This window comes from Callospermophilus lateralis, chromosome 2, assembly GCF_048772815.1.
Source record: "Callospermophilus lateralis isolate mCalLat2 chromosome 2, mCalLat2.hap1, whole genome shotgun sequence".
NCBI lineage: Eukaryota > Metazoa > Chordata > Mammalia > Rodentia > Sciuridae > Callospermophilus > Callospermophilus lateralis.
In genome coordinates, this window is record NC_135306.1 from 21,808,530 (window position 1) to 22,096,887 (window position 288,358).

Consider the following 288,358-nt stretch of genomic DNA (forward strand, 5'->3'; position numbering starts at 1 on the left):
CCCACAGGACTTGAAGTCAGCATGCTATAGTACCCAGCCACATCAATGTTTATAGCTCAATTCACAATAGCTAGATTATGGAACCAAGCTAGGTGTTCCTCAATAGATGAATGGATAAAGAAAATGTGGTGTATATGCTCGGTGGAGTATTTCTCAGCTTTGGAGAGGAGTGAGGTTATGCCATTTGCCAGTGAATGGTTGGAGTTTGACAATATCATGCTGGGTGAAGTAGGCCAGTCCCACAGAACCAAGGGCCAAATGTTTTCTCTAATATGCAGAAGCTAATGCACAATAAGGCAGGGGATGCTAGGAAAGAATAGCATTACCTTAGATTAGGTAGAGGGAAATGATGAGAGGAAAGGGGAGGGGATGTGAGGATAGGAAAGATAGTAGAATGAAACAGACATTATTAATGTATGTATATATGTGACTGCATGACCAATATGATTCTGCACATGTATGATATATCAAAGTGCATAAATGCACTCTACTTATGTAGTGCATAATGCATTCTATACTTATATATAGCTAATTAAAAAAATTTTTTTAAACCAACAACAATCTTCAATAGGCATTCTCAGAAAAAGAAATCAAACCAGTTGACAGAAAAGGAGATACTTAATTTGGCTAGTAATCCTAGGAATGCAAATATTAGCCTCAAATTATATTTACCTGACAAAATTAGCAAAGATTGTAAAATTTGCAATAGCCAATTTTAGCAAAATGGGTGAAAGAGGACAGTTCACACTTTCCTTGGGATTTCATAAATTAATAATTGGGATAACTGTTTGCAAAGTAATGTGGTGATTGTAATACCTGTAATTGAGGAGCTCAAGCATTGTTTCAATTCCCAGAAATTACTCATACTCTTGGCCCAATACTTTTCTGCCATAAGAAAAAAATTCCAAACATGGAAAAAAGAGGTATGCACAAAGACATTCATTGTGGTGTTGTATATATGTTACCCAGGCCATACCAACCTAGAGTTTCAAATGAGGTTCATAAAATAATAATAATAATAATAATAATAATAATAATAATAATAAACATTTCTTGAATGTTCCACATCTGCTCCACAGGGTCTCTAGCATCCTGAAATTTTTTGTGACAAGTAGGGTATTCTGTCACCAGCTTGTCTATTTGCTGACGTATTCTCCTCCTCATTCTCGTGTTTCTGAGGGAATTGACCAAGAAGCTTAGCCATACCCCCATGCCTATTGCAGGTGTCACTGTCACCATACTGCTACAAATACTGATGCTGCAAATGTGGCCAGTTCTTGGTATTGAGGATACTTTGGCCTTGATTGGATTGAAGTGCCAGCATGCATGCCCGTGTGACTTATGAATGCAATGGTTTACTAATATGAGAATTCCTTCCATTTCAGGATTTTAGAAACATCAATGACAAAGAATCTCTAGAATCTCCAAGAAAAGAAAAAACTTCTCTAGTTTAAATTCATACCTGCTCTATCTCTTATTTATAACTAAGGTGTTTTGTAAATATTTGCTTAGTAAAGTTAGTGATGTTGCAACCCCAAGACTATTTGTAATTAATAAGGGGAATTATACTTATTAAAGGTGCTTTAGTTAGATTTTGCATCATTGTAACCAAAATACCAAATAAGAACAATTTAAAGGAGACAAAGTTTGTTTGGGGCTCACGGTTTCAAGGTCTCATTCCATACTGACTCTACTGCTCTGGGCCCAAGGTGAGGCAGGATACCATGGAGTAAGACCCAGCAGAGGAAAGCAGCTCAGCTAAAGGCTGGTATCAGGAAATGGGGAGGAGAGGGCCATAGGGAAGTGCACCCTTCCAGGACACACCCCAGAGACCCACCTTTTCCAGCCACACCATGCATGTCTGCCTACAGCTACTGCCCTGTCAACCCATTCAAACTGGGATTGATTAAAGTTCTCACAATTCAGTCATTTCACATTCCTGTGTTAACACAGGAGTTTTGGGGGACACCTCATAGCCAAACCATCACAAGGAAAACTGACTTTTTTCACTCCCAATTATCAACTATTTTTGTCATAGGAAATTGAATTTGTGCACAACTTTGTGATCATCTCTGACCATGGCCTGTTTATGTTTAAGCAACCAGTACATAAACTGTTTAAGATTACTTGCCAGACAGAAAAGGTCTCTGACTGTGAGTCTAGGTATTCCTGTTTGAAACATATAAAAAAAAAATGGAACAAAATTGAACTCATGGTTTAATCATTTTGAACACAACACGAAATTCTTGGTTTTCTATATAATAGGAAGAAAGAAACTGAATTAGTCTTTCTTGAAAGATGTGAAAAGAAAAATCCAAGAACACCTGTTGAATTTACAAGATTAACTTCAAGTTTTTGAGGCATTAGATAACAGAAAAGAGGACATGTTGAAAACAATCCTATTTCTATTTTCCCTATTTGTTCCTTTTCACAGATAAATTTTGTGGATTTTCTCCCTGCCACCCCCTTTGCTCTCAAAATGAGGAAGCCATCTGGTTCAAACCCAAACCTAAAAATAACTCTTTCTCTTTCTGAAACTCTACAGAAAAACTAAACTTGAAAAACATGAGGACAGAAACATGAGATGATTGTAACTCATACTGTGTGATTTTTACCATTTTCTGAATATTCTGAGATCAACAAAGTAGATGGGGCCAGAATATGTTGTACTTCGTGTGATTAATTCATGGATGGTTGGGGAGGGTGAGAGGCTCAACTCATGCTTCCTCAGCAGTTTCTACTCTGATGAAACCTTCCTCAGAAATGTCTTCATTTAAGCACCAGTGACAGAGCTTCTGACCTATGTTCCATAGAGTACCACCTCTAAATTCCACATGATGTAATTCTCATTCCCCTTGACTTTCTAAGCAAAAATATGAGCTAACACATCTAACCTGCAGTTCAAGTTCTTCCTCAGTACTTATTGTTGAGGGGACACATTCTCATTGCAGAGGGAAGAATGTGCTGTGTCATTGTTGTAGGGACAGATGAGGCAAGGCACCAAAGATAGCAGGAAACAGTTTGATTCAGCTGTAGCCAGGTTCAGAGGGCAGCTTTTGCTATAATCAATCAATCCCCTGAACCCTAAGTTCAGGTAGTTTCAGAACTTTATACCCAGCATGTAAGGGGAGGGGCTCAGAAGTTCACAGTCTGCAGAAGTTCACATAAAAGCAGCTTTTTCTTTCTTTTTTTTTTTTTAAGAGAGAGAGAATTTTTTAATATTTATTTTTTAGTTTTTGGTGGACACAACATCTTTATTTTATTTTTATGTGGTGCTGAGGATCAAACCCAGTGCCCCATGCATGCCAGGTGAGCGTGTTATGGATGGAGCCACATCCCCAGCCTACATAAAAGCAGCTTTTTCTATCACTGTTCTGGGCAAGTTAACCCTTCAAGGACAGCACCTGAGAAGAGGAGAGCTTCTTCTCCCCTTTCTTTCCTCCCCTGTGCCAGCTGTTACCGTGGAGCCCAATTGGGAACTTCTCTTATCAGAAATGTAGACATCTCTGTGAAGCCAGCTCAAGGCCAGAGTCCTTGTTGACACATTTCTACAGACTACTACACTGGCTACATGTTTGTGAAAAACGCCTGGAGCGCTGATTTCTTCCCAGCCGGTGGCCAAGTAAGACAGCGCAACACGAAAATAGGAAGTTTATCTACATTGAACTCTTTTGTAGAGACTCTTTTGCTGACAGTCCCATAATCAGCCAGAGTGAAGATTTCTGGAGAAACCCAGTTAAGACTTTTCTGTGGAGAAAGGGGGTGCCACTACATCATCCCTCATAAGAAGAGAGCTTAGGGATACTCACCTATGAGTGTCTCCAGACTCTTCCTGATTCTTTTCCCTCCTTACTACATTGCTGTAATCAATCTTTGATATGAAACAGTATACTAAATCTTGGGAATCCTTCTAGTAGCCCTCCAAACAGGGCAGTAATCTTGGACATTCTTAATACATGTAGTTAGGTCAATTAATCTCAGTGTGTCTAATATGGTCAAAGTTGACAGTGCCATCGGCCATCCAAGTTGAAGCTGCTTAGTAGCTGATATGAGAACCAGAAAAATATTATAGGATTATTGACTGTGGATTATATTAATGAGTGTGTGTGTGTTAGATAAAGACTATGAGCATTATGTCCATGATGTAGCATAAACTGCAAAACTTAGGTAAACCACAGAACTTAAATAGATTTAAGTTAGTGACATAAGAGTCTACACCTGGGTGTAGACCCCAGAGCTCACCCAGTTATCAGCTGCAAACACAACTGGACTGTGACTTAAAAACCCAGCCTTTTGTAGGTTGGGGAGACTAACAGGACGTGAAAAGAGAGACCAAGACCTCCATCGCTGTTGTCCTCCTTGCACCAGACTCCTCCGGCTCAGATAGAGTTCAGCAACCTGGACTTAAGACCTGTCACAAGTGAACGCCCAGGACTTAGAACTAGAATGTGTATCTAAAGTGCTATGAGCATCAATAAAATAGATTTGATGGAATCTAACTGTGCCTCAGAATGAGTCATAGTAACTGCTCGTGACAGTAGCAAGGCTACTCAGTACATTACAGAGAGTTTAGTGATACCACTTATTTAAGTTTTCACTTTTTTCTTTGTTAGTGTCCCCTGTGCTATAACTCAAGCATGAGGCCAAGAGTCCAGGCTAAAGAAATATGCAGATAACCAACATCCAGCACTTGTTTTTTCCTTTGACCACAAACCACTCGCTGTTATTTGTGATACTTGACTCTCTTTCATACAAAGCATTCTTTTCCTACAATTTCTCAACCCCTCATATCATTTTGAAATTATTTTGAATGAAGATATTAGAACTTCCCTGAGAGTTGCTAAAAAGCTCTCCCTGAAACTCCCTCAATCTTCTAGACAGAAATCCAGGTACAATAGGACCCCCACCCCTATCTATAGTTTTGCTGTCTGTGTTTCAGATACCACCGTCAACCACAGCTCAAAACTTTTAAGTAGAAAATTCCAGAAATAAACCATTCATAAGTGTTCAATTGCACACTGTTGTGAGTAGCATGATGAAATCTTGTGGTACCTACTCAACCCTGCCCAAGACATGAATCACCCCTTTTCCCATTGTATCCAGGCTATATACACTACCTGCCCATTAGCCATCTAGTAGCTATTTTGGTTATGAGATGAATTATTGTAGTGTAATCATGCTTGTGTTCAAATAACCTTTATTCTACTTAGTAATGATCCCAAAGCAATTATATTGTATAATTGTTCTTTTATTATTTCTTATTATTGTTCATCTCTTGCTGTGTCTATTTTTTTTTTGTAGTTGTAGATGGACAGAATGCCTTTATTTTATTTGTTAATTTTTATGTGGTGCTGAGGATCGAATCCAGTGCCTCATGCATGCTAGGCAAGCGCTTTGCCACTGAGCTACAGCCCCAGCCCTATTGCTGTGTCTAATTTTAAGCTAAACTTTATTATAGGTGTGTACATGTAAGAAAAAAATGTAGTATATATATAGGGTTTATTTGTGGTTTCAAGCATCCACTAAAGGATGTGGAACATAATCCCCTCAGAAAAGGGGGACAACTCTTGAGTAATTGCTGGCAGTAACTTCTCCTTTGCTGCTCCCACACAGCTCACAAAACCAAAGTGAAAAGACCCTAATTGAAGAATGGCTCCCCTTTGCCAGTTCAGCATAACTACAAACTAGTATCTAAACAATGTCTCCACTTGGCAAATAAAACCCAAATACAATCCAGAGTCAGTGGTGGGAGCCTCTTCCGCCTTTCAGAGATCTGATTAACCTGTCATTAAAATTAATTTTGTTCCCCGATCGTCCAAAGCCCATCCACAGTATCTGTGACTTATGGGCATGTCTCCTTCTACATTGTTATATATTTAGCCCCTTTACCCACAAACAACCAATTCATCCCAATATTTAGAAATTTTGTTTATAATTTTTGTGTGATTAAGGGATCATGGGAGGGGTTCCAACATGTACACAGACCCATTATCTCCATTCTTCCCTTACTTTTTCTTCTAAAATAGGGAGTTCCAAATTCTCTCATCTTCTCTTAGTGACTTTACCCAGAGGTACACAGCAAATAAAAGTGTAGGCCAGAATTCAAGTTTGGTTTTTTGCCCTTTCTACCTCATATACAAATATCTATTAGTCTTTCCAAGGTCTTTGATAAGAAAATTCAATATTATTTTCATATACTCACATTTTAAAATAAACAAATTGAGAAGGCAAAGGTGAACTGTTAAAAAAAAAAATGCTTAACCTGATTCCTGATTCATTCCCTAAATGAATTTCTTTCATAGAAAATTGCCAAGTCATGGGCTGTGGCTGTGGTTCAGTGGTAGAGCACTTGCCTACCATGTGTGAAGTTCAATTCTTAGCACTGCATACAAAAATAAATAAAATAAAAGCATGCTGTCCACCTACAACTACAAAAAAAAAAAAAATGCCAGGTCAGAGGCTGTTTCTTTTTTTTTCTTTTCTTTTTTTTTTTTTTTTTTTTAAAGAGAGAGAGAGAGAGAATTTTTAATATTTATTTTTTGTTTTCGGTGGACACAATATTTTTTTGTTATGTATGTGGTACTGAGGATCGAACCCAGCGCAGTGCGCATGCCAGGCGAGCACGCTACCGCTTGAGCCACATCCCCAGCCAGAGGCTGTCTCAAAGACATTTTAACTGAACTTAATTAGAACTACAAGGAGGCTCCTAATTTAAGTTTACCTTCCTTTCATTGAGCAAATACTTAATCACAATGACATTACATGGTTATATTTTTAATTTTATTTTTAATCAACAATATGTAATATATATACACTTACATATACATATATATTTATGAAATACAACATTTGTTTTGACTTATGTATACATTGAGGAAGGGCTAAATCAAAGTACTTAACACACATTACCTATGAATATGTCATTCTAGCACATTTATTATTTAAATTAAAGGCAATTGAAAGATAGTAGATGCAAGATGATCACTCTCATCTTCCTAGTATTTCTTAAGAGCAGATGAAATTCCCATGGGAAAGATACAACATCCTTATATTCTAGAATGAAAAGTCAAGATCAAGAGAATTCCATGGACCTTGTGAATGTAGTTACTCACGAAATTTAGTTGCTTCGTCATAATTTACTGTTCTCTGTCCAATTCAGTATATAACTGACTCTGCTTCTTTGGGTCTTCGTTTCCATATTGAGACTCCTATGCCATATAAAACTTGCATTAAATAAGCTGGTCTGCTTCTCTCCTGTTACTCTAGTTTATGTAAATTTAATTATTGGACCTAAGAGGATGGAAATGAAGTTCTGCATATATTTAACATTTGTTTGTGTATGTGATAAGAGCACTTAAAATTCACTCTCAGCAATTTTTTAAAAATATTTATTTAGTTGTAGATGAACACACAGTATCTTTATTTATTTTTATGAGGTGCTGAGGATCGAACCCAGTGCTTCACATATGCGAGGCAAGCGCTTGACCACTGAGCTACAGCCCCAGCCCCCACTCTCAGCAATTTTCATAACATGTTTTTATTAACTGTGTTCACCATTATGTAAAATAGATCTCTTGAACTTATTCTTCCTAAATGAGATTTTTCTGTCCTGTGACCAGTATCTTTCCAATTCTAATTAAAAATGGGCAAAAGAGTGGCTAGGGTTGTGGCTCAGTGGTAGAGCACTTGCCTAGCACATGCAAGGCACTGGGTTTGATCCTCAGCACCACATAAAAATAAATAAATAAAATAAAGGTATTGTGTCCAACTACAACTAAAAATATTTTTTCTTAAATGGGCAAAGGAGTTGACTAGACTCTTCTCCAAAGAAAATATACAAATGACCAAAAAGCATCTGAAAGATGTTCAAGATCACTATCATTAGGTAAATGAAAATCAAAACTTTAAGGAGGTATTATCTCCGACCCATTACCACGATCACTGTCAGGAACTAGTAAGTGTTTGCAAGGAGAACTAGAACCATTGTGCACTGTTGGTAAAATGTAAAATGGTACAGTCCTTGTGGAAAAGAAGCATGGAGATTCCTCAAAAAATTAAAATTGATGAACTACCATATCATTCAGTAATCCTAACCAAAATGTCCCTGGATGGATAAATAGATATAGAAAATGCAGTGTATATATACAATAGAAAATTATATAGCCTCTGAAATGAACAAAATCCTATCAAATATCATGATATGGATGAACTTTAAGGACATTATGCTTAGTGAAAGAATCCAGTCATGAACAAATACTGCATGATTCCACTTATATGATGTATCTAAAGTAATCAGACTCAGAAAGAAAAGTTGAATTGTGGTTGCCTGGGGCTGGGGGAGGGTGAAAGTAGGAGTTATTCCAGTGGGTACAGAGTTTCGCAAGGTAAGATGAAAAATTTCTAGAGATGTTACACAACATTGTGAACCCACTTACTACTAAACAATAAACTTAAACATGGTGCAGGTGGTAAATTTCATGGTTTTTACAACAAGTTTTTTTTTGAAAAATAAAAACCCCATTTTACCTTGCAGGATATATAAAAATAGGCAATAAGTTGGAATTTACCTGAAGGCCATAGTGTGTCAAGTCCTGCTCTAATGTACAGTTCAAATTTAGATTTCACCTGTTATTTCAATTACATCTGTTATGATTATCCTTTCACCCTCTGCAATCTCATTCAGCACCATCTGGCTGCTATGCCTCTTTTGCCTCCTTTGATCTAGAATAGTTCCTCAGTCTTTCTTTGAATTCCATGATCTTGACACTTTTAAAGATTATATTACAAGCTAGTTAGTTTGTAGAAAATCCCTCAATTTAAATATTTCTGTTATTTCCTCATGTTTCAACCCAGGTTATGCATTTCCATCAGGATATCACAGAACTGATGTTGTGTTCTTCTCCAGGCATAATATAAGAAAGTAGAGATAATATCTACTTATCTTATTATTGGCAATATTGGCCTTACTCACTTGTCTGCCAAGGTTTTTCACTGTACAGTGACCTTTTCCTCCTTTAATAATCTATGATAAGATACTTGTAAATATCTACTATGAAAATATCCTGTTCCTTATCAAACTTTTATGTATTAATTTCAGCCTCCATAATTGCCTGAATCAATTATTAATAAAATGATTGCAAAATGGTGACATTCTAATTCAGTCATTCTACCTACCTTCAGTAGTTGGCATTCAACTGTCAGGAAGATCTTTTCCTTTTCTCTGCATTTATGAACCCATGGTAATTTACTGTATAAGTTAACATTAACTGCTATTGATAATTATGTGGGTGCTGATATGTTCATTTCATTTTTTATTTTGATGTTCAAATCGTTTCAGATTTGGCCAATAGAAGTTCCTATAGGTTGGCTTTTGGGTCCTTTTGACATGAGCCCATTCTTTTTTGTTCCCATCTTGTTTTGTATACTTATTTTGCATACTTGCTTGCTTACTGATAGAAAAAGATGTTTTAGGTTCCTCTTGTATTCTCTATGCCCTAACCCAAGCCCAGGACATCATGAGGAAAAAGAGGCTCTGGAACAGAAGTTGGCATTCAGACACTAGTGTCATACATCAGACACTCGCCAAGTGGACAGGAGAGTGGACTGGAGGGAAAATCAGGATGAAAGTGACATTCAGAGACTTCAGCATATTTGCATGTCAGAAATCACATTCCTGAGAGTAACACACAGAAATCCCGAGTTTATGACCTTCCCTAAGTTTGTCTTATCTACAAGAGGCATCTACTTCACCTGTATTGAGAGGTAGAATGGAACAGAGAAAAATGCAGGGGGTTGGAGCAAACTAACCAGGTTTCCAATCGCAGCCCCACTTAGCTTACACAAGATCACAGGGGGCTGGGATTGTGGCTCAGTGGTAGAGTACTCGCCTAGCATGCATGAGGCACTGGGTTTGATCCTCAGTACCACATAAAAATAAACAAATAAAATAAAGGTATTGTGTCCATCTGCAGCTAAAAAAATATTAAAAACAAAACAAACAAACAAACAAACAAAAACCAAAATAACAAGATCACAGAGCTAGTCACTAGTGGGGTTGAGATTACAAATCACAACTATCTCACCAGGCCAGTAAAATGGAAGTTGTAAAGAAGCAAAAAGGGGACACATCCATCTAGGTTGTTTTTTTGTTTTGTTTTATTTGTTTTGTTTGTTGTTTTGTACCAGGAATTGAACCCAGTCCTTAACCACTGAGATACATCCCCAGCCTCTTTTATTTTGAGACAGGGTCTCACTAAGTTGGTTAGGGCCTCTCTAAGTTGCTGAGGCTGGCTTTGAACTTGCAATGCTCCTGTTTCAGCCTCTCACTGGGATTACAAGCATGTGCCCCTGAGCCTACTTTATCTAGTTTTTAAGTGTATTGTCATAGAAATCCATGAGTAATTCCTACCAAACATCTGATGCAAATAATTATTTTATTTTTTCCATGATTTTACTAAGTGAATTGTTCCCTCAGAGAGCTAGATCAGAGTTCTTTGAAGCTTAAGGTCAGAAGACTGAATTGAATAAGGTTTCTCAGAGCAAAGCAAAAGCAATCTTTTCCCTTGATCCTTTGTTCTATACTGTGACTCTATGTTTAAGTATATATCAGCTATGACTTTGCCTAATCACCATGAGTTGGCTAGCTGCAATAATGAGTCAAAATGATTGGCAGAGAGATCCTGTTTGACCTGGTGTGGCCAGATCTTAACTATACCTTCCATTTCATGTTAAGTAGACACATATTTGAGGAATTCTATATAAGGTTTCTCAGAGCAAAGCAAAGGCAATCTTTCCCCTTGGTCCTTTGTTCTATCTTGTGACTCTGTGTATAAGTACATATCAGCCATGACTTTGCCTGATCACCATGAGTTGACTAGCTGCAATAATGAGTCAAAATGATTGGTAGAGAGATCCTGTTTGACCTGTTTGGCCAGATCTTATCTATACCTTCCATTTCATGTCAAGCAGGCACATATTCCTGACATTTTGTCTAATTCTTACTTTGCAAAGGCTTTTCACACCTGCAGTTTTATTAGTTATTTCAATATCAAGAAGCAGAAGTGTTGTGATTATCTGATATACTTGAAACATGTTTTGTTCACAATAGGTATTTAATAAGTATATTTTTAAATGTTAAAAAAAAACAAGTTGTGAAAGTGGAGAGGAAAACAATGATATTTGAGAGCCTTACTACTTGCCAGTACTATATATCCCATGTCAAATCTGTGTTAGTCTCTGTGACCAAAAGACTTAATAAGAACAACTTAGAAGAGGAAAAGTTTATTTTGGCTCTGGTTTCAGAGGTTCAGAACATGGTTGGCTGGCTGCATAGCTCTGGGCCCAAGCTGAGGCAAGCCATCATGGCAGAAGAGTATGGCAGAGGAAAACAGCTCAGGACATGACAGCCAGGAAACAGAGAGAGCTCTGCTCACCAGGGACAAAATATAAACCACAAAGTGACACCCCTAGTGACCTGTTTCCTCTAGACATTCTCTACCTGCCTAGAGTTACCACCCAGTTAATCCATCCAATTGGATGAATCCACAGATTCAGTTATCATTCTCATAACCTAATAATTTCACCTTTGATCATTCTTAATTGTCTCGTACAAGTTTGGTGGGCAGGGGGACACTACATATCTGAACATAACACAATCTTTACACCGATCCTGTTTAACAATGTCATGGGGCTAGAGGTCTGAGGTTGTTTCCCTAAAATCCACTTCTACGTGCCAGGCAAGCTTTGAAATTTCTCTCCTCACAGGCAGAGGTGGCTTCTTGATCAATTGCCAGATAGTTCTTCTTTCATCTAGAGGAAAGATGGACTTGATAAATTCTCACCAGGAAAACATGGTTCCACCCATTCCATTCCTGGATCAGACCTACAGTATAAGGTTCTAGAAACCAAAACCACATGGTTTAAAAAGCACTTTGTTCTTCTTTCTGGAACAATAAATCCAAAGTAGGAAGTTCAGGGCTGGCACAACTGCTCATTGAACCAGGTGACTTTTTACTTTCTCTAGTGTCATCTCCAGTGGGTGGCTTTCTTCTCCATGGACACAAGAAGTTTGTTCCACCACCAAGACAGCACCTTGGTGAGGGCAGGGAGAAGGACAAAAGTAGAAAGACGCATGTTTGCAGTAAAATTCTCCCTTTTTGTTTTAGTCAGGAAAACAATTACTTTCCTAGAAGCTTCATCCTATTTATTACGTTTCTGCTTATGTCTTATTAGAACTGTGCTACAACCTCAGCTACATAGAAGACAGCAAAACAGAGTTCTTTAACTGGGCACACTGCTGTGGTAAACACACATGGGCTACTGTGTAGTACAGACAAAAGGGAGAATGAATAGTGGACAGGCAAACAGCATGGTCCACCCCTGAATATACAAAACACGAGACCTTTCTATCTGGCTCTTTGCTATTAAATGCAGGGTTTCTGTTCTCGCAACTAAAAGTCTAAGGGGTCACTCCAGGTAAACTGGGCTAACTGGGCTGCACGAAATAACCACACAAGAGACACAAATACCTTTTTCTTTGGGGTCGCTGTGACGGCTCCTCTGACCTTAAGGGTCCGCAAAAAGAGAGAGAGCGAGAGTATGCGCTGACCCCTTTTATTGAGGAGAAGCTATTCAAATGAGGCAAGGGGTCAGGTTTCAGGGGGCTGAGTCTATCTTCATGATGTCCACTGTCAGCAGGTTGACTGACACCTGGGTAGGCCACACCCAAGGACACAGTAAGAGAAGGGGACACACACAAGGCACTTCCATGGAAGATTCTATCCTAAACAGGGCAAGGGGTTATATTACAAAGAAACAGGTGAGCGTAGCTTCACCCATGGGGCTGTAGCAAGACATACCCATTTCTGTGTCTGAGCGCCTCAGCACCCAGTCAGGGAGTGTGACTCAGTCACGTGTAAGGTTGGCCTCCCACAATTAAACATACATTGGAGGGCTGGGGCTGGGACTCAGTGGCAGAGCACTTGCCTAGCATGTGTGAGGCACTGGGTTCAATCCTTACCACCACATAAAAATAAATAAAATAAATGCATTCGGTCCATCTACAACTACAAAAAAAAAAAAAAAAAAAAAAAAAAAAAAAAAAAACTTGTAAAAAATACTTTGGTTACTTCACAATATTTGTTAGAGAATAAAGAAAGCCCCAAATGGGAAAGAACATGTTGCAATTGGATGTTACCACTTGGGCCAAATGTCAGAGAAAGAGGGAGGCAGGTTGTCTTGTGTCCAAGGAGCTTTACCATGGCCAAATCTTTGTCTAGCCTGCTAAGAAAGTGAGGGAGAGGTGCTGTGGTTTCTCCACTGTTCATATTTGATTTTGTACCAGGAATTAGGGGCAAACATATTTGATTTTGGACCATGGGGACAGAGGGTTGAGTTCTTCATACTCATCAGTGAGTTTATGGCACATTACTGTTACTGGTCTGCTGAATTCTTTCCCTCTCTGTAATTTATGTGCATTATTAAAATATCACTATTCCTTAGTCTTCGCTTCTTACTATCGGCAATTATGGTGATATGTTTAATGTGTGTGTAGTTTCTTTTTTTTCTTTTTTCTTTACATGTTCTTATTTAAGGAGGGCATACACTACAATTAACAGACCTCATTCTGTTTCTTTTCTACTGCAGAATTTGTTTTTAGGATCCATGCAAGTTGCTTTATATACATCAAACCAGTGCTTCTGATTGCTGTATTGTAACCCACAGAATGCACCCACCATATTTTAACCATACACTGGGTTATGGGCTGAATTGTGTGTCCCCTCCTCCCACCACAGAAAATTGATATGTCAAAGTCCCAAACCCTAGTACCTCAAATGCAACCATATTTGAAGACAGGATTTTAAAGAGGCAATTAAGGTTAAGTGAGCTCATATAAGTGAGTCTTAATCCATACAACTATATTTGAAATTGGACCTTCAAAAGAGTGATTAATTAAACTGAGGTCTTTAGGTTGGACTGTAATCCAACTGTGTCCTCATTAGAAGAGAGACACCAGAGATGCACAAATACAGAGAAAAGGCCATGAGAGGACACAGAGAGAAGGTGACCATCAATAAGCCAAGGAATGAGACCTCAAGAGAAACCAAACCTACACACTGATCTTGGACTCCAGCCTCCAAAACGTGAGAAAGTAAATTTCTGTTGTTTAAGCCACCCAGTCTATGGTATTTTGTTATGGCAACCCTATCAAACCAAAATACACTCTCGGAAACACCTAGGTTTCTTTCAACTCTTCTATTGAAAAGCTTTTGCATTCAACAAACCACTTTTACTGTGAAACTGACAAAGCTGTACAGCTAACATCTGAAAACCTTTTACTGCTATCTTACATAGAAAATGGGGAATTCTGTCTCTTGGAGTGCTAAATCTTTCATTTAGCGCCTTGTTAATTGAAATCCTGGTAAGGAGAAAAGAGCAATCCTATGCTCAAGGACACTTGATTGGTTTAGGTAATCCAGGGCATAAACTAATTTGTACTCACTGGATTGGCAAAAGGTAAAAACAACATCCTCACTCCTGATGTGAGCTTCAGTTAAAAGGAACTCTTTTATGGAATATTACTTGACAGTTATTTAAGTAATGAGCTACATCTATATCTGTTTATTCAGAGAGATGTCAGTGATATTAAATCAGAAAAAAAAAAAGGGGTAAAGTACCATCTTTAGAAAGATCCAAATTTTCTATTATGTATAATCCATGTCAGTCATGTAATTGACTGACAAAGACTGGGTGAGGGTTTGACGGTATGTAATTGGATATGGTGTGGGTTGTCTGGGACTTACTTACCACCTATGAAGAACTCAGAAGACTGTTACTGGGATCTAGAGATTACCGAATATTAACCACACTCCTGTACTAATCTAAGCACTTGATATTTGACTCATTTTATTCTTTCACAAAGACATTTAATTTTCTTTTGTATTTTGGGGGGTATTTATTTTGTTTTTTGGTATTGGGGACTGAATCCAGGGGCACTTTACCACTGAGCAGCATCTCCAGGCCTTTTTATTTTTTATATTCTGGGACACAGTCTCTCTAAGTTGGTGAAGCTGTTCTGGAACTTGTGATCTTCCTACCTCAATCTCCCGAGTCATTTAATTTTCTTAACACCCACCTCCTTTATCGCTTAGGGATCTAATCCAGGGCCTCATGCATGTTAGGTAAGCCCCCTACCAATGAGTTACACCCCCCAGCTATAAGGTATGTAATTTTCAAAGTTACTCTGGGGGGTAAGCACTATTCCCCACCTCCCTCAACCCCCGCCCCCCCCCATCTTGCAGATGGGTGCTCAAAGCTGCACCACTAGTAAGTAGCTGGCACAGGCTTCCAAGAGGAGCACTCTTAAGATCAGCCCAACTCACACACACACACGCACGCACACACACACACACACACACACACACACACACACGCACATTCCTCAGTTCCAGAGTTCCCTCCAGTGATTCTCTGGCGGTCAGAGGTCTCAGGTTTCCAGAAATAGCTCCTCCCCGGAGAAGCCCCACCTTCCTTGCTTCCGCCTTAAACTCAGCTCTCCGCTGCGCCTTCTCTTCACCAGCAAGTGGAGTCTGCGAGATCTTGTAAGTAGACATCCCACATTCTCTTTTCTCTTTTCTCCCACTTCTCCCTCTGCTCCTCCAGGTCCTCCAATCCCTCTTTTTCCCTGCAGAAACGCGCCTGTTGAGGAGGGTTTGCGCTTACCCTTTCCTCTCCAAGCGCTGAAGGGGAAACTGGGGAGCCGGAGGTCCCAATGCCTCAGGTCCAGGCAGGTTCTTGGGGTGTTCGGGACCGGTGCTGGAGGAAGGGGCAAAATCTGGCTGTATTTCCTTTATGCCCCAGCCGTACGAACTGGAAAGGGGCCGCCAAGAAACTTGCTGGACTGCGAACACTGGGAAGGTGTGAACGGGACGCAGCAGGATCGGAGCCTGCGGCGAGGTGTCTGCGCCGCACGCCGCGCACCGCACCAGGCCCCTTCCCTCCGAGGGCGCTGGCTTCTGCGGCCAGGCTCTTTCAGGGGGCGCTTTCGAGGCTTGTGGCGAGTTCTGAATCACCAGCAAATGCCCTTTTGTAAAGAAAGGCAAGAAACTGGATTTAAAAATAAACAAACAAAAAACCGGGAGACTCAGAAGGATTGAGAAAGTTGATTACCAGAGTCTGGGAGTGGCTTGGGGCGGGAATGAGTTATTAGTGAAAGGTAGGGGAGTAAGTTCTGAGGTCGGCTGCACGAAAGGGTGACTGTAGTCAGAATAATGTGTATTTCGAGGGCTGGGGCTGGGGCTCAGCGGTAGTGCACTTGCCTGACATGTGAGGCTGGGTTCGATTCTCAGCATCACATATAAATAGATAAGGGTCTATCAAAACTAAAAAAAAAAAAAAATAGTGTATATTTCGAAATCACTAAGTATAAGGTGATGGATATGTTAATTAACTTGATCCAATTACTCTACATTGTATTACACATATCAAAACACAGCATCCCAGGTTTCAGAACAAAAAAAAAAAATTACGCTGTACCCCATCAATGTATAAAATTATTAGTTGACAAATAATATTATTTTGTTCAAAAAGACGGAAGAGCTGGGCTTGGACTGGACGGCCCTCAGCGCTCTCTCTGTAATGCAGACGTGTCCCCTCCAGGCTACAGTGCCCCCATTCCGGGGTCCTGGCCAGGAAACAGAGTAAGATCACCAATCCTGCAGGCTTGTCTAGTTGTCACTGGTGGGGAAGGCGTGGTTCCCACTGATGCAGCCCAGTTCGGTGCCCAAAGTCCTGACTCCAGAGCTCAGAGCAGGATTAATCATTTCTTGTTTTGGGGTGGAGGAAAGTTTAAATTCAAATCCTGATTTCCCCATTGGAACCAAAACTAAAGAAAATTCGCTCCTGAAAATGGGGCGTAGCATCGGCGCCACCCAGTGGCATGCAGGCGTCCCTGGGACTGCCTTGAGATGATGGCACTGTCCACCTGAAAGAAGTGAATGAATTTGGTTTTGTGTTTGATTCTTTTTCTGAGGATTTAATTCATGGAAGGTAAGAAACTGGAAGTATTTTCACGCGGAGCAGATGGTCACTGTCCTGGAGAAATTCAGCCTAGTGATGCCTGGGAAAACTTTCCACGTCAGTTTATATTTTTCCTTTCTTTGAAGGTTTCTTTAAGTATCTGTATATTGGCAATGATAACAATGCCCATCTTATAGGGAAGTTCTGGGGATAAAATGATATCATGTATGCAAAGTGCTTAGCACAGCACCAGAAGCAGTAAGTACTAAATAAAAGTGGCTGATGTTACCTGATAATAGAGAAGTAGTATGTGTAGCTGTGCTATCTGGCCACAGTGTCATGTGACTAGAGAACTATAAGAATCCAGTCACTTCAAGGAAGCTGACCATATGTTTACTTTGTTCTAGGAGCTTCAGGATGGTTCTTGCTAAGAGGTGGACCCTGAAGAAGCACTTCAGTGGCAGGCCTACTAATAGTGACTTTGAGTTGAAGACTGCTGAACTCCCACCCTTAAAAAATGGAGGTAAGTCAGACTCCTAAGATTTCAAAATTGTATCAGTTAGCCTTTGCTGCATAACAAACTACCCCAAACCTGGGGGACTTGAAGTAACAATTATTGATTAATTCACAATTCTGAGGGTTAGCAGTTTGGGTTGAGTTAAGGTGAGTGATTCTGTTGGCCTCTCACTCACATGTTTGATGGTTAGCAGGTTTTCTGCTGGGGTGCAGGCCTCATGTCTCCTCTATGAGACCTTTCTAGTAGGCTAGTCTGTTCTCTATCTCAGTGGTCTCCTGGAATTAGAGCAGCTAGAGTTGACAAATTCCAACATGCATTTGCTTTTCAAGCCTCTACTTTTATCTTGGTTTCTAATAACCCATTGGTCAAAGCAAGTTAGATAGCCAAGACCATATTCAAGGGGAAATACAGTTCTTTTTCATTTTTATGTTTTTATTTAGTGCTGGAGATCAAACCCAGGGCATTACACAAGTACTCTACCACTAAGCTACCTTCTCAGTCCCTGAAAATAGATTTCCTGATGGGAGGAGTGGCCAGAATTCCTGCACAAAAGAGTAGGAGGTATTTGTAGCCATTTTGCAGTCTGCCACACTGGCCTTTCAGGGTCTTATATAACCTCTATGTCATATTGGAGGATCCTCAGCTTTTTTTGATCATTGAAACTCATTCTTGGGTTCATTGCTCTTCCTGGCTCTGACAGGACCATGAGGAAAATGTCCTCTGTGTCCTGGTGAGCCTGATGATGACACAGCATGGATTAAGAAGATGGCCCTAAGGGGTGTTTATGAGTGAGTAAATTTTTGAGAAAAGAGGATGCAGTCAAGTAGCATGACAAAGTTATTTATCCCAGTTAAGTCGTGATGGTTGGGACTCAGATGCAGAATTCCAGAAAATATGTGAATGAGGGTCATTTCAGCAAAATACACATTCTTTCATGATAATTAGGACAGATAATGAAATCCTATGTGAGCATGATCAAACCCAGGGCATTACACAAGTATTCTCCCCTACATTCTCAGTCCCTGGAAATAGATTTCCTGGTGGGACTGAGTAGTTACAGATGGGACCCTGGGCAAATTACTTAACTTCAATAAAATGGAAACAATAGTTGAGAATATCAAGTGAAATAATCCATGTAAAGCAAGAAGACAGTGCTGATAAATAACCACATCGTCGCCATCATCATTGTCATTGTCACCATCACCATCATCATCAGCTAGGCTGGGCCAAACATGAGAGCCCTTCTTGTCTCTTCTATAGAAAGCACAGATGAAGGGCTGGGGTGTAGATCAGTGGTAGAGTACTTGCCTAGCATGTAGAAAGCTCAGAATCTGATCCCCAGCCCGGGGGAGGGGATGGGGAACGGACCCTGAAGCAAAAAGATTATCTGCATTTATTTAGAATGCCAAAAATGGCACAGGCACCAAGCCTTGTGTTTCTAACTGCCTGTGGAATATTTATGTTTTGTAGAGGTCCTGCTTGAAGCCTTGTTCCTCTCCGTGGATCCTTACATGAGGTATTATCTTCCTCCTCAAAATTCTTATGCTGTGTGATGGACCCTATTCTGAATTACTGCAATGCACCTTTTAAAATACTCAAAGGAGATACATATTTTTAATTTGATTCAAAACACTGTCATTTCTGCGTTTCTCCCAGTATTGTATCAATGATGGATTCACAGATGCTCATCTGAGAAGCGTAATGAGAGATTAACATGGTTGCTTTCTTTTACAACCATCTTCTCTCTGCTCTGCACAATTTGCCTTTTATTGTTCACCAGAATTGCTTCTGGGGTGGTGGGAAATGAAAAGAAAAAGAAGCTAAGCCCCAATTCACCCATTTCATTTGTGGTAAATAATTTGGACAGAAGTTGCTGAGACTAAAGCCGGATATTCTTGCCTTCCATTGACCTGTGTTCTTTTAATTTAGGTAATCTGTAATTGACTTAAATTTATATACTAGTAAATAACTCGGGGTTGGGGGAATAAAAAGCCTTCCAGGCAACAAATACCTCAGTAATTTTTGCCAAAGTAAGTAATATATTCATCCTTCTTTTAAATATTTTTTTCATGCTGAGCATGGTGGTGCACACCTATAATCCCAGAAACTCAGGAGACTGAAGTAGGAGAATCACAAGTTTGAGGCCAGCCTCAGCAACTTAGTGAGGCTTCAGCAACTTAGTGAAACCCTATCTCAAAATAAAAAATGAAAAGGGTGGGGGATGTAGCTCAGTGGTGAAGCACTCCTGGGTTCATCAGTACCAAAAAGATAAATAAATAAATAAACTCATAGCTGATTGATAAAGATTTAAATCTGAAGTGTAAAATGCAGTGGTTTTTTTTTGTTGTTGTTGTTGTTGTTGTTATTTGTTTTATTTATTTTTGTTTTTTTAGTTGCCAATGGATTTTTAACTTTGTTTATTTATATTTGGTGTTGAGGATCGAACCCAGGGCCTCACACATGTTAGGCAAGTGCTCTATCACTGAGCCACAACCCCAGCCCCTAAAACGCAGTTTAAAAATGTTAACTAGCATCCCTTTTTTGTTTGGCTAGTATTTTAGGTATATTTTTAAAGTTATTGATAGGAACTCACCTCCAATTCAACACGGTGGTAAGACTCTCCTGTCCAGTCATAGGAAGCTACTGCCAGAATGCATCTTAGGGGTCACAGAAACAGAACTGCCCCTAACCATTTCACCTGATTGTGCCACCCTTATGTATCTGGGTTTTATTTCTGCATACTTCCCCAATGGTTTGTTCATTTGAAATTCAAAACGGTTTTCCCCACATGCTCTTAAAACTAAGAATGGAATTTTATTTTTTTCAGAATAGCATCCAGAAAATTGAAGGAAGGTGATATAATGATGGGGGAACAAGTGGCCAGGTAATTATTTTCATTTGTCCCAGTGCTTGGGAAATACACTTCTTCCTGACCTCTTGCTGGGTCCTGTCTCTGTTCATTGCTCCTACTTGAGCCTGTGTAGTTCACTCACTTTTTGATTTGAAAAGCCCCTTGGGAGATTCTGCCTACTTTCTGACTAACCGAGAGGGGGGAAGATGTGAAATTATCAATCTTGCCTCACTCTGCCATCCTTACTTTTAATTACTTTCTTAAACAAATGTATTCATCCAATTAATGATTATTGTAAAAACTCAAATAAACCAAAAATTTAGTCTTGAAACTGAACAGTAAAGTCAGTTGTTGTTAATGGATTGTTATTTCAAAAATTGTTTAGTGCATATAGTTTTATATAGTTTAAGTGGGAATATATGCCATTCAACAAATTGCTTTTTTCTCATTTAATATGTCATAGATATCTTTTGTTGACAGTATGTAAATATATAATCTACCTTTATTAAAAGTTACAAATTATTCCATTATACTCTGACATTTAACAAATCTACTACTGATACAATTGTTTTTTTCCTAATACAAATAATTCTTCAGGGAGCATGTATGTATCTGTGTATTCTTTGTCCACTTGGAGAAGAAGGCTTTACATTAAATTCTCAGTAATATAAATTCTGCTCAAAGGAGTTGCATATTTTTAATTTGAAAAGGTCACAACAATTTGCCCTTCAAAAAGATAGTATGGGCCAGGCACGGTGACGCAGGCCTGTAATCCCAGGGACTCAAGAGGCTGAGACAGGAGGATCACCAGTTTAAAGTCAGCCTCAGTAACTCAGTGAGGCCCTAAGCAACTCAGTGAGACCCTGTCTCTAAATAAAATACAAAAAGGGCTGGAGATGTGGCTCCGTGGCCGAGTGCTCCTGGGTTCAATCCCTGGTAATCAATCACCCACCTCCCCCCACCAAAAAAAAAAAAATAGTATGAGCCTGGATATGATCTTGAACACTTGTAATCCCAGCTTCTGAGGTTGCTGAGGCAGGAAGATTGCAAGACAAAGGCCAATTTAGGCAATTTAGGGAGACCCTATTTCAAAATAGAATACAAAGGGCTGGGGATGTAGATCAGTGGAAGAACTGTTATCTAGCATACACACAAGGTTCTGGGTTCAATCCCAGTACTGGGTTGGGGAGAGTTGAGCATTCACTCCCACCACCCAGTAGTTTTAAAGAACCTCTTTCCTTACACGTATGCCCATCCTTTTTTTTTTTTTTTTCAAGGAAATTCTTTCAGTATTTTTTTTTTTTTTTTTGCAGTTGTAGATGAACAGCATGCTTTTATTTTGTTTGTTTATATGTGATACTAAGGATTGAACCCAGTGCTACACACATGCTATGCAAGTGTTCTGCCACTGAGGTACAACCCCAGTCCACACATATGCCCATTCTTTTCCATCTTGGTTTTGTTGTGTTGTGCTTTGGGACTGATGTGCTGCCCTGGGAATTGAACCCAGGACCTTGTGCATGCTAGGCAAGCACTCCACCATTGAGATTTATCCCCAGCCCTTTCCATTGGTGTTGGCAATCTGAGATGAATTTGTTGATAACTTCATGTTTAGTTTGTATTCCTTTCATTACTAGTGATGTTGACCTTCATTTTGTAAGTTAATTATCAGTTTTCTTCTCTGAATTATTTATGTCCTTTGCTCTTTTCCTTTAGGATTCTTCCTCTGTTTTATTGATTAGCAATTTTTTTTGTATGTCAAAGACATTAGTGTTGCAGATACTTGGGTCTCTTTATCTTTCTACAGTATCCAATCATAATTTAAAAATTTTAAATATTTGCAATTATGGCCTTTTGATTGCATCTTATGCTTAGAAAACTTTTTCACCTCCGAAAGGGTTAAAATATTTATTCATGTTTTCTTCTATATTTTTAGTTTAATTTTACACTCAAATTTGCTAGTCATTTACTTTTTATGTTGGCATAAGGAGTGAGGTGTTTGTGTCTTCATGACTAGCGGATTGGCATAATCTATTTGTTCAAATCTTATTTGGATTTTTATTGATATTTCAATGACCTTGTAGATTGATTGAGAAGAAACTGAGGGGCTGGGTATGTGGCTCAAGCGGTATCGCACTTGCCTGGCATGCGTGCGGCCCAGGTTCCATCCTCAGCACCACATACCAACAAAGATGTTGTGTCCGCCGAAAACTAAAAAATAAATATTAAAAAATTCTCTCTCATTCTCTCTCTCTCTCTCCTCTCTCTCTTAAAAAAATAAAAATAAAAAATAAAGGCATGTAGCACCACACCTTTAAAAAAAAAAAAAAAGAGAGAGAAGAAACTGATATTTTTATAGTCTTTCTCTCCAAGTACAGGGTGTGCTTTTCCATTTATTCATTTTGTCTTATATTCCATTACCAGGGTTCTTCCCACAGATTTTTTGGGGGAGTCTTGGGGGTAGGTACCAGGGATTGAACCCAGAGATACTTCACCACTGAGCCACATCCCCCTGCCCTTTTATTTTATTTTATTTTTGAAAAAGCTCTCACTAAGTTGCTGAGGGCCTCATTAAGTTGCTGAGGATGACCTCAAACTTACAATCCTCCTGGGATTACAGGCGCATGGCACTGCACCTGGCTTCCCATAGGTTTTATACATTTCTTGCTAATAATCAAAGAATGAACGTGTATTGTGTTTACTGAATTGGCAGAGACCTTTAAAATCGTAATACTCAGTAATGGAGATGATGTGATGATACTTTCACTCATTGGGTAATATCCATTAATGGATGATGATACATTATCAGTCCAGAAGTTGGCACAACCTTCTAGAAAGAAAACTGTCAATATGCATCAAGAGTTACAAATGTTTTCATACTCTTTGACCTTGTAATTTTACATGTAGAAATGTTGTCTAAGGAAAAAGTAAATTCATATTTATCAGTATTAATTAAAATGTAATTTACATTAGGAAGGATACTGGGAATAAACTAATGAATAATTAAATTCATTATAATTTTTTTTGGGGGGGGGATTAAACCCAAAACTACTTTACCACTGAGCTACACACTTATCCCTTTTTATTTTGAGACAGAGTCTCCCTAAGTTGCTGAGGTTGACCTATAACTTGCAATCCTCCTTAGCCTCCCAAGTCATGGGATTACAGGCATACACCACTGTGCCTGCTGCTTGTTATAGTTTTTTAAGGATTCTTAATGACATGGAGAGAAGCAAAAATTACATAGACCAATATAGTGTTGGTAGTTAAATTTGGTTACAAACGTTGCTTCATATGAGCACAGTGACACACACCTGTTGTAATCTCAGCAACTCGGGAGGCTGAAGCAGGAGGATTGCAAGTCCAAGGCCAGCCTTAGAAATTTAGAGAGGCCCTAAGTAATTAGTAGGACCCTGTCTCAAGAAATAAAAAGGGCTGGGGATATAGCACAGTTGTAAAGAACAAAAGCAAAAACAAAGCCTTGGTTCAATCCCTGGTACCAAAAAAAATTTTACTTAGTTGTGTAAATATGTATAATATACATCTTAAAGGATATTACTAACATTTCCATAACATACACAAAGATATTAGCAATTACCTTTGTGTTTGTGGATTATAACTGATATTTTTATCTTACCTGTTTTACATTTTCTAGAACAAAATGTGTTATATAATCTTATGATCTAGGGGAAGATAGTAAAGAATAGTGAGAGTGGGAAAAAAAATAAAAGAACTGAGACGGAAATGGGGCAGCTCAGAGAGGAAGTCAGGAATAGCTAGGAGCAGTCAGTGTCCTGCAAACCCATGGGAAGCGTTCATGGTGAGCTTCAGTGTTGAATGGAGTACAAAGATAAAATGGGGTAGTGATTAAAGGATGGCCACTGGATTGGAATCGGGAGGTTGTTGAGACCTTCATGGAACAGTGGTGGCGGAAGGCAGGTTATTAAGAAAATGGGAAGTGAGGAGGATCAGCTTCAAAAGCAACTAGAAGGAGGAAGGTGGGAAGATGAGAAGCTTAAGAGGTGGCAGAATGAGCCTGCGCACATGCTGAAGCAAAGGCGGTGGAGGGGGAGGTGTTAGCGATTCAGGAAAAAGGAAGGCAAAAGGTAGAGGCGAGGCCCTGAAGAGAAGAGGCTGCCGTCCAGGCCACCTGGAGCCAAGGAAGGAGGCTTCTTGCTTAAAAAGGAGAGAAGTAGGTGAGGCGAGGATGGACTTCTCTTTGAGGGACCCCGTGCGATGATGCCTAGGGGTAACTGGAGGGGTGACAGGCTACCACTCATGGAGGTCATCCTCGGGCCCATTCCTGAACACTAACAACACTAATGTCACAGCATCCCGACCCCTACAAAAGGGAAGAGGTGTCACATGTCTTGATGCGCTTTACCTTTCAGAGTTGTGGAAAGTAAAAACTCAGCATTCCCCAAAGGAACTGCTGTACTGGCTTATTTGGGCTGGACAACGCACTCCATTTCTGATGGGAAAGGACTGGAAAAGCTGCCTACAGACTGGCCACATTCACTACCACTGTCTTTGGCTCTGGGGACAGTAGGTATGCCAGGGTGAGTTTCATGAGTATATTTCATTTGTTTGAATGCCTGACCCTCGGGTTTTCTAAATTGGTTGGTCCAGAACTTGGTCCACAAGAACAGACATGAAGCATTATAGGCCTAGAATCAAAAAAGTTGAACTCAGAGCAGAGAGGAGAATGGTGATTAGCAGGAGCTGAGGGCTAGGGAACTGGGGAAATGCTTGTCAAAAGATATAAAATTTCAGTTAGACGGGAATTTCAAGAGATGTACAACATGGTGCCTGTAGTTAACAATATATTGTATACCTGAAAATTGCTAAGAAGGTAGATTTAAAATAGTCTTACTATGCCAAGTAAAATATATGTTAATTAGCTTGATTAAGCCATTCATATATGCATATTTTTTTCAAAACAACCCATTGTACATTATAATATATATACGATTTTCACTCATCAAGTACAAATTAATAAATAAAGAGAAGGAAAAGGTGGTCTAGAATTAACCTTGATGCTGAAGAAAGGAGACGGGAATCAGACTCCCAGGTATACAGGAAGCACCATAAGAAGTGACATGGCACATGATCCCCACCAGCAGCTGGCACAAGGGAGACACAAAGGAACCAGCTGTTCCCGGCCCTGGGAGGCTCTTGGCATCAGCGCTCATCTCTGCCTTTGCTTCAGAGTCTGGAAAGGGAGAGGGATTTCAGCCAGCGTGGTCTTTCTGTACTGGCTCTGCTTCCTCCTCACCTCTCTCTCTATACATCTGTTTCCTGGGGTAGAAGAGGATCTGAAGTTTACTTAGTTGAGATGAATCACAGTATTTGTTCAGTCACTCCGCCTGGAAGAGGTTTAAAATATGCTGATGGCCATATCTCTCAGGAAGACTCCTGGGTCTACACTTCAGTTCCCTGCTGAACTTTGAAACCTCGCATTTCCTTTTACACCCTGGAGAAACAAGGCCATTATTGCCTTTAGTGTCCCCAAATCTTTGCCAACCTGAAATTCATTTCTTTCCTTTCTCTAAGTGGTGTGATCTTTTCTTTTTTCCCCCTTCTCCACTCCTTATTCCCTTCTTTGAAGAGCTTCTAAAGAATGAAATAGAAATATAGACCCCTAAATGATCAGTCTGTTATAAAAATAACTTCCATAAACCCCAAGTTCATATTCCAGTCAGAATTTGAACTCGGAGTCACCAGTGCCAAAAGACATTGTGAAATCAGAGGCGGCTCAATGCCTTCTCACATTCAGTTAGTGGACATTAACCAGAATTAGAGTGCATCCTAGTTTTTTCTGCCTGCCCTTCCTTCACTCTCCGCTGGTGACAGCTCTTCCTCCTGCCTTGTCATCTCACCCATCCTTCTCTCTGAGCTGTGAGTCAGGTGGAGGAGAGCAAAGGTGAAGGTAGACCTGAGGGAACTTGGGAGCAAGTCTCCCATGACTCAGCCGGGAAGAAAGTGAGTTGTAAGATATTAGGGGATCTTGACTCCCAAAAGAGAATCAGTGTGTATTTCTTATTCATCTCTTCCAAGCCTCTAAGGAATGCACTTTTACTCCCATCAATCAACTTTATGCCAGTGGTTCTCAATGATTGAGGGGAGAATTACATCATGCCTGTTTCTAAGCATTCTCTAGCAACATACCACCTATTTGTTGAGACTACCCACCATGGTGGATCACTCCAATGAGATAGGTCAATTTTTAAGAATGCTTGGACCATTGCTAAAAATTATAAATTCTGTTAAATTTTGAAATCAGTGTATTTCAACTGTCCACACTCCAGATTTAATATCCTCCCCCCTAAACTATTGTGTCATTCCCTTCCATTTAGTTGAAAGACATCTCATGTGTTTTTCTCTCTAGATTGTTGTTGTCCAGTCTTAGCTATAGCGTACCTTGATTTTCTCCCTAGGATTTCTTTACAGCTGCCTAGTCCATCTTATCTCCATTTGTTAGTCCACTTTCTATCACTATAACAAAATGCCTAAGATAACTAACTTATAAAAAGAAAAGGTTGATTTTCACTCATCATTTTAGAGGTCCCAGTCCATGATAGATTGGCCAGTTGCTTTTGGGCCTGTGGGGAGACAGCACATAATGGCAGGAGTACAAGGTAGAACAAAACCATTCTCCTGTTGGCCAGTTAGAGAAAGAAAGAGGAAGAGAGCAGTGTTCCACTGGCCCCTTCAAAGCATATCCCCAATGACCTAAAGACCTCTCCCAAGGCCCCACTTCCTAAAGCCTCTGCCACATCTTAACAGTGCTTGCCAACTGGGGAATAAGCCTAAAACATGCGCCTTGGAAGAACATTTAAGATATAAACTGTGATTTAGTCTCCAAGCCACTGTTTCTATGAAGTCCTCCTTAGTCCAAAGTTCACCTTTGACCTCCCCAAGAATTTCTTTTTTTTGTTGATGTCTCCATCTTATCTCCATTTTATTTTTAAAAGAAATTAGTTTGGAAAAGGCCTTGTATATCTTAGGTCAATATACAAACTGACCGGAAATCCCAAGGAGGTAGCTTCAGGGAGAACAGATGCTGGGTGCCACGAGTTCATTAGTTGATTTCATCATTGGTGAACATCCTAGATTATATTTACACAAACTAAAATAGCTACAATGTTGCTGTAGTCCCGCTGGGTTAAATAACTGAGAGGTGACAAGCAACTTGAAGGTTGAATTGGGAACTACTTTATTGCGAGTGATCTCAGCAGGAACTGAGAACTCAAAGTAGCGGGCACCCAAGGTAGCAGGAGCCGCTTCTCTGTCAGACTGCAGAGGTACATATACCCAACTAATTACACACAGCTTAACTTAATTGACATCATCTAGACACAGCAGTCAGTCATTAAGGAATCCTCACATTTTAATGGCTCATTGGCATTGGCTCAGAAACCACTCCTCCTAGCATACTGCCAGGCGCCATCTTAACTTGGTTGTGGCCCTCATCACAGTGTCATATAATTTTATGGACCACTACTGAATATGCAGTCTGTCCTTGACCAAAACATCATTATACAACTCATGATTGTATTTGAATCCTCAGAAAAAGATATTACCTGTGCCTGTCACTGTCTTCCCCTTAGGGCCCAACTGCCATGGGCCCCAAATATAAACAGAGGCTGAATAAAACAATGTCATGCTCACATGCAGGTTCTGTTTTACACAGAAATCACTTTAGATGAATTTGTCTGAAATTTTGCAGGTCCCTTAACCGTCACTATAATACATATCGATCTTTGGCACAGACTTAAGGATGCAGAAATACATCTTAAAAATTTATCTATGACTGAACTTCATTTCTTTCTCAGGCCCTTATTTGGGCCAGTTTAGTAAAAGAAAACTTCTGGTGAGTTCTTACTGGCAGAATGGGGACAACGTCTCCATCTTAATCGGTGTCAGTCTTATGCTGTTCCCTCTCAATGTCTTCCATTCCACCCTCTTCCAAGTTTCAAGCCACTGGGGTGTGGTGGTGTCTTCACCCAGTCCCCACCGTGACTGTCTACACTGCATCTCTGTAGGCCCAGTGGTTCTTTCTTGGCAAGCTAACCTCACATACCACTTCAGGGCACATGGGGAAATTCAGAAGTTCTTCTATACCTCTCTGGGGCTATCAGAAACTCAGGATGCTGTCTCTGAGCCTCTCATGCCTATCACAGCATAGCATCCACCCTGCAGCCAAGGCACTGTTAACACTGAGGCTTGCTCTGTGAAGCTCACCGTCTCCCTAGGAGTTACATGGAGACAAGGCATGAGTTCTCCATTCTTGGGGCCCCAAAGTTTAAGTCTTTCTTCATCCCTGAGATTGGACCTGAACATGATGTGATGAAGCCCCATCCCAGCCAATTCTCTACTCCCTTCCTATTTCAAATCATCTGAATTCTTATCTGGGACTAGAGAAGAAGGTGGACCAATCATCATTTCCTGTATTTCTTACTTTGGACTCCATGGCACTGGGCTGCTAAGAAGTCCTTCAAGGTTTATATAAAAGAGGAACAAATCTACTCACATATCCTGTTTTCTTTCCTTAGCCTAACTGCCTACTTTGGCCTGCTTGACATCTGTGGTGTGAAAGGTGGAGAAACAGTGATGGTTAATGCAGCGGCAGGAGCAGTGGGCTGTGTTGTGGGGCAGATAGCTAAGCTCAAGGTAAGTGTCTTCCTCCAGCAACATTTAGTCAAGACCCTCGGAGCACATTGGGAATGCAATGTGAACACAGAGATCTTCCCTAGTCTTGAGGAGTTTACAATCAAGTCAGTGGATCTTGCGTGGAAGTTAGAGATTGGGAAGTAAGGGAGATGAGGAAAACATGTAGAAGATAAACTGAATGATATATGATAACATTCAGGTATAAGTCAGGACTGGCCTCCAGTTTGAGTGGGATTTTGTAAGCACTAATTATTTTTTTACAAGACATTCTTTTGCCACAACTTAACCTCCTTTATTCATTACTGCATTGTGCAATAGAGGAGCTTGAAGCCAGACATGGTAGAGCACGCCTATAATCCCAGAAACTCAGGAGGCTAAGAAGGAGGATCGCGAGTTCAAAGCCAACCTCAGGAAAAGCAAGGCCTTAAGCAACTCAGTAAGACCCTATCTCTAAGTAAAATACAAAATAGGGCTGGGGATGTGGCTCAGTGGTCAAGTGGCCCTGAGTTCAATCCCCAGTACCCAAAAAAAGTAAAAAAAGAGGAGTTTGAGATCAGCCAAAACAAGAATCATTGCCCACATGTGGCTCTATTGCAAACTGTTGCACCAGCAAGAAACAGGCAGTGAGCTCAGAGCAGTGGGGCTCTGTCCTGGGAACTAACTCCTGGAAGGCATTCAGGGCACAGAAATGTTGCCTCTTATTTGGGCAGGTCTCTGCTTAAGGGATCCAATCTGATGGTGGGTGTATAGGGCAATAGGCAGATTGGACCTGGTCAGAATTTGTTACTACCCGTTAAAATATTCCAAGCTGATCTAGTTTAGTTAATCTAGCTTTGCCAGAGGCTGGGATTTAGGACTCAGGACCTAGTTGCTAGGGGATGAGGTGAATGGAATGCTGATGAGTTCAGGGCTATACCCAACAGCCAAGGATGAGGGCTGGTCTCCAGTACTGATGGGGTTTGGAATACAAATATGAGGCTGCCTTAGAGGTGGCAGAAATTACTTATTTAAAGAAGTAAGTAATTAAATAGGAATAGAGGTTGAATTTTATGAATGCCATTTCAGCATTTATCCCATTCATTTTGCAGTCACTGGGTTTTATTAATTTTCTAACATGCAACCATTCTAGCATTTACAGAATAAGTTTTATTTAATATGGCATGTTATAGATTTACACTTTTGGAGTTGACTTGATAACTTTTGGGTTTTGGTGCTGGAATGCAGTGTGAACACAGAGATCTTCCCTAGCCTTGAGGAATTTACAACCTAGGGCCTTGTGCATGCTAAGCACATGCTCTACCACTGAGCTACACCCCAGCTCTGATTCAATAATATTTTAAAGAGAACTTTCACATCTGTATTTACAGGTGAATTTAAAGTTTTGTTGTTCCCCACTTCCACCCCAAACTGAAGAGTGTCTAGCCAGACTTGGTTTATGCTGGACTTACAAAATAAATAAAGAGTATTTCCAATACTTCAAATTTCAAGTGTTTTATTAAAAATACAAGGAATTTTTATTCCAGAAGTTTGATAGGATTTGTATTTAACCTTATGCATTTATATTCAACTCTTCTGTTCATTTTATGTAATTTTATCTTTTTACCCCATCTAAAAGTCTCAGTGTATTAACAGGTAAATTTAAGCCACTCATACAAATTGTCAAAACTGGAATATTGGGCTGGAGATATCGCTCAATGACAGAGTGCTTGCCTAACATGCATGAGGTACAAAACTAAATAAATAAATGAAAAGGATTGGGGATATAACTCAGTGGTAGAGTAACCCTGGGCTCAATTCCCAGGACCAATGGAAAAAAATCTGTTTTATTTAAATTTTGCTAGTGTCTATATGCATATTTTCTATACAATAACCAAACCTATATGTCTGTGAACTTCTAATGTAGTATATTATACCCCCTTATTCTACTCCCGTATTCTACATTTTGTTTTCAACAGTCTAATTTTATTTACAAAATTTTGGGGGGGTGTGGAACCAGGGATTGAATCCAAGGGAGCTTGACCACTGAGCCACGTCCCCAGCCCTTTTTTTTTTTTTTTTTTTTTTTAATGTTTTATTTAGAGACAGGGTCTCACTGAGTTGCTTAAAGCCTCACCAATTTTCTGAGAGTAGCTTTGAAGTGACACCCTCATGCTTTAGCCTCCCAAGACCCTGGGATTACTGGTGTACACCATCGCACCCAGCAACAATCTAATTTAAAAATTCCATACTATTAGGGCTGGGGTTGTGTCTCAACGGTAGAGCACTCGCCTCACATGTGTGAGACCCGGGATCGATCCTCAGCACCACATAAAAATAAATAAACAAAATAAAGATATTGTGCCCTCTATAACTAATATATATATTATATATATAACAATAATTCAGTTTAAAAAAATTCCATATTATTAAAATGTGTTGGTTATGACATCTAAAAATGCCTTCTAATTTTGCTTGGATTAGATCCCAAAGACATGACCCCTTTACCTCATAGCTGTCATTCTGAGAGTGCTTTCTGGAATGCTCTCCAGTTGTCTATGATGAAGCAGCATCTAGCCCAGTACTTTGGACCAAATCAAAGACTAAGGGGCACTACCTAGAGAGCTGCCAAAGTTGAAGTTGCACCAAGAAATAACTTACACATCATTGCAAGGAAAGAGAAGCCTCAAAATGGAGAACCCAGGAAGTCAAATGAATAGGTTATTAAAGAAGCAGGTTGAAAGCCCAGCAGCCCAGACACACTCATACCAGCCTCTGCAGGGCCCAGGCACACAGCGGGCCAGATCCACTCCTTTCCAGGCCGGGCAGACACTCACCAGAGCCTAGCCTCCTGTGCAGGGTTGCCTCCTCTGACCAGCAGACTACCATGGGAGGTCAACAACAGTGGTCTCGATCTACCCACTCCAACTAATGCAGGTCCCAGATCCAGGATGCAGTAGTATCTATTGAGGGACACCAGCAGGGTCTGGAATCCCAACATCAAGGTGAGGTACAGAAAATCTGTACGGGTACTACAAGAATATACGGAAGAAACTGTAATATCTCAGATCCACACTGCAAGAAAGGAAGACACATAGACAATATGAAAAAAACAAGGGAGGAAAATGCCCCAAACAAACCAGAACTCTATAGTAACAGAAGCCATGGACAGCAACGTAGATGAAATGTTGGAGAAGAAGTTCAGAAGGTTCAAAATTAAAATGATATGTGAATTAAAGAATGACCAAATACAAGCTCCAACAATGAGATAAGAGAGCAAATACAGGTAGCAAAAACTTTGCTGATATGATATGATTCTATACTTGGAAGACTCTAAAAGTTCCACCAGAAAACTTCTAGAACTAGTAAATGAATTCAGCAATGTAGCAGGATATAAAATCAACACCCATAAATCAAAGGCATTTCTATATATCAGTGACAAATCCTCAGAAAGGGAAATGAGGAAAACTACCCCATTCTCAATAGCCTCAAAAAAAAAAAAAAAAAATGGGAATCAACTTAACGAAAGAGGTGAAAGATCTATATAATGAAAATTACAGAACCCTAAAGAAAGAAATCAAAGAAGACCTTAGAAGATGAAAAGATCTACCTTGTTCTTGGATAGGCAGAATTAATATTATCAAAATGACCATACTTCCAAAAGCACTATTCAGATTTAATGCAATTCCAATCAAAATTCCAATGACATTCCTCATAGAAAAATAAAAAGCAATCATAAAATTCATCTGGAAAAATAAGAGATCCAGATAGCTAAAGCAATCCTTGGCAGGAAGAATGAAGCAGGTGGCATTACTATACCAGACCTTAAATGATACTACAGAGCAATAGTAACAAAAACAGCATGGTATTGGCATCAAAACAGACCGGTAGACTTTATAGTACAGAATAGACTAACTCACAAAACTACAATTATCTTATATTAGACAAAGGTGCCAAGAACATGCATTGGAGGAAAGATAGCCTCTTCAACAAATGGTGCTGGGAAAACTGGAAATCCATATGTAACAAAATGAAATTAAACCCCTATCTCTCACCATGCACAAAACTCAACTCAAAATGGATCAAGGACTTATGAATACATCCAGAGACCCTGTGTATAATAGAAGAAAAAGTAGGCCCAAATTTCCACCATGTGAGATTAGGCCCCAACTTCCTTAATAAGACTCCTGTGGCACAAGAATTAAAATCCCAAGAATCAATAAATGGGATGGACTCAAACTAAAACGTTTCTCCTCAGCAAAAGAAACAATCTGTGAGGTGAATAGAGAGCCTACATCTTGGGAGCAAATTTTTACCTCCCACACATCAGATAGAGCACTAATCTCTAGGGTATATAAAGAACTCAAAAAGCTAAACACCAAAAAAACAACCCAATCAATAAATGGGCCAAGGACATGAACAGACACTTCTCAGAAGATGATGTACAATCAATCAACAAATACATTAAAAAATGTTCATCATCACAAGCAATTAGAGAAATGCAAATCAAAACCACTTTAAGATTTCATCTCACTCCAGTCAGAATGGCAGCTATTATGCATACAAACAACAATACTTGTTGGTGAGGATGTGGGGAAAAGGCACACTCATGCATTGCTGTGGGACTGCAAATTGGTGCAGCCAATATGGAAAGCAGTATGGAGATTTCTTAGAAAATTGGGAATGGAACCACCATTTGACCCAGCTATCCTTCTCCTAGGACTATACCCAAAGGACTTAAAAACAGCATACTACAGGGACACAGCCACATCAATGTTTTTAGCAGCGCAATTCACAATAGCTAAACTGTGGAACCAACCTAGATGCCCTTCAATAGATGAATGGATAAAACAAATGTGGCATACACACACACACACACACACACTGGAATATTATTCAGCAACAAAAGAGAATAAAATCATGGCATTTGCAGGTTAGAGAAGATAAATGGAGTTAGCCAATCCCCCAAAAAACAAATGCCAAATGTTTTCTTTGATATAAGGAAGCTGATTCATAGTGGGATAGGAAGGGGGAGCATAGGAGGAATACACCAACTCTAGATAGGGCAAAGGGGTGGGACGGAAAGGGAGGGGGCATGGGGTAATTAATGATGGTGGAATGTGATGATCCTTATTATCCAAAGTACATGTATGAAGATACGATTTGGTGTGAATATACTATGTATACAACCAGAGATATGAAAAATTGAGCTTTATATGTGTAATAAGAGTTGTAATACATTCTGCTATTATATATAAATTTTAAAAAAGTGAAAAAAAAAGCAGTTTGAAACAAACTTCAAACCAAGTAAACAGAAGGCAAGCTGAAGTGGGATTGTGGACTCGTTCCAGTTTCACTCATGAGGTCTGTTGTTCCATCATGGTATTCCTCATGCAGGAGGTGTGAACTTGGGGAACTTGACCATGCTAGACCAGAAACGTGGAGTTGGACCATGCTTCTGGCTCATGAATGGTTCTTATTTTTCCCTCTCCATTTAGGGCTGCAAAGTCGTTGGAGCAGCAGGGTCTGATGAAAAGATTGCCTATCTTAAAAAGGTTGGATTTGATGTTGCCTTTAACTACAAGAAAGTAGAGTCTTTGGAAGAAACTCTGAAAAAAGCGTCTCCTGATGGTTATGATTGCTATTTTGATAATGTAAGTGTAAACTGATTTAATATTCAATTTATTAATAAGACATTATATAAAGGAATATACTAGTTTCTATATAGACTGTATGAAGAAAGTACCTATGCCTCTTTTAAAAATAGCTTTATTGAGATATAATTCAATAATTCAAATATAATTCATTCATATATAATTTAAAATATAAAATTCTAGGCTTGGCATGTTGCTCAGTGGTGGAGCACTTGCCCAGCATATGTGAGGTCCCCCTTCACCCACCACTACACACACAAAAATTATAGAATTCAGCCATTTTTAATACAGTCACAAAATACAACCATCATTACAGTTTTAGATAAGAAACACTCACCAGCTGTCACCCCTTTGTTTCCCCTTAGAAAGTGATCTTTTGGGACTGGCTTCTTTCACTTAGCAAAATATTTTCAAGTTTCATTTATATTGTAGCATTTATTAATAACTCTTTCCTTTTATGGCTGAATAATATTTCACTATATGGATCTACCACATTCATCAATCAATACACATATGATTCGTTTATAGTTTTTGGCTAACATGTATGAGATTGCTATGAACATTCATGGACATGTTTTAGTGTGAACATGTTTTCATTTCTCTGGGGTATTCACCTATGAGTAGAACTGCTAGGTCACATGCTAGCTTCATGATGAACATTTTGAGAGACTGCCAGACTATTTCACAAAGTGGCTACACTATCTTCCATTTCCCCACCAACAATCTGTGAGAGCTACATTTTTTCCATTCCTTTACCAAAACTGGTCATGGTCCATTATCTTATTATAACCATCTGTGTTTGAAGTGATATTTCATTGTGTTCTGATTTACATTTCCTCTATGGCTAATGATATTGAAGATCTTTTCCTCTACATTTGTGTATCTTCTTTGGAGAAATGTGTGTTCAAATACTTTGCCTGTCCAATCAGTGGATTATTTCAAGGGTTAATAAGAGTTCTTTATGTATCTGGTTATAAATCTCTTATCAGATTCAGCTGATCACAGGAACATCAAACCATTGCTCTTAGAAGAAATACGTACCTATATGTACATTTCTCACATAAATTAAATTTCTCACATAAATTAATTTTTAAAGATGCCTCTCCCTAGTAGCTTCTATTTTCTTTTTTAAAAAATACGTCTTAGTTGTTGATGGACCTTTATTTTATTCATTTATTTATATGTGGTGCTGAAATCAAACCTAGTGCCTGACACATGCTAGGCAAGTGCTCTACCACTGAACCACAACCCCAGCCCCAGCTTCTATTTTTTTTACAAAAGAGAAAAAGAGGTTCAGAAGTGTTAAGTAACTTGCCTTGGCTGCTGCACCTATTATTCCCAAAGTTGGCATTCATACCCTACCCAGCCTCCCCAAGAGCTTCTTGAACTACACTGCTGTGCCCCCTTCCTTGAATCTCTATGCAAGAGTTGAACCTTCCTGGTTCAGCATCTATCGGGGACATCTGTGTCTTTTCCCTGCTCTGTGCATGACTGCAAATGACCAGGGAAAGCTCTGAGTTTTGATTTTGAAAGTTACAAATTTTAGGACATAGTGCACTTCATAAATATGGAATCCACTAATAATGAGGATCAACTGCATGTAGTTTGCAAATATTTCCCCCCATTCTGTGAGTTATCTTCATGGTCTAGATAGTATCCTTTAAAGCACAAAAGTTTGACATCTTGATGAAGTCTAATTTAAAAATTTTTTTGGTTGTTTTTGTTGTTGTTTGAGCTTTTGGTGTCATGTCTAAGAAGGTTTTGCCTTACTCGGGGTCATCAAGATTTATTCCCGTGTTTTCTTCTATGAATCCCATAGTTTGAGTTCTTACATTCAGGTTGGTATTTTAAGTTAGTTTGTGCATGGTATAAGAAAGAGGTTCAATTTCATTCCTTTCCTAAAGGAGGGAAAAAAGAATTTTTTTGCCCTCCACTGAATTGTTTGGGCATTTGTATAGGAAATCAATTCATCATAAATGTAGGGTTTATTTTTGGTACTTCCAATTCAGTCCCACTGATCTTCATTTCTATTTTTCAAACCATCTTGATTAATTTAGCTTTGCAGTAAGTTTTGAAATAAGAAAGTGTGAATCTTCAACTTTGTTCTTCCTATGTCTTTTGAGTATTTTTCCGTTCTTTTAGATTGTACAGCAATAAGACTATTGGACTGATGAGGGAATCCCAATATTTAATACATTAAAATTTATTTTATTATAAGGTATATTTCTAGATTAAAATAGAAATGTCTATTTCTAATGTCTTTTTCAATTGCAATTTTCTTCACTGTTGGATAATTTAATGCACTTTGTTTCTGCTAAAAAAATATGAAATAGCAATTGTGATTTAATGATTTCTCCTAATTCTAATGCTTAGATTATTTAAAGTGTTCTTTGTTTCTCCTGTTTAGGTAGGTGGAGAGTTTTCAAACGTTGTCATACCCCAGATGAAGACTTTTGGAAGAATTGCCATCTGTGGGGCCATCTCTACATACAACCGGACTGGTCTGCCTCCCCCAGGTAATGAGTTCATGCGGTGATCACAGGCTAGGAAGCTTAGGGAGGCTTCATAGATATGGGAAGGTCATCAAAATGTGAGAATGACTTCCTGATATTATTGATGAAATTTAAAAACATAGCATTTATTAAAATAAAATATATGATTTCATATATTTTCTGCTAAATCAGCTTAGATTTACTTATTTATTTTGTAGCACTTGAACCCAAGGATACTTTACCAGTGAGATACACCCCAGCCCCTTTATTTTTTCCCTCAGCTTGTTTTTTACTTTTTATTTTGAGACAGAGTCTTGCTAAGTTCCCACAGCTGGCGTCAGACTTGAAATCCTCCTACCTCGGCCTTCTAAGCAGCTGATATTACAGGTGTGCACCACCACACCTGACTTATATTAGATTTCAATATGAAAACATAACAACGGGGGGAGCTGGGGTTGTGGCTCAGCGGTAGAACACTAGCCTAGCACGTGCGAGTGCCTGGGTTCGATCCTCAGCACCACATAAAAAAAAATAAAAATAAAGGTATTGTGTCCAACTACAACTAAAAAAATAAATATTTTTTTAAAAAGAAAGAAAGAAAAATAACAGGATCCAAGAACACAGAAGAAACACTTATAACAAGTTCTAGTTTTTTACCTATCACTTTCTGCCGATTTGTAAAAAGACAGCCATGATTTGAGTTAGAACACTTTGGCTCTCCGTGGTATTAGATGACTAGGTGGTGGAGGGTGACTTGACACTGCTCAAGGGAAGGGTAGGCTATCCGTCCTATAGTCTCAGGCAGTGCTTCCCAGTAGCAAGACAGTTGGCCTGACCAGTCTGACAGTTGCATTTCCCTGACAATGCTCCACTGTGTGTTTTGTTTCTCCACTGCCCTGCTGTGCCCAGCATCCCCCATTCTCCACTGTCTTGTACTGGTCTTCCCTCCCCCGCCACACTCACAAAGGTTCAACAGCAGTATCAACAGAAAACTGTATTCATCTTTCCCAGTCCTATGAAAGGTCTTGTATAGGCCTCATATCTCAGATGGGAAGATGAATGGCCAAGACAATTAGAGACTCCTTAAATCCTATTAGCAGCAGACATAAAACAGACTAGTCTTCTGAGCTCCTCATATAGCAAGCAACAAAATCCTTTCTGCTACAATGATTCTGTGCTGTTACCAAGATTACAGATTTACTGTGGTCCCCCGAAAAGGAGAAAAAAAGAACAAAAATGAGTCTTCTAGACTACAATCAAGTTCTAGGCAACCATAAATTGTTCACTCATTCTATGATGGGCTTGACTAATGGGAATGAAGTTTTACAGTCTCACTAATTAACAACACAACTGCATGAAGAGGGTGGCTGAGAGTGGAAGGGGCAACTTACAGATTCTCTCTTGGGCTGTGAAAAAAATAAGAGAAACTAGCTTCTCTAAGAAGGAAATTCCAGATTCACTTGGCAACTTTATTGTTAGGAACTTTTTTTTTCACCTTTATATTTCTAATTGATGAGCTAGAATCGTGAGAAATCTTCTGCCTGCTAACTGAGCAGAGTTCTATGATGCTTTTGCTTAGACACATCTAATTAGATTTAAGTAACTTGAACTGGTCTTTTTAAAAAAAAAAAATTATTTCTTAGTTGTAGTTGGACACAATACCTTTATTTTATTTCATTTATTTTTATATGGTGCTGAGGATCGAACCCAGGGCCTCGCACATGCTAGGCAAACACTCTACCCGTAAGCCACAATCCCAGCCCCTTGACCTGGTCTTTTTAACAATTAGTCTTTAGAAGTTCAACTACTCAGGTAGATCTGGGAGATGTTAGCTGACTTTGTCCATTCTATTTTAACCAGATGGGATTCTGCCTTGCCTCGGATCTGTAGAAATTCCAACATATTCTACTAGTAGAATAGCTCAGGACCAAGTAATTATTCCCACCAAACCTTACTGCCACATTTGCTTCTTTTCATCTCAAAAAATAAACTAGTTTCCATCAGGATGGACTAGGCCAGCAACAGTATTTCCAAGATTAAAAATATAGGAACTGGGGCTACAGCTGATTGATAGAGCACTAGCCTAGCATGTGTGAGGCACTGGGTTCAATCTTAGCATCACATGAAAGTAAATAAACACATTCTGTCCATCTATAACTACAAAAAAAAAAAAAAAAAATAGAAATTCAGGTTTCTGGGGCTGGGGTTGTAACTCATTGGTAGTGCACTTGTCTGGCTCATGTGAGATACTGGCTTCAATCCTCAGCAACACATAAAAATAAATAAATAAAAATAAAGGTATTGTATTTATTTACAACAAAAGAAAGGAAGGAAGGAAGGAAGGAATACAGGTTCCAATGTTTAACTCAAAAAGAAATATGGTTGATGTGGATCATCTGCAAAAACATTCTTTCTGGTTTTCATCCAATCTAGCATGTGGAAGTATCACTCATCATGCATCAGTTTCTGTTGATTCAAAACAGAGCTCCATTTTTCTGCTGATGCTACTTTTCTCAAAATAGTGAGTAGGGACCTTAGGCTTGCATGACACCAACTATATAGGGTGTTGAGGAAAGATTCTACCACTTGTCTCATATTTTCTGCTTCTGATATTCCCTAGGCATCTTCATCTGACTTCTTAGAATTTGTAAGACTTTGCTCAGGTATCATTCTGCCACAGTCCGGCTGCAGCAAAATAACCGGGGGGTGACGAACAACTTGTGTAGATTGATGCAGCAGGAGTGGAAGCCGTTTATTGTAGGACAGGAGTGGTATTTAAACATTTTACATAGCTTATCTAATTAGCATAAAATAGATACAGCAGTCAACCAATAAGGAATCTCCACACTTAATGGCTTGCTTTTGTTACTTTACAAACCACTCCCTCTGGCATTTGGCCAGGCGCCATTCAGACTTGTTTACAGACTTTAACATTTCTCTGGCAAAATAACAGGTGCCAATCTGACTTGTTTACAGACCTTAACATCATTCTCTCAATTTCTGGAAACTTAGGATTCCTGGATAAATGAACCAAGCAACCAATACAATCCTTTCTCTCTTACAGAAGAACGGTTCCTTCTTTACAGGCTGTAGGAGGACCTTGTGCTCTTTCTAGGATAATGGTTCTCAAAGCGAGGACCCAGGACCAGCTCCTGGGAATTTGTTAGAAATACAAATACTTGCCATATGGGGTGGTGCACATCTGTAATCCCAGTGACCTAGAAGGCTGAGGCAGGAGCATTACAAGTTAGAGACCAGTCTCGGCAACTTAACGAGACCCTGTCTCAAAATAAAAAGGAGTAGAGATGTAGCCCAGTGGTTAAGTGCCCCTGGGTTCAACACCCTTTACAAAAGAAAGAAAGAAACACACTTTTGATCCACTCCAGATCTACAGTTCCAAACTATATTTCCCTCCTTCTCTCCCCTCTCTCTATCTCTACCTCTATCTCATATCCCTGTTTCCATCATAATTTATTTTTTCCTGACCAATTTTCTTGGGTCTCTCTTTCCCTCACAAGAATACGTGTGATTTTTATTGAGACCACGGTATGATCTAGAATAGTCTCCTGATCTCAAGATTCTTAATGTAATCACATCTACAAAATCCTTTTTGCCACATAAAGTACTATATTCACAGGTTCTGGGGTTTTGGATGTGGGAGTCTCTGGGGCCATTGTTCTACCTACTACAGAAGACATGTTGATAGTCAGCAGCCCCATGTATCAGAAAGGGGCAGAGAGAATGAAGGGGAAACAGTGACAGTGACTTGGACTGCTTGTGTTCCCACCCTGGAGAGCAACATGTAGACCCTATTGCTTACATGTGCCCTCCTCTTTCAGGCCCACCCCCAGAAGCTGTTATCTATCAACAACTCCGCATGGAAGGGTTCATCGTCACCCGCTGGCAAGGAGATGTCCGCCAGAAAGCTCTGAAAGACTTGATGACGTGGACCTCCGAGGTAAGGGAATCCAGAGCCACCCACTTCCATTGTACGCTAGATTCCATTGGCTTTTTGCCACTCAAGACCATCCATCTAGCAATTGGTCCCTTTCTCTGTTGCACTATTCGTTACTTCCTGTCTTTTGGATCATTGTTCTTCAAATACAAACCTTGCTTTTCCCATCCTGAAAAGGAATATGAAACAACCCTCTTTAAATTTTATTTCTCCGGCAAATACAGGTTCATGTCTCTGTTTCCCCCTTTGATAACAAAATACCTACCTGCAAGTGTTGCAGGCATTTTCTTTCTTTCCATTGTCACTTGAACCCACATATCAGGCGTTTGCTTGGCCACAATTCCACCAAAATTACTTTCATCAAGGTCGTTGATGTCCCTCACCCCGGGAGATCCAGCGGCCGATTCTTAGCATTGCTTGGCAATGGCCAAGATTTGACAGTGATCTCTCTCATTGATGTGCTTTCTTTCCTGGCTTCCCTTATCTCTGATTTTTCCCCCCACTGATTGGTCTTCCTCGGATTTCTCTTCTAGCTCCTACTTTCTAGATTAATAATATTAATAATAATTAATGTCCAGGGCATGGTCACTGGGTCTCTTTCCCTCTTACACTCTGTCTATCCCTTAGTTAGCTCATCCAGGCTTGTGGTTTTAAATACGGACAGTATGCTGACAGACCCCAAATTTCTATCTCCATCCTGATTTCTCCTGTGAAGTTCAAACTGGTATATCCAGCTGCTCAACTGCTGTACCTGGATGCCTAGTACACATCTCCAAGTTACCATGTCAAAAATGAAGTTTTAATCTTTCCTACTTGACCTGCTCCACATTCAGACTTTACCACCTCAATTATGGCACTTCTACCTTCCTGGTTGCTCCATCCTAAAATCTTGAAATCATCTTTGATTTCTTTCTTTCTCTCATACCCATATCTATAATCTGTCAGTAGATTCTGGTGGCCCAGTCTTCAAAAGATGTGCAGAATTTGACCACTTCTTCCACGTCCTCCGCTACCACCCTGGTGCAGATTACCACTCTGTCTAACCTGGATGTTTGAAACAGCCCCTAGCTGATCACCCACTTTTGCATCCCTATCGGTAATTCTCAACACAGCAGCTAGAGTAATCTTTTAAAGCATAAATCAGATTGTGATTCTTATGTTTTCAGCATAAACATAAACCCTGCAAGGTTCCCCCTTTCGCTTAGAGTAAATCCAAAGTGCTTGTAATAACCTACAAGACTGTACACAGTTGGCTCCTGATGCCTCTCTAGTTTCATTTCTTAGTGTTCGCCCCCTTGCTCGCTCTCCCAACTCCTTCCGCATCCTCCATAACTGCTTGCTTAATTTTCTCCTCTCCTTTGTATCTTTTCTAAATGGTACCCTGTGGATGAGGCAGTTTTTAAATTAAAGAAAAAAAAAACTTTAATTGACATATAATTTTACACATTTAGAAGGGATAGTCTAGTATTTCAATACATATATGCAGTATATAATGATTATATCAGGGTAACTGGGATATCCAGTACATCAAACATTTATCATTTCTTTGATTGGAACATTCAAAATCTTTTCTGGTAGCTATTTTGAAATATACAATTAATTGTAGTGAATCATAATATGCTATAGAACATTAGAATGAATAAGCCAACTTTGAAAATGATCTTATGGGGGTGGCAAAAATGACAATAGCAGCTATAATGAAAACAGATGAAGACTAGAAATAATCGAAAGGGCTATCAACAGAAGAATAGATAAATCAAATTGTAGAAAATACATACAACGTGATACTGTCCTTTCATAAAAAGAACGGACATGCAATAACTTGATTGAATCTATTATAAAATCCAGACAAGAAACACTGTATTATCTCCTTTACATGAACATTAAGTGGTAAAAATCAGAACCCTAGTTGCCCATGGGAATGGAAATTAACCAGAAGAGAACACAAAGGAATTTTCCTGGACGATGGAAATGTCTACGTTGTGAATGTTGTACATTTATAAAACACAGCTAAGTGCAACTTAACATCTGGCCATTTCACCATTTATTAATGTTACATCAGTGAATATGTACGTTAAAATGACCTTAAGTTCCAACCTCCATTTTTTCTAATACTCCTTATCATATCATCCACAGAAATCATCACAGTTTAATAAATACTATAATTCACTCCCTGGTTTATATGTATTGCCTATCTCCCTTCCAAGAGACTACAGTCTCCACAAGGAAGAGCGGTGTACATGCATTTTGTCTCCTGGTGTATCCCTAGCACCCAGAACAGCATCTAAGTCAACGTGGGCACTAACAGGGAAATGGACGTAGGCGTTAGATACATGTTGTTTGAATGAATAAATGTTAGAGGGGCACCTCCATGGGCCATGGCTCTCCAGGTCCTGGATTGGAAAAAGCCTTCTTATAGCCATGCCTTTCGATCCAGAGGAAAAAGCTACTCCCTTTGTCTTGTGCTGTGACCGTTTTCCCAGCTTACCATGTGGAGTTTGAATCAACAGAAATCAGAAGGACCAAGATGCATTATTCTAGTGTTAGAGAGGAAAAGTGATACAATGCTTCCTAATTCCTGGCCTGTGATCATTTCCTGGTTCAAAGAAATAGATTGCTCCTCTGGCAGCCCCTGGAGCTTGTTGATCTTCCCAGTCTCACACCTGGAGTGCTGGGTGGGGTTCTCTCCAGAGGGCTAAGAGCTGAATCACTTTCAGGTTTCCAGTGTGCAGCTTCTTTACCCTTGTTGGTGAAATTGAATCTAGTTCCTCTGTGGTCACAGTTGACAACAAGAAACCACTGTGCTGGTGTCCCTGATGCTTCCTTCCAACAGAGTGAAACTGATGATATTTGCATTTTAAGTTATTTAATGATTCAGCTTAATTTCTTTTTAATCCTCCCCTACTTTTTTTTTGTGGTGCTGGGGATTGAACCCAGGGCCTTGTGCATGCGAGACAAGCACTCTACCAACTGAGCTATATCCCCAGCCCCTCATCTTTTACTTTTTTATTTTAGAACAGTTTTAGATTCATAGAAAATAATAGGAAGATAGTAGAGAGAGCTCTCATATGCCCTGTATCCTATACCTTAATTTCCCCTATTACTAACATTTTACATCAATATTTATATTAATTTTCTAGGACTACCATAACAAAATACCACAGACTGAGTGGCTTGAACAACAAAAATGTATTTTCTCACAGTCCTGTGGCTGGAAGTCTGAGACCAATGTGTCAGCAAGGTTGTTTCTTCAGAGGCCTCTCCCTGCAACCTCACATAAGTCTGTGTGTATCTGTGTCCTAATGTCTTATGACACTGGTCCTCTTGGATTAGGGCCTACCCATATGTCCTCAACTTATCTTAATTACTTCTTTAAAGGCCCTGTTTTCTAAGAGTCACATTCTTAGGTACTGGGGATTAGGACTTCAACAGAGAATTTGGGGCAGGGGGCACAACTCAGTCCATCAGTTCGTAACAGTATTCATTCTTCATTTTTAATCTTTAAACTGGGTTCTAGCTTTCCATCCTATCCAGCTTCTCGGTCTCCTTTAAGAGCAGGCAGGACTGACCTTGGGCTTTCAAGTCAGGGGTTCGGATTCTAGCTTCCCAACAGTGGAATGAATCTGACCTCACTTTCTTATGTACATATAGGAATATACCACAGTGAACCTCACCATTATGTATATCTACAAGGCATTAATTAAAAAAAAAAAAACTATAAGTAAATACAAAGAGTAGAGGGAAGGAAATGGGGAGGGAGGAGGGTAGGGAAAGGGGAAGTATTGACAAATTCTATTCCATGCTCTTATAACTATGTCAAAATGAATCGTAATGTTATGTATAACTAAAAAGAACCAATCAAAAAATTTCAGCTTCCTTACTTTCTTAGCAAATAATTTTGTCCATAAATTCATAAAGGTGCTTAGCCATCAGTACAATACATTAGGGGGAAATGGTTCAGGTCACTCAGACCTCTACCTAAGATCCCTTTCTAAAAAAAATCTTGAAAATATAAATTAGTTCCACTTAGTAGACTATGTGCCTTGTACTAGAAGAAGAAATGAAAAAACCCCTTCACTAACACTCCTAAATAATGGTAAGCACAAATTGAATGAGCCTGGTCTTAAGAGAAGACAAATGATTGGACTGCCATGGTGTTTACATTTCCTGAATAGACCCCACCTCAGCAAAGGCCAAACAAAGGTGATGAATCTGCATCCTCTGGCCACTGGAGGTGACTAAGACAGTAATAATGACAAGGGTGCTCCTGTCTCCATCTACTTCCTCCTCTCCTGAGATCATTACATTATTAAACTTTTCTAAACAATCTACATAGAGAATGCTTAATATTGCCTGTGACATTGCTCCTGTTGTTACACTGATGACCCTGACTTCTAAATGCTTCTTTGGTGTACTTTGTCACCTCTTGTGCATACCAGGTAAGTGGATCTTGCTCCCAAATTGACTTTAAGTTCACAGAAAACAGGGCCTCCATTTCATTTCTTCCAGGTCCCCATGATATACTTGATAAAGTTCTTGTGAGGATGAGAGTATCATTTGCTTCAGAAACCAACATATTACATTTGTTGTTTTGATACAGGGTAAAATCCAGTATCACGAACACATTACTGAAGGATTCGACAACATGCCGTCTGCATTTATGGGATTACTGAAAGGAGAAAATTTGGGGAAATCCATAGTGAAAGCATGAGAAAAATGACACAGGAGCCACCACTGGACAATTTAAATGATTAGTTTTTCACCGTTCAGTAAAAATTAGCCTTAATTATCTAAATTATCTTAATTGTCTAAAAATTAGCCTTAATTATCTAAGAATAACTAATCACTTTGACCTACCTAATAAAATGCATTTAAATGGTTTATAATTAGTGATAGAGAATGAAATTTTCATAATTAAGAACAACCAATCACCAATTTACTACCTACTACTGCTCCTCCTGGGTTATAGCCAAAAAATTATGACTTTGAAGTCTGTGTGTTAGCTTTCCATTACTGTGACAAAATGCCTGAATAACCACCTTAAAAGAAGGAAAGGTTTATTTTGGTTCACTGTTTTGGAGGTTTCAGTCCATGGACTATTGGCCCCACAACTTTGGGCCCAATTGTTGAGGCAGTACATCATCAGGGAAAGTTGCAGAGGGGAGAAGCTGCTCATCTCATGGCAGCCAGGAAACAAAGAGAAGGACAGAAAGGAGCCAAGACCCAATATCCTCTTCAAAGGCATACTCCCGATGACCTAATGTCCTCCCGCTAAGTCCCCTCTCTTAAAGAATCCACTTCTAATAGTGCCAGTCATGATAAAGCTTTTAACACACGGGCCTTAGGGGGCACTCATCCAAACCAAAGCAGAGTCTAAAAGTTTACTCCCTCTGTGGCCTTGAACTTCCAATTCTTTGTTTTTAAATTGAGGATAGTTACCTCCTTCCAGAAAATGGTGAACTTGAAGTAATAAGATCTCTAACCCTATTGATTATAACAAAAGTCTCATATGAACCAAGAAAAGCAAATATGTTCATTCACAACAGGTGCCAAAAAGATAGCACCTAGGAATACTTATAGACCTTTAAATTTTTTTTGCAAGATTTATATGGAAAATGGCTTTTAAAATTACTGAGGAACACAAACGATTTGAACATATGGAAAAAGTAATGTGCTTTTGGACAGGAAGATTCAATATCAGAAAGATGTCAATTTGTTGATCAATTCTGTCATCATTAAGTTAAATAAAATTGTACAAACAATGAGGCAAAAACTGTGTATAAAAAACTGGATGGATATAATAAACTACTAATAATGGTCTGTTTTCAAAGAAGAAAACTGAGTATGGAAAATACAGGGATAAGAGAAATCTGTGTACTGATAACATTTGGTACATTTTGAACTCTGAACCTTACAAATATACTCACAAATACAATTGAAAAATAAAAGTCCCTGCTGTGTGTCCTTCTTTTGCCAGTCTACTCAACCCTAAAGTTATCAGTGGGACTGAACGAGGCAACTGCCTCTTGGGGTTTGGATTAGGGGAACTCTATGACCCAGAGCAGGGTGAGCTCATGCACGGAGCCTCCTGACATGGACAGTCAAAGCTCAGTGTTGTGTATGTGTATGTGTATACACCAGGGAGCAGAAAGGGGATGGGAAGTATTGGGTGGTGTGTTGTAGACTGGTGGGGGATTGGAGCCCAAACAAAATGGATATAGCATCTGAGTCACAGTAGAACTCCCCAACATCATGTATCAAAGTCCAGAGGAACCAGGGGCAGTAACACACGCCTGTCATTCTCAGTGACTAAGAAGGCTGAGGCAGGAGGATTGCAAGCTGAAAGCCAGCCTGAGCAATTTAGCCAGACCCTGTCTCAAAATACAAAGGGCTGGTGATGTGGCTCAGTGATTAAGTGCCCTTGAGTTCAATACCCAATACCCTCCCCTCCAAAAAAAAAAAAAAAAATGCCCAAATCAAGTGAAGAGTTCATCAGTGTCATGGCCCCATGAATGGTGTCAAGGGTTCGAGCAGGGTGAGGAGAGCATTTGAACAGGAGGGCTGCCTGGTGTGTGGAGTGCAGGTAGAGCAAGCAGAATATCATGCCTGGCAACTGCACATGTAAGAGCTCAGGCAGAAAAAGCAGGATGCTGACATGGAGGGGTGGCCTGGCATGGGGCATATGATCCCAAATAAGGTGAGGACAGTATCCACGTGGGAGTGAGTGACAGGCAGTGGGATCCCAAGTCGGTTAAAGAGTTGCTCATGCACGGGATAGCCTGGTATGGGGATCAGAGCCCAAGAGGAGCTTCTGGGTGGCAAGGGGCTCACCAGGGGCTGGTGGAGCAGAGGGAAAGAAGAACATCCTCAAGGGGAAGCAAGAGTGGTGACCAGGTGCAGGATGTCAGAGCTTGAGTGGAATGAAGGAGTATTTACATGAGAGGTGGAAGGTTGGTGATACAAGACCAACATGTAGAAGGTTTGATCAAGGAAGGAAACGCAATGTAAGCCAGTTTATGCCAGAAAAGGGTTACAAACATGGAAAGAATTGGAAGTATGAGTGTGAACTCATGAGTCTCAATGCATGAGACAAATTATGGTGGTTACTAAGCTGTATGTAGTATATACATACTGCATACAAATGTACGTACATATACATACATATATTCCTTAATTCTGTCCACTAAGTGGTTTTAATAGTGACATCCCAATAGTGATGCGAACACCAAAATCTCAGAATATGGCTTTTACATACCATTCTCTACAAAACAGAACTAAAGCTCCTTGGAGAAGTGGCTTATTCTAGGGCTGGGAGAGGGAAGATACAAGATGGGTGAGGTAAGGCTCAGTGGGGAGGCACTTGCCTAGCATGCTCAAGGCCCTGGGGCCAATCCCCAGTGTTTAAAAAAAAAAAAAAAAAAAAAAAAAATCACCAAGACGAACTTCTTAAACCAGAAAGTAAGGAAATATTCAAGGAATGAGGAGGTCATGTCAAAAAAATTCAAATTCCCACTAGACAAATCATGGAAAATTTGAGCTCCAAAATAGGGGTACTGTATTCTAATGTGTTACTGATGAAATCTGAGGATTTAGGATGTGGAGACATCAGATTCTCTTGAAATGGGAAAAAAATCAGAGGCTAAAAGTGCTTAAAAATACACAGAAAGAGGAGTTTGAGCCCCCTACCTTGTTTGGTCAGGTAATAATCCTCCCACAGGAAATTATTATATTTCACCAAACAGAACTAGAAAAGCTATTAACTGGGAGACCCCAGGTCTGCAGAAGGGTATAAATGAGATAGAAGACTAGAAAGAGATGAAATGGAAGCCTCTATCCCATCCTGCCACATATCTTGCTTCTGCCTGCTCCAGAATAATGGTAGCCAGGCTTATATGCCCTGGACTGATTAGAAGACATTTCTCTAGACAAAATATACATCCTGCTGAAGAAATTATATTATTTCAAGAAAAATTAGCAGGCACTGACATTTAGGGTCTCAACAGCAAAACCTAGGTGAATGAAACTAAAAAGTTTCTAATTCAGACTCTGGACTCTGAATTGGAAACACTGATCTCATCTGACTTTGGACTGTCTCCTTGAGGAAGTATGTACTGCATGTGGGAAGAATAAAAAGGAATGATAATTAAGAGACTGGGGTAGAAATAATCCATGTGCTCACGTTAAGACTATTTCCCAGCCTTCCTTTGAGTTAGGCTAGGATCATGTGACTGATTTCTGGCCAAAAGATGAGAATATAAATTATTTCTGACTCCAATGTTCCCAAACTTCTTGGTTACATTATCCTCCGGGTCATATAATTTTTTTTCCACAATGTCGTAGGCCAAAAGAAATACCTACCAATTCCAACTGCTGGTTAGTTCCAACAACACAGTAGTAGTAGTTGATGTTGTCTCTATCAGTAAGAGATGTGCTATCACTAAACATTAAAATATTCTGAGAAGCTCCAGGGAGTTCTCTGCAGTGCCCTTGGAACCCAGTGGTGACCCACGGATCTAAGCTCTTTTTAGGCCAGTGCTTAAACATACTGTACCATGTACCAATTCTCCCCTTCCTTGCCTCTGGGACCTTGGAAATCATATGTCCTAAATGGCATGACTACAAAATGTCGGAAAGCAACAAAACCTGGAAAATAAACTTTTATTGCATTAAGCTTCTGTGATTTGTTGTAACTAGCATTTGTTGGAACTAGCTTACCTGTAGCTAGCACTGCTTTCTTTAATTCTGTACAGTTCAATATGGTGGCCACTTGAGATCATTAAAAACTAAGAATGCAATTAGTGGCACATACCAAAAGCTTTAAAACAGCAGGAGGCAAAGACAGGAGGATTACAAGTTCAAAGCCAGCCCCAGCAACAGTGAGGTACTAAGCAACTTATTAAGACACGGTCTCTAAATAAAATACAAACAATCAAACAAACAAAAAAAAAAAAAAAACAAGGGGCTGGGGATTTGGCTCAGTGGTTGAATGCCTCTGAGTTCAATCCCTGGTATACTCCCCCCGCCCCCCCAAAAAAAGAGTCAGCCTCAGCAACTTAGCAAGGACCCATCTCAAAAAATAAAAAGGGTTGGGAATGTAGCTCAGTGGCTAAGTGCCTCTAGGTTTGATCCCCAGTACCAAAACAGAATTCAAAACAGAAGCCCAGGGAAATATTTTTTCATTAAACACAACTTTATTGTCTTGACAGAACTACAATTCACTTCAACCACTGCATCGCATAGGACACTGGTCTTCTAACACTTGTATAGAACGTGCATTATTTTTAGTGTTACGTACAAACATATCACCAATCTATCAGTATCAACAGATAATTCAGTTCAGATGACTTTTTTCTATGCACGGATGGAATATTATGGTGGGTTTACTTGGATATTTTATGCAGGTAGCACAAGTTAGAATATACCTATGCAGACAGCACAAGTTACAGTGTTTTGCATGTAAATCATAATCATTAAATTGAGATATTTGCTATTATAATTATTTTCTAGGCAAAAATATATGGAAAATATTTAAATTTTAAACAAGGCATATCATTGAGGCAAAATTCAGTGCAGATACAGAAGCTAGTACTACAACCAGCAAAAACGGGACTAGGAGAGTATAGTGCACATTCAAAGATCAACACCAATTGCAATTTACAGCAAAATTAAAAGAAAAGGCTGTTGAATTCAAGTGTTGACGATAACATAAAAGGCAACACTGAAGACAATCATTAAGAATTACTAATTTTTTGAACAAATTAGTCAAAAAATAATTCACAAAATTAGTAATAAGAAATGAGAATTAAATTTCTAACAAAACAATTTTAAAAAGTTCTAGCAGACTGTTTGTAAACACAGTGCGCTATTAAAACAGCTTAATTCTTACATGACCACACACACAAAAAGAACATTAGATTGAAAGATAAAAAGAGTCAGGCTGGAGGTGTAGCTCAGTGGCAGAGCACTTGTCTAGCATGCACAAGGCCCTACATTTAACTCCAGCACTGTCACAAAAAAAAAAAAGAAGAGATTATTTTATATATGATAATTTATTTAGAAAATTTTAAGACCTCTTAAAAAACACACACACAAAAAACCCTGATAGAAAAAAAAAAACCCTGAAATTTTCGATTGTACCATTTAACAATTTTGCTCATAGAATATACATGAGCAAATTATATTTTGCTAACAGAATATATAGGCATATGTTTCTAATAATATCAAAGATCAATTGATTCAAAATTTGAAAATTTTCAAGTTTTAGTTTCAGAGGAATTATGTGATATAAGACACTGCTCAAGGAAAACTTTGGGTATATTCTGTTTACAAAGAACTTCCAAATTTACAAAGAAATGTCAATTCATTGCCTAAAATCTCAAATTCATGACAGATATTTTTGATCAATTTCCATCAGTCAAGGAATTTCAACAAGAGATTAATTTGTACTGTGAAGATGGAATTCTAGCTATGCTAAGTCAAAGACCAGATACATCAGAATTTAAAAGCAAAATAACCTCTTGTTGCTTTATTCCAGTGTACAATTCATATTGAAGATATTCTTGTTCAGTTTTCTGAAGCAGATTCCAAGATGAGATATGGATACAGTCACTAAAATTCTTCAGGACATATGCATATGTACAAATGCTATGGAATACTCACTGCAAGTTATGGAACCAAAAAAGCATAAAACAATACATGACCTTGGGTTCTTTATCACTGTTATCTGGATGACTTATAAAAGAATTTTATAAAGATTTCCTGAACTAGAAAATCCAATTCAACATTTCCTTGAAACAAAAGGAATGTTTACCAAATATTATGCAAAGTGAAATAAGACACAAAAGAACAGATGTTATATGAGCTCAGTTATGTGAAGTGTCTAAAATTCAAATATGTAGACAAATTAGAATAGTGGTCACAATGAGCATGGAGGGGAAATGATGAGTTATGGTTTAATGAGTACAGAATTTCAGTTTGGGATGATGGAAAAGTCCTGGAGATAAACAGTGATGATTTTACGAACATGTTAATGTAATTAATGCTACTGAATTACACAACACAAAAAGGACCCCAACAGCTAATTTTACATTATATATATTTTATTACATTAAAGAAGAATTCTAAAATAGGTAAAATAAGAGTGAATTCAAGGGTGGGTGGGGATGTGGCTCAGTGGTAGTGTCTGTTCACCATGCATGAGTCCCTGGGCTCTATCCCCAGAAAGAAAAAGAATTCATACAAAGAAATCTTGTCTTGTCCTGTGACTTAAAAGAAATTTCTTCAAAAGAAACTCATTACTGGGAAATATTTTTAAAAGCGCGAGCTTCACTGTAAAATAAAATTTGTCACAGGGCTAACTTTAACACTCATCAATGTAAACAAGAACAAAAATTCTAAATAAAGCTTAATAAAATCAATTCTATGAGGAGTGAGCAGTTGAAAAGCTCTTGATCTGATTATTCCAATGATGGATTTAAGTACATGGGTGATGGGCCAGACTGAACGTCATTCAGGCAATTATACATACTTAGTTACTGATAAATATTGTGCAGTAGGGTCTATGGTTTCCCTCAGTAGCTACCCAATATTTACAAAGCTGTACTGTACAAAGAACTTGTATCCAGGTAAAGGATCTATTGTAACTCAATTAACAACAACTCAATTTTTAAAGAGATTGAGTAGGCATTTTACCAAACAAGACTTATATGAATGGCTAAAGAGCACATGAAAGATAAATCAACATAATCAGTCATCAGGCAAATGCAAATTAAAACCACAAAGAAATCCAGAAAAGGCAACTCCACAGACAGAAGGTAGATCGACTAGTGCTGCCTGGGAGTAGGGGTAGGAAGGGGAGATGGAAAAAATCTAAGGGATCTGATTAAGGTGATATTCTAAAAGCGGGTTATGGCAATGGCTGCACACTCAGTAAATTTACTAAAACTCTCTGAACTGCACACTTAAACTGTGTGTGGTTTTGCTTTTTTTTATTATTATTATTATATATAATTTATACCTTAAAAAGTTGAAAAACAAAGTTTGTGCTCTAGATTCCCAACTGACACGGGGATAAAACATCCTCTCATGCAAATTGGGTGGGTCTAACCATGAAACATCCTAAAACAACTTTAAGAGTTTTACATATTCCTCTTAATTCTTCCCATAAATTATATCTTATGAGGGGGGAAAAAAAAAAAAAAAACTTACACCAATGTGGATGATCCTTAGGTGACATTCCTTCCATGGCTAGAGTGCGTCTGGTTGGTCCATTCAGCGGTAACTGTGCAGATCAAGCTGTCACACAGCAGACTCTGAACTGCAGGCTTGGAGGGTGGGGGGATGAAGGAGGCACCAGAAGAAACCGAAAACCCTACATCCAGAGGTAGCATTTCAAACCAAACATGATACATTACAGCAACGTTCCTGAGTCTCACACCAGCATTAAGGATCTCTTTATTTCCACAAGCGCAGAGTTTTATGGTTCACTTCTCTTTTTACAGGAGCTGCTTCAAATTTCAACCTAAGGAACTCACTTCTGTACCACTCTTTAGTCGTGGGGATTCTCTTGAACCCAGTGACCCGACACCCAAACCTAACTCACTCAGGATCTTTAGTTCCTTTTTCAGTTAGAAATTATTATTCAGACTCCTCAATGAAATTTTTAAAGAAAATCCGTCAATACCCGTATATTCCATTCCTTCAAGGTCTACTCTCACACACAACAGAAAATATAACCAAACAATTATTCTTATCAATTCTACATTCTTTTCCTGAATCGTACTAGCTATCAATGGGGTTTCAGTCTATGTATTTTCCAGATGGTACAGGATCAAAATATTAAATTCCTACAGAGGAAAAGTCAGGTTATATACATGAAATAACTTGATAAATGAGAGTATGTTATCCATCTCAAGGTGGCAGCTGCTACTCAGAACCAGCTGAGTGTTCCACGGAAATAAGGGCACAGTATGATAGTATTAACATGGAATTCCCTAATTTTAAAACAGTGACAAGTATACACACACACACACATACACACACCAAAAACATGTCCAAGGGTCCACTCTGACCCAATCTGATTGTGACCTTTGCTATACAGAATGCTTACACTGTAATTACAGGAAGCTGTGCTTACTACAAAGTTTTTTAAAAATATACACTTCTATTTTGCAAAAAATAAAAAAAAAAAAAACCATCCAGAATAGCTATTTTCAGCATGTGTCTTTTCTATCACCCTCACTCTATCTTCCTATGATGCATGGCTCAATTGGCTCAGGTGCAAATTCTTATATTCTCAACCCTCTTAGCCAATACTCAAAAGAAAAAAAGATTGTGGTGATTTGTGTGATTAGAACATTCCCTGAAGGCAAACTTATTTGAGCTTCCCTGATCTGTTCCTATTTATCACATTCTAGGGATTCCTGCATCAAGTATTCAAAAAGTATATCACATTATCATACGTCCAGTATCCTGCAACACAGCAGTTTTCTACTAAGCAAATGAAAACATTCTAATGGAAGAAAAATGTTTAAATGATTTCCATAGCATTAGAGAATATCATAGATACAAAATGAAACTTAGAAATCAATAGCCCCATCCCTTCATTCTACGTGCAAAGAAACTAAACTTCAGAAGGGTCAAGTTATTTGTGCAAGGTTATATGGTGAGTTGGTTGGCAAATGGGGACATACCCAAGTAATCTGAATCCAGTCAAGTTCTCTTTCCATAATGCTACGTGGCAGTGAAAGAAGAGCCAAAGAAAGAGAAATACACTAAAGGAAAGAACTTTTCAAATATAATTTTGGCTTTTTAGAAGCATTTCACATCACATACCTTCTTCTCTTTCCACATAACTTTACCAACCAGCAGTTGACATCCTTGGTAAGAAAAATGAATGAAGACGCACATTCTTCCTAGCTGCCAACCCATTCATGTTGCAGTTATTCATAAATTTTATGGTAATTTAAATTCCAGATGTATATGTAAGGAGATGATAAGGGGACATTTTGGAATGAATTTCTCCTGCCTTACTATATTCCCAGAATTACTCTGCAGAGTGAAATAACCGATGTCTGATAAGACTTGAATTACTTTTAAATATTTTATCACATTTGTTGCATTCATATTCTCTATTGCCAGTATGAATTTTTACGTGCTCTACGAGGACTGAACTCCGACTAAAGGTTGCTCCACAAAAGTCACATTCGTAGGGTTTCTCTCCAGTGTGAACTCTGTAATGTTCATTAAGAGATGAACTCTGACTGAAGGTTTTCTCACATTCGCTACATTTGTAAGGTTTCACACCAGTATGAATTCTCAGATGACGACTGAGGAGGGAATGAGTAGGAAAGGCTTTCTCACACTCGGTACATTTGTAGGGTTTTTCTCCTGAATGAAGTCTTTGATGATAAATGACAGATGTAAAATGGCTAAAAGTCATTCCACAATCCTTACACAAATACGGCTTCTCTCCAGTGTGAATTCTCTGATGTCGAGTAAGGCAAGAATTCTGTCTAAAGGATTTTCCACAGTCTTCACATGTATAGGGTTTCTCTCCAGTGTGAATTCTCTGATGTTTGGAAAGGGAAGAGCTATGACTGAAGGACTTCCCACAATCGTTACATTTATAGGGTTTTTCTCCAGTATGAGTTCGCTGATGTTGAGCAAGAGAAGAACTCTCACTAAAGGGTCTCCCACAGTCTTTACATATGAAGGGTTTTTCTCCAGTATGAATTCGCTGATGTTTAATGAGGTGAGTGCTCAGGCTGAAACATTTTCCACAATCATCACACTTGAAGGGCTTTTCTCTATTGCGACGTCGTCGTTTGAGCGATGAACTATCACCGAAAACTTCTTCACATTCACTACACATAAAGGATTTCTCTCCAGTGTGCTTTCTATGTTTGGTGAGTGAGGCATTACAGCTAAAGGTTTTCCCACATTTACTACATTTATGAGTTTTTTTTCCGGTCTCAGGTCCCTCATCTTTATTTAAGGTTGTATCTTGTTGTAACTTCTTCTGACATTTTTCACACATCATCTTTTCTCTCTCGGTACGGGATAAGCTTTTGGCAAAGGACACCCCACATTTACTGCACTTGGCCTTATCTCCCAAATGCATTTTCTGACGTTTGTGATGTTCACTAAGAGATGAAGAATGACTTAGGCTCTTCCCACCTTCTCCGCCTTTCTGTGACTTCTCTGAAGAATGTTCTTTGCGGTTCAGAACAAGATCGGAATGAAAACTGAAGGGTTTCTTGGATTCATTATACCTCCGTGACTTCTTCTTTAAGTAGGCTCTCACATGCTTCATCAAGTCAGAAGTTCGTTTGACATGCTTTGCACCAGGGCTCCTTTCTGAGTCAAAGTCTTCACCTTTACTGCCTCGCTGATGAGCTTTCTTATGTGTTCCTTTTGAATGTCGTTTGCCGTGACCCTCATCAGATCTGCCATAACGCTTCCTTAATTCTGCAGTCAAGCCACAACCATCGTCCTTGAAGCATCTTTCTATTATTTCCTCTGAAGTTGATCCTTCAATAAGCACATCATGCTTTTGAACAGACGGCTCCAACTCACCCCTAGGCTCACTCTCTAAAAGAGATCACAATAGAATATTTCTGTTTGCAATAAAGAAAGCTACTGTATTTGGGACTAAAATAGGAACATAGACAGTAATGATAAGGAATCTGGCTTGGATAATTCTCAAATGGAGGTTTATAAAACAGAAAGTGGAAAGGCAATTCAGCAAAGCAAGATGAAAACAAGGGTTAGGACAAATACTGAGGAAGAGGAAAAGGTGGTGTGACATAGTTAGAGATGCAAATTCTTACCCTTATTTTGAATTTTTCTAACAGGCTTAAACCTATCCTCCCTATATTCAAACTTCTCTTTTTTCAAACAATGAAAACACAAACATTTGTTGCCTACTTACCAAGTACCAGGTGCCATGCTGAACACTTTATCTGTATTATTTTACTTAATCTTCACAACCCCCCAGTGAAGTAGGTCCTACTCATATCCCCATTTCATGAGTGGGACAACTGGTTACATAAAGCATTAGCAGCTTGACGAAGGTCACATATATTATAAGTGGTAAAGCCAAAAATTTCAGTCTGACATCAAGATTCATGCTTTTGATCCCTAAACCGTAGACTCCTCAAAGCAGACAAACAGCACTAATTTTATAGAAAATTGCTGGGAGCCATCAGCCAAGTAGGTATGACAAATTCCTTGCCAGCTTACTCCCATGCTGTCTAGTGGAAGGACTTCTGAAAGGTGACCTTGCTCAAGGACCAGGGCAGGATCCGTGTTTAGGGTGTTCCCCCTTTAGAATAGGGCAGTTTAGCATAATAGGAGAGTAGGGTGTTTCCCCTTTAGAATAGGGCGGTTTAGTATAATAGGAGATTAGGGTGTTCCTCTTTTGGAATAGGGCGTATCCTGCTGCTGAGTTCCTCTTGAGTGCTTAGGGTCAGACAGTATATTTTGGGAGACAGAAGCCCATGCGGAGTGGATTTGGGAGAGAGTGGATTAGGGCAGAGTGTGGATTTGGAAAGAGAACGTGGATTCCCCCAGAACATGTTTGTAGACGGCCGGTGTGAGTTCGGGAATAAAGAATTGCTGTTTGAATCTACAAGCTGTGTGGAGACTCATGATTTGTGCCCAGCAAAAGACTGCGGCATTTGGTGGCTCGTACGCGGAACGCCTGAAGCTTGGGGGTAAATGAAATTGCTCGCCCCTGAAGGAGAGCAAAAGAATGGGTGACCATTTCAAAAAACAATGTGTTCTTCTTTTGATTTATTTTGTTTTTCTTTCAAGCTGCCTATCCCTAGAAATTTCTCAGGCAAACTGGAAAAAATGGTTGACTAAAGGTTTGAAGTTTGTCGGCCCTGAGGAAGAGAAAATTGATTCAACGATTTTTTATTCCATTTTTGCTTCATTCAATTTCAGTTTTGTTTTGTGTTACCTTATTGGGTTGTGTTATCTTTATAGTAGATTAAAACAAACTGAAAAGATGTTAAGTAAATTGTTAGAGGTTCAGAACATGGAGAAAGACGTTTTAGATCAAGCAAAAGAGAAGGTCTCTCGAGCTAGTCAGACAGAGGAAGAAAATTTAAAGGAAAATGGGTTGTTAGGAAAAAGGCCACAACAGGAGGCTGTTACTAACTCCGTTTTATCACAAGAGAGTTTAATTCAACCAACAGCCCCACCGATAGAGACAGCTGAGTGGCCCTCAAACCCCGTAGTTGATAAATGGGATCCTGAGACAGGACCTCAAAGATTAGCATGCCCTGTACTTGAACAGGTAGGAGGGCAGCAAATTCACCGTGCTTTAGATTTTAAAACAGTGAAGCAGTTAAAGGAGGCTGTAACAACCTATGGTCCCCAAGCTCCCTTCACGGTGAGCATGGTCGAGTCCATTACTAACTTGGACATGACGCCAGCAGATTGGGCTAGCATGTGTAAATCTGTGCTAAATGGAGGACAATATTTGTTATGGAAGGTTGCCAATGAGGAATTTTGTGCAGAGACAGCTAGGCGAAATGCAGCAGCCGGTTACCCTCAAAGAAATTTAGAAATGTTGCTAGGAAAAGGACCTTATGAGGGTCAGCGGCAACAAATTGAATATGATCCTGCTATATATGCACAAATTGCTGCAGACGCAGTTAGGGCATGGAAGACTTTACAAGGACATGGAGATTTACAAGGTCAGCTATCTAAGGTAATACAGAGAGCTAATGAACCTTACGCTGACTTTGTAGATAGGCTAATTCAAACGGCTGCCAAAATATTTGGGGATACGGAACAAGCAATGCCATTAATAAAACAACTGGCTTATGACCAAGCAAATCGTTGCTGCAGAGAGGTTATTAGACCATGGAGACATGAAGATTTAAACACATATATTAAATTATGTAGAGATATTAATGAACAAGGGCAAGTCTTGGCAGCTGCAGTACAACAGGCTTTAGATGCCAGGCCAAAAACATGCTATGATTGTGAACAAACAGGACATTTTAAAAGGAGTTGCCCCATAGGAGGAGGGTTTAACAAAACTAGGTATCAAAGAAATAGAATACCGGGTATTTGCCCACAATGCCGTAGAGGGAGACATTGGGCTAATGAATGCCGTTCTCAAACTACCATAGAGGGTACTCCCTTATCAAAAAACGGACAAGGACCAGGTATTTACCCACGATATCGTGGAGAAAGGCATCAGGCTCCATTGCCAAAAAACGGACAGCCGGGCCCAATGCTCCGGGGCCCACAACCACAAATATACGGGGCAGTGGAGGAACCCAGCAACACCATCAGAGTAGTGCCCAGGACACATTGTCCATTAAATCCCTCATCAGACAAACCCGAGGGAGCGCAGGGTTGGACATCTGCGCCTCTGCCAGAGCAGTACTGACTCCAGAGATGGGAGTTCAAATCATTCCCACAGGAATAAAAGGACCTCTTCCCCAAGGGACAGTAGGCTTATTATTGGGACGTAGTTCATCTACATTAAAAGGACTTATGATAAGTCCTGGGGTAATTGATCCCGATTATGTAGGTGAAATAAAAATTATAGCTAGTTCTCTAAGAGGTATATCAGTAATTTCACCTGGAGACAGAATAGCACAGTTGTTAATAATACCCAGCCTACATAATAAATTTCCTAGTCATAGTGTAAAAAGAGGTTCCAGGGGATTAGGCTCCACAGGTGTAGATTGGGCTATGTTGTCTTTAAATTTAGATTCTCGCCCAATGTTAAAACTAAATATTCAAGGACACGACTTTAATGGGCTACTGGACACAGGTGCAGACCTTAGCATCATATCTAGTAAGGAATGGCCAAAACATTGGCCATTACAACAAGCCACTCAAACGCTTCGAGGCCTAGGAGTGGCGACTAATCCCCATAGAAGTGCAATGATATTAGATTGGAAGGATCCTGAAGGTTGTGAGGGAACTATACAGCCCTATGTATTGGATCATCTTCCTATAAATTTATGGGGACGAGATGTCCTAGATCAATTAGGTTTGACGTTAACAAATAACATCAATCCTAATGCGCCCACTACTAGGGCTAGACAAGGTTTTAGGAAAGAAAAAAGATTAGGAAAACAAGGACAAGGTATAGCAGCACCAATTCAAATAGATCAAGGAACAGACAGACATGGGTTGGATTTTCAGAAAGGGCCACTGAGACAATAAAAATTACTTGGAAATCAGAAAGACCAGTGTGGGTTCCTCAGTGGACCCTGACTAAAGAAAAGATACAAGTAGCCCATGATCTGGTCAAACAACAATTAGCGGAAGGACATATACAACCTTCCATATCTCCTCATAATACTCCCATTTTTGTCATTAAAAAGAAATCTGGTAAATGGAGATTATTGCAAGATTTAAGAGCCATTAATAATGAAATGGTTATTATGGGACCTGCTCAATCAGGGATTCCTCAATTGTCTGCTTTGCCAAAAACCTGGCATGTTTTAGCCATAGATATTAAAGATTGTTTTTTTTCAATTCCAATTCATCCCGAGGATAGTCCACGTTTTGCATTTACTATCCCTGCATTAAATCATGAAGGTCCTGATCAGAGATATGAATGGAAAGTACTCCCTCAAGGGATGGCTAACAGTCCAACTATGTGTCAAATATATGTTAATAAAGCAATCCAGCCACTTAGAAATCAAAATCCTGAACTACAAATATTTCACTATATGGATGATGTATTATTGGCACATAAAGATAAAAACATATTGCTGGAATGTTATGCCACACTTACAAACTTATTAAAAAATTATAATCTAGAGATAGCAATAGATAAAGTACAATTAAATTTTCCAATTAATTATTTAGGAGTTCTATTATCCTCAACCATGGTCCGTCCACCAAAAATTCAAATACGAGTAGATCAACTCAAGTCACTTAATGACTTTCAAAAGTTATTGGGAGACATAAATTGGATAAGGCCTTATCTAGGCATACCAACAGGAGAGTTGGGACCTTTATTTGATATTCTAAAAGGTCCATCAGATCCAAACTCACCTCGCATATTAACTCCTAAAGCAAGAAAGGCATTAAAAATTATTGAAACATATATGGAAAATATACATTTGGATAGAATTGATATAAGTTTGCCTTTATTATTTATTGTACTACCAACAAAAAATATTCCTACAGGAGTATTTTGGCAAGAAGGTCCATTATTGTGGATACATTTATCTTATTCTCCTAACACTATTCTTACTAGGTATCCTGAGGCTGTAGGACAATTAATACTCAAAGGAATAAAAGCAGCGAAGGGAGTGTTTGGAATTTCTCCCAATAAAATTATTACTCCATATACTATGGATCAAATTGATGAGTTAGCTAATGAGTTAAATACTTGGGCAATAATCATGTGTAAATCTAATGTTGCATTTGATAATCACTTACCATCTAATCCTTTGTTGTCTTTTTGGTCTAAGCATCCTGTAGTTTTTCCAAAAATGACAAGAAAAACCCCTATCATGAATGCTCCAAATATATTCACTGATGGGTCAAATAATGGTACAGCAGCAGTAGTTACCCCTGATCAAACTTTTACATTTTTAGTACCCAAACAATCAGCTCAAAAGGTAGAGCTTAATGCAGTATTACAAGCCTTTTTAATGTTTAAAGATTCTGTATTTAATTTATTTTCTGATAGTCAGTATGTAGTTAATGCTATAGTATCTCTTGAAGATGCTGGTAGGATTTCCCCTTCTTCTACTGTTTTCTCTTTGTTTTCCACTATACAAAGTCTAATCTGGGACAGAAAAGATCCATTCTTTATAGGACATATTAGAGCACATACAGGATTGCCTGGAGCCCTTAGTTTGGGCAATGATTTAGCAGATAAAACTACACATGACATACATATTTTCTCTACACTAGAAGAAGCTACGAATTTTCATAAAAAATTCCATGTTAATGCTAATACTTTACAAAAGCGTTTTAAAATAACTAAGGAACAAGCCAGACATATAATAAAACAATGTCAAAATTGTGTGACCTTTTTACCACAAGTTAATCTTGGAGTCAATCCTAGAGGACTGATACCTAACCATATTTGGCAGATGGACGTCACACACTTGCCAGAATTTGGAAAATTAAAATATTTACATGTTACAGTTGATACCTCTTCTGGATTTTTGATGGGCTCCCTTCATGCAGGAGAAAAAACTAAAGATGTTATAGCTCATTGCTTACAAAATTTTGCCACTGTGGGCGTTCCTAAACAGTTAAAAACTGATAACGGTCCTGGCTATACCTCTACCTCTTTTAAACAATTTTGCTCATCATTTGGTATTACTCATATAACAGGAATTCCATACAATCCACAGGGACAAGGCATAGTTGAAAGAGCTCATCAAACTATTAAAACGTACTTATTAAAGCAAAAAGAGGGAATTGGAAAGGGGTATATATCCCCCAAAGATAAACTTAAAATAACGCTTTTTACTCTAAACTTTTTAAATTTGGATTCATCAGGACTTAGTGCTGCGGAAAGGCATATGTATCCAAAAAATGTGCATAAGCCTAAAGTTCTTTGGAAAGATATTCTAACAGGACAATGGAAAGGTCCAGACCCAGTGATTGTCTGGAGTCGGGGCTCTGTTTGCGTGTTTCCACAGGGAGAACAGCAGCCGATTTGGATTCCAGAAAGACTAACCAAAACGATTTCTACAGATCGAAAAGAAGATGATTTGACTCAAATCCATAACAGCTGATATCCAGAACTCCAGCTTGGCCATTCTTACATCTGCGACTGTGATTAACCAGGATGCTTTTTTCAATATCTATTTTATTATTGCATTTTCCACATCATAAGGTTCTATTTTTATTTTTTGAGCTCATACAAACCTAGGTTAATGTTTTTCTGATCAGTTTTATTTTTTGACTATGGAGTTTTTAAACATTGCAATGGAGATTTCACCTAGGTAAAGCTACAAGGCCTTTATTATTATCTTATGTGTTGTACGTTTGTTTGCACATTTGTGTTTTGTGTTATATGTCTGTGTGTGCGTATGTCCATATTTCATATATGAGGAGCGCTCATGAAAAAATGGATCCGAATTATTTACTTTTTATTCACGTGATTTAAATGGCTTAATTTAAATTAAGTAAACAGCTGTTAAGGATTCTTTTTAAAGGTGGTTAACAGATCTGCTTGTTTACTAATTTAAATCAGGTAAACAGCTGTTAAGGATTGTTTTTTAAGTAGGTTAACAGATCTGTTTGTTTACTTTCACCTTTCCTTTTCATTATATTTAATAATTCTTTTCAGGATAATGTCTTTTTAGCATCATTGCCAGAATTCCTATCTTCATCCCAATGAATATAACTCAACAAGTATGCTCAATCAAGGAGCCAACTTACTTTGGGAGGCAACGGACTTTGGGAGGAGACGGACAGATTGATAGATTCCTCCACCTTGAACCGCTTGCAGAACTTGCCTGGACTATGTAACTACATTTAGTGCAGCTATTGTGGTAATGCTGGCATATATTTGCTGATGGTGTCACCAGTGATCTTTGCTGATGGTGTCACCAATGATGCAATTTTTCCAAAGGAACTGTCAATTGGCTTGGTGTCATGGCATTTCTGTATCCTCCTCCCTTCTGCTAGTGATGGTCTAAATTTGGGGGCCAATGGCTATATGCTGGACCGGCAGTCAGTGACGGGTATGATCCAATTGCAATGGTATCAACCTAAGACAGGAGGCTGACGCCTAAAGGTCAGTTACCTAAAGGTCAGTTTTCCGATGACGGGTAAGAACCATATGTTGAATTGGACAACCTACCAGGCGCGGTCCTTAAGCCACATTAACCTCACTCCCCCACTGGCACCAAGGCCAAATTTGGGGGCCAACAGAGGTGAGGCAAAGAACCTCACCCCCCCACTGGTGCATAGACCTATCCACAAGTATGGCTGTATGCTGGACCGGTAGTCAGTGACGGGTATGATCCAGTTGCATTGGTATCAACCTAAGACAGGAGGCTGACGCCTAAAGGTCAGTTTTCCAATGACGGGTAAGAGCCATATGTTGAACTGGACAACCTACCAGGCACGGTCCTTAAGCCACATTACTTGTTGTTTAATTAATCAGAAGGGGGGAGATGCTGGGAGCCATCAGCCAAGTAGGTATGACAAATTCCTTGCCAGCTTACTCCCATGCTGTCTAGTGGAAGGACTTCTGAAAGGTGACCTTGCTCAAGGACCAGGGCAGGATCCGTGTTTAGGGTGTTCCCCCTTTAGAATAGGGCAGTTTAGCATAATAGGAGAGTAGGGTGTTTCCCCTTTAGAATAGGGCGGTTTAATATAATAGGAGATTAGGGTGTTCCTCTTTTGGAATAGGGCGTATCCTGCTGCTGAGTTCCTCTTGAGTGCTTAGGGTCAGACAGTATATTTTGGGAGACAGAAGCCCATGCGGAGTGGATTTGGGAGAGAGTGGATTAGGGCAGAGTGTGGATTTGGAAAGAGAACGTGGATTCCCCCAGAACGTGTTTGTAGACGGCCGGTGTGAGTTCGGGAATAAAGAATTGCTGTTTGAATCTACAAGCTGTGTGGAGACTCGTGATTTGTGCCCAGCAAAAGACTGCGGCAGAAAATGTTGATCACATCACAGATAAGCAGTATCACATATGCTAGACTCTTTAAAGGTTACAGCAACTTGGCCTTATCAACTTTAGGATGCTCTAATCAGGCATCCATTTCCTGTCCCTCATACACTACAGCACTTTCAATCCTATTCTTTTGGCCTTAAAACTTCCTACTACCTAGAAGTTGGGCTTAGTGGTGCACACCTGCAATCTCAAGAGCTAGAGGGCTGAGGCAGGAGGATTGCAAGTTCAAACCTTGTCAACTTGATGAGATCCTGTCTCAAAACAAAAAATTTAAAAAGGGCTGGAAAGGTAGGTCAGTGGTACAGCACTCCCAGATTCAACCCCTCATACTAATAAAATAAAATTAAATGTATATGGTCTAAGCAGGGCATGGTGGGGCCCACCTATAATTCCAGTAGCTCAGGAGGCTGAGGCAGGAAGATCATGAGTTGAAAGCCAGCCTCAGCAAAAGCAAGGGGCTAAGCAACTCAGTGAGACGCTGTCTCTAAATAAAATACACAATAGGGCTGAGGATTTGGCTCAGTGGTCAAGTGCCCTGAGTTCAAACCCCAGTACCAAAAAAAAAAAAAAAAAAAAGTTTATGGTCTAGGAGATGAAATAGTATGAGAAAGATTACTGTTTTGGGGGGTTGGGGCTATAGCTCAGTGGCAGAGTGCTTGCCTTGCATTTGTGAGGCACTGGGTTCAATCCTCAGCACCACATAAAAATAAACAAATAAAATAAAGGTATGCTGTCCATCTATAACTACAAAAAAAATTTTTTAAAAAGGATTACTGGTTTTCTTAAAATAAATGAAAGTATTGATATGTATGATTTTTAAACATTTTTTTAATGAAAAATTAGTAAATTTTAGGAAGCTACAGGGAATGATAAAGGAAAAAGAGCTAATCCCTTAAACACAACCAATGGTAACATGAATGTTTCCCAAATAAAAACCTAGCACTGGAGTTGTGGCTCAGTGGTAGAGCACTTGCCTGACATGTGTGAGGCACTGGGTTTGATCCTCAACACCACATAAAAATAAATAAAATAAAGGTATTGTGTCCATCCACAACTAAAAAAAATTTTTAAAGACCTACATGTAACTATATGTTTAACATGTATATGTACATTTTTTCCCTTGAACATGCTTTCTACAGGATGAATTCCTATGTCTCCTTCAAGACTCAACTTCAAATGCCAAGTCCTTGATCCTTTAGACTAATGCTCCTTGACTTAAAATAGGGTTATGTCCCATTATAAGCTGAAAATATCATAAGGTGAACCTGCACTTCAAACACCTGACCTACTGAACATCACAGCTCAGCAGTACGCACTGAACCATCAGTTGTTCCCTGCATTACTCCTTGGCCGACGGAAAGCTGAAGCTCACTATAGCTGCCCAGTGTTGCAAGAGTACTAAATCAAATATTGCTAGTCAGGGAAAAGAGAAATTTAGAATATAAAGTAGGGTTGCTACTGAGTGTGTATCATTTCTGTACCATCATAAAGTCAATGACTGACTGTAATCCCTGTGACCTGGGATCACAAGCACAAGGTCAGCCTCAGCAACTTAGTGAGGCCCTAAGCAACTTAGTGAAACCCTGTCTCAAAATAAAAAATAAAAAGGGCCAGGGATGTGGCTCAATGATTAAGCATCCCTGGGTTTGAGCCCAGGTAGCAAAAAAAAAAAAAAAAAAAAAAACCTCAAAAGTCACTAGACAAGCCACTGTAGGTCCAGAACTATCTACATTCACATAGCTCCTTGTATGAGCCCTTATTATAGCATTTATCACATTACTAACACTTTTTTTTTCTTTTTTGCAGTGCTGGGGATCAAATCCAAGGCCTTGAACATGCTAGGCAAGTACTCTATTGGTAAGCTACACTCCAGATCACATCTTTTCAGTATATAAAGATATGCCTCTCAGAGCTCTTCCTGTGAGGAGACTATCTTACAGTCCTTACCGATACAGTGATCCACCACTGTCCTCACAGCAAGACCACTTGCCCACAGGCTATTCCCCAACAAGGGATAGTTAAGCCCATTTCTGTGAGACACAGGACTCCTCTTTGGCCTTCCCTAAACTTTCTCACAACCACTCTTCAGTTCGAGATTCTTCCTCCCCAATCTTTCCCCCTTCCCCCGCCTCATTCATAGAGGTTAAACTTACATCATGCTGTAACAGCTCTCTGGCTTCTTCCAGCTCCCTTCCCATTTGTTTTCATTGGAATTTTCCAAAATAAATCTCTTGCATAGCCAATCATTCTTGGCATCTACATCTCAAAGGACCAAAACCAACAGTCTCTTGAACTAAAAAGAACATTCCAGAAGGACCAGGGCCTCTTCCACATCCTTATGTTTTTGCATATAGGCTGCCCAACATTACAAAAGCTCTTCCCAACTGACTTGGTGAGCAACTGCATTCAAGGTTCTTACCTACCTTTCACCAACTCACCAGGTCTGGAGTCTTTTGAGATTTCTTTGGCCAGCACCCTTGGCAATTCAATCCACTTTAGCTGGGAAATCACATCTAACTGGGAAACTGAAGAGCCTGCTCATAGAGAAAAGAATGGTAAATGACTGCTCATGCATACGACAAAGATGTCCCAACATTCAAACTTAAGCCTCTGGTTCTCTAGGAAAGATGAAATGAAATAGACATCAATATTAGAATTCAAGGAGAAAATGGGGGAAGGGAGAGCACTGATAACAAAATGATGCTGCACACTTCCAACTTAATGAAGCAAAGACCTTTTGGAGGTAATTTTGCAGAAAAGTACAGTTTTCTGATCCATTTTTAGGATTAGTCATTTAATCCCTGAGTGCTCAGTCAAAACAAAGTTAAAATATTTACATGAGTATAGTATTTATCTTTCTATAACAGGGGACAAAAAGATACCCAGCTTAAATGCTAGATTATAAAGAGGATGTCATTACCCAGAAATTCTAGGTTCCTTAAGTTCTCCAGTAGCACGTCCTTATATAGCTCCTTCTGAGAGGGCTCCAGCTTCTTCCATTCTCCTCTGGAAAAATTCACAGTCACATCCTTGAATGTTATGGTTTCCTAAAACACCAAACATAGTCATTTTGCGTTGTATTATTTCCAGCCAGACCCTAAGGATTCAGAGAAGTGGTTAGCAAATAAATAAATGACTTTGACAGTATTCAAGTTTTTAAAAATTTCAAAGTAGCTATGGAGTAGCTATTATGTGACTAATACAAGTGACAAAGAACAGGGTATTGCATAACCCCCTGCCTCTCCCATCCAGTCTCTGTTGTCAATGCTGTATAAGAATTCTCTATTCGTCAAGTTAATTCTAACATATTGATGCCTACGAGTAAAAGGAAAACTATGAGTGAAGGGTATGATTTACATTACCAAACCCCAAATATGCAGAATTAATATAAGCTAACTACAGGTAGTAATTAAATACATAATAATATCATTAGCAATTGTATTCCAAATTTTAACTTCCAGTTATATGCAGTAACTATTTTCTATATCCTCTTACAGAATCTGTATTCAATCTGTACTGGCACTTCTAATAGCTCCACATTTATAAACAAGTAGACTGACTCTTTAAATTCACTTTCTGTAGCATCCTCTGTATGACTTTTTGAGAGGCAGTATAACAGAGTGTCTGCTTATTATTGCATTAGCTTCCTGCTGATGTAATACCATGTAACCAATTACCATGGCTTTGGTTGCTTTGAACAACAGAAATGTATTCTCTCACAAAGCTGGAGCCAGAAATCAGAGCTCACTGTGTTGGTAGAACTGCACTCTCTTAAGAGGATCTGGGGAGAACTTGTTCCTTGTTTCTTCTAGCTTTTGATGATGTCAGCATTCCTTGGCTTGTGGCACTATCCATTGAAATCACCTCCCTCTTTATATCATCATCTCTTCCTAGTACACTCAATCTCTCTCAGACTCTATTGGGGGAACTTACAATGCATTCAGAGCCTACTCATATAATCAAGGATAGACATTTTAAAACCCTTAATTTAATCACACCTGCAAAGATCTTCCTCCAAAGGAAGAAACATTCACAAGTTGCAGGAATTGGAAAAAAGACATAGTTTTGGGAGTAATCGCTGGCCCGCTACAGCACTGTTAATTCATTCTTGTGAATAAAATCCCCACCACCCAGTATGGTGGTATGAGGCATGAAGATCACAAGAAGACTGAGGCATGAAAATCATAAGTTCAAAGCCAGCCTCAGTAACTTAGCAAGGCCCTAAGCAACTTAGCAAGACTGTTTTAAAAGAAAAAGGACTGGGGATGTGGCTCAGGGGTTAAGCCCCTCTGGGTTCAATACCCAGTACTAAAAAAAAAAAAAGGTATTTTTTCCCCTAACTGGTGATTACTGCTTTATAGGAAACTTATTAATTTGTAACCAACTATTTTCCCAGATATTATGACAAATTTCAGTACTTTTTCAGTTGCTTTTGTTGAGGTTTTGAAAATAGACAATGTCTGCAAATACACATTTGCCTCTTTAATACCAATGCTTGCTGCATTGGCTAGAATGTTCAGAAAACACTGGTTAATGGCAATGATGTCTTTTCTTTTTGGTAATGGGGACTGAATCCAGTGTTTTGTGCATGCTAAGCAACATCCCCAGCCTTTTTTTTTTTTTTTTTTTTTTTTTAATTTTGAGACAAGATCTCCCTAAGTTGCTAAGGTTGCTTTTGAACTTGTGATCCTCCTACCTTAAGACTCCTGAATTAGTTTTTGAGAATTAGTTTTTGAGACAGCATCTTGATAAGTTGTCAAGGCTAACCTTGAATTTGTGATCCTCCTGCCTCAGCTTCATGAGTAGCTGGGATTAGAGGATGTACCACTGCACTCAGCAGCAATTCCTTATCTTTTATTGATATTGTGAAGATTCCAACACTACTCAGCTGGAGATCTTCTTGATCATATAAAGGAAATACAGCTCTATTTCCACCTGACTAATTTTCTACAGGATTAACTGTTGAATGTTAGTAAATTTTTTGTTTTTGTTTTGAAATATTTATTTTTTAGTTGTAGTTAGACACAATACCTTTTTTAAATTATGTATTTATTTATTTTCATGTGGCTCAGGGCCTTGCGCATGCTGGGTGAGCGCTCTACCACTGAGCCATAATCCCAGCCCCAAATGTTTTTGTTTAATCCAACTTGTAACACAATCTGTGAACTCAAATAAAATGTGAAAAATAAACTTTAAGTTCCTTGTTTGTTTTTTCTTTTTTTCATTTTTTTTTTTTGCATGAATTATCTTTATCACTAAAGAGTCCAGTTCAGTATTCACTTAAGAATGAAAACCAGGGAAAGGAAACTTACACATGATTCAGTATTTGAAAGAACTGCAACCATTTTATCTTCTTCTGAGTTTTCCTCTTGGCAAAGAGCAGAATCTTGAGCAACTGGATCTAAGAAGGGGGAAAAACACCTGGTCTTTCTAGTGGATTCTTCAGACTAAACATTTTTTTGTATTCCCGAGGGTGGGGGGATGATGGGGGAGGTACAAGTCTGTTTCTCCTACATACAACCCAGACTCCTCTGTGATCCCAGATGTGTGTGTCTGAGAGGAGGGTCCCACACACAAACCACACAATTCTGCCATGCATACTCCAGTGGACATTAGCTCAGTGTCCTTTAATCCAATTCAATCTGACACCATCTACCCGGAGAGAGCACCAGATTCCACAGGTTGAGGACTCAGTCCCACAACACTGTCCCCCATTTCAGATGCTAGCTTTAGCCTCTGGAAGTTCTGACCAATAGTTATAAATCAGATTTCCCACAACCACCTCCTTGTTAGAATGGCTCACAGGACCCAGGGAAATACTTTTATTTTTACCCGTTTACTACTTACAATATTACAAAGGATATAAATGAACAGCCAGAGAGAAGAGCTGCTTAGGATAAAGCACTAAGAAAAGGCTCATGGTCTCTGAAAGGAGCTAAAGGCCTGGATGTGCCCAAATTTCTATGTCCCTAGGAATGCCCACATATTCAGCTTGCTAGAGGCTTAGAACCCAGTCCTTTTGGGTTTTTCAGGAAGCTACATCATACCAGCATGATAAAATCACCAGTTGCAGGTGGAATGGCTCAATCTTCAGCAACTCTCCAGGAGGCCCCAAGTTCCAACCCTCCCCCTCCAGAATAAGTTGGTTCCCATGGCAACCAGCCTCCCAGGGTGATGGCTAATTAGGGACTTTCCAAAAATCACTTCCTTGACAAACTCAGATGTGACTGAAAGGTGCTTGTTATAAATAACAAAAAGACTGCATTTTACCTTGGGAGCTCTGCAGTTGTTTGGGGGACAAGTTTCAGGAATCCAGGAGAAAAGGATAAATACTTTAACACAAGATACTTACTGTGCCAGTCACTTAGGAAATGACAAGGTTATAGGAACTGTGAGCCAGAGACTGTGGATGAAAACTCATAAATATATCTCAAAATATTACTGTTGGTTTCGATTCCTTCAGGAAAAAAGGCATGAAATTTTTCCCATTCTTTGTTAAACAAAGAATAGAGAGAGACAGGTTCTTACAGTACCCCATAAGAACCCAGGCTTTTTTCCCTATCTTAACCCCAAATCCTTTCAATTCCTAATTTCACAAAAACTGGTTTCCTTTGTTGCACAAACCCTCAGCTTCAAAATATTTAACTTACACAATAATGAGTCTTTGAATAGTTTTAAATTAAAAGATGTATTAAGGTGAAGGGCATTTTCCTTTTTTCTTATTAATGTGTTTACTTTCTAGTCTGAGAACAAGGCATTGCTCCAGGGTCACCCAAAGCTGTTTGTTTACTGAGGGAAGGCATCAGCTGGTCCCAAGAACTGACTCCATCTTTGGGAAACCCAGCAGATTCCTGTAGACTGAAATGAGGAAACTAAACTCACAGGAACTAAATGTCTGAAATTGACTTCAGGTGCCTTTTTCACATTTGAAGTATTTTTTCAAATCACATTTCTTATGAAAAGATTTTTTCCGGCAGCTTTACCAACTAGACGATCAGAAAAAAATTAAGAATTAGAATTATGTAATCAAAATCAAAAGAGGGTTATAATTTAAGAAAATTGTTCTTCCTCACAGGATGCCAGCAGTCAATTCTTTGTTTCCAGAATCCTCTACACAGAAGCCCTAATTTTGGAGAGGTGCCATGCTACAGTGACAGAATTTATTCCACCATGAGTTCTAAGATACATAAGGAAACAATGTTTACCACCATAGACTTAATTTGTTGTTACAGGGATAACTGATGTGTTCAAAATGGGGGTTTCCTGACTTCTCTCTGATTTGTCTCTTATTGCAACATAGTGTTTTTCCAAAATTAGGGCTTCTAAGGGGAGGACACTGCAGGAAGAATTGATTGCCCACATTCTCTAAGGTACAAAAGTTTCCTGATGTTAATCTCTCATCTTTGATTACATGGTTCTAATTCTTTTTGCTTCCTTTGAGGAGTTTATTTTCATAACTTGAAATCCCCCCACTTTCTTCCTCCATCTATAAATCTCACCTTCCTTTTCTTCAAGTATCTCACCATCCTTCTCTTCAAGTGTTTGGATCAAATCTTCTATCAGGGCCACCATCTCCTCACTACTCTCAGGATGTTGTGACTTTACCCAAATCCTGATCTCCCCAGGCAAAATGGCCAGAAACTGCTCAAATACTAAGAGCTCTAAAATCTGTTCTTTTGTGTGAATGTCAGGTCTCAGCCACTGAAGGCAGAGCTCCCAGAGTTGATTCAGGGATTTCCTGGGTCCAGCCTCTTCTGAGTAACAAAACCACCTGAACTTCTGTCTGAAAGACTCTGGGTCAGCAGTGTTTCCTTTTGAGATAGCTTTTTGGTCCTCAGGAGTTTCTGCTCCTGGGACTTTGTTGTGTTCCCTTGAGGCCACCATCACAGGATCTGGGGAGATGGCTGTCATCTTGTTCAGGGTGACTACAGCTTGCACTGTGAATCACAAGCAGGAATCCGGTCCCTTTAGACTATTGAAGTATCAGCACAGTCCACCAACAGGCACTATACGCAGCAAAACATCAAGGACTCCAGGGATCCAGTTTACAGTCTTGCAGAAACTGCCAAGAAGAAACATAAGACATGGGAAAAAAAATAAAATAAATTGTTGTTAATTCTGAACACATTGGTTTGGTTCAAATACATATAGTCATACATATAACCTCAGAGGCCTAGAACAGCCCTGCCCAAGTATTCTATTAAAAAGACAATTTCCTTTATAGGTCAAATGCTCAGGAGTTACTTAAGGATAATTAAAGATTTCCTCCCAGGAAGCAGAAAATTCAGACTTCATAATACTCCTCATAAACAAAATTTATTAGAAAAGGCTCCCTATTCCAAGGGGATGATGTCACAAATCTACTTAACTACTCCTGCCATCTCTCAGTAGACAGCCACACGTTTCCCACCAGTTGCCCAACTCAGAAGTCTGATCTCATATTTGACTACCAACTCTCTCTTCCTCCTTACTCTTCACATCCATTAATAACCAACTTCTGGCAACTTTATTTGCTAAGACCCTTTCCATTCTATTGCACGGAAACTGCCTAAGAACAGGTTTCTTCAATCTAGTCTCACACCATAGCCAAGGGATTTTTTCTAACACACAAAAATTGATCCTGTCACTCCCCTGTTTGTACTTCCTTACTGGCCAGCTGTTTCAGATAAAGTTCAATGCACTGGCCAGCCGTCTCAGATACAATTTCAATGCAGAGGGGTGTGCACAACCATCAAGAAACATGCCTGGCTGACTTCATCTCTCCAGCTCTAGCTAGCAGATGGACAGTGCAGCCATAAAGAAATATTCCCCCATTCCCAGTCTATACTCTCCTTTTGCACGATGGCTATTCCCTCTCCTTGGACTGCTGCCTCCTTCAAGGCTCCTATCAAACTTTAATTCTTTCTTTAAAAACTGACTCCTTTCACCTCCTGTCACCTCTTGTGTGAAACTCTCTTTGATCCCCAAATGCACATAGCCTGCTGTGTTGCATGCATTCATTCATTCTACAAGTGACTGAGCATCTACAATGAGCAGGGAATGAGCATTGTGAGGACTGGTCAGGCGGGGGACCCACTCTCCCAAAGGTTCAGGAAATAACAACACAACCTAAGATGAACCATTGCGGGGCAAAGGAGAAGATGGGCGTCTCTTACTGCAATTATTATACAAATAATAATCTTGCGTACCCAATACCGTACTCATCTCCGAGGACCGAACGCAGCACGCATAATGTCACTTATTCCTTTGCTAAATACTAGGCGCCCGCTTATCTACCACTGGCGCCCTGCAGGGCACCTGGGACTAACACACTCTCGACTCCCTCTCCCTGGAGTTACAATAGAGGCTCAGTGAAAATGTGACGCAGGCAAAGATTCTCAACCAGGGGGAAGAAAGGGAGAGACGATTTTGCCCCAAAGGGGTCATTTGGCAACACCTGAAAACATTTTTAGTGATCTGGACCAGAGAGGAAGGATGCTTTAACTGGTATCTAGGGGCTAAAGCCAGGGATGCTGGCAAAACGGACACACACCCACACACACCCCCAAGGAATTATCCCGCCCAAAATACAAGACTGCATAAGTTTCGAACCCCTGGGCGCAGGGAGGGATGGAGAGAAGCGGGTGGCTCTGTCCTGCAGGACAGCGCCCGACTCCCGCGGCAGGAGCAGCAGCCGCAGTGCACAGCCAGGTCCGCTGGCTGCTCTCGTCCCCACCCTGCCCCCAGGTGCGCGCTCGGAGCCGGCGACTCGTCGCAGCTCCCAAACTAGGATCCAGGACAACCAGTACCTGCACCAGCATCCGCAGCCAGCTCCAACGCCACCGCAATGAGCTTCCAGAAGCTCGTCCCGCAGCGGCTGCGCGCGCAAGCCCGCGGAAGCCACTGCGCCTGCGCAGCGGTTCTGAACTACGATTCCCGGAGTGCGCTTGTTCCACTTTCCAAAAGTCCTGCTCCTTCCATAGGCTCCCACCTGCCCTGTTGCGCATGGTTAGTGGGCAGCGGGTGGGGGGCTTAGCTGCAGAATTATTGCTGCGCCAGAGGCTTGGAGGCCTAGAACCCTCTCAGGTTTTCAAATCTATGCGGCTCTGTCTCCTTGGCAACCTCAAATCTTCCCTCACCTTCCTTGGTAACCACCATTCCCTGAGATCCAATGTGGAAAAAGAAAAAGAAAAAAAAAAAAAAAATACTGCAGAAGTGTATTACCTATGCACTTGATACATCGGTAAACTAAACTAAATGTTAATCTGACTTCTACACCTGCCATCATTGATCCAAAACAGAACACCATCATGCCTTGCCTGGATTATTGTTGTGATAGCTTATTGATTTTTCTTGTCCATTCTCTCCTCACCAAGGTCAGGCAGATGTTTCAAAAAACATCAATCAAATGATGTTCCTCCTTTGCTTAAACCACTGCAAAGGCTTCCCATTTCACTCAAAGAAAAAACCACTTTACAGTGGCCTACAAGGCCTGAGGGAATCTGACCACTCATAACCTGTTTGACCACTTCCCCCGCTTTCCTGCTCCAGACATGATGACTTCCTCCCTATCACTCTCGTCTGCTTGGCCCACCCTCCAACTTCTACCCACTGATCTCAGTGAGCTCTGCCACCACTTCAGTTAGTGAAATTGGAGTTCCACCCCACTCCTGTTTCCCCTTCTAACATACCATGATTTTCTTCTTAATTACTTACTGTCTGTCTTTTACACCAGAATATTAATTCCACAAGGATAAGGATTTTTATCTGGTTTGTTCCATGTTTTATTTCCAGGCCTGGAACAGTACTGGGCACATAGTAGGTACTCAGTAAATCATTTGTTGAATAGATGGCTGGGCATTTGCATGAACAAATTTCAGAAGGATTGCTTGGAGAGTTCTCATAACTAGATGATTCTTGGAGGGACAGAGTTGGGAAAAAAAGTATTCCAGATTGAGGGAGCAGGGCAAATCTTCAAGGCCCTGACACTTCAAACTATCAGAGCAGGCTCAACTAAATGAGCTACTGTGTTTATCTCACAGACAGCAAGGTGATCCAGGAAATAGGGTTGCCCTTAAGTCAAGAAGAGGCTGACTGGTTGCAACCCGCCTGTGGTTCATTGAGATGCTGTTGCTTCCCTGGCCTGAGGAGGCCTCCTAGCAGCTGCCCTGCTGAGGTGCTTTCAGCCCCAGTACTGTGATGTACAGCCCTCAAGAGTTCCCCCCTACTCATTTTTCCCCCTGCAGACATGAATCTCATTATGGAGAGTACAAAGCTTTTTTTTTTAAATAAAGATAGAGTGAGTGAGAGAGAGAGAGAGAAATTCTTTTAATATTTATTTTTTAGTTTTCGGCGGACACAACATCTTTGTATGTGGTGCTGAGGATCGAACCTGGGCCACATGCAAGCCAGGCGAGCGCGATACCACTTGAGCCACATTCCCAACCCAGTACAAAGCTTTATAAAGGGAAAAATTTGAATTTCATGGAGTATGATTTTGTGTATGAACCATATTTTAAAATATTGAGTTTTCAGAAAGAAAGGTAGTAAATTCTGGTACATTCTGTGTAGACAGTAATTCTATTGGTAATGTATTGTTAGGCATTCATGATAACAAAAGAGCTGTCTTTTGATAAATTGATTCATCTATAAATTACAACATGACTGATACCCTATCTGAATTGTTCTTAAATGAAGATCAGTTTATTTAAATTTTTAAATGAAATATAGAAAGCATGTGCTGTGGAAATTTTATGGCTAAGTTTATGGAGAAAATACCATCAGTTGACCAGGTATAATAAAGAGATATGCAGAGTTAGGAAGAAAGACAACACGAAACTGCAGGAAGTAAAAACAAAATATAGATAATGTTTAGCAAATGTAGAAGAGTTAACAGTTCCCAGCATGTCAAGCCACCATCACAACAAAAGAATTTGACATCATCATTGTGATCCGCTTAACAAAAACCAGCACTTGCAAGCTGTTCAGGCTGAACTGGAACACTAGATCATGAGCACATAAACGTTCTCATTCAAGCTTCGTGTGTCTGCATGCTGACTTGAAATACTAAACCTCAGCATTTCTAGAGAATTTTCCAAAAATGGACACTTGGGAAAATATCTCCTGTGTTCTGACATAGCATCATCCTTTGGTTCCCAGTTACTTAGCTTCCCACCACAGGCAAAGCATGCTACCCTATCTCCAAGTCCTATGCAGTAAAAGCCAGTTCTCACCAATTCCAAAGGCAACAAAAACGTTGACAGCCACGCATTATAAGTAAGAAATCTGGCTTCTTCAGTACTCATTGGGTAACTGTAGGGGTTAGTCATCAAAGGAGAGAAGTCTTCAACAGCTCTAGAATTAAGAGGATTTGGTGAAAGGCTGGAATAAGAATCATGGAATGAGCCACTATGTTCCAAACTCGGAGATAATGAATGTTCAAAACTGTTTCTCATTGGAGAGGTATTCTTAGAGGTGGATTGCAGACTAACTGAAACCAGATTCTGAATAAAGCTATAGCTAGAATATAGCTGTTTATACTTTTCAATAGGATTGTCTCCTTGTTTCCAGTTATCCAGTGTCAGGCCACAATAGAAGCATCTGACTTTGTCATTCACACCAATTTAATAAAAACCAGCAGGAGCATGACTCCCTTCTGAAACAGGAACACTGATGGGGAAAGTTGAATATATAGACATTCTGTAGAGCCACATGAAAAGTCATACTTCATTTGTCCAATTTGACAGGATTGTGCTATCTTCCATCATACTCCTTTTTTTTTTTTTTTTTTTTTTTTTTTTAATGCAAGGGATCTTGGATAACTCTTTGGAGGCAGTTTTGTGCATGAGTAGGTAGCAGTTCTTTTTGATGGCTAAAACTTTTGTTACTGCTGTTTACCGGTGATGAGTCCTTGCTTCCCTGAATGCTAAAGTATAACACCAAAGAAGCACACCGAGGCAAGTGTAGAGTGGGAAATAGAAGGCTTTATTAAAGGACAGCAGAAAAGACTTCTCCCCAGAGGAAGAAGGGGACCCAAAAGGCGGAATCCGTGGAAGGGCGAGGTCTTCCCTTTTTTATAGCTAAGGTTTTCTTTTAGTCTTCCCATATTCATGTCTTTTGTCTCCCTTTATCCTGCAGTGATAGAATCCAGGTGGGAAGGCCAAGATAGTGGGCTGAAGGAGTGACCTGGGCAGGAAGGGCCTGGGGTGGTTTTTGATTAGCACCTCCCTGTTTGCTAGGAGCTACTTCATTAACAGTTCCTTAGGATGAGTTCTTTCCCCCAGGTGCTGCTCTGGTTTCCTGGACTCCATTCTTGATAATGGTCTCCATTTTATCTAACTACACTAACTACCTATCTTTAAATCTGGCTTCACTTTCACATAAAATTTCTCCTGTCACTTTTTTATCACAAAAAGAAATCAAAGATTCCTTAATTTAGTTGAACCCCCACACCCTCTTTACTAGATTTATGTTTGAGTTTAAACTCAGGTGGGATGAATATCTCTTCTAAATTACCAAGATACCTTTGAGTACTTTGGGATTATATTAACACTTTTAAGTAACTCACATGCTATTTGCTCACAGTTTGGTATAATAACTGACTTAAAGGTCTGAAAAAAGTTTATGTACTTCTAAAAGTTTCAAAACTTCTTTATTGTTCAAAGAAGTTTATATTATCAAAAAAATTTAAAAATATATTTATTTTATTTATTTATTTATTTCTTTTTTGGTACCAGGGATTGAACTCAGGGGCACTTGACCACTGACACATCCCCAGCCTTATTTTGTATTTTATTTAGAGACAGGGTCTCACTGAGTTGCTTAGAGCCTCGCTTTTGCTAAGGCTGGCTTTGAACCTGCCTCAGCCTCCCAAGCCACTGGGAATTACAGGTGTATGCCACCATGCCTGGCTATTCTCAAAATTCAAAACAACTATAGAATGCTGAAATTATGTCTTTAATTTGTTTTTGGTTACAAGCTATGAAGCCTAGATATCAGGACAATTACTGATTATACCACTAAAGTAAAGTTAAATGTAGGCTTTTTTCCCTTTAACAAGCACTTTATCATGACATCCAAAATAATCCCACTTTATTCTAGCAAATAAGAGTAATTAAAATCTTCAAAGGGTTACATTATTTAAAGGTTAATTGCACCCAGCTTATCACAGCTTATTGACTTAAGTGGATTATATTAGCTTCAGCTAACAATTTTTGGGGAAGTCAACACTCAAAGCTTTTTTGTGCCCTATGCCTATTATTTCAAAAAAGATAGTATTATATATTTAATCTCAGTCCATTTAGTTGTAAGAGAAGATTTGTGAAATAAATCAGTATATAAGTATGAACACAGGAAGAATTAAAGGGGTAGTGTCAATGCTTCTTATGGGTCATTTCAGGAGTTACTGGATTTAGTATTTTTTTTTTTTTTAAGAGAGAGTGAAGAGGAGAGAGAAAGAGAATTTAAATATATATATATATATATATATATATATATATATATTTTTTTTTTTTTTTTTTTTAGTTTTTGGCGGACACAACATCTTTGTTCGTATGTGGTGTTGAGGATCGAAACACGCATGCCACTTGAGCGCGCTACCGCTTGAGCTACATCCCCAGCCCCGGATTTGGTATTCTTTATGAAAGCTTTCAATATTAAATTACAATGTAGTTTAAAAGAACTGTAAATTACTAACACTGGAATTCATCAGAGTTGCCAAATTCTTTGGTGCCTTTTCACTTGTTTTGTAAAGTAAGGATTTTTCTATTACTGATAAACGAATATTTTCCCTAATTTGTGAGAAACAATAAAATGTGTTAAAAGGAATGTTAAAAAGAAGAAGCAGCAGCAGCAGCAGCAGTGGCTATCCCTATCCCAAGTGTGGGATATTATCTTCCCCAGGGGTGGCTGAAGGTGGAATGTCAGAAGTTAAAGACCATCAGATGAAATGTCAACTGTTTTAACTGGGAAAGTTACAGACACTTGAACTAATGGTTCTCAAATGTTAGTGTATCTTAGAATCTCAAGGTGTTCTTTACTTGAAAACAGCTTTTTGGGACCCTCCAGCCCTCTGCCCTTCAATCTGTTGCAGGTGATCCTCTGGCCACACTCTGAGAAACACTGTAACTTGTGGAAATATTCCATTACCTAAATGACATTCCACACAGGAACAAATTACCTGGAATGACATCTTTGGAGAACTGGTAGCCAAACTATAACTTCTGCTTAAAAGCAACTGTCATGGTAAAGAATGATGGATTGTGCATCAGTAAAGAAAGAGAAAACTGCAAATCAATTGCTTGCCTTATAAGCAGTCTGGTGGAATCTTCAATCCAGGATTAGCATACTTAGGGATAATTGTGTAGGCTGTGTGTTTAGTTTTTTAACTGTTCTAGCTTTAGTATGAAGAATAATTGGAAAAATATAACATTAAAGGTTAAAAAAAAAACCCACTATTTTTTAGATTATTGCAATAAACCAAGTAGGCAATGGTGATATGATATAAAGATAGTTTAAATGATAATGGAAGACATTATCATTGTCACAGTATTATCAAGAGATAGTAGTTGTTAGAGCTGCTCATACCTGTAATCCCAGTGGATCGGGAGGCTGAAACAGGAGGATTGCAAGTTCAAAGCTAGCCTCAGCAACTTAGTGCGACCCTGTTTCAAAATAAAATATTTTGAAAAGGGATGGGGTTATGGCTCAGTGGTTAATGAGTTCAATCCCCAGTACCAAAAAATATTAATATTAGAATTTGGAGATTTATTGTCACCATTCATGAATAGGAACAATGAAAAGCTAAAAAATAATACATTATGTGGTAGATTACCTTTTGTAAAGACAGTCACACCAAGACAGATGCGGTGGCACATGCTATAATCCTAGCAGCTCAGCAGACTGAGGCAGGAAGATTGCAAGTTCAAAGCCAGCCTCAGCAACTTATGGAGGCCCTAAGCAACTTAGTGAGACCCTGTCTCAAAAAAAAAAAAAAAAAAAAAAAAAAAAATTAGAAGTGCTAGGGATGTGGCTTAGTGGTTAAGTGTCCCTGGGTTCAATGATACAAAAAAAAAAAAAAAAAAAAATGGCAACACCAATTTATATCTCCTACCCCATAAAGTATTCCTACAATGTAATGTTGATATCCTTTTTTGAGAGGAGGTATCAATTTCCTTCCCCTTGAAACTAGGTTGACCTTTATAACTACCTGAGTCAATAGAATGCAGTGGTGGTGGGCTGGGGCATGGTTAAGTGGCAGCTTACTTGCCTAGCATGTGTGAGGCCCTGGGTTTGATCCCTGGCACTACAAAGAGAAAGAAAGGGAGGGAGAATTCAGTGGAGGTGGTTCAGCCTTGTGTCTAAAACTGGATACATCCATGTATGAGCAGCATCCCAGAATTCCTACTTATCTTCCCTTTTAGTCACCTAAAATAGGGTACAACTATTCTGACTTGTAACAGTGGTATAATTTTTTTTTATACCCTTGAATCTAATTACAACTAGAGTCAGTGTATACTCTGTGCGTACAGTTTCTTACATTCAACATGATGCCTGTTTTTTCAATTTTTTTAAATATCTTTTTTAGTTATACATGGACATAATATCTTTATTTTGTTTATTTATTTTTAAGTGGTGCTGAGGATCGAACCCATTGCCTCACAGGTAGGAGGCAAGCACTCTGCCACTGAGCCACAATTCCAGCCCTGTTTTTTTCAATATTTTTGAATGTTGTTGTAAATCAGTCATTTTTTGTTTCTGCATAGTGTTCTCCTATGACCTGTTATTTATATTAGTTTCCTGTTTTCATGGCCCTTAACTCAGAATCTGTTCCTCCAGGTGGAGAGAAAGTACATATGTATATTTGTGTGTGTGAAGGAGAATTTCCTGCCTTCCTTCTAGAATCACTGTGCTTTAAAGAAACGGAGCAGTCAGGTCCTTACCATGTTCCCCACCTCCTATTTTGCAAAAAAGAAAAAAAGTACAGGGAAGAGGTTTTGCCAAAGTGGTAAATTGACAGCTGACCAACTCTGTGCTTCTGCTTTTAGCAGAAGAGAGCACATCTTCCCCCATTTCTATAGGGAAGAGAGCAGGCTAGGACTCCACTCAAGAGTCCAGAATAGGAGTTGTAAATGTCAGCGTTGCCATTCTTGTTTAAACGCTAAAGTCTGTCTAATAGAAATAAAGCAAATGAAAGAGAGGCACTCCTGATTGGATCCCTGGCTTCTCCCATCTCAGGCAGCTTTTGAGATATCTCCTTGGGATCTTGGGCTTCTGGAGTTTTCTGAGTCTGGAGGCTTCTGAGGAATAACATCCTGGGCTGCTTTAAGGACACCAAGTTCTTCCTCACTTGCCTGGCTTAGCTGGAACTGCAAGTATCTTGGAGCCAATTAGAGGCCATGAGTTCCTCTCTGGGAGAGCTGACCATCTTTGGAAAAGAAAAAACAAAAAGTCCTCCTGCACAGCTGTGCAGAGAGCCACAGGGGGTGTTATGCAACCAGAAAGAAAGAAGAGAAATAGCAAGGCAGCTAGGAAGGGATTGTAAGAACCCTCTAGAGAGAAAAGAGGTGAGAATAGGGAACAAAGGAACTTTTTGTAAAGACTCTGAGACACTAGGAGGAAGCACAGTTAGAGGGATTGGCCTCGAAAGTCAGAGGCAAAGTCCTCTGTTCATTGTCACAGAAGAAAAGAGACAAGGAAGGGACTAGATGCAAGAAGAGATGAAACTGATACTGTCTGAAAGATCAGCTACTGAGATCTCAGCAGCAAGGAAGTAAGGGTGGGTGAAGCTTGATAAGAGTAGATTACATTTGAGATAGCTTCTGGGGCAATGTGAACTGACTGGAAGAAAAAAAAAAGGTTTTCCCACTGTGTTAAGGGCCCATTTGAGGTTAAACGCCACCAATGTATGTCACATCTATTTATGCATTGATTGCTTTTTCTCAAGATATACAAAGTAGTTCCAAAATAGGCATGGAGAGGAGGATTTTTGGATTGAGCCAGGAGTTGGGGTTTTGTAGGATGAATTTGACAGGAGGACAATCGACATTTGAGACATGAGCAAAATGTGTTTAAAATGATGACTGTTGGAATCCAGTTTTGATAAGGAAGATGAATTAAGTGTAGCTAATATAAAAGAAGAGAATAGAGAGATTCAAAGGATAAGAGAAGTTAAAACTTAATAACCAATATGGTTACAAAGTTAAACATATGCTTACTGTATGACCCAGCAGTCCCACTCCTAGTGTAATTTATTCATGATATATGTAAACACCCACAAAAAGACCACATGAAATATCTGTCTGTTTTATTAATAATTGCAAAAACTAAAAATATTCCAAATGTTAGCACTGGGAACAGACAAATTGTCTTACATTCATACAATGAAAAACTATATATAGCTGTCTTGTGTGGGGTTTTTGGTTTTGGTTTTGGTACCAGGGGTTAAACACAGGAGCTCTTCACATTGAGCCATATCCCCAGCCCTTTTATTTTTTATTTTGAGACAGGGGGCTTACTGAGTTTCTTAGGGCCTCACTAAATTGCTGAGGCTGGCTTTGAATTTGCTATCCTCCTGCCTCACCCTCCCAAGTTGCTGGGATTACAGGTGTGCAAAATACCGTACCTGGCTGTATTATCTTTTTTTTTTTTTAAAGGGGGAGACAGTAAGACACCATGTCCCTGAATGTCCCCTTTTTGTTCCCAAAAACCTAGCCAAGCCTAGTGCAGTGGTACATGCCTGTGATCACAATTACTTGGGAGGTTGAGGCAGGAGAATAACAAGTTAGAGACCAGCTTTAGCAATTTAGCAAGATCCTGTTTCAAAAAAAAAAAAAAAAAATTAAAAAGGACTAGGGGTGTAGCTCTGTGGTAGAGCATCTGTGGATTCAATCTCACAAAGATTGATACAATCTTCAATACACACAAAGAAAGGGAGGAGGAGGAGGAGAAGAAAAACAACCTAACCAATTTAAGGGAACAGTGATTGTCCAGATACATATTAACATGAAGGACACTGGATTTCTCTTATGAATGCCGGGAACTAGGGCAAGTTAGTGTTATTTATAGAAAGCTACTTTCTTGCATGTTTGCAGGGACGATTGTTCCTTGGGATGCTGGTCATACAAGCAAACTAAGCAAGCTAATGCTGATGATGTCCCTACTTCTGCAGCCTAACATAAAAAAAAAAAAAAAAAAAAACTCTCTCTCTGTGACAAGTGACAGAGAACTGTGGAAAGGATACATGCCATTCATCCAGCTGGTTGCCACTGGCCAAAATGCTATGTCAGGAGGCATTGTGTGGCAAAGCCTCCTGCAGGATAGAGGTGCTCTCTGTTCAGCCTATTGCCACTGGACCTTCTCCATAAGCATTTCTCAGTGAAGTTTAATTTCTCATAAGCTAACTCCAGGAGTTTTCTTTGGTCTCTCGGCAACCTATCCCAATGCCCTGGCATAACTGGGCTGTGGATGTGACAGGGACTGAATCTCAAAAGCAGAATGCTAAATGAGAGAAGCCAGCCACAAAAAGGTGCTTCCCATATGATTCCATTATTATGACATTCTAAAAAGACAGAAATATAGAGACAGAAATGTTTCTATAGAAGTGCTTGAGGGAACTCTTTTTGGGTAATGGAGACACTTTACAGTTTGATTGTATTGGTGGTTGTATGATTATATTTACCTGTCACATTGCATGCTGCACACATTTGTCAAATAGAATTGTACACTATGAATGTGATCACAGGTGAAGTATATACCTCAATGGGAATGAAAGCATATTCCACCATGCGACCAGTGCACCGGTTTCATTAATGAGGTTCTTGGCATAAAAGTTAGCTAGCGAGATCGAAATAAACACACAGACTCAGTTACCTTTTACTATGACCAGGTCCTACACGGCTCCCCCCTCTGGTTCCCATCTGGATCCACCCAGCAGGGCAGCAAGGATTACTCAGGGTGAGCAGGAGAGAGAGAGAGGGAGCACGCCAGGGAGTAGCCTTTTATTGGGGAACAAGAAATTCAGGAGATAATTCCATCCAATGAAGGTTGAGGGGGGCCGCACTCCAAGGTCAGGGTCAGTGATTGGGCCCAGGGTCAGTGGTCAAGTCACACCCCCACACGGACAGGCTCTCGCACCAGGAGGGGGTCGGGAAAGCTCTGACACAGTTTAGCCAGAGCACCTCAGGCCCAAACCAGGAGTTGCCCAGTCACGTGTGAGAATGGCTCCCCACAGCATATTGCTATGGTTTCAATGTAGTTCATCCCTCAAAGGTTCAAGTGCTGGAAGCTTGGTCCCCAGTGAGGCATGAGGCAGGGTGGGAGGCAGTGGCTAGTGGAGGGTGGGGATTAGGTCACTGCAGGCACTGGAATGAGTTAATTCCCAAGATTGTGGGTCATTAGAAAGTGAAGCCCCATCCCACACATGTGCCCCCATCTGAAAGTTGTCATTTCCCTTTCTGTTTCTCCACCACGTTGTGACACAGCCCAGCGAACTTCATTAGAGGCTGAACAGATGACACTGCCGGATCTTAGAATTTCAGCATCCAGAATTGTGATTCAAACAAATCTCTTTTAAGTACCCAGGTATTTTATTAGAGCGATAGAAAAGAAATCCACATATTTTCACACATAGACTTGTATATAACTATTCACAGCATTATTTGTAACATTTAAAGCCTGGAATTATCTCTGAAGTCTAGAAACTGGGAAATGCCTAAACAATAGTGGTACATCCACACAAAGGAACACTACTCAGCAAAGAAAAGGAATGCCCCATTAATACATGCCACAACATGGGCAAAAATCTCAAAGTGTGACAGAGCCCTGTGAAATTAAAAGCCTGAATCTTCCCAATGTCCTTAAAAAAATTGTATTTCTGCAAATGAGTGTCCTCCTACTGAGAATGTAAACTGAGGGAATGGCCCCAAAGCCTGGGCAGGTGCCAGCAAGTATTGAAAAACTGGAATCATAATATTTTCTGGGGATGAGGTTGTAGCTCAGAGGTAGAGCACTTGCTTAGCACATGTGAGGCACTGGGTTCAATCCTCAGCACCACATAAATATAAATAAATAAAATAAAGATATTGTATCCATCTACAAGTAAAAATATATTTTTTAAGTATATTTTCTGGCTAGTGCAGCCATTGCTAAATCTACATATGCATATTTCTTGCCTTTTTGTCTTAGAGTACTTGTCTTATAAAAGAGGACCCTGGGCCCCCCAAAGATGAGATTTGAGACAGAAAAATCATCCACTATTTGTATCAGACTTTAAATAAATCTGTTTTTCTCTCACCAACCTCTATCCTCCAAGATTTGGTTGAGTAGCAAGTAGCAGAATTTTAGATTCCAGTAACGGAAGTAAAAAATGATGAGTATTGGAGCAGGTGCCTGTACTCCCAGCTACTTGAGAGGCTGAGGCAGGAAGATCTCTATATCCCAGGAGTTCAAAGCAAGACTGGGAAACACAGTGCGACCTCCATCTCAAAATATATATTTTTTTAATTTCAAAATATGTACTATAGCTAGGTGTGGTAGTGCATACCTATAATCCCAGTGGCTTGGGAGACTGAGGTAGGAGGCTCACGAGTTCAAAGCCAGCCTCAGCAACTTAGTGAGAACCTAAGCAACTGTCTCAAATTAAAATATAAAAGGGTTGAGGATGTTTGTCAGTGGTTAAATGCTCCTGGGTTCAAACCCTGGTACCAAAAACAAGACAAAACAAAACAAAAAAACACAAGGTGTTGGGGCTGGGGTTGTGGCTCAGCGGTAGAGTGCTCACCTAGCACATGTGAGGCACTGGGTTCAATCATCAGCACCACATAAAATAAACAAATAAAATAAAGGTATTGTGCCCAACTATAACTAAAAAAATTTTGGAAAAAAAAAAAGCACAGGGTGTTATTCCATTTATTAAACATTTGAGAAAATATAGGCTGTGGGTATCAATCAGTGGTAGAGTGCATGTTTAGTGTGCATGAAGCCCTGGGTTCAACCCCCAGCAGCAACAAAAACAAAAAGTATCAAAAATTTATTCTGAGAAAATAGAAACTAATCTACAGTGACAAAAAGCAGACCAGTGATTTCCTGTGAAGAGAGGAGACATGAGGGTACAGAAGGAAGAAAGTTTTGGAGATGACAGATATGTTCATTATATTTTTGTGTGATGGTTTCCTAGGTATACACACACGTGGAAACTCATCAGATTGTACTCTTTAATCATGCAGTTTATTGTGCATCAATTAAACCTAGTTAGAACTTAAGAATTTTGTACCTCAATGAACCTGACTTTAGAATAATAATAAATTATTGGAATAACTAAGTAGAAGTTAGAATGGCAGGTTGATGGGTAGGGTAAAAGATGGGAAGGTGGAGGCCAACTCTAGGGTAAACCATTAGGAGCAGATCACAGCAATGGAGTGAAATTTAAGAGGAGTGTAAAAGAAACTTTCAAGGAAAAGAGAATCCAAAGTATGGGATGGCTCCACGCGGATATGGACATCCAAGATGCTCAGGACTTAGGATGGAGAGGAAGAATTCACCTGAGGGGAATATCAGTGAGAAGCAGAGATGTGATTCAGCAGTTTATACTAGGAAGGGCTGCCTAGGGGAAAACATTATCGGACAAGGAAGGAAGTGAGGGCAGTGTTCAAAGAAAAACGTTAGGCAAATTAACAGAATTTATTTGAGCAAAGAACAATTTGTGAATTGGGCAGCACTCAGAACAAGAAGTTCAAAGAACTCCACAATGTGGGAGCAGTATTTATGGTCCAGAAATTGAAATGAGTTACAGAAACGGCTTCATGGGGATAGCTCTGCATTTGTCTTCTCTGGGCATGATCTGATCAGGTGGCAACCTGTGATGGGCTGGCTCTTTACTGCTGTGATTGGCTGACACTCAGCAGTATGGTACAAAAGTATACTTCTTAGTTAGGGTGTTGGCTTGTTTATGGACCAAGGTGGGATGTGATTACTTAGGGACTCTAGGTATGCGAATAGCCTCAGGCAGAATTTAGTTTAACAACAGCAGGTTCTATGACACTGTGAGCTTGTTGGGGAGTTTGGAACTACTAAACAGGTTCCTGGGACCTTATTTTCGAGGGCAGTTGTAAGAGGTAGTCATGGCCTGGAAGGAATGCACGCAAGCATGGAGTGTATAGTACCTGAATAGAAATATCACAGCTCCTTTTATGAGGTCAGAGTCCTGAGGATGATAAGAGAGAGAAAGGTAGTTATTAGCCTGGGGCAAATTCAATCTGAGTTCCCCAGTCACATTCCTCTGGGAGGTAATAGCAATAGTGTTGTTGGGCATGGGGGTGTAGCTCAGTGGGAGAGCACTTGTCTAGAACCAGCTTGTGCAAGGCCCTGAATTCCATCCCCAGCACCACAGAAAAAAGAGAAGGAGAAAGAGAAGAAAAATAGTATTGTTCGAATAGATATTAGTCCCACCCAGTTCCAAAGCTGATCTGGGCAGAGGATCAGTGCCTCTCTCTGGGTTGGCTTTGGAATTAATTCTTTGAGGCCCTGGACTCCCCAGGAAACATTGCTGGGAGCTCTTGCTGCTCCTGCTTTCCGTGAGTGTCCTTGGCTGCCCCGTGGTCTAGGAACCAGTTCAGGTGCTCCAGTTAGATGCAAGCCTTCCTCTAAAGGCTTCTGGTGAGCCCTAATCATGTGGGGTCAAGACACAAGGGCAGGCTTCAATGAAGCCACGTGATTTTATAAGGGGGTTGACCTTACCTAGTCACAACTGATGTCCTTGCTGGCTTAGAAATGTCCACCTTTGCTTGACCGCAGCTGGGTGTGTTCCAACGTACTTTATACCTTGGCTTTTGCCTTTACCGATAACCTCTCTCTCTCTCTCTTTTTGTATCCCTGTTCTTATTCTAAGGCACCTCCACCACTTTTTGAAAGTAAGTAGGTTGAAGGGGGAAATAATAAATATTATTATTTATTATGATAATAAACACTAAATGTTTTATTATTATGTTTATTATAGTAATAAATACTTTATAATTATCATAATAATGATTATTACGTATTATTCTTTTGTTTATATCAGCAGACACAGATCTTTTGGATTCCTCGGAGTAAAGCATCTCCAAAATATGTTTTTATCTCTATAACCTTGATGCATTGCTGTGCTACTGAAGTCTACTTACGTATTAAATTGAGGTAATAGGGTAAACAAATGCCATATGGATTTCCCTATAAGTTTACCTTTTTGCGACTTAATTATGTCCAGGACTTTACCTCATTGACTATTTTTAATGGCTACTTGTCAATATGTATTGGTCACCTAACCAAATCAATAAAGAGAGAAACAAATGTAACCTACTTATAATGGTTTAGATCTTAAACAGCCCAGAAGTCACCTACTAAAAGCTTGATCACCAGCATGTGGCAATGTTTAGAAGTGGCAGAAACTTTAGGAAGTGGTGCCTCCTAGGAGGACCTTAGGTCGCTGGCTGTGCCCCTGAAGGAGATATTGGGACGCCCGCCCCATCCTCTGTCTTTAGCTTCCCAGCCTCCAAGAGGCAATCAGCCTTCTTTGGCGTATGCTCCCCACCATGATGTCCTGCCTTACCACAGGCCCAAAGGCCACAGGTCCGAGTGGCCATGGACTGAAACCTTGGAAACCATGAACATAAATAAATCTTTCCACGTTGAAGTTCCTTGCTCAGTTTTGTCACAGCGACAGAAAGCTGACCCATTAGTAATTAAATGATTTCATGATAATTCCTTGGAAGTAAGTCTTCTAATTGCAAGTGTTGAGTGTGTTGGTAAACAAACTTTTGATTTTTGAAATAAAATGTTCGTAATTTTTAAAATTACGATCCTGCAGAAGAGTAAAAAGAATAGTACAAGGAATACTCAAATATCCTACACCCGATATTGCCAGTTTATAACATGTTTTGACATTTGTTTTCTCTCTTGTACTTGCATTCATACATTCTCTTTTTGTTTTGTTTGAATTATTTAAAAGTAAGTTGTTGAGGCAATTATATTTACCCTCTAAGCATTTTTAGCTTGTATTTTCTGGGAAGTTCTTTTTCCTACATAATAAAATTGTCATTATCACAACTATGACACTTTAAATGGATATAATATTACCATACACTATAACCTCATTTAAATTTCTTCAGTTTTCCCAAAAAGGTCTTTACAGAGGCTTCTTCACCCTCCAATATTCAGTCAAGGGTTTGGTTGTCGTACCTAACATCCCCCAATAGACAACTTTTATTTATTTATTTTAAAAAATATATATTTTTTAGTTGTAGTTGGACACAATACCTTTGTATTATTTATTTAGTTAGTTTTATGTGGTGCTGAAAATCAAACGAGGGCCTTGCAGGTGCTAGACAAACACTCTACTGCTGAGTCACATCCCCTGCCCGACAACCTTTTTTTTTTTTTTTTTTTAAACTTTCATGACACTGAAATTTTATTTATTTATTTACTCATTAATTTGTTTATTTAGCAGTATGGGGATTAAACTCAGAAGTGTTCTACCATGGATCTACATCTTCAGCTCTTTTTATTTTTATATAGTGAGATAGGGTCTTACTAAGTTAAGAAGGTTGTCCTCAAACTTGTGATCCTCCTGCCCTAGCCTCCCAAGTAGCTGGGATGACAGACCCAGCTGACACTGACATTTTAAAGGGTCAACCTAATTGTCTTGTGGAATGTCCTGTAAATTGATTTGCCTGTTTGTCTCCTTATGATTAGATTCAAGTTAGATATTTTGGAAAGAATACTACCCAGATGGTGTTTTATACTTCCCATGGTATCACATCAGGAGACATATGATATCAGTTTATCCCATTATGACAGATACTGAATTAGTCATTTGGCTAAGGTAATGTCTTGCCCCTTTGTAAATAATAAATAATCTGGAGGTGATATTTTGAGGCTATTTGAATATCCTATTTCTCAGTTATGTTTCACCCATTAGTTATAGTAGTCTTTGGTTTCTTTCTTTGAACCAATTACTACTTTGGAAATTTCAAAATAGTAATTTTTCAATTTTTATCATTCCTTCTACATGTATTATCTGGCAGTCTTCTGTTGAGAGAGAGAGAAGAAACCTTGACTTGAATCCCCTTTTTCACCCTATATCATTATGAACTCATGAATTCTTTTAAAGAAATTCAATGTGTTATTATCCATTTAGCATAATTTATCTCTAAAGGCAGAGGTAACATAGGTGAATTACAAATAATTCCTAATTAGAGTCCAAACCCTTTCCTCAAAATGGTACACAGTCTGTGAACATCCTAGTATAACTAAGATCTAGAATAAAGAAATTCATTGGAAAGAGGGAATTAACAAATAATAATGACACACCCAGGCTCCCACTGCCTCCGAGCTCTAGAGTCCTGGTTGCCATGATAATACTAACCCTCAAGCAAGTTTTTCTCTAAAAAAACAGACTGATCCAAGAAAAAGAAAAATACCTAGAAGTACTCAAACTGTAAGTCTCCCAATGAAATAAATAGAAAAATCAGACTAGACCACTGAGCCACATCCCCAGCCCTATTTTGTATTTCATTTAGAGACAGGATGTCACTGAGTTGCTTGGTGTCTTGCTTTTGCTGAGGCTGGCTTTGAACTCCTGCCTCGGCCTCCCGAGCTGCTGGGATTACAGGTGTGCTCCACCACAAATCCTCTTGAGTAGTTGAGATTACAGGCACAGGCATGCACTACCACCCTGCCCAACCCCAGGCTTTTTTGGGGGGGAGAGGGGAACTGGGGATGGAATCCAGAGTGGCCTTACTATTGAGCCACCTTTCCAGCCTTTTCTAAAATTTAATTTAATTTTTTAGTTGTAGTTGGACACAATACCTTTTTTACCTTATTTATTTATTTTTATGTGGTGCTGAAGATATAACCCAGCACCTTGCACATGCTAGGCAAGCGCTTTACGGCTGAACCCCAGCCCCAGCCCCCTTCCCAGCCCTTTTTATGTTTTATTTTGAGATAGGGTCTTGCAGAGTTGGCTTAGGGCCTCACTAATCAGCTGGGGCTGGCCTCAAACACAGAACCCTCCTGTTTTAGCCTCCCAAATTGCTGGGATTACAGATGTGAACCACCACACTTGGACAATACCAGCCCTTTTAAATTTTATTTTGAGACAGGCTCATGCTAGATTGTCTAGGCTTGCCTCAAACTTGTAATTCTCCTGTCCCAACCTCCTAAGTATCTGGTATTATAGGTATACTCTACCATGCCTGGCCAATTGCAGGAATTTGAACACACTGACGGGATTGAAAACCAATTAAGATGGTTGATCTTTTCGAAAGAGACTAGAGAAGACAAATATGTGAGGACAAAGTGAAAGATAAAAATGTTAAATGGTTAATCTAGGAGGTCCATCAACTGATTAATAGCAGTTTAAAAAATAGTAAAAGAAGCAGGGCGCGGTGTTGCACGTTTGTAATCCCAGTGGCTCCTAATCCCTGTGGCTCAGGAGTCTGAGACAGGCAGATCTAGAGTTTAAAGCCAGCCTCAGCAAAGGCAAGGCACTAAGCAACTCAATGAGACCCTGACTCTAAATAAAATACTAAATAAGGCTAGGGATGTGGCTCAGTGGTCGATTGCCCTTGAGTTCAATCCATGATACTAAAAAAAAAAAAAAAAAGTAAAAAAAATTATTTGTAAAAATTTGAGAACACTTTCCAGAAATTGTTCGATGCATTGAGTGCCCAGCAATATAAATGAAACTAAGCATAATAGGGTAGAGGATATCCTAAGGTGGGAAGGAGGAGACAAAGAGGATGAGAAATACAAAGAAAAATATCTTAGAATGACATGTCAGTGGACTCAAAGGTAGAAAAAAACTAAACAGTATCTTCAAAATTAAGAGGGGAACATATCTCCAACTAAGAATTCTTTCCTAACCATCCTGGGTAATTTAATGTAGATTGGCAATGTTTCAGTTATATAAACCCCCAACACTTACCTCCCAGTTTCTTTTTATCAGGAGCCCTTAGAACAAACAGCAGACTATTAAGAAGAGGCAAAAGTAAGTATAACACAGAGAAGCACCGAGGCCAGTGGAGAGTGGAGAGTGGAAGCTTTACTAAAGGACAGCAGAAAAGACTTCTCCCTGGAGGAGGAAAGGGAGGAGGAGGGAGACCAGAAAGGTGGAATCTGTGGAGGGGCGAGGTCCTCCCTTTTTTATAGCTAAGGTCTTCTTTCAGTCCTCCCACATTCCTGTCCTTTGTTCCCTTTATCCTGCTGTGATAGAAGGTGGGAAAGCCAAAGGAGGGAGACAGGTGGGCTGCCTGAGTAACCTGCTCAGGAAGGGCCTGGGGCGGTTTGATTAACACCTCCGGGTTTGCTGCTTCATTAAGAGTTCCTTAGGATGGGTACCCGGCCTTGGGGACATGTCCCCAAGGGCTTCTCTGGTTTCCTGGACTCCAATCTAGATAATGGTCTTGTTATGCTCAAATTTGGGACCCCCAAAAGACCACCAGAGACCAAGATCAATGTAAGCAGCAAAGAGGTGTTTAATTGCAAGCTAGCTCGGTCCTCGTGTGCACACAGCAACTGGTGACGCTGAGATGCCCCGAGCCCAGGGTTTGCAGCAGTTTTATACACTCTTTGGGGAAGGCAAGGACTTCACATACATCATAGCATCTCTTAGCAAATCATCACACACCACGGGAAAATCAAACAACAACTCTAAAACATGGTTAGCACATTCACTGGCGGGAACAAGTTGGGTAGGGGTGATTGGTTACTACAAGAGGGGGATTCGTTTGAACTGATTGGTTTAGGCCACAAGGGAAGTACTGCTGAACTACATGGTTTCCCAACCTGTTATCAACCACCATAAACTACTGGGAGGGTCATCTGGCATCCCAGGTATTTCCCTGTCTCATGCTGATTGGTGGCTGCTGGGGGGGTTGCTATGGGTCCTCACCTAGCCTGAGTCAGGGACCTGGTGCAACAGATCTCTCCTGGTATTTATAGATAAACAACTCAGCAGGGTGGGTATGTGCCTAGGAGTGCTCTGTGGGTCTTTCCAAGGACAAGGGTCACGCCCCCTTCCTTGGACAGGCTTTGCTCTGAGGTAGAGGCTGGTTCCTCGGTCTCCATTTTATTTATCTTACTCAATATTAGACCTGATTTACCTAGCTACACTAACTACCTATTATTCTGGCTTTAGTAGCCAGGTCAGGTAGCCTCTTGTTTAGCATTTATGATCGAACACTTGGGCATAAAGATGGAGATTATAAATGATGACATAAAGAGGAAAGATGGAGGATTGAAGATAACCTGGTTATAGTTCAGATCTTGAATGTCCCCCAAAGGCCCATTTGTCAAGGGCCTGGTTCTCAGCGTCTGTCACTATTTAGGAGGAAGGACCTCCTTGGGAAGTCAGATCACTGGGGGAATGTCCTTGAAGTGGATATTGGAACTCCAGCCCCTTCCTTTCTCTTTGCTTCCCACCCACCTTCAGGTGAAAATCTTCTTCCACTACACATTTCCATCACGATGTATTGCCAAAACAATGGGTCAAGTGACCAGGACAAATGTTTCCAAAACAGTGAGCTAAAATAAACATTTCCTCTTTATAAGTTGATTATCTCAGGTATTTGTTACAGTAGCAGAAAACTTTTTCTTTTTTTCCTTCTCTTTAAAATCCACTAAATAGGGCTGGGGATGTGGCTCAAGTGGTAGCGCATTTGCCTGGCATGCATGCGGCCCGGGTTTTATCCTCAGCACCACATACAAACAAAGATGCTGTGTCCGCCGAAAACAAAAAATAAATATTAAAAAATAAATAAATAAAATCCACTAAATAAAGTTTTTTTTTTTCTTCTTCACTTTTTTTGAGGCAGGGTCTTGCTATGTTGCTCAGGATATCCTTGAACTCACAATTCTCTCACCTCAGCATTCAGAGAACCTGTGGTTACTGGTAGTACCACTGTGCCCTACGACAGGTAGTCATACTATCACTACACCACTGAGCTACATCCCCAGTCCTTTTAATTTTATTTGCTTTATATTGATAGAGGGTCTCATTAAATTGCCCAGATTGGTCTTGAACTTATGATCTTCTTGCCTCAGTCTGCCAAGGCATGGGGATTGCAATGTGCACCACCATGTCTGGAACTTAGTACAGGGATTTTAAAAGCATAGACTCAACAAGACATGAGAACTGAAGAGGGAATAATAGCAAGGGGATTTTGTGGGTAATGAGGATGATAGATGAGAGGTAAAGAACTTACCAGGTCCCATAAGACTGATTTTTTTTTTTAAGAGAGAGAGAATTTTTAATATTTATTTTTTAGTTTTCGGCGGACACAACATCTTTGTTTGTATGTGGTGCTGAGGATGGAAACCGGGCCACAAGCATGCCAGGCGAGCGCGCTACCGCTTGAGCCACATCCCCAGCCCAAGACTGATTTTTATATTAGCAGAGGCAAGAAAGAAAACCCCGGAAACATAGAACTTGGTGGTACTAGGTTCTCTGGGAAGCAGAGTTGAAGGAGGTAGGTGACTCAATAATGTCTAATTCTCTTTGGAAAATGGCCAGGGATGGAGATGTAGCTCAGTGGTAGAATGCTTACCTAGTATTTAAGAGGCCCTGGGTTTAATCTCCAGAAACACACACACACACACACACAAACACACACACACACACACACACAAAAGAAAGAAAAGTTGGAAATTAAGGGAAAAATATATACTGAATGCTGAAACTCCTATAATTCTGTGAAGCAGGCATTATGATGATATATGTATTTTTGTTGTTGTTTTTGCATTGAACTCAGGGTCTTGCACACATGGTAGGCAACTGGTCTACATTAGCCCCACTACCTATGTTTGTTGGTTGTTGGTTTCTTTTTTTTTTTTTTTTCAGTCAACATCTTTGTTTGTATGTGGTGCTGAGGATCGAACCCGGGCCTCACACATGCCAGGCAAGCGTGCTACCACTTGAGCCACATCCCCAGCCCATTGTTGTTGTTTAAAAAAAAAAAAAAAAAAAAAAAAAAAAATATATATATATATATATATATATATATATATATATATATATATATTAGTTGTAGATGGACAGAATATCTTTATATATTTATTTATTTGTTTATTTTTATGTGGTGCTGGGGATCCAACTTAGTGCCTCACCCATGCAAGACAAGCACTCTACCACTGAGCCCCAGCCCCAGCCCCACTACCTATGTTTTATAAGATGAGGAAATCAAGACACAGAGAAGTTGAGTAACTTTCCCAAGGTCACCCAGTTTACAGGTATTTGGATCACTATTGAAATCCTGGTAAAGAGGATTAGTACCAAAGCCTAATCTTCTAAGTCATTGTTCATGCTGTCTCATAAAGACCAATGTTGATTTACATGATAAAACAGACCCCCATAGTCACCTTACATTTTAGAATCACATCCATATTTTAATTGCCGACAAGCAGTGGTAGCTGTAGCAAGCCAGGGCTTACAGACACAGATGCAGATGAAGTTAAGATGGTGTTTTGACGGCTGCCTGCGGTATTGGCTATGCAGCATCCGTTCTTCCTCCTTTATGGCAGCAGCATCCTGACTGTAGTTCATAGATCCTCTCAGTGTGTTTGGGCTGCTATAACAAAATGGATTGAGTAGCTTCTAAACCAAAGAAATCTGTTCTTCATAGTTATGGAGGGGGGAAATACAAGATTGAGGTGATGGTAGATTTGAGGTTGATGAAGGCCCACTTTCTCATAGATGTTCTTATGTAGTGGAAAGGGCTCTAGTGCTCTGGGGTTCTTTTATAAGGGCACTAACCCCACTCATGAGGGTTCTGTCTTCATGGTCTAATCACCTCCCAAAAGCCCCATCTGCTAATATTGGTGATTAGTTTTTGACATATGAATGGGGGGGCGGGGAGACACGAGCATTCAGACCATAGTATCCACCCCTCCTCTATGTGTAGCACAGAGAGCTGATTCCCCAGTTCTGCTGCCAGTGATCTTAACCCAGTCAGCATAAGGAGTGTGTTGACTGTGGGAAGAACACATGACTTAATTGAGTTTAATGACACAGGGCATTTTCTTGGGGCTTACAGAACAGAAGCTTCTCTTTCATGAGAGAAGTAACAAAAAAGAGACTTGCTTCATCTGCACAGGTGGTATGATGATATGGCATCTAGAACTGCTGCTGTCATTTTTGCCACAGCCGGGTGACAAATAGAACACATGATGAAGGGCAAAGCTTAGAAAATCAGAAATGAAAAAAATCTCTGAATCAGCTTTACTGTTGGACTATTGAGTCTGATGAGCCAGCAAAATCCATTTGCTTAAGTTTTTTTTTTTTTTTAATATTACTAAAGTCCTAATTGATATAATATTTCTCAAGGTAGCAACCAACTTCCCCAAATATCAACTATGTTTGTTATCATGGAAAGAAGAGTTGGAAGTAACTGTTTTTTCAACCTATTTATTCTTCTGAAAAGAAATATTTCTTGCACATATTTGCTATGGATTGAATGATCGTGTTTTCTCACAATTAATACATCAAATGCTTTCACCAATATAATGGTATGTGGTAGTAGGGCCTTTGGTAAGTGGTTAGGTCACAAGTTTCTGCCATCATGACTGTGATTCATGCTTGTTATAATCTGCTTTCTGTTGTTATAACAAAATACCTAATATTGGGTAATTTATGAAGAATAGAGGTTTATTTGACTCATTGTTCCAGAGGCTGGGACGTCCAAGGGCATAGTGCTAACATCTCTTCCCCATCTAGTGAAGGTCTTCTTGCTGCATCATAATATGGCAGAGGGTACTGCATGGAAAGACAGAGCAAGTGTGCTAGCTCTATGCCTTATGTAGGCACTACAATTATTATGGAGGCTCCACTGTCATGATCTCATTTAATTCTAATTGTCTCCTGTATTAGTCCATTTTCTGTTACTAAAACAAAATACCTGAGGCTGGAAAACTTACAAAGACAAGAGATTTGTTTTGGTTCAGGGTCACAGGGCTGTATCTGGTGACAGCCTTTTTGCTGGCAGAGTCCCAAAGGAGAATAGGGCATTGCATGGCAAGAGACAAGGTGTGTGTGTGTGTGTGTGTGTGTGTGTGTGTGTGTGTGAGAGAGAGAGAGAGAGAGAGAGAGAGAGAGAGAAGATCTTTCTCTCTCTCTCTCCTTTCTTCTTACATAGCTACCAGTTTTCAAACACGGGGGTTCTACCCAGATGACCTTATCCAATCCTAATCATCTCCCAAAGGCCCCATTTATTTATTTACTTTTGGTGCTGGGGATTGTACTACTGACCTACATAACTAACTCTTTTTATTTTTTTTATTTTGAAACCGGATCTTGCTAGTTCCTGAGGCTGCCCTTGAACTTTCAATCTTCTTGCCTCATCCTCCCAAGTAGCTTGAATTATAGGCAAGCTTCAGCATGCCTGGGAAAAGGCCCCACTTCCAAACACTGTGCTCTGATTAAGTTTCCTCCTCCTCCTCCTCCTCCTCCTCCTCCTCTCTCCTCCTCCTCCTCCTCCTCCTTCTTCTTCTTAAAAATGTTTTTAGTTGTTGACGGACATTTATTTTATTCATTTACTTATATGTGGTGCTGAGAATTGAACTTGGTGCCTCACACATGTGAGGCAAGGGCTCTACCACTGAGCCACAACCCTAGCCCAAGTTTCTACCTTCTTAATACCTCACAGTGGATTGAATTTTAGCATAGGTACCCTTGAGGGATATGCTCAAACCATATCTATAATACATCCCAAAGGCACTACCTCCAAATATCATTAACATGAATTTGGGGGTTAAATTCCAAGACATGAATTTCAGGGATACATTTTTAACTTAGCAAAAGGCCTTAGAAAAGAAACTCTGAAGCACCCCCTCACCCTCCCACCACGTGAGGACATGGTGAGAAGTTTGCTCTTGATGAACCAGGAAGCACTGCTAGACACTAAATCTGTCATGTCTTGATTTTAGATTTCCTGTGTTCTAGAATTGTGAGAAATAAGTTTCCATTGTTCATAAGCCACCCAGTCTATGGCATTCTATTACAGAGGCCCAAACAAACTAAGACAATTGGCATCCTGGAGGAACTGTACAATTCCAGGATATTTTTACCGAAATAGGAGGCAAATAAGTTAAGGATGACGAAAGAATTAAGTGATAAGAAATAAGGGAGGTATACTGGGAAATGAAATTGATGGGATCATATTGTTATATTATGTGTATGTACAAATATGTAACACTGAATCCCATTATTATAGATAATTATAATGCACAAAGAAGAAATAAAATCAACATTAAAAATAGAATATTTCATGTTTGAAAGATGTCAGCAAGACTAAGCTCTCTTTAAAAATCATTAAATTTAATAGGAGCAATCACTGGCAAACTTTTAGAGAAATAGTAGTGATCCTCATTAGAGTGAAGTTAAAAAAAAAAAAAAAAAAAGCAGAAGCCAGAATGCAATGGGGGCTGAGAATTTTTTTTTTAACCAAAAGATGTCTTAAAGAAGGTGGACTATGGCAAGATGTAGGGAAGAAGTGACATGTTATGTAGAATGAATATTTGCTGTTTAGACTAGTGAGACGTGGCTTGTTATGGTTTGCTTAATTGTTCAACTTTCTCATTGCCCTTCTTGTGTTAATAGTTCCAACTCCACTTCACAGGGTGGACATGAGATCCAAGCTAAATTAGTCAACTCTACCTTCAATCCTGACTCTTTTGAAGAAATCAATTGAATCAGGTGAAATGGTATTCACAGGGATGAGAATTATCAGCTAAATACTCTTATTCTGACAAAAGAACTCACACAATGTATACCAGTGAAGCCTGCTGAATTCATCATAGCATGAATGAGAAAGGCCAACTACTTAACACTGTTCTCTTTTGCTCCTTATTAAGCATTAAAGAAGCTACAGCAAGCAGACCTTTGAAACAATCTCTTTTTCATTGTGCTTCTATAGTCATCAGAATGGAAGTTTTCTCATTCTTTCTTTTGTCCTTGAGGTAAGTGGGGAGCAGCAGAGTCCCTTGAATGCATAAAGATTTATACCAATGAGCTTATGGAAATCTCCTTCAATATCCTTAGAAGTTATGGTTTAATTTTAACCAGGGCTGAATTAAAAATTGGAAGTTATATTTTATTCCATTGCATATGGAAGTGCAAGGCTGCTGCTGAATTACCTGCTCCTAGTTCTCTGAAGATTGGTCTTGCAAGTTCTTAGGTGGAGACCTGAGGGCTGCCTAGCTCTTCAAGAAACTTAGTTGTTTAGTTTTCCTTTGTTTCTGTGAAGTGCTCCATTAATCTTCTGCAAATCTTATGTGAACTGTTTTTTCTCTGGAACCAGAGAAACCTTGATAGTACTCAGTGACTATCTGTGTACAGGGATTAAAGTTGAAGGAGCAGATGGAATTATATGCTACTCCAGATCTCTGGCTTGATCCACTTGATGCTGATTTTACACAATCTGAGGGATACAGGAAACAGACTTGAAAAAAAAAAAAAAGTTAAGTTCAGTTGGGAACAAATTGAGTATGAAGTACAAATAGAACATCTAAATAAAGATGTCCAGGAGAGTTAACTGGAGAAAGAAATTCAAATCATTTAGTAATCAAAGGGGGCGGGGTTAAAGATTGCAAAGAAAGAATAAGTAGAGGAATTTGTGCTTGAAATCCAAAGACATAAAAATTTTTCTTTTCTTTGGGGCTAGGGATTGAACCTGGGGTCTCATTCCTTCACATTCTGCCACTAGGTAAATATCCCCCCAGCTCCAGGAAATACTTATTTGAAAGAAGTGGTAGAGAAAGAGAAAGCAGGGAAGGTAATTATGTTAGTAAGTTTTCCATTACTGTAACAAACACCTTAGGTTGCATAAACTTGAAAAGAGGAAAGGTTTATTTTTGGTTCACAGTTTAGGTTTCAGTCCATGATTGGTTGGCCCTGTGGTGAGGCAACATATCATAGTGGGGAGTATGTGGTAGAGCTATCTGCTTACTTCATGGAAGGGAGAGGGATAGAAAAGGGATGGATTCCCACTATTCTCTTCAGGGCATGCTCCCAGTGACTTGAAAACCACCCACTAGGGCCCACATCTTAAAGGTTCTGCCACTTCCTAATAGTGTAGGTGGGTAGGGGAGCCCTTAACACATGGGCCTTTGAAGTACATTTCAAATCCAAAGTATAGTGGTAATTAGTAAGTGTCCTCCAGAGTTTGCAGTGGGTTGATCTGCAGGTGATTACTTTCAGGGGGTCCAGTGGATTGAGGAAAGAATAAAGGTGCGGCATGACTAAGAGAATGAATGCAAAAGAATTAGGTAGGTTATTTATTTATTTTTTTTTAAGGAGAGAATGGGACAGAACAGAATCAGAAGAACAAGTATGGAAGATGCTCAATTCTGAATTGTACAGAATTTCCTGGGAATATATGAAGATTTTCTTAGGATCTGTGGGCATGGATAATATTAGGACAAACAATGTCTAGTTTATTGTTAGCCTTTCTTCAAATTAATTTGCCTAAGATCACCTTTAACAATAACGTGTCCTATTTCACAATGGTCTTCCTTTAGCTTTCCAAATTAATCGATACCTCCCAGTCATTTCCCCTCTAACTATGTTTCATTGCCCCTACAGTGAAAACTCCAAGACTACCATCAAAGGGGTATGATTTGCTATGATTTAAAATACTAGTTTAGGTAATAAGGAATGCCTCTGACTCGCCATCTTTTTTGTGTGTGGCTCTCTTTTTCATTAAGAGATGCATTGCGAACACATTTTTTGTTTTGTTTGTTTGTAGAACTGGGGATTGAATTTAAAGGAACTCTACCACTGAGCTACATCTCTAGCCCTTCCTATTTTTTATTTTGAAACAGGGTCTCAGGCTGTTCTTGAACTTGTGATCCTCCTACCTCAGCCATCTGAGTAGTTAGTGAGAAACCAGCCTCTACCTCAGAGCAAAGCCTGTCCAAGGAATGGGGCTTGACCCTTGTCCTTGGAAAGACCCACAGAGCACTCCTAGGCACATACCAACCCTGCTGAGTTGTTTGTCTACAAATAACAGGAGAGATCTGCTGCAGCAGGTGTCCCTGACTCAGTCAGACTAGGTGAGGATCCATAGCAACCCCCCAGCAGCCACCAATCAGCATGAGACAGGGAAAATACCTGGGATGCCAGATGACCCTCCCAGTAATTTATAGTGGTTGATAACATGTTGGGAAACCATGTAGTTCAGCAGTACTTCCCTTGTGGCTTAAACCAATCAGTTCAAAGGAATCCCCCTCTTGCACTAACCAATCATCCCTACCCAACTTGTTCCCACCAGTGAATGTGCTAATCAATGTTAAGAGTTGTTGTTTGATTTTCCCGCAGTGTGTAATGATTTGCTAAGAGATGCTATGATATATGTGAAGTCCCTGCCTTCCCCAAAGAGTGTATAAAACTGCTGCAAACCCTGGGCTCGGGGCATCTCAGCGTCACCAGTTGCTGTGTGCACGCAGAGGACCGAGCTAGCTCGAAATAAACACCTCTTTGCTGCTTACATTGATCTTGGTCTCTGGTGGTCTTTTGGGGGTCCCAAATTCGAGCCTAACACTAGGATTAATAGGTACATGACCATGCTCAGGGCCAATAAAATTTTTTGTTTAATAACTCTTAAAATTTGTAATATAAAAAATGTTAGTCTGAATAGATTGAAGCCTAAAAAATGATTGCTGTAATATATATATATATATATACATATATATATATATATATATATATACATATATATATATATAATTTGTCGAAAATATATATATATATTTGTCAAAATATATATACATATATATATATATATATATATATTTTTTTTTTAATATTTATTTTTTAGTTATTGGCGGACACAACATCTTTGTTTGTACGTGGTGCTGAGAATCGAACCCGGGCCGCACGCATGCCAGGCGAGCGCACTACCACTTGAGCCACATCCCCAGCCCCTACATATATATTTTGACAAATTGTATACTATTAATTATGATTACTCAATCCAAAATAATTTTTTAAATGGTCATGGAAGCATTTTTAAATATTTTAATTTATATATATATATGCTTTTCATGGATAAAGTGATAAGAAATTGAACAATAAAACTTTCAAGGTTAAAATTATTTTGCTTTAGGGCTATGGGTGTAGTTCAGTGGTAGAGCATATGTTCAGTATGTGTGAACCTTGGGATTGATCCTTAGCACTAAGACAACAAATCCAACTCAACTCAACCCAACCCAAACAATATCAACAATTACATTGCTTTAGTACAAATTAGGGGAAGTCTGTCGGAAGCCATTCTCACACGTGACTGGGTGACTCCCGGTTAGGGTCTGAGGCGCTCTGGCTGTGTCGGAGCTTTCCCGGCCCTCTCCTGATGAGAGAACCTGTCCGTGTGGGGGTGTAACTGACCACTGACCCCGGAGGCCCAATCACTGACCCTGACCTTGGAGTGCGGTCCCCCCTTCAACCTTCATTGGATGGAATTCTCCCCTGAATTTCTTGCTCCCCAATAAAAGGCTACTCCCTGGCGTGCTCACTCTCTCTCTCTCCTGCTAGCCCTGAGTAATCCTTGCTGCCCTGCCGGGCGGTTAGAGGAGGGAACCAGAGAGGGGAGCCGTCTCGGACCTGGTCATAGAAAAAGGTAACTGAGTCTGTGTGTTTATTTCGATCTCGCTAGCTAACTTTTATGCCAAGAACCTCATTAATGAAACCATTGCGCTGGCCGCGTGGTAGAATTGGCGCCCACGAGGGGGGCATTCTAGATTAGCTAGATTGAGTGGGAGCGCGCTATAAAGATAAAGAAAAAAGTAAAGATAAAGGAAATAGTGACAATTTGGGTCACAAAAGGAAGTGGTGACAATTTGGGTCACAAAAGTACCTTAAGATATTGAAGGAAAGAGACGTTAAATTAATTAAAATGGGAAATTCAACTTCTACGGATAAGGAAATGTATCTGACTATTTTAGACAGTATAATTAATCAGAAAGGAAAACAGATAAAGAAAGCTCAGTTATTACAATTCTTAGAGATTGTAGGTAAATATTGTCCTTGGTTTTGTGAACAAGAGTCTCCAAATTTACTTACTTGGGAGAAATTAGGAAGAAAGTTACAAAAGGTCTGTCTTTCAAATGAATTACCTGGAGGCATAGATAATATTCAGAGAACCTGGACGGCCTTGGAAGTTTGTCTTTTTGAATATATGGGCCAGAATTCGTGGCCCCCTGAAGACCTGCTAAAAGGCATTCAATGGGCTATCAAGTCTATTCAAATGGAAAATCCGCCTGAGGCTACGTTAATTCCTTTTCCTTTAAGCCGCTTAAAAACAAAGGCGCTAGGGGCCAGGCCCAAAGTTAAAAATGTAAATTTAAACTTGCAAAATCAGGTTACTCGGCAGGGAGATTATGGAGAGCAACATCAGAAAGGAGATACCTCCGAGGTCCTAGAGAGCCCTCCAAGGGAGGTAAACGATCTTCCTGGAGAGGAAAATCCAGAAGAGATTCCTAGAGGGGCTCAGAGTTCTTCTCAGCCACGTGACTTAGAAGCCCAAATTCAAAATGGCGATAGTGCAGAATCCGACCTTGTCTCAGAGTCAGAGGGAGAAGAATCAGATGTTGAAATTCGGGATTTACAGAGAAATTTCGACAGGCTGCGTTTAACACCGCCTGCCCAGGCTACTCAAATTCAGCCCATACCCGCTAAAAGAACAAAGTTTAACAGGTACGCTGGATTAACGATGACCTTTCTTACCCCATTCCAGCGAGGTATTAAGAAGGCTCAGGAATTGGGGGAGGATACTAGTGGCTTTCAACTTTTTCCCGTTTTTGAGCAAGTTAATGAGCAAGATCAGAGAGTTAGAGTTCATGCTGTAATTCCTTTTAAAACCATTAAGGAACTAAAAAGTGCATGTGAGACGTACGGTCCAAATTCGCCTTTCGTACAGAGTCTGATAGATAATATTTGCTCCCAGCCCCTTCCTCCTAGCGACTGGATTTCTGTAGCCAGATCCTGTCTGAGCGGGGGAGATTTCTTGCTCTGGAGAACTTATTGGACTGATTTTTGTACTGAACAGGCAGAACTGAATAGGAAACGTAATATAGAAACACCAGTCGAAATGTTTTTAGGGACAGGTGAATTTGCTGATTTAGAAAGGCAGTTAAATTATGACTTTGTAATATACAATCAAATAACTGATTGTGCAAAGCGTGCCTGGAGACAAATAGTCTCTAAGGACCAATCCAATTTAGTTCTTACCAAAATCAGGCAAGGTGCCAGTGAACATTATTCAGATTTTGTAGCCCGATTGTACCAGGCTGCAAACAGGTCAATCGGAGATCCAGGAGCCAGTGAATTCATAGTCAGACAACTAGCATTTGAAAACGCAAATAAGTACTGTCAAGATATTCTCCGGCCGCACCGTAAGAAAGGCACAGTTTCTGAGTTCATTCGCTTGTGTTCTGATGTGGACTCTACACATTTACAGACTGTAGCTTTAGCCGCAGCCCTAAAAGAAACCTTAAAGCCACAGGATTTAGGGCGAAAACCCCGCGGAAAATGTTACATTTGTGGGAAAAACAATCATTTTGCGCGGGAATGTCGCATGCGCAAGTTCAGGACTCCATCTACTGGCGATAATAGATATTGCAGGACTCGATCCCACATGGCGGATCCAGATGGCGCGGATCAGCCCGCCTTCTCGCCATCATTTCCTCCTAGCTGGAGGACAAAAAACTTCCGGTCGGCCCCTCCCCGGGCCGAGCAACAATACGGGGAATTCGAGGAGAGGTCGCACAGTGTGACGTCACTGGCGCCGACCAGGACAGCCCGCGATTTTTTCCGGAGGGATTTTTACCAGAACGTAGATCACAGACAGTTTTCTTAGGGCCTTCAAGGACAATTGAATTGAGCCCTGAATCAGGACCAGAACAAATCCCTACTGGGATTTTCGGGCCGCTTCCTGATAATACTATAGGTTTAATTTTGGGACGTAATAATTTAAAGGGAGCCATTGAGGTAGTACCTGGTGTGATAGATTCAGATTTTAAAGGACAATTAAAGGTTACTGTAAGATCCAATTATGCCCTAAGGCTCACTTCAAGAGATACATTTGCCCAATTAATTTTATTGCCCTGTGATGCAGGGAGACACCTGCCGGTAGGTTCAGCTTCTAAGCCGCCGGACAGAGTATACTGGTCACAGTTAGTACGACAAGAGCGTCCTTTATTAGAACTTAAAATTAATAATAAAAAATTCCTCGGAATAATTGACACAGGGGCTGATATCTCTATTCTTTCCAGTAGATTTTGGCCAAGAAACTGGCCTTTACACGTAGCGCCAGCTAACCTAGAGGGCATAGGGCAGATTTCACAGCCCGCTCAAAGTGCCAACTATCTCCATTGGAAAGATTCCGATGGGAACAGTGGAGTATTCAAGCCTTATGTGTTAGAGACTTTACCAGCTAATCTATGGGGAAGAGATATTTTAACCAAAATGGGATTGTTATTAGTTACTCCTAACTCTATAAGGTCAGTTGAAGAAGTTAGTCAAAGGTATTTTCCTGGAGATGATAAGGAGACCCTTCAGGAAGAGTATCTGTTTACAAACCAGTCTCCACGACAAAGATTAGTAAATGCTCCAAGCCAAAATTTTTATTAGGGGCCCTGAGTACTTCCCCGATCCCTAAGACAGCTGAAAAAATCACCTGGCTCACAGAGGAGCCTATATGGATTTCTCAGTGGCCCATCTCAGGGGAAAAGCTTAAAATAATTCATAGGTTAGTAGAGGAACAACTTCAGGCTGGTCATATAGAACCAACGCTTAGTCCTTGGAACACACCTATTTTTGTTATTAAGAAAAAGTCAGGAAATTGGAGATTGCTGCAGGATTTAAGGGCAATAAATCATGCAATTCAGCCTATGGGATCCTTACAGCCAGGACTTCCCTCTCCCACAGCCATTCCTTTAGATTATAGCTTGATGGTAATAGATTTAAAAGACTGTTTTTTCTCTATAAGGTTACATCCTGGAGATTGTGAGAGATTTGCTTTCACTGTCCCAACAATTAATTTTAAGGAACCTGTTAAAAGATATTGCTGGAAAGTACTCCCACAGGGAATGCGTAATAGTCCTACTCTGTGCCAAAAATACGTAGACCAGGCGATAGATCCCATAAGAAGTAGCTTTCCTGATGCATATATTATTCATTTTATGGATGATATATTATTGGCTCATGCTAATTCAGAGGTACTTTCAGAAATTTTTACTCAGTTAGAGACTTCGCTTACAACAATGGGTTTATGCATAGCTCCTCAAAAAATTCAAAAAGTGTCACCTTTTCAATATCTAGGTCAGATAATTCAAGGACGTACAATCCGTCCTCAAAATCTTCAGATAAGAATTAAGGAGTTACATACCCTTAATGATTTTCAAAAGCTATTAGGAGATATTAATTGGCTGAGACCATCCTTAAAACTAACTACTTCTGAGTTAAGTCCTTTATTTCAGATATTACAAGGAAATCCTTCTCCAACCTCTCCACGTCAGCTAACTTTAGAGGCTAAAACAGCCTTAAGGAAAGTTAAAAATGCAATTAAAAATGCACAGCTTACTAGAGTTGATCCTAAGGAAATGGTGTATTTATTAATATTTCCAACTGAACATACACCAACAGGAGCCATATGGCAAAAATTAGGAGTTATTGAGTGGATTTATTTATCCCACTCCCCTCAAAAAACATTAATTCCTTTTCATGATTCTATAGCTCAATTAGTAATTAAGGGTAGAACTAGGATTTTACAATTAATTGGATCTGAACCTGATATCATAATTATTCCATTTTCTGTTCAACAGATTAATTGGCTTTTTCAAACTTCTAGCCCATGGCAAATAGCCTTTGCTGATTTTCCTGGCCAGATAGACAGTCACTATCCTCGTGATAAGATTATACAATTTGCATCATTAACGTCACTTATTTTTCCAAAGATTGTACGTGCCCATCCTATAGATGAAGCCTTATCAGTGTTCACTGATGGATCAAGTTCAGGTAAAGCAGGATTTTATAGTCGTGTTCACACAGAGGTAATACAAACTTCTTATACTTCTGCCCAAAGAGCAGAGCTTCAAGCTCTGATTTGTGCCTTAACTTACTTTGCAAATGAGCCTATTAACATTTATTCTGACAGCTTATATGCAGTCGGAGTTACTAAAAATATTGAAACTTCAGTTATTGGGTATACTTCATCACAAGAGTTATTTAAATTATTTCATAATTTACAAAAGGCAGTGCTAATGCGGAAATATCCATGTTTCGTAGGACATATACGAGCTCATACTAATCTTCCAGGACCTTTAGCTTCAGGTAATAACAAAATTGACAAACTCGTAGCTTTTTGTCAACAGATGTCTTCATATGACTGTGCACTAGCTTCCCATTCCTTACATCATCAAAATGCTTCTAGCTTACGTAAAAAATTTAATATTACTAGAGAACAAGCTCGTCAGATTGTAAGCCAATGCCCTAAGTGTGTTATTCACACTCCATCTCTACCATCAGGGGTAAATCCCCGTGGATTAAAACCAAATCAAATCTGGCAAATGGACGTAACTCATAATCCTCAATTTGGTAAGCAGTGTTATGTGCATGTCATAGTGGACACTTATTCTAGATTTATTTTTGCCACAGCACGTACTAAGGAAAATTCTCAAAATGTAATTTCTCATTGCCTAGCAGCTTTTTCTGTTTTAGGATGCCCTATGCAGATTAAAACAGATAATGCTCCAGCTTATGTGAGCTCTTCTTTTCAACAATTTTGTCAAGAGTTTAAAATTAATCATAAAACAGGAATTCCTTATAACCCCCAAGGTCAAGCCATTGTAGAACGAGCTCATTTATCTATTAAACTTCAATTACAAAAATTAAAAAGGGGGGATAAGCTTATGACTCCCCAAAATAGCCTTAATCATGCCTTGTTTGTTTTAAATTTTTTAAACTGTGACGCAGAAGGTCACACTGCTGCTGAGAGACAAATGTCTCCCTCAGTAACAGGCCCTTTAGGCAGAGTTTTGTGGAAAGATTTACAGACCGGTCAGTGGAAGGGCCCAGACCCGGTGATTATATGGGGCAGAGGGCATGCTTGTATTTTCCCAGAAAATTCTTCTCGTCCTATTTGGGTGCCTGAACGTGCTATCAGACATGGAAGAGATAGAACCCAGATTGAAGCGACTGAGGATCGACCCAGAGGAGCCCCCATCCAGAAGGAGGAGATATCGGAAAAGGATGAAGAAAGACCAGATTGACCCAGCCAAAAAGCTGATTTCATGGGAAGACGTGAAGAAGCTAACAACCCAGGCTTCCCGAATACTTCGAGACCTAGGAAAAAACAGGACCCCAATGATGATGGTAACAACAGTAATTGCCCTACTGGGCTGTCAGGTAAAGGGGGATCAAGTAGACACTTACTGGACGTATTTCCCAGATCCACCCCTGGTACACCCAGCTGTGTGGACTGGAGAATCTATTCCAGTATTTACTAATGACTCATTCATGATGGGAGGATTTACAGATACTCATATTACTCCCAATCATGTGACTAGATTTAATTATTCTGGCTATAGTGCCCAATTACCCTTGTGTTGGTCCCACGATAAACATGCTGGCTGTCTGAAAGTATCATTCAAAAAAAAAAAAACAGCGGTTGGTAGACCTAGACTGACAAATTATTCTATTTATGGAAATTTAAAAACCTAATACTAGATCAGTAATTAAGATGGGACTTTCCCATAATAAGCCAGTCATTTCTGCAAAGCCTCCACAGATACACCACTGTCCAAATAGTTCTACAATTGAGATTGGCACCTTTCCTAAATGGATGGATTGTATAAATCCCTTTCCTGTACAACATAAGGTGTCTAAAGATAGTGGGTATATTTTAGACTGGTCTCCAAAAATTGATAAGAGACAATTACGAAGAAATTCTGCTATGACACCTGCAGGATTTGTTAGTAATATTTGACTTATAGTAAAGGTGGTGTTCAAAAAGATATTTGGCGTTTAATTGCTGCCTCAGAATTCTTACATTTTACAGACAAACCCTTACCAAGATTTATTGGCAAGAACTGTAAAGAGGGATCTTGCTATGGCTTACGAGCTTGTGTCCAATCTCCTTATGTTTTAATTATTGGAAATGTAAAAGTTAAATGGATAGATGACAGATATATTGTTACTTGTAATAAATGTAACCTAACCAATTGTATTACTAGGTATAATGGAGGAAAAGGAGTGCTGATACTTCATCAGCCCTCTTTTGTTTTATTACCTGCTAATATTTCAGAGCCATGGTATGCTGATGCTGGTTTACAAGTCTTACAACAAATTCATGCCCAGCTGGCAAGACCTAAACGTGCTATTGGAGTTATAATTGTTGGTGTTTTGGCGCTAGTCTCTTTTATTACATCAACTGTCTCTGCGTCTCTGACATTGTCTCAGAATATTCAGCATGCAAAATTTCTTAATAATTTAGCTCAAAATACTTCCAAGGCTCTGCGTAATCAAGTAAATATTGATGAAAAGATTGAAACTAAATTAAACGCCTTAGAGGCAACTGTTATTGACATAGGTAATGAACTTTCAGCCTTAAAATTTAAAGAAAGGCTTAAATGCCATGCTAATTATAAGTATGTGTGTGTTACAGCTGCCAAGTACAATGCTTCTCTCTGGGATTGGGAGAAGGTTAAAAACCATTTGTTAGGTATTTGGCAAAATAGTAATAATAGCTTGGATATTCTGGAACTTCATCACCATATCCAAGACATTCAAAATAATAGAGCTGATTTTTCAGATCCTTCTTCTTTGGCTAACCAAATATTGAAGGAGTTAAATGGATTCAACCCTGGAAATATTCTCAAACACTCGGCCTGGTACATTATTGGATTATTCTCTTTGCTGCTAATTCTCTATTGCATTATAATTGTAGGATGGCGAGTCTTCAGAACAAGAATACAGAAACTCCAGAGAGTGAACCGCCGCCTCATTTTTGCGAAAAGAAAGGGGGAATATGTCGGAAGCCATTCTCACACGTGACTGGGTGACTCCCGGTTAGGGTCTGAGGCGCTCTGGCTGTGTCGGAGCTTTCCCGGCCCTCTCCTGATGAGAGAACCTGTCCGTGTGGGGGTGTAACTGACCACTGACCCCGGAGGCCCAATCACTGACCCTGACCTTGGAGTGCGGTCCCCCCTTCAACCTTCATTGGATGGAATTCTCCCCTGAATTTCTTGCTCCCCAATAAAAGGCTACTCCCTGGCGTGCTCACTCTCTCTCTCTCCTGCTAGCCCTGAGTAATCCTTGCTGCCCTGCCGGGCGGTTAGAGGAGGGAACCAGAGAGGGGAGCCGTCTCGGACCTGGTCATAGAAAAAGGTAACTGAGTCTGTGTGTTTATTTCGATCTCGCTAGCTAACTTTTATGCCAAGAACCTCATTAATGAAACCATTGCGCTGGCCGCGTGGTAGAGAAGTCAAATTGAAATACAAGTTCAAAGAGAAAATTCAATTATGTAAAATTTCTGACCATTAAGTACTTGTTCATGTATTTTTTTAAAGAGATGATGGGGGTGTCAAGTCAATCTTTTTCTTTTTCTTCTTTTTTTTTTTTTTTTTTTTTTTTTTGAGCGTCAGGGATCAAACCCAGGGCTTTTGATCATGTTAGGCAAGTGCTCTACCACTGTGCTACATCCCCAGCCCAAAAGAATATCTTATTTTAGAAAATGACTACATGGAAGATAACATTTTTAAAAGTGACAAAAAGGCCTTCATTTATTTTTTTAATAATTAGTTTTGCAGTGCTGGGTATACAGCTGAGCTGTATTCCAAGTTTTTTTTTTTTATTTTTGGAGATAGGGTTTTGCTAATTTGTCAAGATTTTTCTTTCTTTTTTTTTTGTACCCCCTGGTACCCAAACTCAGGGGCACTTGATCACTGAGCCACATCCCCAGCCTTGTTTTGTATTTTATAGGGTCTCACTTAGTTGCTTAGCACCTCACTTTTGCTGAGGCTGACTTTGAACTTAAAATCCTGCTGCCTTAGCCTCCAGCGTCACTGGGATTACAAGCATGTGCTATCTCACCCAGCTGAAAGAGCCTTGATTGTAAAAAAATAATATTTAGAATAGAATTTGTTGTCAAAAATTTTCAAGTTATGAGGAAAATTTTAAATGCCAATCTATAAATGCAAGAATAGGTTGTATTATTTATCAAAACTCTTAGAGTCAGATGAACAAGAAATTTTGAAGTTACTGTCTAAAGGAAATCAGAGGAGAAAGGATATTCAGGTATAGGGATAAATCTTTGAAAGAGGGAAGAATATTTCATTCTCTAACATGCATGATTTCATTTTATATTGGGCCAGGTCAGCTTTCTGCCTCTTTTCCAATGATATTTGAGAGGAAAAATAAACTGAATTTTGCCCAAGATTGGGAATTGATTGGCAATGTCTGAAAGACAAAAACATATTGGAAAGTACTTGAAAGTGCTCTGGAAAGAATTCAATGCCATCTCTGGAGTTGAGATGAAAATTGGAACAAGTGATACTTAGGAGAGGACATATGTACCAGAAAACAAAAAGAAGAAAAGAAGAAAAACACTGAAGATGATGCAGATCTAAAATATAGTCAAGGGGCTGGGGTTGTGGCTCAGCTGTAGAGAGCGCTTGCCTAGCGTGTGCGAGGTGCTGGGTTTGATCCTCAGCACCAAATAAAAAAAATAAAGGTATTAAAAAGATAAAATATAGTCAAAATTCATAGGAATCAGAGTCAAATAATACAAGGATTTTCTATCATGGTTAGAGACCATAATAGATGTTTCTGAGTGTGATTTTTAAAAGCGAAGTGTCTTGAGGTGTGCTGGGGTTTTATGTATAGTGAAATATGTCTTTAATAAATAACTGAGGGGACTGGGGATATAGCTCAGTTGGTAGAGTGCTTGCCTTGCATGCACAAAACCCTGGGTTAAATCCCTAGCACCTCAAAAAAAAAAAAAAAAAAAAAAAAAAAAGAAAAAAAAACTGAAAAGAACAGAGATGAAGATCCTAAGTGTGAACTGCGTGGGCAAGTTGGACCTAGTCTCTGGCTTTTTCAGTAACCAAAACAAATAACATATGAGACTTATTTATATGGAATTTTGGCTGGTCTGGAACTTTTTGGGAATGGGTAATTCAATCAATTGGGATAATTTAATTTTCTAGAAAGTTGAAGATTGATCCTTTTAGGCAGCTAAAATTGCTTATTTTTAACCACTGTAGATGAAAAGCTTGTTAAAATATACTCCATATTTTCTTCTTTTCTTTTTTTGTGGTGCTGGGGATCTAACTCAGCATACTTTTTAATTTTTTTTTAAAGAGACAGGGTCCTGTATGTCGCCTATGCTGACCTAGAACTCCTGGGTTCAAACAATCCTTCTACCTCCACCTTCTGAGTAGCAGGGACTACAAGCATCAGGCATGTGGCTGTCTGGCTTGGTTTTTTGATGCTGATATAATAAGACATAATCTTACTTCTTTTCTTCCTTCCTTCTGTCTTGCTAGTTTGAACCCAGGATCATGCATATACTAGGTGAGTGCTCTGCCCTGAACTATACACCCAGTCTCTTAACATTCTAGAAATTGGGCTGGGGATGTGGCTCAAGCGGTAGCAGGCTCGCTTGGCATGCGTGTGGCCCAGGTTCGATCCTCAGCACCACATACAAATAAAGATGTTGTGTCCGCGGAAAATTAAAAGATAAATATTAAAATTCTCTCTCTCTTTAAAAAAAAAATCTAAAAATTTTGAGAAAGGGTCTAACTTGTCCATGTTGACCTTGAACTTGTGATCCTCTTACTTCAGTATCTGGAGTAGACAGGTGCACCATTGCATCCAACTGATTTTATTCTTTTCTTTTTTACTACCAGGGCCCTCAACCAGGGAATCACATCTGTAGGCCTTTTTACTTATTATTTTGAAAAACGGGCTAAGTTGCTGAGGCTGGCCTTGAACTTACCATTCTCCTGCCTTAGCCTTCAGAATCACTGGGATTACAGATGTGCACCACTGTATCTGGCAAGACCTAACTAAATAAGACTTCAAGATATCTTATTTCAGTTTCTCAGTGGCCTCTTTTCTGGTCCCTGTTTGCCCCTCACCCCAATTTCTCATCTGTTTTTTTTTTTTTTTTTTTTAGAGAGAGGGAGAGAGAATTTTAATATTTATTTTTTAGTATTTGGCGGACACAACATCTTTGTCTGTATGTGGTGCTGAGGATCGAACCCGGGCCGCACGCATGCCAGGCGAGCGTGCTACCGCTTGAGCCACATCCCCAGCCCCTTCTCATCTGTTTTTTGCTTTTTTTCTTGGTGTTGGGGATCAAAGCCAGCACCTCATGCGTGTTAGGCACAAGTTCTTCCATTGAGCTGCCCCCAGCCCTTGTCTGTTTTTGAAAGTTGAATTCTAGATAGACGGTATCTTAAAGCTGTTATTCAGTGCCAAAACACTTCATATGACTATGAAGCTATTTAATGGGAAAACTAAGATATAATAAGTTTGAAGTGAGAAGCAACTCTAAGAAACTTTAGAGCTTTAAACACTAGTGATCAGAAGCATTAAAAAAGGGGAGCTTTCCACTGAGCCACACTCCCAATCCTTTTTAAAAAAATTGAGACAGGGTCTCACCAAATTGCTTAGGCTCTTGCTACATTGCTGAGGTTGACTTAGACTTGCAATCCTCCTCCCTCGGTCTCCTGAGTCACTGGGATTATAGGGTTGGGTCCACGCGCAGAGTTCGGTATTGTAGTTTTAAAATTAACAGTGAAAATGTTTATGGGATGGGGAAAACTGATATGGAATCAAGACCCCATCAAAGTTGTAAATAGGACTGCACATAATGTGTGCATAAACAACTTCTTGTAGGATGCTCACTTAACTTTTTCCATAAATTTATCTTCGGTGATGGTGGGGCTGGGATGAAGGACTCTTTTCATTTTTAATTTTATGATATTCCTAATCTTTGTATTGTTTACAAAGATAATGTAAATTTTTGCCATAAAAACAACACAGGAAATGAGTATATCTTTAGTGTTGTGTAAGTATCTTGCACTTTGTTACATCTGGAATGACATATTCAATTTTCAAGACATTTTTCGGGGATTTGGAGATTTCCATTTTAGGAGTAAATGCTATTCCAATTCATTTAGGATCTTGATTTCTTCCTCTTATTAAAAAACAAAAAAACCCAGTATCTGATCTTGGACCTAATTTGTTATGACAGTACCCATCACTTAAGTACAGCAATTATGCAATCCCTGAATTCGAATTCCATTTTTCAAGTACATGGGATTACATTTTCCATTGTGCATGACCTCATGGACAAACTGAAGGAAAAAAGTTAATCGATATAAAAATAAGTCATTCAGGTTGCCAAGAACGTATAAACAAAAATTTAATGGCTGGTATAAGCGTATACAGTTCCACCGGAACACGTAACTTTGCGAATTTCCTTCATTCCGCAGCCCTGGTCCCTAAGGGCATCTGCAACCTACACCTCCCTGCGGCCTGCGCGGGCCGTTCGCGGCGCCGGGGCTCGCCTGGGCCTGAGTCAGCGCCCGGGCTGAGAAGTTCGGCGGGAGGCGCAGGGCGGGGCTTCCTCCCGCCGACTCCGAACCCGGCTCTACTTTCCCGAGTCCACGTCTCTTCCTCTGGACAGGCGTGTTTCTTCAGGTCGGGCCCCGCCAACGTGACAGCAACAGACCTTTAAAACCCGAGCTTCGGCCCCGCCTCGAGGATCTCCCCCGGCAGGGGCAGCCCGGCTCAGCTCCTCACCGACTGAAGCGCGCGGCTTCACGGGCTCGGCCAGCGGGACACCGCGTTCCTTGGCCGCCACCTTTTTGAGGCGCCCTCCGCAGTACCCCAGGCATGGAGACCGGCTCGGACTCAGGTCAGAGGCCCACGCGTCCGGCCAGCGCTGGGGTCGCGGTAGGCTGCTCCGCGATGGCGGAGCGGCTAGGCCCCGCCGCCCGCGCCGGCCGCCGCGTGCCGGGTCCGCGTGGGGAGTGTCGGCGGGGCGGGCGGCGGCAGGTGGGCAGGACGAGCCGCGAGCGAGCGAGCGAGGGCGGGCGGGCGCGCGAGGGGCCCGGCGGGGGGGGCCGCTGGGAGGATGGCTCAGCTCTTTCTAAATATAAAACCGGCGTGAGTCGGGCGAGCGCGGCGCGGAGCCGCAGAGCCGCCGCGCGGGGAGTCGGCCGCACAGGCGGAGGTGGCGGCGGCGGCTCCGTAGAAGGGCGAAGCTGCGGGAGCGCCCGAATCGCGAGCTCGCGGGGGGCGGCGAGAGCGACGCTCGCAGCGCGGAGGACGCAGACGGCGGCGGCGGGCGGGCCTCGTGGGCGCAGCGCGGCCGGCGCGAGTGACCGCAGGCGGCTCCTGGCCCCTGCCGCACCGGGAGCCACGAGCCCCCCGCGCCGCCCGTCCGCTCCCTCCCCCTTCCGCCCCTCCCTCAATCCGTCCCCAGCGCAACATGGCTGCGGCCGCCGCCTCCGCCTCCCAGGACGAGCTGAGTAAGTGCCACGGCCGAGCCTGCGGCTGCGAGCCCAAACCGGCGCCGCGCAGGCCGGGGGGCGGCGGCCGGCACCCGGCCAGAGGGCTGGGGCGCGCTCGCGGGGCGCAGAGCCGGGCCGTGCAGGCGGACGGCGGCGGTAGCGTGCGGGGTGCTGGGGCTCTCGGGGCTGGGGCGCTCGGGCCTGGCGGGCGGGCGGGGCGCGGGACGCCGCCGCCGGCGTTTGTAGGCCTCAGGTTTGCACCGTCACGTTGCGAAATTGAAACCAGAGCCCCGGGCGGAGCCACCCCTGCCCGAGATCCGCCCCGGCCCGCGTGTCGGGGGAGCCCAGCCCCCTGCCCGCGGTGCCCGGGGTGGCAGGCGGCCGGAGCCCCGGGGTGATGGGCAGCGCCGGACGGTCCAGTCTGACCCTGCCATGTCTCTCCTCCTCCCGGGTCTTGACTGTTGGGCGAGTTCTGGAAATGGAGCTTCCAGGAAGGGGAGAAGGTGCCTTTCTGTGACACACTAGAAATCAGTCGAAAGGTCACGGAGAGGCGGTGACCCTTAGTAGGAGCCGGGAGGGCAGAAGGGCCTAGAGGGTCGCTCTTCTAGTCACAGGAAAAACCACGGGGTGACAGCGCTGTCAAAAAGGAGAACCAGAGCATACTCGACCCTAAGCGTTGCAGTTTTCCAGGGGACCTTGATCCTTGCTTTCGGAGAGGGGTGGTCACCCTGAATCCCAGGTCGCCCGTCTGCCGCCCGGGTTCGCCTCGGTGCTTTGTGGGAAGTGTAGTCCCTGGGTGTTGCATGCCTATGCTGGTCATAAATATTCAACTTTCATAGGACAAGTAGGGTAATTTTTGATTGCGTTTTTGGTGGTCGGTTAGTTAAAATGCTTTAGGTTATTTGCTCCCCTTCCCATGCTGCCCTTCAGTTTATAACAAAAACAAAGGTGTCATTTGGAGATGATGTGGGTTTTAAATGGAAGCATGGGTGCGGTGTTGCAAGCTGGTATTTGTGAAGCTTATGTTGTTAAAAGCTCCTTCTGGATTTCCATATGAAGGTAGTTATAAACTTAATTTGTGTTTCTTTGGTGCTTGGCAGTTTAAAGCTACTTTTATATACATGATCTCACTTTTACCCTCATAACAACCTTGTGAGGCAGGTAGGTGGGAATTATCCTTGTTTTAAAGAGGAGGCAGGTTTACAGAGATTAAGTTCTTTGCTGCTTTGACACAAAACTGGTGGAACAGGAGTACTGTTGGTTTTTTGAGCTGAAATTAACACTTGGTGTGGCCCTGGACAGGATGGAGAGTGTGAGGAGACAAGGTCTCATGAGGTGGTTAGAGGTTGACATGGTTTAATAGCCACAGGAGTTGGTTGCATGTGAATCAGTCCCTAGGGAGCATCGCCAGGCTTTCTGAGGAGATCAGTTCTCTTCTCTGATTTTATTTTTATTGTGTTAAAATACACAAAACAAAATTTAACATCTTAACCATTTTTTAAGTGTACAGTTCAGTGGTATTAAGTGCATTCATGTTGTGCAACCATCACCACCATCCATCTTCAGGACTCTTTGCATTTGCATAACTGAATTCTGTACTCATTAAACAGCACCTCCCCATTCCTGTCTTCCCCTAACCTCTGGCAACCACCATCCTATTTTCTGTCTTTCTTTGACTACTCTAATTACCTCATCTAAATGGTATCATATAGTATTTGTCTTTTTTGTGATTTTTTTTCAAGATTCATCCATGTTGTAGCATGTGTCCAAATTGCCTTTTAAAGGTTGAATAATATTCCCTTATGTATACACCACATTTTCTTATCCACTCATCTCTAGGAACATTTTGGGGTTGTTTCCAAATTTTAGCTATTATGAATAATGCTGCTGTGAACATGGGTGTACAAATATCTCTTTGAGACCTAGCTTTCAGTTCTTCCTGGTATATGCCCAGAAGTGGAATTGTCACCATACTGGTTTGTTTTTGTTTTGTTTTGTTTTCTTTTCCTTTTTGAGGTGCTGGGGATTGAATCCAGGGCATTGCTCATGCTAGGCAACCTCTTGACTCTGAGCAACATCCCCAAGCCTTATCATACTGTTTTTCATAGTGACTACAACATTTTACAATCCCCTTAGTACTGCATAAGGATTCCAATTTCTTCACATCCTGGCCAATATTTGTTATTTTCTGTATTCTCAGTAGAACCATCATAATGGATGTGAGGTGGTTTGATTAAAAAAAAAATTGGGGTACCACATGCTGTCTGAGTTCTTGTTGTGAGCATGAAATATGTTAAAATCTCAATTACCAGTAGGAATCGGAAACAAAATGAGAGGAAGAATTGGATATCATTTTAAAGTTTCAGAGGTATTTATTCAGCATAAATTCAGTATATTCTCAGTTTGCTCCCATATATTGGGTACCTGGCTTTAGCATCTAATGAAAAAGTTAGGAACCGATAATCTAGTTCTAGCCTTTGGCCTGGTGTGGCCAAAAGACTAAACTTGCTTTTAGTCTCAAGTTTGCCTGTAATCCCAGACACTTGTGAGATCAAGGCAGTAGGATAGGAAGTTCAAGGCCAACTAGAGCAATTTATAAGAACCTGTTTCAAATTAAAGGGGGGAAAAAGAAGAAAAAAAAAGGGTTGGGATGTATCTCTTGGTAGAGTGCTTGGTTTAGCATGTGGGAAGCCCTGGGTTGATTCCCTAGTACTGAAATTCTAGCCTTTCCACTATTTTGTTTGGTCAATAATTGGGCACAGAAATCTCTTTTGACTTGGTTTCTGCATTTCTTCAGGAGAGATTAAATACTTGGCAATTGGACTTGGACTAACTAACTTGGGACCATATATACGTGTGTGTATGTAAATATGTAGATACACACACACACACACACACACACACTGATTAAGAAATTTCAAGTGTTTTTATTTTCAGGATGGCTATAGTAAAAGGGGATATGGCTGATAAAAGGTGCTTCTTAAAATTCCCCAGAAAAGGAGGCAATTATCTGAATATCTGCTATTATTGTTATTTATTTATTTTTGAGGTGGGACATTGATGTGTTCCCAGGCTAGTCTTCAAATCCTGGGCTCAAATGATCCCCCACCTCAACCTCTTAAGTGCTGAGACAACAGGTGTATGCCACTGCACTCAAGTTGCTATTATTTCTGACTAGTAGATGATAATAGAAGCAAACCTTTGGGTGCCAGCATTGTTTTCTTCATGTAATATTTTATTGTGAAACTCTTCAAAGAGAAAAATTGAAAGTGAATATTCATATACCTACCATCTAGATTCTACTTTTAACAGTTGACCAGCTCTATAAGATCTGTCCATTTTTTGTTCCAGTTTTTTCATTAAAAAATTTTTTTTGCTTTTACTTTTTTTTATTTTGGAAAAATGCATCTAATATAAAATTCATCATTTCTAGGTATACAATTCAGTGGCATTAGCTCCTTTCAGTTGTATCTGCCACCATACTTTTTTTTTTCCTTCGGTCCACAGGTCCTTTCAGTTATATCTGCCACCATATTTTGTGGAGCTTCTGAGAAGAGGAATTGATTATTGGGTTTTTCTAATTAACTTAGTTGTATTAAAAATTTTTGGTAGTATCATTGAACAAATAAAAGTTGCCAAAAGGTAGGTAGGCAGGATAATCTTGGGTTGAGTCTTGTTAGAATTTATGACCTTGTTGCAAATCCCATGTAATCTTCACTTTAAATCAGATAATTACGTTAGAAAATAGTAAAACTATTTTTTTTGAGGGTTTACCATGTATTCTGATTGCTTTGTACCTATTTACTGATTGAACCCTCATAACAACCCTAATTCTGTTATTGACTCGGTGATGGAGCTTTCCTCATTATACTGTCAGGACTTGAACTCTGTCTTTGAATTCAAGTGAACTCTGTCACTTGAATTCTGTCATTCCAAAATTAATGTTAATTGTGCTCTACCATTATATTAATCTTTCTGCAAGGAAGAATATACAGTTTATAACAAGATCTGGATAGATTTTTTTTTAAATGACTTGCTGCTATCTAGAAGGAATCTCTTATATAAAATATGGCAGTGTTTTGATGTTTGTTGAACAGAACATACTAAATTTTTGGATAAAATATGCCAAAAAGAGAATAATTTGTTCAGACTGTTAAAGGTAGTTCTGAGATCTAGTTTGTAACTTACTTAAGATCTATCTGGCCTGTTATGGTGGCACATGCCTGTAATCCCAGAGGCCCCGGAGGCTGAGATAGGAGGATCTCAAATTCAAAGCCGGCCTCAGCAACAGCGAGGTGCTAGGCAACTCATTAAGACCTTGTCTCTAAATAAAAATAAAAAGTAGGGTTGGGGATGTGGCTCAGTGGTTGAGTGCCCCCGAGTTCAATCCCTGGTTACCCCCCCAAAAAAGATCTTTCTATAATTTTCTTTATTTTTGGAGTCATATTTGCAAATCAAATAAAATTCATACAGGGCAGGTGACTAGTTTTTCTTCTAGTGTATTCCTCTGTCAGTTCATGGAAAAGTTGACATTATAGTTACATTTCAGCACTGGTCAGAGGTTCCTGACAGAAGGAAGGAAGTGTTTGAGACTTTTCACCTGGTAGCTGCTTACTGGTTTCATATTCTGGGCTTTATAATTATAAGGTATCCTTAGAATCTGATCTTTGTTGGGATAAAGACAACTCATGAAAGAGCAACAGCCTGTAATCTTAAAGCATATACTATTAAATTTGACCATTTGACATAGCCAGGGGAAACTTGAGTCTCACAAATTGGTCAGATAATCAACATGTAAAATATCTTCTGAGAGAGCCTCTACCAATGCCAGGAATCCCAGTGATTCTTTTAGAGGATGAGATTTAGGAACTGTGTGTGTAGCTGAATGTGATTCTGTGGGCCTACTCAAAAAGCTCCAAAGAGATGATCCCTTTAATGATAGCCATACATGCTACTGAGCTGATCCATATGGAAAGGTACCTTTACATTTTGTTTACTTAACCAAACAGTAGGTTAAGATGGAAAATGAAAATGGTATATTTTTATTTTTTAATTTCATTCCATTTTTTTTTCACTTCTACCCTATTCTATTTTGAATTATGCTTTCAGTAAACTGTGGTATTTAAAAAAGGTCAGTGTCAATAAGAATTGTTGGCACCGGGACTCTGACCTTGTTCAGTAGATGTTAAAATTGTAGACACTGCCAGTGTGCTCAGATGGTTTGATCCAGTTGCTGATCTTTCCTTTAAGCCCTGGCCATCTCTCTGCCCTCATGCTTGCCATCTTTTGTAGCATTTTTTTACCTGCACATTTTCCAATTTAGTAAGCAGACTTTTAAAATTGAGTAAATAATTTATGATCCTGTCTCAGAGGGCTTATGTTAGAGACATTTCTATATCAGCATAAATAGCTAATATGAAGCATGATATTAAAAAATGCCCAACATAGATCCTTGGAAACTTCAAGGAATGCTTATAACATTCCAGGGTAAAGCAACAATGGCTTGAACTGAGACATGAAGGTGGAAAAGGATTGTGTGTTTTCAGAAAAAGCTAAGTAAGTCTGATAGGAAGGGAATGGGGATATTACCACTATGAGAAGAAGTAAGAAAGGAGGTAAACATCAAAGTCTGAGATGAGGCCCATGCTGCTTTTTTGATTTGGGATCTTGAGCAAATTACCTTACCTTCCTGGGTCTCAGTTTCTTTTTCATAAAATTGGGATAACAAGAAACACGCATAGTGTTATTAGGATTAGTGTAAACAATTAAGCTCTCTATAAGTTACTTTTAATATTTTTGGTGTGGGGGGGCAATAGCAGATGATGCTGGGGAAGATAGTTTGGGACGAAGGTATTGTATGAATTCTAGCACAACAAGTTTGGACTTTGTTCCGCAGACAGTAGAGAACTATCAAAGGCCCATAAGTAGGGTTATAAAATGTGTAGATTTGCTTTATAAGGATAACAGCTGCCAGTGGGGTAACACTGATCATAAGGATTCAGAGACCAAGAGCCACAGGACTGATTAGAAGGGCATGGCAGTGGCCAAAGAAAAGAAATTTACTATGGGCCAGAGTAGATGAGGTTATTACAGAGAGGAATGAGTTAGAGATGAATCCAGGAGTCTAAATTAAGAGACTGTACAGTGGAAGAATAGAGGAAAGTATAACTTTTAGGCAGATTTAGGGAATTGGAAACAAAACTGAGAACAGATTTGTGTTCAACAAATATTTGTTGAATAAATGAAATATTGCGGCACTCATGTTGAGTTGTTTAGGGAGACTGTTTGAGACTAAAGCCTCTGGAATCGGAGTCAGCTGGTTTTGAATTCTGGCTCTATTTTTTTGGTTAACGTGTCCTTGAACACATAATTGCTAATTTCTGGGCTTTGGTTTTCTCATCTGTAAAATGGGATAAAAACAAAACCAGTCACACAGTATTATAAGAATGGGAAGAGAGAATTCATGATGAGATCTTGGCATAGTATTTGGTCCATAGATTGCAGACGTGTGGGAACTTGGTTCTGAGGCTTGGGAGAGTGTGGAAATGATGATGGAATCATAGGAGTGGATGAATCGATCAGAGAACAGCTGTTTGTGGGCCATATACATTTAGGGTGAGAAAAGCCAGGGAAGGAGATGAGGAGGGAGTGCTGAGTGGTGAGTTATAGGTTATTAATATTATGACTATTAATCTTTTATGTTTTCAGTTGTAATGTCCTAATAATGTGTACATACTAACACTTTTAAAATTTTAATGTAAGGTTTTAATATGTTTATGATATATACACACATATGATAAAATATGTTGTATTGGTATTGGAGCTTTTTTAGTCTTCAGTGAATAATTATCATTGTATTTTTTTAAGCATTAGCATTTTCTCAGTAAATTCTGCTATGGACATATTCTTTATTCTTTCCCAAACTTGGTAATCACATTATTTTTTACTTTTCATTCTGAATTTGCAAAACAGGGCATTAAAGATTTTAGCAAAAAATGAAAAGTGCTTATTTAAAAAAAATGATAGCTATGCGTATAAATCTTTTAATTGTATTTTTTTTTTTGGTGTTCTAAATAATAGATTCTTTATACAATTGCGTATGTACGAGTGGATGAACATACCATTGGTGATCCAGAGGATTTTTGTCAAGATTGGATAAACCATGTATCACATTGATTGTAGAGGTTAGTAGAATTAGTTCCTGAGGATGTGTGCATTTTTTTATAGCAGCATTTAAAAATGCATCGATTATCAGGTGGCATTTTTCCCCCAAGATCTTAGGTTTTTTCCTTGCCCTATTTTCTGGCTATTCTGAGAGAATCAGTGAAGTTCATATTAGTTTGTATATGCCTGAAGCCTCTATTCTCTCTGATGATAAACTTTAAAAAAAGATCAAGAAAGAAGAAAAACGTAAAATTTGAAGATGGTGCTTAACAGTGTGCACAGGGGAAAGATAATGGGTGCTAGTTTACAAATAACATTATCTGCCACACAAAAGATTTCACATGCTCTAGGAACATACTGGTGGAGTTAATTGTTTTATTTATGAAAAGAGGTATTGAAGGAAGCATTATCATGGTAATTGGATATTCCTGATTCTGCTATTTTTAAAGTGCACTGTGATTAAAAAGACATTTAGTTCTTCTTCACTCTGAGTTAGTTCAAGAATATGGTGTGACTTTTACTTTTGGATGATATAGAATATCCTTTGAAACCCTGAAAATTCTGATTGTAATTCTCTGATATTAGGATTCAATATCCAGTGACTTCTTGGGATTTTGAAACTTCAATCCAAAAGTGCTTTTTGTTGCTATCTTCTAATTTAATTCTTAGAGTTATTTAACTACTTTCCCCTTAGTATATTCTACTACTTTTTGGTAGGTATAATGTTAATTATGGTTTGTGGTATCTTAATTCATTTATGTAGAGTTTTGAGGGATGATATATTTTATAATCAGAGTTCAACTTCAGAACTAAATTTGACTTTTTTGTGTTATTTGAGAAATGGAAAATTGGAGGGTTTGGAAGAAATTGTTCAGAAGAGCAATGAGAGTGTTGTTTATTCCTTCCTAGATCCTTGAGCTCTTATAGCTTTTGGGCCTGTGAGAGATGTTTTAAGGCCTTTATGATATACTGAAGACAAGCAGGTCATACCACAAATGCTGGGATTTAAATAGTACAGAAATCAGGAACATTCTACAGTTTACCATCCAAATGAGCATTTAAAGTAATTAACTGCTTTGGGTAGATTTTTACTATCCTACTCTTATGTAGAATACATTGCTTCCCACAAACTGGCTTTCATAAGCTAAAGTAATCCTTTTGCTCATCACCTGATTACATCTGATTTCTAATTTGTGTATCTATCTGCCACCTCCTGGCTTTGGGGGAGAGGGCCTCCTTGGAGATGAGAGCTTGTGGACCTCAAAGTGTGTGTTAGAAGTCTGGCACTTATTCATGACATTTAGGATGTGGATTACTTGTTTTATCACCCAGCCCAACCTTGCCAAGCTACCTCTAGGACTTCCTTCTCTTCCTCAGTGTGTGTATGAGGAGGGTAGAGTGGGTGAGGGTAGAAACAGGATGGAGGCTTGGTGCTAGCAGGGGGAGGGGTAGCCTTGTTGATCATTCACAGGCTAGGACTTCTGTTAGGGAAAGCAAGACTTCTCTTTTCATTTTCCTGCTTAAAGGGCCTAAACACAAGTGTATCTGGATGCAGGGGTGTCCTGATAGGAACATCTGCCTTTGCCTTGTGATGGTGCAGAGTAGGGGACAGGAAGATGATCTGATTACCTTAATTTCAGAGAGAAGGGTTTCAGGGTTACTGGCACAAATTGCATTAACAGAGACCTTCTGTCTAGGACTTAATTATCTGTGAAGGTTTTCTTGCTACCCATTGGGCTGCCCTGGCTTCAGGGAGGCAACTCCCATAGGAACTTGGATGGATTGTCTCTTTCCGGGAATGAATCTTCTCCCCACTTGCAACATAGTATATTGGTGGTTAATGTTGGATAACTTAACATTCTCCTTTTAAGGACATTTGCATTTAATTGAGTTCCTTAAAATATAGGATAGAGGTAGAAGCAAGCCTGTACTTAAAATCATAGGATTAGAGCTCAAATTTCATATTTCTAGTCTTCTCTCCCCTTCCCTCCCTGCCTTCCTCCCTTCCTTCCTTTCTTCCTTCCTTCTGAGATTGAACCCAGAAATAGTGTACACAGATTTACATCCCCAGCGAAGTAGGGCCTCACTGAGATGCTGAGGTTGGCCTCAAACTTGTAATCTTCCTGCCTCAGCCTTCTGAGTCACTGGGATTACAGGTGTGTATCACCTTGCCTGGATAGCCATTAATTTCTAAAGAAGCATCTTGCTGGCTTCATTGGGATTTTGCCAAGTATTAGAGTGATATTTAGTGATTTGAAATGACATTTAGAAATCAAAAGATGAAGTGGACTTTAAGGGCTAGTACCTGGTTAGATTTATAACTCATAGAATTATCTACTAGAAAACATTGAGAATTATCCACAAAGTCTAGATGCCAGGCAGAGCTCTCTTATTCTTCATAGTTTTAGTCTCAAACTCCTAATTACTGGGATCATCAAAGTTCAGAGTTGCTCATTCTCTTCCTTGATCCCCAGCCTGTCACTTCCAGTTTTCATATAATTCAGTTCCCATATTTAACATTTGGACTCCCATTTCTGGAAATGCAGCTAAACCAAGCATTCCAAGAGTACACTCTTGAAGATGTGATGAAGTCATAGGGAGAGGCATTGTTTTAGAAGCACTTGATCTTCTACAGTTTAACTAGTTTCTCCCTCCCCTCTTCCTTAACCTCTCTTCTCTTCTCCTTTTCACCCTTTTCCTTTCTTTTCTCTCCTTTTTTCTTTCCTTCAGATCAAACCCAGAGCTGCTCATACCAAGCAGGTGCTCTTCTACTGAGCTACATCTCCAGCCCTCTTTTTCTTTTTTTTTCCAATGTTTAATGAACCCTCTTTATTTTTCCTTTTTTCTTTATAATGTTTTAATAAAACAAGAACAACAATGTCATAGCATTTTTAGTCATTAAATCTAGGTCAGGTGACATGTTGGGAATGTAAAGATGAGAATCACCCTGTCACCGTCAAAGCCCTGAGTGAACAAGCCATGAAGATACGATGTCACCTGGGTCAAAGTAAAAATCCTTTTTGACAATTAAGTAAGCAGTGACTAAAGAACAAAACAGAAGATACCATTGGTGCTTGCTAAGATGCGATGAAAAGGGCACTTTGTAGATTTCTTTTTTTTTTTCTCGATGAGTTAATATCAGATTATTTATTTTGCTTACACAAAATAAGGACAAGGGAACTTCATTATTTCGCCAGTTGAGAATGGCTGTTCTCCCCCCAATCCAGATTTCTCTTGGAGGACCAGATGTGTCAGCTTGGTTTGATTGACCCCCCCCCCCCCCCCGAATATTGTCTCTGTTGAAAAACTGGCTTCACAAAGAAGGTGGCAGCAGGAAAATTTCAGAATCCAAAGCTTAAAAATAAGTCTTGGGCAGTGTGGGGTTATTTTCTGTCTCTGGGAGGGATCATCCAGTGTCTGAGGCCTGGACAGGAAAAGTCCCCAGCCGCCCATCCAGGTAATGTCACTCTCAGTAGCATCTAGTGTCCTGACCTGTGTTTGCCTAGGATGACAGTGGGTAAGGAGCAGCAGGTCACAGGGGCCCCCTGGCCCTCTGGAAGACAGAGCTCTCCCTGGGCAGACCCTGGGGCTGAGGGTCCACGGCCAGGGGAGAATCATGTCAATGTCTCCCTGCCTGTGGTCCCTGAGGTCCTAGGGCAGGGATGTAGGAGGCAGCTAGTGTCATAAGACGTCCCCATCCCCAGCTGGGCTGGATGCCTGGCTAAGTGAGGAGAAAGATGGTGGCCTGGCCCCTGTGCCTAGTCTCACTTCCTCCCCAGCACGGCCTGGAAGGGGAGGAAGTGACACCCAGGGGAAGGCTGGAAAGTGAGGCCACCAACACATTCAGGTTCAGGGTGTGACAGCTCAGTCTGCCCTCTCAACAGGCCTCATACTCAGCTCCCCTTCATGGGCCACGTCCCTTCTGAGAGTCAGGCCCTGCCCTTTATAGGCACAAATACCCAGAAGTCCATGTTTAGGCCCTCAGATCCGGAAGTGCCTCAAACATCCATGTTTAGGCCCCTGATCCTGAGGTTCCTCAGGTGCACGTCCATGTTTAAGCCCCCGGGTCCGGAAGTTCCTCAGCATCCATGTTTAGGCTCTAGGATCGGAAGTGCCTCAGGCGTCCATGTTTAGGCCCCAGGATCTGGAAAGCCTCAGGCATCCATGTTTAGGCCCCCGGATCCAGAAGTTCCTCAGGTGCACGTCCATCTTTGGGCCCTCAGATCCAGAAGTTTCTCAGTCCTCCATGTTTAGGCCGTAGCATCTGGAAGTTCCTCAGGCACACATCTATGTTTAGGCCCCCGGATCTGGAAGTTCTTCAGGAGCACGTCCATGTTTAGGCTCCCGGATCTGGAAGTCCTCATGTGCATGTCCATTTTTAGGCCCCCAGATCCAGAAGTTCCTTAGGTGCATGTTTATCTTTGGGCCCGTGGATCCGGAAGTGCCTCAGGCGTCCATGTTTAGGCCCCAGGATCTGGAATGCCTCAGGCATTCATGTTTAGGCCCCCAGATCCGGAAGTTCCTCAGGTGCACTTTCATCTTTGGGCCCTCAGATCTGGAAGTTCCTCATTCCTCCATGTTTAGGCCCTCTTTTTCTTTTTTTTTTTTTTCCTCTCTGTAGTAACTGTTGCACTCCTGCTGATTTGGAGCAGAACCATTCTGCCACATAATCAGATCTTCAGGAATCTCACTTTTTAAATTTTTACAACTTCTAAACACTTGTCATACTGTTAAAAAGATATAGTCCACGGCTGGAGATGTGGCTCAAGGGGTAGCACGCTTGCCTGGGTTGTGTGGGGCGCTAGGTTTTATCCTCAGCACCACATACAAATAGAATAAAGATGTTGTCTCCACCGATAACTGAAAAATAAATATTAAAAAAAAATCTCTCTCTGTCTCTCTCTCAAAAAAAAAAAAAAAAAAAAAAAGATACAGTCCCTTTTCCAAGTGATTCTAATTTAAAAATTACCAGTAGTCCCCTCCTTTCCTGTACTACAGATGTTAGACTACAGACTTCTAAATAGCCTTTGTAGTGCAGGAGGAGTTAATACTTTAAACATTCAGCAGTTATCAGCAACTATTCTCTGCAAGAAACTAAGTGCTGGGATAAAAGAAATTAAGTCACAGTTTCTCAACTTGAGCTGGAGGAAGATGGAAACAAATGAGTAGGCAGTCAGATAGAGTCAGATTCAAATCACACCTCAAATAGTCTAGAGAAGGGAAGATTGGACAGTTACATATTATACAGCAAACGGTAATTGCTAGAAGAGGTATTGAAAAGGGTTCAGGGTCAGGATGGGAGGGAGAGAGAGAGAGAGTGTGTGTGTGTGTGTGTGTGTAGCATGTGGTATTTAAGCTGGACCTCAAGCTGGACAGATTTGGATGTGTGGAGATGGAAGGATGATCTGGAGCAGTTGGGAGAATATTTCCTTTTGAGTGACTTGCTTGGTCAAAATAATTGGGCTGGGAGAATTTATGGCATACTTATGAAGCTCTTAGGATTTGGATTGTTTTTTTGAGAGTGGTTAGAGGCATAGTTGAGAAGGTTCCTTGGAGCTAGATCCACCTATGCTTGGGTTGGACTCCCTCTCTGATCTGATATTCATCCTAGGCATAAGGGAGCTGCTTATTATATTTTTTTAAGTGGTCTCTCATGGAAATATATCTTTGTTTTCTTGGTGAAGACCTTCCTTTTATATTTGAATGCAGTTGAAACTGGCTTAAGCAAAAAATGGGCACTTACAAGGAATCAGAAAGTCTTATGGAACCATGAGGGGCCTTCCAGAGGTCTTTGGAACTAGGGACTAGAAGCTATTCAGATTTTCTTCTAGCTTCTCTCTGGGCTTCCATGTTATTCTTTCTTCAGATCAGCTTTCTCTGTTTTTTTTTTTTTTTTTCTTCATGGGGTAGGCTGCAGATGCCCATGTCATATCTTCTAGCTTGCTTTTACAGATCCACTCAGAGGAAGCTTGGCATTTCTGGTCCCAATTCTGAATGCTTGAAGAAAAGATGAATTTCGTTAGTGATCCACCCCTCACACATTGGCTGTGGTCAGGGTTCAAAGTCTAATTAGATTTAGTATCTTCTCTATCTTCTCTCTTAGGCTGTGCTGTAAATTTAGTATACTAGAAGGAGGTTTGGATTTGTAGGTGGACTGCCACTTACTAGCTTTGAAATGTTGAATATTTTTTTCTAGGCTTTATTTTCCCAAATGTAAACTAGAGCTGATATTACCTGCTTCAGTAGATAGTATTTTAGAGAACAGTATTGAGTTCTAGTGTGTAGTTGGAGGATAAAGATTTCTTTGGGTTCAACTTCTGGTTCTGTGTCTTATTAGTTTAGTGACCTTTGACAAGTCAATTAGATCATGAAACTCAATTTTCCCTTTATAAATGCACACAGTATCTGTACCACACCAAGTTTTTCTGAGACTCAAAAGGCCATGTGACCTGGCATGCACAAGGCCCTGGGTTTGATTCCCAACATCTAAAAGAATTTTTTTTTTTTTTTTTTTTTGCATAAAAGGCCATTTGATTCAAATGTAAGAATCAGAAGAGGTTAAATAGTATTAGGAAGATACTTCTTTGTGAAATATTCTGTTATGTCTAGTATAATTCTATGGTTACTGGACAGATCATTTAAAAAATATCCTGTAGTTTTAGGTTATTAGTTAATTTATGATGTAATGGGCAATGGTCTAGGTATTTTCACCTTTCCTGTCAATTTCAGCTTACACTGAGACTCTATCCTTATTTATTGTAGTTTTTATTTTTTTGCCAGGGATTGAGCCTGGGCCTCACACATGCTAGGCAAGTGATATACCAGTAAGCCACATTCCTAGGTCCTTACATATATTTTGAAATTTTCTTTTATATGCAGAAAGAGTGATACTATTTGTATAAAATTTATACAAATAGTATAAAAACTGTGAAACCTTTCAACCCCCCAAATAACCATTTTCTCTTTCTAGTTTACATAAAGTAACACGTACTTTTGAAGTAAGTTAGTAATGACCTGGAATTAAACAAATGGAAAAGAATCCTCTGAAATTCCACCACACAGAGGTGATCAGGGATAGTCCTTTCCCTGTTCCTTTTGACAGTTTTTTTTTTTTTTTTTTGTTTACTTTCTAAGGAATGTTTTTGATATTCAGGTTTTCCTGAGAAGGTGGTAACATCTAAGCAAATTGATTTGTTGCTTTTTCCACGCTCGCACGCACACACACACACACACACACACACACACACACTATACACACACACACACACACACACACGGAATAATGATGTAAGTGAAAAAGCAGTAATTGTAATTCAAGTCCAGTAGGAAAATAGCTTTCCCTCTTTAACTCAGAAGTCAAGAGTTGTATGTTTTGGAGAGTTCTGAAAAATGAGTGATTTGTGTGGGTAGATTTTATTTCTCATGAATAATTTAACGTTTTCAGAAATACTGGTGGCTAAAGGTGTGTAGCAGGGGACCAAAGTCTTTAAGTTTTCTTTTTTTGGTGGTACTAGGGATTGAACCCAGCCCCAAATCCTTAAACTTATACTGATGATTTCTATCTTAGAGGTAGGAGGAGAGAAGATTCCTTCTTTGTCTTTTTTTTTTTTTTTTTTTTTGCTATGCAGAGTTGAACCAGGGGCGCTTAACCACTGAGCCACATTTTCAGCCCTTTTTAAAAGTTTTTGTTTTAAGGCAGAGTCTTGCTAAGTTGGTTAGGGCCTCACTAAGTTATTATTGAGGCTGGCTTTGAACTTGCGATCTTCCTGCTTCAGCCTCCTGTGTTGCTGGACTCCTTCTTTAAAGAAACTAAAGACAGATGAATAATATGAATTAGAGAATTATTTAAAGGAAAGTAAATGAATATATTTACATTCTTAACAGTTTTTTTTCCCTGATAAATATAATAGTTGACATGAGCTAAACTGGAAATTGTTGTTGTTTTTTTATCTGTGATTTAAGATTCTCAGGGTTTTAATATTTTCCTTTGAGATCAAACGTTCCTGTTTTTGTTCATGTATATACTGCAAGGTTTCTTTCAAGCTTGAATATTTTGGAATTAAAACATTTTTTTCTTATACTTGAAACATGAATTCTTTAAAAACAATTTGTGTATTTTTTTTCAAATTAGAAAATAAATGTATTTTTACTGAAGAATATTTGAAGAGTACATGAAAATGTAAGGAGAAAAATACCTGATAAGAACAATTTAGAGGGGGAAAAGTTTATTTTGGCCCAGATTCCAGAGGTTTAGTCCATGGTCAACTAGGCTCATTGCTCTGGGCCCAAGATGAGGCAGAACACGGTGGAAGGGTGTAGTAGAAGAGTGCTGCTCCACTCATGGCAGCCACTGAAGCAAAGCGAGGGGGAAGGGGCTACAAGAAAGATGGCCCTTCCAGGGCATGCCCCTAGTGATCTACTTCCTCCAGCCATACCCCACCTGTTTATTGTTAGCACTCAGTCCATTCAAATTAGGATGGACTGATTAGGTTACAGTTCTCACAGTCCAATCAGTTTATCTCTAAATGTTCCTGCATTAACACAGGAGCTTTTTGGGTACATTTCATATCCAAATCACAATAGATATATATGTGTTCTTTTAAAAATAATGAAATATTTAAAGTAAGAAGAGAAATAATAAGGAACAATCTTATGAAGACTATTTTTTTTGTAGTGCTTATCGATTGAGCGTATATACTGATCATGTTAGGCAAATGCTCTCTGCTACTGAGTCGTTGAGTCGTTATTGCAGCCCTTTCTGAGGACTTATTATTGACAGATGTAAGACTTGACCTATTATTGTCAAGTCTTTACAATTTTTTTTAATTAGCTTCAGATCTTTAATTTTTCCTTGCAGTGAAAGTAATTTTCTTTCATTTTAAAAAATAACATTAAAGAGAGTTCAGACTTCCTGTGTTCTTCTTCCCATCTCATTTTACTTCTCCTTTTTTCCTTTCCTTTTTTCCCTTCCACTTAGAGGTTATCATCCTGTGATGTTTATATCATATGCCATATATGTAAAATTTAGAAACTTTGCATAAGTGGGTCCATATTGTACATATCTTTCTTCACTTGATCTTAGACAAAAGGCCAAGAAGTCAGATTAAAAGCTTGAAGTCATACTTAAAGCTTTTCCAAGAAAAGTGAAAAGGGAAAATTAAAACTCAACCCACACACAAACTCAAGCACAAAGCATAAAACAGGAATATATTAAAATTAAAAATATAAAAGACTATAAAGCAAAAGAATAAGCATAAAAATCTACATGTCTTTTAACTAAAAATGTACACATTTTTCTGCAACTTGCTTTGTTTCATCGTATATTTTTCAGAAATATAGTCCCATTGGCCCATGTGACATGAAACTCCTGTTTATTTCCACTGTTGTATGACAGTGCCACGGTTTCTTTATTTGTTCTTCAGTTGACTGATGTTTAGATTGTTTTCATATTTTTGCTTTTACTAACCTTGTGGCTATGAACAGTTTCATTTGTGTGTCCTAACTTTATCTCTTTTTAGGAAAAAATTATTTTCCAGAACAGTGCTACACAAAGTATGGTCTGAGGAAATATTTCTTGAGATTAAGGAACTTTCATCAGAATATAAGTACTACTGTAAATTTAACATTTCTTATCCTAGTAAGAATTTCTGAAGAAGAAGAACTAAAGAACTCTTTACTCAATAGTTTGTAGATGGGCTGTTGATTAGTAGACCTGCAAAGTTGAAGTGCATGTGTCTCTCCAACTTTACTGAAGATGACTTTATTAGAGAAGTGATCATATCAGTGTGTATTCCCCTACCCTCAAGAAAACCAGAATTCCTCTTGGTTTATTCCAAGTCTTTACCAACAGTTAATACTGTTAAATTTGGAAACTTTATTTTTTTGTTGTCAGGCATGCAAAATAGTAGGTCACTATTGTATTAATTGTGCATAGGCTGGGAATGGTGGTATACACCTGTAATTCCAGAGACCAGACAGGCTGAGACAGGAGGATGGCAAGTTTGAGACCAGCCTCAGCAACTTAACAAGGCCCTAAGCAACTTACTGAGATCCTGTCCCAACATACCAACATACACAATAAAGTGGGTTGGGGATATGGCTCAGTGGTTAAGTGCCTCTGGGTTCAATCCCTGTACCCCGCCCCCCCCAAAAAAAAATTGCGTATATGTGACTAGTGGCATGGAACGTCCTTTTGCATATTATTTGATATTTGGGTCTCTTCTCTGAATTGCCTATTTGTATTTTTTTGTCCACTTAGAAAATTGCATTATTTTTCTTCAGTTGTAGTTCTCTATATTCAATTTCTTAGTTAAAAGACATTGTAGAGGTCTGGGGTTGTGGCTCAGCGGCAGAGTGCTTGTGCGAGGCCCTGGGTTTGATCCTCAGCACCACATAAAAATAAGTAAATAAAATAAAGATATTGTGTCCAGCTAAAAAATAAATATTTTAAAAAAAGACATTGTAGATATTTATGCTTATTCTTTTGCTTTGTGTAGTCTTTTATATTTTTAATCTTAATATATTCCTGTTTCATGCTTTGTGCTTGAGTTTGTGTGTGTGTTGAGTTTTAATTTTCCCTTTTCTTGGAAAAGCTTTAAAGTCTTACTTTTATACCCATGTATACTTGCAAGTGATTTTTTGGGTATTTGGTATTTTTTTCCATGTCATTGAATGGTCTCTTTTTTCTCTAATTTTTTTTTTTTTAATTTTTATTGTTGGTTGTTCAAAACATTACATAGTTCTTGACATATCATATTTCACACTTTGATTCAAGTGGGTTATGAACTCCCATTTTTACCCCGTATACAGATTGCAGCATCACATCGGTTACACATCCACTGTTTTACATATTGCTATACTAGTGTCTGTTGTATTCTGCTGCCTTTCCTATTCTCTACTATCCCCCATCCTCTCCCCCATCTTCTCTCTCTACCCCATCTACTGTGATTCATTTCTCCCCCTTGTTTTTTTTTTTTTCCCCTTTCCCCTCACTTCCTCTTGTATGTAATTTTGTATAACCATGAGGGTCTCCTTCCATTTCCATGCAATTTCCCTTCTCTCTCCTTTTCCCTCCCACCTCTCGTCCCTGTTTAATGTTAATCTTCTTCTCATGCTCTTCCTCCCAACTCTGTTCTTAGTTACTCTCCTTATATCAAAGAAAACATTTGGCATTTGTTTTTTAGGGATTGGCTAGCTTCACTTAGCATAATCTGCTCTAATGCCATCCATTTCCCTGCAAATTCTATGATTTTATCATTTTTTAATGCAGAGTAATACTCCATTGTGTATAAATGCCACATTTTTTTTTATCCATTCGTCTATTGAAGGGCATCTAGGTTGGTTCCACAGTCTTGCTATTGTGAATTGTGCTGCTATGAACATCGATGTAGCAGTGTCCCTGTAGCATGCTCTTTTTAGGTCTTTAGGGAATAGACCGAGAAGGGGAATAGCTGGGTCAAATAGTGGTTCCATTCCCAGCTTTCCAAGAAATCTCCATACTGCTTTCCAAATTGGCTGCACCAATTTGCAGTCCCACCAGCAATGTACAAGTGTACCCTTTTCCCCACATCCTCGCCAGCACTTGTTGTTGTTTGACTTCCTAATGGCTGCCAATCTTACTGGAGTGAGATGGTGGTTGTGATTTGCATTTCTCTGACTGCTGGAGATGGTGAGCATTTTTTCATGTACTTGTTGATTGATTGTATGTCCTCCTCTGAGAAGTGTCTGTTCAGGTCCTTGGCCCATTTGTTGATTGGGTTATTTGTTTTCTTATTGTCTAATTTTTTGAGTTCTTTGTATACCTGGATATTAGGGCTCTATCTGAAGTGTGAGGAGTAAAGATTTGTTCCCAGGATGTAGGCTCCCTATTTACCTCTCTTATTGTTTCTTTTGCTGAGAAAAAACTTTTTAGTTTGAGTAAGTCCCATTTGTTGATTCTAGTTATTAACTCTTGTGCTATGGGTGTCCTACTGAGGAATTTGGAGCCCGACCCCACTGTATGTAGATCGTAGCCAACTTTTTCTTCTATCAGACGCCGTGTCTCTGATTTGATATCAAGCTCCTTGATCCATTTTGAGTTAACTTTTGTGCATGGCGAGAGAAAGGGATTCAGTTTCATTTTGTTGCATATGGATTTCCAGTTTTCCCAACACCATTTGTTGAAGATGCTATCCTTCCTCCATTTCATGCTTTTAGCCCCTTTATCAAATATAAGATAGTTGTAGTTTTGTGGATTGGATTCTGTGTCCTCTATTCTGTACCATTGGTCCACCCGCCTGTTTTGGTACCAGTACCATGCTGTTTTTGTTACTATTGCTCTGTAGTACAGTTTGAGGTCTGGTATCGCTATACCACCTGATTCACACTTCCTGCTTAGAGTTGTTTTTGCTATTCTAGGTCTTTTATTTTTCCATATGAATTTCATGATTGGTTTATCTATTTCTACAAGAAATGCCGTTGGGATTTTGATTGGTATTGCATTAAACCTATAGAGAACTTTTGGTAATATCGCCATTTTGATGATATTAGTTCTGCCTATCCATGAACAGGGTATATTTTTCCATCTTCCAAGATTTTCTTCTATTTCTCTCTTTAGGGTTCTGTAGTTTTCATTGTATAAGTCTTTCACCTCTTTTGTTAGGTTGATTCCCAAGTATTTTATTTTTTTTGAGGCTATTGTGAATGGGGTGGTTGTCCTCATTTCCATTTCAGAGGATTTGTTGCTGATATACAGGAATGCCTTTGATTTATGCGTGTTGATTTTATATTCTGCCACTTTGCTGAATTTGTTTATTAGCTCTAATAATTTCTTTGTAGACCCTTTTGGGTCTGCTAGGTATAGGATCATGTCTTCTGCAAATAGTGATAATTTAAGTTCTTCTTTTCCTATTTTTATGCCTTTAATTTCTTTCGTCTGTCTAATTGCTCTGGCCAGTGTTTTGAGAACTATGTTGAACAGAAGTGGTGAGAGAGGGCATCCCTGTCTTATTCCAGATTTTAGAGGGAATGCCTTCAATTTTTCTCCGTTCAGAATGATGCTAGCCTGAGGCTTAGCATAGATTGCTTTTACAATATTGAGGTATGTTCCTGTTATCCCTAGTTTTTCTAGAGTTTTGAACATAAAGGGATGCTGTACTTTGTTGAATGCTTTTTCTGCATCTATCGAGATGATCATATGGTTCTTATCTTTAAGTCTATTGATGTGGTGAATAACATTTATTGATTTCCGTATATTGAACCAGCCTTGCATCCCAGGGATGAATCCTACTTGATCATGGTGCACAATTTTTTTGATATGTTTTTGTATCTGATTCGCCAGAATTTTATTGAGGATTTTTGCATCTAGGTTCATTAGAGATATTGGTCTGTAGTTTTCTTTCTTTGAAGTGTCTTTGTCTGGTTTAGGAATCAGGGTGATGTTGGCCTCGTAGAATGAATTTGGAAGTTCTCCTTCTTTTTCTATTTCCTGAAATAGTTTGAAAAGTATTGGTATTAGTTCCTCTTTAAAGGTTTTGTAAAACTCTAGTGTATACCCATCCGGTCCTGGGCTTTTCTTAGTTGGTAGTCTTTTTTTTTTTTTTTTAAAGAAAGAGTGAGAGAGAGGGAGAGAGAGAGAGAATTTTTCAATATTTACTTTTTAGTATTCGGCGGACACAACATCCTTGTCTGTATGTGGTGCTGAGGATCAAACCCGGGCCGCGCGCATGCCAGGCGAGCGCGCTACCGCTTGAGCCACATCTCCAGCCCCAAGTTGGTAGTCTTTTGATGGTTTGTGCTATTTCCTCAATTGATATTGGTCTGTTTAGGTTGTCTATATCTTCCTGACTCAATCTGGGCAGATCATATGACTTAAGAAATTTATCGATGCCTTCACTATCTTCTATTTTATTGGAGTATAAGGATTCAGAATAATTTCTGATTATCTTCTGTATTTCTGAAGTGTCTGTTGTGATATTGCCTTTTTCATCTCGTATGCTAGTAATTTGAGTTCTCTCTCCTCTTTTCTTCGTTAGCATGGCTAAGGGTCTGTCGATCTTATTTATTTTTTCAAAGAACCAACTTTTAGTTTTGTCAATTTTTTCAGTTGTGTCTTTTGTTTCGATTTCATTAATTTCAGCTCTGATTTTAATTATTTCTTGCCTTCTACTTCTTTTGCTTTTGTTTTGTTCTTCTTTTTCTAGGATTTTGAGATGAAGTATGAGGTCATTTATTTGTTGGTTTTTTCTTTTTTTAAGGAATGAACTCTAAGCAATGAATTTTCCTCTTAGAACTGCTTTCAATGTGTCCCATAGATTCTGATATGTTGTGTCTGTGTTTTCATTTATCTCTAAGAATTTTTTAATTTCCTCCTTGATGTCTTCTATAACCTATTGATCATTCAGTAACCTATTGTTCATTCTCTAAGTGATGCATGATTTTTCCTTCCTTCTTTTATGTTGAATTCCAGTTTCATTCCATTATGATCAGATAAGATGCATGGTATTATCTCTACTCCTTTATACTGTCTAAGAGTTGCCCTGTGACATAATATATGATCTATTTTTGAGAAGGATCCATGTGCTGCTGAGAAAAAAGTGTAATTGCTTGATGTTGGGTGGTATATTCTATATATGTCAATTAAGTCTAGGTTATTAATTGTGTTATTGAGTTCTATAGTTTCTTTATTCAACTTTTGTTTGGAAGATCTGTCCAGTGGTGAGAGAGGTGTGTTGAAGTCTCCCATAATTATTGTATGGTGGTCTATTAGACTCTTGAATTTGAGAAGGGTTTGTTTGATGAATATAGCTGCACCATTGTTTGGGGCATATATATTTATGATTGTTATGTCTTGTTGGTGTACGGTTCCCTTGAGCAGTATGTGGTGTCCCTCTTTATCCCTTTTGATTAACTTTGTTTTTTTTAATTTTTTTTAAGAATTTTTAATATTTTATTTTTTAGTTATCGGTGGACACAACATCTTTCTTTGTATGTCGTGCTGAGGATCGAACCCGGGCCACACGCATGCCAGGCGAGCGCGCTACCGCTTGAGCCACATCCCCAGCCCCACTTTTGATTAACTTTGGCTTGAAATCTATTTTATTTGATATGAATATGAACACTCCTGCTTGTTTCCGAAGTCCATATGAGTGATATGATTTTTCCCAACTTTTCACCTTCAGTCTATGTATGTCTTTTCCTATCAAATGCGTCTCCTGTAGGCAGCATATTGTTGGGTCTTTTTTTGTGATCCATTCTACTAGCCTGTGTCTCTTAATTGGTGAGTTTAAGCCATTAACATTTAGGGTTATTATTGAGATATGGATTGTTCTTCCAGCCATATTTGTTTATTTATGTTTGTTTTAGATGTTGCTGGGGTTTGAACCTAAGTCCTCCTGCATGCTAATATGTATGTGCTCTACCACTGAGCTACACCCCCTAGCCCCTTTGCTCTGATTCTTCATGTAATTTTTGCCAATCTCAAATTTTATGCATTTCTAGTTCTCTTTCCATGTTCTCCATATTAACCTATAGGTTTGTCCATTTCTGTATTTTCATCAGCACAGTCTTAAAAATTGTATCCCAGGGCAAATTTAAGGGCTTCTTTCATGCTAGGCAAGTGCCCTACCACTGTGTAGCATCCCCAACCCTTTTCAGTTTTTTTTTTTTTTTTTTTAAGATAGGTTCTTGCTGTTGCCCAGGCTGGCCTCAAACTTTTGATCTTCTTGCCTCAGTCTCTGAGTAGTTGGGATCACAGGTGTGCACTACTGAGTCTTGTTGCACAGTCTTAATTAGAATAGTTATAAGTCTTGAAATCTAGTCAGGCCATTTACTTTTGTTAAAAATTATCAGTTATTCTTGGCTCTTTAATAGTCCCATGTTCCATTCATATTCCACATGAATTTTATAATCAGTTCTTTAGGTTTCATGAACTCTGTTGTCTATAGAGTGTGTTTGCGGGGGGAGCTGCTCACTTTGCAATATTGATTTTATTTGTCAGTATTAATGCTATTTACCGTATATTTTTGGTTTTCTCTTCTGGGAGCAAAGTAAAATTTAGTTTTTGGAGGCCTTTTGGTTGGGAATGGAGCTGGGGCATGTGACTAGTTTAACTAGTGATTTGGGCAGAGAGATTGGGAATATGGCACCAGCCAGCAGTGTTGGAGATGGGATTGGTTCTGTTAGCTGACTACTTAGCAGGACCCTTCTTTTACCTATGGTTGATGAATAGTGTCAGCAACTAATACTGTTTCTTTAAGCCGAGTGGATTTTGGCATTATTATCACAAAATGATCCAACCTATTCTGTCTGATACAGAAATTCATGGATATTATTATTCTCTATTTATTCTGGTCTTCTCTAATGAGTTACAGTTTAGATTATAATTTTCTCTATAAAGGACTTTGATATGTTTTATTAATTTATTTCTAGATACTCTGCAGTTTTTATTGTTGTATTGTTGTTGTAAATTAACACCATACTCCTCCACTTCCTCCTCCTTTTTCTCCTTCTCCTTTTTTTTTTTTTTTTACAATACTGGTGATGGGTCTCAGGGCCTTGCACATGCTAGGCAGGCACTTAGTCTCTGAGCTACTTTCCTTTGGCTGTCCTCCTGCCTCAACCTTCCAAGTAGCTGGGATTATAGTTTGAATTACATCTGGCTAAATTACTAAATTTTATTTTTATTTATTTATTTATTTATTTATTTATTTTTTAATATATATATTTTTTATTATTAGTTGTTCAAAACATTACAAAGCTCTTGACATATCATATTTCATTTATTTGATTCAAGCAGGTTATGAACTCCCGTTTTTACCCCGTATACATATTGCAGATTCACATCCACTTTTTTACATTCTTCCATACTAGTGTCTGTTGTATTCTGCTGCCCTTCCTATCCTCTACTATCCCCCCTCCCCTCCCCTCCCCTTCCCTCCCATCTTCTCTCTCTACCCCATCTACTGTAATTTATTTCTCTCTCTTGTTTTTTTCCCCCTTTCCCCTCACTTCCTCTTATATGTAATTTTGTATAACAATGAGGGTCTCCTTCCTTTACCATGCAATTTCCCTTCTCTCTCTCTTTCCCTCCCCACTCTCGTCCCTGTTTAATGGTGATCATCTTCTTATGCTCTTCCTCCCTATTCTGTTCTCAGTTGCTCTCCTTATATCAAAGATGACATTTGGCATTTGTTTTTTAGGGATTGGCTAGCTTCACTTAGCATAATCTGCTCTAGTGCCGTCCGTTTCCCTGCAAATTCCATGATTTTGTCATTTTTTAGTGCAGAGTAATACTCCATTGTGTACAAATGCCACATTTTTTTTTTTATCCATTCATCTATTGAAGGGCATCTAGGTTGGTGAATTTTATTTTTAAATATTTAAATTTATTTAATTTTGTAGTGCTATGATTGAATCCAGGGGTGTTTTACTGCTGAACTACATTCTTTTTTATTTTTATACATTCTTTTTTATTTTTATTTTGATACAGGGTTTTGCTAAATTGCCAAGGCTAGCTTCAAACTTGCAGTCCTTCTAAATCAGTCTCCTGAGATGCTGTGATTATTTACGTGCACCACCATGCCTGGCTTAAATCACTCATTTAAACATTTTTTTTATTTGTTCTTTTTGGTTATACATTACAGTGGGATGTATTTTGTAATACATACAGGGCGTATAACTTCCTATTTTTGTGGTTGTACGAGATGTGGAGTTATACTGGTTTTGTATTCATATGTGAACACAGTGAAATCACTCATTTAAAAAACTATTTTCTGATGCTTTGTTCTGATGAATCTCAGTTGATTTCTGTATTTTTCTTTAAATATGTATTTTTTTTAATTGTAGGTGGACACAATATTTTATTTTTATGTGTTGCTGAGGATTGAACCTAGTGCTTCATGTGGGCCAGGCAAGTGCTCTACCACTGTGCCCCAGCCCTATTCTGTGATTTCTGTATTTTGATCTTACATGGAACATAATAACTTTCTTATTTTCTGTTCCCCGTCTCCTATAATCTATGAAATTGTTTTTAATATGACCTTTTTTTTTCATGTTTTATTTTTTTGAACCCTTTAGTTCAGTTTACTTAGAAGTGCTGGTAATATACATTTTTGTTTTGTTCCAGTTTTGCATGCATATATTTGGTATAGGTTTTATACAGAAATGCTTCATCAGATTATGGTAGTTTTCTTCAGGACTGTTCCAAATACACATTTATAAACTGTATACTGTGAGAGACTGGGGTTTTGTAATTTATATTCCCCAGACTTCTTTACCAGCTAGCTTTTTGGTTTTAGATCTCTTTTCCTATGGTAATAATAGTATTCTCTTTTTTCTTTTTTTCCCTTCTAGGAATTTCATTGTTTTACTTTTTACATTTAGATATTTATTTATTTTTTGGTGCTGGGGATTGGACAAAGTGCCTGTGCATGCTAAGTACATGTTCTACCAGTGACCTACACCCCTAGCCACTCATATTTAGATTTATGATCCATCAGGATTTGATTTTCTTTTATATCTAATGACAGGGATTAAGTTTTATTTCCCCTTTTTGCAATACAGTTGATCTACAACCACTTATAAGACCATCACTTACTTACTGCATTGCAATGGCAGTTCTCTTATAAATCAGACAACCTGTGTTTATCTTTTAAGAATTTTTATTTTGTTTAACTTGTTTGTTTGCTATTGCACTATGCCATACTTTTAATTATTGTAGCTTTTAGTGAGTCTTGAAATCTGGCCATCTAAACTGTTTTTCCTTTTTAGGGTCATCTTGGCAAATCTTGGCACATTTTCTTTTACTTTTTTTTTCCTTTAAGATCATCTTGGCAAATTTTGGTCATTTGCATAAATTGTAGAATCAGTTTTGCCATATTCCTGAGAGTGTCTGTTGGATTGTTATTGTATAGTCTGTAGGTCAGTTTGGGGAAAACTGACATCTTTCCAATACAAGTTCAGTAACCTATATCGAAAATTGTTGATACCAGAATTATTTTGGGCTTCTTATTTTATAATATTTGCATTTATATAATGAGGTAAATTGGGGATGGGACCCAAGTCTTAACCACAAAATTTATTTATGTCTTTTGTATACCTCATATACTGTATAGCTTTTCATTCATATATGTCATTTCATTCATATATGTCAGCTTTTCATTGCTGTGACCAAAATACCTGACCAGAACAACTTGGAGGAGGAGAAATTTATTTGGGACTCATGATTTCAGAAGTCTCAGTGCGTAGATGGGTGAGTCTGTTGCTTTGGGCCAAGATAAGGAAGAACATCACTGCCGAAGGATGCTCAGGAGGAAAGCTGCTCACTTCGTGGCAGCCAGGAAGCTGAAGGAGAGGAAAGAAAGGATGGTGCCAAAACAAGACCAAAATCCAACCTGACAAACGGGTTCTACAACTTCACTTGTAACTCCTGGTACAGCATCTAGAACACATGGGTGTGATACAAGGGACTCACCCTGTTAGCTTTCCTGGTTGCAGTTTAGATGGACTATCTTTTTACTTGGCTGTCTCTGTAGCCATTAATTTTTCTTGGCAGACAGTCCATGTTACTGGCATCTTTTTTAATTCATGGGGTCTCCATTTCAGCTTTGGCTCTACCTTTACAGCTTCATACATCACACATTCAGGGGCAGCCCACAGGGATTTTGGCTCTGCTACACTTCATCTGGTTTTGCAGGCCTTTCTTTGAAGCTTCCAGGATCCCTTAATTTGAATCGTGCGTTTCTGCAGAGCCAGCACTATATAGATGATGCCAGGGTTTTCTGTCAGCTTGTGCACTGGTTGGGCTCCTTGGAGTCATGGCTATAGAGGTCTCTGGGTGCCTGGGCGACTGAGCCTTGTGAAACTTTTTCTCAGGCCCCCCTGTGGAAGCAGGACACCCCCATGATCTCTACTCAAAGGAATTTCCCCTTTTATATCCTTGAGCCTGCATGGGTGTGGTCTTGCAAATTCCTGGGATGTCTTCAGGCCATTTTTCCTGTTGTCTTGTGCAAAGTATTCTCTTTAGTGACTATAATCTCATTCACAATTGGATCTTCCTTGGTCATGTGTTTACATGCACTTTTCTGGTCAAACTGCAAGTTTTAAAAATCCTTCAGCTCTGCTTTTGCTCTGGATACTCACAGTAACCTGGCTAAAAACTGGTAGCAATATCCATGCTACTGACTGACTGCTGTGCTACCTTGAATTTCCTCTGCCAGATTAATTAGTCTTTCACCTTTAAATATAGCCTCACACAGATTCAGGACATGGGCAAAATGTAGACAAGTTCTTTTCCAGAATATAACACAAGTGACCTCTCTAGTCCAATTCCCAGTAGAGTCCTCATTTCACTTTGAAACCTCCTGAGCACAGTCTGCATTCCTTTTGGCAGTCTATTCTTCTGAGCTCCTACTAGAATTGCCCAGTAAGCTATAAACTTTTAAGGCTTTTCTAGCCTACAGTCTCCAGATTTGAATTTTTTCAAATTCCTCTTGTATACCAGCTCTAAAGGCTTGTGAATCTCATGATCAGGCTAGTTGCAGCAGACCTTCTGATTATAACACAAAACTGGTACTGAGACCTCACTCTCAGTACCAGTTTTGTGTTATAATCAGAACAACTTAGAGGAGGAAAAGTTCATTTAGGACTCACTGTTTTAGAGGTCTCAGTCCATAGATGATTGAATTTATTGCTGTGGGCCCAAGGTGAGATAGAGCATCAAGGGCTAAGGGTCCAGGTGAGGAAAGCTGCTCACTTTATGGCTACCAGGAAGAAGAGAGAGTAAGGGAGAGAGAAAGAGAAAAATGGGCCATAGGGAAGATGAATCCTTTCAAGGCAGTCCTCAGTGACCTCCTCCTCCAGCCATGCCCCACTGGCCTACAGTTACCACCCAGTCAGTCCATTCAAACTAGGATGGACAACTTGGTTACAGTTCTCATAATCCAATAATTTTACCTCTTTTTTTTTTTTTAAATGAGAGAGAGAGAGGAGAGAGAATTTTTTAATATTTACTTTTTAGTTTTCGGTGGACACAACATCTTTATTTTTTTATTATTTTTATGTGGTGCTGAGGATCGAACCCAGTGCCCAGCACCCTTACCGCTAGAGCCACATCCCCAGCCCAGAATTTCACCTCTTAACATTCCCGCTTAACATGCTTAGTTTTTTGGGGGATACCTCATGTCCAAACTATAATATATACAATAGCCTGAGGGTAATTTTATATAATATGTTTTGTGCACCTGTGTTTTGCTGTGATTGGTCATGTTAGGTCCAGTGTGGAATTTTCTGCTTGTAACATCAGGTCAATGCTCAAAAAAAGTTTTGGATTGTGTAGTGTTTCAGATTTCAGCTTTTTGTAAAAAATCTTAGGAGTCCTTAACTAATACTGAGTTTCTGATCCATGAATATGGTATACACTTTTTAAAAAAAGTTTTTCTTAATGTCTCTCAGCTGTGTATTTTAGTAGTTTTCTGTGTAGAAGGCTTGCACATCTTTCCCTAGATTAATTTCTAGATATTTAATTTGTTTTGATATCATTGAAATAGGTGTTTTCAAATTTTATTTTTAATGATTTGTTGCTGGCATAGAGAAAAAGCACTTGATTTGTGTATTTTTAGTCTAGTAATTCATATGTATTTTTAATGTATTAAATGTATCATCTACAAATAATGAATATATTTCTTCCTTTTCAATCTTAATACATCTTATTTTTCTTACTGCTCTGAATAAAATTTTCAAGACAAATCTGAATAGAATCGTTAATAGTTAATAGAAAGTAAATAGTTTAATCTCCCACATCCTTTTAAATTTTCCACCCATTCTTCCACATTGTAGTCTACTTTTGCCCCTACCTCTTCACTGGCACTGCCATGGTTTCATTCTTGTTTTTAAACTCAAGGGAAAGGTGTTTGTTACTTTGCCACTAAGTATGGTTGCTGTAAGTTTTTGTAAAAATTCTTTATCAGATTAAGGAAGTTCTCTTTTCTTCCATCTGTAACTACAAAAACCCCCCACAAAATTAAAAAAAAATTAAAAAAAATTTTAATGTGTTTTTAATTATGTATGTGTATGCACAAAATCTAGATACTTTTTTGACAAGTTTTTTTTTTAAGTGGTTGATATGAAATAAAGGTTATTTTCATAAGTTACATTTGTAATGACTATTTGGAAAACCTTACCTTTAAATGTTTGAATTTTTTAATTCAGTAGACACTTGTGTTAAATGTTGTGGGTAGGGGGAAGAAAGGGTAGGCTTTTCCTGATTTGTTTGTGTTGACTAGTGCTGCAGTAAATTGATATTCACTAACCTCAATTGTGTCCTTCACACTTTATTTGTGTGGTAGTTGTATTTTGCCAGAGGTTTTCTTCTCTTCTCTCTCTCTTTTTTTTGTACTGGGGATTGAACCTAGGGGTACTTAACCATGGAGCTACATCCCCAGACCTTTTTTATATTTTATTTAGATACAGGGTCTTGCTGAGTTACTCAGGGCCTACTTAAGTTCCTGAGGCTGGCTTTGAACTCACGATCCTCCTACCATGGCCTGCAGAGCTGCTGGGATTATAGGCATGCACCACCATACCTGGCTTTCTTTTCTTCACCCTATTGCAAGCCCTTCTACTTTTGTCACACCTCTGACTTCCCTCTGCCCTCAAAATCTCAGCAGAAGATATTGCCTTCTAGTTTACAGCAGCAGGAGAAGCCATCAGAAAGAAATTCTTCTGGTACTTCGATGAAATGTATAAGTTTATTAAATAACACCAGTTAATTAAACACTGAGTTTATTAAATAACAGCGGTTCTCCTTATTCCTTCCTATTATAATGGCGAGATGGTCTTCCTCCTACTTAAGATAATTCTTCAAACCTTGTGCTTGATCCTGATTCTTTTCTTATTCTCAGGGTCCCAGTCTAGTGATTTTCTCCCCTCTTCAGTTTTCCTCTTTACAGTGGCTTCCCCCCTACCCTGTTGCCATTTAAACTTGCTCAGATCTCTGATACAATAAAAAATAACTATTTCTTCCCTCATTTTTTCATAAGTTAGATTTTGCCACCATGTCCCCCACATCCTTTTTAATTTTCCACCCATTCCTCCACATTGTACAGTCTACTTTTGCTCCTACCCCTTCAGTGGAACTGCCATGATTTCAAAGGTCTCAGTCCATAGATGACTAAGTCCCTTGCTCTGGGTCTAAGGTGAGGCAGCGCATCAGTGGGGAAGGGTCCTGCTGACAAACTGCTCAGCTCATGGTGGGGTTCAGGAAGCAGGGAAAAGGAGGCAGGGGAACGGTCACAGGGCTAAGATCATCCCCCAGGGACCTGCATTCTTTAGTCATGCCCCACCTCTCTGTGGTTACACTCAGTCCATTCAAACTAGGATGGGCTGATTAGATTATTGGACTCGTAATCCAATCATTTTGCCTTTCAATATTCCTACATTAACAGCTTTTGGGGGACATCTCATATCTAAACCATAACACACAATATGATTAATTTCACTCCTCAGTACTTCCCCTTACTTTCCCTTGATTCCTTCCTAACAGTGGTATCTCTTCTATATTTATAATGATCTCTCTTTTTAAAAAAATTTTAAAGAATTTAATTTTATCATCTTTTTTTTCTAACTTCCACATATGAGAGAAAATAATTGTTCTTCTGCATCTGACTTATTTCACTTAAGGTGATGATTTCAAGTTTCATCTATTTTCCTGCAAATGACATAATTTTATTGTTCTTCATAGCTGAATAATTCTTCATTGTGTATATATGCCACATTTCTATATCTCTTCATTGTTAACAGATTCTTAGGCTGATTTTGTAACTTGGCTGTTGTGAGACTATTGTGAATTGTGTTGCAATTATTGTGGGTATGCATTATCTTTAAAATATGCTGACTATAATTCTTTCGGATAAACACCTTTAAAATATGCCATATGTAGTTCTTTTCGATAAATACCGAGGAGTGGTATCCATCATTCCTTTGTTCAGACTCTTTTTCCTCTGTTCTTAAATGCTGTTGTTGTTCTGGAGCAATCTGTCCTAGGCCTTCTATCACTTTCTATGTACATGTGCTTTAACCTGGACAATATCATTACTTTCTTCTTCACTCTTTATACCCTTGACCTCCAATCTCTGGCATACAGTAAAAGGTTTCAGTATATACTTCAGTGAATGAAAGAGTGACCTAGACAGGGCAGTTAGCACTTCACAGTGAAAGGAGAGTGCTGGGCCTTGAAGGAACAGAGAATTTAGATGAGCAGAGACAAGGAGGAAGAGGAAGCTTGAATTGCACTTGGTTATTTGTCTTGTTGGCTCCTTATTCATAGTATTGAGCTTTCTCTAATATTGTTTTTTGACCTTTGAATTTGTATATTTTACTATGTTTTCATAAAGGTTGTCTGAGACAAACAGAACTCCCTGTGCAAGGCTTGCATTATGCTTAGTATAACTGCTCTGTGGAAAGCAGGGTCATGGTAGACATTTGCTTGGTGCAGGCAAGGCTTATCTACCTATCTATCTATCTATCTATTTATTTTATTTTATTTTTTTAGTTATAGTGGACACAACACATTTATTTATTTATTTATTTTGCTGAGGATTGAACTCAAGGCCTAGCACAAGTGCTAGGTGAGTGCTCTGCCTCTGAGCCACAACCTCAGCCTCTAGGCTCTATCTATCTATTTATTTTATTTTATTTTTTTAGTTATAGTGGACACAACACATTTATTTATTTATTTATTTTGCTGAGGATTGAACTCAAGGCCTAGCACAAGTGCTAGGTGAGTGCTCTGCCTCTGAGCCACAACCTCAGCCTCTAGGCAAGGATTTTTAGATTGAAGTTTAGAAGACTCCATTTGTCTACCAGCAATACTCATTAAAGAAGTTTCATTTGAATTATACCATATATACTACATATATATAATATACCAAGGTTTGTATTTGGATTGAGTCATGTTGGTGCCTTCACCTAAAATATACCAGAATTCCTTCCAGAAGAAAAACTGTTGTTCAGCATAAACATGTTGTTTGTACAAACAGTTTAGGCACAGCGAGCCACTTTTACCAGTTCTGAGAATGCTGAGAGCCCTCCTGAAATCCAACTTTCCAGATGTCAGCCAAGGGCCAGCTTTGGCAAGCAGGCCTTTTTGTAGGTAGCAATCTCAAGCCTGCTATGTTAATTTTTTTCTTTATTGTGTATTTTTTAAAAAATAAATTTAAAGTGGAAAAACCATTCTAAACACTATGAGAATCTCAGAAGCCATGGAGTAAAGGAATGGTACATTTAACTGTACTTAAAAAACTTAGATATGGAAAAGAAAAAAAAGTGCTTTAGAGTCGGAAAGTAAACTATGAAAGAGCGCTTGTAACATATGGGAGAATGGGGGGAGTTTTTTGTTTTTACTAATATTTAAAGGCTTATATAAATCAACAACTAAAGGACTGGAGATGTAACTCAGAGATAGAATGCTTGAGGCTCTGGATTTGATCCCTAGTACTACAAAACAAAAACAAATCAACAACTAAAAGGAATAATGAGTAATTTGTTAAAGAAGTCATTTCAAGGGACTCTGAATACTTGAAAAGATATTTTACCTTAGTTAAAAAAAAAAAAAAAAGCAAAACCAGTGTGATCTTTTACCATCTGTCATATTCAGCTAAGATTGATAAATTATAATCTTTGTAAAGGTATAGGGAAAGTGTACTGTTGGTGACATAATTATCTCAGCTTTTGTGAAGAACATTTTTCTATAACCTGTTAATCTTTTGACACTCCTATTCTTTGATCCAGAAGTTCCATTTCTAGGATTTTAGCTTGTAGAAGCCCATATAACCAGACAGAGAATATATGGATAAAGATGCTCTTTGGAGTGTTGTTTGTAGTACTGTAAAGTTGGTAATAACACAAGTAGAGGGCTAGTTGAGTTTTTCTCATTCCTTAGACTAAAGGTTGATTTGAACTATATTGTATATAGAATAAAATGTATTATGTACATCATGTGTACTAAATATCTTTCTAAAAATCTGAAATGTTATGAGATATATTGTTCTAAAGGTCTCAGATAAAGGATTTTCTTAATTAAAAGAGAAAAAGGCAAACTATGAAATAGTATGTGTCACATTCCAGTTTTGAGGTTAGTATGATGTTAGTATGGGAATAGGAAAAAATAATAGTTCAGATATATTCCCACATTTAACAGTGATTATTTGAGGACATACAAATGTCTCTAATTTTTTCTTAAAAAAAGTTTGGGGCTGGGGTTGTGGCTCAGTGATAGAGTGCTCACCTAGTATGTATAAGGCACTGGGTTCCATCCTCAGCACCACATAAATAAAGAATAAAGATATTGTGTCAACCTAAAACTAAAAAATAAATATTAAAAAGAAAGAATTAATACGAGTTTAAGTAGACAAATAAATAATAGCAGAAGTGTGGATAAGGTGAAATTTTCTCCTGTCTCTGAAGTGTTGTCATATCTCAGTTCCTTTTGTAATGAACTGGATAATATCTGTTCCTACAACTAAAAACTGAGCCCTTAAGGAAGATAGATGTGAGTTTTATATTTTCTTTGTATCTTCAGAACTTTTGGTTCCATCCCTTTCTTGTTTATGAATAGAGTCCTTTTGAGGTCTGTCTTTGTTGTTTTATTGCTGTAACAGAATGCCTAAGACTGGGTAATTTATAATGAAAATAAATTTTCTTATGGTTCTGAAAGCTGGGAAGTCCAAGGTTGAGGGTCCTATAGCTGGTGAGGATCTTTGTGTTGCATCATTCCACAGTGGAAGGATGAAAGGGGAAGAGCACCTGAGATCAAGATTGTTAAGAGGGAGGGGCTGCTTTTATGACTTGTTCTTGGGATAAATTACTACTAGTGAGATAACAACATTAATCTCTTCTTGAGGGCAGAGTCCTCATGACTGAATCACTTCTTTAGAGACCTCATCTCCCAACACTATTGCATTGGGTGTCAAGTTTCCAATATGTAAACTTTAGGGAATATATTAAAACCATAGGCCTAACATCCCCCCTCACTGCCCCCCACTCCCCATGAGGCTATAAAATCTGAAGCTAAAGGAGGTCAGGATTCATGTTCCTTTTAAGCCTCTGAAACAGGATTCTGGGACCATACTAGCACTAAGCCTATGTTCTTCATTTTGCTAACTTTGATAGATTGAAAATTTAATAGTTGGGTATGACTGCTATTTTGAGATTTCTTCCTTTTCATGTTTGGACATGATTGATTATGTTTTCTCCTATTCCCTCCAATATTGGAAATTGAACCCAGGGCCTGAGCATACTAGGCCAAGCGTTATACCACTGAGCTGTGTCCTTGGCCCTTGACTATTTTATTTAAAGTACAGATGTGTCTCTAGTGATGATCTAACTTATATTGATCCTCCTCATAGGTCGTGGAAAGCTTTAACTCTTCTCATGTGTACTCAGCCTATTTCTGGAGGACCTCCACTTGATGTTTGGTGTCCTTTCTTCCCATTGTCACAGCTCAATCACAAATAATTTTATTGTAGTTAGGATGTTACATTTAACTTTCTTTTGAGGGAGAGTAGCAAGTGTTAGGTACTGGACTGGGGATACATTGGAAGTACCAAAACAACTGTATGAAAAATGAAGGGAACTAGATCTTCCTATTTTTTTTTTTTTTAAACTTTGGTACAGATTCTGTATGTCAGTTTGTTATAAAGAATTTAACATTCTGTCTTTGTCCAAAAAACAATTCTGTAATTCATGTAGCTCAAATCTGTTGTCAGTTTCCACTGCCTAAGAACTGTGAAGCCCTAAGGCAGGTACTGTTTATCTGCAATTTTTCTGTGGGATGAATTCACCATTCCTAGAATTCAGCATTTATCAAATAGAATTATTTGGTTTGATAATCTCAGAGTCTACCTGCCTTTCTTCTTTTTCTTTCTAGTGCTTTTATTCCTTTATTATAATTTCTTAAACTTGAGACTTTGTTTGGATTTCAATGGTTTTCCCATTAATGTCCTCTTTTTTTTTTTTTTTCCAGGATCCTATTCTAGGCACCATTCAATTATCACGCCTTCAGTTTTCTCTGACTTGGAACAGTTTCTTAGTCTTTTCTTGTTTTGCATGATCTTCAAAGTCTTGAGGAATACTGGCTGAGTATCCTATAGAATGTCTCCTAATTTGGAGTTTTCTGTTTTACTCAAGATTAGACTGGGATTATGGGTTTTTAGAATGAATACTGGAGAGATGAAGTTCCTTTGTCACACATTATATTATGTATATATGGTGTCCATCTGATGTCACTGAGGTGTTAACCCTCTTCACTCAGTTCAGATAGTATTTTTCAGGTTTTTCCACTGTGAAGTTAACATTTTCCCATTTCTGTTCTATAGAAGTAGTGACTAAATATTGTATTCTCCATGGGAAAAGAAGAGGTAGAGTTAAGTTTTACCTTCCATGGGGAGAAGTAGCCACATGAATTATTTTGAATTCTTCTGTAAGATTTTTTCCCCTAATTTATTTAATATTTAATCACTTGTTTATATCAGTATGGAGCCATGCAAATTTCTACTTTGGCTTTTAATCCAATACTGTTTTACTTATTTTATTCCTCCTGTTGATCCAACTTTGGCCATTAGGAGCTTTTAGAAGTTGGTTCCTGTGTCTCTTCACATGTTTTATGTAATTTCTGACCCTACAAGATACTTTGGGCTCATCTTTTTTTTTTTTTTCCTTGTCCCAAGTCTTAGAATCATTCATTACCCCTAAGAATTCTGATTCTTTTTATTGCAAAATGGTCTTTAAAAACAAGGTGATGCTGGAATTGCTTGTTGTTACTGGGATGTTATTGGTGATTGCCTTTTCAGTACCCAATTCCTCCCTCCTTCCCTCCCTCCATTCCTCCCTCCCTTCTTTCCTTCCTTTCCTTCTCTTCCTCCTCCTTCTTCTCTCTCTTTTCCCCTCCTCTCTTTTCCTTTAGAAAATTATGAAAAATCTATCTTGAACAATTGAACAGTTATCAATGAGTGGTTAGTTTTGCTTTCATTTACATGACACCTCTCTCCATTATTTGAAGTAAATCCCAGTCACTGTATTAGTTCATCTGTAAATATTTCATCTGTTTTTATCTCTGGAAAATAGAATTTCTTTACACACTTCTTCTTTTTTTTGGAGATGGCCGTCTCTGTATATGGAGCTATAGATGTGCACCACTGTGTACAGCTAAATATAGTCTTAGATTATAGTAGATACAGAAGAAAATATGTAAACATAGAACTTGACCACTTTTCATAATTATAATTTTTAAATTATAAAAATATCAGATCAAGATATAGAACATTTCCAGCCCCCTAGAAGGTACCCCAATTACTATTGAGGATTTTTGTAAGAACCTTTTAAAAAAACTAACATAACCACAATACCATTATAGTACCTAATCCCCACCCCTCCATACTTTCAGTGCTGAGGAATTAACCTAGGCCCTCAAGCATGTTAGGAAAACCTATAAGTTTTATTGTTATTTCTTACAGTCAAATATCTAGTCATTTATATAGGTTCCCCTCACCCACATCTTCCCCCCACCTCTGTGGTGCACTGGTTGAAGAAACAGGGTTACTTGCTCTGAAGTTTATCACAGTCTGGGTTTTACTGAGCACATCCCCATGGTCTCACCTGATATGTTTCTCACAGTGGCTTTTTTGAGGAAAACCTTTTCTCACTTTCTAGTTTAGTAACACCAACACAGTAGTGGGCACTGATTCTATCTTTGGAGAAATTTAATCAGTAAGATGGTTTTACCAAAGATCTGTTGTCCCTGACATCTGATTAAAGTTTCCCTGCCTTGCTTGGCTAGCCAGGTCTAGAAGATTCCTTCAAAAATTCTGTATCCTTTCTAGTATGCAGGTCCTTTAGAAAGACTGAATATCTGTGTGTAGAAGAGAATTTGGTTATTCCTAGCTTTGTTTTTCTCCTTTCTGGAGATAAATGAACGGGACAGTTGTAAGAGCACAGTTAGATGATAGATCCTTTTAGTGTTGTTTTGTAGCTGTGTCACAATCATCTATATACAAGCCAAGCTTTGATTAATTTCTGACCAAAGGTTCCACAGTACAGAAAAAAGGATTAAAGTATAAAAATAGTCTTGGTTGTATTTGATTTGCCAAGTTCTCTCTTTTTTCTTTTTATATTATAGATCAGCTTGAACGGGTCTTTTTACGACTTGGCCATGCTGAAACAGATGAACAATTACAGAATATTATATCTAAATTTCTTCCTCCTGTTTTGCTCAAATTGTCCAGTACGCAAGAAGGAGTACGGAAAAAGGTAAGCATGTTGGGACGGTTGGGGGAATTAAATAGTGAATAAATGAACATGTATTATGAAGTGAATTTTCCATGCCCTTTGTTGAAATCCAGGTTTGTGATCCTAATGGCTTTTCAAAATGGAAAGTAAGTTTAGAACCAGCTTTCATGATTCAAAAGTTATTTGTGTGCTTAGCACAGCTGTGGTTAGCACCAGCTGTACAATTATGGTAGGTAATTTAATTGATATTTTTTCTGGTCTGTAAAGAGGCATGGTCTGATATTCATGCCCTTAATTCTTTAGTGTGAAAGGGGACAAAAATATTCTAATCATTTGGATGACAGAGAATATAACCTTAATTAAAGGTAAGCAAATAAAAAATTTTAAAAGCAAAAATTATTATGTAGTTCCAGTTTAAGATTATGAAAATACTATTTCAAAAAGCTAGATAACTGACATCAATATTTTAAAACCAACTTCTATAACGAACATTTTCCCCTTTTGATTTATATAATATTTCATTAGGATTATTCTGCTATATTTATAATAGGCCTTCCAGTCTTTGGATTATCATTAGGTTTCATCCCTTAGGACATTTTAAATGGTTGGCAGTGACTTCTTGGAGTTCTTTCCTGAGGATTCTGAGGCATGATTTAGGTTCTGTGGGGAAAGAGTATCATTAAGAATGTCTATTATGTCTGCAGGAAAGAATGGATATTCTTGTTACATATTTGACATGCCTTCTATTAATCATATTCTTCGCTGAGCTAGAGGTGTATTTATTTTGTCATATCACTTTCCTATTTAAAATCCTTCTATGACTTTCCTACCCTCAGGATAGCAAGGTCTAAAGGCCCAACTTGATGTCTGTTTACTTAGTTTTTTCAGTCTCTTTTACTGAGTGTCAGTCATCTTCATGCCGGGTGTAAGGGGTATGTTGGTGAGTGAAAGAAACCCCTAGTTGGGGAGACCACTAGCAAAACAATCAGTTAGTAATACATGCTAAGATGGAAAAATAAAGGATTAAATAAAAGAATGTATTTGGGGACATGATTTAGAATGAGTGTGGAATGGAGGGGTGGCCTTTTGGTGTGTAGAAATTAGCCAGGCTGAGAGATGGGAGGACCATTAAAGATGGATGTGCCCCATGCAGGGGTTCAAAACTAGTGTGACACCTTTATGGAACTAAGGAAGGCCACAGTGGTGCCCCTGGTGGACATGAGGAAGAGCAATAGAGGGAACCAGGATTCTAGGAAGCCCTGATTTGAAAAGGTATTAATGGTAGTGATGCAGTCACCCTGGATGTTGAAGGAAGACTTGGAGCGGAGACTAAGAGTGGAGTCCAGAAGAGTTACTAAGCAGGGAACTTTTGCATTAGTCCAGGCCAAGTATTTTTAGTAGTTTTTAAATCATTACTTAGGATTTTTTTCATTATATTGTGTCTTTTTATGGAAAATCATCCATTTCTAATGCATCTATTTAAGTTTGAGATTGTGTATCATTCATTTCTATAGTACTGTTTATCCTATTAACTTTCTTCCAAGTGGAGAAATTCCATTCTTATTTCCAATTTTATTGATTAATACTATCAAAGTTATAATCTTATGGTTATTTTTAAAAAGAAACGCAGCATTTAGGTTGATTTTTCTCCCTTTTTAAGTATTTTTTAAAATTTTTATTCAAATTATTTGTTTTCTCATATGAGATTATATAATAATATACCAATGATTATTATGTGTCAGGAAAAGTGCTAAGGACTTTATGTGAGGTTGGTATTTTATACATTTTACAGATGAAGCTCTGGTTTGAAATGATAATAGACCACTTAAGGTCAGATAATGAGTGATTGAATCAGAATATGAACCCAGGGCTGTAACTTGTAAGGCTGGCCACCAAATATTGTTTTCATGAATTATAAAATATTTTTAAAAAAACTCAAAACCAAAAACTACCTCAGCTTGTGAATTTATCTTTGATCACTGTAATTATATTGATGTGCAGTATTTGGTTATTTTGTTTTGACTTAATGATTAATTTATAAGAACATTGTTTAATTTTTTAAAGTTAAAAATTTGGTGCACTGTAATTATACATAATAGTGGGATTCATTTGTACATGCATATAACATAATTTGGTCAATTTCATTGCCCAGTACCTCTCCTTTCCCTCAAGAGCATTGTTTTAAATTTTTAAACATTGGATATAAAATTTAGTTTTTAGTATATGGTCTGGAGCCTAATGTGCAAAAAATTATGGTCTTTTAAATTTTTGTTTTTTACCTAGTGCTGGGGATGAAACCCAGGACCTTATACAGGCTAAGCATGGGCTGTATCACAGAGCTATGCTCCCAGTTTGAAGTGTATTCTAATGTTCATAAGAAGCATTCTTCATAAGACAAAAAGAATATTCCAGTTTGTGGAATATGGAGCTCAGAATGTCCTAAGGCTTCTCATCAGTAACGTTGTGCTTTTATGCTTGAGAACCTGTCTTGGAGACTGGTTGTAAATTAGTTACTGAATTATAACTTCCTATTGCTGCTAAACTGTTTTTCTGATTTTCCTCTTAGTTTTGATAATTTTTTTTATTAGTTGTTGGTGGCCCTTTATTTATTTTTTTATGTGGTGCTGAGAATCGAACCCAGTGCCTCACACATGCTAGGCAAGCGCTCTACCACTGAGCCACAACCCCAGCCCCTAGTTTTGATAATTTTGGCTTGATGAATTTTTAAAAATTTGTTCTAATTAGTTTTACATGACAGTAGAATGCATTTTGATTCATTGTACACAAACAGAACACAACTGTTCATTTTTCAGTACACGGTGTAGAGTTGCACCATATGTGCAATCATACATGTACCTAGTGCAATGATGTTCATCTCATTCCACCATTGGCTTGATAAATTTTGATGCAAAAGTTTAACATCTGTATTAGTAATTATAGTCTATTGTATGTTTTTTTTTTTTTTTTTGGTCAGAAGAAGGGCTTGCTGTTAAGTAAGTTTGAAAACTTCTGGAATAAGGGAAGTACAATCTAACAGCTGAAGTACCTGTTATATTTCATGCATGATGCTAGACTCTTTGACATATCTTTCCTTTAATCTTCACAATAGCTTATGAAATATTATCACCGGAGTTCTACAAAGGGGAAAAAAATGAACCTGAAATTAATATTTATGGCTTAAATTAGTGGATGTTTATGTAGCTATTATCTCAGTTTGTTTTAACAAAATAAGTTATATAGTTTAGGCATTCTTATTATTCCTGTTTTATAGATTAAAAAACTGACTTAGAGAGGATAAGTAATTTGCCTTGGCACATGACTAGCAATGAACTTTATAAATATGAGATAATTTCAGAATTAAACTGGTTTCTGCCAGATAATGCTTCTATGCAATGGTTAAACATGTTTATTCTTTAGCTTATGTATGAAAATTCAGTACATAAAAGGCCAATGAATATGTAAGTAGAGGATAAAAGAATGACTGTAAAAGCAGTAATATAATTATTCTTGCACATTGTTTTGATTGTAGATGGTAGTGTCTTTTTTTTTTTTTTTTTAAATATACTTTCAGTTGTAGATGAACATACACTATCTTTATTTTTATGTGGTGTCAGGGTCAAACCCTGTGCTTCACACATGGGAGGCAAATGCTTTACAATTGGGCTACAGCCCCAGCCTGATCTTGATGCATATTTTCCTGTTCTTGTTTTCAAGTGTAACTATTTCGTCAGATTTTTAGAGTATGTGCAGTCATGTACTGATAATAATACCTCTTATAAATTACAGAATCAGTGTAATATTTGGTGTGATTATTATTATTATTATGAAAAAATTTTTTTAGTTGTAGATGGACCCAATATCTTTATTTATTTATCTTATGTAGTGTTGAGGATCAAACCCAATGCCTCATGCGTGTAAGGCAAATGCCGTACCACTGAGCTGCAATCCCAGCCTGTGTGCTTATTATTATATCGTTATTAATAAACAAAGAATATAGATATTGAACATAACGTCTTTTAATTGATGAAAGTAGAATTAATTTTACTGTAGTTTAGTGACTTTTCAGTTGTGAAATTTTAGGTCTATAGTATTAATTTCATTTTGCATGTTCAACTTAACCAGAATACTATGCAAGGTAACTGGTAATTTGTGGATAAATTGGGTAAAAGAGAAATAAAAGTTTTCTCTTTTTATTAATATAGTATTAGTGTACATTTCCTATTAAAGAAACATTTTTTTTAAAAAAATATGGAACGCTTCACGAATTTGCGTGTCATCCTTGCACAGGGGCCATGTTAATCTTCTCTGTATCGTTCCAATTTTAGTATATGTGCTGCCGAAGCGAGCACAAAAAGAAACATTTTTTATTTAGAATTCTACTGTACAGTTAGCTTTGTATATTCACACTCATCAGAATAGCTAAAAATTAAAGCCTGATCATACCCATTGTTGGCAAGGATGTGGAGCAACTGGAACTCTCATATACTATTGGTAGGAGTATGAAATAGTGAATTCACTTTGGAAAACTTTGGAAATGTGCACTGAAGCTGAGCATATGCATACTCCATGACTAAAGGTTTTTTTTGTGTTTATATACAACAAAAATATGTATATATATGCATCAAAAGTATGTGTCTGGGAATGTTCATATCAGCATTATTCACAATAGCCTAAACCTGGAAATAATTGAATTTTTACGATAGAGGAAACTATAAATAGTAGTATTTTCATATTAGAGCAATGAAAGTGAACTACTATGAGCAACAATGTGGATAACTCTCAAATATAATGTAGAGAGAAAAAAAAATCCAGACAAGAAGTTCATCTTACAATGATTTTGTTTCAGTCATCTTTTGCTGTGACAAATACTTGAAAAGAACAACTTAAAGGAGGGGAGGTTTACTTGGGGCGCCAATCCATAAATAGTTGTCTCCTTTCCTCTGGGTCCAAGGTGAAACAGCTGATCATGGTGGAAAGGCCCAGCAGAGGAAAGCTGCTCAGCTCATGAGGGAGTCAGGAAGCAGAGAGAGGGGAGTGGGGAAGGGGCCTTAGGGAAGATGAACCTTTCCGGGACTTGCCTTAGTATTCCATCTCCTCTAGCCATACCCACCTGCCTACACTAACCACCCAGTTAGCCCACTCAAATTAACATGAACTGATTAGGTTATAGCTCTTACAATCTGATCATTTCACCTCTAAGTATTCCTGCATTAACAGGAGCTTTTGAGGAGACATCTTATATCCAAACCATAATAGATTCCATTTATGCAAAATTGAAAATGATTTTAGAATTCAGGGAAGTGATACCTTAAGGAGGAGGACCTAGTGACTTGGAGGAGTAAAGAGTTACAGGGCTGGTGTTTATATAGATGTGTTTATTTTGTATTTTAGGTATATAATTCAATTAAGTTTATATTAACCATCAAACTGAATGAATAATAAGGAAAAATGATTAAATAAGGTCAAAACACTGTATACCCTAGACCTAGCAATTATGTAAGTTTACTGACAGAGTTTAACTGTTCTCTATTTGGACAGGCAAAGAATTAGTTAAGCTGGTTTCTCAATTTTTCTGAATTTTATAGATGATTCCAGACAATGTATAAGCAAATTTAGGAAATTCATCAATATTTAAAGTGATAATATTGCTAGAAGAAAATTAAGTAAGTAATCTATTTAAAATTCCAAATAAGTTTATCATAAAAAAGAAAGTGTAATTATGGACATGATTGTCACTATCAGTAGTAATTTTCCATAGAGTCCTTTTAGAAATCAGAAGGTTAGAAGAGGGAGTTTTCCTTTAGCCTTATCCCTCCTGATTTCTCTTGTCATCAGGTGGTAAGTTTGGATGAAGTGTGAGTAGCAATTCAAGTTTCAAAGTTCCTGTATGTTATCATCATGTCTTATACTGTAGCTTAACTCGTGCTTAAATATCAATGTTTGAAAAAGTTTAGAAATTGGACCCTGGAATCATATCTTGATTGTGCCACTCCCTGGTTTAGTATCCTTGTACAAGTAAATTTACTTCCCTGAAGCTTCATCTCTAAGATGGGAATGGTAATACCACTTCATTGGTTGTTGTGAGAATCATGGATCTTAAAGGACTATATAGTACTATGCACAAGTGCAGAATGCATTAGAAAAACAACTCGATAAATGTTAGCTATAATATGATTTTTATCATTCTTTTAATAAGCATTGATTATAGATTTGTTTTTATTTTTACACATATTTACTTGCTTTATTATTGCTCTAGATTTCTTTGAACTTTTGTTGTCACTTGTGAACATCCTACAGCTTTCATTCATGCTTGCTTTGAGAATAGAGCACAAATTTCAGAAATGATAGAGAATAGCGTGAACCTGGCCTTCCAGAATAGTTTTCTTAAACTTGAGTCTTTGGTGAGGCTTTTAAAAAATATATTATTTCTCAGTGCCCAGTGTTTTACCTCTCTTAGCACATAATCCCTTCATTCAAGTGAGATCTAAGGCCATTTGTCATCAGTGTCTCTATACCTTTCTTTCCACCCACAGGAATTATTGATATGTCAAATCCTATTTCTGCTCTCTTCTCCATGTAAAAAAGAAGAAACTTGTTATTTCTTACTTAAAATGTTGTGTTAGTTGATAATCAAAATATAGTAAAAATGCTTTAGTATTTTGTCAAGACTCCTTCTGTAATCCAGATCCTGCTCTTATGAATTCTTACCACTCTTGCCTCAGTCAGATGTGGTGTGCCATGTTCTTTTCATCTTCTGTACCTTCTTGTAACTGATTGTCTGCTTGGGATTCTTCTAATCTTTAGGACTCAGTTTTCCTATCACTTCCTCCCTGAAGTGCTCCTTGATCAGGCAGACCAGTACAATCTGGATCTTAAATTTCTCTTTTTGTAATATCAAGGCATGTTGCAAAACTGGTGTCTTGACTCCCTTTCTGGGATGTCAAGTTAATATCCCTTAAAAGAACAAAGTAGCTACTGTTTACTAAAATAATATCTGAGAAATGTATTTGTTTTTAAGATATGATCAATAACTTCAGTTCCTCTGTCTCTATTTTAGGTAATGGAACTGCTGGTCCATCTGAATAAGCGTATAAAAAGCCGCCCCAAAATACAGCTCCCAGTGGAGACACTACTGGTTCAATACCAGGACCCTGCTGCAGTTTCCTTTGTCACAGTGAGTGCTGTTTGGAGTTTTCTTTCATAATATTTATCATATGTCACCAGTATATTGGCAAGCTTAGAATTTTACTGTAGGCCACTTCTAAGTAAAATATGGGATATTTTTCTTTAAATGACACACTGAGTGCTGATCCAAAGGAAATACTGCTTTAAAAGAAATGGCAGGAACAAGGTAATGACCATTTGCTTGAGGCAAAGAATTATTGGTGAAATGACTTGTCAGGTATATTGATACATAAAAGAATGATTTCACATATAGAATCTAAAAAAGTTGATTTTATTGAGGGTAGAATAGTGGTTACTAGAGGCTGGGAGAGTAGGTGGGGAAGAAGGAAGGGGAAGTGATGGATCACTGGGTACAAAATTTCAGTTGGAGGGCTGGGGATGTGGCTCAAGCGGTAGCGCGCTCGCCTAGCATGTGTGCGGCCCGGGTTCGATCCTCAGCACCACATACAAACAAAAGATGTGTCCGCCAAAAACTAAAAAAATAAATATTAAAAAATTCTCTCGCTTTATAAAAAAAAAAAAATTCAGTTGGAGCAGAAGAAGTTCTGTTGTGCTTGTTGCACGTAGCATGCCTGTTGACATAAGTAATGTATTGTGCATTTGAAAAGGGTAGAAGAGAGGATTTTGAAGGTTTCACTATAAAGAAATAGTAAATGTTTGAGAACATAGATATATTTAATCTGATATAAACATTATACAATGTATACATGTATTGAAACATCATGGTACTCCATTAGTAGCTACAATTTTCGTTTTTGTATATCAATTAAAAATAAAGTTAATTGGGGCTGGGGTTGTGGCTCTATAGTAGAGCGCTTGCTTATCATTTGTGAGGCACTGGGTTTGATCCTCAGTACCACATAAGAAATAAACAAAATAAAGGTATTATGTCCATTTATAACTAAAAATGTTTAAAAAATTAAAAATGAATGATTTGATTAAAATTTTTTTTAGTTGTTGATAGACATTTATTTTATTTATTTATCTTTATGTGGTGCTGAGGATCGAACCCAGTGCCTCACACATGCTAGGCAAGCTCTCTACTACTGAGCTACAACCCCAGCCCGTGATTTGATTCTTAAGAGGCTATATGAGACAAGTCTGAATAGAGAGAAGGGTTATGTAGTATAGACATGATAATAGAAGAAGAGAAAAGAGTAAAATGGCAAGAAGACATAAAGATTTGAATAAGAAAAAAAAATCAGTGTTTCTTTTATGTATAATTCAGAAAGGTATGCTTTTCAAAATTGGAATAAATCTGAGGCTGGTGAGAAATATTCCTATTAAACTGTTGTCTTCATGAAAATGAAATATAAAAAATGTTGATGCTACATGAAGACAGTGGTACTCTTTTCCTGGTCCTCGTAGTTCTTAGCTTTGAGGCAGAATCTATTGAATCTTAATCTGACATCAGAAGTTACAAAACTTTCGGAGCCACTTAATGGTCTAGACATCTTGCCTGTGCCTGTTGTGGACATATCATTCTATTACATATGTCCCTTTCTTTAAGCAAATGGAAACACTGTGTCAATAAACCTGTCAAATAAGAAGGTATTTAAAGCTTGTTCATTTTAATGAAGAACCTTTATAAAAGCAAATCTTTATGTGTAAATATAGATATGTATCTAGGAATTTGCTTCAAATGTCGCTTTTGCATGGATTATAGAGATAAAAACTTGCCTACTGCCCTCCTCTTCCCCTGGTTGATCATCCATTGTGGAGTTATTGGAATGAGGAACCATGGAGTGCTGCAGTATCCTAACATTGTAGAAATTGACCATTTGGGAATTATAGCTTGGAATTTGTTAACACATGTTCTCCTAGCTTATAAGAATTAATGCAACAAACTGGGAGATCTGATGCTAATGTGTGTATGTAGGTTTAGTTAGGTTAAATGATTGTAGTTTTTCTTCTTAGTGATACGTAATTACATGCATGAGTAGTTTAGATTAAGTCATCTTCCTCACATGAAGCCCACCTTAAGGTGAGCAGTTTGAATACATTGGACTGAAATTTCTCCTCAGGTATAGTAGTTGGTCAAGCTTTAATAAATGTGGAGAAAGGATGATTAAAGTTTGTGGGTTTTTTTTTTTTTTTTTTGTAAAACCCATAACTCTCTTTCAGCATGTGTTTTTGTTGAAATCATATTGTCTTCACTCTCACTTGCTTTTCTCTTCTTGCATTAGAATTTTACTATAATTTATGTGAAGATGGGCTATCCTCGCCTACCAGTGGAAAAGCAATGTGAATTGGCCCCTACGCTTCTTACTGCCATGGAGGGGAAGCCTCAGCCACAGCAGGATAGGTATGATTTCCTAGTTATCTTATTTCCCACCTACAAGAATTAATACAGCTTTTTAAATATAGGTGGTTTCACTTGGCAAATGGCAAGCTTGAGCTCTTTCAGCTGACAAATAGTTGCATTTTCTGTGGTACCTTACAGTTATTGTTTTACTATTATAAAATTTCTTAATGTGAACATTGAAAAAATGTGCAGGACTAATGTATTTTTGTCAGTTGTTTTTAAGCAGTTAATTTTATGTGATGGTAAAAATTAGAGTTAAAAATCCTTCTCATCAAAACATTTTTATCTTGCCAGGCACAGTGGTACATGCCTGTAATCCTAGCAACTTGGAAGGCTGAGGCAGGAGGATCACAAGTTCAAGGCCAGCCTCAGCAACTTAGCAGGGCCCTAATGCAACTTAGCGAGACCCTGTCTCAAAATAAAAAATAAAAAGGAATAAGGCTGTGGCTCAATGGTTAAGCCCCCACTGGGTTAAATTCCTGGTACCCAAAAAAGAAAGGAGGGGGCTGGAGTCATGGCTCAGTGGTATAGTGCTTGCCTGGCATGCACAGAGTTCTGGATTCAATCCCCACCATTGCAACAATAACAATTTTCAGTTCACATTTATTTATTTGTTGTCATACTTTTTACAGTGTTGGAAATTGAACCCAGGAATAATTTATGAGCATATTCAATATTTCAATAAAAACTTTATTGAAAGAATGTGTTGTAATTAAGCTTTATCTAAGATTTAATGTAAATTCTGTTCTGATAATTTCAGGTAATAACATTACACTTACTTTATGTACATTCTTTCCACATGCTTTAGCGCTGAGCCAAATTGGTGAAATGCCAGTTACCACTCAGTGTACTGAGTTTTCAGTAAGAAAGAAATCAAGGCCAGTTCCTAGATTAGGACTTTATACATTAGTATGTTGAAAATGAGTGACTCTAGCTGCAACCACCAGTTTCTGTCATGTGATTTTTGTTTCATCTGTTATTTGCTTGTATTACAACCTTATTTTTAAAGTAGTTGCAATAAATATAATTGTTTTTTCAGCTTAATGCATCTTTTAATACCAACCCTTTTTCACATGAAATACCCTGTTGAATCATCAAAATCAGCTTCTCCGTTTAATCTTGCTGAGAAACCAAAGACTGTGCAGCTGCTTTTGGACTTCATGCTAGATGTCCTTCTGATGCCTTATGGGTGAGTGAAAAAATAATAATGAAACTAAGCCACTAAGTAGCCCGTTCTTGATTCAATTTAACATGTGGAAATTAAGTGCTCTTTTAAGTGATTCAGCTTTCACTTGTAAATTGATACATATCAGATTTTTTTTTGCTCTTGTCCCAACCTTTTATAAACTCTAACTCTACTACTTATTGGCCTTATAAATGCTGAGCTGCTGTTGTGATTTCAGATTCAATCTGTTCAAGCTAAAATTGCATTGTCCCCATAAAAATCTTTCTACTTTTTATGTTACTTTGGTGCTATGATGATTTTTCTAGCCATCTTAATATAGAATTATAAATCATCTTCATCTTTTCTTTTCCTTCTTGCTACAGTATCAGCTCCATAATACCTCCTTCCTCCTTAATATTGTAGAACCATTTTCACTGCTATCATTTTGTTTTGGCTTTTTTCATTTCTTGTCACAATTTCTTTCTTGTCAGCCACTCTTCTTAAAACCTCTCTACACTGATAGAAGTTAGAAGATAGAAGCAGATAGAAGTGCATTAGTTTTGTTTCCCCATAACAGTAACTACCTACCTGTATGACCACTTTGTGTTGTTATTGTATTTTTAGTATTTAGTAGAATGGAAGCTCTTTTGTATTTAAGATTTTTTTTTTTTTTTTTAACCTGACTTTGATCCTGACCTGGTGTCAGGTTGTGGTCTGTTGCTAGCTTGTCTATTTTGTTCTGCTGCCAGAAACAATTTTTAAGTATTGCTCCTTGCCCCTCTGGCTTGTAGAAATTGTGAATTCTTTTTAAATTAATTTTTAAATTGATTCTTTTTAGTTACATATTACATTAGGATACATTTTGACATAATCACAAAAGCATGGAATAAAATTTGCTCTACTTCAGTCCCCAGCCTTTACCCTTGCCCTCCCTCCCCTTTGCTCATCGCCCTCTACTGATCTTTCCACAATTTATTAATACACACACACACACAAACACACAAACATTTTTTTTTTTAAATTAGTATCTTGGATATACTTGATGTTGGTTTCATTGTGCTGTATTCATGTATGTACATATGAAATTTTTGTCAGATTCATTCCACTGTTCTTCTCTTTTTCTGTTCCATCTTCCTCCTCAGTTGCCTTCATTTACTGATTTTTCCTCTGTTGATGAGAGATTCTCTCACTCTCCCCTTCCCTTATTCTCTGATACCTTACACACATCATAGAAAATATTCAGCCTTTGGCTTTTTGGGACTGGCTTATTTCACTTAGCATGCTAGTCTTCTAGTTCTGGTCATTTCCTAGCAAATGTCATATTTTCTTTATGGTTAATACTCCCCTCTGTGTGTGTGTTTGTGTGTATCACTTTTTTTTTTTTTTCTCCATTTATCTGTTGAAGGGCACCTAGGTTGGTTCTAATAGCTTGACTGTTGTGAATTGTGCTGCTGTGAACATTGATGTGGCTATGTCAATGTAGTATGATGATTTCAAATCCTTTGTATGTATACTGAATCACATAGAGTTTCCGCTCTGAGTTTTTTGAGGACTTTCCATACTGCTTTCCTGAGTGGTTGCACAGTCCCACCAACAGTGCGTGAATGAACCTTTTTCTACACTTTCTTGCCAAGATTTATTATTACTTGTAGTCTTGATAATTGTCACTTTGACTGGAGTTAGATGAAATTTCATGTAGTTTTGATTTGCAGTCCCCTAATTGCTATCATGTTTCTTACCTCATCACAAGTATTATATGTGGTAAGCTTGGCATGGCTGCATACCATGGGTCCCTCAATCCAGAGATGAGAGTTCAGTCTGTCTGATTCCTTTCCTCTTCAATTTTGTCTTCTTTTGCTCCTTTACTTTGTTAGCTTGATTTTTCTGGGTCTTCAAACACTCCATGTTTATTCTCTCAATTTCTGTCATATCATTTCTCTGTGGTTTCTTTGTGTCTGATAATATATATGATAAATTATATATATATACATATGTATATGATAAATAAGTGATAATATACATGATAAATGCTCTTCCACATGTTGTGTTGTCATTGTCTTGTCTTGTTCTATATGGCAGGGACTCAGTCTTGTCCCTTTTTCTATTCCTCGGGCTTGTGCTTAGAATTTGATGGTTTGCACAGTGTTATATGTTCAGTACTTACTGATTGATTTACTTAATGCCACAAGTCTTGCTAGGACCTAGAAATAAACAAAAGCCTCCTTTTGTATTTGTTCAATAAGGAGGTATCCAGAATTGACAGATGATGATGGCTTTGGTATATAAACCTTGAAATCCAAATATAAGTTAGGAACATGATGTACCAAAGCTAGTGATTCTTCACATTTTTCTTACTGATGAGAACTTGCCTCATATATATAAAATACTAAAGTGATTCCCTAGTAGATTTAAAAAGTAGATGAATTTAGGAATTGAAGTGAATATGTCCTATAAGTAATGTGAAGTAATTTAGAGTTGAAGGACTTGAATTAATATTTATACCAAAATTTTATGTTGTACTTGAAGAATACTCGTTTAATTGGATCAAAATGAATTTATCAGAATTTATTTCTACTCTTTATAAGCTAGAAAGAAATAGGATGATAAATTAATATTAAGAACATGTAAAATGCTTTAAACATATAATGGACAAGTATAATTTTTTAATGATTTTTCCTCCTTGAACCACCCGCTTTCTTTTTTTTTTTTTTTTGCTTTTGGGGTCTTAGGTGATTATATAGTAGGGGTTTGGAGTTTTTTGTGGGTTTTCTAATGTAGGTATATAAATCATTCAGGGAGAATTGAAAGGTGAATTTACAACTTAGCAGAAATGAGAAATGTGTGTGTAAAATTACTCTCTATTTGGCGTGTAGAACAATAGTGACACATAGCCTCTGCCCACCACCAAGAAACCTGTGTCTCTATTTGTTAACTAAAATCTCAAAAAGCTTGAATCCATAGTGACTCACAGAACAATAATAGATTAAGAGTGAACAAAATATTTTTATTGTTGATAACTGCTGTAGTTAATTTATAACCAGGTTGAATGAAGTACTCTTCTTGTTAATTTGCTTTTCTTAGATACCAATAAAATTATGATAAATTTTTTATTTCAGATGTTTATTCTTCTAGAAACATGGGAGGACAGTATATGATTGAATGTCATATGTGGATAGATGTATATATATATATACACACACACACAAATGCATGTGTTTTTATAGAGCATTAAAGTTTTATTTCCTTTCCAGATACGTGTTAAATGAATCCCAGAGTCGCCAAAATTCATCTTCAGCACAGGGTTCTTCTTCAAACAGTGGGGGAGGTTCTGGAATTCCACAGCCTCCCCCAGGAATGAGCTTTTATGCTGCTAAACGAGTTATTGGTGATAACCCATGGACACCTGAACAGTTGGAGCAGGTATCATACACTGCTCATCATGGGACTTGACCTTGTACACTTGCCCCTATGAAGTTCATGGAAGCATGTGTGACATAATTCCAGTATATTCAGGCTCTCTAATGAAATATGTTTGAAAGGAGCAATTGTGTAATGTGTTCTTTTCATCATGTCAGTTATTTGTTAAAGCCTGGGAAAGGGAGGAGTGGGAAATGCTTTTAAATTTTTCTTACATTGTTCACATATTTCAAGAATCAAGCACAGCCTATTTATAAATTGAGTATACTTAATTTCTGTCACTTTAGTTTATAATTATAGGCTTAATAATTATCTAGCTCCTTTGGTGCAGTTAAAGTGCAGTTTATCTTATCTTATTCAGCTTTTTAGGATGTACATTTTGTGTAAAGTGAGGAACTCCTGTGCTTCACAAGTGACAATGTGGGGGAAAAGCATGACTCCCTTTTATATTTCTTCCTGGGAATTTAAAAATTGGCATTAAGAATTTTATTCTGGATTTAAACAGGACACAGATGTTCTCTGAGCAGCTTTTAAAAATGACTGGTGCTCTACAGAGAAGGTGCCTCACTGTGTCTGTGTCATCAGGCACCTCAGGGAAGAACAGATGAGATCAGTATGTAATTATTTTGGAATTCAAGCAACATGGGTTAGTCTTCTAATCCTTCCTTTATTTCTCCATGGCAGTCTCAATGATTTGATCCTTTTCTTTTTGGGAATGTAAGTGACCATTTATCAAAACAGTGTTCCCAGGAGAGGGAAAAAGAGGCAAGTGGGGCGTTCTTGAAACTAGCAAATTCATAGAATGTTTTATTCAGTGAGGATTATAATTGATTAGATTTACTTTATGTTTTTATACACATCTCTCTTTTTTTTTTCTTTGTTTTTTTTTTTGTATCCTTAAACCCCAATGTAAGGTAAATAGTAACAGAAGCTACACTTTACTAGTATGATCTGTGACAGGCACTATACTACTTTGAATACATTGTCTCATTTAATCCTCACAGCAACCCAATGAGTTATAGAAATTATTATTTCTAATTCTAAAAGGCAATAAATTTTTGAGATTCACTAAGGTCTCACTTTTGTTACTAGGCTTCGAATCTATGCCTAGGTGTTACAACTACAAATTCTAGAGAGTAGTTTTTAATGTTCACTTGTAATCTTAATGCTGGTCATTAAGAATTAAAAGAGCTTTTGTAAATGCATTTTGTCAGTTTCACATCCTACTGTTGAAATAGTTTTAACATTTTCTTCTAATTTTTAAATACCTTTTGTTTTTTCTAAATAAAACAGCTTTTAAGCTGGGTGCAGTGGCATGGGCCTGTAATCCCAGAGACCCAGGAAGTTGAGGCAGGAGGATCTCAAGTTCGAGGCCAGCCTCAACAATTTAGCAAGACACTGTCTCAAAATAAAAAATGAAAAGGGGTATGGATGTAGCTAAGTGGTAAAGTGCCCCTGGGTTCAATTCCAAGTACCATAACAAAACAATCCCTTCCTGCAACCTACCAGCTATTATTTTTTGTAATTTTAAAGTTAGAGGTCTAATGAGTAAAAAATCATATAGGTTTGGGATGTTGCTCAGTGGTGGAATACCTAGCATGCATAGGACTCTGGGTCCTTCTTCCCTTTTTTTATCCTCCGGATTTGCTTTTTCCATAGCAAAAAGGAAAAAAGAATGTATAAAGGGAAGTTAAAAATTATCTGAAATCTTGCCACCCTAGTTTGTCATTCATCTACAGCTTGTTCTCTGTGTTTGTATATAAAGAGTTTTACATAATACATGTTTACTCACCATTCACATAATATTTATAGTTTTCTTTTATCATTTCATAGTGTTCAGGTTAAAAAAAGGTTCATTCTTTTGAATATTTCTGTAGAATGTAATTACATGTAATATTTTTTAATTAGCCTCCCATTCATGTACATCTGGGTCATTTTCAGTTTTCTTAAACACGTTTTTATTTATATTTTTGTGTACTCAACTTTCATAGCTGTTTTTTTTTAATGACTTATGTAAAATGAGTCTTTTTTAGCTCTTGTTACAAGTAAGTTGTGTTTAGTAGAGGAGTGAAGGCACCATTTTATGATTTTTTTTTTTACATCCTTTTAAATGTAGCTTTGTTGTTTAATAAGTGTAAATTTACAAATCCCAATCATTTATATACGAGCTATTATGTAATTGATTTTTTTAAAAATGAAGGGATATGGCTTAGTGGCAGAGTGCTTACCTAGCGCATGTGAGGCACTGGATTCGACCCTCAGCACCACATAAAGATAAATGAATAAAATAAAGGCATGCCGTCCATTTTTTTTTAAAAAAAATGAAGATGAAGTTTTACTTTTCATGCATTTTAATCCTGGAGTTATTTTGTAGTGAAATTCATAGCTCCTTCACATTGCATGTAGTTCTAAGCAGTTCCTTTCTTTAGTCTGTGTTTCATTTCAGTCATTCAGTTTGATTGAATACTGTCTGGGTTTTTAGTATCTAAAAATATAGAGGACAAAATTTGTATGTTAACAGTAGAGTGGAATTCTATAGAATGTGAGTTGTTTAGTACTATTATAAAAATTCACGGAGCACTTTATTCTTAATATACTACCCTCTTACCTGGAGGCCCCAGAAGTGGACTTTAAAGCTTCATCATTCTAGGGAGGCTGGATAACCTCAAGTGAAGCTGTGTATCATAATAGTTTTGTAGTCAAATAGACTTTGATTTGAATCTTGCCTTCATTACTGTGTGTCTTGATCTCTTTTGTCTTGCCTCAGTTTTCTTACCTGAAAAGTATATAGAGTAGCATCTATCTCATAGATTGTGAGGGTTAAATGAAATCATGAATATGTATGATTTAGTACAGTCCCTGGCACATTATAAACCTAAATAGGAGCTCCTACTATTGTTACTATTAATCCTTGGTTTGTGACCACACTGATAGTTAAACATTGTTTTTAGTGGGTGTAATTTGTTTCCCTGACCACGCTTTCTTCTTCCCTTCATTTATCTACAGTGCAAATTGGGCATTGTGAAATTCATAGAAGCTGAACAGGTGCCTGAACTCGAAGCTGTTCTCCACCTGGTGGTTGCTTCTAGTGACACACGTCACAGTGTGGCAACAGCAGCAGACCTTGAATTGAAAAGCAAGCAAAGGTAACTAAACTTTTCAAAATTGAAAGGACCAAATTTCTAAAAGTTACACATATTTATTCTTTTAAGATGTTAAGGAATGCAGTATTCAATTTAGGATATTATGAAGTATACTACTAAGTAAAGTTTATTGAAGAGCAGAATTCTGAGTAAGACAAAAAAGAGAGCTGTTTAGAGATAGAATTTAAGCTGGAATAGGTTAGGAATGTCATCATGAAATAGGACTTTAAGCTAGGTTAAGATCAAAAGGAATTTTAAGACATATGTCAGATGCAAGAAGTGATTTTTTTTTTCTGTTTTCTGGTTTAACAGTTGGTTAATTTTATTAAAGAACATGTATATTATGGCTATACATTGAAAATAATGTTCATGAAAAGAGTTGCTGAATAGATCCTAATTTACACAGGAGCAGATACAAAAAGTAACTAGACTTGTAGGAAATTTTTGGTATAAGAAATAAAATCAAGACAGAATAAAAGGAATTGTGAAAATTACCCTCATTGGTTAACTATTACCAAGTGTTTCTTTGTTTTGTAAAAAAATATTTAAATCTGAAGTATTATGGAAGGGAAATAATGGTGGGGCTCAAGGATTAATTAGTAGCAGTTAGCTGAGAAAAGATGTAGGTGAATCATGCCTAAGCTAGAATTGTAGAACATCTTTGCGAATAGTAGATTGTGAATAGCTGAGAAGAGGCAGATTGATAAATTGTGAAATAAGAGGTGGATCAGAAAAGTAGTTGAAGCAGCATAATAAATTGTGTTTGCACAAATAAGGCATACTTGAAAGCAAAACCAATGTGAGAAGGTGGAGAGAAGATGGTGTGGTAAAACTTGACCCAGGCAAGTGAGAGGAAGATTTGCACTATTGCTAGATTTTTTTAAATGATTGGGTGAAGTCTGCTGTGGAATGGGGGTGGTGGTGGTAATCTTCATACATCATAATTCATGTTTTTGTGGAGCACAGGTAGGAATAAGTCTTCATGACAAATGGCAACATGATTGCTCTGTAGAGTTAGGTGCTGAAGCTGCAAATGTGTACTCATAGGTAAGGAAGAAAGGAGTGCTGGGAATCAAATGATGCAATATTAGAGAAATACGGTGGCTTACAAGCCTCCCAGGGTGTGACTTCAATGGGAATTTTTTTTTTTTTTGCCACTTTTGATTTTTTGATTCTTCTCTGTAGTTAAACAGAAAAGAATTTTTTTCCTTGTCCCAGGGCTTTTTGAACAAGTGTAGTGCATAGCCTGCTAGGTTGAGCTGCTCTATGACATTGACTTTTGAGAGGTAATCTACAGGAATACAGTCTACTCTTCTTGTTTGGTACCAGATTGGGCTATTAAATGCAATAATCTATTGAATGAAGGTGGGATAAGTGATCTGTATTTTCTTCTAAGCTATCTTTGATAAGAGAGTCTCTCCATTTCCTCTCTTCTATAGTGTTGATTGTCATTTTATTTGTATGTTTGTAACATTTTCCTTTGGTAACAAGTGTTGGGGTTATAGTTTTTTGAAAATTATTGAAATGGGAAGAAAAATAATTTTAACACCCTATATCAAAACCTTCCATAGCTTAATTGACTGGAATAATCCTGCCATCATTAATAAAATGTACAAGGTATACCTTGGAGATATACCACTGAAGACAAAAGAGGTAGGTTGTTTGATTTATTCTCCCATCAACATAAAAAGCATTTTGTTGACATGAACTGTATATATTTGTGTGTTTTCTTCTAGTTACTTTGGTTTAAGCTAAATCTATATTAAATACTAGTTTAAGCCATCCTAGTCTAGGTGAAATCTCCTAGTAACTTAGTTTGAGATCTGGTGTTTTTTTTTTTTTTTTTTTTTTTTAAAATATATATTTTTTAGTTGTAGATGGACACCTTTATTTTGTTTATTTATTTTTTATTTTTATTTTGTTTGTTTATTTTTATGTGGTGCTGAGGATTGGACCCAGTGCCTCACACATGCTAGGTGAACACTCTACCACTGAGCCACAGCCACAGCCGCAGCCTCATTTGGTGTTTTTAATGTAGGCACATCAATAATCATGATGCATTGTCTAGTTTAGGGATCAGCAAACTTTTTCTGTTACTTTGCAGACCTTACATAAGGCTACTTACCTCTTGTAACATGAAAGAAGCAGTCTGATATATGTAACTGAATGAGCATGGTTGTATTCCAATAAAACACTTGGATACTGACATTTGAATATCATATAGTCCTCATGTATTATAAAACTTTATGCTTTTTTAAAATAACTGTTTAAAACATAAAGGTGATTCTTGAGTCATAGGCAATTATCAAAATAAATGATGTGCCAGATTTGGCTTATGTGCTGAGCTTGCTCACCCCTGGTCTAGAATCTAGAACAAAAGATGGGTTCTTCTGCAGTTTTAAGGTAAGATTTTAGCTTAATGACAGAAGTTTATACCACGTTTAAAAGTGTTGGAAATCCAAACCTAGACATACAAGGTTGATTTGTTTGCTTTCTTACTTCGACCACCGAGCCAACATCCCCAGCCCTATTTTGTATTTTATTTAGAGACAGGGTCTCACTGAGTTGCTTAGCACCTCGCTTTTGCTGAGGCTGGCTTTGAATTCGTGATCCTCCTGCCTCAGACTCCGAGTTGCTGGGAATTCAGGTGTACACCACCACACTCGGCTTTACTTTCTTGCTTTTAAAACCATAGCTAGGGCGGGGGCTGTGGCTCAGTGGTACAGCACTTGCCTAGCATGCATGAGGCACTGGGTTCGATCCTCAGCACCACATAAATGTAAAATAAAGATTGTCCACCTAAAACTTAATAAATAAATAAATAAATAAAACCATAGCTAGTTGTTTTAAAAATCGTGTTAGCTCTATTTAGATTAAATTGAATGTGGTGTAGCAGAACTATGAATTGAGACCCCTGAGTTCCAGCCCTGAATGGCTGCATGTGATATTGGGTAAGAGAGTAGCTCATCATAGAACTTCTCTGGGCATCATGTACCTTATATAGGAAGATTAGATTAGTGGTTCTTAGAGTGTACCATGTACTTTTGGGGTCACAGGGATTTTTAGGGGTTTTCAAAGACAAGAGATTGTTTGCTATATTTTTTTTGTGTGTGATGATACAAATGATGGATGTATGTGCTGGGATCTTCCCACAAATCAAAGGAATACCATGTAACCAAACAACACTGGCAGCCATTCTGATCTTCACTGGTAAACACTGATGGTTAAAAAAAAGGAAAGGAGAGAGAGAATAAAACTCAGTTTTACTTAAGAATATCCTGATGAAGCAGTAGAAATTGTTTTGCTTCTATAGTTATTGAGATAGATATTTGGCAGATATTTTCTCTAAAAGGAAAAAAAAAATGAAGTCCCTTCAAGGAAGGCAAATGATTTTTGGGGAATGATAAAAAATTGAGCTTTCAAGGAAAAATTAGAATTATGGGAAACTTGAACTCACCACAATGGCTTAGCTTATTAATACTTAGGGCTTTTTCTGATGAAATTGGTGGTATATGAACACCTGATTTTTTGAGAGTGTGTGTCATCTGATGAAACATTAGCTTAACTCAGTGAGCCAGTATATTCCAGATAACCAATGCTGTTAGAAAAATATACAGATGTAAGGGAGTTATTCAAAGTGCAAGATAGACCATGTAATTTATGATATGTAAAAGCTCACTGATTGGACTTGAGCTCCAAATTAAAGCTAACTTTAAAAAAAAAGAAAAAATATATATTTTAGTTGTAGATGTACACAATATCTTTATTTAATTTATTTATTTTTATGTTGTGCTGAGGATCAAACCCAGTGCCTCACACATGCGAGGTGAGCACTCTACCACTGAGCCACAATCCTACCCCTAGAGCTAACTTTTATTTATCAAGTTTTGGTACAGTGTCAAAAAATATCCATAATTACCTGAAGAGGTTAAAATAATACCCACATTTCTCATTATATATTCATGCAAGCTGGGTCTTATCACATACTTCAACTAAAATAACCTATCACAGCAGACTAAGTGTAGAAGAATACATAAGAATCCATTTCTCTTCTAGTAAAATGGCTGTTGAAGATGTTTGCAAAAAGTGTAAACAGTGCTACTCCTTTGGTGTAGTGTTTTTGATAGAATAGCTATTTTTCATAAAAAAGTTTTTTAAGAAAATATATAATGAATTCATTAATGTTTCTGAGTAAATAAACATTTTAAAAAATTTTCAGTTTTAATATATAATAAATGCTGACAGGTAATACTGATAGAAATAACAGCTTTTTTTTGAGTCGTTACTAATTTTCAAGAGTATAAGATGATAAATGATTTTGAAATGCTAATTTATAATCATACATACTTCTTACAGGGAGCAGTTCTGAAGCCAGAGCTGAAAAGGGACCCAGTTAGTACTAGAGTCAAGTTAAAGATTGTCCCTCATCTCCTTCGCTCTAGACAAGCTGCTGAAACTTTCCCAGCTAACATTCAGGTAATTTATTTCTTTCAGAGAAAAATGTCCTCAGGTCTTTTTAATTAGAGAAAGAACTCTGTTAAGGGATATTCAAAAGGTATGTTGATATATAGAAAAGATTAATGAGATTCTATCTTTTTTTCCTATCTTAAACTTAGCTATAGAAATGATTTTTTAAAAACTTCAAAGTATATATTCTACATATGGTTTCCATTCACCCTAAATGTATGGTGACATTCCCATTCAAACAGTGTGTGTGTGTGTGTGTGTGTGTGTGTGTGTGTGTGTGTGTGTGTTTTCCCCAAAAATGGTACCATCAGAAATTCAAGTCACTAAAGTGAATGAACTTTATCATCCTTACCTGAAGCCTCATGAAGGCAATGGCCAATTCCTCCTGATTTTGTCTTCCTAATGTTTTCATCTTTCCTCTATACCTAATGCTAAAATTAATACAGACTCTTCTTTTTTTGGTTATTGCAGAATTCTTCTATCCTCTTGCCTTTAGTTTGGTTCATAGTCAGTTTTTTCTATTATCTTTGCAATTGGAAATCCTTGTTGGTGAAGTTTGCAGGTTCATTTACAAAAGACCTTGCTTTGGGCTGGGGTTGTGGCTCAGAGGTGGTGCACTCACCTACCATGCGTGAGGTACTAGGTTCGATCCTCAGCACCACATAAAAATAAAATAAAGATATTGTGTCCACCCATAACTAAAAAAATAAATTAAAAAAAAAGACCTTGCCTTTTATTCAAATCATGACCAACTCAACACTGGAGATAGTTTGTGTTATATTTTTTCTATTCTAATTATTGGCTTTTTTTTTAAAAAAAGTTTTTAATTGTGATAAAATACACACAAATTTTACCGTCTTGATCATTTTAAGTGTATAGTTCAGTGATATTAAATACATTTGTAATGTTGTACAATCATCACTGCCCATCTCTATAATTCTTCATCTTACAATACAGAAACTCTGCTCATTAAATAGTAACCCCTCATTCCAATTGCCTTGTAGCCTCTGGCAACTACTGTTCTGCTTTCTCTCTATGAATTGATTGCTCTAGGTACCTTTTATAAGTGAAATCATACAGTATTTGTCTTTTCGTGATTAGCCTATTTTACTGATGTCCTTAAGGTTAATCCATATTGTAACATGTATCAAGAATTCCTTTCTTGGGCTGGGGATGTGGCTCAAGTGGTAGCACGCTCGCCTGGCATGTGTGCGGCCTGGGTTCGATCCTCAGCATCACATACAAACCAAAGATGTTGTGTCCGCTGATAACTAAAAAATAAATATTGGAATTCTCTCTCCCTCTCTCTTAAAAAAAAAAAAAAAAAGAATTCCTTTCTTGTAGGGCTGGGGATATAGCTCAGTTGGTAGAGTGCTTGCCTTGCATATATAAGACCCAGGCCCTGGGTTCAGTTCCCAGTACCACAAAAAAAAAAAAAAAAAAAAAAAAAAAAAAATCTTCCTTGTTGAGTCTGAATATCCCATTTACTTGTCAATGGACACTTGGGTTGCCTCGATATTTTAACTTTCATGAATTATGCTGCCATGAACATGAATATACAAATATCTCTTTGTAACCTTGTTTCAAATTGTTTTGCCTATACACCCAGAAATGGTGTTGCTGGATTATATGGTAGTTTTCATTTTTTGAGGAATTGCCATACTATTTTCCACATTGGCTGTACCATTTTACATTTCCACCTTCAGTACACAAGGGTTTCAATTTCTTCATATGCTCTTCAACACTTATATTCTAGTTTTTGGATAGTATCCTTCATATGTGTATGAGATGGTATTTCTTTGTAGTTTTCATGTACTCTTTGGTTCTGTGTATGTATGTGTGTGTGTGTGTGTGTGTCGTCTTTTTTTCCTTCGTCATTTTTCCTTTTCTTTTGATTTTGAGACAAGGTCTTGTTATGTTGCCAAAATTGTCCTCATCCCTGGGCTCAAGTTATTTTTCTACCTCAGCCTCCCAAGTCTATTTTGAAGTTTTGTTGTTGTTGTTGTTGTTCACTTTGGAGTTCTTTTAATAACTCTGGATGTTAATCCCATATCTGATATATTATTTGGAATTATTTTTATCCATTCTGTGAGTTGCCCTTTTTTTTCCTTTTGGTATTTTCTTTTGATGCATGTAAGTTTAAATTTTTGTGAAGTTCAGTTTGTTATTTTTGTTCTTGCCTGCTTTTGGTGTAATATTCAAAACATCATTGCTGTGAAGTTTTTTTTGTCTTGTATTTTCTTCTAAGAGTTTTGTAGTTTTAGGTCTTACAGTTACATCTTTGATGCATTTGGTTTTTGTATGCGATGTTAAGAAAGCGTCTGGCTTCATTCTTTTGCACGTGGATATCCAGTTTTCCCAACACATTTTAATTTGTAATAATCCTACCTCAGTGCAGTGTTGAGGACTGATGGAATAATATCTAGAAAGTTTAGAACACAGAGGCTAGTACTCATTCAGTTATTAAGTTCTCAGTAAATGGTGAAAGGTTAGAAGTTATTTCTCTTCTGGTCTCATATCTTGCCACCCTTTGCCTTGCACCTTATGCTCCAATAAAAGATTCTAGCTCCTTAAATCTGCTGTTTTTGTGGCTCTGTTTCCACTCAGGATGCTTCCTCTGCCTGGCATAGAGGCTGCCTTTGCCCTTTTAGCCTGGTAAACATCTACTCATATTTCAGTGTTTGCTCAAGTGTGCCACCTCCTGTCTGCCTCTCCTTCCATTCAATTCCAAGCTGAGCACTCTCTTGTCCTTTCTATGCATAGTGGGCACAGACTTATGCCTAGCAGAAGGTACTTTAATATTTGCTAATTTCAGATATACTCTTCTGTGTCTTCATAATCGTAAAATTGCCACAGAACTTCTTAGATTGCAGTTTCCAAGCACTATTTCCCAGGCAGTGCCTTGATAATTTTGGTTCAGAAAATATGGTTGCAGTAACAATATAAGTAACAATAACAGTATAAGCTGCTAGGATTTTGGGACAAAATATTCATCTTTCTGTAAGTTTATACTTTATTTCTACTTATATTTATATGTTTTGAAAATAATTCCACAGACAAAAATCATTGTTTGCTGCTCATTAATGTTCTCCATTTTCTTATATTTTCTTTTCTAATCAGAGAATCCTTCAAGATGACATTCAGAGGAATCTCCTCTTTCCTGATACACTTTTAAGTAGGCATGTGTTACCTCTTGTTGATTTTGAACACATGACAGCACCAACCACAATTCTTTACTTGTGTGCAATTTAAATTTTATTTTTTCCCCACAGAATGTTAATGTTCCAATTAACCCCTTTGCTTTTGTTATCTATATAATATGACATTATCAGATTGTTCTTAAAAATTTTTGTATCCCTGGTTATATTTGTTTTCTTTCATTTTGTGTGTGTGTGTGTGTGTGTGTGTGTGTGTGTGTGTATAAAAGAGAGACCTTTATTTCATAAGAGTTGGTGCTAAATTTCAAACATAGAGCAGTAGTTTCTGGAATGTCCCAGTCAGGTTTTTTTTTAAAAATTTTAATTAGGTATATATGACGGCAGAATCCATTTTGATTAATTGTACATAATTGCTGTACAACTTTACATTTCTATGTATAGTGTCTCACTATGTGTGCAGTCATATGTGCACTTAGGGTAATGATGTCCATCTCATTCCAACATCTTTCTTACCCCTGTACCCCTTCCCCACTCCTTCCTCCCCTTTGCCTCATCAAAGTTCCTTTATTTTCCCCACACACTCCCTCATTATGTATCAGAATCCACTTATCAGAGACATTTGGCCTTTGGTTTTTGGTATTGGCTTACTTTACTTCGCATGATATTCTCCAGCACCATTCATTTATCTCCACATGCCATGATTTTATTCTTTTGTGCATATATACCACATTTTCTTTATCCATTCATCTATTGAATGGCATCTAGGTTGTTTCCACAGTTTAGCTATTGTGAATTGAGCTGCTATAAGCATTGATGTGGCTATGTTACTGTAGTATGCTGATTTTGAATCCTTTGGGTATAGACCAAGGAGTGAGATAGCTAGGTTAAACGATGGTTCCATTCCAAGTTTTCTAAGGAATCTCCATACTGCTTTCCAGATTCGTTACACCAATTTGCAGTCCCACTAGCAGTGAATGTGCCTTTTTCTCCACATCCTTGCTAACATGTATTGTTGTCTGTATTCTTGATAACTGCCATTCCGATTGGCGTGAGATGAAATCTTAGAGTGGTTTTGATTTGCATTTCTCTAACTACTAGAGATATTGAACATTTTTTCATGTATTTGTTGATCGAATGTATAAAATCTGTATGCAACAAAATGAAATTAAACTCCTATCTCTCACCATGTGCAAAACTCAATTCAAAATGGATCAAGGACCTAGAAATTAGATCAGAGAGCCTGCGCCTAATAGAGAAAAAAGTAAGCCCAAATCTTCATCACATAGGATTAGGACCCAACTTGCTTAGCGAGAGTCTTAAAGTGCAAGAAATAAGATCAAGAATTAATAAATGGGATAGATTCAAACTAAAAAGCTTCTTCTCAGCAAAAGAAATAATGAGTTGAAGAGAGAGCCTACATTTTGGGAGCAAATGTTTGCCACACTCACATCAGATAGAGCACTAATTTCCAGGATATATAAAGAACTTAAAAAGCTTAATACCAAGTAACAAACTAACCCAGTCAATAAATGGGCTAATGCCACAGTCTGGCTGGGCACAATTCACGAGCCACTTGTCAAGCCGAAACGAACTTTATTTTTAGAACACACGCAGCACCACACGGAGCTCTTCAGGAATTATCTCAGAGCCCAACTGCCACCACCGGCTTCTGGTGAGCCTCTCAACCCCCCACTCCTCCCGATCTTGAGGCTGATTGGCTGGGTTGTGTAGGCGGAGCCAAAAGAGTCCCCCAGTGAACAGCTCCGTGGTCTGAAAGGGCGGGGAAACAGCCCAATGAGCATCACCACAGAGGAGCCAGTCAGCTGGCAGCTAGAAGTTTGCTGGGGCTGCAGTGAGCCAATCAGCTGGAAGTTTGCTGGGGCCGCTTGGGCTGTGGCTCTCAACAGGCTAAGGAGCTGAACAGACACTTCTGAAGAAGATATACATTCGATATATGAAAAAATGTTCAACATCTCTTATCATTTAAAAAAAAATAGTGATTTTTTAGTTGTAGTTGGACACAATACCTTTATTTCACTTATTTATATGTGGTGCTGAGGATTGAACCCAGGGTCTCGCATGTGCAAGGTGAGTGCTCTACCGCTGAGCCACAACCCCAGCCCTCTGTATCATTTTTGGTGTAATCTTAACTCCTCAATAAGACAGTGCCTTGATAGCAGTGCTTGCTTAAAAAAAAAAAAAAAAAAAAAAAAACTCTAGGTACCTAGTAATTATAAACCCAGATACTCAGTGCAAATCTGTAGCCGCCGCCGCCACCATCATCATCATCATCATCATCATTATTTTGGAAGTAGGGGTCAAACCCAGGGCTTTGCGAATGCAAGGCAGTCACTTTGTTACTGAGCTACATCGTAGCCCTGGAGCCCACATTATTGTTAAATAAGGTGGGTATTGGTAGTTTTAGGAACAGGGGTATTTTATGTGTAAGAATAATCTTTCCTACAAAAAGTATGAATTTGTTTTAGCCAGCTTTTTTGCTGTTGCAACTAAAAGACCCGATGAGAACAATTGTAGAGGGAAAATTTATTTTGGGTCTCAGGGTTTCAGAAGTCTTAATCCATAGAGAGCAGTCTTCATTCCTTGGGACTCAAGATGAGGCTGAACAGAATCATGGCAGAAGTGGGGAAGAGAGAAGCAGCTCACATGATGATAAGAAAGCAGAGAGAGAGAGAGAGAGAGAGAGGAATGATAGAGAGAGACTCCTTAACTAAAGCCACACCGCCCCACTGCCTACCTCCTCCAGCCACAGCCTCCCTGCCTTCCATTATCAGTCAGTTAAACGGTATCAGGGGATTGATTCACTGATTGGATTAAGACTCTTGCAACCCAATCATTTCTCTGAACTTGTTGCGACGTCTCAAGTATGAGCTTTTGGGTATACCTTATATCTAAACCATAACAGAATTTGAGGGGTTTACATATCTTTTGTGTTGGTGTTTAGTAATGAACTTGTTGGATGCCACTCAGGACTCATCTATTTATCTTTCTTTTTTTCTCTCTTTCTCTCTTTCTCTTTCTCTTTTTCTCTTTTTCCTTTGGCATTTTAGACACCTATTTCCTGACCAAACACTTATGAAATGTTTTCTGTGAAGTTTTATTATAATTTGTTTTGAATGATGTAATTAAGAAACCTAATTCTCCCCAAATGATCTTGTCTGCTAGTGTTCCCTATGTTGTGTGGAATGGTGGGAGTGGTAACTTCTGCAGTGCGAACTCAGAATTGTTTCTTAATGGTAGACCTACATGTTTTGCAGACTTCTGAGATCAACCTCAAGTCTCTCTTTGTTTCATCACAAGCTATTAAAAGAACTTCTAATTGGCTAAGTTGATCAGCTAATAGTGTTTATATTAAGAACTGCATTAATATTGAAGAACAAGACATATAAAAGGTCTAATAGTGCATCCTGACTGTTTGAAAATAGTAAATTTTTATTTTTTTTTAATTGATGTCCTTGACTTTGTCCCTTTTACATAGGTGGTATATGATGGACTTTTTGGTACAAATACAAATTCAAAGTTAAGAACATTATCCCTGCAATTTGTACATCACATTTGTATAACGTAAGTTCTTTGATCAATCGATCGATCTATTTATCTATCTATCTATTTATTTGGGACCTGGGATTGAATTTAGGGACGCTTAATGACTGAGCCACATCCCCAGCCCTTTTTAATTTTATTTAGAATCTTAGGGCCTTGCTAAGTTGCTGGGGCTGGCTTTGATCTCACAATCTTCCTGCCACAGCCTCCTGAGATGCTGGGATTACAGGCGTGTGTCGCCATGCCTGGCTTGAACTATTTTAATTGTAAAGTTTTTAACTGCTGGAATGATCAAATGACTTAAGTGTACTTTTTTTTTAAACCCATCTTAACTAGAAAGAAATAATTTGTTTAAGAATTTTCAGATTTTAATAGATAATGTTATTTATTTCACTTGTCTCTAATTATTTTAAGTAATCATCTGAAAAGATATGCAATTCATATCTCTCTTTATGTATGTGTGTTTTTTTCAAAAGCTGTCCAGAAATCAAGATTAAGCCATTAGGTCCAATGCTTTTGAATGGCCTCACTAAACTAATCAATGAATATAAAGAGGTAAGTGACTTAACTTTGAAATTTTACATTTTATATTTTGAAGGATTTTCTATGGTAAATCTTTCTAGTTTGTTTATAGAGTTAAGATTTGCTATCTATTATTCATTGTTTCTTAACATTTTTACTTGAAGTAGTGAAATTTCAGAAACTATTACCATTTTCTGCTTTTTATTTTTTTAAAGAAATAAGTGCTAAAATTGATACAAGTCTTGAGGGTTCATACTACTTCTTTAAATAAGATATTTTTAAATTAAATTCATTTTATGCTGCTTCTGTGTACCATGCAAAAACGAAAAGGGTTAGCTTAAGTTAATTTTATGATTTATTTCCATATGGAAGTATTTGGCTTTTCTACTTTTACTAGGAAAGAGTTAATTTTTAGGGGCTGAGAGTTTATTGATTTGAAATTCTATCAAAACATGCATTCAGTAAATTTTTGATTCCTTAAGCTAAGTGGGATGAGGATACCTCAGATTACAGATTTTTGAATCTTGTTTTTCCTACTATATTCCTCTATTTCTCTTACCATCTCCACTATTTCAGGAGAATTTGCTAAAAAAAAAGGTAAGGTTTCAAGAACTCTAGTTAGCCTGTATTTCTTCAGTCTTACCTAAATATGAATGCATGTTTGCAGTAGTAGAGTGAGATCAAGATCTTGCTATTGAAAATTAGAATTGAATTTTAGTTTTGTTCTTTAGTGAATTACTTAAATTCTTAGGACCACTGTCCTTTATGAGAAAAATTCAAATAATAGTATTACCCCACTGGATTATTGTAAAGATAAAATGAGCCAACACATAAATTGTTCAGCACAGTGAAGGTATATTAAGAAATATTATTGATGGAAAACTGTTCACTTGTCATGCAGCTGTGCCTGACTTCTAGCTTTTTCTCCTACTGAAAAATCCCTGTATGGTTTTGGGTATATAATCGGATGCTTTGAAGTGGTTGGTAGAAATAAAAATGCTTTGGGGCTTTCGGAGAGAACTATGTATGTCAAAATAGTTTAGAGAGTCCAGATAAACCATGAGAGTCCAGTCCTTCTACTTCCAGGTGACATCTGCATGCCTTCCTGACATATGTATTCTTGAGTGGCTCTTCAGATGTGAAAGGGTGAATCCTAGGTTAAATGTATAAATTTCACCTTGCAGAAATTTGTTACTATTTAGAGTAATCAGCCAGACTGCTGGTTTTCATAAAATTGTGTCTGAATTTTCAGGAGGGAACTTCACCAATTTACTTGATGACTCTGACCCTCTTAATTTTCTATGGTAGAAGATATAAGAGGAAGCTCTTCATTGTAGTGCAGATTTTTAGAAAATCACACTGTAGCTTACTGCAATCCGGTGAGAGAGGGAGGATCTTACTTATATTAGTGATGAATGTTCTAATAAGTTAAGCTGTTTTCCTAGTGTGTTGAAGATGGATTTTGGTGTTTGCAGGATGCATGGTGTTGAAAATATCCTGCACTTAGCACCAGCTAAGAGAAACCTTCTATAGATGATCACTGCATTTTCCTTTTGGAATAGGTTGGGAAGGAAAGGGTTTTCTTTTTTTTTTTTCTTCTTTTTCTTTTTTTTTTTTTAAATTGTCATTTGTTTGTTTTCGTTGCCTTTTTTTTGTTTTTCCTTTTTATATTGTAATGGATGCTGGGTTTGAACTTTTTTGTTGTTGTTCAGATGCTATTATCATGTAGTTAGAGTGAGATCTAGATTTAGCAAGAAGTAAAATAATGCATGTAATTACAGCGAAAAGGTTTTGCTGTTTACTTTGTTTTGTCTGTTTTTTCTTTTCTTTTTTCTTTTTCTTTTTCTTTTCTTTCTTTCTTTCTTTTTTTTTTTTTTTTAATTTTAAGGACCCTAAACTACTGTCAATGGCATATTCAGCTGTTGGAAAACTCTCCAGGTGAGTAAACTCTTTTTCAGTGGGAGATATCCTGTTGGTAAACTGAGAAAAAACTGGCATTTAATAATGAATGCTGAATAAATTTGTTGTGATTCTGAAAGGAAATGTATTTTAATGGCCATTAGTTGTTTAGAAAACTCTTCCTTTTGTAGAAGAAAGAAGATGTAAGACATTTAAATTTACATTTGAAGATATATTACCATAAAAATGTATTCTTCCAATTGGATTTTGAACTGAATTGCATGATAATGGGTTAGAATTTTTGTCCCTTACAGTCTTTTGATTGACTTTAAGTGTTCTTATTGCTACTAACCACTAAATTCTACAATCCCTATGGTCATTTTTGTCTAGTGATTCTTTTTTTCTGTTTATATTGTTATTCTTTTTTTTTTTTTTTTTTTTAAAGAGAGAGAGAATTTTTAATATTTATTTTTTGGTGGACACAACGTCTTTATTTATATGTGGTGCTGAGGATGCCAGGAGAGTGCGCTACTGCTTGAACCACATCCCCAGCCCTATATTGTTATTCTAAATAGCCCTGTTTTCAGAGATAGATTTATTTTCTTTTCTGTATGATTCTTCATTTCAGTTCCTCCTGGTTTTATTTTCCTTCCCTATATTTCAAAGGAAGTACATAAAGATCAAGTGTCCTGCGTGGTACCATATGATGCTTTGGTTCCATGCATAGACTCTATATCTGCTACTGTAGAATAGATATTGAGCTTTGGGGTTCAGACAAAAACAACCCCAGATCCACTTATGCAGCACAGGGTTTTCACAAACCTTGTCCCTTGGCACAATCTTAACCTTTGGTTTAAAATACAATTTTGTCTTACCTCTTTTTTTCATGTTAAAATCAGAAATGTTAACTGAATGCATGGAATTTATAGAGGGACTATTTAGAAAAAAAATACATATTAATCAAGGGTTGCTTGGATTAGATAGTTGAAGAATTAAATATTTACTTGTAAAAATATTGGGTTCTTGGGGGAAGTAATCTAATTATGCTGACACTATGTTCAGAGATGAAAATGTGAGTTTAGGAAAATTTGTGTGTAGTTTTATCTTCTCTTTCATCTCATGAAATTATGATCATAATGATATCGTTATATTTTCTTACAGTCGAATGCCCCATTTATTCACTAAGGATATAGCTCTTGTGCAGCAGCTTTTTGAAGCCCTATGTAAGGTAGGGAAACAGATGGTAAGTTTATGCTTTCTGCTTAGATGCACACTTGGAAGTCAAAAGGGAGGGAAACACTATTTTTATCATCCTTACAGGAAGAGCCTGAGACACGGCTTGCCATACAAGAAGCATTATCTATGATGGTTGGGGCATATAGTTCTTTGGAAGGAGCACAGCGAACTCTGATGGAGGCACTTGTGGCTTCTTACTTAATAAAGGTAGGTCCAACTTTGTGAATGACAATGGCTGGTAGCATACACATTTTACATTAAAGAAACTTGTTTTTAAGTGGATACAAAAATTATACATATTTATTTTTGGGATATGTCACATTTCAATACATGTATATATTGTGATATTCAAATCAGGGTAAGCATTTCTGTCTTTTCAAACATCTATCTTTTCTTTGTGGTAAAAAATTAAAAATCCTTTCTTCTAGCTTTTCTGAAATATACAGTAAGTTATCATGATCTATAATCACCCTACTATGCAATAGAACACCAGAGCTCATTTCTTCTAACTGTAACTTAGCACCTGTAGACCAACCTTTCCCCATCCTCTATGTCCTCTACTTTGCCTATCTGGTAACTGCTACTCTACTTTCAACTTCTATGAGATCAGCTTTTTTAGATTTCACATATGAGCGAGATCATGTTGTATTTGAGAGAAAAGCAGAAGGAAAGAAAAACAAGGTGCTTATTCAAAAGTAGTCATCAGGAAGTAATTCAGTACCACCATCCATGTTCTTCCTTCTAGTCCTATTTTTTTCTGGCCAAAGTGGGAGTTCAAACCAGGTACAGTGGTGCACGCCTGTAATCCCAGTGGCTTGGGAAGCTGAGGCAAGAGGATGCGAGTTCAAAGCCAGCCTCAGCAAAAGTGAGGTGCTAAGCAACTCAGTGAGACCCTGTCTCTAAATAAAATACAAAATTGGGCTGGGGATGTGGCTCAGTGGCCGAATGCTCCTGAGTTCAATCCCTGGTACCCCACCTCCCCCTGCAACCAAAAAAAGTGGGAGTTCATAGGAGAATTTGGAGTATCTATAGCTATACATACACATATGTATAATGTTAATACATAGTATAAAATTAAATATTATATATCTGCTTTAGTGAGTTCTTTGTCCTCCATTTGTACCAATAGAAAGGAGACATTGGAAAAGGGAATATTGCCAAAAATTATTGCTGAGATTAATATAAAATGCTTCCAACTGAATTGAGGTTGACATAATTTAACACATTCTTGATGAGGGAATTCTGAAGATTCCAAAGGTATCTGTTTTCTGTTGAAACACAATAGGATTAAATTTTGCCCTTATGTGTGTTCAGAAATCTTACCATATAGAGTACCACTGTCAAATACTTCTGGCGTCCAATTCACATGGTTCATGGTCATATATCACAGACAGTGATTTTTAGGCTTATGTGGAAACTTATTGGAGTAGAATCTTAAAACAAGTATACAAGTATACTTGTATCATGCTTGTAGATAATGGTTTGGTTCATGCAGATCAAATCATGTGGTGGTATTACCAAGCTCAAGTTAATTTCTAAAGGCTGCATTTAAAGCATCCAAACTCTAGGCTAAATCATATAATTTAGACTAGTCTTTAATATCATTGCTCTTAAGTGTAGCTCAAGAATCACTTAACTAGCAAGAATAGCAGAATGGATGGGACAGTATGTGTTGATTAGTATCTACTTTATCTCACTTACCTTTGTGGCTACAGAAAGATCTTTGGGGACGATAGATGAGGGCAAAGCTTCAGGATCAGCAGGTGCTGAAACTGCTTTTCTGATTGAACTTTATATTCATAAATTATTAATCTAAGTTAATATATTCATGTAATTGAATCTTTGCTCTGGTGTCAGTGTTAAATTTAGAGCTAATTTGGAATGTTTCAGATATTTGCTTCAAATTTTTAGGAATTCCCAGTAATTTCTGTTGATATTTTTTACAAAACACCTGAATTTCACTTGTGTGAGAGTTAGGGAGGCAGAGATATTGCCTGGAAACTGTCACAATGACCCTGGTTCCAAGATTTGGGCTGAAAATGTGCAAGTACAGAGTAGATTCTCTAGTTATTGTTTTTGTGGATCTCTTCTGCATTACATGGCAGATGATATTATCTCCTAAAAGTACTCTTTAGGTAATGCTACTGTTCCAAAGACTTTTAAAAAACATAAAGATATTGAACAGGGTTGGTAGGGGTTGTACTTAGTATGGGTGAGGCTCTGGCTTCATTCTGGGCAACCCCTGACCTCCTCACCCCCCAAAAGAGAGCTTGAACAAATAATTTGTTTTGATTTTATTGATTTAGACACATAATTATTGAAATGTCTATTTAAATTTTGGATTGTTTACAATTAACATGATTTATCATAACTAGAATGAGATGCTGATAATTTAATTCTTTTTTTTTTTTTTTTTTTTGGTTGGTGGGTGGGTGTCTCTGTGTTTTTATGTGTCCAATAGCCTGAAGTTCAAGTTCGACAAGTGGCTGTGAAATTTGCCAGCACAGTGTTTCCCTCAGATCATATACCTTCCAGATATTTGCTCCTACTAGCTGCAGGAGATCCGTAAGTTTCAAAAGGTGTTAATTTGAATTTGTGTTCATTTTAAATGTATTTGAAAATTACCAAAATTTGTGTTGTTTAATATTTTGGCCTATGAAATTTAGAAGCAGTTTATTAAACAGTTAAAAGTACGGCCTATAGTTGTATACTGTGTATTTATAGATATTAAATTCTGTAATTGATATGACCTGTAGTCATATACTTACAATATTGAATTCTATAATTCAGTAAATAGAATTACATGTATAGATTATATGTATATTTGAATACTGTATATAGATTACATGTGTATCTGTAATAAATGATAGATAATATAGAAAACACTTATAAAAATTGTCAGATTCAGATAAAGCAAATTAAACTATATATAATATAATTATACGTCTAAAATCAGGCCCTATGAAAAGAGAAAAACGGGTTAATGCCAGTGATAGTTTATACATATTTTGATATATTAATGAAGTATTTTGTATCTAATATCCTAAAAGTTTTAAAATGAGGTATGTATACTGGGTTTTGTATTAATGAATTATAATGATTATATTTCTAGAGAGTATGATATATTTTTCGTTTGTTTAAATGTTTCTGAAATTGGGACATGCCTTTAAAAACCATATGCATATGAAATAGGGTGTGTGTGTGTGTGTGTGTGTGTGTGTGTGTTTGTGTGTATGTGTATTAAAACAACTCTTTTTTCTTTTCTTTTCTATTTTGGTACCAGAAATTGAACTCAGGGCACTTGACCCCTGAGCCAAAAAACAACTCTTTTCAAATCTATTATGTTTCTATTGTCTGTGACATTTTGAAATTCATGAAGCACTCCCAATATATTTTATAATACTAAACTATTATTACATGCAGTACTTAAAATTTTTGTGTCTTAAATGAGATTCTTGTAATGAAAGTCTCATTTTTGCTGATGAATGATTTTAAATAAAATTTTGCATCCTTTGATGATTTGAATACCCTTTTCAATAAAACGTTTATGTTCTATTTTTTAAAAATGGGAAATTCCTTGATAACAGTTTTCATTATTTGATTATTCTGGTTGGCTGAACAGAATATCTGGTATGTCCTTGATGCTCTTTCCCTATAAATTGCTCTGATTTTTTTTTTGTTTGATATGTTACCTATTATAGGAATTGACAGATCCTGACTTTGATTTCTGATCTTGGCGGCTGTTTCTCACTCATTTGCATTTAATTTGGCTAAAGTGGTTTAGGATTGTTAATCTTGGTTCTGGTGGTCTACTATTTCTCACTTTTCTACTATAGTTTCCTAGCTAGAGGCCAGAGGGTTCCAGGGCCTGGGAACTGAGGTAGTAAGTAAATCATGTTAAAGTCACTATTTATATACAATGTTAACCTTATCTATAAGGGTTGAAAATAACTTTTATTTACAAAACCAAAGCATAAGTAATTCTACAGTTTTCTTTCTTTAGTTAAAATTGTTCCAGTCAAATGAAAATCTTCTGGCAACTTGAGGCTTTATTTATTAAGTCTTTCTTTTTTTTTTTCCTTTGTAAGGTATTGTTAGGAAAACTACACTCAACTTAGAGTTGATTATATACTTAAAATGACCTTTCTGTGGTATCTGAATAAAACTTGCTGAGGTCATAGTCTAGTAGGGTGGTCTGAAATTGGTTGGGTTTTACATTTTTAAATATTGTCACTTATGAGTTATCATTATACAGAATTATAGCTGGACTGCACAGAAGTATAAAACTTAGGGGAGCATAAAGAACACTGGACAATCACTGAATTTTAACATGTTGTCGTTTATGATTTACCTCTAATAAGGATAAAGCACACACATAGATGCTTACATAATGGATTGCAAAACCTATCTTATTTATTTCTGTGAGTTAAAAATCAAAGATAGAAACCAGATGATTCTCCAAATTTTTAAAAATATTTTAATATTTATTATTTTTTAGTTATTGACGGACACAACATCTTTGTTTGTATGTGGTGCTGAGGATCGAACCCGGGCCGTATGCACGCCAGGCGAGCACGCTACCGCTTGAGCCACATCCCCAGCCCCGATTCTCCAAATTTTATGAAATTTCCAAAAACTTAACTTCTTACATTTATTGTCTATTTGTTTACATAGCCAAGAATATATTTAATACATTTGCTCAGAATTCTAGCTGCCAGATAAAATTCCTGTTTTCATTCTTCAAATGATTACTTTCTGGTTGATGCAATTTATTTTTATTCTTATTTGTCTTTTTGAAAGACGAGAAGAAGTTCATGGAGAAGCACAACGAGTATTAAGATGTCTTCCTGGTAGAAACAAAAAAGAAGGTGCTTCTAAGCAGATGCCTTCTTTCCCAGAAATGGTATATTATATCCAAGAAAAGGTAAGGTGCTTGGCTGCAGGTAATTAGCTTGAGACATGTAATGGATGAAAATTAAAAAAAAAAAAATTTAAAGTGAAAAATGTAACCACCATGGTCAACTATAGTAGTTTTTAGCAGTATTAATATTTACAATGTAGGAGGGAGTTACAAAGTGAGGAGAAAAATATAATTCTTTAATTTAATTGATCTGTTTTACCTAAAGAAAATGACTTTTAATTCCTTTCATGATTGTCAACATTTTTGACTATGTTTACATTTTTTTCCCTTGATATGATATGCTTAAAAATATATTTCCTTTTTACTTTTATTTTTTGCAGTGCAGGGGATAAGCCCAAAGGCTTGTGCATGCTAGATAAGTGCGCTATCACTGAACTGCACCCCCAGCCCCTCCTTTTTTTTTTAAGAATTTTTTTTAATATTTATTTTTTAGTTTTTGGTGGACACAACATCTTTATTTTATTTCTATGTGGTGCTGAGGATTGAACCCAGCGCCCGGCGCATGCCAGGCGAGCGTGTTAGCACTTGAGCCACATCCCCAGCTCCCCTCCTTTTAATTTCATTTATTGATTGAATGATAGTGGTGCTGGGAATTAAGCTACATCCCCAGCCCTTTTATTTTGAGATAGGATATTACTAAGTTGCCTAGACTGGCCTTGAACTTTTGTTCCTCCTGTTTTAGCCTCCTGCATAGCGGTGATTATAGACATTCCTCACTGTGCCTGGCACTCTTTTTTATTTTTTTTATTATTATTTTTGATATTTATTATTTAGTTGTTGTTGGACACAATACCTTTGTTCTGTTTATGTTTATGTGGTGTTGAGGATTGAACCCAGGGCCTTGAATGTGTTAGGCAAGCACTCTAACACTGAGCCACAACCCCAGCCCTCCTTTTAATTGTTAATAGCATTATTTAGGAATCCTTAAGAAGCAGTTCAGGTTTTTCTCACCACAATTATCCATCTGATTGTGTAAATCTCTGCTTTTGCAGGGTGTTTTCTGCTCGTGGATCTGAGTATTGCCAATAAGAATCCATACCCCTGAGTATCCCACTTTTTATATCAGTGTTTCTTTGAATATGTTGGAGGATACCTAACTGTTTTTTACCTCGACTGGTGATCCTCACTTTTTGCTAGGTGGGCACCTTGAGGGAATTGGAGATCAGTATTATTCTGTTTTTCTTAACAGTCATATTTATATCCTGAAGATGCCCTATGCTTGTGTTTTTCTCCTACATCTCCTACAGAATATAACTGGCATTCAGTGACTTTGGGTGACTGTGTCAGTAGATATCTGGAGTAGGTTTATTTTTAAATATGCCAGTAAAATATATGGGGAAAAGGCATCACATCTGCCATTTAGGGATGTGAGGGACATACACAGTCAGCTGGATTAATAGGAAAGTTTTGACTCTAAAAAGATGCAAACTTTGGACAGTAAAGTGGCTAGAAATGTTATTTTGAATTGAGGAAAGTCACATGTGCTCCATTCTTCTGTAATTGTTTGTTTTGTGTTTATTTTTATTAGGCTTCCCATCGAATGAAAACTCCAGTCAAATACATGACTGGGACTACTGTCCTTCCATTTAATCCAGCAGCATTTGGAGAGGTAGGACTTTGATATACTTCTGTTTGGCTTCCTTTATAGATTCTAAAAGGTAGCTTCACTGCCAAAATGGTATCTGTGATCTTTTTCATTATAGCTGAGCCCATATTGTAGTGTTATTGTTCTTTATCAGGAAATATATTTAAAACAAAACAAAACAAAAATCCTGAAAAAACATTATTAGGTAATTGGTATTGTTTTAATTTATGGTTATCTCAGGTTTATTTTGTTTACTTTTGTTTTCTTTGATGCTGGGGATTGAAGCCTGGGCCTCGAACACTTCAGGCAGGTGCTCCACTACAAAGCCATGTCTCTAGCCCATTGGGAGATTATTTCTGTGAAAGAACTGGATGTTCTGCATTGCTTACTATTGGGCTGTGTGGCAAGTAAAATTTTGAGTTTTAAAGCTGAGATATTGTTGAGATTGTTAGAGTATTCTAGGTTTAAAGGATGAAGAGGATTAATTTATAATATCTATTGAGGGAAATTCTATGTTTCAGATTATTGATTTGTACTAATTAAATTATAAAAAGTAATCTTGTTTAGAGTCTAGTGAAAAGAGGGGTGGGAGTGGAGCTCAGAGGTAGAGCATATATTTTAGCATGTCCAAAGCCCTGGGTTCAATCCCCAGCACTCCCAAATTGAGTTTACTCCCTGCCCCTTATGGCTTCCTGGGATTGAACTCAGTGGCACTTGAACACTGAGCAACATCTACATCCCCAGCCACATTTTTGTATTTTATTTAGAGACAGGATCTCACTGAGTTGCATAATAGCACCTTACTTTTGCTGAGGCTGGCTGTGAACTCATGATCCTCCTGCCTCATCCTTCTGAGATGCTGGGATTACAGGCTTGCATTACTGAGCTCGGCTTACATTTTAATTCCATTAAAGAAATACCTCTTGAATTTGTAAAAGCTTGATATATAAATTTTATTCTATTATAGTAATTTAGTAAACATCAGTTATGTTTTTGGCTTCTATGAGGGTTGAGAAAGCTTTATGAAACAGGGTGGAGGATTCAAAACTGGAAATTGTCACTCTGAAGAATACCCTGTCACAGTGAAGTTTATCTGGATTTCTCTCTTTCTGGTTTTAGATAGTCCTGTACTTGCGCATGTGTTTGGCTCACAGTGCAGGGGTGGTGCCTACCTCTCAGAGTTTGGCTGATATGCAAGATCATGCTCCAGCCATTGGACGCTACATACGGACTTTAATGTCAAGCAGCCAGGTGACAGCCTCATCATCATCTAATAAAAGTGGAGAAACCAACCCTGTTCAGATCTACATTGGCCTGCTTCAGCAGCTGTTAGCAGGTGTTGGAGGTAGGCAGTGGTTATGCCAAAGAAAGATGTTAAAGTACTTAAGCAAAAATCCAATTTTAAACTCAGTTAAGAATTTATAGCAAAATTATTCTCCCTCTTCACTTACATAACAAGGCATTTGTCTGTGCTTTTATTCTAAACTTACCTGATTTATCCTTGATACAGTTTTCTTTTCAGAAAGAAATGCTAACAGTAGAGTTATGTGAAGTTATGGGAATTTATGTGAAGAGCAGGGCATCCCTTTTTGATAAACAGCTAACCTGTAAATTTGCTGCATTGAATCATGTACTACATTTAGGTTGTACATTTTTTTTTGTTGTTTTTATAGACTGAGGGAATTTATATTTGAGCAATAACCTCACACTTCAGAGACATATGGTGATCCCTATATATTCATTCCTTTTCTCAAAAGTTAAAAGGGTTCTGAATTCTTCTATAGGTTTGCCGGTCATGTACTGTCTGTTGGAAGCTGTGTCAGTGTATCCGGAAAAATTGGCTACCAAGTTTGTAGACAAAACAGAATGGATAAAGGTATGTCCTGTGCATGTATACTCCTCTTTGAGTCTGGATATTTTAGACTTTTATCTCATGAATTCTTCTTCTTTTTACTAGTGTTATTCTGACCTTTTCTGCTTTTAGTTCATTTTGAAAATTACCCGTTATGAAACAATTAATAGAAAACATGTAGTAAGTACATCTCATCAACCAATCTGAGTGAGGATGGGAAATGAATTTGAGAGTCATATCAGTTAAAAAATAATTCTTTTTCTTTTTGAAAGGGTTTTTTTTTCTTTTTAAATAAGGAATGGATTTGTGTAGTTTAAATTAAAAATATATAACAGCCTACTTAACAGCCCTCCGCCCCATTTCCTCTCTTGCCTCTGGTAGTCAGACATGGGACATCACTTATTTTTGTATACATAATTTACCTATGCATTTACATACCCAAAAATGTATTTTTATTTTTTTTCCTTTATTTTACACAAAAGGTGGTATATTACTCAAATGGTTTTATGTCTTCCCTTAATAGTAAAACTTGGAGCTGTTCCTCTGTAACTGGAGAGAGCATCTCTTTATTTTAATAGCCTCATCATTTTTAATTGTATGATTTATTCTGAATCCTTACTGATGATGATTTATAGTCCTTCATTCTGCTGCCTTTATACCATTTTGCATATAAAGAAGTATGTTTTTTGGATTCTCCAGAGGTAGATTTGCTGGGTCAGAGGACACATGCTTTTGTAATTTTGATAGGTAATGCCACACCCTTAATGTGGGTGATAGCAATTTAACTCCTTCCAGCCATATATTAGAGTGTTCTTATCCTATAATCATATCAAAAGGATTACCATGTTTAGCAAATAAAAATGTAAGAATGCTCAGTTAAATTTAAATTTCAGGCAAATAATGATAAGTTTTTAAAAAAGTACAAGTATGCTTCATCTGGTTTAATATACCTTATGTGCTATGAAATGCATTTTGAAAAATATAGCTTGAATTTGATAGAAATATATAGATTATATCTTTTAAGTGTGAAAATATGAATGTAGTGTGCCAAGAAATGTGAAATTTGCATTTCTCTGGAAAATTTGATCTCATGAGACTGATTATAATTTAAAAAGGTTTTTTATTCTTTGTGAAGATTTTCTGGTTTCAAAAATGACCCTGTAGTTTTTGAGTTTTGATCTTTTAGATAAGGGATCATTGAACTATGGTCCATGGGTGATTATGGCCTGTCTCCTGTGTTTTTTAATGATCTGCAAGCTAAGAATGATTTTTATACTTTAAAGTTTGAAAAAAAAAAGTCAAAGGACAAATAACATTTCATTATGAGTGAACTGTGTTGTCCATAATGTTCCTATTTATTTGTTTTCTGTGGCAGCTTTTGTATTGCAGTGACAGAATGGAGTATTTGCAACAGTGACCATGTGACCCACAAAGCCCATTTGGTCCTTTACAGAAAACATTTGCTGACTTCTGTTTTAGATCATCTGTGTGTTTATTTACCTGTTTTGAACTTTAAAAAAATATATATTTATTTTCTAGTTGTAGTTGGACACAATATCTCCATTTTATTTTTATGTGGTACTGAGGATCGACCCAGGGTCCCGCATGCAATAGGCGAGCGCTTTACCACTGAGCCTCAATCCTAGCCCATGTTTTGAACTTTTGTATCTTTGATGAAAATGTGCCTAAGGTTTTGGTATATGTTTAATTTTCATTTTTTTTTTTAAATAATAGCTTATTATGTTCTCTTTTCCTGGATACCATGAGATTGAACATTAAAATATATCATTTATTCTTTTTAGTTTAAATGTCTGATGTTGTCAGGAGGAAGATGATTATATATCATGTACCTATTTTCCTATACTTCTCAGAGTTTGATGAATAGCAGTAAAGAAGAAATGCGTGAATTGGCAGCATTGTTTTATTCTGTGGTTGTATCAACTGTATCGGGAAATGAGTTGAAATCAATGATAGAACAACTTATAAAGACTACAAAAGACAATCATGTATGTTTTCAGTTTTGTCTTCATTTTTTTATGGCAGGTGGTAGGATTTTATTAAAGTATCTAACCTACTTTTAGTTTCTATGTTCCCATCTGTAAAATAAACTTAAAAATTCCTTGTTTTTATGATTGTAAACATTAAGTGAGATAGATAATATATTGATACAATCAGTTCAGTAAATAGATTTGAGTGCTGTGTCTGAAAAGCATGGTTTCAGTTTTCATGAAGACAGTGGTGGCTAAATACATGAGAATCCTTAGTGCTTCCTGGTACTCAGAAATGTTAGCTCCTTTTTCTTCTACTTTTCCTGTCACTTACCACTGTGCTTATGAAAAAACAAATTGCTTTCAAAAAGTTTCTTTACTACCTTGTGCTTAGAGGTTTTAACAATTAGAAATAAGATCTGCTTATTGTGTTTTGTTGGTAATAGGGAGAAGTTATTCTTGAAAATTATGATATTGCAACTACACAATGGTGGAAGCCAGAAGAAAGCATGAATACTATAGAAGCATGTTAAGGCCATCACTGTACCCAGAGTTGGAGTGTGTGTGAAATTAGTGTATCTGAAATGAGTGAATCAACACTCAGTTTAACTTCTCAGCATTCTCTGTTAGAAACTCAAGGTTTCTCTTGTTCCTTAGTTTGATTCATTGATAACTAGTGGATCCAAGTGATCATTTTACTTTTTGGTCATAAACAGTAGTTTTATCAGAGACATGAATGTAATAAATACAGTTATTTTAGTATATTCTTTCATGTGTGAGAAAGAGACAGACATATGCTATTGTGTTGTTAAATGTAGAGCCCTGAGATACAGCATGGATCCTTGCTTGCCTTGGGATTCACAGTGGGAAGATACTTGGCTAAAAAGAAGATGAGAATGGCAGAGCAGCAAGACCTGGAGACAAATGCAGATTTGCTGCCTGAGCAAGAGGAGCTCATTCAGAGCGCTACAGAAACAATAGGTCATTAACGTCTGTTCTGACTTGACTGTTGCTATTTTTGAATTAAGTTAAATTTTAATAAAGCTTTTTAATTTCTTTGTATAGTATTATACTTTAAAGGCACAGCTTCCCTACATATGACAGGGGTGGTTCTTTTATGGGAAAAAATTTAAACATTCAAAAAGTTTGCTATACCCACTTACCATTACCGAGTAAATGTTTACAAATGATCAATTAGAAGATATTGTGGATTTTGCTATCTTTCAAAAAAAATCTTTAATACAGTTCTGATTGTTTTGGATCACAAAGATAAGTACTAGACTATTTTCTCTTTTGTCAAATGTGCTTACAGGCTCATTTTTGGATAGTACATCACCCCTCTTGGCAATTGCTGCCTGTACAGCTTTGGGTGAAATTGGCAGAAATGGTCCACTCCCAATCCGCAACGAGGGATCTGGTTTTACCAAATTACATCTTATAGAAAGTTTACTAAATAGAATTCCTTCCAGTAAAGAAACAAATAAGGTAAGTCTCTTTCTATTTTCCTTCCCTTCTGGAATTCTTCCATTTATAGGTAGCTAAGTGAATAAAATTAAATTATACTGAGATACATGGCATTGTAGCTGAGGGAAGGATTTGCTCAAAGAATGATAAAGTTAATGAAGAAAGTTTACTATTTGCTTGAAAGTTAGAGGTGGTTTGTGTACAAGTGTAGTATGTGCATCACTTGACCCTCCCTGTTAGTCCATTTTAGGCCCTTAACTGTTAAAATTCAATAAAATATTAAATTCATATGGAAATCTTTGGTTATGTATGAGGAGATAATAAAATGTTAAGTTAATTTTATGATTTTGTACTTTTATAGCAGATCTAAGTCTTTACCTTCTATAATTTGGTTTTAAGAAGCCTGGTCTTGGGGCTGGGGTTGTGGCTCAGTGGCCGAGCACTTGCCTAGCATGTGTGAGACCCTGAGTTTGATTCTCAGCACCACATATAAACAAACAAATAAATAAATGTCCATCAATAACTAATAAAAATATTAAAAAGAAGTCTGGTCATTAGTAAGCAGTGTGAATAATCTGAAGGAAGAGGACATTTGTAGGTTTTTAGGTTTGGGTAGAATTTTCATAGACTTATTTGTGATCAAAATACATCACTTTTAAAGATGATTTTATGAGGAGAAAAATTAGTTTACAACAGGTTTAACAATGATAATCTTCTGGTCTAGCTTCTGTTTAAAACTTTCTGAGATAATACAGAATAGTTTTTATTAGCTATTATTAACCAATCATTACCAGCTATTTTTGAGCCCTGTGATGTGCCAGGGAATGTGCGACACACTTACCATGCATTAAAACTGAATCCTCCAAAAAGTTCAGTGCAGTAGGCATAGTAGTTCATGAGATAATATGAATGAGAGCCACAGAGAGGTCACATACCTACCTATAAAGGCTACTGAAAGAAATGGTTGAGATGTGATTTCGTCTGTGTCCCAGAACCCATATTTCTAACCCTGATGGTTTAAAGGCTTTCTTCCTCTAACACAGCTATGGATCTACTGTGGACTCAGTTTTATGTCTTTCTGCCTTTACTATCTTACAGAGATACTGTAAAATTGTATGCTTTTAGAAAAATGTAGGCATGGGTATGTTAGTTTGACAGACTGCTCTTCCTGTCATTTCATTTTGGAAACACTGTTCTGGGATAAAGCTGTTGTATACTTTGTCTAAAAGAAAAATTCTGTTTTCTTCCAGATGAAAGAACGAGCAATTCAAACATTGGGCTATTTTCCAGTTGGGGATGGGGATTTTCCTCATCAGAAACTCCTCTTGCAAGGTCTGATGGATTCTGTGGAGGTATTTATAGTACTCTCTGATTGTTAGTCAAACAAAAGGCATATTTTAGTTGAAATTTTGCATACTATGAGATTTTGTCTGTGTGTGTGTGTGTGTGTGTGTGTGTGTGTGTGACTTTTAATTAAACTTTATTCATTTATTTACCTCACACTGACTTTTGGCTGCTAGCTTTAGGCTCATCACTTTGCAGGCATAGTTCTAACTAAATCATTTACATGGGAAAGGCCTTTCCTTATAATTTCTGAGTGAAGAAGAGAGCATTAAAGGTAGAAGGGGAAACCTACTCAGTCAGCCAGCTAGCTGTGGGAAGTGGGTGCTGGTAATTCCAGTTTCTTTCAAGTGTGGTGATTTAGTTTCTGTCCATTAGATGCCCAGGGTAGTGGAATCTTTAAATAGTGAATACTAATACATTGTGGTAAGTATCTGAACATTGCCTGATCTGGCCTCTGTGTAATCTAGTACTGGTTCTTGACATTCACTCACATTTTTGTATACTGGCCTCTTTGGCCCTCTTTGCTCTAATTTTTGAAAGTGCTGTATTCATTTTCCTTCTCAAGTTATTGCTATGCTCCTTGAAAAGCCTTCCCTGACCCTTCAAGCTAGAGTAGATTCTTTAGTTATTTGTGTGATCATGACTCCCATTCTTTTTCTTCGTAGCATTCATTTATCACAGCTTCTAATTGCCTACTAGACTGAAGGAAGAGTCTGTTTTGTACTTTGTTGTAACGTAAGGACCTAGCCGTGTGATAATATTGGTAGAACCTCATAAATAGTGGTAAAACAAGTAATTATGTGAATCACAAAGGAGAGTATGATTTTGTCAGGAGGATTGAGGAGGCTTTTTGGAAGGGGGGTTGCTGCTGGCCTTTGGCGAATTTGAGGCAGGAGAGAGCAGGCTTGAGTTAGGGACTAACGCAGCTGAAAGTGAAAGCCAGTATTAAAATTCAGGCTTTTGGGTTGTTTTGTTTCCGGGACTGGGGATTGAACCTAGGGTATCTCTGAGCCACACCCCCAGCCTTTTTAATAGTTTTTATTTTGAGACAGGATCTCAATAATATACCTAATCTGGACTTGAATTTGGGATCCTCTTGCCTCAGCCTCCGGAGTAGCTGGGGTTACAGACTACCATTGTGCCTGGCCCATACAGTATTTTTAAAGTGAATTTTATCTGCATCAGGTTCTTTCTGGATGCCAGAGACATTGTAGCCACTTGGAGAGAAACTGATGATGTCTGATTTTTCATCTTTTCCCCTATAAAATCTGTTCTAGTTTTGTTTGAACAAATGAAAGCTTCTTTGGATGCCTTTCATTTGATGCCATTATTTTAAGAGTTTAGAAATACAAAATATATGAAAAACTAGAAGCGTGGGGAAATTAAAGAATGAACGAAAAAACATAAATCAGAGAAGCAGAATATCTTGATAATCAACTAAGATAAAGTTTGAACTTTTTTTTGTGTATTTTAACTTTTTATTGTGGGAAGATTTTAAACAAAAGTAATATCATTATATAGTGAACTCCCACACGCTTGCTTTATTTTAATCTATTAACCCTCTTTATTTCTGGAATGTTCAAATTAAAAGCAGGATCTTGTATCATTCATAAATGTAGTTATGGGACTTTTTGTTTTCGATGCCAACTGTATCATTCACAATAGAAAATATGTAACACTAGCACATAAAATAAATCCCTAGTAAAGATCCTGTGTTGAAATACCTTTTCTTAGTTTGAAGTTGCCAAGAGAAGCTTTTGGCCAGCAAAGCTGCAGGGCAAAAGCCTTTAAATTCATTTTCCTTCAACTAGGAAGCTTGTGGTGTGTAACACTTGATGCCTCATCACTACTAGAGCTTTTTGTTGATGAAGCCTAGGAATGGCTAGCCTAGGGATGTTGTTTGTATTCTTTGTGGAGTCACTATGCTTATGCCCCTCATAGGCTGTCTGTTCTTTCCCTTCTTATTTCTCCTATTCTTAGACTTCTTCCAAGTCACAGTAAACAGAACAATGCCAGAGGGAACCAAGACAGGTCCAACTCCATGTTGTATCAGTGACTCATACTTGTGAAGTGTGTTAAAATTTCTAAATCAGATTTTTAAACAATTGAATACATACTAGGAGAATTTTTAATGCTTTACATTTGAAGCAATTTCAGACTTAACACTGAAGTTATAAGAATAGTGTGAAGGACTTCTGTTTATCTTTTATCTAGATTTGCTAAATTTGAACATTTTACACTTGGTTTATCATTCTTTTTTTTGAATTATTTGATAATAAGAGTATGAAGAGTTAATAAGTTTAAATAATTGCTAGTTAATTATAATAGCTACTATTTATTGTACAGTTATTGTAGTCAGGCATACTGTATAATAGAAACTTTATGTACAGTAACCTCATATAGTCCTTATGGCCTGATGAGGTAAGTAATAGTATTATGTTGAAGCTCAGGAAAGTTTAGATAAAGGGTATGTAGCTGGTGAGATAACTATAAGTTGTATTGAAGTCAGTGTGGCTTCAAAGCCAGTGGACAGGACACCCTGTCCTCCTAGGTGAACTATATCCTGCATACAAAGATTAAAAAATCACTGCTTAGACATTTTTTGCTGAAGGTGAGGAGTGTAGCATGGACCTGGAAAAAGGTCTTCAAGTCATTCTCCACCCCTCATTCTACCTTGCTTTATAATCACTGAGTTAAGCCTGGCAAAAGAGTGAAAACAAAGCATGCAGAGAAACAAAGGATTAAGCAGCTTTTTTTTATAACAATGGATGTACATATTCTCTTTCATTCATGGCTTTTGCTTCCCTCTTTGCAGGCCAAGCAGATAGAACTTCAGTTCACTATTGGTGAAGCCATTACCAGTGCTGCAATAGGAACTAGTTCTGTGGCTGCCCGAGATGCCTGGCTAGTGACTGAAGAAGAATATATTCCTCCTTCTGGTACCAAATATTCAACTAATTGATTTATTTTTATATCACACTTGAACCAAATAAATTATGAACTCAGTTTCTTGTACTTATACATGCTGTACTAATGTCGTTCAATTAAGGAAAATAGTTGATAGAAGAAAAGTAAACATGAAATCAGTGAGAACTTCTAAAAGGCCTTTGGCAAACAGGACAGGGAGTTACCAGTGAATTCCTTCAAACTTCTGCTATTTTCGTTAAGATTAGTGTATTTAGCCAGTTTCAGAGTTTGAGATGTAGCAGTTTCCAAGTGATGTATCCCTTAAATTCTTTCTAACATGATAAAGCTTCAGTGTCTTGCTAGCCCTAAAGGTGCACTGACTCTTAGTGATTGCACATTGGGGGTGGGGGGCGTTATATGGTTTCTGACTATATATTATAGATTTAAGATTTAAAATATCTGTGGTTTGTCTTGAATTTGAATTTGAAAATCTATTTCAATATTTGAACCAGAATTTCTATTTTAATCCTTAAAACAAAGTGTTTAGATTTTATTTTCTTAGTTGGAAATTAAAATATAATGTTCTCATGGTAATTATTCTGTTGTGAATTATATTGTGTTATGAGACATTAATTTAGGTATTGCACTTAACACACTGCATTACTTTGTTACCTATTATTGTATTAGCTACCATAAAGAAATTTAAGGGAAATAGAAAAACACTTTTAGCTTGCATTATAGTTAGGACAACTGTGGATTGACAGAAGCTGAATTAAAGTCACTTCTCTGAGGTTTATCTGTGAATGCACATGAGATAAAGCAATGAGAAATTTGTAAAAGAGAAAGAAGTTTAGCATAATAGGAGATTAGGGTGTTCCCCCTTTAGAATAGGGCAGTTTAGCATAATAGGAGATTAGGGTGTTCCCCCTTTAGAATAGGGCCTATCCTGCTGCTGAGTTCCTCTTGAGTTCTTAGGGTCAGACAGTATATTTTGGGAGACAGAAGCCCATGTGGAGTGGATTTGGGCAGAGTAGTGGATTTGGGCAGAAGTGGATTTGGGCAGAGAACGTGGATTCCCCCAGAACGTGTTTGTAGACGGCCGGTGTGAGTTCGGGAATAAAGAATTGCTGTTTGAATCTACAAGCTGTGTGGAGACTCGTGATTTGTGCCCAGCCAGAGACTGCGGCATTTGGTGGCCCGTACGGGGAATCCACGTTCCAATATACAAATAAATAGTTGATTTGTTTTATAACTTTTAAAATCATACAATCTTGTATTGACCTTTCAGTTTAAAAATTGAACGTAGGTATTCTGTGAGGCTTTTTAAAATCTCTTTTGTGTACAACTTACAATGATATTTTGTTACTATGTACCCTGTGGTGATAGGTCTATCTATACTGTCTTGGTTTGTGAGTTGGATTTTCTGTGATGTAGTTCTCATTACAGTGACTCATGTGCCATGTCCACTGGGATTTTCAGCAAAATAGGCCGATTGATTCTGTGTTATTTTTTTTTTTTTAAATTAAACACTTTGACCCACTCCCCTGCCATTTTTTTTGTATGTGGTGCTGAGGATCGAACCCGGGCCGCACGCATGCTAGGCGAGCGCGCTACCGCTTGAGCAAGGTCACCTTTCAGAAGTCCTTCCACTAGACAGCATGGGAGTAAGCTGGCAAGGAGATTGTCATACCTACTTGGCTGATGGCTCCCAGCATCTGCTTACTTGGTGATTGTAGTGCCCAGATAGAACTATAGTAGCTGGCTACATTGTAGTTATGGGAAAGTAAAAGAAGGGATTTCATATGACTCTCAGAACTAGTTTAATGTGGTCAGTGAGAGATGGTGAAATGGGGTGAGAAGTTGCAGGTTAATAAAGAGAATCAGTTGTCTATACTGCTGACAGGTCAATTAAGATGAAAATGGAAAAAGAAAAGATGAAAATTGAAAAGTGATTATTGGACTTAGCAAGCAGCAGGAAGATAATTGGTGACTTTTGTGAGTAATTTCTTTGGCAAAGAAAAGGTAAATGGCTGATTTGGAGTAGGTTTAAGAAAAATTAAGAGGAAGGAAAAGTTTGATCATGAGTATGGAACTGTTTTGAATGTGTTTTTTCTTTTTTAAAATTTGTTCTAATTGGTTATATGTGATAATGGAATGTATTTTGGTTTATTGTATACAAACGGAGCACAGCTTTTCATTTCTCTGATAGTATATGATGTAGAGTTATCCCATATATGCGGTCATGCATGTACCTGGGGTGATGTTGAATGGTTTGATGTAAAGCAGTGATTTCTTAACAGGAGAAGTGAGACTTTGGTAATGTCTGGGTACTGGGGAAGATGGGTGCTACTAATCTCTAATGGGTAGAGGCAAGGTATCCTACGGTGCACAGGACAGATCACCACAACAAAGAATTACGCAGCCAGAAATGTTAGCAGTGTTGATGTTGAGAAGCCCAGAAGTAGTGAAGGAAAAGAGATAAATGCATGGTAGCTGGAGAAGTAAAGTGAAGTCAAAAGAGTTTCGCTTATTTGTTTTTAAAATGAAAGTTAAGAAAGATCTAGTAGAAAAAGTAAAATTTCTGAGACCGGAGAGGGTGGGATGATTTTTCATTCTAGGGAATTAAAGTTATCTGAATTTTTTTGAAAGGTTATTTAAGCTTATCTTAGGTTTTAAAGTGAATAATTATTGATTTCTTCAGAAATTACACTTTCAGTCATTTGAATTTTAATTGATTATAAAAACATTATATTGAGTAATTATTGGTTTCAATTGAATTTTCTCAGGAAACTATATTTAGTTTTTTTAATCATGAACTTCCTTTGTTTTTTCTTAGGCGCCAAAGTGAATGATGTAGTCCCCTGGGTGTTGGATGTGATTTTAAATAAACACATCATCAGCCCCAACCCACATGTGAGGCAAGCAGCCTGTATCTGGCTCCTTTCCCTTGTGAGGAAGCTTAGTACCCATAAGGAAGTGAAGGTAAGCCTTACTCCCAGCTCTGTTGGAAACCACAGTATTTAAGAATGAAAGGTCAGAAGGAAAGTGTATGAAGGTGAGGGTAATAGCAGGGATTTTAAAATAAGCTGTGCATTAAGGAAGAATGGTGGTTGGTAGATACTGATTGGAAGATGATACTTGAAGGTATAAGGTCAGAAGTACTAAGGATGGGAGAGGCTTAGTATTAGACTACCTGTGAGTGGCACAACTTTGGGTAATTTGTACATCTATGAAGATGAGGGTACAGCAGGGTTTGTGACTACCTTGATCATCAGGGTTCTTGTATGCTTAAGACCAAGTTTTTAACTCTCTCAAAGAGGTAGAGTTACAGTGTTCTAATGCCTTTTTTCTTCTTTCAGTCTCATCTTAAAGAAATTCAGAGTGCATTTGTTTCAGTTCTGTCAGAAAATGATGGTAGGTTGTCAGTAAATATTTTATTTTTAAGCTTCATTAAACTTGTATTTTATATTTCAAAAAGTTTGGATTAATGAACATAAAAGAACCTTTTGAACTATTTTACATAGCTCAAAAACAATATAATATTAAATTCTTAGTTTTAAGGGTAATAATTATATTAATGACTAAGAAAAGAACCCTGAATTTCTGATTAGGGTACAGAAAATTAAAATCCTTATTTCATTTTTAAAAATCACTTACTTCACTTAGCATGATATTCTCCAGCTTCATCTATTTACCTGCAAATGGCATAATTTTATTTTCTTTTAATGCTGAGTAATATTCTATTTTGAATTCAAGTTAATGCAACTTTTAAACATGTTTTTAAAACATGTTCTTCAGCTTTGTACTTAAAAATGGAGCTGTGGCCTTCTTTAATATTAGTACCTGTACTAAGTATTTTCTTCTATTTCTTATTACCTTTCCTCTCTGATTGAGGCTAGGAGAGGTAAATGCATTATACAAATAAATAGTTGATTTGTTTTATAACTTTTAAAATCATACAATCTTGTATTGACCTTTCAGTTTAAAAATTGAACGTAGGTATTCTGTGAGGCTTTTTAAAATCTCTTTTGTGTACAACTTACAATGATATTTTGTTACTATGTACCCTGTGGTGATAGGTCTATCTATACTGTCTTGGTTTGTGAGTTGGATTTTCTGTGATGTAGTTCTCATTACAGTGACTCACGTGCCATATCCACTGGGATTTTCAGCAAAATAGGCCGATTGATTCTGTGTTATTTTTTTTTTTAAAATTAAACACTTTGACCCACTCCCCTGCCATTTTTTTTGTGGTGCTCTCTCACTGAACTACATCCTCAGGCCCCCCCCCCTTTTTTTTAAAGAGAGTGAGTGAGAGAGAGAGAGAGAGAGAGAATTTTAATATTTATTTTTTTTTTAGTTTTTGGCGGACACAACATCATTGTTTGTATGTGGTGCTGAGGATCGAACCCGGGCCGCACACATGCTAGGCGAGCGCGCTACCGCTTGAGCCACATCCCCAGCCCTCAGGCCCCCCTTTTTTAATATTTATTTTTTTAAATTTTCGGTGGACACAACATCTTTGTTTGTATGTGGTGCTGAGGATCGAACCTGGGCCGCTCACATGCCAGGCGAGCTCGCTACTGCTTGAGCCACATCCCCAGCCCTCCTCAGGCCCTTTCTATCTTATCTTTATTTTTGGATTTTTTAGTTTTTGTTCTGGGGATTGAACCTAGGGGTATTTTACCACTGATCTACATCTCCAGTTCTATTTATTTATGGTTAGTCACAATACCTTTATGTGGTGCTGAGGATCAAACCCAGGGCCCTGCACATGCTAGGGAGGTGCTCTACTGCTGAGCACTCCAGCCCATCCCCAGTTCTTTTTTGGTTTTCATTTTCAGATGGAGTCTTTCTTAGTTGCCTATGCTGGTCTCAAACTTGCCATCCTCCTGCATTAGCCTCCCGAATAGCTAGGATTACTGGCATTTGTTCTTGATACCATTTTTTAAAAAAATTGGAAGCATTTTATTCTCTTCTTATTAGATGCTTTACTTCAAAAGGGCAACTTTAAAAAAATTTTTTTATTTGTTCTACATGACAGCAGAATGCATTTTGTTTCATTGTACATAGATGGAACACAACTTTTCAACTCTTGAGTTGTACACTATATAGAGTCACACCATTTGTGCAATCCTACATGTACCTAGGGTATTGATGTCTTTCTCATTCCACCATCTTTCCTACCCACATGCCCGTTGCCCTCCACTCCCTCCCTTTGCTTAATCCAAAGTTCCTCCATTCTTCCCATGCCCCCTCCCCGCATTTTGGATCAACATTCACTTATCAGAGAGAACATTTGGCTTTTGGTTTTTGGGGGATTGGCTTACTTCACTTATCGTGATATTCTCCAACTTCATCTGTTTACCTGCAAATGCCATATTTTATTCTCTTTTAATGCTGAATAGTATTCTGTTTTAAATTTAAGTAGTCAGAATTTTTAAGAATATTATAATTTTATCCTTTTTTTTTTTTTTTTGGTAGAACTTAGCCAAGATGTTGCCTCCAAAGGCCTTGGGTTGGTTTATGAACTAGGCAGTGAACAAGATCAACAGGAATTGGTGTCTCTGCTTGTTGAAACACTTATGACTGGCAAAAGGTATGGTGAGCTTGAACATTTCACATTTGAACATAGCAAGTGTGTGTACTTACAGAGAGAATATGCTAAGAAATAAAAAGTATCTCATCATACACTGTTTACTTTAGAAATATGCCAGTTAGTCAGAGTTTGAAGTTTGAATGGTCCCAGCACAATTAAAACATTGGATTAGAAAAATTCTGTAATTACTGATGGCTAAATGAAAATTAAGATATGAAGAAGTGTGCACATCATTTGTAGTCTGATCCGTGAGGTATATAGGAGGAAGTCAGTCTTACTATCGGTTGTCCTTTATGTTGCTTTCCTTGAGGCAAAGTTGCTTTTAAATGTGTGACCAAGTTTAATTCAGTGTAACTTTGTATGGGCTGTCACTTACATATGTTAATTTGTTGATTTTAAATTTGGTTTTATAACATCCTCAGCTTAATGGAAAAGAGTAGTTGACTTTTACATCTTGAGTATAGTAGGCACTTGATAGGAAGTTCAGTTTTACCAGTTTGCAAATGAAACATGTCTTTAGTTGAATGCTGGTATGGAAAGTTTGAGACTGATTTAAATTCTTATTTTGGTGTAGAGCTAAACATGAAGTTTCTGGAGAGACAGTTGTGTTTCAAGGGGGAACCCTTGGCAAAACACCGGATGGGTGAGTATGCCAAATCCATTGATGATTTAGTGTAGAATTAATTTTTTTCCTTTTTCCCTCCTCCCTTCCTTCCCTTCCCTTCCCTTCCATCCCTTCCATCCCTTTCTTTCCAGTTTGGTAAACCTAGCAGTGAGGAAGTTTCTATCTTCTTACAGAAATGTTGTTTGTTGGTGGAAAAAGAAAATTTGTAAGGGAAAGCCTACTCTTTTATATTAGGTTTGCTGGCAATATACTCTGAGATGGAGATTTGTATGCTGGAAGTTCATTGGGGAGTTCCTTACTGGGAACAAGCATGTAGGATAAGGCCAACAGCAGTGGAAAGGTCTGAATTGCTTTCATTACCGCAGTAGATACTGAAAGTCAAAGGAGCTTTCTGCTGGAATGGGATGGCCCTTTATTTTTCCTGCTTTGAGACACAAACCTACACCCTTATGTTCCCTCTTTAGGCCTTTATACCTCTTCAATGACTAGCTATTGGTGGTGGGTTGCTCAGTGGGAGACCTTGACCTGAGGCTCTGAGGGCAGTTTGGGAGATTGACTAAGCCAAGTGCTTTCAGCTCTCAGGTAGTTCAGTCCTGAGTGAGGACATGGCAGCATAGCTTCGCTTCTAGTACACCTTTAGTGGGGCAACCTGATATTTTAGAGTTCATCAGTTTAGCATTTCAATTAATTCCTTGAGCTGTACCTTCTTTATTTTATCACTATTCCACCGTGATTATATTTTTACTTTTGCTCTAAGAATTGTTGGGTAAATGAGTGTAGCTTGTCAGTTTGCCTTGCTGTGGTCTCTTTGACAGGCAAAAGCTGCAGGCTGTTAGTTCTGTCCTATGTTCTCCTGTAGCTCACCATTTTCACATCAAAAATTGTGATTTTTATAGTGCTAAAGATTGAACGCAGGGCCTTGCAATTGCTAGGCAAGTGCTCTACCACTGAGCTATGTCCTGAGCTCCCAAAGTTGTTCTTTTTTTACTTGCTCTCCAGATAGACCTCTTCTGAGTTTTTAAAAAAATTGCTCACTTTTCTCAAGATAACACAAAATGATCAGCTATTTGAGCAAATATTATTGGTTTAGAGGAAAGACTCCACAAAGAATCAGGATTAGAGTGGTCTAACTTTAAAAAGACTTATGGGAAACAAATGTCTTAAATGATTATAAGAGAGATTTGTGTACCATATAATGAGGAGTTATTGAGTTGCCCCCTAAGGCGGTTAGAGCTCCACCTGGGAGTTATGGGTACATTTAGGTTATTTACCAGCAGCAATATAGAGGGGCTTAGGAATTGTTGATAATTGAAGTAGGTGACTTTTTGTATTCTTAACCAACCTTTTTTTTCCATGGTGATGAGATAATTCAGTATGAGAAATTGAGTGGAAGTGTAATTTTAAAGTAGCTTAGTAATATTGATGTAGTTTGTATTAGACCAGAGGTAGAGAAATGTATTATTGCATACTTCCTTTGGTTTGTTTGTTTCTAAGCCAGGGCCTTTCTACTTACAAGGAGCTTTGTTCTCTGGCAAGTGATCTTAGTCAGCCAGATCTGGTGTATAAATTTATGAATCTGGCCAACCATCATGCAATGTGGAACTCAAGGAAGGTAAGTTGCTATCACTGGGCAGTTTTTCTTTTTTACTTCTAAAACCAAGCATGCTATGTTGGCAGGCAGTAGCAGTTGATTGACTTTGTAAAATCTGTGTCTGAGAGCCTTACTACCCCATGGCTACTGTTACTGATTGGTAAGGAAGACCCAATAAATCAGGCTCTCTTTAGGATTAAGTTTGGGAGGGAGATTTTATTATTCCCATATATTTAATGCTAATATTTTAACTGCAATAGGTATGTCTGAGCCACTTTATCTTATTACTTTTAGGGTGCTGCTTTTGGTTTTAATGTAATTGCTACAAGAGCTGGAGAACAGCTGGCTCCTTTTCTGCCTCAACTAGTTCCTCGTCTTTATCGTTATCAGTTTGATCCCAACCTTGGCATTCGACAGGCCATGACAAGTATTTGGAATGCATTGGTCACTGACAAATCAATGGCAAGTATTTGTGAACTCTCATGTGTTAGGAAAATGCTGTATCTTGTCTGAGGTCCCAAAGTATCCATATTTCTTTCTACTTTCTACCTAACTACTTAATTGTTTTAATAAATAAGCTTTCTTTCAATTATTGCTTTCTTCCTTCTTTCAAAATATCAAAGGTGCTTACAACAGCAGTTATTAAAATCTCAAAAATAGAAGAAACCTAAGTGTCTGCTGGAGGATGGTTAAGGAACTGGTAGTGTATTCAAACAAATGGAATATTGTATGTTGATGCTGTGGAGAATGAGTTACAGTGTGACCTTCAAGGAGTACCCTTTCCTGAGGAGACAGACAGGGAAACAAGCAATTACCATGTATTGTTTTTCTCTCATGATTTTTTATCAACTGGTTGTTTGTACAATTAGATATTAGAATTTCTCAGGATGTGCCTGAGTACCACCTCTTATTTTCTCAGCTTTCTCTATACCGTTCCATGGCTTATCAAAGTTATCTTTATTGTGATTGTTTCCAGTCCTGTACTGGCCCAGATGTGGCCTGTGCTCCAGATATGTGTTTCTGATTGTCTGCTGGAGACCTTCACTTGGCTCTTGTTTCAATATCATTAACTTATCCAGAACAGGACTGAAAAAAAAATATAACCACCTTCTTATATTCTCCTCACTATTTATATACTTATCCAAACCAGGAAACTTGGTATCATTCTTGATTTTTGTCTGTATCTTACCCCTACTTCCCAAATGAATTCAGTAGCAATTTCTGTTGATGATGCTTTCAAAGTCTTCCTTGACTCCACTCTTCTTCTTTCCCTAATTCTATCCTGATGACTAGGTCACCATTGTCCTCCTCTTTTTCTTTACCTTCCTTTTTTAATGATCAGCTTAGTAGCAGGTGATTTTTTAAAAAAGGCAGATTGCATCATGACTTTGCAATTCACTTTGTATAAATACCATGATCCCTACAATGCTTTATATAAGTGCCTGCACATGATGTGGCCCTTTCCTCTTCCGTCTGATACTAGGTTGAATGTATTCCTGTTTGTAGCGGAAGGTACTTGAGGGTGCAGCTTTGAAGGCTCAGTGAGTTCCATTTGCTCTAGGAGAGTATGTGGTACCTCTGGGTCAGCCAAAACCTAATAGGCCAGGAGCCTTGTAGGTCTGAATTCAGGCCATAGGCCTAGGATCTTGAGATGTGATCATCATTTCTGAGTGGGTGAAAGGTGAAGCTTCAATTGTGATGAGATTATCTATGTTAGATAGAGGAGGGGACATAGGAAGCTATCATTTGTTCAATGTTAATGAGTTATTTATCGCTCTCTCTTATTTTCTGATGTATAAGTGAGCATAACATAACTCTTCTACCTACAAGATTAAAAGTGGAAAAAGCTACAAGTTATAGGAGTCTTTGGATTTATTGGCATAAACCCCGACTCTACTGTCAATTTGTCATTATTACAAAGTTGTTAAATGTATATCAGAACAGAGGCTTAAAAGATGAAATTCATCTTTCATCATGAACAATCACAGTACTTCTTCATGAAACAGATGCTATGCAAGGTACTGGAGATAGATGAGATATCATCCCTGCTCTTGAGGTCCTTGGTGTAGTGGAGCAGTGCATTTACTGGATGGTCTGATATGATGCATTTTAAGAAGTTGCCATGGGTTCACAGAGGAGAGTCCTTAGGACAGTCTTTTCTGATTGGTGGCTAATTAGAGTTTGAGGGATGAATAGGAGTTTATAGGTAAAGGAAGTATGTGCCAAGGAATGGAGATAAGAGAGAACAGATACTTTTGAAGCTAAATGAGTCACAGAAGCTTTGTATGCATGCCCAGGTGATTGGACTTTCAGCTTTGCATTTCAGAATGATCACTCTGATAGCTTACAGCAACCAAAGTGGGGAGAGATGTGTAGGCCGAGATGCCTGGGGAGACATGTAGGCTGTTTAATACAGAAAATGGGCCAGTATGGTTGAGAAGTGAATAATTTGATTGTTGGTGGATTTTATATTTTTAACATTATCTTTTTGCATTCATTAGGTGGATAAGTATTTGAAGGAAATTCTTCAAGATTTGGTTAAGAATCTTACTAGCAATATGTGGCGAGTTCGAGAATCCAGGTATCATTTTTGAAATATAAGAATAGTCAAATACAAATGAAATTTTTTTCCTTTTAATTTTTTTAAGTTTTTTACTTTGTGAAGAAGGAATAAAATAAAACTACTTGAAAGCTTATTTCTGGTTTGCTTATGTAGTTATTTTTCTTTAGTTTATTTTAAACTCTTATCAGTAGTTTTCCTATGTTAGTTTATATAAATATTAAATTAAAGAAGGGATTGGGGATTTAGCTCAATGGCAGTGTGCTTGCCTAGCATGCACAAGACCTTGTGTTTGGTCCTTGGCCCTGGGGGAAAAAAAAGAAGAAATTAAAGAAGCTGAAGATCAGTTTGTTAAATTGGTAGACAGCTAGGTAATCTAATATACTTTCATGACTTTGTATGGTAGCATGTATTTATCTATGCATTTTATATTCATTCAGTATTTGCTATGTGCTTGACAATGTATTAGACGCTGAGGGCACAACGGCGAGTAAGACATGGCATATTGTATCAAAGGCAGTGTCTTATAGTTGTGGGAAACAAATGTTTGATGATTGTAAAGGCCAAATATATGTGATATTTTTGAGGTACTAAGAAAGGATAGTCATGATCTGGAATCTATATGAATGTTTCATAGTAACATATTGAGTTTTCTTGATCAAATTAATTTTTTTTTTTAGTTGTTGATGGACCTTTGTTTTATTCCTTTATTTATATGTGGTGCTGAGAATCGAACACAGTGCCTCACACATGTGAGGCAAGCACTCTACCACTGAGCCACAACACCAGCCCTTTTGATCAAATTTGCAATCAATTTTTTGTTTTTGCTCTTGTTTTCAGCTGTTTAGCTTTGAATGATTTATTGAGAGGAAGACCCCTAGATGACATCATTGATAAACTTCCAGAAATTTGGGAAACGCTTTTTAGAGTACAAGATGATATCAAGGTATTATAGAAATAAATCTGCATTTATTTGTTGAATAGCTTAATATGGAATTGTAAAAATATGTTATATATTTTGAAATTCCATATCCAGTTTTTTAAAAAAACCATAGTTTCTTATCATAATTTTAGCCTTCATTTGTCTCTGAAGTTGTAAGGGTGATATCTTTAGATCTAAATTGAATTGACTTACAAAAAGAAAAATGGTGACTAACTTTTTCAATAGAGATCCCTCATGCTTTTAGATTAGGGACAAATAATTGTTTTGAAATAATTCATAATAATTCTACTTTGGTCAGTTTTGTAAATTGGGTTAGTCATTCCCAAATAAAGTGATTAATGAAAAGTTTCTCTGAATTTTTCTTGGGCATCTTAGTCACTTTCATATCACTATAACAAATGCCCAAGATAATTTACATATAGAAGAGGTTTATTTTAGCTCACAGTTTTGGAGATTCCAATTTGTGATTGATGAACCCCATTGTTTTGGGTCTGTGCTGAGGCAGCACATAGGAACAGTAGCATGTGGTAAAGTAAAACTATTCACTTCGTAGCAAGGAAGCAAAGAGAAGGATCAAGAGACCAAAGTCTTAGAGTCTCCTTCAAGGGCATACCCCCTATGACCAAAGGACCTCTGATTAGGCCCCACCTCTACAAGGTTTTACCACCTCCTAATAGTACCATTCTAGGGACCATGTCTTTGATAAATAAACCATTGGGGATTACTCAATATCCAGACTGTAGCATTGGGCTAATCTAAATTTTGGATACTTTGATATATTTAGGCATTTCAGGCTTGTCTTTTTGCCTTATTCATTAGAAATTTTTTAATCTTTTAGAATCCTCACAAAGATCTTTATGTATTTATTTTTATGATACATTTAATTTCTGAACTATTAGACTTAATGACTAATTTTTTTGTAAGGTCAAAATAGGTCATACCCAATTTTTAAAAATAGTAATATGGCATACTTTCCTTGTTGAGTGTAGAATCGTGTGTGTGTGTGTGTGTGTGATAGAGAGAGAGAGAGAGAGAGAATGTATGTATATATTTTAATGATATTGAAAGTAGAGACTTTCTACTAATCTCTGTAGGGTTTGAGGCAGTTAATTGTGTATTGTAGGGAGTTAAGAATGAATTCTCTTAAGTTGTCTGATGCCAACTTTTCCTCGTTTTTAGGAATCTGTACGAAAAGCAGCTGAACTAGCTCTGAAAACTCTGAGCAAGGTGAGAACTCTCATATCCCTGTGGGGATGGAATAGGGCAGGGTTTTGTATGACTTTGACAATACTTTATTTTTTGTCACATGGGATCTCATTTAGTTGGTGGGTAATTGACTTCACTTTTTAGTTCACTGTTTTTATAATGGATGAGAAAGCAGTACATAAGAGTACTAATATCTTAAACAACATCCCTTTGATCTCTAAATGGTGAGCATCTATCTGTAGGCCTTTACATAAGGTGTGACTTGCACCCTGAAGAACACATTGCTCTCTTAGATCAAGCAACATCTGTCTTTTATCATCTTTCATATTTATGATATTGGAAAGCTTTTTGAAACTAAATAGTCTGCCACTTGAGATTGATTTTGTGATTTAGCAGGGACTTTTACATCAAACTGCATAAACTTTGCAGTGGTAAAACTGGATCTTAAATCCAGATGTTTCACATTTCAGATTTGTGCTCCTTATTGGCATATTATCCTATCACTGAAAATTATTAATTCGATGGTGATGATGATACTTTAAACCTTCTTTGAAGTGTTTTTTAAATTCATTTTCTCATTTTATTTTAAACTCTTTTGTTCCCCATTTCACAAATTTAAAGAGTAAAATGCCTTGCTAAATTTTCTGACTTAGTTATTGGTGGACCTAAGACTCAATACCAGTACTCATTCCTCTGTCTTTTCATATAATGTGAGAGTGTAGACTTATTTATTGTTTTACTAAGAGTGAAATGAAATTCATTTTGTCATATGAATGCTTTATTGGCTTAGAGGTCAGTTTCACTAATGTCCGTACTCTTTGTATGTGAGGTTTGTGTGAAAATGTGTGACCCTGCCAAAGGAGCAGCTGGCCAGAGAACCATTGCTGTCCTTCTGCCTTGCCTTCTGGACAAAGGAATGATGAGTCCTGTGACAGAAGTTCGAGCCCTGAGGTATGGATCAATTGAATAAGTGAATGAATTGATTCCTTACTTATTTCCTAGCCATTCAGTAGGAATTGTTTCTGTGAATGTCTGGAAAATATGAAGAAATGGATTGAGAAGAATCTATTGAGGTAACTCAAACATTTAAGAAAAATTGCAAGTCAAATATTTTCAGGGTAACATTCTCAGGGGACCTTGTTTTTGGCTTGCATTCTAAGTTGTGTTATTTTGTTGTTGCTGGCCCTAGCCAGTATACATTTTCTAAATATTCCAGGTCCTCAAGAGCTTGCCAGTTGGTTATAGCACTTAGTAATGCTACTATTTTTCTGTTCTCAGTAAAATAATCTTTACAGTGATCATTAGTGGCTTCTGTATCCACTAGGTGGAAGGCTAATAGGGAATTTTGTAATGGTTCAAGCTAATCAAACCTGAATCCACTGATCACTGTTAAAACCATAAAAAGACATTATGTGCATCCCACAAAATTTGATAGGTAGGTCACTTAACAATGCATCCTATGAAAGATTACTATAGTCCCCCCCTGCCCCATAATTGAACCTGAACTCAATTTAACCTGTAGATCTGTACAGAGAAACATGTTAAATGATACAAATGGAATATAATTAGTGAGGACAAATTAAGAAAAGGAGGAAGGAGGGAATTCTTCAAAAAGATTCAAGGAATGCAGTCAATTACAATGGATGAATTCTGGATTCCTATTTCAAGAGATCAACTTTTAAATATATTTGTGAAATAATCAGGGAAATTTGAATGTGAGATGATAAGAAAAAGTTGTTTACACACACACTTCTTCTGGTAGTAGGGATTGAACCCTGGGCCTCATACATATTAGACAAGCATTCTACTACTGAGCTACATCCTCATCCAGTTATTAATATTTTGAAAGTGTGAAAATGGCATTATGATTATGGTAAAAAGTCTTGATTATTAGAGATACATACTGAAGTTTAATTATAGGATATGCTTTGAAATAATACAGTGGCTGGAGAAAAATTGTGCTTGAATATATGGAAGAGTTATAAATGAAACAGAATTGTCCAATTATTGCTAATTGTTGGACAAGGGGGGAATACAAGGAATTTCATTTATGATCCTCTTTCCTTTCATATGTATTTGAAAGTTTCTGTAATAAGAAATTAAAAAGAAAGTGCCAAGGGATGAAGGTCCTGGGTTCAATCCCCAGCACCCTCCCCACTGCCAAAATAAAAAAATAATTGCCAGGACCAGGCTCTGTAACCATGTAAGTATATGCCTAAATGCAGTGAACTGCAGAACATCCTCATGATTAGATCTGTAGGGTTATTACTTTTGGTAAAATTACTCAGGAGTTGTATTCTGTGTGTCTTACAGCATTAACACCCTTGTGAAGATCAGCAAAAGTGCAGGAGCCATGTTGAAACCACATGCACCAAAACTCATCCCCGCTCTCCTGGAATCCTTAAGTGTATTGGAGCCCCAAGTTCTCAATTATTTGAGCCTTCGGGCTACAGACCAAGAAAAGGTGAGTTTGTAGCACAAGTCTGTTGGTAAGTATTATGAAGGAAAAGCCCTGTTAAGGTACTGAGGGTCTCAGTAATACTTCCAATGTCTTTAGATAGACTTCATGACTTCATGATATTTTCATCACATTACCACTCAGTTCCTGCGACCATATGCACATGCAGTGTTTTATTATTTTCTTGAGGGGGATGGCGAGTCTGGCTCATGTACATTATGTATCTAATAAAAACTGACACCTTCATCTTAAAAAATGCATTAATATAAATTTAATACAGGTTTTTTTTTTTTTTTTTTTTTTGCTTGCTTGCTTGTTATTTTATGGGTTGGGTTTCTACCTTCAGAGTTCTTCTATGGAAAATCCCCTGTGCTACAAGTGAAGAAAGACTTTGTTGTAGTTGAAGATTGTTCTGTTGTTCACATATGCTGGCATTGCCTTACCTTTGATCAGAGTCATTTGTTAAAATTGTAGATTAAACATATTCTGTGGAGCAAAATTAGAACAACACATAAGCCTAGCAGGTAATCCCCTAGGAGTCTCCACTATTGTTTCCTGTGCCTTTTTTCAAATTCTTTATTTTATTTAAAAACTTTTTGTTTTTTATTTATGCATTATAGTTATATAGTGGTATTCATTGTGCCATATTCATACATGCACATAATATAACTGTTTTAAAATATTTTTTAGTTGCTGCTATACTTTTATTTATTTATTTTATTTAATTTATTTATATGCAGTGCTGAGAAATGAACCCAGTCCCTCACACATGCCAGGCAAGTGTGCTACCGCTGAGCCCCAGCCCCCATAATATAATTTGATCAATCTCTTGCAAATTCTTTTTTGTCATGGGCAACCAAACCACAGATAATTTAAAGATTATCATTTTTAAAAATAGAGAATCCGACTGTGTATATTGTTTTACAACTCATTTTTTTAAAAAACAGAACAATACATAATGTCTATATATAGATTTTTTTCATTCCTTTTAATGCATGCATAGTATTTTACAGTGAGGTGAGTTTGAATTTTTGTGGGAGAGGTTTTGCACCATCACAGGTTATGCATGTTGCTTTTTATCTGAGCCTTTGCCAACATTGAACAACATCAGTCTGATAAGCAAGAATCTCATTGTACTGTTTTGTACTTTTTTAAAAAACAAAAACAAATGCTGCCCATTATCTTTCCATTTTGTATTAACCATTTCTTCTGTGATGTGTTTCCATTCCATGCCTATTTAGCTACTTGGTTGGTTTATTTTACATTTATCTTTGTTTATTAGTACCGTTATGGTGCTGTCATTGCAGTGTCAGTTTTCTTTCATTTTACCATTTGACTTTTAATTTCTCTAAACTGTTTTACCAACTTATTTTTTTCCCCTTTGCCTCTTTTACTGCTCTGTCTTGTCCATTCATCATTCTTGCTTCTTTTAGCAATAGACTTACCCTTTCTATATTCCCATAGAATGTTTTGAAAATTAGGAGTATAAATTCTGATTCAAACTTTGCAACCCTAGGCAAATCACTTCTTTTTGCTTTGCTTTTCTCATTTATTTTGTCTGAATAGTAATAACCTCTTTTGCAGCATAGTTTAGACTAAAATACCATTGTAGTTATGAAGTTCATCACAACGTTAAAAGAACTAAATATATATATATATATATATTTATATTTATATTTATCACTTAGACACAACTTTTGAAAACGTTTAGTAGAAATTTAGTCTATTACTTTATTTAGTGAATGGAGAACCTGAGTCTCAAAAAGCTGGGTGGCTTGTTTTTTTTTTTTTTTTTAGAGAGAGAGAGAGAGAGAACTTTTAACATTTATTTTTCAGTTTTCGGCGGACACAACATCTTTATTTTATGTGGTGCTGGGGATGGAACCCAGCGCCCCGCGCATGCCAGGCGAGCACGTTACTGCTTGAGCCACATCCCCAGCCCGCTTGTGTTAATTTCTAACTGCAGTTAATTTCTTACTTGTCTGGGTTTCTCACCTTTAATGAGATGTTACAGCTAAATTGTTGAGTGAGGGTCAATAGAAATTAGACTTATGCTTGGCTTTATTACCAATTATTTTTAAAAAGCTCTTTAGTTCAGAAGTACAACCCTTTTATTGGTGTCTGTGTGTCTTATTCCTAATTAATTGAATGTCCTGAGGGACTTAAATTTGTGTTCTTCAGGCTGCTATGGATAGTGCTCGACTCAGTGCTGCCAAATCATCTCCCATGATGGAAACAATCAACATGGTAAGTGTCTAAATATGATGAGAAAGTTAGTTTGCTTCTCTTCAAGTGTAATTTCTTCAAAGTAAACCCTGTATTAAATGAAATGAATTGAAGGGATAGATCAGTTAGCTATTATGACTCTAGTTGTTTCTTTTTCTTTTTTAATTTATGTTTTAGTTGTAGTTGGACACAATCTATCTATCTATCTATCTATTTATTTATTTATGGTGCTGAGGATCGAACCCAGGGTCTCACACGTGCTAGGCATGCGCTCTACCGCTGAGCCATAACCCCAGTCCTAGTTGTTTTTTTTTTAAAATATTTTATATTTTAAAATTTTGAATGATATATTAAAAATGTATACATTTGAGGGTTTTAAAAATATTCTTGTTTTCTTATTCTGTTACTAAATTAAGTAAATGTTTTCCTAAAACTAGAACTAAGTAGTCCAAATTTATGATACAAGGGAGAATAACCTATTAAGAGATAATATAATCTGGATCTATGTACCTATTTTAAAAAGATTTAGAATCCATCCCCCAACCCCACCCCAAGAGTTGTCTTTGGGAAGGACCAAGAAATTATCAGCTTATAGGTATTTAATGAAGTAGGCAGCACAGAAGGTAGTTGAAGGGAACTGAGCAGTTATGTATGTTGTTTCAGTCATAGGAAGAAATTTTTGGCTAAGAGCTTCTTGGCATTTTGCGGTTCTGAGTTTTAAAGCTCCTTGAGTTTCGATAGAGTCATCTCTACCCAAGAATTCCCTGTAATGCTTAACTAAGAGCTTGTGAGCTACTGGAAATTGGTTTACTAAGCAGATCACAGAGTTGCTGGACAAGGAGAATAGAAATTTTTAGTGCCTACAGGGGGAATTAAACCAAAATTTAGTCTAAAGATATTATGTCTTAATTGGTTTACTGAGGTAAAGCTTAAAGAAATGGGAATAGTTAGCAAGCACCATATGTGTATGTTCATTAATAATAGAATATGTGGTTGCATTTTAAAAAATACAGTATACTGAACTAGAGAGGAATTTATCTAAGAAACTGACTTACTAGGGATGGGAGGGTATGCCAACAAAGAGGTCAGTTTTAACTAGGACTTTTTACATTAAACATGAATTAATAAAGAGAAAGTAGGTCCAGAGAAGTCTTTTGTTTTGGGTTATCTTTATTTTCTCCTTTAATAAATTGATATTTTTCATTGTTTTTGTTTTATTCTGTTTTTAATGTTGAACTGCTGATAGATATTTTTTCTGTTTGTAATGCAATGGTGGTTTAAATATTGAAATCAGAGCAAAATCAAACCAGTGATTTTTTTCCAATTCATATCAAATCCAGTGGGTACATATTTGACCTGAGCAGTTTTTAATTTAAGATGTAGTATTGACTTAATTATTTGCTAAGGTTTGCCTTCGTATTTATTCTTTTCCAAAAGTGCCTGCAATATCTTGATGTGTCGGTGCTGGGTGAGCTAGTTCCTAGATTATGTGAACTGATCAGAAGTGGTGTAGGTCTTGGAACTAAGGTAAGTAAATGTATTTTTCACAAGAGGAAGTACACATCTTCATTAGTTTTTAGATAGAAAAGTATAATAACCATCATGTTTGAAATTCGCATCTCTATAAAACCTAATATTATTATACATTGAACATTTTGTTTCTCTGGTTACACGAATAGCTTAAAACTTGTAATTGATTTGGAAATATGACATGTGCCCGATGTAGGAAACTAATGTCTTCTTTTTGGTGGATTCATTTCTGTTCCCTGGGTACATACTCTTGGTTCTCCTTTATTATCACTTAATGGTGACACACATCCATTCGTCAGGAAGTGATTGTTTTAGGGTATAAGAATATTTCGTAGAGGGTCTGCAGGTTTTGGGTGGAAAAATGTCCTCTTTTCAAGTTTATACAAGGATAATCCCCTACTTTTTTTGTAGGCTTTTTCTTTTACTTTTTAAAAATAGGGCAGTTTAGTTTCAAAATAAAGTTAAGCAGACATACAGGGTTCCCATATATCCCCTGCTCCATGCTGGCATAGTCTTTCCCACTCCATATCATGCACCAGGGGTGGGAGGGGTTGGGATAGGCATGCCATTACAAATGATGAACCTATAGTGTCTCACTATTTCAACCAAAATCCCCACCTCCTTTTTGAAACAAATGACTCAGTTTTTTTCTCATGGAAAATTGGTATTTATTTAAAATTTTTAACATTTATAAATCAGAAAAAAGTTTAAAAATTGTTTATAATTTTAATGCACAGAGAAAATTGTTTAAGCTGAGTATATTTTCTGTGCATGTATCTTCAGTAATGATCATATAATACTCTATTGTATGGAGATAAAACTGTTTATTTTAATCCAGTGAGGAACATTGATTGATTTTAGGTTTTAAAAAAGATACTAAAGCGCTATGATGAGTATCTTTGGATACATTGAAAACTATTTCCTTTGGTTAAATTTCTAGAAAAGGAAATGCTAGCACAAGAGTGGTTAAGTGATTGCTTGTGTTGTTTTCCTACAAGATTGTATCTTTTTTTTTTTTTTTTAAATTCACAGTGCCCAAGGCCACTGATCTTGTTGGAGGTCTTCAAAAAAAAAAACAAAACAAAAAAATCTCTTCATTACTAGTTCAAAATAAGTTTTCCTTTTTCTATACTGAATTCTGGAGGTTCTATTAGGCTTCATGTGTTTCATATATTTAAATCTTTGGTACCAAAAACATATTGTTTGATAGACTGAACAATGTGATCATCACACTTAGACCTTTGGTTTTTTTGTAACCCTGAAGGGAGGCTGTGCCAGTGTCATTGTGTCTTTAACAACTCAGTGTCCGCAAGACCTAACACCTTACTCAGGTGAGTTTGTTTTTACCATGTTTGTGGAAATTTTTGCATGATTGTATATTTTATGAGACAAAGTTGTAAATGGAAAAATATTTAGACATGTTTAATATGCTGTGTGCTTTTTTCCTACTCGCCAAATCCCTTTGTCTCCAGGATTGCAGGATTTAGCAAGTTTTTTACTGTCCTAGGAGTGTTTGATTGTTGTTTCTTAGTGGTATAAGGAGGTAAGAGTATCTTGTCATTCTGTAGGACTTGTTTATCATACAGAACTAATTTTATATCAGCATTTTTCTTCTTATACTGGCTTCTAGGTAAGATGTGGATCTCATGAACTTTTATGTCTCCATCTCTCATTTTTGCAACTTTCCCCACAATATTCTAGACACTGGTTAACTTTTAATTTGCTATCAGGAGACAGAAGGCAAAACAGTACAAATATAACATTCAAGAGATCTAAACTATTATGGAGTAAACCAGCTATTAATTATAAGATTGTTTATTTATTTTTGTCTTGGAATAGAGTAGACCATTTGATTAACCAAGTATCAGATTTTTTCTTTTATTTCTGGTAGGTAAACTTATGAGTGCTTTGCTTAGTGGCCTGACAGATCGAAATAGTGTAATTCAGAAATCCTGTGCATTTGCCATGGGCCATTTAGTTCGGGTGAGTTGAATTTCTGATTTAGTTAAATAAGACTCTTTGATAATTATAGAGAAATGACTAGAATTGTTTCTTTTTTAGACCTCACGAGATAGCAGCACTGAAAAATTGCTACAAAAGCTCAGTGGCTGGTATATGGAGAAAGAAGGTATCTTCTGTTTCATGTCAATTTTAATTTAGACGGTAACGTAATAAAGTAATACATGTAAAGTAACAGTGAATTTTTCTCTGACATAATGTATTTTGTTAGAAACATTTCTAATTCATTTTACTTGTTTGTTTTGCTGTGGTACAAATTGAGCAATAGTATATTTAGATTAGTTATCCTGAAAACCAATAAGTATTATAAAATTTTGGTTTCTTCTTCTCTTCAGAACCCATCTATAAGATTTCTTGTGCTTTGACTATTCATGCGATTGGACGATACAGCCCTGATGTATTAAAGAACCATGCCAAAGAAGTTTTGCCCTTGGCATTTCTAGGCATGCATGAAATTGCTGATGAAGAGAAATCTGAAAAAGAAGAATGTAATTTATGGACTGAAGTTTGGCAGGAAAATGTACCTGGTTAGTACACTGCCTTTAAATTAAACCTGCTTTCTATAAACTATAATTGGAATTTTTTTTACTGACATTGTTTATTCGTAAACTCCTCTATAATTTCTTTCCTAGAACTTTAACAATATGTATCTCATTTAATTTTTAGTCAATCCAAATTTCTAAGTACACAATGTTGGCATTTGGAGTTTTTCTCTTTGATTTGTGGCTGCCCATGTGAGAATACAAACTGCCCAAGCAAAGTAGGGCTCTACTTATTTTAGTCAAGAGTATAATGGTTGGTGTACACCTATAATCTCAGCAGCTCACGAAGCTGAGGAAGGAGGATTATGAGTTCAAAGCCAGCCTCAGCAACTTAGCAAGGCCCTAAACAACTCAATGAGCCCCTGTCTCTAAATAAAATATAAAAAAGGGCTGGAGATGTGACTCAGTGGTCAAAAAATAAAATAAAATAAAGTGTAACGGTGATTTTTATGTTGCTCAGTATTATTTTGGAGTAGTGTTTGTCTCAGAAGTGTTTTTTCACTCTGACACATATTAATATATGATGGATCACTTGCACTACATCTTCCTGGAAACATATCCAAGTTCATGTAGTCCTACTCTTATAAAAATTAGCCATACCATCCACTGTTCCTCCCTTTGAGAGTGGTGTGCTTTAACAGTTTGACAATCATTGCTTTAGACTGATGGTCACTGACTTTCTTCAGACTTAAAAAAAAGAGAAATTAGTTAATATTTCCTGTCACTTAAGAAGTATTTTAACTGCATTTTAAACCTAGGGTCCTTTGGAGGCATCCGATTATACCTGCAGGAATTGATTACCATTACCCAGAAGGCATTGCAGTCTCAGTCTTGGAAGATGAAAGCCCAGGGTGCCATTGCCATGGCATCAATTGCAAAACAGACCAGCTCTCTAGTACCTCCATATCTGGGAATGATACTGAGTGCATTGTTGCAAGGCCTGGCTGGAAGAACATGGGCAGGAAAGGTAAAGAAAACATTCCTAGTTAAATTTAAAGTATCCTAAAAAAACTATGACAATATTTCATTTTCTATAAAAATAAGAGTCTGGTTTTATGTGACTTTAAATGTATTGTTTTTGTGAAGCTGATTTCTTAGCCAGTAGGAGGCTTTGGGTAAACTTCACTTGGTTTTAACTATATGCTATTCATCTCAAAGTGTGACCCTCATGTCCTTGAATGCAGAGATTAATAGATCTTGCATATTTGATTTTCCAAGTTATCTCTTAAATAAAGTGTCATCAATTTGTAACTGTTGATCCCATAAACAAGTCAGGATTGGGCTTGTGTAAAGTTGAGTACCAAGGAGCTGCTTCTAATCCTGGGGCTGTAGTTGCTCATGTAAGGTCTGTGATTAGAAACTGTTGTTTTTTACACAAGGGACATACAGTGAGTATTCAGTGGAGAACATGAGATTGTGGCAACATGTAATGGTCTCCTTTATTTTGTAAAGTCAGTAGTGGCCAAGGCAGTATTGTGGAAATAGTATTATACTGGGTATCAGTTGTAATCGTGATTCTGTGATTGATACTTTTGCTGTGTGATCTTGGGCAAATATGTTCTCAGGCCTTTATGAAATGGATATTAAGATCATTATCCTGCATTCATGGTTTGGAGTAAAACTTGGTGTATGTGCCTATAACAACAAAGCACATTGAAGATAAGATGAATGTTGTTAATTTTTGTTGTCATAATTATCCAGTATTCCTGAGGTAATTGTCATCATGGTATAGAGAGTGTGACATTTGTGGGCTTAATAGTTATTCCCTCATCTTGCATTTCCTTAGGAAGAACTATTGAAAGCCATTGCCTGTGTGGTGACAGCTTGCAGGTAAATGTTCTATTAAGATGTCATTTCTTAAACTGAACCTGAAAGTTGTAACCTTTGTTAACTGTTTTGATGCTTTTTTGTGGATCCTGTAGTGTAGAGTTGGAAAAGTCTGTGCCCAATCAACCCAGCACAAATGAAATTCTTCAAGCTGTTCTGAAGGAGTGTTGCAGAGAAAATCTTAAATACAAAATCGTAGCAATCAGCTGTGCAGCTGATGTTTTGAAGGCCACCAAAGAAGACAGATTCCAGGAGTTTTCTGACATTGTCATACCTCTCATCAAGAAGGTAATGACCACCTGTGTTCTCTTAAGTCTGGTCTGTACTTAAAAGAAAAAAAGCTAAAAAATATATTTCTGTTTCCTGATTGCATGTTTTATTAAAGTTTGTCTTTCATGTGATAGGCGGGAAGTCTTCAGGGATTTTGGTTCTTTATATTTTATATTTCACTAGAGTGAAATATAAGCCCATGTGTCATGCCTCTGCAATATACTGAGTAATTCTAGTAAAAGAAGACTGGTTTTGGGATGGGGTGGTACTCAGTGGTAGAACACTTGCCCAGCACGTGTGAGGCACTTGATTCGGTTCTCAGCACCACATAAAAATAAATAAGATAAAATAAATAAATAAAATAAAGACTGGTTTCATTTGGAAAATGAAGTACATTTTTTTAGAGGTTGGACACTAAAAAGAAAGAGGAATATAGTTTACTTATTTGAAGCATGAAATATTTTAAATAGCTTTTCTTGTTTCTTATTTTGCCAATTTGTATTCATTTTGTTTCTGCAATAAGACTGATTAAATAATTCCCGTTACATATATAACAGTAGTATATGGATTTGGAGACTTTTGTTTTAAATTGATTATATCACCAGTTAGCTGTATCAGTTACTTCTGGTCTATTCCTGGTTTATTAAGAAAGAATTTGGGCTTATATCATTACCAAGTTTCTTCCATTGTTAATTCTAATTCTAATGCAGGTCTTTTTAAGGTTGTACGCAAAACATAACATATATTGTGTTTTCCCCACTTCTGTTTAAAGTACTTCCCAGATTAGAGATATATTATTTCTATTAAAAATTCTCATTATAAATAGGTAAACTATTGGTAGAGAATTTAGCATTTAATTCTTGGTCAGTGTCTCCTACTTTGGTAATTTATTTAATTGCTTTGATAGTATTTCTCTAACTTTAAAAATGAAATAATCAATTTTGCTTTTCTGTTCTTTGATATATCCTAGAACTCACTTGAAAGCATGGGGGTCCGGATGACCAAAACAGAAGATGAGAATGAGAAGGAAAGAGAACTGCAGCTGGAGTCTTTGCTGGGTGCCTTTGAGAGCCTGGGGAAAGCCTGGCCTCGGAATGAGGAGACCCAACGTAAGCACCAGAACCTGCATTTGAAGAAGTGCTATAACCTGAGGTTACAAGAGCATAGATTTTCTGTATGGCAAATTAATAATTATTATAGAGCCTGATTGATCAACTAGATAATAGTGAGAATTATCTAATATAAATTTTACTACATTATCATCAAATAACCTCATGATGATTATATTACTTTATTAGAGCTACTGTAAGAAAGTTTCACAAGCTAGAGAGCTGAAACAGTAGAAATTTATTTTCTCACAAAACTGGAGGGTAAAAATTTAAAATCAATGTGTCAGCAGGGATGATTTCTTTTGAGGCCTTTCTTTTTGGCTTGTATCAGGATGTCTTCTTCCTGTGTCTTCATGTGGACTTCCCTCTGTACACTGTATCCTAATCTCCTCTTGTTCTCTCAAGCCATATTGGAATAGGGCCCACCAGTATGACCCTTTTTAAAGACTGTTTGCTGATTCAGTTGTGTTCTAAGGCTGGAGGTGGTTAGGACTTAAACATAGGAATTTTGGTGGACACAGTTCATAACAACCATGATAATTTTTATGTGGTTGGCTTGATTATAGGAATTATTCTGTTATTTGATTATCTCTATTCTGAGGAATCCAGAAAAATTTATTAGTATCTCTTTGTCTCAAAATTGATGGCCTTGCTGCCATATCTTCACTAAGCAAGTGACAAATGTTTCACTGAGAAACTCATGACTGAGAGATTTTTCATAATTGGACAGGTACTTTTAAAGGATTGTTGAATCAGGGTGCAGTTAGTTTTAAGTCCTTTGACAGGTCCTTCAGTGTAGGCTGATGCCACTCTTTTAAGTTTGCTTGTTCTGGGTTCCATACTGTGTCCCTCTGGATATCTCAATATTCTTGAGTTTTATGATATGTATTGTGGATTATTCATGATTTGTTTATCTAAAATCAGACTTAAGGGTTTTGTGCTTTGTGTGGACTTCTATTTGTATATTTTGTATAAAATATACTTGTGATGTATCAGAAGAATTTCCCAAAAGACACTGTACAGATTTGTGAGTAGTATTATCTCTTGGTGCAGTGTATGGATTTTAGTGGAAGTCCACTTATTTCTCACCATTCGGACTATTAACTTTTGCCTGAAGCTAAAAAAGTAGGGAATTACATAAAAAAAGATGACATAAAAATAAAACAGTTCATTTTAACTTAGAAGTAGAAATGTACATTTGTTTGACCAGAGAGCCAAGGCCATTCCTATAGTTTAACTGTTATACATTGAAGTTTCACATATATCTTACTCAGAATGTGTCACCTGTAATTTTTGCCTGTAATTTCTATTTTTTTTTTTTTAATATTTAGTTTTTAGTTGTAGTGGGTCACAACACCTTCATTTCACTTGTTTATTTTTTTGTATGTGGTGCTGAGGATCGAACCCAGGGTTTCGCATGTGTGAGGCGAGCACTCTACCACTGAGCCACATCCCCAGCCTACCTTTTGTTTCTTTAAAAATAGAGAAGAAAATTACAATTAAGAAGCAAACCTAGTGCAGAATTCTAGATTTTTACCACCCTCCCTTATTTTTACATTTGTTTGAGTCCTACTAAATCCTATAGCATTTAAAAAAATGACTCCTTTGCTGAGTGTTATACCCCTGATTCATCAGGTAGTGTAACATTAATTAGGTAATTACAACAACAGTAGCAATTGGGACAGCAGGTTTGTGACCAAGCACTCGATTCTTGGTAAACATATGGGTTGCAGAAGCTTATAAGAGTGTGGGGGGCTCCAGAACTTAGCTGTCTTTATTAGTGTTATTTAGGGAGTTTAAAGGGAAAGGAAATATGGTTAACATGCTGCCTTAGTTCTGTAGAGGATGATATGCCTTGAAAGCAAACATTTATGGAAATAGATATAATTTTGTTGGGAGAAGAGAGGTCCTGATTAAGGAAATTGTTTGAAAATTGAACACAAAGTCATGCTGAAGGTTTTGTTTTTTGGGTGGTGGTGGTGATTTCATGACTTTAATTAAAGGCATTTGTTGTTTCCCTCCTCTGCTTTATTCTTCTTGTCTCTCTACCCTCTTTCACTGTCCCCTTCTCTTTCTGTCTGTTCCTCATGTGATCTCTCACTCCTTCACACACTTTCTTCTGCTCTGTCCTACATTTTATTTTTCTCAGGTTGTTATCGTCAGGAGCTGTGCAAAATGATGTGTGAACGGCTAAAACTCAGCACGTGGAAAGTGCAGCTGGGAGTTCTTCAGTCAATGAATGCCTTTTTTCAGGGGTAATTTGCTTTATCTCCTTTCCCCCACTAGCATTCTGTATATAATCAATAGAATTGTTACAAATTTTCAAACTAGTAGCTGAAGTGATGTAGTACAAATTATAACATGCAGGTAGAAATTGTTGTGCCAGGATGGTTTGAGAATGTTTTTTAGTAGCATTTGTGTCTGCTTTCTGATTTGTATAGGTTAATGCTTTTGGAAAAAGAACATGCAGATCCTGCAGCTTTGGCTGAAATTCTCCAGGAAACTTGTAAATCTATCACTTATTCTTTAGGTGAGTGTAGTAACCCAAAATTGATAAGAAGTGCTGATTTTAAAGCTAAGGAACTGATCTTTCAATATTCCCTATCTTGTTGTGGGAACTAAATTTCTGGAACAACTGCCGAACTGTCCTACTTATTATACTCCATATATCCCCCTAAACTGGATATTTTAATCTAGAATTATAGTAGAATTTTAGCATCTAGATTAGACCTTTGTGGCAAGTATTTAATTTTTTTTTAACTTGGAAATAATTTTAAACTTACAGAACAATTGCAACAAGTAGTTCACTTACAGTGTCCACTTTTGCTCATTTTGTCCTATTGCCTTTATCCTTTGACTTTCTACATATTTGGTCCTTTTTCTGAAACATTTGAAGGTATATTATTGCTTATATCACACCCCTTTATTTTTATATTTTCACTGTGCATTCTTTTATATAACAATAGTATAGTTATTAAACTTAGATAATGACACAGATGTAGTGTTATCAAATTTTTACCGTTCATATTCTGTCTTTTTTTTCCAGTAATTTTATTTATAGGATTTCCTCAGAATTGTTTTCATTAAATAATTCAGTCAAGGATAATTCACTGCTTCAGTTGTTATACATTTTTAGTCTCTTTTAATCTGGAATACTTCTTCAGCCTTTGACAGTTTTGAAGAATAACCACATATGCACCCCCATTCTGTTACCAGGGATTGAACCAAGGGGCACTTAACCACTAAGCTGCAACCCCAGCCCATTTTTATTTTTTATTTTGAGACAGGGTCTTGCAAAATTTCTGAGGCTGGCTTTGAACTAGGGATTCTCCTGCCTCAGCCTCCCAAGCTGCTGAAGGTAGTTGTGTCCCATCACACCTGGTTCTCACTCCTCTTTTTGAAAAATGGAATGTTTGTAATTTGTTCTTTGACGTTTCCTCATGATTAGATCTGGCTTATGAATTTCCAGTTGGGATATTACATAGGTCATACTGTTTTTCCTCACATCAAGAGGCACACAGTGTGTTTATATCCATTTGTGACATTGATTTTGATTACCTTGCCAAGGTATTAGTGATTCTCTGTACTGTATACTTTCTATTTTTTTCTGTTCTGTCTAATTAGCAGCCTGTGGGAACATAACTTATAAGACCATTTAAATAAGCTCCTTTAAAACTGCATCTAGCAAGCAGTCTTTGAGAAGACACTATTAAGACCGTGCAAATTTCTCCTCTTCAAAATGTCTTCTCTATATGGCATGAATTTATAATTCTTCCTTGAACCAATTTTTTATGATTTTTCAACTTGAGCACTTTCCACATATGCCATTTGGTAGTCAGTATTCTTTTGTAAGAAAATTTTTTCTTCTCCCTACTGTTTGTTTATTGACTGGTATTGATTTATGGATTCCTTCCAATCCCCCCACCTCCCAATGAGTTAGAGTTAATTATTTTTCTTAAGTAATTTATTACTTAAATTGTCCCATTTCTCCAGTGGAAGCCCCTTCAAGCTGACCTCTTACATCCTCTTGGCAAGTCACCATCTTTTTTTTTTTTTTAATATTTATTTTTTAGTTTCAGGTGGAGACAACATTTTTATTTTGTTTTTATGTGGTGCTGAGAATCGAACCCAGTGCCCTACGTATGCTAGGCAAGCACGCTACCACTTGAGCCTCATCCCCAGCCCCACCATCATTTTTTGTAGCACTTCTTTCCCTACCTTGGGCTTGGTTTTGTATTAATTTTTGGTATATAATTTCACTGTGAACTAGATGCCACATCTAAGAGTAGATACCAACAAGGCATAATTTAGTTGCACCTCTTGCAGTTAGCATGCTTTTATGGTTAATGAATTGACAGCTAACAACTTTGTCTTTGTAGGGTTTCAGGTGTCCCTAAGTTGGTCTAAACATTGGGTTGTATAATGTTCTTTGGTAAAAGGAGGAGGATCATGGAAACCTGAAGACCTTTCTTAGCTATGATGTGAAGATGCTATGTTTGAGATAGTGTCTTTTGATTTCCCACTTCTAAAATCAGTTCTTTATTACCATGTTGTAGTGATTGGTATATTTGGCTGATAGTCCCCTCTGTCCCCCAAAGTGAGGAATGTGGATATGTAGCACATTTCAAGTATTTGATAGTAATTAGCAAGGGGAAGCTCACTTAGAAAAAACAAAAGCAAACAATAACAACAAAAGTTGTAGCTTTCTATGGGGTTACAAGTTCTGAACATCTTTCAGTGACTGTAATCTTAGAAGTTCTGTCTTTAAGGCATACATATGAACTGTGTGATTTTCTTCTTAGAAAATAAGACCTACTCATCTGTGAGAACAGAAGCTTTATCTGTGATAGAATTACTGCTTAAAAAACTTGAAGGTGAGTTTTTGATAGTTCTGGTTGGAGGACCAGCAAACCAAGACCCTTTAAGGCATGTAATTTAGAAATGTTTTGTTTTGTTTTTGCTTATACTCTAAAATACAAATTAATATATGTGCATATCAAGTAGAATATACAAAACTAAAATTATTAAATTTAAGGGTTTGATACTTCTATATACTTCTCATGTATTATTAAGTTGTATTTATCCCAGAGTAATAAAGTTTCTGTTTCCATCATTAATTCTGATTTAATCTTGTTTAATTATGGAAGTGTTTGACAATGGCATAGTAGACTTCAGTGTATACATATAAATAAGCAGAGTGACACCACTGGAAAGAAGATTGAAAACATTTTACACTTATCCACTTGAGTCATCAGATTTGATAATAGCACTTTTTTAAAAGTCATATTTCTTTTCCCCCATTTTCTTTCTTTTTAAAAAACTTTATTCAGAAGCAAGTTTCTTCTAATGGTCTATTGCATCAGTGGTAGGAAAAAAAAATGGCCAGCATTTTCTCTAGTTTTGTTTTTGTTGCTGATTTCAAAAGGAAGCCTGTTTTGTTTTTCCTCTATTTTTTTTATTGTTCTTACCCCATGGTTAAGAATGTAGAAGATGGAACAGTTTTCTCCACAACCTTGTGGATTTGCTGTTTGTTTTTCTATCTTTGCTTAGCAGTTAATGGTAAACATCACAAAGTCCCTTTTTTCCTTGTTGAAATAAAGGAGCTAGGCACTTAGATTACTGAATTCTCAGTTTACCAGAGAGGTGCTAATATATTCTAGATGAGGAAAGTGAGGCTAAATGGTTATTAATAACTTGCTTGATGCCACATTGCTAGAAAGTGGCAAAACCTTAAAAATACAATTTAAGACTTGGTATACTTTCTTATTTTCTACAATTTCAGAATGTATATAGTTCTGTTAGCTTTCTTTAAAGAAATGAGTCATAAAGTTTCTGCTTAAGCCAACTTTGCAATTAGGGATTTTTTTCCACTGAGTGTATCTTGACACTCTGCCTCCCTCAGTGCTTCCTTCTTCCCACTTTGTTGTGGTACAGTTCCTTTCACTTTGCTTCAATGCTACTGAGAAAGAGGGGTGAGACACTCTGAGTAGCTGTCAGGCTACTCTCAGTACTTGGCTTTTGAGCTACCCATTGAACCTATGGTTATTGTATACTTCAAGGGCTTACTTTGTATTTATTTTGGGTATAGGATATGTGGAGGAAAATAGTATCAGTTTTTTTTTTTCTTGCTTGTTCTGTAAGAGTTCTTTGGTTTCTTTCTCTTTTTTTCTTTTTCCATATAGAATCTAAACAGTGGGAAAGTTTGACATCTGAATGCAGAGTGCTCCTGATTGAGTCTTTAGCTACTATGGAGACAGATAGCAGACCTGAACTGCAGGAGAAAGCATCATTACTTAAGAAAACACTTGAAAATCTGGAATAAATGAGAAGGGGAAGAAACAAGTGCCATGTTTATTGGGGTTTGAAATGGTGGTATTCTTTAAAAAACCAAGTGGGGAAGAGTAAAGATTAATTTGTAGCATGCATCATTCCTTGGCTGAAATAAAAAAAAAAAAAAAGCCTTAAATTTTGTTCCTTATAGCTTTATTTTAACTTGACTCTTTTTTTTTTTTTTTTTTTAAACATGGGCTGAGCTTAAAGGAACCTTGGGTGTTTGCGAGGTGATTGCTTGTAAATGAGACGGGCAGAAATAGTTGTTAAAAGAATTAAAGCTATTATAAAAGGAATTTTAGAGAGTTGCAGAGCTATCCAAGCTAAAGTTATTTCAGGATAGTTTCCTATAAATCACTTTAACCTCTTCTTTTATACCTGAGGAAATAGGATTGGAGGTGATATAAATTACTTTCTGAGCCCTGTGCCAAGGGCAGATCAGGTGTTAAACGTCCTGCCCACTACACTCTCTTTTATAGCCTGACGCCAAAATCATTGCTAACCATGGCCTACCCCAGAAATTCCAGAAATTACATTGAGGGTGGCTGACAACAGTCCTTGATTGACTCTTTATCATTGGGTTCTTCAAAGTCAAAAGCTCAACATTTCATGTGTTCAATGGTTAAATTTTTAGAAAGTGATTGTTTAGCATCTTTATAGGTTGAGAGCACAAGTTTGGGCTCCATGTGATTCTAATCAAAGTCTTTTTACAGGCAGATTAAAGTAGAAGACAAGATTGTTCCTCTGTCTGTATCTGTGGTTGCATATTTTGCAAAACCCAAAACAAAAAATCTCAGACTGCCTTGATTTAGACCATTTGTAATCTCAAAATTGTAATGAAAACTTAAAATTTTTTACTCATTTTTATGCTAATAGTCTGACTTTGTAGGGTAGGAGAACCTATTAATTAACCATCACGAAATTACCTCTTTTTAATGCATTTTCTTAAAATAGCATATCACTCCAAGTAGATAATTGTAGCCAGAGTTTCTTTTTCCTTCTGCTGCTCACACCCCTGCCTAAGAGTATAGGGTAATTTTAACCTATGTGTTTATGGTTAGCTAAGGACTCTTTAGCTTGCCTTGGATTCCACGGCACAAGATTGATTTACATGCAGCACTGTTCCCTTATTGCATCAACACCAGGAATCTCCATGTTTATTATTTTTGGTGAAAACTCTATATTTATTAGTATTGGTTGTCTCCATTGACCACTGTGCATTTCATACTATTTTGGCTGTGACTCATAATAAAAATAACTTTTACTTCATGATCCAGAACAGAATGTGTGTGTGTGTGTGTATGTGTGTGTGTGTGTGTGTGTGTGTGTGTGTGTGTGTGTGTATCTATGTCTGAATATAAAATCTTTAACTGAAATAAATCTTTTGTGAAATAATACATAGTCACTATGTGTGACACACTTTGATTTCTCTCTGTTGTAAATTCTTCAGACCCACTAAATTCATTTCCTTACTCAACTGGGTTACTACTCATAGTTTGAAAAACACTGCCATGGATAGTACCTAAATTTATCTGAATGTGTTATGTTTGGGATTACTTCTGATTAGGAAAAGGATTTACAAATAAAAATTTTCAGTGTTTATTACCAAACCCTCTTTGCTGATACTGAAATGTAGTTGTGAATTTTATGGAACCTCTTGTAGACTTCCATTTGAGAATAACTTCCTTGGATGTTCTTCAGAAAGCTGTGACTCACCGGACTTGGTATTTTCCAGATCAGCATTTCCCCTCCACTAAATGCCCTCTGACTTTCATTTACAGTATGGAGGATATGCTTCCTTGTCAAGAGGGTAGTGCAGGTCAGGGATGTTCAGAAAGTGATAATATAAAGAAGGGCAAGATTTGTGCAAATGGTCTGTAGCAGGTGTTGAAACCTCATCAAATTTTGTGCTTTTAAAGCTTTTTGGTTATTTAATATTGGGAATTTCCCTTGGTGCTGAGAATGGTGCTGACATCACCTCACCCCCACTCTGTCTGCCAAAAGTTAGTGCTTTTGAGTTACATTTCTTTTAGCTTTCTAAACACATTTCTAATTTATATACTTAATGCCTTCATCTTGACCAGCCAAACCATTTACACATCTACTCATGATAAATTATTTTCTCACAGTGCAGCTTATGTTTGGTGTACACACATTTATTTAAACAGGTCAATAACTGAGAGTCTGTAAGTGCAGAATGTTGATGATGATGAACAAATGGCTAAAGTTCCCATGCACACCTCTTTCATCAGTCTTCATTATTTAAAGCTATCTGGAATGGATTTTGAATATTTTTCTCCCTATAAGCTCAGAGCTTCTTGTCATACAAACAACCAGTTTGTAGGCTCTCTTACTGAATTCCTTATTCCTGACATTAGTGCATTATCTACAGCTTCACAAATTTATTGATATGTGAGAGGGGAGATACCTGAACTGTGGCAACTGGAAATAACCATGAAAGTGGTATACAGTTGTATTTTGGGTGATAAAGAGCAATTTGAATGTTTATATTCAATTTATCGTTCCCAGAGGGTCTTCCTGTGACAAATCTCCATGCACAAGACTTCCACCAAATTCCTGTTATGTTGCCCTTTTTTCACTTATGTATTATGAAAAAGAAAAAGGAAACAAAGATATGGTCTCAGTTGTCTGCTCTACTAACAGTTGCACTTCTGAACACGGGTCCTTTGTGGGATGTATCTTGGTTGTAGTGCCACAATATATTCATGCTGCTTGTTAAGTCCAGGGAATTATTTTGATATTGGCACTCACTGTACTGTATAAGCTGTTGTTAAATGGATGTATATGTGACAGATTTTTGTATTTTGTATGCGACGTCTTCACAGAATCCTCCGCAATATGTACTTGGCTAGCAAAGCATGTAATAAGCCTTCTTTGAAAGGAAAATCTGTCCCGTGCCAAGAAGACATTAAATGGTAAATAAAAGCTGCATAGCTTGTTCTTTTGAAGTATTGCATTAATTTTTTACCATTTCTCTAGGAAAATAGTTTATCTGTCAAGGCATTGACTAGCTATACTTTTTTTTTTTTCTTAAAGGCTTTATTGCCTGCCACATTCTGAACTAACTCTAGAAAGTAGAAATTGCTGACTGAAGTGTCTGGGGGCTCCATGGCAAAGCAAAAACAACCAAGACACCCTCAACAACTGCTGTCAGGTACTTGGAAGGAAATTTGTCATTAGAAGATTTGATTTTCGGATAAAAATTTCATGAACATATAGAAATGACAGGCAGTTCTTCTTTTGACCAAAGTGAATATACATGACTATGGACATAAAATGTCAGGAGGACAGGCACATCCTATAGTGAAAACTGTTCCCTCGTGCTTTTCTTATTTCTTTTAAGCAGGCTCCAAGTTGATTTCTTATAATATAGTTTTTAATGTGGGAAGTCATTTTACAAAGCTTGTAGATTACCAAGCCTTTCAAACAAATATAGAATGGAAAGTTTGTCTACCTTTTAAAATCATGTCTCTTGCACATTGATTGAGCTTTCATTAAAAAAATGTGAAGGGTAGTGAAAAAGCAATAAGATCACCATTTTTGTTTGGATATTTCTCTGAAAAGAGCAATTTAAAACCAATTTTGCTTATTTATGTTTAGATATGTAATTTTATTATGCTACTTTTGATTTCAGAAACAATCTTAAAGTACAAAATATTTTCTGAATATTAATTGAAACAATATTTTTCTTAAAATTGTGTTTTATTTTAGTACTGCAAAGAGCCCACCTTTTAGCGTTCAGGGTTTCCAGGGTGGTATTGGTGGCCATTCAGATTGTTTCCCTGAATGCAGTATGTAACTTTCCTGTTTGCTTTCATGATTTCTTCTAGTTTTGAATTTCAGCACTTTGGTCATATGATGGGCCGAGTTGTACTTGTTCTATTTAAGTTTTGCTTAGCTTTTTGTTATAACAAAAAGCTTGTTTGTTTTTAGTTATACATTTTACCAGGTTTTGGATTTTTTTTTTTTTTGATGCATTTCTACTCAAATATTCTTTTCTGTGCCTTTCTCTTCCCTCCTATCTTTATGAAACTCCAATTAAGATGGTTAGATCACTTGTTATTCTGCAAATCTCAGTCATTTAACAAAAATTGCAGATATTTTTATCTTTCAGATTTAAAATTTCTATTTAGTCATATATATTTACATATATATTTGTTATTTCTAGGCTTATTCATATTTTAAAAAAACAATATAAGTTCTTGTCTGATATTTACTTATCTGGGTCATCTTGGGTTTGATCTTTTTTGATTGACTCTGCCTCTCCCCAGCCACACTGTTCCTTTAGATATCTAATATTTGGGGATTGTATCCTAGACATTTAGAATGTTATGTTGTGGGGACTCTGGACTCTATTCCTCCAAAGAGTTAATTTTCTTTTCTCTTTTTGGGGCTGGGGATAGAACCCAGGGGTAATTAGCCACATCCACAACCCTTTTTATTTTTTGAGATAGGTTCTTGCTAAGTTGCTGGGGGCCTCACTAACTTGCTGAGGCTGACCTTGAACTTTTGACCTCTTGCCTCAGTCTTCAGAGTCCCTGAAATTACAGGTGTAGGCCACTGTGCCTGGCCAAGTTACTTTTCTTTTAGCAGACAATAAATATGGTTAAACTTGAACTAAAAACTGTCACACTTTTGGATGATAGCTCAGATCTCCATTTAGGTGCTTTTTCTTAGCTGAGCTGTTTGCCATCTGAACATGGTGGTTCAGAATTCAGCCAGAGACTTGTACATTTTCCACACACAAACACTTCTCAGCCTCTTTTCTTTCCAGAATTTTCCTCCCACTTTGTCCTTTGCTCTGCTTTCCTCAGGCCCAAAGGATGGTGGTTCTCCATGGGAACTTCCCCTGTTCTGTGCCATGCTTTGCCTGTGTGTCTCATTCTTAGTAGAAAGCCCTAACACCAGGAAACACCCTATGCTGGCCCCTTCCATGTTGACTCTCCAGAATTGTTTGGCTTTGTGGACTCTCCAGAGTCTTAAGAGAATTTTTTTTTTTGAGTGTTTATAATTGTTATACATAGGTTGGTCTCCTGGGAAGTTATTCCACTATATAGGAAGTAGAATTTGAGAATATTTGATTACAAAAACATGTAAAACTAACACGTCCTTACCATATGAGTGAGTGCACTTATTGGTATTTACCCAAATGAATTGAAAATTAATGTACATATAAAATCTGCACATAGATGTTTATGGCAACTTTATTAATAATTGCCCAAACTTAAAAACAACCAAGATGTTCTTTGGTAGGGAAATGATAGGGCGTACTATAGCAATACAATGGAACATTATTCAGTGCTCAGAAAAGAGACGAGCTACAGAGCCATGAAAAGATTGTATGGTAAGAGTATATTTAGCTTTATTTTTTTAAAATTTTTTAGTATATTTAGTTTTGTAAAAAAAAACTGCCAAACTATCTTCCAAAATGGCTATGGTGTTCTGCAAATGAATTTCAGAATGTTGCTATTCACAAAATAACTTCCTGTACCTTTTTTTTTTTTTTTTTTTTTTTTTAGTTGTAGTTGGACACAATGCCTTTATTATATTTATTTTTTAGGTGGTGCTAAGGATTCAACCCAGCACCTCACATGTGCTGGGCGAGCGTTCTACCGCTGAGCCACAACCCCAGCCCCTTTTTCCTGGGCCTTTAATTGAGATTGTTTCAAATCTACAGATCAAGTTGGGAACTGATAACTTGACAGACTGTTTTCCATCATCTAAGAACATGGAATAGGTCACCATTTATTCATTTATTTGATTTTGTTCATCAGATTTTGTAGTTTTTCCTCATACAATTTGTATATATGTGTGTATGTGTAAATATATTGTTATATTTATGCCTAAATATTTTATTTTGGGGATGTAATGTAAATGGTATTGTTTTTAATTTCAAATTACACTTCAATTGCTGATATATAGGAGAGCAATTGACTTTGTGTATTAACCTTGCATCCTGAAATTGTAATCGTTTATTAGTTCCAGGAGCTTTTTGTTGATTCTTTCAAATTTTTGTCTTATTTAGCCTTGTTGCCTATTGATGAATGAGATGTGACCACAAAGCTTTAAGAAAATAAAGATTGATATTATTAAAATATGGAACCATTAACTCTGAGGTTTCCTGTGTTTTACAATCAAACAAATCTATTTCAATGTCATCTTGTGGACCACTGTGGCCCATTATCCCTAAAATATTATTCCACCACTTAATTTAAAACTTTTAAATTCCTATATCATTTAATCTTTTTCTCTTATGAAGGAAAAAAAATGCTGCTTCATGTGTTATAACCATGTTTTCCCAGTGGTGCTCTATATGGAGCATCCATGTACCCTCAGTAATCCAGTAAATGAACTGTCATAAAGACACAGAAAATATGGGAACTGAATGACTTGCAAAAAGAATGTGGTAGGTAATAAGTACACCTCCCTAACCATAATTAGAGTGAACTTAAAACATTTTTAATGAATTATCTGAGGGTTAAGATGGGGGAAGTAATACACTAAATACTTCAATATATATTTTCCATGCACAAGGATATTCCTTTACAAACACACCGTCCAGTTATCAAGATCAGGAAATACAACACTGATACAGTATCAATATGTAATCTGATGACCATATTTAAATTTTGTCTATTGTCCCACTAATAGCTAATTATTTTCTCCTTAGTTCATTTTCTGTGGTCTACCAATCTGGTTGATGCTGGGTCATTCATTGGCTTTAGTTGTCATGTCTCTCTAATGTCATTTACTCTGGAACTTCTCCTTGGTCTTTTAAATTTTTCCTCCCATCTTGTTATTTTTTGAAAAGTATAGTTGGATTATTTTACAGAATATCCCTAAACTTAGGTTTGTCTTGTTTTCACTCATGAGTAGTCAGGTGATTTATTTTTGATAGGAATACCACAGAAATGAAGTGCATATCATGACAGAAGGCACATGGAATCAACTTGTACCAATACTGGAGATGTTAAAGTGATTATCTTCCAGGTCTCCCCACTATAAAGTCATCATTTTATCTTTGAAATTATAGGATAATTTTTGTAAATATTCTGTTCTTCATCTAACTTTGACTTCAAATGACTATGATACCTACAACTGTTTACCTATGATAGTCTATTGCTATAATAACCTTTAATTGTGATTATTTTCTGATTAACATCATTCTTGTGTATTTTTTGGTATCCTGTGGCTAATAGCTGTCCATTCTTATTCATTTTTATATCATATTGAACTCTATATTTTGTGAAGTATAACCCATTATTTTATTTTGATTTTGATGCTCAAAATAATCTGCCCCAGATTTGGCAATGGAAGCATTATCGCGGGGGCATCTGTGACTTTTTTTATATATTCCTGTCAGTTTTTGCATACCTCTTGCTTTCCAGTAGGATAAAATACTCTTAAGTTAATCTTGTCCTGCTCCAATTATTGTATCAGCATTCCTTCTAGTTGGGAATAGTATTGAGAAACTGAGATCTGGGTTTTACGTGTACCCATTGCCTCTGAGATTTCATTGCCTTATGGTCCTCTCAATATCTGTATATTGAATAAGTTTTTTTAAAATTATTTATTATAATTTGTTATATGTGATATCAGAATGCATTTCACTTCAAAATACATATATAGAGCACAATTTTCATTTCTCATTGTACACAAAGTATTTTCACACCATGCATTTCTTCGTACATTTACTTAGGGTAATGATGTACATCTCATTCCAACGTTTTCCCTACCTCCATGTCCCCACCCTTCCACTCCCTCCCCTTTGCCCTATATAAAGTTCCTCTATTCCTCCCATGCTCTCCCCCACATCCCCAATATAGATCAGCATCCTCATATCAGAGAAAACATTCCACATTTGGGTTTTTGGGATTGGCTTACTTCACTTAACATTATATTCTCCAGCTCCATCCATTTACCTGCAAATGCCATGATTTTATTCTCTTTTAATGCTGAGTAATATTCCATTGTGTAGATATACCACATTTTCTTTATCCATTCTACTGATGGGCATCTAGGTTGGTTCCATAATTTAGCTATTGTGAATTGAGCTGCTATAAATATTGATGTGACTATATGAATGTAGTATGCTGTTTTTAAGTCCTGTGGGTATAAATTGAGTGGGATAACTGGGTCAAATGGTGGTTCCATTTCAAGTTTTCCAAGGAATTTTCATACTGATTTCCAGATTGGCTGAACTGATTTGCATTCCCACCAGCAATGTATGAGAGTGCCTTTTCCTCCACATCCTTACCAACACTTTTTGTTGTTTGTATTCTTAATAGCTGCCATTCTGACTGGAGTGAGATGGAATCTTAGAGTAGTTTTGATTTGCATTTCTCTAATTGCTAGAGATGTTGAACATTTTTTCATGTTTGTTAATTGACTGTATATCCTCTTCTGAGAAGTGTTTGTTCAGTTCCTTGGCCCATTTATTGATTATTTATTTATTTATTTTTTGGTGTTAAGGTTTTTGAGTGCTTTATATATCCTAGAGATTATTGCTCTATCTGACATGTATGTGGTAAGAATTTGTTCCCAATTAGTAGGCTCTCTATTCACCTCATTGATTGTTTCAATTGCTGAAAAGAAGCTTTTTAGTTTGAATCCATCCCATTTATTGATTTTTGATTTTATTTCTTGCACTTTAGGAATCTTATTAAGAAAGTTGGGGTCTGATCCGACACGATGGAGATTAAGGCCTACTTATTCTTCTATTAGGTGCGGGGTCTCTGGTTTAATTCCCAGATCCTTGATCCACTTTGAGTTGAGTTTTGTGTATGGTGAGAGATAGGGGCTTTATTTTATTTTGCTGTATAGTGATTTCCAGTTTTCCCAGCACCATTTGTTTAAGAGGCTATCTTTTCTCCAATATATGTTTTTGGCGCCTTTGTCTAATACGAGATAATTGTATTTATGTGGGTTTGTCTCTGTGTCCTCTATTCTATACCATTGATCTATAAGTCTGTTTTGGTGTTAGTACCATGCTGTTTTTGTTACTATAGCTCTGCAGTATAGTTTAAGTTCTGGTGTAGTGATGCCATCTGCTTCAGTCTTCTTGCTAAGGATTGCTTTGGCTATTCTGGGTCTCTTATTTTTCCAAATGAATTTCATGATTGCTTTTTCTATTTCTATGAGGAATGTCATTGGGATTTTGGTTGGAATTGCATTAAATCTGTATAGTGCTTTTGGTATTATGGCCATTTTGACAATATTAATTCTGCCTATCCAAGAACAAGGGAGATCTTTCCATCTTCTAAGGTCTAATTTCTTTCTTGATTGTTCTGTAGTTTTCATTATAGAAGTCTTTCACTTCTTTTGTTAGGTTGGTTCTCAAGTATTTATTTATTTTTTCCTTAGTCTATTGTAAATGGGTTAGTTTTCCTAGTTTATCTTTCAGAGAATTTGTCACTGATGTACCAAAATGCCTTTGAATTATGGGTGTTGATATTATGTCTTGCTACTTTGCTGTTTTAATTTATTAGTTCTAGAAGTTTTCTGGTGGAATTTTTTGGATCCTCTAGGTGGAGAATCATGTCATCAGCAAATTGTGATCATCCTTCTTTTCCTATCTATATCCCTTTAATTTCTTTCATCTGTTTAATTCCTCTGGCTGGAGTTTCAAGGACTATGTTAAATAGAAGTTGTGAAAGAGGGCATCCCTGTCTTGTTCTAGATTTAGAGGGAATGCTTTCAATTTTTCTCCGTTTAAAATGACATTGGCCTGGGACTTAGCATAGATAGCTTTTACAATGTTGAGATATGTTCCTGTTTAATTTTTCTAGTGTTCTGAACATGAAATGGTGCTGTATTCTGTCAGTGCTTTTTCCTGCATGTATTGAGATGATCATATGATTGTTATCTTTAAGTCTATTGATGTGATAAATTACATTTATTGATTTCCGTATGTTGAACCAACCTTGCATCCCTGGGATGAACTCCACTTGATGGTGGTGCACTATCTTTTAGATATGTTTTTTAATTTGATTTGCCAGAATTTTATTGATAATTTTTACATCTATGGTCATTAGAGATATTGCTCTGAAGTTTTCTTTGATGTGTCTTTGTCTAGTTTTAGAATCAGGGTGATATTGGCTTCATAGAATGAGTTTAGGAGTGTCCCCTCTTTTTTCTATTTCATGAAATAATTTGAGGAGTATTAGTATTAGTTCTTCTTCAAAGTTCTTGTAGAACTCAGCTGTGTGTCCATCCAGTCCTGGACTTTTCTTGATTGATAGGCTTCTGATGGTATCTTCTATTTCATTGCTTGAAATTGATCTGTTTAACTTGTGTATATCATATTGGTTCAGTTTGGGCAAATCATGTCTCTAGAAATTTGTTGATGCCTTTGATATTTTCTATTTTATTGGAGTACAGATTTTCAAAATAATTTCTAATTATCTTCTGTATTTCTGTAGTGTCCATTGTGATATTTCCTTTTTCACCATGGATGTTAATAATTTGAGTTTTTGTTCTCCCTCTCTTTGTTAGCATAGCTAAGGGTTTATCAATTTTACTTATTTTTTTAAAGAACCAACTTTTTGTTTTGTCATTTTAAAAAATTGTTCCTTTTATTTCAATTTAATTGATTTCAGTTCTGATTTTAATTATTTCCTGTGTTCTACTTCTTTTGGTGTTGATTTGTTCTTCTTTTTCTGGGGTGTTGAGATGTAATGTTAGGTCATTTATTTGTTGACTTTTTCTTCTTTTGAGGAATGAACTCCATGCAATGAACTTTCCTCTTAATACTGCCTTCATAGTGTCCCAGAGATTTTGATGTTGTATCAGTGTTTTCGTTTACCTCTAAGAATTTTTTAATCTCCTCTTTGATGTCTTTTGCAACCCATTGTTCACTCAATAGCGTACTATTTAGTCTCCAGGTGTTGGAGTAGCTTTTATTTTTTATTTCATCATTGATTTCTAATTTCATTCCATTATGATTTGATAGAATGCAGGGTAGTATATCTACTTTTATGTATTTGCTAAGAGTTGCTTCGTGGAATAATAAATGGTCTATTTTATTTTATTTATTTATTTAAAAATTTTTTATTATTAATTGTTCAAAACATTACAAAGCTCTTGACATATCATATTTCATACATTTGATTGATGCGGATTATGAACTCCCATTTTTACCCCGTATACATATTGCAGATTCACATCGGTTACACATCCACTTTTTTACATACTGTCATACTAGTGTATGTTGTATTCTGCTGCCTTTCCTATCCTCTACTATCCCCCCTCCCCTCCCCTCCCCTCCCATCTTCTCTCTCTACCCCATCTACTGTAATTCATTTCTCTCTCTTGTTTTTTTTTCCCCTTTTCCCCTCACTTCCTCTTATATGTAATTTTGTATAACAATGAGGGTCTCCTTCCTTTACCATGCAATTTCCCTTCTCTCTCCCTTTCCCTCCCCCGTCTCGTTCCTGTTTAATAGTGATCTTGTTCTCATGCTCTTCCTCCCTGCTCTGTTCTTAGTTGCTCTCCTTATATCAAAGATGACATTTGGCATTTGTTTTTTAGGGATTGGATAACTTCACTTAGCATAATCTGCTCTAGTGCCATCCATTTCCCTGCAAATTCCATGATTTTGTCATTTTTTAGTGCTGAGTAGTACTCCATTGTGTATACATGCCACATTTTTTTTTTATCCATTTAACTATTGAAGGGCATAAATGATCTATTTTAGAGAAGGATCCATATGCTGCTGAGAAGAAATTGTATTCACTTATTGATGGATGTAAGGATGTCTGTTAAGTCTAAGTTACTGATTGTATTATTGAGTTCTATAGTTTCTTTGTTTAACTTTTGTTTGGAAGATCTATCCAGTGGTGAAATAGGTGTGTTAAAGTCACCCAGAATTATTGTGTAGTGATCTATTTGACTCTTGAACTTAAGAAGAGTTTGATGAACGTTGATGTTCCATTGTTTGGGGCATATATATTTATAATTGTTATGTCTTGTTGATGTATGTTTCCCTTAAGCAGTATGAAATGTCTTTCTTTATCCCTTTTGATTAACTTTGGCTTGAAGTCTATTTATCTGATATGAGGATGGAAACCCCTGCTTGTTTCCACATTTCATGTGAGTGGTGTGTATTTTCCCAAACTTTCAGCTTCAGTCTGTAGACGTCTTTTCCTATAAGATGAGTCTCTTGAAGGCAGTACATTGTTGGGTCTTTTGAATAAAATTTTTGATCACTTGTTGAGACATTATTGATTTATTTGTAGCTTAAAAGAATAAACATTTTTAATTTCTGAAAACTAAGAAGTAATTTCATAAATGGAAAATCTTATATCGTAGAATTGCAGGGACATTTCCCCCTGTATTTCAGTTAGGTATTCTATACTGTAATCATTAAAAAAAAAATCTTGATATAACTAGTGATTGGGGGAAAGGGAGAATAAAAAACCTGCTCTTTTTTAATATTTATTTTTTAGTTATGGGTGGATACAATGTCTTTATTTTACTTTATGTGGTGCTGAGGATCAAACCCAGTGCCTCACGCATGCTAGGCGAGTGCTCTACTTCTGAGCCACAATCCTAGCCCAGAAAACCTGCTATTTAGGAGGTTCTTGCACATATTTAGGTGGAAGTGTGGTTTGCTTTTTGTCTGACTCTCTAAAAGTTTTATATAATTGGATCTTTAGGACATTATCCCTGAAGGATCTGAAGCTTCAAATCTCTATATATTACAGCTGCTGAACTTTAAATTGTTCAGGGACAACGTGTATTCCCCAAAAACAACAAATGATTTAAATTTACGTAGTATTTCAGTCGCTACCCTTTGATATTTTTAGTGATGGTGGTAGTCAATAATTTTGAAAGAAATGCAGTATTGATTTTACACAATATCATTTTTTAACATGGATGCATTCATTCTTCCTTGTACACAGCTAACTTTATAAAGTATATCAAAGCAGTATTTTAAGTGAAGTAGTAAAATAAGATTGTCTCAACGTTTGTATTTATGCCAACTTTTTAAACATGGAGAACTGGGAGAAGAATGAAATTGAGAAATAAGGAAAGAATGCCAGTGGTAATAAAGTGAAGACTGAAATATTGTAACATAAACCATATGATTGAGGGACTGACTCATCTATGAAAGAGCAAAAAGAGGATGGCAGTGGGCGTGGCTATTGTGACCATGGAGGTTGTTTTTAAGAACATGTATTTGAAAATAGAATGGAGAGAATCAGCAGAGAAGGAAACAGTATGATGTTGATAACAAGCAATATATGTACAAAGCAAGGTATGTTTTTAATAATTTTTTGTTTGTAATATGACATGTAAAAAACCCCACAAACCCCTGAAGTGTCTTAATTAAACTATGGGAGCTTAAATCCTATTTTCCAAGAAATGCTAATTTTTCTAAGGGAGTATGTTTTCTGCATTTGCTGGATATTCATGGGTCTTGGTGTATAATTTCTAGATAATTTCTTTGATATTTTTAGTGATGGTGGCAGTCAATAATTTTGAAAGAAATGCATTATTGATTTTACACAATTACGAGGATATGGTGTTCAATAATGAATAAACTATATATGGATATTAGTGTTTAAATGGGTGGGTTATTTTTTAATATTGATTTTTTAATTATAGGTGGATACAATGTCTTTATTTTATTTTTATGTGGTGCTGAGGATCGAACCCAGTGCCTCACGCATGGTAGGCGAGCGCTCTATCTCTGAGCCACAACCCCAGCCCGAGGTGGGCTATTTTAATGTGATTTATAAACTGTCTCTTAGATATAATCACAATGCATTAAGCAGCGTCATCCTTTCTGAAATAGTATTCAGATCTCCCAAGTTCTCAGCTGGATAGAATTCGTTTAGACCCAGAACTATGTAGGTGTTGGTTTAAAATCCATTAATTAATTAATTAATTAATTAATTAATTTATTTATTTATTCATTCTTTCATTCATTCATTTTTAGAGAGAGAGAGAGAGAGAGAGAGAGAGAGAGAGAGAGAGAGAGAATTTTAATATTTATTTTTTAGTTTTTGGCCGACACACCATCTTTGTTTGTATGTGGTGCTGAGGCTCGAACCCGGGCTGCACACATGCCAGGCGAGCGTGCTACCGCTTGAGCCACATCCCCAGCCCAGTAATTTATTTATTTTAACATTCATTCTCTTATTCCAGGGAAGGTCATTATTGGTTTTTATTGTACATTATGAGCTTTCTTTCCTTCACTTATCTGGCTTACTTTTCTAACTTGTACTCAAAAATTTATTCAATGTCCATTTATATTTTTTCTCATTCATCACTTTTAAATCTTTATTGAAAGCCTACTATGCTAAGGACAGGATTATGAGCTGAAATTAAAATATTAAATTTATTCTTGTTTTCAGATTTATTGTTTTCTAAGTTTTATTGTGGAAAAATCAACTTTTATGTAGATCAAACCTGCTTCCCCCCTTGATTAATACATATGCTATTCTGTGACTTCTTGTGAACATTGTGTTTGAAATAGTGAAAATAAGTTTGAGAGTGCTTTCATAACTAAACAAACATTATACTTTATTAATTTCTTTATGTCCTCAGATGAAAGGAAGAGAATTATACTAGAATAACTACAGGTGAAAGAAAGGAAATGCAAGGAGAAAATTTCACCATTTGGAGCTTTTTTTTCCTGGAAGGATTTTCCCAATATCCAAGGTTAGAGATTGTTCTCTTCATCTTCAGCCTTGTAATGTATCTGATTACCCTCCTGGGTAATAGCATTCTTATTTTAATCACTATCCTGGATTCACAGCTTCAAACCCCTATGTACTTGTTCCTTGGAAATCTCTCTTTCATGGATATTTGTTATACATCTGCATCTATTCCTACATTGCTGGTGAACTTGCTGTCATCCCGAAAAACCATTATCTTTTCAGGGTGTGCTGTACAAATGTATCTGTCCCTTGCCATGGGCTCCACAGAGTGTGTGCTTCTGGCTGTGATGGCGTATGACCGTTATGTGGCCATTTGCAACCCGCTGAGATACCCCATCATCATGAACAGGCAGGTCTGTGTGCAGTTGGCCACCATTTCCTGGGTAACGGGCTGTCTGACTGCCCTGCTGGAAACCACTTTTGCCCTGCAGACACCCCTCTGTGGGAATCTCATTGACCACTTCACTTGTGAAATCCTGGCAGTGCTCAAGTTAGCTTGCACAAGTTCACTGCTCATGGACATGATCATGCTGGTGGTCAGCATTCTCCTCCTGCCCATTCCAATGCTCTTAATTTGCATCTCATATGTCTTCATCCTCTCTACTATTCTGAGAATCAGCTCAGCAGAGGGGAGACACAAAACGTTTTCTACTTGTGGTGCACATTTGACTGTGGTGATCTTATATTATGGGGCTGCCCTATCCATGTACCTAAGACCTTCTTCATCAAACTCACAAGAAATAGACAAAATCATCTCATTGCTTTATGGAGTGCTTACTCCTATGTTAAACCCAATAATTTATAGCTTAAGAAACAAGGAAGTAAAAGATGCTATGAAAAAATTGCTGGGTAAGATATTATTGCATCAAATACATGAACTTTTCTGATTGGATGTCTTTGTTTTACCAAGGATATGCCCCTGGCAGATTTCACTGGAGAAATTCTAGACACATACAATCACTTAGAGCTCTGCCTTGAACCTTAGCTTTATGATTTCCTGCGGAGTATATGTACACAAAGGAATTGCTAACGGACTAGAGGAGGTTCCAATTTGCATTTATGAATATTTCCTGTCTGGTATTTCATGGCTGTGAAGTTTGAACTATCAAATGTTTGCTCTGGAAAGAAACTTGGATAAATGTGGAGCCAGTGAATGTTAGTGCTGAAGAAACTTGTATATTTTCATTGCTTAAATCCTTTCAAAAGAATGAACAATAAAGATTGGTGTTGATTATGGAAGTGAGAAAAACATTAAAGAAAAATTAAAAGGCTTAGCATCACACAGCTGCAGAACTGAGAGGACAATATCCTTCTGACTTCTTGATCAGATCTACATGGTAGTAGCTCCCTAACTACCTTTGTTATTCAAAACTCCTGATTAAAACTCCCTATCTTCCTGAGCAAGGCAGTCATTGATTCCTTCTGTTCACCTTTTTCTTGATTTTTTTTGGTTCTGGGGATTGAACCCAGGAGCACTCAACCACTAAGCCACATCCCCGACCCTTTTTTGTATTTTACTTAGAGAAGGAGTCTCACTGAGTTGCTTAGCGCCTCATTAAGTTGCTGAGGCTGGCTTTGAATTCGTGATCCTCCTGCTTGAGTCTCCTGAGCTGCTGGGATTACAGGTGTGTGCCTCCACTCCTGGCTGCTGTTCATCTTTTTCTAAGCATATTTGTGCAAACTGTATATGTTTCTACAACACTATTCCTCTCATATATGAATTAGGTCTTTTTCCTTCATGTTTGTATTTTTTCTTCATAGAATAATTGACTTCACAGGACAAGGATTCCTGGAATTTTGTATCTTTTGTATTTATAGCAGTCGTTTGGTAAATTAATACATTTGTTAGCTTAAAATAATTTAATGAGAAGCAAGAACTACTGTGAAAATTATGAGATATATTTGCTTTATAAATATAAAATATCACCAAGATAATATTTAAATTAACTGTTTTAAATCTTTCATTTGTATAAAAATATTGCTTGTTTAAAATGCAGATTTGGAGCCCTAGTGCCAGATATTCTGATTTAGTAGCTCTAGGATGGTTCCCCAATAATCTGCAGTTATAATAGAGCCCCAAGAAATTCTGATAATGGTTATGAGATGACCTACTTTGTTTCTGGCAAAAAGCTCTCATTCCAAAAATAAATAAATAGAATTTGTTCTCGTTTCTCTCTTTGTCCTTTCTTGTTTTACTCTTCCCTTCATTCTTTCTACCTCCATTGTGCTTTCTCAATTGCCTGCCACCCACTGTAGAGCAGAGAAGGGAGGAAGGTTTTGAATGGAGAAACGTACAACTTGATAAATTTCAAAATATGAAAGGCTTAAAAAGTTTTAGTATTGGATGTTGAGTTTTGGATTGTTTAACCCTGTGTCCATTCCCTTAGCTCTAGAACTTCTGTTATGTGTTCACAGAGGCATAGCCCACATGGAAAGAGAATTGAAATAATCATAGCAAAATTCTGGAGATGGAGTAAGGGGACAAATTTAATGCCAGATGTTGTTCTCAACAGATGTTTGATATTAGGGGATGGAAATAAGCCCTGAATGATAGTTTTGGAACAATAAGAGAGCTGACAAGGAAGCATTTATCCTTAAAGTAACTATTTTCTCTTTAGATACCCTGATCTTCCCAATCCAGCTGCCACAGTCATTCCCTAGCAATTTCAGTATCATGAAGTTGAATTTTGTACTAGGGTTTTATTAGATTGGAATTGAATTTTATGTTAGAGTAGAATTCACTTTGAAATTTATTATGTGTGGTGCCAGATATAAATGGGGATAGCCAGAGCTGTAGAAATAGCTGAAATCTTTACCTGGAGAGTGAATGTGGGGATTCAGGGGCTGGACACCTCTGCCATTATCTGTCTGTTTTGCTACAAAGAACTGAGAAAACTGACATGAACCAAGTGTTTCAGATTGGTATATGAACCAGAACAAAAAACAAAATACAGCACAAAAAACAAACAAACAAAAAAATAGATTGGAAATGACTCTGATGTCAGAAGAGGACCCAGGTGGGAACCTGGGCAGATATTTCCCCAGCAGCTCTTAGCTAAGATAGTAGTTACAACTATGTTTCATAAAGTTTCTGTGAATAACAAATAAATGTATGTAAATATAAAAGCATTTATATATTATGTGTAATCATAAAGCTAATTATTGGTAAACTCTGCATTACTTCATTTGGATTAGGTTCCATCTCAACCAATACTAATTACAGTTGTCACTTGTACAGGGGCTCACCTAAGGGATCCTTTTCAGGTATTATTAAGAGAGGGGAATATATTCAACTGAGAAAGCATGACTATCTCTGACAGTGAGTTGATTCTTGCATGATTATATGATCAGTTTTATGCTTTAGAAAAATCTGATCACGTCATTTCTCTGTCTAAATCCCTTAGCAGTTTTTTATTGCCCTGGTACTTAAAGTCCTTATGATCACATGCAAGAACTTTCATAGGTTGATAACTCACCATTTATATCTTTTGCTTCAGGCACACCTCAATTCTCTTGGTTCCATGACTGCATTGTCCCCTCTCTTGCTTCTTTTACTATGACAATTTATCACAATTTGTAATTCAGTAACAAATTTTGGGTTTACTTTTTTGGTGGTATTTTGCTCACTACTCAGTAGGTCTCATTGAGGCAAGAATCATCTCAATTTCACTTACCACAGTATACCTAAGACTTAGCACAATGTTGGGCACAGAGAGACATTCAATGTATGCCTTTTGTGAAAGGTGAAGTGCTCAATGAACATCTGATGAATAAAAATAAACATGTATTAAGCTATTGATGGATATTCAATTAGGTACTTGACAATTTCTGTGTTGAAAATTATTGCTAGTGGTAGTTAGGTGATAGTGGTGGTGAGGGTGTCTATTTAGACTTAAAGAATGAAATTATCATCAGTAGTTCTTGGCATGGAATCCTTAAAGACTAAATCATCTTTACTTTCCCCAAAGAAATGGCACATTGTTAAATAAGGGAAACCCACTAGAAATTATTGTTGTAGGCCTTTGGCACTATATTTGGTACAAAATGATCAAGATGGAGAAATGAACTCAGAATGAAAATATAATATAAGTACTTAAAACTGGTTGGATCTGATGAGTTCTGGAAGAGTTTTCAGAACAGAATAAATACTTGGTCTGTTCGTACACACGATTCAAGTATCTCATGAATGGTTGGGCCACATGTTCCTTAAAACTTGATTCCTAACCTAAAAAATAATAATTATGACATGGTAGGCTTTTAGTACTCTTTTATTCTCATCAGTATAAACAGCTATACCTTATAGAGCTATCTACACTATCTAACTTTAGAACTTATTTCAGTACTCCATCAAAATACCAATGACATGGGCTGGGGATATAGCTCAATTGGTCGAGTGCTTGCCTCACATGCACAAAGCCCTGGGTTCAATCCCCAGCACCTCAAACAAAACAAAACAAAAACCCTTATGATATTCTTCACAGAACTAGGAATAACAGTCCTAAAATTCCTTTGGAAGAATTAAAAACCCAGAATACCAAAAAAACCAAAGTAATTCTAAGCCAAAAAAGCAACGCCGGAGTCATTGCAATACCTGTAGAGGTATAGTGCCCCAAACTTCATGGAATAAACAAAGACACACAGACCAGCAGTACAGAATAGAAGGCACAGAGACAAACACACTTCTACAGGCATCTGATCCTTGATAAAGGTGCTAAAAAACATACATTGGAGAAAAGACAGTCTTTTAAACAAATGATGCTGGAAAACTGGTTATCCATATGTAAAAGAATGAAACTAGACCCTATTTCTCACCCTGCACAAAAGTCAACTCAAAATGGATCAAAGACTTAGGAATTAGACCAGAAACTCTGCAACTCCTGGAAGAAAATGTAGATCAGCACTCCAGCATTTAGACACAGGCAATGATCTTCTCAATAGGGCCCCTAAAGCTTGGGAAATAATGACAAGAGTTAATAAATGAGATGGCATCAAATTAAAAAGCTTCTACACAGCAAAGAAAACAACTAGGGCTGAGTTGTGGCTCAGTGGTAGAGCGCTTGCCTATCATGTATGAGACACTGGGTTTGATCCTCATCACCACATAAAAATAAAATAAAGATATTGTGTCCACCTAATATTTACTAAAAAGTAAATATTTAAAAAAACCAATTAGGAATGTGAAGAGAACCTATAGAATGGGAGAAAATCTTTGTTAGCTATTCTTCTGACAGAGGATTTATATCTAGAATATATAAAGACCTTTAAAAAAACCCCAAACACTGAAAAACAAAAACAAATTACCCAATTAATAAATGGACAAATGAATTCAACAGACACTTCTCAAAAGAATACAGCCAGCCATCAAATATATGAAAAATGTTCAACATGAAATGCAAATTGAAACTACACTGAGATTTCACCTCACACCAGTCAGAATGGCAGTTATCAAGAATACAAACAATAATAAATATTGGAGAGGATGTGAAGAAAAAGGAACATTTTATACTGTTTGTGGGATTATAAATTTGTACAACCACTATGGAAATCAATGTAGAGGTTCCTTAAGAGACTAGGCATGGAGGCACCATACAACCCAGCTACACCACTGCTTGGTATTCATCCTAAAGAATTAAAGTCATCATACTATAGTGATACATGTGTACCCACATTTATAGTAGCACAACTCACAATGGCCAAATAATAGAACCAGCCTAGGTGCTCATCAACAGATGAATGGATTAAAAAGATATGGTATAGATACATAAATCACCCATAAAGAAAAATGAAATTATGTCATTTACAGGAAAATGAATGGAACTAGAGACCATTAAGTGAAGCAAGTCAAACTCAGAAGGTGGTCACATGTTTTCTCTCATATGTGTGAGCTAGAGAGAAAAAGGAAAAGAGAGGTACAGGGTTCTCAAGAAAATCAAAGGGAGATCAGTGGAGGAAAGGGCCTAGGGGAAGAAAGAGGGGAGGGATGGAAAAATGCTGGGGAGTGATATTGGCTAAATTGTCATATTGTGTGCATGTAACAAATCCCATCATTTTGTACAACCAAGGTGCACCAGTAAAAATTGTGGAAAGAAATTTAAAAAAATTATTTCAATGGATATATGAGAAAGGAGATGTGTTATTCATGGATAAGTGAGTTCAACATGTACAGAAACCCATGGACTGACTTGGGTTACACAAACCCCCCTCTCTTTTGATAAGGCACCACTGAACTAGAAAGTAATCACTGGACTGAAATACAGAGGAAGAGAAGATGGTGTGGAGAGGGGTGGAATCTCCCTGGAAAAGGGGCAGAGGAACTTCTTTTGGCATGTGGAACCAAAAGAAGGCCAATGTGCTAGAGGCATGAGAAAAAGAAGGAAGAGAGGCAGGTGATGAGCCTGTTGGGGTAGGACAAGACCAAGCCACATAAATCTTCTAAGACAGTAAGCACATGGAATAGCTAGTGAAACAGCTTGAGCAGATTTTTAACACGTGTTTTGATAGAAAAGTTCACTGGCTTTCCTTGATTGAAAGTATTGATTATGAAGGTAGGAATTGATTATGGAAGGTGGGATGTGACACATGGTGAGCCAATGAGAGAGATCCGTAGTGGTCCAGGTGAGTTGGAAGTCTGGACTAACATGGTGGCAGTGGGAAAAATGGTAGTAGATAGATTTGAAAGCTTTTTAAAAATTAACGGTTGAAGAGGCAAGGTCTACAGGACTGGATATAGATAGTGAGAGAGGTGAAGGTATTAAAGATGACTCCTAGGTTTCTGGTTTGTTGTAGACAAAGCTGATGGTGTCATTAACTGGCACTGGGAATCCTCAAAGAGGACCCAGTTTGGGATGAAGTGTAAATCATGATTTGTATTTTACACATATTGAATTTTTTTTCATGATTTTGAGATACACTGTAGAGATATCAAGGAGTCTGTTGGATACGCTAGCCTGGAATTAATTATGAGATAAGCACTGCCAAACAAGGAATAAAATATTAGCTTTTTGCTAGGGATCCAAGTAGGGGAGCTTTTGGGTGGTGGAAAGTAGAAGAGACACCATGGAGAGGAAGAGGCTCAAGAAAATAATCCTATAAAGTTGTATATGAACTTCTGGGATATCCTCAATGTACATGCATGGATCTGATATGGACTCTGTGGGGTGGTCATATTTAAGTTCAAAATATGTCACTAGAAGCCTGTATGCAGGACAGATTTGAAAAAAGCTGCAAAGTTTTGAAAACTTAGGTGACAGTGAAACCATGGCTTATATAAGATGGGTAGAAGCTTGTGATCAGAACCTATTAGGTCAATTGTTTGTTCTCACACATACACATCATAATTTTTCATTGGCTATAAATAAGACCCAGAGTCATAATATCAAAAATGTCCAGAATGCAACCCCAAATCACTCATCATATGAGGAAATAAGAAAATTTCAACACCTTACAAGGGAAAAGACAACAAATACCAACCCCAAAGTGACAAAAGATGTTGGAATAATTAAAGACTCTAACACAGCTTTATAATCATTCTCCAAATAGTAGGGACAAGCATTCTTGAAATGAATGAAAAGATAGAGGATCAGTATCAAAATACAAGGTAAGTTATGAAAGAAATAGAAAATTTACAACTGAAAAATACAATTGAAATGAAAAAATGTACTTTATGGATTCAACCATGGAACGTAGATTACAGAAGAAAAATCAGTGAACTTGAAGATAGAGCAACAGAAATTAACCAATTCAAATAATAGAGGAAACAAGATTGAAGGAAAAATATTTGTCTGAAAAGCTAAAACTTATCTGCCAATTGTTCTTTCAAGAAAAAAAAAAAGACAACTCATGAAAAAAGTGATGGATCTAGCTCACAACTCAGTTGCACAATATGCACTTCCTCAAGGCAACCATGACACATCTAGTGGGTGACTGCTTTTTTCTTTTTATCTCAATAATATGAGAAAAATAATCTCTAGTGGGTGACTGCTTTTTTCTTTTTATCTCAATAATATGAGAAAAATAATCCACCTGCTTTCACTTGGCAGGATCAGTAGTATACCTTCACCATCTTACTCTAGGCTTAAATTTATCTCCTAATTCTGTTACATCGAATAGATACTGGAATATCAGTTTATAGCTTCCCTGTGATTTCTTTGGTCTTGGTATCAGGGAAATAAGACCTCAAAGAATGAATTGGGGTATGTTCTCTCTCCTTCTATATAGATGATTGGTGTTGATTTTTAAAATACTTGGTAGAGGACAAGGAAGATGGCGGCGAATGATTTTGAGATACACTGTAGAGATATCAAGGAGTCTGTTGGATAAGCGTCACTGTGCGGGTGAATGATGAGTTAGAAAGGCCAAAAGCTATCTTGTTAGGAACTTCCAGCAAAATTGGGGTGCACCGAAACTTAGAGGAAGGATTTCCATTGCCCGAGGATTGGTTACTGGGGCTCAACCGCGAGTGATCTGTCCGCCCAGAGATTCAAGCTGTTTATTCAGCGGCTCTCCCGCTGCTAGAGACTGCTGTGCGCTGGGAAACGGCTAGAAACGGCGAGCTAGCAACGCAGAGAAACGGCACTGCAGATTCTGTGGGCTCCTGCCAGCTGTCCCCACACTGTGCTCCGGGCTGAGTTCTGGGTTTGAGACAGGGGAAGGAAGCGGTCCAGTTCTGTCTTCCACACCGGTCAGCCCACCGAGGAAGCCAGCGGCCACCATCTTGGAGAGCTGACGTCACCATCGCCAGTTTTTGACAGATCGCAGCAAATTCAGCAATAGAACAGGTCTGTGACATTTAGACCATCTCCCATACAGCAGCGAAATCACATAAAATCTCTCCCCGGCTTTCCGGGGGTGCGATTAACAGAGTGAGCGTGAATAGAGGCGTGGGGGAAAGGTAAAGGCACCTGACCTCCAACTCCTCCCTCCCACCTGTCTCGCCAGCTTTTGGAGGAGGGGCTAGCGGAGGGAATCAAAACAATAAGGTGCCAGTTCCCAAAAGCCGCGCTCCACGTCCAGGAAACTGCAGGCCCAGAGTGTAGCTTGAACTGCCGAGAGGTATCACACTGGGAAAGGCCTGGCTGACAGGAGAAGCCAGGGGACTAGAAACCAGGAATAAACCTAAGCTAACAGGTTTTGAGAGACAGGGGGTGGGGTGGGGTGGTGGGGGGTGGTGGGGGTGGGGGTGGGGGTGGTGGTGGGGGGAGGAGGGAGCAGCCTCACACGGATTGTTTCCAACAGCCTGAGGGCAAAATCTTGGCCTGGAAGGCACAGCACCACCTACTGGAAGCGAAGAAAATAGAAGCCTAACAGTGTCCCTTTTTCTTTTAATTTTTTAAAAAATTTTTAAATTTTTTCTTTTGTAAAATTATACTATTATTTTTTTAAATGTAATTTTTATTTTACTGCATTTTATTATTATGTTTATTATCATTTCCTTTTGTTTTCTATTCTTTTTTCTTTCTTTCCTCTCTCCCTCTCTCTTTCTTGGTTTGCTTCCTTACCTTTTCCCCATCTTTCCTCTTAAGCATGACCACCCAGATTATGTACAACTTACTAAATGCAAATAGATGAATATTATGAATCGATCTATAGTCCGCCTAAGCCCTTAACTACCCCCAAGTACTCCTGTCTACTCTCTTGTTAATATCTGCCTGCATTTGAGCAACTCCCCAAAGAAGATAACATATACTAACCTCCATATCATCAAAGTGCCTGACCTCAACATAAAATCCTAAGTTCAAACCTCAATTCTATACATGCCATCAAATTCTATAGGCCTTTAATGAAACTAATGAATTTACCTTAAGTCACAATTAAATCCAACATCTCTAAACATTGTCTCCCAACACAAAGGAGAGATATTGGAACTATAAAAACCAAAACAAATTTAAAGAAGAAAACAGAAACACAGCAGTTAAACAGAGTTGGAAAGTAACGTGAGCACCATGAAAAAACAAGGGAAAAAAGGATTACAAATAATGCAGGACAACTTAAATTCACAGGAGAACCTAGAGGCATCAGAAAAATGGACAGAGAAAGAACTCAAGGCATACCTAACTCAGATGGAACGGAATCTTAGAGAAGACATTAGAAAGCAAGTCCAAACAATGAAAGTATACTTTGAAAACGAATTAAATAGGCAAATTCAAATGGCAAAGAATGAGCTCTACCAGGAGATAGAGATTTAAAAAAAAATCAAACAGTAATCCTAGAAATGCAGGAAACCATAAACCAAATTAAAAACTCAAACGAGAATATTACAAATAGACTAGATCAAATAGAAATCAGAACATCAGATAATGAAGACAAAGTGTATCAACTTGAAAAGAATATAGTCAACACAGAAAGGATGCTAAGAAATCACCAGCAATCTATCCAAGAGATATGGGATGTCATAAAAAAACCAAACTTGAGAGTCATCGGGATAGAAGAAGGTATAGAGGTTCAAACCAAAGGAATGAAAAATCTATTGAATGAAATAATCCTAGAAAACTTCCCAGATATGAAAGATGGAATGGATTGCCAAATCCTGGAAGCCTACAGGACCCCAAACATACAAAACCGTAATAGACCAACTCTAAGACACATAATTATGAAGATATCCAACATACAGAACAAGGAGAGACTATTAAAAGCTACGAGAGAAAGAAGGCAGATTACATTCAGGGGTAAACCAATTAGGTTAACAGCTGATTTTTCATCACAGACGTTGAAAGCAAGAAGATCCTGGAACAACGTATTTCAAACACTAAAAAATAATGGATTCCAACCAAGAATACTGTATCTAGCAAAATTAAGCTTCAGATTTGACAATGAAATTAAAATACTTCATGATAAACAAAAGTTAAAAGAATTCGCAGCCAGAAAACCAGCATTGCAAGGCATTTTGAGCAAAACACTACAAGAAGAGGAATTGAAAAACAGCACCCAAAACTAACATTGGGAGGTAACTCAGTAAAAGGAAGAAAAAAAAAATAACCAAAAAGGAAAAACGAGCCATATTAAAATAAATAAATAAATAAGCATGACTGGAAGTACAAACAATATATCAATAGTAACCTTAAACGTTAATGGCTTAAATTCACCAATCAAGAGACAAAGGCTAGTAACCTGGATTAAAAAAACAAATCCAACAATATGCTGCCTTCAGGAGACTCATATGATAGGAAAAGACATACACAGGTTGAAAGTGAAAGGTTGGGAAAAATCATACCACATGGTCCTCAGAAGCAAGCATGAATGGCCATACTCATATCGAATAAAATCAACTTCAAACCTAAGTTAATCAAAAGGGATAAAGAAGGACACTATATACTGTTAAAAGGAACCATCCATCAACAAGACATAACAATTATCAATATGTATGCACCAAATAATGGTGCTGCAACGTTCATAAAACAAACTCTTCTCAAGTTCAAGAGTCAGATAGACCACAACACAATAATTATCGGTGACTTCACACATCGCTCTCACCATTGGAGAGATCCACCAGACAAAAGCTGAATAAAGAAACTATAGAACGCAATAACACAATCAATAACCTAGACTTAACCTATATATATAGAATATATCAACCATCATCAAGTGGATACACGTTCTTCTCAGCAGCACATGGATCCTTTTCAACGATAGACCATATATTATGCCATAGGGCAACTCTTAGTAAATATAAAGGTGTGGAGATAATACCATGCATCTTATCTGATCACAATGGAATGAAACTGGAAATCAATGATAAAAGAAGGAAGGAAAAATCCTGCATCACCTGGAAAATGAACAATATGTTACTGAATGATCAATGGGTTACAGAAGACATAAAGGAGGAAATCAAAAAATTCTTAAGAGATAAATGAAAATACAGACACAACATATCGGAATCTCTGGGACACAATGAAAGCAGTTTTAAGAGGAAAATTCATTGCCTGGAGTTCATTCCTCAATAAAAGAAAAAAACCAACAAATAATTGAACTCACACTTCATCTCAAAACCCTAGAAAAGGAAGAGGAAAACAACAGCAAATGTAGTAGAAGGCAAGAAATAATTAAAATCAGAGTGGAAATCAACGAAATTGAAACAAACAAACAAAAAAACCATTGATAAAACTAAAAGTTGGTTCTTTGAAAAAATAAATAAGATCCACAGACCCTTAGCCATGCTAATGAAGAGAAGAAGAGAGAGAACTCAAATTACCAACATACGGGATGAAAAAGGCAATATCACAACGGACACTACAGAAATACAGAAGATTGTTATATTCCAATAAAATAGTGAAGATATTGATAAATTTCTTAAGTCATATGATTTGCCCAGATTGAGTCAGGAAGATACACACAATTTAAACAGACCAATAACAAAGGAGGAAATAGAAGAAGCCATCAAAAGACTACCAACCAAGAAAAGCCCTGGACAGGATGGATATACAGCGGAGTTTTACAAAACCTTCAAAGAAGAATTAATACCAACACTTTTCAAGTTATTTCAAGAAATAGAAAAAGAAGATCTTCCAAATTCATTCTATGAAGCCAACATCACCCTGAACCCGAAACCAGACAAAGACACTTCAAAGAAAGAAAACTACAAACCAATATCTCTAATGAACATAGATGCAAAAATCCTCAATAAAATCCTGGCGAATTGAATACAAAAGCATATCAAAAAAATTGTGCACCGTGATCAAGTAGGATTCATCCCTGGGATGCAAGGCTGGTTCAATATACGGAAATCAATAAATGTTATTCACTACATCAGTAGACTTAATGATAAGAACCATATGATCATCTCGATAGATGCAGAAAAAGCATTCGACAAAGTACAACATCCCTTTATGTTCAAAACACTAGAAAAACTAGGGATAACAGGAACTTACCTCAACACTGTAAAAGCTATATATGCTAAGCCTCAGGCTAGCGTTATTCTGAATGGAGAAAAACTGAAGGCATTCCCTCTAAAATCTGGAACTCGACAGGGATGCCCTCTCTCACCACTTCTATTCAATTTAGTTCTTGAAATACTAGCCAGATTAATTAGACAGACAAAAGAAATTAAAGGCATAAAAATAGAAAAAGAAGAACTTAAATTATTATTATTTGCAGATGACATGATAATATATTTAACAGACCCAAAAGGGTCTACAAAGAAACTACTTGAGTTAATAAATGAATTCAGCAAAGTGGCAGGATGTAAAATCAACACACATAAATCAAAGGCATTCCTGTATATCAGCAACAAATTTTCTGAAATGGAAATGAGGACAACCACCCCATTCATAATATCCTCAAAATAAATAAATAAATAAATAAATAAATAAATAAATAAATAAATACTTGGGAATCAACCTAACAAAAGAGGTGAAAGATTTATACAATGAAAACTACAAAACCCTAAAGAGAGAAATAGAAGAAGACCTTAGAAGATGGAAAAATATACCCTGTTCATGGATAGGAAGAGCTAACATCATCACAATGGCGATATTACCCAAAGTTCTCTATAGGTTTAATGCAATGCCAATAAAAATCCCAAGGGCATTTCTTGTAGAAATAGATAAAGCAATTATGAAATTCATATGGAAAAACAAAAGATCCAGAATAGCAAAAGCAATTCTAAGCAGGAAGTGTGAATCAGAGGTATAGCGATACCAGATTTCAAACTGTACTACAGAGCAGTAGTAACAAAAACAGCATGGTACAGGTACCAAAACAGGCAAGTGGACCAATGGTACAGAATAGAGAACACAGAGACCAATCCACAAAATTACAACTTTCTTATATTTGATAAAGGGGCTAAAAGCGTGCAATGGAGGAAGGATAGTATCTTCAACAAATGGTGCTGGGAAAACTGGAAATCCATATGCAACAAAATGAAACTGAATCCCTTTCTCTCGCCATGCACAAAAGTTAACTAAAAATGGATCAAAGAGCTTGATATCAAATCAGAGACTCTGTGCCTGATAGAAGAAAAACTTGGCTCCAATCTACATATTATTGGATCGGGTTCCAAATTCCTTAATAGGACGCCCATAGCACAAGAGTTAAAAACAAGAATCAGCAAATTGGACTTACTCAAACTAAAAAGTTTTTTTCTCAGCAAGAGAAACATTAAGAGAGGTAAATAGGGAGCCTACATCCTGGGAACAAATTTTTACTCCTCACACTTCAGACAGAGCCCTAATATCCAGAGTATACAAAGAACTCAAAAAATTAAACAATAAGAAAACAAATAACCCAATCAACAAATGGGCCAAAGACCTGAACAGACACTTTTCAGAGGAGGACATACAATCAATCAACAAATACATGAAAAAATGCTCACCATCTCTAGCAGTCAGAGAAATGCAAATCAAAACCACCCTAAGATACCATCTCACTCCAGTAAGATTGGCAGCCATTAGGAAGTCAAACAACAACAAGTGCTGGCGAGGATGTGGGGAAAAGGGTACTCTTGTACATTGCTGGTGGGACTGCAAATTGGTGCGGCCAATTTGGAAAGCAGTATGGAGATTCCTGGGAAAACTGGGAATGGAACCACCATTTGACCCAGCTATTGCCCTTATCAGACTATTCCCTGAAGACCTTAAGAGAGCGTACTACAGGGATACTGCCACATCGATATTCATAGCAGCACAATTCACAATAGCTAGACTGTGGAACCAACCTAGATGCCCTTCAATAGATGAATGGATTAAAAAAATGTGGCATTTATACACAATGGAGTATTACTCTGCACTAAAAAATGACAAAATCATGGAATTTGCAGGGAAATGGATGGCATTAGAGCAGATTATGCTAAGTGAAGCTAGCCAATCCCTAAAAAATAAATGCCAAATGTCTTCTTTGATATAATGAGAGCAACTAAGAACTGAGCAAGGAGGAAGAGCAGGAGGAAAAGATTAACATAAAACAGAGACATGAGGTGGGAGGGAAAGGGAGAGAAAAGGGAAATTGCATGGAAATGGAAGGAGACCCTCATTGTTATACAAAATTACATATAAGAGGAAGTGAGGGGGAAAGGGGGAAAAAAACAAGAGAGAGAAATGAATTACAGTAGGTGGGGTAGAGAGAGAAGATGGGAGAGGAGGAGAGGGGAGGGGAGGGGGGATAGTAGAGGATAGGAAAGGTAGCAGAATACATCAGTCACTAATATGGCATCATGTAAAAATGTGGGTGTGTAACCGATGTGATTCTGCATCTGTATTTGGGGTAAAAATGGGAGTTCATAACCCACTTGAATCTAATGTATGAAATATGATATGTCAAGAGCTTTGTAATGCTTTGAACAACCAATAAAAAAATACTTTGTAGAATACACTAGTGGAGCCACTGGACCCTGGGATTTTCCTTTTTGGGAAGATAGTTTTTTAAAAAAATTTTGATTTTTTAAATATATATAAATATATATATATTTATAGTTACAGGTCAGTACAGATTTTCTGTTTCTTCTCGAGTCATATTTGATAGTTTGTATGATTCAAATTGGAAAGGAAGAAGTAAATTATCTGTGTTCATAGATGACAAGAAAATCCTAAACCAAACCAAACCAAACAAACAAACAAATGAAAACAACCCAAGAAAAAGAAAAGAAAGAGAGCTAATAAATGAATTCAGAGCAGTTATGGGATGCAAGTTTAATGCACAAAAGCTAGTAATATTTCTATATACTAATTGTAAACAATTTTCAGAAAAGGAGACCTAAGCAATTTAGCAAGATCTTATATAAAATAAAAACTAAAAAGGGGTGGGAATGTAGTTCAGTGGTAAAGTATTCCTGAATTCAATTCCCAGTACAAAAAAAAAAAAAAATTCCACGTAAGATAGCATCAAGAAGAATAAAATACTTAGGAATAAATTTGTCCTAACAGTTGCAAAGTTGCAAGACTTATACACTACAAATTGCAAAACTGTTGAAATCAAAGAAGACCTAACTAAATGGAAAGATATTCTGCATTTTTGTATTGGAAGACTCATTATTACTAAAATAATATTTTCCAAAGTGATCTACAGATCCAGTGTAATTCATATCAAAATTCCAAAGGATTATTTTCTATATCAAATTCTAAGGGACACTAAATAACAAAAAAGAAAAAAATCTTAAAGAAGAGCAAAGTTGGAGGACTCATATTTCCTGATTTCCATACCTGCTACAGAGGTACAGTAATTAGAACATTGTGGTACAGTGGAGTTCTAGTCAATCATAAAGGAAAAAGATATTATGTTATTTGTAGGAAAATGGATGGACCTTAAGCGTATTATGTTAAGCAAAATAAAACAATTTCAGAAAGTCTCTAGTCATATGTTTTCTCTCATGTGGAAATTAGAGAGAAAAAAGAGGAAAAAAAAAAAGAGGGAGGGGGAAATCTTAGAAAAATAGAAGGGATACCAGTAGTGTAGGGGAGAAGGAAAGAAGAGGTATTGGGAAATGAAATTGACCAAATTATGTTATGTACAAGTATGAATATTTAACAACAAATCTCCTATTTTATGCATAGTTATAATGCACCAAAACACATATGCATAGTTATAATGCACCAAAACACAAAAACAAAACTCCAAATCATTGTGGTAGTAGTATAGGGATGGACATGTAAAGCAAAGGGATAAAATTGAGAGTCCAGAAATAAATCCATACATCTACTGTCAATTGCTCTCCCCACCCCACACAGGTGTCAAGAGCATTCAGTGAGGGTAAAGAATAGTCTCTTCAGCAAATAACGGTGGGACAACAGAATATCCACATGCAAAAGAATGAAGTTGGATCCTTACCTCATATCATAGGTAAAAATAAACTCAAAATGGATCAAGGAATTAAATGTAAGAGCTAAAATTAGAAAACTTAGAAGAAACAGAGGGTTAAATAAGATATTGGATATGACAATGATGTTAGATATGACACCAAAAACCCAAGCAACAATAGAGAAAAAAAATAGTTAAATTGGACTCAATCAAAAATTTAAAATTTGAACATCAAAGGACATTATCAAGACAGCCCAAAGAATGGAAGTCCACAGCTTAATTTTGCCAATCCTATGTAGTTCTATTCTGTGGGCTTCTTTTTTCCCCACTTCTTGATAGTATCCTCTATATTATATTTTAATTAAATAAATCTAATTAAAGTCTAATATATAGAATATATAAAGAGTTCTATAACGAAAACAAATTTAGCTTAACAGTTGGGTAAAATAATTGGTATTTTCAAAGAAGCTATATACACGGCCAATAAGTGTATGAAAAGTTACTCACATTATTAGAGAAATACAACTCAAAACCACAACAAGGTACCACTTCATACCCATCGGGATGGCCATAATTAATAATTGGGAAATAAGTGTTGATGAGGATATGGAAAAATTGGAAATTGGAAGCTGTAAGAGCACAAGATATTGAGCTGATTTAGGGATTGGGGCAGTGATGGAGGAAGAAAAGGAGAGCACTGCCAACTTGTGAAGAGTGGTGAGTTCATTCCCAAGGCAGGACAGTTCTGCTCTGAGAATGGCAGAAATCATCACTGTGTAGAAGGGATTGCAAAATCCACACTATTTTTTTGTGGATTGTAGGAGTCCAGACATTTATTTTCTGCCTTCGTGTAGATAACAATGACATGTGGAATTTGTTACACACGAAGACTCCTGGGCCTCATTCTGAGTGGTCATGTTTCAGTCCCTTTGGGCTGGGACCTGGAAGCTGCATGGTACAAGTACTCTGGGTGAATCTCATGCAGGTCCTCCAAAGGCCACATTTGGAGGAACATAATTGTGGAGCAAAATGTATAGTTTTCAATAGAAATATTGTTTTTAATCACTTTTCGGTCTTATGAAACTTCATAGTATTTGAGATACAAAAAAAAAAAAAAAATCAAAAGTGGATTTCTTAAACCTGTGAGTAATTTCCTAGAACCATTTTATTAGTACTTGGAGCCACACTTATGTCTCAATATTTCACTGCCACTTAAAAGGAGAAATCAATTGCACTTCCATTTAAAATTCCCCTTAGAAAACTTTCTGGGAAGAGAAGTTTTTTTACTAATAAATCTCAATTGTGTCTTTGCAAGCTTGCCATCTTGCCTACCCGTGGGGCACAGCCCCATGGTGTCTTATTTAACCTGTGTGCATTTCCAGGGCAGCAGTGCTTCCGGGGAACTTAAACTATAATGAAACTTGCCAGAAACCCAGTTCCCTCCAGACTGTAATAATTGGTCTGTGACTAGTACTTGGTGTAGTGGGAATAGTGTCATAATGAAGAACTGAGTGCTTCAGAAAGGAAAATCATGACTGATTTAATTTGGTGTATTTAGTTAACAAAGGCCTGCTCTTGCACTATTTGGAGAGCTAAGCCAAGTGGCTGCCTCTCCAGAAGACCATAGGAAGGTCTTTTCAGAAGGCATGGGGGCACCTGGAGTGAGAGATGGTGAGCGAGGTGTGGACTCCAAGCATTTTACTGCTTCCTGAGCAAAGCAGCACTTGCCAGTGTGACTCCATCTCCTTCCCTCATCTCCCATTTCTTTGCCACTAATAGGCACATAGATTAGCTGAGGTCGCATTTCCTTGTATCGTTATCCTGTTCCTTGCCTCATTGCAAGGGAAGAAGGATTCCCCAACGTTATACCAATAGTAGCACCGTGCCCAGGACAAGTCAGGGGTGGTCTCGTGTAACTCTGCGTGAGTCGGAACTGTGTTCACCATATTTGCTAAGTTTAGAGGGAATGTACCACCTACATTAATAATTATTCTATGCGGTCCTGGTCCACAAGAGGCTATTTTCAATATCAGATTGCCTGCTAGCTGTGCTTCTAAAAGAATTTAATAAAGATCTTTTTCTATTTCCTTTCTATCATTTGTTATCTTTCAGCTACCAGCAAAAGCTGGCACTGAATGGAATCTACATCTGGAGAAAGCATTCTACCATAAGAAGGGCACTGATAAACAAGAGCTCCAACATGTTTTACACAAATGTTTTCCAAGAACTCTATTTTTGAAAAAATATGATTTCACTTTTCTATTCTTTGAACTGCACATTAGAAATATTCCTGTATAAACCCCATCCAGCCTCATCCCCTGAGTTAATGCCAACAGTATATATTTGCATAAAGTTATACATACCAGGTAATAGTAAATATCTATCACATTGCTATACCATATACCAATAGCATGCTGTTCAAAATGTGGTCTGCGGACCAGCAGTAACTGCATTTACTATTTGGATCTTTGTTAGTAATAAATGATCAGTTTGGTACACATCTCTGTAGACCTTTCTGGTGTTATACTTTTCTAATTCTCAAACTTTACTGTGTTTGAGAATCACCTGCTAGTATAGGCTGAATTTTATCCTCCCCAAATTTATATATCAATATCCTAACTCCTAATATCTTAGAATGTGATTGACTGTATTTGAAAATAGGGACTTTGAAGAGGTTATTCAGTTACACTGAAGCCATTAGATGAGATTAATCCAGTCCGACTGGTGTTAGTTAAGAAAGGGTAATTAGAAATTACAAACTAATTGTGAAAGCCAGAAGGCCTACTTGTATCTTATACTCATCTCCTATAGCTGCAAGGCAGAGAAAGCAAAGGGCCAGGGTAGAGAATTATATTGTGATCTAAACCAAGGCAGGTCTGCAAGGACAAGGTTGAGAAAGAACGGGACCCTGATACCTAGGATGGGGACACTGATATTGATGCCTCCACAAAATCTTGCATCTCTTTAATTCCCTAAGCCCTTTGAGCTTGTAGAAGTCGTCCCCCTAATAAGTGATAACATCCCTTCTTGCTTTCAGATATTGCAAGGTCCTCTCCTTCTTAATGACACTTATGCCCCATCAAGGTCTGCCCCCACTTCCCTTCACAAAACTACAATTAGGATTAAATTACAGTATTACCCCACTGGAGATGTGTGAGACCTAAAAGTTTGGAAAAACATATGTCCTCAAAGATCTGCGCATCTAGTTGGCACATTCCATCAGAAGCTGGGAGAAAACATGGGATTAGACAAAAGAACTTCTAGAATGTAAGGTCAAGAAAGGGAGAGTTTATCCACTTGAGAACACTCACTCAGGAATAGGAAAGATATAAACAATATAAAAATGTTTTATGTACAAATATTTTTTGCCTTTTCACGTGATAGAATTCTCCCCAGTTGAATCAGTATAGACCTACATCATCTTAAATAGCTGGCTGGTATTCCATTGTGAGAATATGTCACAGTTTTAATATGGCTTTGTATGACTCTGCACACTGTTTCTTTTCTAGAAGTAAGTTCATTTTGCTCAATAGCCAAGGAATGAATTTTGTCCTACTGATCTATTTGTCTTTTCATTTTGTTTGGATGATATTTGCTATTCTTTATCAACTTTGTTCTTTCTGTTAAGAATTGCTGCATATATATTTACTTAAGTGGAACAAAAACAAAGTGTTAATTCTCGGTCATGTTGCTTTTACTAAAGACAGTCCCGAAAATACAACAGTTTTAAAAAGTCTTATTTACTTAGAACATACAGAATTTTTTTTCAATATTTTATTTTATTTTTTTTTTAGGTGTAAATGGACATAACACAATGCTGTTTTTATTTTTATGTGGTGCTGAGGATTGAACCCGGGTCCCTTCCATGCTAGGGGAGTGCTCTACTGCTAAGCACAATCCTAGCCCCAAACAGACTTTTATAAGATTTTTGTGTTGATTTGAAACATGCAGAAGTTCTTTCAGCCTTTTGCCTTGTGGTTTTGTGATAGCATGTGCATACACATGTAGGAATTTGTTTTATCAATACAGAATGGTTCTGCTACCACACCCACTTTGAAAAATGGAATATTGTACATAGTAATGTGGTTGAGTTAATCTAAATATATTTCTGAAGCAGTATATGGAAGGAATCCAAATGGGAAGAGATGCATATATAATTTATTAAATACTATTTTAAGTAGAGTTGTATACAATGGACTCTTAATCACTTTCAGTTGGGTTTTGATATTAATTTGCAACACATATGAAACTAAGAGAGTTTCCCTTATTCTATCAGGCCTAGATTTCTCTTCTCACATAATTTAGGTTCTGTTGATCTTTCACATAGGGGTTACAATGCAACATAAAGCAGTAGAGTACCAACCTAAGAGTTCTTCAAAACAGTGAAGTGGGTATTGAGATTAAGAGGATTCAAAAAAGAGGGGATAAGAACCAAGAGTAGAATGAAGATGGGAGAACAAAAATGCATGGGGGATGTCCTGTGCATTGGATCCAGCAAGGGAAATTCTTTTAATGACATACTCCAGATCATTAGGCAATACCTTTGGGTTGGCTGAGTACCTTCTTGGGTTCATAGCATTACTCCTCCTCCTCCTCCTCCTCCTCCTCCTCCTCCTCCTCCTCTTCCTCCTCCTCCTCCTCCTCCTTCTTCTCCCCAATACTGTAAATTCTCAGAGATCAGAAACTTCTGGAAAGAGCTATGATCAGTTAAGTAAAGAAAAATAATTTCCACTTTCATGGCATTGGAGGAACAAAAGTATCATTTATTGAATAGTACCTCTGGTGGCCAGAGGTAATAAATTTTAGTAGGTGATCAAGGAAAACTTTGGTGAGACTTGATCTTATGAGATTAACAGAATTGGGTATTGACTCAGAGAACAATGCCATACTACCCAAGTTATTGCCTCCAGACCTAGAGGCAGTAAGATTCAAATTTCTTCCTCTTCTTTCTCTCTTCCTTTCTTTCAAAAAGCGTATTTGTATTATCGTCCATGTCTTGACATCGTTTCCTTCCACTTGCATCTGATCTTTTAGAACGCCCTTTTATTATTGGTAAGATACACACACATATATACACACACATTCACACACACATATGTAAAATATATCTTGTTAAATAGGTTGACTTGAAAAGACAAATCTTGATAGTTTAAAAAGTTAAATGCGGGCTGGGGTTGTGGCTCAGTGGTAGAGTGTTTGCCTCAAATATGAGGCACTGTGTTCAATTCTCAGCATCATATATAAATAAAAAATAAAGATCCATCAACAACTAAAAAAAAAAAAAAAAAGTGAAATGTATTAATGTCTTCTACTTTACTTTTTGCCTACCCGATTTATTTTGGATCTTGTGCTCATTCTAATTTTTGTAGTCACACTAGGGGGCACTGTTGAGTCAGAAAAACCTTCCTAAGTGTTTGCCTGTTTTGTATTAATGCTGAATTTGCAACTCCCTTCATTTATGTCAGTATTTCACCTTCTGTGCTAACAGTAGGATATGAAAAAGACGTGTGGATTGGCTTCCACTGCATAAAAACACAAGGATGACTTAAAACAGTGCTTGTTGAAAGTTGGGGAAAGAAAAATGCATATTTGTGAAGGAGTGCTGATGTTTTTTTCTTTTTGCATTTTTGGGTTATAAATTCACATTAGTGATACAGCCAATATACAAACCACAGTTGTAGCAACAAGAGAAAGAAACAGGATATGACCCCTTTTGTGAGATGCTCATAATATTCCCAAGGAGGCAGGGGAAAACTCCATTCATCTGCAGTTGATTCAGAATGTTCTTTTCTGTTGCTTGTCAGTTTGGAATGGATTTAACTACTGCTAAAAAGTTACAGGAACAACAGCTTCGTAGCTACAATTAATCTGTTTCTTCACAAAACAAGTTCATCCCAGATCAGCCATGTGACCTGCCCCAGCAGTGCCCAACCCTCTGACCCGAGTCTTGCTAGAACAGCAACTCTTTTGGGACTGAGGAAGAATACATGTTCCAAGTCCTTCCTGTTACTTCTCTCAAGTTTGGTGCCTGCTGTGATGAAGAGTCCTTTTTTAAACCAGATACTAAAAAGTAGATGTATAAATCCAAATCCACTCAACCGAGAATTTCAATGCCAGTTTGGGATAGAATAAACCACAAATATTTGAGTGGTATCTTGAAATACCATTGCAGTTTAAAAAACAGATTAGGATAATTTGAGTTTTCTCATGGTAAAGCTAATGTGGCACTTAAACTGATTTCAATCTTATTTAAGCTGAACCTCAAAAGATTCTTACATTGAGTTTTTTATCTTTTGTATTAATAGAATCAGACCTCCTAAGATTGTTTTTATCTCCACCTACCCTTAGTACAATTATATTATTTTACAAATATTTTAGGAATGATGTGCCATCACATTTCCATTAAAAAGTATTTATTAAAAACACACATTGTTCATGTAGTTGTTGTGTGTGCACAACTAGTTGTGATTCTTGTTGACTTGACATCCACTCTTCACTGGGGAGCAAATACACTGCAGTATATCCCCATGGATTGCTGGTACTTGGGCTGTCTTGGGCAATGTATTTGGTGCTCTCATTCTTGGATTGATGGATGTAATATTGCCTTTGCTATTGTAGCTTTCTGCAGATTAAATGATGCATTAAAGTACAATAACAGAGTGGCAAAGTGTTAAATGGAATCTGGTGGGCTCCCTTTTGCATCCAAGCTAAGACCAGTAATGATGTCATAGAAACAGTAATAGAAATGGCTGCCTTGTTTTGTGTCCCCACGTCATCCTGGATAATAATCACACATACAAATACTAAAAAGAGGGAAGCACATTTCTTGCAGAATTGTATCAAAGGGAAAACATATCTACTGTAAAAAACCTAGAATAAAGCTGAATTATTTATAATACATGGAGCATGCCAGAGCCTTATGCATGCCACAGCATCAATGCTAGGGACTGAATGTAGGACTCCATGCATGCTGAGCAGTGCTGTACAACTGAGCTGTACCCCCAGCCACCACCTGAGTATTTTAATCAGCTTTGTGAATGACTTTGGGTCAAAGAAATGAATTTAATAAAAGAAGTGCAGCCTATATTTATATGAGGCACAATTATTTTAGAAAACAGTATAGAATTCCCTCAAAAAAACGAAAAAATAGAATTACCATATAATCCACAAATCTCACTTCAGGATACGCGTCTAAAGGAATTGAAATCTGTGTGTTGAGACATCTGTGCTCCCATGTTCATTGTAACATATTCACAATGGTCAAGACACGGAATCAAGCTTAGTGTCCACCATCAGAGGGATGGATTGAAAAATATGACAGAATACACAATGGGACACTATTAAGTCTTAAAAAAGCAGCGAGTTCTGTCATTTGCAACAACATGGATGAATCTGGAGGATATTTTGCTAAATGAAATAAACTAAGCACAGAGAGACAATACTGCATGATCTCACTTATATGTAGAATTTAAAAATGCTGATGTCTTGGAAATCATTTCCAGAGACTGTGGACATGAAGGTAAACAGGCAAAGGAAAGATACTGGCCAAAAGATACAAAATTTCAATGAGACAGGAGAAATGAGTTCTGGTGATCAATTATCTTGCATTAACAATTAACAATAATATAGTTAATTGTGTATATTTCAAAATAGTGAAAAGAGAAGACTTAATTAAAAAATAATTTTTTAAAAAAAATTTACTGGGGATTGAATCCAGTGATCACATGTGCTAGACAAGCATTTTGACACTGAGCTGCACCCAGTCCCTTATTTTATTTTGAGACAGAATTTGCTACATACTGAATTCCTGTGTATTTTGATGCATTTAGTTTTTAGAACACTGAATTAAATTTTTTTTGCCTTCTGGGATTATTTTCTTTTACTTTAACAAAATAATAAAATATTTCCAAAATGATTCAGGGAGATACATATAGATTTAGAAGTGGATTATATTAAAGAACACAGTCCAGCTCATTTATACTTTGGGCCTTGCTGGATGGGTGACTTTAATTAGCACATTAATTGTATGCCTATAATGGATGCACCTAAAGCAACTATTCCTTCTCCAAATTGTTTTTTTTTTTTTTTTTAAAGACAGTTTCACTTCAGGAAGAACCTCTGTGAGGTACTCTGGCATTGGCCATAGGAATATTCCATTTTCTTGGTCAATTTTTAGCATTCCTGAATAGAGCTGTCATACATGATAGGCATATCTAGCCCTGTCCAATAGCACAAATTTACACTCTTAAAATAAAGTTAGAGAAATGTTTTATTAATGACCTTGTTTACATTATTGACATATGTGTGGCTGTATGTGTATATATTCTCCTCTAAAGGACAACGAGGGACATCAGTAAATAATTTCCAAAATATTTCTTAAAAACAAGCACAGTGCAACCCAACCACGTGTCTCCAGAGCCTCAAATCATCACGTATTGTATTCCTAAATATTTAAATAGTGTCATTGGAGAAATCGGTTTATAAAAAGTTATTGCAGAAATGTGCTTGAAAAGCATTTACATAATTATAAAAAGAGTTTTCCAGTGATTAAAAATGCTTAAAGAAGGGTGAGGGCTGGTTCTCTTTTCTGTTTTTTTTCCTAAGTCCTTCTCAGCAGTCTCTGGCTTGAACTGTAAGCAGCTAACTACAGATTGATTTAACAGTTGTAACTTAAGACTGCCAGGGCTGGTTTCTTTCAGAGAAGACTGCTGGACTGCTCTTTTTCCAATAAATATAGAGTCTAATTTTGTGTGTGTGTGTGTGTTAAGTAGACAAAGACTCCCTTTCAAACACGCAGTCTGAGTACCAAACACTAGACTCATTGTCTCTGAAACAATAAGTGCCACAGTCAGTCTTCAGAAAGGGGGATGGATTTGCTTGTATTCAAGAATCATAGAAGTTTTACACATCTAGAAAAGTGATGCACAGCTGAGTTTTCAATAGTGTGAATCAACACGGGGCTGTGTACAGTATTGTACTCTCACTGGTATACGCTATGCGTGGATCCACTGTGGATTCACCATGAATTATTTATTGTTTATAATTAATAAAACCAAATGACTTCAAATGAAAATAGGCAAGATTCTTGTGCATATTTAGTTTTGGACATGAGCATGTAGAATTGTGTGTCATACTCATTCTGGAAGTAGAGTGGCATTCAAAGTCAGGGATTTTCTTGTATTAGTTCTCCAGAGGAAGACACTAGGTTGAAGCTTGATATGCAAATGATATTAGGGAACTGCTTTCCAGAGACAGAAATAAGAGAATAAGAGATGAACATCAGTGAGGGAAATATCCAAGCTAGGGTTCAATTTCAGGCAAATTTATAGCCTCAGATGTACCATACAGAATTGTAGATCTTAAATTATAGCTTGGAGTTTGTCCCAATTTAAGGCAAGGGAGTTGGGCTTTCACAAGTCAGTCATTGGCTGAGAGCTACCCATGGGTTTTAAAGTCTCAGATATTTCCAACTCATTGTGCATGTAGGCAAATGTACATCTAGGGCTGACAGTGGTCTTACGAAGAAAGTCATAGGTGTGGGCACATGCTGCAGAAGCACAGAAAGCTTGGGGTGGGGTGGGGTGGCTGCAAAGAAATGACAGAACTTCCAAGGGGATCTGGGTTCAGTAGCAATAGTTATTTGCTATGGAGATTACTGATTAATTCTGATTGAATTCTTTTCAATAATTAAAAAAATTTCATGGAATGATTCTGATGCATTTTCTTTTCTTTCTTTTTTTTTTTGGTCCAGGTTGGCCTCAAACTTCTGGGTTCAATAATTCCTGCCTCAGCCTCTGGAATAGCTGGGATTATAGGTATGAGTCACAGTGCCTGGTTTCAGTTTCTTTGGAAAAGAATTATTAATATGCAAATAATTCTGATCAGATATTCCTTCGGGCTCAGGAAATATTATTATTTCTCAAACACAGTCTAAGAGACTTCATACTTGTTTCTTCTGCCAAAGTATCACAAAAAACCACAGATTGTTTTTTTTTTGGCAAAAAGCAGGAAAAACTGAACTTTGTGATTGAAGGCTCTCCTTGTTTCACCTTGACCCAGTCTTGCCATCATTTAATAGATGTTGGGTGCCTCTTAATGTAGTAAGCACACAATTTCCTTATATAGTATTTTTGCTACTATCTTATTTAAACAAAACCCAATGAAAACTTGCCATAACTTCCAGTTTCTAACAAAAACATTATTATTTTGTACAGTCAATGTTCCTTTAGCTCCTCAGGTTTATCCGTGTATTTGCTACTTGTTTTTGCATTATCCCTTTCTGTATCTCAGCCCTTCCACCTGCCATCCTTTCACTGATATTCTTTAGCAGAATAATGAACAACACAGTAACCACTAGTCATATGGATATGGAGCACGAATTGATGTCTGCTGCAAGGGTAAAGTACATACTGGGTTTCAAAGACTGTGTACAAAAAAAATCTCATTAATGATTTTTATTTGATTACATGTTGAAATGATCATATTTTGGATATACTGGATTAAATAGAAAATTATTAACATTATTTTATCTGGGTTTTTTTGCTTTAAAAATAAGGCTACTAGAACGTTTAAATTTACATATCGCTTATATTATTTCTTTTTTTAAATACTTTTTAGGTGTCTATGGACCTTTATTTTGTTTATTTATATGTAGTGGTGAGAATCAAACCCAGTGCCTCATATATGCTAGGCAAGTGCTCTACCACTGAGCCACAACCTCAGCTCCAACTTATGTATTTCTGTTTGTCAAATCTGTTTTAGAATTTTCTTTATTGAAGATCCACTGGAGGCAAATTCTCAATTTTCTTTCGTTTTTTTTTTTTTTTTTTTCAATGCTAGATTTCAAGCCCACGGCTTTGCACATACTAAATAAATACTCCGTCACGGAGTTACACTTTCAGCCCATTGAAATCTTTTTTCACTGCATATATTATGTTAGAATGAATGACTCTCTCTCACCATATTGAGTATATTATCTTACTGTTTCTGTCTTCTGTTTTTGCCCTTTAGACATTATTTAACATTGTCACTCCGTGGACACTAATTTGTCTTTTCCCTCTGGCTTCTGTTTGAAAACTCTCCCCTGGTTTTTTAGTGTTCTGATGGTTAATTATGATGAATCTAGTTATGGTTTATTATTATGTATCCCAAATGGGATTCACTGGAATTGTGTATTGGTTCCTTCTATCCAATTCTGAGAAATTGCTTGTCATTATTTATTTGAATTCACCTCCTCCCCATTCTGTTTTTCCCCTCCTTCTGAAATTCCAACTACACGTTTTAGACTCTGTCTTCTGAACCTTAGCTTCTCTTTCATGTTTTCCATCTTTCTGTCCCTCTAAGAAGCACACCAAGTTAATTCTCCGTAACTACATAGCATTTTGCTAAGACCTCCCTCTGTGTGTCATTTTCAATTCCTTCATGGCATTTGCTTCATTGCTGTGATTTTAATTTGCTCCTCAGAGCTCTATTTGACTCTTTTTCAAATCTTATTTTAATTTTTTTGTTCTTTAATCAAATTTAAATGCTTTATTTCTTTGGAAAATTTAAACTAACATGCTTTTTCAGATGGTGTGCTTAATATTTCTAGTATCTAGACTTTGCAGTTATTTTTTTTTGTTATTGCACTTTCTCTTATGGTAACTTTCTTCCTTGTGATTTATTGATTTATTTATTTCCTTATGATGATGATGATAATGATGATGATTTTACTGTAAGCTGCTCATAGTTCTTGGATTGAATTATGGTAGGAATTTTTTGAGATCTGTTTAGGTTTGGCTCATTCTTTTTTTTTCTTTTATTTTCTTTTTTTCATCTTTCATTCATTTGTTTCAAGTGAGTTATGCACTTCCATTTTTACCCCAAATACAAATTGCAGAATCACATCAGTTACACATTCACAATATTTACATAATGCCATATTAGTGACTGTTGTATTCTGCTGCCTTTCCTATCCCCTACTATGCCCCCTCCCCTCCCCTCCCATTTTCCCTCTCTACCTCATCTGTTGTTGTTCAGTTCTCTCCCTTCCCCCCCCTTCCCCTCCCCACCTTATATATGTGATTTCGTATAACGATGAGGGTTTCCTTCCGTTTCCATGCAATTTCCCTTCTCTCTCCCTTTCCCTCCCATCACTCATTTCAGTTTAATATTAATCTTTTCCTCATGCTCTTTCCCCCTGTTCAGTTCTTAGTTGCTCTCCTTAAATCAAAGAAGATATTTGGCATTTGTTTTTTAAGGATTGGCTAGCTTCACTTAGCATAATCTGCTCTAATGCCATCCATTTCCCTGCAAATTCCATGATTTTGTCATTTTTTAGTGCTACATAATACTCCATTGTGTATAGATGCCACATTTTTTTTTTATCCATTCATCTATTGAAGGGCATCTAGGTTGGTTTCACAGTCTAGCTATTGTGAATTGTGCTGCTATGATCATTGATGTGGCAGTCTCCCTATAGTATGTTCTTTTAAGGTCCTCAGGGAATAGTCCGAGGAGGGCGATAGCTGGGTCAAATGGTGGTTCCATTCCCAGCTTTCCCAGGAATCTCCATACTGCTTTCCATATTGGCCGCACCAATTTGCAGTCCCACAAGCAATGTACAAGTGTACCCTTTTCCCCACATCCTCGAGGTTTGGCTCATTCTAAAAAAGACTTAACATGTGCTTTCTCCCAGGGGCTTAGGGTCTTGAAAACCTGCCGCATTCTGGCTGGGCACAAAGTAACCTAGCCGCCACACAGCCTTGTAGGTTCAAAACTGGAACTCCTTTATTCTCTGCACTCCTGCGAACGCCATGCACGTGGCCTTCTCCCGGGACACACCACACACCAACCGGAAATCCCTCCTCCGGAAATCCCTCCTCCAGCACTTCCCCAACCAACCCGAACTCCCCAGGAATCCCCGGGAGAACTCCAAAGTAGCAGGCTGAGGCGGACAGCAGGGGTCTCATATATAATTGAATACACAGCTTAACATAACCATCATCATCTCGATGGCTTGCTGGCGTCACCTCTCAACCACTCCATTCTGGCAAAAATGCCACGCATCATCCCAACTCGGCTGTGGCCCTCAACAAAAACCCACTGGGAAAACTTAAAATCCTCAATTTCAGGTTTGTTGTATCATCCCATTAGTGAAAATTTCAGACTCCCGTGGAGGCCAGTTTGTGGAGTGGATTCTTTACCCTCTTTAACTCATCTTGAGGTTTCATATGGGCCACTTTCGCTGCTGTCCCCTGGGTGTGGGAGGTGAGTTTGGTTCTGTTCATCTTACTCTCATGTCATGTAGCACTTTGGGAATATATTTGTTCTCTGGGCAGACTTTCACGAGATTGTCCATCGCCAGTGAGACGTGGCTTCTGTCCTTTGGAACCTGTGAGCCTGCAGAAACAGAAGCCTAAGGATACACAGATTCAGAAAATGCCTCAAGACACATCTGGGTTTAGTTCTCTACTTATCTCTTTAGGTGTTTTTTTTTCCTCTTTAGTTTTTGTTTTCTGAGGATTGTCTATTTCTTACCATTTTTAAGATAAGTTTTTAAAAATTCATTTTCTGGTATTTTTAGTAATTTTCATGAAGAGGGTCAGTCATGGTTTTTCGTCCATTAACTTACCACCAATAAAAACTTTATGCTTGCATTAAGGGAAAATTTAAAATTGTATTTGCAACAATTGAATGTGATTTTCCATATTTGACTGCTACCTTCTTGACTTCTCTTTCAACAATGTTAGCTGTAGAATGTAGTTCAGGACATTTCTACAAAGGGTGTATCTGAGGCATTCTTGCTGTATCCTTTCAAGAGAAATTTTTCCTATTGCTTGTTTGTGAAAAAAAAATTGATTCAGTTTATAATTTTGGTTCCTTATTTTTTTTCCCCCTCAAACTCTTACAGATAGAACTCCACTTTCGTTTTTTTTTCTTTCTGGAATTTATGCATGTGATAAAGATAGAGACAAGCTTGAAATTTTTCCTTTCTAGGTAAATTTTTCTTCTTACATTTTGGAATATTTTTCTTTATCCACATAAGTAAAATAGTTTGCGCTTTCATGTCTAGGAATGGTCTCTATTTCAGTAAGTTTTCCTGGAACATGGTGAGCCTTGTTTTTTTATAGTTCAGGACTCCTATTTCATTTTTGTTCCCAAAAAATTCATTCTCCAGTTTCTTCTTTCTTTTTTAATTTGCACTGTTTTTGAGTCCTAATATTTCTGACTTATTTCTTTGAAAAATATAATAATACTTAGGTTGAAAATTTATTCCCTGTTCTCAAAAATGTTTTTTTTTCCTGTTAAAATTTATGTTCTCATTTCCTCTCAGTGCAGAGATGACTTCTTAAATTTGTTTTCAATGTCATTATTCTAGTTTCATACAATGTTATTACTATTTACTTTTTTCAACAGAAATTTAAAAATTTTTATTATTATGTTTGTGGTGCTGAGGATTGAACTCAGAGTCTTGTTTGTGTTAAATGTAAGCTTCACCGCTGCGCTACAGCCTCAGCCCAATGAAGATTCAAATCTCGTTATGGCGTATTGACTTCTGTTGTACTTTTTTCCTTATTTCAACTAGTTCCAGTATAATCTCATTTAATCATATGCCTCATTGAAGCTTCCTGTCTCTGTTTTACAAAGGTCATATCTTCTTATATGTTTGGGACTACAAGGTAACTACTTACCATAATGTTATTCTGATTCTTCTGTAAGTTATTTTTTAGAATCCACTTTTCCTCTTGGTTTTCATGCCCTATGTTTAGCTCCTTTCTTGGTTGCAGTAGTTTTTCTCTAATTCTATATTGTTTTACTCATTGTTTATTTAATTTTGAATATTTAGATCTATTCAGGCATGGTGTCATTACAAATCAGAGTAGAAATCATCTTTTTATCTGGAATTTAGACAATTTGATTTTTTTTTTTTTTTTTTTTTTTTTTTTTTAGCAGAAGTGTTTTCAAAATGTAGTTTACAGATCCCTGGATTTTAGGAAAGGTCCTTTTGGGAAGCCTCCGTTGGTCCTTTTGAGCATACACCCAGCTCTGCTTCTCTCACTTATGAGAACAGAGGAGCTCCCCAAACTCCTTACTGTTTTATACATCAGGCTTCTGCATTAGCATTCACTTGGAGGAAGGAGCTAGTCATTTAGCCACTTTTGGAAACTTCACTATTTCAGGATATTAAAATACTAAAAGGTATGAAAACTGAAGGAAATAGGTCCTGAGAGAAAAAACAATGGATAAAAATTGCCTAAAAGGACTTAAAGGAGGGCCAACTTAACTAATAAGAGGAAACAAATGTAAATTAATTTTAATGAAAATTAGCTAGCTACTGGGAAGAAGCACTTCAGGAAAAGGAAATATGACTTGTATTTCAGCTCTGAGAGTGAGAGGTTCAGTTTAGAGGGTGGTAACGTTTTAGCTCCTTCTGTTTCTATTCCCTTTGGTGACAGTGTCTAAAACACGACCCTTCCTCTACTGAACACACAAGGATATTGATCATTTTCATGAAGGGGATACACGGGGGCTGATGGCTGGGAGGAGAGCAGGAGACTGTCCACAGCAAGGGGACTGAAGCCTCAAGTTGGAAGACTCAAGCTGACATTCAGTTCCACTGAGAAAGGAAGTTTCCATACCAGCAGGCTCATTATTTGATGGGGATCCAGTGGATTAAAAATATATTGTTAAAATTTGGGTGAGGGACTAGGACGAATGTTGGCCCGGGTTTTGAACCCACGGTAAATGAGGCATACTTTGGGGAAGCATATTTCCTTTTTGGCTCTTGTAACTAACTTCTGCTAGGATCAATTTACTTTGTTGAAGTAAAAAGCAAATGCTGCTTCTCTTCCTTCTCTGTTTTCTTTTTTCTTTATATTTTATCTTATAGGTAATAACTTCTTATTCTCTTACATAGCTAACCACATGCTATTAACTTATATAATCACATTTTTTTTAAGGAACAGCCTAAAAGAAAGTTTATTCGGTAATATTACAGATAAGTCAGCATTTCTAATGTTGGCTACTAAGCAGCATCACTTGTGGTGGGCACCAAGCCAGCTGCTCTAGCCTTGCTTTAAAGCAAAACTGTAAAAGAGACCACTGTACTGTAGGGTCAGTCCTTTGAGCAGGTCCAGGTTTTGGGTGGACTTCATCTGACAGGCCCTCCCACTATGAAGCAAGTGTAAGCAATGGCCTAGGATGGCATGATTCAGAGACTAGATCTGTATTTAAAACTTCAAGTTTTTTCCTGTTGTCCACACCACAGAGACCTGCTACAAATTCTACTGCAAGAGGGGAAACAAAAAGATTAGTTTTTAAAGTGTTCACTGTTTTATAAGAATAGAACAGTTTGGGCCAGAAAGTCACTAGCACCTGTTTATGAAGTAGACAATGCCAAATACTAGGTTGATAAACTTGGGAGGTGATTTCCTTGAGTTGAAAGACATTCGGACCACAGTAGATTTGAAAACCTCATGTTACAGACCAAAATGGGGTAGGCCAATTTCCTGTTATCCAAGCACTAAAGGGTAAAAATACTAAAAAAGTAAAAAGCAGCGTGATAAGATAGATATATGTTAAAATTGTTTTCTATGTTGGTGTTTCAAAAAACCAGACAGTGCTTTTAAATTTCTGCCCATCCACTCCTGGACCAGAGTTTTCCAAGACCTGGGCAGACTGGCTTCATCCCACAGCCACACCTATGACTGAGTCCTCTGTTCTCCAGTCAGTGATGGGCCTGAGATGTGGAGATGGGTTTGGAGCACCTAGGCCTCTGCCAGTCTAGAATGTTGGCGATATCAGACTTGAGCGGGTGCCCTGTGCAGGTGTAGACAGTCTCCTCTGTCACCTTCCTGAAGGCCATATTGGTGCTCTGCAAAATATTTAGAGCCCTTCACATATTTCCGCTGAGTCACAAGTGCTTTCATCTCGTCTTCACTTATATTGACTTTCTCTTCTTCTATGACATGTTCCAGGCAGGGAACCATGAGTTCAGGTGTCAGGGGACCAAACTGGAACCTTGTACACCGAGACTGTAAGGCGGGGATGATCTTGGACAGATAGTTACAATGAGGGCAAAATCTGGTATTTTCAGTGAATTTCTCAATCACTCTTCTCAAGGCATTCTGGGCATCCTGCGTCATGGCCTCAGCTTCATCCAAGATCACTAGCTTAAACCCTTTTTTAAATATTGTCCTTGTGCTGGCAAAGCTCAGGATTGGCCCCTGAACCATATCTATTCCTCCGTCATCTGAAGCATTCAGCTCCAGGACCATGGAGCCAAATTCCTTGTCTTTGCACAGCTGTTTAGCACAGGCTAGGACGGTGGACGTCTTTCCCGTCCCTGGAGGGCCGTAAAGACGCAGGTGTGGCAGTCGGTCTTCACTGATGAATTTCTGAATGGTACTCAGAATGTCCTGATGAGAAATGAGATCGTTCAGTGTCTGTGGCTGGTATTTTTCAACCCAGGGCAGGTTTCTGATCGTGGCCGCCTCAGGCTGCTGCTGCTGCTGCCTGGGTGCTGAGGCCTCCATGGCCGGGAGGCTCAGGTATTGGGGCCGCCACAGTCGTCTTACCCCAACACCTTTGGGCCTCCAGCTGCGACCGGACCCCCCCAGACCCTGGTGCTCCCACATTTTTGTTTAAAAGCCTTTCCTTTCTGTGCAAAGGATTGCATTTTTTTTAAAGGAATGAGTACTTTAACATAAAATTTTTAGACTATGTATATGTGCATTTACATGTATACCATATGTGTTGGGACACCACTTATCTGTAGATAGTTTATAAACTCTGAGATACACCATGGTTAGGTAGCAGGGAATGATTGAGGGACATGGAATGAGGGTGCTGTTCCTGGAACCCTGGCCCCTATCTTGGTGTGCCCCAATGCTCACAGCCAGAAGCAAGTAATGTACAGGAATAAAAATGATCAAAATACTAGGAGACATGGGCTTCCTCTGTGAAACATTTGCTCCCTGTTGAAGAAGTGCTGGGAAGCCTATGAGACCAGCCAGCCCCTCTGTCTCCTGCTGCATCATTACAATGAAAGTGAGTCTGCCTCATGGTGAGGAGTCCTCCATATCAGGAGAGAACCCTGCCCTGTCTCCAGAGGTAGCTGAGGTGCCCAGAGGATCCTCCTGGTCTGGAATGGTTTACACCCTGCTGCAAAGCCCAGACAAAATCTTAACCACTCCTTTATGATTTTTAGTGGCCTTTCCTGATATGGTACCAGCTAGAACAAGGTACCTAAACTGTGGCTGCACTTAAGAATTGCCTGGGGAGGTTGTTAAGAACAGACTTGTGAGCTCCAGTGTAGACCTACTCCTGAGTCAATTATCTAGGGGCAGGATCTAGGAATTTGTACTTTTAGTAATTATTCTGACTGATTCTGTAACAGGCCAGCAACTCCTTCAAAAGATGTCATTTGAGAGTCACTGATTTGGTACATAAACAACTGTGTTGTCACATCTGTGGAAAGAACAGCCCTAGAGGTTTAATGAAATTCAGCCATTTTTGGATTTATGATTTTAGGGACCTTTTTTATGTAGCATGCTGCTGTGGGCTTATAAAACCCAGGCACAGGCAATGGCTCTGGTTTCAGGTGTTTGTTTATTACTGCTATTGCTTGACTCCTATTCCCATTTCTCTGACTTTCACACCCAAGCACTAGATACTATTCCTGGTCATCCTCTGTTTTGGTGAACAGCTCTCTGCTCCTCTTTGGTTTCCTGATCCACTGCCCTGCTCACCTTCTAGGTCTGGGTGCTTGAATGCAGCTTTGGTTAAAGGACACTCTCTTTCAGTTTTGGGTCTCCTATACCCAGGCCTTGTCAGCAAGTGTCATTAGATTAGACAATGAAACTTCTTAGGGAGTGTTTTAGTTAGCTCTTCATCTCTGTGACTAAAATGCCCAACAAGAACAACCTAGAGGAAGAAACGTTTGTTTGGCTCACGGTTCCAGAGGTTCAATCGACTCCATAGTCGACTCACCATAGGGCCTAAGGGGAGGCAGCACATCATGGTGGGAGGGCATAGTGGAAGAAAGCAGCTCAGGACAAGGCAACCAAGAAGCAGAGCTCTGCTCTCCAAGGACAAAATATAAACCCCAAGTCCACACCCCTAGTGACCTACTTCCTCCAGCCATGTCCTACCTGCCTACAGTTACTGACCAGTTAATCCATTATCAGTGGATTGATCCACCAATTAGGTTACACCCATCATAATCTAATTTTACTTCTGAAAATCCTTGCATTGTCTCACATGTGAACTTTTCGGGGGTCAACTCATATCTAAACCACAATGGGGAGGTAATGCATTTCCTTATTCCTGGTTTTCATAAGGGAAATCCCACCCCCCCACATGCTCCTCTTAGATTATTTCTTCAGAACCTTTTCACACAGTCAGGGGTAGAGTAAATACTCTGATTTGAGATTTTGAGAAGGAACTGGGCCTGTGAAGCTCAGGGCTTTATTCACTCTCTTTTTGTAGGAACAAAACTTCCTGACGGACGTTCACATACTGGTTGGCTCCTCTCTGCTGTACATTAACAGACACAGGCCCCAGTGGAGAAAGGCCCAAGGTTGCCCAGTTGGCCTGTGGTACACAACCCTAATTCTGGGGTACATATTATACAGGCAAACCCTCCTGGCTGGAGACAGACCTAAAGCTATGGCCCTCCACTTACCTTTTGGTAGAAATAAAGGAGGCATTTTGGCTCCAATCTGCTCATTTCTTTCTCTCTCTCTCTCTGTGCATTCAGAATTCAGGTGGGAAAAGAGCAGTGCCATTCACTTTTGTTTCCTTGATTTTTCCCAAATCTATGACATATGCATCTACTTTTTCTAATGGCTCAAAATGAGATATGAATCCAGCAGGTAATTGAAGCACCAAGTCCACGTCTCCCTTCCAACAACTACTGAGTATTTTCTAATGCAAAGGAATATGAGGCATATTCTGAGGAAATCTGCACATCTGTACCTTGCTGAGCATTTAGCTCATTTTGCTGATGAGATGTTATGGTAAAGTGAAAAGGCAGCACTGTGTTCAAAACACAGGAGACTAATTGTCGGAGTGCAAAGAGCACTCCATTACTTAAGAGTTGAGTGACCTTAGACATTTTACTTACCCTTCAGAGATTCAGTTTATTTTTCCTTAAAATGAGAATAATGACACCTTCCTCTTGAGATTATAGTGATTAGGTAGTACATTTGAAGTACCTGCTCCGTCTCCCTCCTGTGCAGATCTCAGGACTTCCTCTGTAACTACACTGTACCGAATCAGAATGTTTTCTAAATACTATCCTTCACGTCCAGAAAAAAATATGGGATTCTGCTTCACTGTCACCACATCATGGAATTTACTCCCTTGAATATGCTTTTATTTTTTTAAGGAATTTCTCAAGGTGAAGAAGTGAAAAACATTTTCTAAAATATATTTTTTATTTTGATTGATGTGTAGTAATTTTATTTACAAAGTACAGTGTGACATTTCAATTTTGTATTCAATTCATTATGATCATATCAGGTTAACTGACTATCATCTTAGACATCATTTCTTGTATTGAGAACATTCAAAATCTGTTCTACTAGCTATTTTGAAATACTTAATTAGTTAGTCAACTGTAGTTATTCCAGTATGCTATAGGACATTAGAAGTGATTTCTCCTACCCTATTGTACTCCTGTACCTATTAACCATCCTCTCTCTGTTGCCTGCTTTCTGGGATCTGGTGACCACTATTCTATTCAACATTTGGGCTTCTACATATTAGGGAGAACATGCAGTATTTGTCTTCTTGTGCCTGACTTATTTCACTTAGCATAATGTCCTCCAGTTCCATCCATATTGCTGCAAATGACAGAATTTATTTTTTTGACAGTAAAATTCCATTGTGTATATTACCACATTTTCTGCATCCATTTATTTACTGGCAGGTACTGGATTGTTCTATATCTTAACTATTGTGAACAGTACTACAATAAATATGGACATGCTGGTGTCTCTTTGACCTACCAAATTCAGGTCCTTTGGCTATATACACCTAATAGTGGGATTGCTGGATGATACATGGTAGTTCTGTTTCTAGCTTTTTAAGGAAACTCCAAACTGTTTTTCATAATGGCTGTGATTTATTTTTTAAATTTTTAAAATTTGTTTTAGTTAGTTATACATGACAGTAGAATGCACTTATATACTTTGAATTATCATACATAGATGAGATATAATTTCTCATTTTTTCTGAGTATACATATTGTAGAATCACATACATACATACAATAATAATGTCTGTTCATTCTACTATCTTTCTTATCTCCACATCCTGTGCCTTCCCCTCCTTTCATTTCCCTCTACCTAATCTAAGGTAATGCTATTCTTTTATTTTTTTGCATTATATTTTTTTTTAAAAGAGAGAGAGAGAGAGAGAGAGAGAGAGAGAGAGAGAGAGAGAGAGAGAGAGAGAGAGAATTTTTTAATATTTATTTTTTAGTTTTCGGTGGACACAACATCTTTGTTTGTATGTGGTGCTGAGGATTGAACCCGGGCTGCATGCATGTCAGGCAAGTGCGCTACCACTTGAGCCACAACCCCAGCCCCTCAAGTATCTTTTTTTTTTTTTTTTGAGGATGTTGTGAATGGGGTAATTTTTCTCTTTTCCTTCTCAGAGGATTTGTCACTGATATATAGAAATGCCTTTGAATTATGGGTGTTTATTTTATATCCTGCTACTTTGCTGAATTCATTCACTAGTTCTAGAAGTTTTATGGTGGAGTTTTTTGGGTCTTCTAGGTATAGAATCATATCATCAGCAAATAGAGCTAATTTAAGTTCTTCTTTTCCTATACATATCCCTTTAATTTCTTTTGTCTGGCTAATTGCTCTGGCCAGTGTTTCAAGAACAATGTTGAATGAAGTGGTGAAAGAGGGCATCCCTGTCTTGTTCCAGATTTTAGAGGGAATGCCTTCAATTTTTCTCTGTTTGAATGATGTTGGCCTGAGGCTTAGCATAGATAGCCTTTACATGTTGAGACATGTTTCTGTTATCCCTAGTTAGTGTTTTGAACATAAAGGGGTGCTGTATTTTGTCAAATGCTTTTTTTCTGCATCTATCGAGATGATCATATAATTCTTATCTTCAAGTCTATTGATGTGATGAATTACATTTATTGATTTCCATATGTTGAACCAGCCTTGCATCCCTGGGATAAATCCCACTTGATCATGGTGCACAATTTTTTTGATATGTTTTTGTATTTGATTTGCCAGAATTTTATTGAGAATTTTTGCATCTATGTTAATTAGAAATATTGGTCTGAAGCTTTCTTTCTTTGAAGTGTCTTTGTCTGGTTTTGGAATCAGGGTGATATTGGCCTCATAGAATGAGTTTGGAAGTGCTCCTTCTTTTTCTATTTCCTGAAATAAATTGAAGATTATTTGTATTAGTTCTTCTTTAAAGGTCTTGTAGAACTTAGCTATGTATCCATCCGGTCCTGAGCTTTGGTAATCTTTTGATGGCTTCTTCTATTTCCTCACTGGATAATGGTCTGTTAAGTTGTGTATATCTTCCTGACTCAATCTGGACAGATCATATGACTTAAGGAATTTGTTGATGACTTTAATGTCTTCTATTTTATTGGAGTATAAGGTTTCAAAATAATTTCTAATTATCTTCTGTATTTCTGTAGTGTCTGTTGTGATATTGCCTTTTTCATAACATATGCTGGTAATTTAAGTTCTCTCTTTCCTCTTCATTAGCATGGCTAAGGGTCTATCAATTTTATTTATTTTTTCAAAGAACCAACTTTTAGTTTTTGTCAATTTTTTCAACTGTTTCTTTGTTTCAATTTTCATTGATTTCTGCTCTAATTTTAATTATTTCTTGCCTTCTACTGCTTTTGCTGCTGATTTGTTCTTATTTTTCTAGGGCTTTGAGATACAGTGTGAGGTCATTTATTTGTTGACTTTTTCTTTTTTTAAGGAATGAATTCCATGCAATGTATTTTCCTCTTAGTAATGCTTTCATAGTATCCCAGAGATTTTGATATCTTGTGTCTGTGTTCTCATTTACCTCTAAGAATTTTTAAATATCCTCCTTGATGTCTTCTGTAACCCATTGTTCATTTAGTAGGATATTTTTCAGTCTCCATGTGATGCATAAATTTTTATTTTTAATTTTGTTGTTGATTTCCAATTTCATTCCATTATGATCTGATAAAATACATGGTAGTATCTCTACTTTTTTAGTGAGAGCCTGTCTCAAAACAAAGTCATTTAAAAAGGGATGGATGTAACTTGGTGGTAGAACACCCCTGGGTTCAATCTCCAGTATCAAGGGGTAAAAAAAAGACCCTTGGGATTGTGTTGGGTATTAGGTCAATATAACTCTAGGTTTAGGCAAATGCTGGGCATCTAGATCTCAGGGTCCCAGAAGAATTCTATTCACAGGATGGGGCAGCTAACCCTCCATAAGCCTTGTACACTCCACCACTCAAGAATATCACCTTCCCAGGCTCAGTCCCCGAGGGTAATCATGCCCACCTGTTGAGTTTCCCCACCCTCTTCACCTGGCATGGGAGCCACCAGACTCAGAAGGAGAGTGAGTTGTATTCTTCTTTATATCTCTGACTTGAATCCCCTTGGGTACAATTTTGTCTGTACCCATTTAAATCATTTCTGATAGGTACACACTAGATCACATGGTAGGCACTTGCTGGTACAGTGTGGAAATACTTGTTATGATCTCCCAGTAAACTACAGGGTGGCTTCTACAAGATGGCTCCCACCTCAGCTCTCCACTTGCCAGCTAAGAAACACAGAGCCCTTCAAAATCAGCTTGCAATGCAATTTCTGGTTCAGCTGAGTTCAGGCTGCTTTTCTACAGGTTTTTCCATGCCAAGTTTGTCCACTGAGTTTCTGTTTGTGTTACCCCTCCCTTCTGTGGTCGACCCGTGCCACTGGTGCCATTGGTTTGGCTTCAATGTATTCTTTCTTGTCCTTTGTTCAGATCACCTGGGTTTTTGAGTCTCCAAGAGTCTCTTACTATCTAATATTGAATTTCAATGAGTTCCCTATGTCACCTACCTTGCTGGAAAGCAGTATTCCTGGTGCTTGAATTCTGAGCTACAGAGCAACTAGAAAATGCAGTTTTCCTCTCTAATCTGCCATCTTGAATATCTGGGATTGCTTTCTTGATTTCTTTCTCAAAAATTTTGTTGTTTGCACATAAAAAATGATACTTGTTTTTGTATGTTGATTTTTTAAAAATCCTGCAACCTTACTGAACTCATTTATTAATTCTAATAG

The 288,358-nt window shown here is 37.6% G+C and overlaps 4 protein-coding genes, 1 long non-coding RNA gene, 1 other non-coding gene and 2 pseudogenes across 12 annotated transcripts; 4 read left to right on the forward strand and 4 right to left on the reverse strand.

Moving 5' to 3' along the window:
• Nucleotides 1-15,501: 15,501 nt before the first annotated feature.
• On the forward strand, nucleotides 15,502-47,098 carry Ptgr1 (prostaglandin reductase 1). The gene is made up of 10 exons (XM_076843188.2): nucleotides 15,502-15,599; nucleotides 17,424-17,539; nucleotides 19,004-19,049; nucleotides 20,361-20,417; nucleotides 24,776-24,943; nucleotides 28,940-29,057; nucleotides 34,532-34,687; nucleotides 37,095-37,203; nucleotides 41,019-41,137; nucleotides 45,735-47,098. Exons 2-10 carry the CDS (start codon nucleotides 17,434-17,436, stop codon nucleotides 45,843-45,845), a joined length of 990 nt encoding a protein of 329 aa, XP_076699303.2. The 5' UTR covers nucleotides 15,502-15,599; nucleotides 17,424-17,433; the 3' UTR covers nucleotides 45,846-47,098.
• An 8,080-nt stretch (nucleotides 47,099-55,178) lies between these two features.
• Znf483 (zinc finger protein 483) lies at nucleotides 55,179-74,759 on the reverse strand. Its single transcript, XM_076841014.2, has 6 exons — nucleotides 74,306-74,759; nucleotides 72,297-72,710; nucleotides 70,086-70,174; nucleotides 67,694-67,820; nucleotides 67,197-67,307; nucleotides 55,179-56,725 (listed from the first exon to the last, which is right to left on the reverse strand). The coding sequence occupies exons 1-6, from the start codon at nucleotides 74,757-74,759 to the stop codon at nucleotides 55,179-55,181; spliced, it is 2,742 nt and encodes a 913-aa protein (XP_076697129.2).
• Nucleotides 74,760-76,567: 1,808 nt separating this feature from the next.
• LOC143385510 (baculoviral IAP repeat-containing protein 2 pseudogene) lies at nucleotides 76,568-77,519 on the reverse strand (annotated as a pseudogene).
• A 26,768-nt stretch (nucleotides 77,520-104,287) lies between these two features.
• On the forward strand, nucleotides 104,288-111,127 carry LOC143641424 (uncharacterized). 2 transcript variants are annotated; one of them, XR_013155334.1, is made up of 3 exons: nucleotides 104,288-104,464; nucleotides 108,890-109,174; nucleotides 110,715-111,127. It is a non-coding gene; the product is annotated as an uncharacterized LOC143641424 (long non-coding RNA). The 2 variants fall into 2 exon arrangements; XR_013155333.1 differs by having other exon boundaries at nucleotides 108,890-109,141; nucleotides 110,715-111,123.
• A 4,260-nt stretch (nucleotides 111,128-115,387) lies between these two features.
• Nucleotides 115,388-232,804, forward strand: Ecpas (Ecm29 proteasome adaptor and scaffold). Of its 6 annotated transcripts, none has more exons than XM_076845686.2 (50): nucleotides 115,388-115,694; nucleotides 123,373-123,476; nucleotides 153,605-153,735; nucleotides 160,772-160,888; nucleotides 163,086-163,204; nucleotides 164,244-164,393; nucleotides 167,621-167,789; nucleotides 170,793-170,932; nucleotides 172,501-172,582; nucleotides 175,286-175,405; nucleotides 182,051-182,136; nucleotides 182,592-182,670; nucleotides 184,526-184,575; nucleotides 185,698-185,764; nucleotides 185,857-185,979; nucleotides 188,234-188,337; nucleotides 190,573-190,696; nucleotides 192,222-192,302; nucleotides 193,398-193,623; nucleotides 194,063-194,154; nucleotides 196,002-196,136; nucleotides 196,937-197,099; nucleotides 197,431-197,603; nucleotides 198,833-198,934; nucleotides 201,742-201,865; nucleotides 204,670-204,815; nucleotides 205,193-205,247; nucleotides 207,318-207,432; nucleotides 208,007-208,075; nucleotides 209,552-209,669; nucleotides 209,943-210,110; nucleotides 212,150-212,229; nucleotides 213,049-213,154; nucleotides 214,331-214,378; nucleotides 215,187-215,308; nucleotides 216,671-216,821; nucleotides 218,997-219,062; nucleotides 220,479-220,568; nucleotides 221,836-221,902; nucleotides 222,463-222,554; nucleotides 222,633-222,699; nucleotides 222,926-223,117; nucleotides 223,891-224,099; nucleotides 224,919-224,962; nucleotides 225,055-225,247; nucleotides 226,200-226,338; nucleotides 228,488-228,593; nucleotides 228,780-228,868; nucleotides 231,141-231,212; nucleotides 232,521-232,804. In XM_076845686.2, the coding sequence occupies exons 2-50, from the start codon at nucleotides 123,455-123,457 to the stop codon at nucleotides 232,658-232,660; spliced, it is 5,523 nt and encodes a 1,840-aa protein (XP_076701801.1). In that variant the 5' UTR covers nucleotides 115,388-115,694; nucleotides 123,373-123,454; the 3' UTR covers nucleotides 232,661-232,804. The 6 variants fall into 6 exon arrangements, with proteins under 6 accessions (XP_076701801.1, XP_076701804.1, XP_076701800.1 ...); XM_076845685.2 differs by lacking the exon at nucleotides 115,388-115,694 and adding an exon at nucleotides 115,960-116,310; XM_076845688.2 differs by lacking the exon at nucleotides 115,388-115,694 and adding an exon at nucleotides 116,726-116,795.
• LOC143393331 (U6 spliceosomal RNA) lies at nucleotides 157,957-158,063 on the reverse strand. Its single transcript, XR_013090617.2, has one exon. It is a non-coding gene; the product is annotated as a U6 spliceosomal RNA (small nuclear RNA).
• Nucleotides 232,805-246,736: 13,932 nt separating the features above from the next.
• On the forward strand, nucleotides 246,737-248,242 carry Or2k2 (olfactory receptor family 2 subfamily K member 2). The gene has a single exon (XM_076841022.2). It carries the CDS (start codon nucleotides 247,292-247,294, stop codon nucleotides 248,240-248,242), a length of 951 nt encoding a protein of 316 aa, XP_076697137.1. The 5' UTR covers nucleotides 246,737-247,291.
• Nucleotides 248,243-280,785: 32,543 nt separating this feature from the next.
• LOC143390766 (replication factor C subunit 5 pseudogene) lies at nucleotides 280,786-281,596 on the reverse strand (annotated as a pseudogene).
• Between the last annotated feature and the right edge of the window lie 6,762 nt (nucleotides 281,597-288,358).

What these genes read in the sequence shown, in the direction of transcription:
- Znf483 (XM_076841014.2), bottom strand. Translation starts at nt 74,759, where the DNA reads ATGCGCAACAGGGCAGGTGGGAGCCTATGGAAGGAGCAGGACTTTTGG. An exon ending in AACACTTGAAGAGAAGGATG is followed by an intron (nt 70,175 to 72,296) that starts GTGAGATACTTG and finishes CCCCCTTCTTAG; the next exon opens with ATCCAGTTGCTCAAGATTCT. An exon ending in AAGGAACCTAGAATTTCTGG is followed by an intron (nt 67,308 to 67,693) that starts GTAATGACATCC and finishes CTCTATGAGCAG; the next exon opens with GCTCTTCAGTTTCCCAGTTA.
- Ecpas (XM_076845683.2), top strand. Translation starts at nt 116,690, where the DNA reads ATGGGCAGCGCCGGACGGTCCAGTCTGACCCTGCCATGTCTCTCCTCC. An exon ending in GCTTCCAGGAAGGGGAGAAG is followed by an intron (nt 116,796 to 153,604) that starts GTGCCTTTCTGT and finishes TTTATATTATAG; the next exon opens with ATCAGCTTGAACGGGTCTTT. An exon ending in CTCTGAAAACTCTGAGCAAG is followed by an intron (nt 214,379 to 215,186) that starts GTGAGAACTCTC and finishes TTTGTATGTGAG; the next exon opens with GTTTGTGTGAAAATGTGTGA.
- Or2k2 (XM_076841022.2), top strand. Translation starts at nt 247,292, where the DNA reads ATGCAAGGAGAAAATTTCACCATTTGGAGCTTTTTTTTCCTGGAAGGA.
- Ptgr1 (XM_076843188.2), top strand. Translation starts at nt 17,434, where the DNA reads ATGGTTCTTGCTAAGAGGTGGACCCTGAAGAAGCACTTCAGTGGCAGG. An exon ending in GGGACAGTAGGTATGCCAGG is followed by an intron (nt 24,944 to 28,939) that starts GTGAGTTTCATG and finishes TTCTTTCCTTAG; the next exon opens with CCTAACTGCCTACTTTGGCC. An exon ending in GGCAGATAGCTAAGCTCAAG is followed by an intron (nt 29,058 to 34,531) that starts GTAAGTGTCTTC and finishes CTCTCCATTTAG; the next exon opens with GGCTGCAAAGTCGTTGGAGC.